The 288,358-nt window shown below is 39.2% G+C and overlaps 2 protein-coding genes and 4 pseudogenes across 8 annotated transcripts; 3 read left to right on the forward strand and 3 right to left on the reverse strand.

The window, feature by feature from the left end:
* Window positions 1-42,762: 42,762 nt before the first annotated feature.
* Window positions 42,763-95,433, reverse strand: LOC100718579 (vomeronasal type-2 receptor 116-like; annotated as a pseudogene).
* A 25,661-nt stretch (window positions 95,434-121,094) lies between these two features.
* On the forward strand, window positions 121,095-125,285 carry LOC134471141 (vomeronasal type-2 receptor 116-like; annotated as a pseudogene).
* Window positions 124,686-151,695, forward strand: Ddx11 (DEAD/H-box helicase 11). 3 transcript variants are annotated; one of them, XM_003468196.5, is made up of 27 exons: window positions 124,686-124,861; window positions 133,579-133,726; window positions 137,249-137,500; window positions 137,688-137,774; window positions 138,059-138,207; window positions 138,717-138,768; window positions 139,183-139,290; window positions 139,504-139,591; window positions 139,982-140,190; window positions 141,274-141,426; window positions 142,190-142,236; window positions 142,484-142,563; window positions 143,425-143,469; window positions 143,576-143,643; window positions 144,673-144,711; window positions 144,845-144,956; window positions 145,058-145,192; window positions 145,558-145,670; window positions 148,440-148,512; window positions 148,764-148,867; window positions 149,473-149,622; window positions 149,871-149,939; window positions 150,027-150,127; window positions 150,358-150,442; window positions 150,702-150,780; window positions 150,937-151,091; window positions 151,173-151,695. In XM_003468196.5, exons 2-27 carry the CDS (start codon window positions 133,583-133,585, stop codon window positions 151,200-151,202), a joined length of 2,727 nt encoding a protein of 908 aa, XP_003468244.1. In that variant the 5' UTR covers window positions 124,686-124,861; window positions 133,579-133,582; the 3' UTR covers window positions 151,203-151,695. The 3 variants fall into 3 exon arrangements, with proteins under 3 accessions (XP_003468244.1, XP_023420239.1, XP_063084434.1); XM_023564471.2 differs by having other exon boundaries at window positions 150,937-151,695; XM_063228364.1 differs by lacking the exon at window positions 137,249-137,500.
* Washc1 (WASH complex subunit 1) lies at window positions 151,687-158,182 on the reverse strand. 5 transcript variants are annotated; one of them, XM_063228367.1, is made up of 12 exons: window positions 157,989-158,182; window positions 156,590-156,671; window positions 155,419-155,679; window positions 154,504-154,615; window positions 154,278-154,360; window positions 154,008-154,144; window positions 153,730-153,859; window positions 153,396-153,597; window positions 153,133-153,306; window positions 152,511-152,669; window positions 152,084-152,152; window positions 151,687-151,988 (listed from the first exon to the last, which is right to left on the reverse strand). In XM_063228367.1, the coding sequence occupies exons 3-12, from the start codon at window positions 155,599-155,601 to the stop codon at window positions 151,849-151,851; spliced, it is 1,389 nt and encodes a 462-aa protein (XP_063084437.1). In that variant the 5' UTR covers window positions 155,602-155,679; window positions 156,590-156,671; window positions 157,989-158,182; the 3' UTR covers window positions 151,687-151,848. The 5 variants fall into 5 exon arrangements, with proteins under 5 accessions (XP_063084437.1, XP_063084438.1, XP_063084436.1 ...); XM_063228368.1 differs by having other exon boundaries at window positions 155,419-155,642; window positions 157,989-158,181; XM_063228366.1 differs by having other exon boundaries at window positions 154,278-154,424; window positions 155,419-155,571; window positions 157,989-158,180.
* Window positions 158,183-165,649: 7,467 nt separating this feature from the next.
* On the forward strand, window positions 165,650-176,202 carry LOC100717735 (vomeronasal type-2 receptor 116-like; annotated as a pseudogene).
* Window positions 176,203-256,771: 80,569 nt separating this feature from the next.
* On the reverse strand, window positions 256,772-268,740 carry LOC100717455 (CD209 antigen-like protein E; annotated as a pseudogene).
* Between the last annotated feature and the right edge of the window lie 19,618 nt (window positions 268,741-288,358).

Genomic DNA, 288,358 nt, shown 5'->3' on the forward strand with positions numbered 1-288,358 from the left:
TATTTCTTTGCTCATTTTCTGTCTGGTTGATCTGTCCCTTGGTGTCAATGGCGTATTAAGGTCTCCTGTTACAATTGTGTTACTAATAATTTGAGTTTTCATTTCTGTTAATAATTGTTTTATATAACTGGGTGCTCTGGAGTTTGGTGTGTATATATTTAAGATAGCTATCTCTTGCTCTTGGAGTTTTCCCCTTACGAGTATGTAGTGACCTTCTTTATCCTTTATGGTCATTGTTGGTTTAAAGTTCACGTTGTCTGCAAACAGAATGGCTACTCCTGCCTTTTTTTGGATTCCTGCTGCATGAAGAATTGTTTTCCATCCTTTGACTTTCAGTCTGTGAGTATTCTTCTGGGTTAGATGGCTTTCCTGTAAACAGCATATGGTTGGATTATGTTTCTTGATCCATTCTGCTAGGCTGTTTCTTTTGATTGGTGCATTGAGACCATTTACATTAATGGTTATTACTGTTAAATGCTGGTTTATTGTTGACATGTTATCTCTCTGCTGTTGCATCTTTATCTTTCTGTTCTGTTTAATTATCTGCTTTGCTTAGTGGTTTTTTCCTTTGTGTATCTAAACTGTCTTTCAATATTTTTTGCAGGGTTGGTTTGGTGTTCATGAAGTTCTTCAGCTGTTCTTTGTCATGGAAGTATCATATTTCACCATCTATTTTGAATGATAGTTTTGCAGTATATATCAGTCTAGGTTGGAAATCATTTTGCTTTAGGATGTGGAATACTTCACTCCATGCTCTTCTTGACTGTATTGTTTGTGATGAGAAGTCTGCTGTGATTCTGATAGGTTTTCCTTTATAAGTGATCTGTCTTTTCTCTCTGACAGCTTTTAATAATCTATTCTTGTGTTGGATTTCTGGGATGGTGATTATTATATGTCTGGGTGTAGTTTTATTTTGGTTATGACTATTTGGAGTTCTATATGCTTCACTGATCCTGATGTCAGTTTCTGATCTCATGCTTGGGAAATTTTCAGCTATTACTTCTCTAAATAGCCTCTTGATATCCTTTATGTTGTCTCCTTCTTTTTCATTAATCCCTATCATTCTTATGTTATTCTTCTTTGCATCATCTTGCAGTTGTTGAATTGTTGTTTCCTGATTCCTTGTTATTTTTAAAAGATCTTTCCTTTCCTGTTCACTAGCTGCAATCCTGTCTTCAAGGTCTTAAATTCTATCTTCACTTTCATTAAGGTAGTTTTTACATCTTTCAGTGGAGTTTTTTATTTCCTGTATATCTCTGTGCATCTGCATTTTGTATTCTGTTTGTTTCTTATATTGCTCGTCTAGGGATTCTATCTTTTTATTTAGTTCCTCCAATTTTTTATCTGTGTTTTCTTTAGATATATTTAGAATCTCTTTCATTTCTTTTATCATTTCTTCTTTTATCTGGGAGATTATTTCGAGTTTGAATTTCTTTAAAGCTTCCTGGATGAATTTCTTTAAAGCTTGCTTGTCAACTTCAGTAGCTATTGTGTCTGATATATGAGGTGGATGGGATATATGTTCTTCTAAATACATTCCTCCTAGGGTTTCCTGAGATGGGCTGGAGGTTTGAGGTTGTAATTTGGTCTTTCGTTTTGTCATTTTCCTATATTTCTGTGTTTCAAGTGTTATTTGAAAGCTTCCTCAGGATCTGTTGAAAATCCCCTTCTATGTTTGCAGCTACTGAGACTCTGGCACCACGCTACCCCAAGCCATTGGGCCTGCAGAACCAATGGCCCTCCTCTGCTTGTTCAGAACTCCGAAGTTCCAGACAAGCTGGGCCTCAGGGACACTGTGCGCCCACCTGTCCCTTGGAAGCTCCACAGCTCTTCAATCGCAGCTGGGTTAGGGTACTCACTACAGGCATCAGTGCCTCAGGAGCCTGTGATCCCTCCCTGCTTGCAGAGATATCCACAGTCCTCCAGAGAAAGGAATGGGCTTCTGCAGGCACTCCAGATCCGCCCAGCTCCTCCTCTGCACACCGATGGCTAGGCGTGGCTGGGCTCCAGGGATAGTATAGGCCCATCCACCCATCGGGAGCTCAGCAGACCTCCAAGTGTAGCCGGGATGGGGAGGCGGATGTAGTGGCCTCTGACCCACTGCTCCACTTCACTGCACCCAGAAGCCTGGGGGGTCCGGAACAGTCTGAGATTTGGGCAGAGTGTGCTGAGCACTCACCACAGGCCGAGGTGCCTCAGGAACCTGCGATCCCTCCCTGCTTGCAGAGATATTCAGTCCTCCAGACAAAGGAAGGGGCTTCTGCAGGCACTCTCTCTTATTTTCATTAGAATTGTCCACATCATCAGACATAATATAATTGAACATAGCATTACATAGCTATTCTAATAAAAAGCACAACTTTGGAGACATTGTCCTTTGGAGGACTTCAAAAGCTGTTAATAATCAAACCGGAATGGGTATCTTATTACATCTTGTCATCTTCAGAGTAGTTGCCTCTACTCTTAGACTTGATACTATCAAGCATACCAAATTCAAATAAAATCCGTCAAGCTAAAACAGCAGTCTAACAAACCAGTTTCAAGTAACATCAGTAATAGTAAGACAATGTAAGTAATACAGAGCTTCAGTTTAAGTTAATACAAAATTAAGGATAGTTACTGTGTTATAGCCTGCTATTTTTGGGATAGCTGTCTGTCCCCTCAAATCTAGTATGAGTAGACAGACCAAAACAAAGTAAAATCAAACTAAACAGAGCGATAAGACTACTAAGGCTTTTAAATCCAATCCTGATACACTATTAACAATGCCTTCGGCCTTCCTTTTTTAGGCAGTTCCTCATCTTTCCCTTTCTCGGGATGCTTTGTATATTTTGGGTCCCACTAGCTCCATTAGTTTTTAGATTAGGGGGTCAAACCATTATCTATCTGAGTGGTGCTGAACCTTTTTACCCCTCAGCTTGATCTTGAGCTGTATTCCTTTACTTACTAAAGCCACAAGATTTTCCTTCCTTCTGGCTGTGTAGTTTTCCACTACACAAAAGTGTCATAATTTTTCAACCTATTTGCAGCTGCTGGACAAGTTGTCCCTATTTCTCTCTGGTTCCCTGTCACATAGAGTATTGTTTTCTCATCTTTGACTTTCAGTTTATTAACCCTCTTTCAAGTTGAGTATATTTCCTATTCAGAGCATCCCAATGGATATTGCCTCCTAATCTACTCTGCCTGTGTTTCTCTTTGTCAGTGTATCAAGGCTATCCATATTAGAGATTATGGCCCACCTTCTCTGCCTCATCTCTGCTATTCTATTTTTCTGCTATTATTTGTCCACTTTTCTCCTTAATTCCACTGTCTGTCCCATTCATTGAGGCCTCTCTGCCACTGTTGCTGGAATCCTGGTATTTTTTCCTCTCTCTCTCTGGAATGTCCTTCAGCATTTTTTTTGTAAGGTTGAGTTGGTGGCCATGAACTCCCACAGTTCTGCCTTGACTTGGAAATGTCTTGTTTCTCCATTAATTTTGAGAGAGTGTCTTGCAGGGTACATCAATCTGGCTTGGAGGTTATTTTCTTTCAGGGCTTGGACTATTTCCCCCAGACTCTTCTCAATTTGATAGTTTGTGCTGATAAGTCTGTTGTTATTTTGATGATTTTTCCTTTGTAGACAATCTGCTTCTTTTCTCTGCCCACTTTTAATATTCTGTTCTTGTGGTGGATTTCTGGGAACTTGATTATTATATTCTGTGTGTAGATCTGTTTTGGTTGTAGTTGGTTGTAGTTCTGTATGCCTCATTTATCTGGATATCATTTCTTTTTCCTATGCTTGGGAAGTTCTCCTTAATTATTTCTGTGAATATCTTTTGTAATTCATTTGTGGTTACTCCTGCTTCTTCACTCATGTTTTTTTATTCTTTTAAAAAAAATTTTATTTAAAGAAAAAAACCAAAACAGTAAAAGGGTACAAGTAATACAGAGTTTCAAAAACAATAGTCAATAAGAAATCACTAGTTAATAGATTACATATTGTCATCTTAGAAATAGCTGTTCAAGTTACAAAATTAAAGCATGCAAAGTGGACATTCAAACATTGAGACTGCAAACAGTTCTGTCCAACAAAAACTTAGTAATATGGTCATCTAGCTTGCACACCTAAACACACTTGCAATTGTATCCTTTAGAGCACTTTCTTTTCCTCTCTTTTTTACAAAAACATTTACACATTTTGGGTTTTATTACTCCCACAGTTCTTATTACTTTTTTTGGGGAGAGAATAAAACCAAATGTGACAAAACAAAGCCGTCAGTCAAAACAAAGGATGGATGTAGTACATGATGTAAAAACAGAATACAAGGCAATCAACAATGGTTACCATAATACTTCTTGCTACCTTAAAAAGAATTGGCTATATCATCAAGTATAATAAAATTGAACAAAACAGTACAGAATAAAAGCAATAAAACCTAAACATTGGAGACATTACTGGACTCAAAAGAAGAAAATAGTCAAACTAGAATGGGCATCATAGTGCCTCTTATTGCCTTCAAAATAGTTGCCTATACCCTCAAACTTGATACTATCTAACAGAACAGAATAGAATAAATCAGTCTTAGTTATAGATCCTCTTGTCATGTTCTAGCCTTTGAATTGTTACTTCCTGGTTCCTTATTATTTTTAGTAGGTCTTTTCTTTCATAATCACACACTGTAAATCTCTCTTCAAGTTTCAAAAGACTAACTTTAACTTCTGTCAAGGCATTTTGCCAGCTTTCAATGGAGTTTTTAATTTCCTGGTAATATCTTTGGATCTGTTTCATGTATTCTAGATTTTGTTTATATTCTTCACCAAAGGTTTCTCTTCCTTTCTGGGTTCCTCCATTCTTCCATCTGTGTCTTCTTGAGAGGGGCTTAGCATTTCTTTTATTAAGCTTTTTATATCTTGCCTCACTTGGATTAGAATTTCAGTTTTAAGTTCATCTATGTGGTCATGAAGGTATTTCTTTATGTCTGCTGATGTTGTGGCTAATGTTGCATGATTGCTGCACTGGTTCTCTTCTATATTTACCTCTCCTGGGCCTATTTTCCCAGGATCAGTGGCTGGAAGTTTTTCTTATTTTTTTTCTCTTGTCATGTTTCTGGTTTCTTTCAGACAGGTGTGTGGTGGAGGTGTCAGGCCCTCTCCGTGTTGCCTTCGGTTTTCCTGAAGCATGCTGGCTGGGGTTTTGCTGCCTTCTCCAGTTTGTTATCTGAGGTACACACAGGGACGTGGGCTGGCCCCTCCCCTCTGAGCCAGTTAACCAGCAAGTGCCTTGAGCAACTTAGCCTTTGCTTTGCGGACATTACAGGGTCAGGACAATTTTGTCCCTCTATTGGGTTTCAACCAGGGGCGTGACTAAGCCCAAGCTGATTCCACCAGTCCTCTCTGGGCCAGGGGCGGCTGACTGACATCACCACAGTGCCAGGCTCTGCCCCACTCCAAGATATCTTCCAGCTGGCTACACCCCCTGCGGGACTCAATTTCCAGCACTCACCTAGAATTAATGCAACTCTTCACCTTGGCTCCACTCCACCCGCGAAGGGCCTGGGATTCACCAACTCCCATTATCAGCGGCCCTGGCTTCAGCGCGACCTTGAATCATCAGACTCCATGGTGCACCCAGCACAATGCACAACGGGTCTCAGTGAGCATGTCCAGCTCCAGCCCTCCACCTGTGTTTTTCCTTCCTCTTCCTAATTTCTTTTTCCTTCAGTTTCATCATGGGATTGTGAGAGTTCCTCTCTACTCCTCCGGCCCACTCCATGTTGTCAAATTCCAGCGTCTGAGCTGTTTTTCCCAGAGAGGCTCTCCACCCAGCTACCTAGCAAGCCATCCATCTTCTTGTCTCCAACCTGGCTGAAGTCTTGCCAGCAGGCTGCCGAAATCCTCAGGTTTGCAAAATTGAGCTGCTTGATCGGGTTACTAAGGAAATCGTCTTAAGGAGAAAGGGAATCAAGCGATAGGCACAATCTTGTCACTGCAAAGGAAACTGCTGGAGCTGTAGATAGCAGCGCAGTACTGTCGTGGCACCTCTCCAGCCAGGCGGGCTCCGTCCTGCTCTTTGGCTGGGCCACGCCTCCCTGCCCCGCAATGGAACTCTCCCCAAAAGGCAAAAGTGCGAGCTCCTGACTTCCGGTGTCATGGCTGCCCTGACCACAACGTAGTGCTGAGAATTTCTGTCCCGGCTAGACTGCTTACTGAGACTTCTACGGCCTACAGGCCTCATGGAAGGACTCTTACAGACCGGAAAGACACACAGTGATCTTTTAATATATTATGGAGGATGTCAAAGATGTAAGATCTAGCCAATTGCTCAGTACACACAATTAAGTTGCCATTTGACTCTTCCGGGAGAACATGGCGGACAGATAACAGCAACTACCGGCGGCTCTCTGAAAGACTTGGCTCAGAAGCCAGGAATGGTGCGGACTAAGGAGACATAAGCAGGTGGAGATATGCTCTGCTGACTCAGGAACAAACTGGGCTGAGAGAAGCCAACTTGGAATGCAGTCCTGGTGCTAAAACAGGAACAGAAAAGACTCGGTGTGGAGGCTGGAACCGCGCCATTGTAAGCCGCGATTTGGGTTTCCCGCCGCGCAGCGGCTGGCTGCCTCTACAGCGGCTCGGCAAGGGGAGAGACGTGCAGAAGCTCTGAGAACGGCAATCTGCGAACGGCAGGGAGGCGTGCACTGACTTATGGTGAGGTGAGTGAGAGAAACTGACACTCTACCACAGTTTGACTCCAGCAGAGGACTTTCTGGGCCCGAGCAGTCCTGCGGGAGCAGGGCGCGGTGGCGACTCCAGCCACACATCCCCCTCTCGGGCGGGATTGGTGAAAAGTGCCTGGCCTGCGTGACGCTGCCGGCGGACCTGGTAGACTTCCCAACCCAGATCCCAGAGCCTGACGGTGGCCGGGAGGGGAGACGTGTAGGCTGCCTGGTCCGTAACTCCCTGGTGCGCAGCGGTGAGCGGGAACACCTAACTGGCGCAATTCGATCAGGCTGTGGCTGACTGGGAGAGAAGCTGGGCCTCTTATATAAGCTTGCATATATAAGGAACAGAGAAGAAGAGGCAGCATGGGAAGAGGCAGCAACAAGAAAGTCTCCTCGGCCCCCAATTCTGAGAAACAGGCAATAGCAGACACCGCACCAATACACATAAGACACCATATAGAGAGCCTCATAGACCAATTCAGGAATGAAGTTATCAACGACCTGAAGCTAGAAGTATGCAGAATAGTTAGAGAAATGCTAAGCACCACCCAAGAAAAAACAGGTGATGGAATGGAAGAACAGAAAAAAAGGGGAGAATTGTTTGATGGAGAAAACAGAGAAAGCATAGAATACGTGAAGCAGGTTCAAAGGGACTACCAAGATACTAAGAAGTCTATCGAAGACTGGCATAACAGCTTGAAAGAAACTAAGGACAGACTATCTGAACTGGAGGGCAGACTTGTAATATGGGAGAATGAAATGAAAAACTTCTTAAAAATAACAAAGAAACAAACAGCAATAATACAAAGACAAGAAGATGATAAGAGGATCCATAACTTAAGGATTAAGAACATAAAAGAAGAAGTAGGGATGCAAACAAGTGAACTACAAAAGCTACTCACAGAAATAATCCAGGAGAATTTTCCTAATTTAGCAAAAGGTAAAGATACTCAGATGTATGAGGCATACAGGACCCCAGCTACCTACAACCCAAACAGAGCAACACCCAGGCATATAATAATAAAAATTCCAGAAATTCAATACAAGAACAGAATATTAAAAGCTGTAAGAGACAAGAAACAGACCACTTACAAGGGAACACCCATCAGAATTACAGCAGATTTCTCTGCACAAACCATCAAATCACGAAGAGCGTGGGGGGAAATAATTCAAGCATTGAAAGATAATAATCTCCAGCCAAGATTGAGATATCCTGCACAACTGTCCCTGGAAATTGATGGAAAAACAAGGTGCTTCCAGGATAAAGAGGAACTGGGGGAATTTGCAACCACCAATTCAACTCTACAGAAAGTATTGCAGGATATTCTAAAAAAAGAAAAATACAAAGAACCCAGAAATAGTGGCGGGGAGGCCACAACAAATGGAGCAGAGAACAAAATGAAGAAGACAAACTGACAGCTACTGACAGAAAAAGAGCTTAACAGAAATGAGGCAGAGAAGATTGGATGATAGGAACAGCTATTTTGGAGAAAATGACATCTTAATAGATAATACTGATTTAGTATCATCTTGTTTTGAAGTCTCATCTAGCTTTTGTCCTTCTGTCTCCAATGGTCTAAATAGGCTGTATCTTATTGGATTTTATTATGTACGATAGTATAAGCAAAAACCTTTTAAAGACAAGGAGATTATACAGAAACCATTGTTCATTTTCTGTTAGTCGATTCTAAATACTCTGTAATGCTGTCATTCTCTTGAATGGTTTTACATTGTTTTGATATACTTAATGCTACAGTATACGAAGTTGTACTCAAGGATTTCAAAGAAAGAAACAATATGGTAACTACTTTTAGGTTAGGATTATCTGGTGGTGAAACACTATTCTGCTTAAATGGTTATGTTTTGATCTGCGCTGTTTCGTTGTTATGCCCTCTTTTATCTCAATCTCCACTCCATTATTTACTTTTTTATCTTTATCCTTTTAATTAAAGGAAAAAAATAGCAGGATATATTATAGTAACCCATTTTGACTTTTCATTACCTTGATTCAAAGCCCTGTATTACTCTCACCATCTGGTTTTTAACTGATGTTCCCCTATTCTGTTTTGCTGGATAGTATCAGGTTCGAAAGTTTAGGCATCAGCTGTGAAGATAATGAGATTCATTATGACACCCATTCTTGTTGACTTTTAGCTACTTTTGAAGACCTACAATGTCTCCAATGTTTTGGTTTTGTCGGTTTTATTCTTTACTGTTTTGTTCAATTGTATTATAACTAATGATATAGGCAATTCTATTAGAGATAGCGGGAGACATTATGGTAACCATTGTTGATCACCTGTATTATGTTTTTACATTATCTATTATGTCCACCCTTTTGACTTGACCGATTCTGTTCTGTTATGTCACATTTGGTTTTACTCTCTTCCAAAAAAGTAATAAGAACCGTGGGAGCAATGAAACCCAAAATGTGTAATAGTCATGGTACAAAAGAGAGGAAAAGAAAGTACTCTAAACTATATAACTGCATGTATATTTAAGTGTATAAGATAGAAAATGATATCACAGAGTTTTATTGGATCAATGAACAGAACTGTTTGCAGTATCATTGATGGAATGTCCACTTTACAAGCTTTAATTTTGTGACTTGAACAATTATTTCTAAGATGACAATATGTAATCCATTAACTAGTGATTTCCTACTGTTCATTTTTTTTCTGTAAATCTGTATAACTTGTACCCTTTCCCTGCTTTTTTTTTCTTTTCTCCTTAAATAAAATTAAAAAAAAAAAAGTGCGAGCTCCTGGTGGAGGACTTTTAAAGTCCTCCATTTCGCCCTCACCTCTTCTTGCACCGGATGGACTAGATGTTTGAGATTGCATTTTGGTTTTTTGGGCCAATATCTGGTTTTTAATCCCAATAGTCACAACTGTCAGCAGTGTATGTCCTAGGGTCCTACTGTGTGGTTGATGTCCACCTGATTATTGGGTACATAGTGACTGGAGCCTGCTGGGGTCCCCTGAACGGGCAAGGGGCCACCAAGTTTCCTGTCAAACCAACACTGCCAGTACACTGCAATTCAAGGTTCTGGGAGGGAGAGTGGGAGCCAAACATTCACAGCAGTGCTTGGTCTAAGAGATGAGGAGGGCAACTGACAGCAGTGGATCGAACCAGGGTGGGTGTAGCAGTCCTCTGGGTTAGCACCCTAGAGGATCATGCTGGGTCACAGGCATGGCTCAGTGGTTAGAGCTGGCGTGGAGCTCTGTGGCTTCCTCTGCCCTGCGGTGTTGGGCACTGAGATGCGCAGGCACAAGCAGTAGCCCATGTGGGGGTGGAGCTTGTGTTCTTCCTCCATGCACTGGTGGCAGGGGGCACTGAGGTGTTCAGGTACACCCAGCAGTTAGAGCTGGAGCAGAGCCCAATGGCTTCCTCTGGTGGCAGTCTATAATGAGGAATACATGTCATGGAAACAACTTGGTAATGCCATGCTAATTAAAATAAAGCAGACACTAAATGACAAACAGTATACGATAATATGATAATTTTTATTGATGTCTACAGTGTAAAATCTATGAATAATGGTGGTTGCAGTGATAGAAGAAAGGGAATTGGGAAGTATTAGCTCATAGGGCATAGAGTTTGAGCATGAAAGATGAAAAAGACTTCAGGAGACTGACTTCCTCACAGTGTAATAGACACTGCATTACCGAACCACATATACTGAGAAACAGCCAGGGCATGACAACCACACTCTACTCAGCAAAACTTGTCAGACTTCTAAAATGTATCTTAGGTCTTTCTGTGCTTTTTAGTAAAATCCAGATTTAGAAAACCCCAAGGTAGCTTCTCACGAATCCTCTTCATTTATATCCAGTGACCTTTGGTATCTGATGACCCCCCCTCAGCCTTACTACCCAACAGATGATGTCTAATCACCTTGACTTGTCTTCCATAATAATCCTGATATTTTGATTTGATACCCCAAATCAGTGTTTACTCCTGATTCTTCCACTTAGCCACAGTCCATTCATGAACACTTAACCTGCTGTTCCTTGAATGGAAAATTGAGGTACTCGTACTTTCAGAGTTGAGTGCAGTACTTTTTCCCTACCAAAACATTTATTTGAGCTGGTCTCTGTATGTACCTCAGTAGTTTTAAGTTATGTATGCTTACCATGCTTAGTGAAGTGTTACTGATTTTTTAAATTGGATATAAAGTTGTTCTGTGAATTTTTCCTGAAAGTTATATTGGGGAGAACTAAAAAATAATTATTATGTGAATTATTTAATCTTCAAAATGAAGGTAAATTTATTCATATCTATCTATTTACCTGTCTTATTATCACATTGTTGTAGTCAGGGGTTTGGTAGAGAACAATAAGAATCAGGACATGGAGTTTGTAATATTATCTTTATGATGGTCACCCAGAGTTAACACAAGAAAGTGCAGGAAATCTCTCCACAACACTAAAGACATAGAATATTTAGCCAAGGAACTGAATCCCACAGCAATATCCCACATGAGTCCAGATGAAGACTCAGAGTTTGTGGCTGTGCCTGTCACGAGTCCAACTGGAGGTCTAGGGCACAAAAAGGACTCATGCCATTCTCTTTTATGGATCCAAGCTGGGAAGACCCAAAGGTCAGGGGTGGAAGCAAAGGTCTATGCCAGCAGGGTGAAGGAGCTGTTCTGATAGTATGAGGGTTCTACACTGGAGCCAAGAAGTCACACTCACAACAAAGATGAGGGATGTCTTGAAAAGCACCACAGATATCCTCAATGACACAAGAGGCCCTGAGGTCTTCCAATGACAAGCACAGTTGAGTACATGCCAGGAAGCTAGCATGATGAGTTCATGCTGGAGGCCAAATGGCACATGTCTTCCCCTCCAGAGCCAGGAAGCAATGCTCAATATGAGGAGCAGAGCTTCTCCAGGAGCACTTAATGGTTCAAACAGCAACACATAGGAGAACCCACAATGCCTCAATGCCTCAATGCATAGCTTCTCCTTCTCCACGTCTCTACTTATGCTGGCAACTTTCCTCAGGTGGGACATCTATGCTCAGCACCGTGCTGATGTAATCCAGCTGGCATTCAGTTGACTACCAGTATTTAATCCACAACACACATTAACTTTTTATAATAAAATGTCTATTTATGTCCTAGTAATTTGCAGAATATATGTAGTGCTACAAAATTATCAGTCAATGAAATAAGTTCATTTAGTCCCTCTTCAGCAAAGTTTGAGAAATATTCTACCCTTTCTTCAAGAATAACTTTAACCTTTCTGCAAGAAAAATCAGGAAAAGTTTAGAAATTTTCCAGAACAAAGCAATATTTACATAATATTTCAATATGAGTTGGCCTCCTTACTGCATATGTTTTAATTTTCAAGACAGGGAGAGTCTCATTACATTCTGGAGTTTGGCCTTCAATCCTTTGGTTGAGGTTCTCCTTTTGCCTCAGCTTCTCTGGTATGAGTAATATAGGTGTATGGCACAGCAGTCAGCTTCCTAAAATATATTCTTAAGAGGTGGTTAAAATAATTTCCTCACAGAATAGTTGAATGACCCTAGATTAAAATTCTCCCTTTACCAATAAACAAATTATTTGTTTTGTTGAAGAATATTTAAGGCAAATTTAGAATGTTCTCATACTCAATGAGCCCACACATACCCATTTTACTATCTTTATAGTCGAGAACATGTCCTATAGGAACTAGTGGAATGAGGATAAAATATTTTTGATAATTTATGAAGTTACAATTGGAAATGTAGATCATATTTAAAATTGATGGAAATGTATGAATTCTTTCCACATTGTCTTTAAAGAAGAATGGTTTTCACTTATTATGGAGTCTAAGAAAAGTCATGAAGATACCTCTGAATCTATTTTGTATCATCAAGATAAATTTCTTAGCATGTCATAAAATTTTAAAATTTACACATATAAGAAAACCAAATAAACAATATGGTCTTTAAAATGAGATTTTTATTACCCGTATGTGATGAAATAACCCAGTGAAAGTACAAATGACACATATGACTTTGAAAAGAACATACATTCCCAATTTTGCTAATTAGTAATACCACTCATAATGGCACATAATAAGATAATATTTATCTCTTTCATATTTAATAGTAGAATATGAACCAAACTTTTTTTAAAAATTTATTTAAAGAGAAAAACAAAACAAAACAAAGCAAGACAGTAAAAGGCTACAAGTAATACAGAATTTCAAGAGAAAAAATATACAGTAAGAATTCACTATTAAATAGATTACAAATTGTCATCTCAGAAACAGTTGTTCAGGTTACAAAATTAAAGCATACAAAGTAGACATTAATACAGTGAGATTGCAGACAGTTCTGTTCAATGATCCAACAAAAACTCAGTAATATGGTTTTCTATCCTACATCCTTAAATACACTTGCAGTTATAAACTTTAGATCACTTTCTTTCCTCCCCTTTTTATGCTAACAATCACACATTTTGGGTTCCATTACTCCCACAGTTCTTATAATTTTTTCTTTGAAGATGAAAAGAAAAAAAATTAAAAAAGAAAAAAGAAAAAAAGAAACAAGACAAAACAAAACAGAACCAAAAAACCCCAATGTAACAAAGCAAAACAGAGTCAGTTAGAACAGGAGGATGGACATAGTATATAATGCAAAAAGAGATTACTAGATGATCAACAATGGTTACCATTATGCCTCTTGTTATCCTACAAAGAGGTGCCTGTATCAGCTGGTATAAAAGAATTGAACAAAACAGTACAGAACAAGACCAATAAAACCCACATTGGAGACCTTACAGGACTTCCAAAGAAGATAATAGTCAAACCATAATGGGCATCATAGAGCATCTGGTTGCCTTCAAAGTAGTTGCCTATACCCTCAAATTTGATACTATTAAACAAAACAGAATATAATAAAATCAGTGAGAACAAGATGTGGAGAACAATACAAGGGTTCAAATCAGGTTAATAGCAAAACAAAAAAGTTACTATAATATATCCCGCTATTTTAAATTTAGTTTTCCCTTAATTAAAAGATACTAAGCAATAAATTAATTTTTAAAAAAAGAAAAAAAGGAGGGGGGAGATTGAGATAAAAAAGAGCATATCAATAGAACAACACAGGTCAGAACTGAACAATTTAAGCATCATTGTGAGACACCATTGTGAGACACCATTAAGAGACACCATAGTGTCTCTTTCCTTGAAATATTTGAGTCTAACTTCATTTACTATAGCATCAAACTTATCAAGACAGTGTAAATCCATTCAAGAGAATGAAAGTATTGCAGGGTATTTAGAACCAGCTAAGAGAAACCGAACATCGGTTTCTATGTTATTTCTTTGCCTATAAAAAATTTTGCTTATACTATTGGATACATTAAAATATAATAAGATACAACATGTTAAAAGTAATGGAAACAGATGATCAACAACTTGATGGGGCTTCAAAACAGGATGATATTAAATCAGCACTAGCTATTATGCTGTCTTATTTTCTTCAAAATAGCTACTCGTAGTATCACAGACAATAATATAAAACAACCCAGATTAAAACCATTCCAATTAATGAGTGAAAACATTATATGGTTTTGAACCAGTGTGACTGGGGATCATGATTACCGCATACTTTTAGGTATTCTTATCATTACTTACACTAGGGAAACTATTTGGTATTTATACATGTGAGTTTGATTTATTTCACTTATGAGTATGGTCTCAAGCTGCAACCATTTATTTATAAATGTCTCAATGTGATCATTCTTTATAGCTGAGTAGTACTCGATTGTATAAAAATACCACAACTTTTAAAATCCATTCCTCAGTCGATGGACACTGAGTTTGCTTCCAAACTTGTTTCCAAGATCTGGGTATTACAAATTGTGCTGCTATAAACATGGGTGCACATATATCACTGTGGTATGATGATTTCAGCTCTTCTGGGAATATGCCTAGAAGTGGAATAGCTGGGTCAAATGGGGCTTCCAGTCCCATCTTTCTGAGAAATCTCCAGACTGACCTCCACAATGGTTGCACTAGACTACACTCCCACCAACAGTGCAGGAGAGTTCCTTTTTCCCTACAGCCTCTCCAGCATATGTTGTGGATGGTTTTCTTGATCCTGGCCATTCTTTCAGGAGTGGGATGAAATCTCAGTGTGGTTTTAATTTGTATTTCTCTAATGACTAATGATGATGAACATTTTTTCATATATTTTTTATTTACCATTTGTATTTCTTCATTTGAGAATTGTTTATTCATCTCAGATGCCCACTTTTGGATTGGGTCTTTGAATTTTAGGGGTCTGACTTTTCTTAGTTCTTTATACGTTTTAGACAGAAGTCCTTTGTCTGAGGGGTAGTTCACTAAGATTTTTTTCCTTTTTGTGGGTTTTCTTTTCACTATGCCAGAGATTTCTTTTGATGTGCAGAAACTTTTTAATAAGATGTGATCTCAGTTATTGACTCTGGGAAGTATTTCCCATGCAATTTGAGTCCTGTTCATGAATTGTCTACCTACCCCTATGTCTTCTACATTTTTACCCAATTGTCTTCCAATAGATTTAGTGTTTCTGTTTTAATATTCAGATCTTTGATCCATTTAGATTTTATGTTAGTATATGGTGATAGGCATGGGTCTAGTTTTAGTTTTTGGCAGATGGAGAGCCAGTTTTTCCAACACCACTTATTATTATTATTATTATTATTATTATTATTATTATTATTATTTATAGAGAAAAAAAAGAAAGGAAATAAAATTTTAAAAAAGCAGTAAAAGGGTACAAATAATACAGAATTTCAAGGAAGAAATACAGTAAAATATCACTAGTTAATAGGTTACATATTGTCATCTTTGAAATAGTTGTCCACATTATAAAATTAAAGCATGTAAAGTGAACATTCATGCAATGAGATTGCACACAATGCTGATCAATGATCCAACAAAAGTTCAGTAATATGGATTTCCATCCTTCACACTCAAACATACATGCAGTTATATCCCTTAGACCATCTTCCTTTCCTCTCTTTTTAATAACAATTACACTTTTTGGCTTTTTTCACTCCCACAATTCTTATTATTTATTGGAGAGAATAAAACCCAACGACAAAACAGAGTCAGTTAGAACAAAAGGATGGGCACAGTATATGGTGTAAAAATAGAATACCAGGTGATCTAAAATGGTTACCATTGTGCCTCTTGCTATTTTTTTAAAAAGTTGCCTATATCGTCAGGTATAATAGAATTGATCAAAACAGTACAGAACAAGACCAATAAAACCTACACTGGAGACCTTACAGGACTTCAAAAAAAGATAATAGTCAAACCATAATGGGTGTCATAGTATATCTTATTGCCTTCAAAGCAGATGCCTATACCCTCAAACTTGATACTATCAAACAAAACAGAATATAGAATAATCAGACAGAACAAATGGGGAGAGCAATATTGGGGTTCAAATCAGGTTAATAGAAAAAAAGTTACTATAATATGTCCCGCTATTTTTAATTTAGTTTTCCCTTAATTGAAAAAAAATGTAAGAAAAAAATAGATTAACTTTTAAAAAGGATGGGATTGAGGTAAAAGAGGACATTGTATTAGAACAACACAGGTCAGAACCGAACTATTTAAGCATCATTGTCCAATACGACTTATTAAAGAGACTCTCGTTCTTCCAGTGAACATGTTTGGCCCCTTTGTCAAAGATAAGGTGGTTGAGTGTGTTTGTAGTTGTGGTTGTATCTTCTAATCTATTCCACTGATCTTTGGCTATGTTTTGGTTCCAATACCATGTTGATTTTACTACAGATGCTTTGTAGTATAACTTTAAGTCAGGGATTGTGATGGCTCCTGCCTTGATTTGCTGCTTAGAACTGTCTTTGCTATTCTAGGTCTCTTCTCACTCCAGATGAATTTTATTAGTGATTTCTTGAGGTCTATGAGGTATGTTGATGGTATTTTTATTGGGAATGCATTGAATCTGTATAAGAGTTTTGGCCATTTTCACAATATTTATTCTTCCTATCCATGAGCAAGGGATGTCTTTTCATTTTCTGAGATCATCTTCAATTTCATTTTTCAGTGTATTATAATTTTCCCTGCATAGGTCTTTCACTTCTTTTGTGAGAATTATTCCTAAATATTTCATTTTTTTGGCTGCTAGTGTGAAGGGTGTGAATTCTCTTATTTCTCTCTCTGTGATTTTGCTGTTAGTGTATAGGAATGCTATTGATTTTTGAGTATTGATTTTGTATCCAACCACTTTGCTGAATTTATTTATTTTATCTAGGAGTCTTTCAATGGAGTTTTGGGGGTCTTCTATGTAGAGTATCATATCATCTGAAAATAGTGATAATTTAATTTCTTCTTTTCCTATCTTTACGCCTTTTATTTCTCTCTCCTGTCTAATTGCTCTGGCTAGTATTTCTAGTACAATATTAAATAGGAGTGGTGACAGGGGACATCCTTGTCTTGTGCCTGATTTTAAAGTAAAGGCCTTCAATTTTTGGCCATTTAGTATGATACTGGCTGCTGGTTTGTCATATATGGCCTTTATTATGTTGAGGTAAAGACCATCTATTCCAATTTTCTGCAAGGTTCTTATCATAAATGAATGTTGTACCTTGTGAAAAGCTTTTTCTGCATCTATAGAGATGATCATGTTATTCTTACTTTTGACTCTATTGATATGATGGATTATATTTATTGATTTATGTATGTTGAACCATCCCTGCATACCTGGGATGAATCCCACTTGGTCATGGTCTATAATCTTCTTGATGATTTGCTGCATCCTATTTGCCAATATTTTATTGAGGATTTTTGCATCTGTGCTCATTAGGGAGATTGGTCTGTATTTCTTTTTTTCAGTTGGGTCTTTCTCAGGTTTTGGTTACTAGAGTAATATTTGCTTCCAGGAATGACTTGGGAAGGACTGCTTCCCTTTCAACTTCACTGAAGAGTTTGAGGAGTGTTGGCATTAAGTCTTCTTTGTATTTCTTTTAGAATTCTGCAGTGAATCCGTCTGGGCCTGGGCTTTTCTTTGTAGGTAAGGACTTAATTACATTTTCAATTTCATGAATAGAAATTGGGTTATTCAGCAGTTTTACATCTTCATGATCTAGCTTTGGTACTTCATACACTTCTAGGAATCTGTCTATTTCTTCTGTGTTATCAAAGCTTTGAGAGTAGAGGTTTTTGAAATAGGTGTTGATGATCTTCTGTATTTCTATTGGGTCTGTAGTGATTTCACCTTTTTCATTCCTTATTGCATGAATTTCAACTTTTTCTTCCCTTTTTAAAAATAAGGCTGACTAGGAGCTTATCAATTTTATTTATTCTTTCAAAGAACCAACTCTTTGATTCGTTGATTTTTTGGATCGTTTTCTTAGTCTCTATTGCATTGATTTCTGCTTTGATTTTTATTATTTCCTCTCTTCTTTTGGCTTTGGGTTTGACTTGCTCTTCTTTTTCTATGTTTGAGGTGTAACTATTTATTTGTATTTGTTCCATTTTCCTGATGTGAGAACTCTGTGCAATAAATTTTCCTCTGAGGACAGCTTTCATTGCATCCCACAGATTCCGGTAAGTTGTATTTGTGTTTTCATTTGTTTGTAGGTATTGTTTAATTTCTTTAATTTCCTCTGTGACCCACTGATTACTCAAGAGTGTGTTATTCAGTTTCCATGTGTTTGTGGGATTTTTGCAATATCTTTTATCATCAATTTCTAATTTCATAGCGCTATGATCCAATAACATGCAAGGGATAATTTCAACTCTTCTGTGTTTATTTAAATATGTTCTGTGAGTTAATACATGGTCTATTTGAGAGAATGACCCATGTACTGCTGAGAAGAATGTGTATTCTATTGTTGTTGTGTGGAATACTCTGTATATGTCTATCAATTCCATTTGTTCACAGGTGTGATTCAGTTCTTTTATTTCTTTGCTGATTTTCTGTCTGGTTGATCTGTCCATTGGTGTCAATGGTGTGTTAAAATCGCCTGTTATAATTGTATTACTGCTAATTTGGTTTTTCATTTCTGATATTACTTGTTTTAGATACCTGGGTGCTCTGGAATTTGGTGCATATATATTTAAGACAGTTATCTCTTCCTCTTGAAATCTTCCCTTAACCAGTATGTAGTGACCTTCTTTATCTCTTCTGATCATTATTGGTTTGAAGTTCACATTGTCTGCTAACAGAATAGCTACCCCTGCTTTTTTTTTGGATTCCTTTTGCATGGAGTATTGTTTTCCATCCTTTAACTTTCAGTCTGTGAGTATCCTTTTGGGTTAGATGGGTTTCTTGTAGACAGCATATGGTTGGATTTTGTTTCTTGATCCATTCTGCCAGTCTACTTCTTTTAATTGGTTCGTTGAGGCCATTTATGTTAGTGCTTATAACTGTTATATATTGGTTTATTGCTAACCTGTTATATTTCTGCCATTGCATCTTTATCTCTCTGTTTTCTTAATTGTCTGCTTTGTTTAGTGGTTTTTTCCTAAATGTATCTAAGCTGTCTCTCAGTATTCTTTGCAGGATTGGCTTGGTGATAATGAAGTTCTTCAGTTGTTCTTGGTCGTGGAAGTGTCTTATTTCTCTATTGATTTTGAAGGACAGTTTTGGAGGGTATGTTAGTCTAGGTTGGAAATCATTTTCCTTTAAGATCCGAAATACTTCACTCCATGCTCTTCTTGCCTTTATTATTTGTGTTGAGAAGTGTGCTGTGATTCTGATAGGTTTTCCTTTATAGGTGATCTGTCTTTTCTCTCTGGCAGCTTTCAATATTCTATTCTTTTGTTCGATTTCTGGCATGGTGATTATTATATGTCTCTGTGTAGTTTTATTTTGGCTATGGCTATTTGGAGTTCTATGCTTCATTGATTTTGATATCAGTTTCCAATTTCATGTTTGGGAAATTTTCAGCTATTACTTCTCTAAATATCCTCTTGACATCCTTTATGTTGTCTCCTTCTTTTTCATTTATCCCTATCAACCTTATGTTGTTTTTCTTTGCATCATCTTGCAGGTGTTGAATTGCTATTTCTTGATTTCTTGTTATTTTTAAAAGATCTTTCCTTTCTTGTTCACTGGCTGCAACCTTGTCTTCAAGGTCCGAAATTCTATCTTCGCATTCATTGAGGTGGTTTTTATAACTTTCCGTGGAATTTTTGATTTCCTGTATATCTCTTTGCATCTGTTTTATATATTCTGTTTGTTTCTTATATTTTTCATCCAGGGGTTCTATCTTTTGGTTTAGTTCCTCCAATTTTTTAAATGTGTCTTCTTTAGATATGTTCAGCATCTCCTTCATTTCTTTTGTCATTTTTTCTTTTATCTGAGAGATTATTTCTAGTTTGAATTCCTTTAAAACTTCCTGGAGTTGCTTCTTTATTTCAGTTACTATTATTTCAGGTATTTCAGACATATATCATATATTAACTTCTATGTACATGGCTCCTAGGCTTTCTTGGGATGGGCTGGATGTTTGAGATTGCATTTTGGTCTTTTGTTTTGTCATTTTACTATATTTCCATGTTTCAAGTGTTGTTCCAGAGTTTCCACTGTGTGTGTTGGAGATTATCTCTTATGATCTGGGCTCTTGAGACTCCTCTGGTAGTGTGGCTCCCTCGATGGGCAGCAGAGACCCTGGATTTAAAAGAGGGTTGCCAGGCTCCTCTCAGGTAGACCTAAAGCCTCCTAAAGCTGCACAGTTTCCTCCTCTGGTAGCAAAGATCCCCTGAGGGAAAGAAGGCCACCTGGTGTGGTCCAGGCAATCCCAAATCCTGCTAAGCCCAATCTAGTGTGGCTGCAAGCCCAGTGCACCCCCAACCCACCAAAGCCAGGATCTCATACTCTCCCAGGGTTTGGATGTTTTGTAGTCATCCAGTTCCTTGGATGGCAAAGCTCCCCAGGCTGATAGAGGGTCCCCCTATGGCCTAAGTAGGCCTCAAACCTCCTCAGCAGGGCTACTCCCTCCTCCAGGCAGTGGCAGTAGTGCTGGTGCTCTCCAGGTCAAAAGAAGGTTGCAGACAAGGTCTGAGCAGGTTCCAGCGGCTTGGCCCAGTTCCCCACTCCCGGCTGGTAGCTGTGGTGCACTCCTCTGGCTTGAGAGGCAGTGGTCGGGGCTGAACAGATTCCCTCCACTTGGCTGTTGTGTCTCCTTCTCACCGGCCCCTGTGGTGCACCATATGAACCAAACTTTTAATGTATATTTCTTGGAAAATGATAACTGAAATTTTCATATTTAATTGTATAATGCCATGAATCACTGCAAAACGGGTAAAACTGAGAAATTATATCCCAACAATTACTAACTAAGCTCTGCTGAAAACTTTAGGAAAGTGAGCACAATGGTGATTCTAAAGTAAACATTGGATAAGTGAATGCAAGAGCATGAGTATGCATTCCGAATCTTTGGAATGCAAGTATTTGCATCTATGCCAGATGCATAGAATTCATAAAAACCCCACTATTTTTCTGTTGACTATATTCATGACATATATGGACAAAATACTGGATTCTTTAAGGGTTGTTTATATTTGCCTCAGATAAACACTTAGGGATTTATTTCAAGATAAGGTTTGAATCAGAATGCTTGGTGCAGTGTGGTAAATTAACTATTGGTCAACTTGTAACACCCGGCCAAAATGACTTGTCATGGTACTGGATGAGAAAGGTCCACCTGAGGATCTTTGCCAACAGTATAAAAGGAGAAGTGGAGGGGAAGATGGTGTACTGTTGATTCTACTGAAGAATCCTGTCATGCTGTTTTTCCTGGTGTGCACTTGACTGTTATCATCATCAGAGGAGCTCTGGTCCTCACTGTTGCTGAGGATGGTTGAGGTTGCCTTAGGGGGAAGCTCTGGTCCCTACATTGAGCAATGCTTCTGTTTTGGGAATTCTCAGGTACAGTCTTGGCATTTAGGACTGCTTTCACTGTGTCCCACAGTTTCCAGTACATTATGCTGGAATTATTGATTATTGAAACTGTTCAGTTCCATGATTTCTCCTAAGCTCCACTGAATATTAAATAGGAGTTTCCCTCTCAGTTCCTGTTTTCATGAAAACATAAATAATGTAGAGCTCATATCTATATAGTTTAGTGTATAGGTGTAGAAGTGGGTCATGAGATACAAATTCCTGCAAGAACAGAGGAACTGGAAGAAGTTAATAGTAGAGAAGGAATCCAACCTTATAACTCAGGAGTTGTCATTTGAGCTTCTCAATGGCATAGAGTTGTGGATTTGAGTTTCTCAATGCAGTGCAATTGTGGCTTTCCCAGCAAATGCAAGTAACTATCAATGTTTCAGCATCTGTGATTGAAATTCAAACATATATTGACTATACAGGTAATGTTCTCTAACTCAACTTGACCTTGAGCAGGTGGGGCTTCACCTACTTATCTTTAACTTTTGAAGGAGGGCAAGATATTCAAATATTCTGTCTAAACCTGCACACTTTGAGACCATTACACAAATGTCTCATTCAATTAACCATTGCAATTATTTGGCATCACCCCAAATGACATTCATTCAAATAGATTATTGGTACATTTTGAGATCCAATCTGTCTGAGAGCAGGTGGCCTCTATGGCTGTCATGGTTTATGTCTGTGCCTGCCAGGCCTCATGAGTTTGCACTGTGCATTTGTTATTTGTTCATTGTCTAGTGCTTGGATTGGTGGTGTTAGAGCTACACCCACCTAGGGGTGAAGCCAGGATGTGATGTAATGGCAGGAAGAAAGTGTGTCTGGCTCATTGTTGGTTCCTGTTTGCTGCTTGCAGCCACCATGAAATGCAGCCCAGCCATGCCTGCCTGCCTTGGAGCCAACTGAGCATGGACTGAAACCTCCAAAAACTGTAAGAAATAAACCTTTCCTTTCCCAACTTTGGGCTTAAGGTATTTTGTTTCAGTGATGAGTAAAAAGTAACTAAGATAGGGGCCTTGCAATAAATAGATGTTTATGAAATCATGGTCCATGGAGGTTAAGAGACTTATCAATGATTTTTTCCCCTTTCTTTCCTTTTTCTTTTGGGAGAGAGTTTTAGAATGCAGTTTAGGTTAGCCTTTAACTCATATTTTTCTCAGGCTGGCCTCAAACTCACAAAAATCTTCCTACCTAAACCTCTCAATTGCAAGGTATTTCCAGTGTGCACTGCAACACCTGGTATCAACACATTTTGTAACCTGTGTTTTTCACCTGGATATAAAACATCAGAAGTACAACCATAAGGTGGAAAGAACTCACTGTTTCTACAGGATAGTGTGGATGAAGGAATTAAAGTGTTTATCCATGCTCACAACAGTAAGACATATACAGACACACTGAATGTAGAGCTTTATCTATTAAAAAGTGTAAGTTCTAGCATTGCATAGTGTTAGTCTTGGGGACACCTCCAGGATTTTCTCTCTGATTGCTGTCTTACTTATCCTGAATGCTTCTATTTCAGTGTTTACTCTCAGGGCTGCCTCATGTCATCTGCCTTTGCAAAATGAAAAACAAAAAGGGTACATAAAAACAGAGATGTGGAGTCTGGTAAAGATGGTAGATAGATAACAGCAGGCTACAGAGGCTCCCTGAGATAGTCAACTTAGAATTCAACATAATACAGTGTGGGGAGTGCTGAACAGAGGGAGATGAATCCTCTCAACCCAACATGACAAGAACCAATCAAACATACAGTCCTGATGCTATGATTGGAACAGCTAAAGGCTCAAGGCTCCTGCTGCAGCACCCGAACTTGTGCAGTGGTGACTTACTGAGCCGTTTGAAATCCTGCCACTTTAACTCACTGGAAACACACTTGCACTGAGGAAGGGAGTTGGTGAACTGAATGGAGAACTGAGCTGGCGGGGAACCTGCATAGACCTGTGGTGAATGATGGGAATAAAATCTTTCCATAGGGAAAAAAATGGGCTTTAACAGACAACATTCTGGAATGGATAGACTGGTGAGAACAAGGAGCTGCTGTGACTTCAGTCAGCTGCTACCTTCTCATGCAGGATTGGTGGGGAGAGCTTGACCTGGGTAATGCACTGGACTGAGACCCAATAGGCTAGCTCAAACCAAGTCCCTACACCTGACAGTGCACCCTAATGCAGTGAAGTCCTCAGCAGGTTGACTGACCTGCAGGAGAGGGCCCAATATAAGCTGCCCCATTCAGTACCTCCTTAATACACTGCACTGGTTGGGGACACCTACTCAGTGCATTTCAGATGAACTGTAATCAACAAAGAAAGAAACTGGGGCCTCCTATATACACCTGTATGGAAGGAACAAAAATATGAGAAGAGGAAGCAACAAGAAAGGATCCCTAGCCCCCAAATCTGAGAACACTGATCCAGGAAAGGTAAATGCAAAGAAGACTGAGGATGGCAAACATGCAATATGAGACACGGCACCAGTGGACATAAAGCAATATCTTCCGGACCTCATAGATGAGTTCAAAAGTGAAGTATTTAACCAAGTAAAAAAAGACATAAGTAGAATAATAAAAGAAATGCTAAGCACCTCTCAAGAAAAAAGAACAGATGGAAGAATGGAGGAACACAAAAAAGGGAGAATTACTTGATGACGAATACAGAGAAAACATAGAATACATGAAGCAGGCTCAAAGAGATTACCAGGAAATTAAAAACTCCATTGAAAGCTGGCAAAATTGCTTGAAAGAAACTAAGGATAGATTAACCAAATTGGAGGGCAGGTTTGCTATGTGGGATCATGAAAGGAAAATTTTCTTCAAAATAACAAAGAAACAAGCAGTGACAACACAAAGGCTAGAAGATGACAAGAGGATCTATAACTTAAGAATAAAGAATGTGAGAATGAAGAAGCAGGGGTACAAACAAAGGAACTACAAAGGCTATTCACAGAAATAATTAAGGAAAACCCAAATATAAGAATAGAAAAAGATGTTCAGATGTATGAGGCATACAGAACTCCAGCCACCTACAACCAAAACAAATACACCCAGGCATATAATAATCAAGATCCCAGAAACTCAATATAAGAACAGAATATTAAAAGCTGTTAGAGACAAGAAGCATATTACTTACAAGGGAAAGCCCATCAGAATTACAGCAGACTTCTCAGCACAAACCATCATTTCGAGAAGAGCCTAGAGCAAAGTATTCCAAGCCCTGAAAGAAAATAACCTTCAGCCCAGATTGATGTATCCTGAAAAATTGTCCCTAGAAATTAAGAGATATAAGATGCTTCCAAGATAAAGAGAAATTGGAGAAATTCGCTGCCACAAATCTACAGAGAATACTGCAGGACATTCTAAAGAGAGAGAAAAGCACCTGGATGCCAGGAACTGTGGCAGAGAGGCCCCAATGAATGGTGCAAAAAGCAAAATGAAGACAAACAGACAACTAAGGATGGAGAAGGAGCACAATAGAAATGAGGCAGAGAAGGTTGGTTATAATTTCCAATACAGATGGCTTAGATACACTAAATTAAGGAAAAAAAGAGAGAATTACAGGCAGACTGCATCAAGAGGTATGGCTCACTGAGATGCTCTTAATAGAAATATAATTAACCTGAAAAAGAATATATGGACTGAAAATCAAAGATATGAGAAATCAGAACTCTATGTGATAGGGAACCAGAGAGTAATAGTGGCAACTGGACCAGTATTTAGGAATAGGTTGGAAAGACAGGCTTCAATAGGTAAAGAAATACAACTAGAGATGAAGTCCAGGAGTGAGAAAGTTTGGAAACACTTAGGTAAATAGTAGGTTGCCCTCTCAATGTAAAACCGAGGGTGTTGGGGAGACCCCAAAAATGCACAGTACAACCTGGGGTAGTGAAAAGGGAAGAATAGTCTGAAAAAAACAGCAGAAGACATTGATAATAGTGTATCAGGAATTAAAACCCATATTACTTGCACCACTCTGCTTAGATAGCACTTATTCTGTCTCAGTTTGTTTATAAGCACTAGATCTGAGGGTACAGACAGCTATCCCAAAAATATCAGGATATAGCATAGCAATCATCTTTAATTTACTATCAACTTAATCTGGATTCCTGTTTAACTTATACTGCTATATCATGACTGATCTTAGTTAAATCTGATTTGCTTGATTACTGTTTGTTTTTGACCGATTTTATTCAAAATTGTTAAGGTTGATAGTATTGTCAGAGAGTATAGACAACTATACTGAAAATGACAATGATTCACTATGATATCCATTGTGGTTTGATTACTACATGTTTTTGTAGTTCTACACTACCTACAAAGTTATATTTCTATTAATACTGTTATGTACTGCTATATGCAATTATACTTTATCTGATGATATAGCAGATTCTATTGATGATAACAAGAGATAACTCAGTAACCATGGTAGAATTCCTTGTACAGAACTCTTATATGTCTTTTTAGTTTTATGTGTCTATGGGAATATGTTTTATTCTGTCCTGCTTTGTTCTGTTCCTCCCTCTAATATAGAAAGAATAGAAATACATGTTAAGACTCATACTTTTGTAAAACCTATAAACAGTTTACAAGAACTTATCTTATGACACATGATGAAATGAACAAATACTTTGAAGGAAAAAAAAAAGGCAGTACTGGACCCAAAGCTGATTCCGGAGTGTCATGATGTGAAATCCAGCAATACTATTATTCTTTGTTCAGAGTGATTTTAGTCTGCTTTGGTTTGTTTAATCTCAACATTAATGAAGATATGGATAAATGTGTGTATGTTTAAGTGTATAGGATTGATAATCATATTACTAAGATTTTATTAGATAGTTGAGCAGAACTATTTGCAGTCTCCCTGTTTGAATTCTCATCTGTATGTTCCACTTCTGTATCTTGAACAATTATTTATAAGAGGACAATATGTAAAAATCAACTAGTGATTTATTACTGTTTATCTTTTCTTTCAAAATAAGTACTCTTTCTACCCATTTTTTGTTTTGTATTTTCTTTCTTTAAATAAAATTAAAAAAGAACAGAGATGTGGTGATTCATGGATTTTCCCTCTTTATACGTATTTCCACGTTAGTAGCAACATTACAAAGCCATATAAAATTATTTCTTCTTAACAAACAAGTGTCTTTTTCATTCGCTTATTCCTTCTTGATTATTGGAATAAAGGCTAAGGGCTGTGCAGAAAGAGAGCCTTGATGGCTATCTTGCTGTATTGTCTGTCTCATGCACAACTCACGAAGATGTTTCAAAATTTATTTGTCCATTCCTCCTTTCTCACTCTCTCTTTCTTACTTGAGTGATACAAATGAGTAGACTCTTTTTATCTTTTTAATATTACATGCTTTAAACCTAGCTTTAGAAGGTGACACCATTTTTGACCTTATTTCTTTCTTCCTGTCCCTTGTCCCTCCATGGCTGCTACTCCATGAGGTGATGTGACATCCTGAAGCTCATTGTCAGGAAGCAAATACAAACTTGGGATCTAAACATTACTGAAAAAGAGCAATGGAATAAGGATGGGTGGTGGTACCTAAAACAAATCTAATAGGATTTTAGCTGGTGGCAGAAATCCTCAGAAACAACTTGTGAAACTGATCAGAGAGCAAACATGATTAATTTAAATATGTGTTAACATGATTCAGAATATAGTTGCCAGACCAGTGGCAACTTTAGAAGCCTAGAAGTACAAGCATAGATTAAAATATTTTCAGGGAGACATGAATTTAGCAGAAGGGCAATTCCTTGTTGGTGGCAAATGCAAAGTTTCCTTATATGACTCAATTGCCTCAGTTCACTGGTAGGTAAGTTTTTCTCCTTGATGCAGAAGAGTGGCATATTATTCTTCCTCTTCCTCTGGTCTCCAATCTTCATGCTGCCCCAGAGAACCAGTCTCTCTCCTCAGGTGGTGCTGTGCAGACCCATGCACTGGAAAGTCTGTCTATTTATGAAAAGAGTAGAGGTGTGATTCAGGGAGTTTTTTATATTCAGGATGACTTATACACTAGAAATAAGATTTTAGGGTCTCTAGATATTATTTTAAATTCTTCTACAATGAGAAGGAAAAAACTTTAGGAAACAACCATCATTCCTCCTTTAACTACCAAGACAGTTCCCCAATATTAGCACTCCAATTACATTATGTAAAATAAATAATTCCAAATATAAATGCTGTAGGAGATGCAAGCAGTAGTAAATTGTTATGCTGGATCTCAAGATAATCAGGATCTGAGGCTTTCTCTAGGTTCTGCATACACTTTATGCTAAACTCCAATGACAATGTTCTGTCCTTGGTTAGAACATAACTTATATGTTCTGACCTTGGTTTTTGCCATGAAGAGATCAACAGAAATCCCTATGTTTTGCCCAGTGTTCTCTGGGGTGTGAGTTCCATAATATTCTTCAAGCCAGTGGAGAACTCTGGAAACCTCTCTCATTTTGCTCACATAATCCCTAATTATAACTGCAACAGAGAAAACAAATTATAGCAATGCTTACAGGAAAATCATGCACAACTTCATTCCAGATATAGTCTCTTCACAGCTCTAAAAATTCAACATGTGAAGGTGTTTGAGATATTTGGAGATGAACTTTGGTGATGTTTATAGGTGCCTAAAGTGTGAGAATACAGCTGAGTTTGTGGTTTTCTCAAAGTATATCATCTCAAAGATGAGAACACAGAGAATTGTGGGTCACCCACATTTTCATTATTTCAGCAAAGTAGGAAAGTAAGTAGCTTTTTTTGATCTCTCACCTTTAACACTGATCAGTAATATTCTTATTGGAATGAGGGGCTTAGAAAATTTTCTCTAACATGTCCAGCTGTCATTCAACACCCTTTACATTTGAGAATTTGCTTTCTTCCACTTGTCTTCCCCACATTATTTCTATTTGTTAGATTACCTTTGGTTCTTTGGAACCTGTGCAATGTGTCAGTAGACAGTTCCTGTAACTCTATCAGATGGCAGTAAAGACATATTTATGGCTCCTGATATGGTCTCCTTGGTGTTTTAGTTTAGCTGGAATTGAATCAGACTCATTATTTCAAAATATTAGAAAAGTTTTCAATATCTCTGAGTCTTCAGTGATAGACAGGAATAGAGTCTTTATAGCATTTATTAAAGTGCTCTCATAATATCACAAAATATTTGTCAGTATTGGCATCTTATTTTATATGTAGCACAGACATATATGCAGCAAATGTTATCATTTATTTCAATACAGACATTAAACTAGATATCAAGCATCTTACAGGTTACAAGTAACCTGGAGAATCTGAGATTAAAAACTCATTAGAGGGGGCTACAATCAGTGGGAAGAATCTCCTACTTGAGTCAGTCCAAGGGACTCTTGGTTTACAAACCACCATGAGGAGATTTCTGGTTTTAAAAATTTCTCTGGTGTGAGAAACCAAAAGTGTAAATAAGGACCAAAATGTACAATAGATGTTGTGATGTAGGAACAAAATGTTCAAAAGTGGTGATAAACAAGAAGGCAACAGCAAGAGAGAGAGAGAGAGAGAGAGAGAGAGAGAGAGAGAGAGAGAGAGAGAGAGAAGTGGGAAAAATTGGAAACAATGTTTTTGCATATGAGAAGAGGATGAGGCCTGAAAGGAGGGTAAGTGAAAGGGGAAAAAAGAAGCAAATAAAATCATGTATAGACACCAGTTCTCTGTGATGAATGAGATCATGCATATATCTAAAATATACCAAGAGAATCTGACTGGAGAAGAAAAAAATTTCATTCAGACAACTAACCCCTGAAAACACTCAGAAGATACCACTTTACATACTAGATGAAATGTTTTAATTGCTCATTCTTGCATTTCAACTATGCATTGAAGACCTGTTCCCCCAATGTCTCTCAGTGAATTTATTGATACAAGGATGACTGATAGTAGTTACCATATATATGATACTGTATATGCAGTGGCCCACACCCTCTATGAGATGCTTCTATAGCAAGCTGAAATATATTCAGTGGCAAATGAAGAAACGATGATGTTTTCCCAATAGCCGGTACTGTCTCTTACAGTTTTATCAAGGTATCTTACTTAAGGCCTTCCATAGAATTCATTTTATAACCTTCTTCTAAAATGCAAGTAATGGTTTCATTGTTTTCTTAAGGAGAAAAACAATAGACACAGTGATATAAAATTTCAAAACAAGAAAATAGGAGATTGACAATGGCTAATACAATATGTCTAGTTATCTTCAAAGTAGTTGCTCAGAATAGAAGATATAGACATGAAAAACTGATTAAACAATAAAATACAAAACATTCTTTTCTTTTTTTATTTTTTTGCTGTCTTTTTTTAATTTTAAAGGGGGTAAAATCAAGAAAAATAAAACAAAACTAATCAAAATAAACCAGTATAAACCAAAAAACAGGACTTCAAAACCTTAAGAAATTAAAAATAATGGCTTCTGGGTGCACTGGACCAGCATGGCAGGTCCTGAGCAGGCCTGCAATGGCCTCCCTGGTCCCGGCCATGCTTGACTGACTCTGGAGTTCTGGGCAGGCAGGTGGGCACTATTGGTTCCATAGGCCAGGTGGCCTGGTGTAAGTGCCCTGTGCATTTTCCCCTGAGTCCAGCTAGTTTTGGAGTCTCAATAAGCTCCAGACAGGAAGTCTCCCAGATTCTGGGTGCACTGGACCAGTGCAGTGGGTTCTGAGTGGGCCTGCAATGGCTTCCCCACTACTGGCCATGCTTGGTGGACTCTGGAGTTCTAAACAAGCAAGTGGGTGCCATTGGTTCCAGAGGCTTGGCTTGAGCCAGCCTGCCCCACCTCCAGTGACCCTCTCTCAATCCTGGGAACTCAGTGGCCAGAGTCCCAGGAGCTGAGGGCATAGAAGAGGATTCCCAACAGACCCTGGGGAAGCCTTGGATTAACACTTGAAACACTTGGAAAACAGAAATGTAGGAAAATGACAAAACTAAAGACCAAATTACAATCTCAAACCTCCAGCCCATCCCAAGAAACCGTAGGAGCAATGTACATAGAAGAAAATATATACCATACACCTGAAATATTGGACATAATAGCAGCTGAAATAAAGAAGCAACTCTGGGAAGCTTTAAAGGAATTCAAACTAGAAGTAATCTCCCAGGTAAAAGAAGAAATGATAAAAGAAATGAAGGAGTTGCTGAATGTATCAAAAGAAGACACAGTTTAAAAATTGGAGGAACTAAACAAAAAGATAGAATACCTGGATGAGCAATGTAAGAAACAAACAGAATACATAAAGCAGATGCAAAGAGATATACAGGAAATAAATAAAATCCATTGAAAGCTGTAAAAACTGCCTCAATGAGAGTGAAGATAGAATTTCAGACCTTGGAGACAAGATTGTATCTAGTGAACAGGAAAGGAAAGACTTTTCAAAAATAACGAGGAATCAGGAAATAACAAGTCAACAACTGCAAGATGATGCAAAGAAAAAAGAACATACAATTGATAGGGATGAATGAAAAAGAAGTGCACAACATAAAGGATGACAAGAGGATATTTAGAGAACTAAGAGCGGAAAAATTTTCAAAAATGAGATTGGAAACTGATACCAGGATCTGGGAAGCATATAGAACTCCATAGAGTCATAGCCAAAATAAAACTACACCCAGACATATAATAATCACCATCCCAGAAATCCAACATAAGAATAGAATATTAAAAGCTGTCAGAGAGAAAAGACAGATGACCTACAAAGGAAAACCTATCAGAATCACAGCAGAATTCTCAGCACAAACAATAAAGTCAAGAATGGCATGGAGTGAAGTATTTCAAATTGTAAAAGAAAATGATTTCCAACCTAGGCTGATGTGCCCTGAAAAACTGTCCTTCAAAATCAATGGTGAAATAAGATACTTCCATGACAAAGAGAGGCTGAAGAACGTCATGATCATCAAGCCAACCCTGCAAAGAATATCGAAAGACAGTTTAAATACACTTAAGAAAAAAATCACTAATTAAAGCAGACAATTAAACAGAACAGAAAGATAAAGATGCAACAGCAGAAAGATAACATGCTAAAAATAGGCCAACATATAATAGTTATAGCCATTAATGTAAATGGTCTCAATGCACCAATTAAAAGAAACAGACTGGCAGAATGGATCAAGAAACAAAATCCAACCATATGCTGTCTACAAGAAACCCATCAACCCAAAAGGATACTCAGAGACTGAAAGTCACAGGATAGAAAACAATACTTCATGCAACAGGGACCCAAACAAAAGCAAGAGTAGCCATTTTCTTTGTAGACAATGTGAACTTTAAACCAATAATGATCAGAAGAGATAAAGAACGTCACTACATACTGGTCAGGGGTGAACTTCAAGAGGAAGAGATAACTATCTTATACGCACCAAATTCCAGAGCACACAGTTATATAAAACAAGTATTAACAGAACCAAATTAGCAGTACCACAATTATAACAGGGGACCTTAACACACCATTGACCCCGAGGGACAGATCAACCAGACAGAAAATCAGCAAAGAAATAACAGAACTGAATCACACCTGTGAATAAATGGACTTGATAGACATATACAGTGTTCCATCCAACAACATCAAAATACACATTCTTCTCAGCAGTACATGGGTCATTCACTGATATAGACCATATATTAGCTCACAGAACATATTCAAATAAATGCAAAGTGTTGAAATTATCCCTTATCCCTATCAGGTCATAATGCTATGAAATGAGAAATTAATGATATAAGATACTTCAGAAATCCCAGAAACACATGGAAGCCGAGTAACACACTTTTGAGTAATATGTGGGTCACAGGGGAAATTAAGGAAGAAATTAAACAATGCTTACTAGCAATCGAAAATACAAATACAACCTCCCGAAATATGTGGTATACAATGAAAGCTGTCCTCAGAGGAAAATTTATTACACTGAGTTCCCACATCAGGATAAAAGAACGAATACAAATAAATAACCTGATGTTACACCACAAACATCTAGAAAAGAAGAGCAAGTCAAGCCCAAAGCCAAAAGTTGAGAGAAAATTATAAAAATCAGAGCAGAAATCAATGCCATAGAGACTAAGAAAACTATGCAAAGAATCAATGAATCAAAGAGTTGGTTCTTTGAAAGAATAAATAAAATTGATAAGCCCATAGCCAATCTCATTAAAAAAGGGAAGTAAAAAGGGAAGTAAAAACTCAAATTCATTGAATAAGAAATAAATAAGGTGAAATCACTATAGACTCTTTAGAAATATAGAAGATCATCAACACATATTTCAAAACCCTCTACTCTCAAAGGTTTGATAACACATAAGAAATAGACAGATTCCTAGAACCATATGAAGTATGAAAGGGTAAGATGTTGTAAAACTGCTGAATAACCCACCTAGCCATCAGTGTGCAGAGGAGGAGCTGGGCGGATCTGGAGTGCCTGCAGAAGCCCCTTCCTTTGTCTGGAGGACTGAATATCTCTGCAAGCAGGGAGGGATCGCAGGTTCCTGAGGCACCTCGGCCTGTGGTGAGTGCTCAGCACACTCTGCCCAAATCTCAGACTGTTCCGGACCCCCCAGGCTTCCAGGTGCAGTGAAGTGGAGCAGCGGGTTAGAGACCAGTACATCCGCCTCCACATCCTGGCTGCACTTGGAGGTCTGCTGAGCTTCTGACGGGTGGGCAGGCCCACACTATCCCCCGAGCACAGCCTGATTTGCTGCCGCGCCTTCCTTTGTCTGGAGGACTGTGGATATCTCTGCAAGCAGGGAGGGATCACAGGCTCCTGAGGCACCACGGCATGTGGTGAGTACCCTAACCCGGCTGCGATTGAAGAGCTGTGGAGATTCCAAGGGGCAGGTGGGCGCACAGTGTCCCTGAGGCCCAGCTTGTCTGGAACTGCGGAGTTCTGAACAGGAAGAGGAGGGCCATTGGTTCTGCAGGCCCAATGGCTTGGGGTAGCGTGGTGCCAGAGTCTCAGTAGCTGCAAACATAGAAGGGGATTTTCAACAGATCCTGAGGAAGCTTTCAAATAACACTTGAAACACAGAAATATAGGAAAATGACAAAACAAAAGACCAAATTACAACCTCAAACCTCCAGCTCATCTCAGGAAACCCTAGGAGGAATGTATTTAGAAGAAAATATATCCCATCCACCTCATATATCAGACACAATAGCTACTGAAGTTGACAAGCAACTCCAGAAGCTTTAAAGAAATTCAAACTCAAAATAATCTCCCAGATAAAAGAAGAAATGATAAAAGAAATGAAAGAGATTCTAAATATATCTAAAGAAAACACAGATAAAAAATTGGAGGAACTAAACAAAAAGATAGGATCCCTAGATGAGCAATATAAGAAACAAACAGAATACATAATGCAGATGCACAGAGATATACAGGAAATAAAAAACTCCACTGAAAGTGATAAAAACCACCTTAATGAAACTGAAGATAGAATTTCAGACATTGAAGACAGGATTGCAGCTAGTGAACAGGAAAGGAAAGATCTTTTGAAAATAACAAGGAATCAGGAAACAACAATTCAACAACTGCAAGACGATGCAAAGAAGAATAACATAAGAATGATAGGGATTAATCAAAAAGAAGGAGACAACATAAAGGATGACAAGAGGATATTTAGAGAAGTAATAGCTGAAAATTTCCCAAGCATGAGATCAGAAACTGACATCAGGATCAGTGAAGCATATAGAACTCCAAATAGTCATAACCAAAATAAAACTACACCCAGACATATAATAATCACCATCCCAGAAATCCAACACAAGAATAGATTATTAAAAGCTGTCAGAGAGAAAAGACAGATCACTTATAAAGGAAAACCTATCAGAATCACAGCAGACTTCTCACCACAAACAATAAAGTCAAGAAGAGCATGGAGTGAAGTATTCGACATCCTAAAGCAAAATGATTTCCAACCTAGACTGATATATCCTGCAAAACTATCATTCAAAATAGATGGTGAAATACGATACTTCCATGACAAAGAACAGCTGAAGAACTTCATGAACACCAAACCAACCCTGCAAAAAATATTGAAAGACAGTTTTTAGATACACAAAGGAAAAAAACCACTACGCAAAGCAAATAATTAAACAGAACAGAAAGATAAAGATGCAACAGCAGAGAGATAAGATTCCTACAATTAACCAGCATTTAACAGTAATAACCATTAATGTAAATGGTCTCAATGCACCAATCAAAAGAAACAGACTAGCAGAATGGATCAAGAAACAAAATCCAACCATATGCTGTTTACAGGAAACCCATCTAACCCAGAAGGATACTCACAGACTGAAAGTCAAAGGATGGAAAACAATTCTTCATGCAGCAGGAATCCAAAAAAAGGCAGGAGTAGCCATTCTGTTTGCAGACAACGTGAACTTTAAACCAACAATGACCATAAAGGATAAAGAAGGTCACTACATACTCGTAAGGGGAAAACTCCAAGAGGAAGAGATAACTATCTTAAATATATACGCACCAAACTCCAGAGCACCCAGTTATATAAAACAATTATTAACAGAAATGAAAACTCAAATTATCAGTAACACAATTGTAACAGGAGACCTTAATATGCCATTGACACCAAGGGACAGATCAACCAGACAGAAAATGAGCAAAGAAATAACAGAATTGAATCATACCTGTGAACAAATGGGTTTGATAGACATATACAGAATGTTCCACCCAACAACATCAGAATACACATTCTTCTCAGCAGTACATGGATCATTTTCTAAAATAGACCATATATTAGCTCACCAAAAATATTTAAACAAGTGCAAAAGAGCTGAAATCATCCCTTGCATGTTATCGGATCATAGTGCTCTGAAATTAGAAATTAATGATAAAAGATAGTGCAAAAATCCCACAAACACATGGAAACTGAATAACACACTCTTGAGAAATCAGTGGGTCACAGAAGAAATTAAAGAAGAAATTAAACAATACCTAAAAGAAAATGAAAATGCAGATACAACTTACCGGAATCTGTGGGATGCAATGAAAGCCGTCCTGAGAGGAAAATTTATTGCACTGAGTTCCCACATCAGGAAAACAGAACGAATACAAATAAAGAACTTGATGCTACACTTCAAACAGCTAGAAAAAGAAGAGCAAGTCAAGCCCAAAGCCAAAAGAAGAGAGGAAATTATAAAAATCAGAGCAGAAATCAATGCAATAGAGACTAAGAAAACAATCCAAAGAATCAACGAATCAAAGAGTTGGTTCTTTGAAAGAATAAATAAAATCGATAAGCCCCTAGCCAACCTTATTTTAAAAAGGGAAGAAAAAGCTCAAATTCATGCAATAAGAAATGAAAAAGGAGAAATCACTACAGACCCTATAGAAATACAGAAGATCATCAACACCTATTTCAAAAACCTCTCTCTCAAAAGTTTGATAACACAGAAGAAATAGACAGATTCTTAGAAGCATATGAAGTACCAAAGCTAGATCAAGAGGATATAAAACTGTTGAATAACCCAATCTCTGCCGAAAACTAAAGCTAGACCCATGTCTATCACCATGTACTAAATTAAAATCTAAATGGGTCAAAGATCTGAATATTAAAACAGAAACACTAAATCTATTGGAAGACAAATTGGGTAGAAACATTGGAGACATAAAAGTAGGTAGAGAATTCATGAACAGGACTCAAACCGCACGGGAAATACTTCCCAGAATCAATAACTGGGACCACTTCTTATTAAAATGTTTCTGCATGTCAAAAGAAATCTCCAGCATAGTGAAAAGAAAACCCACAAACTGGGAAAAGATTTTAGTGAACTCTCTCTCAGACAAGGGACTCTTGTCTAAAACATTTAAAGAATTAAAAAAACTCAGACCTCCAAAATTCAAAGATCCAATCCAAAAATGGGCATCTGAGATGAATACGCAATTCTCAGATGAAGAAATGCAAATGGCAAATAAATACATGAAAAAATGCTCATCATCATTGGTCATTAGAGAAATGCAAATTAAAACCACACTGAGATACCATCGCACTCCTGAAAGAATGGCCAGGATCAAGAAAACCAACAACAAATGCTGGAGAGGCTGTGGGGAAAAAGGAACTCTCCTGCACTGTTGGTGGGAGTGTAGACTGGTACAGCCTTTGTGGAGGTCTGTCTGGAGATTTCTCAAAGAGTTGGGATTGGAAATCCCATTTATTCCAGCTATTCCACTTCTAGGCATATTCCCAGAAGAACTGAAAGCATCATACCACAGTGATATATGTGCACCTATGTTTATAGCAGCACAATTTGTAATCGCCAGATCTTGGAAACAACCCAAGTGTCCATCAACTGAGGAATGGATAAAAAAGTCGTGGTTTTTCTATGAAATGGAGTATTATTCAGCTATAAAGAAGGATCACATTGAGATATTTATCAATAAATGGGCGCAGCTTGAGACCATACTCATAAGTGAAATAAATCAATCTCGCATGTATGAATACCGAATAGTTTCCCTAATGTAAGTAATGATTCAAATATATAAAAATATGTGGTAATCATGATTCCCCATTATGTGGCCTTGAAGCCTTATAAAATTTTCACTTATTAATTAGAAAGCCTTTATTATGGGCTTATTGATATGGAAATATTTGAAGCTATAGTATATGAAGTTTTATCCAAATATTTCAAGGAAAAAGACAGACACTATTGTAACTACTATTCTTTAAAAAAAATTATTTAGTTATTTCTTATGTTTATTTTAATTAAGGGAAAATTTTAAAAAATTAGGATATATAATAGTAACTCTTTTCGATTTCCTATTAACTTGTTTTGAAGTCCTGTAATACTCGCACGATCTTGTTTTGACTGATTAGACTCTGTTCCATTCTGTGTGATAGTATCAAGTTTGAGGGTATAGGCAACTACTTTGAAGGCAATAAGATTCACAAAGATGCCCATTCTGGTTTGACTATTGTCTCCTTTGGAAGTCCTGTAATGTTTACAATGCCTAAGTTTTATTGGTCTTGTTCTCTACTGTTTTGTCCAACTTTATAATATCTAATGAGATAGACAAATCTTTTTAAGGAAACAAGAGACAACCTTGATAACCATTGTTAATAACCTTGTACTCTGTTCTACATCATGTGCTATGTCTATCCTTGATTTAGACTGACAGCTTTGTTTTGCCATATTTGACTTTATTCTCTCCCCCCCCAAAAAAGTAATAAGAACTAAGGAGTAATAAAATCCAAAATGTGTAAATTTTGTTGTAAAAAAGACAGGGAGGAAAAAAAAGAGCTCTAACGGATATAACAGCAAGTGTGTTTAGGGGTGTTAAATAGCTGACTATATTAATGTTTTTGGATCATTGAACACAGGTATTTGCAGTCTCTCTGTTTGAATGTCTACTTTGTATTCTTTGATACTGTGATTTGAGCAACTATTTCCAAGATGATAATATGTAATCTATTAACAGGTGATTTCTTACTGTTATGTTTTTTTTTGTAGTTCTCTATTATGTGTAACCATACACTGCTTTGTTTTGCTTTGTGTTTTTCTCTTTTTCCTCTTAAATAACAAAAAAAGGAATTACTCTTACGAAAGAAGTGAAAGACTTATACAGTGAAAACTATAATACACTGAAAAAGGAAATTGAAGATGATCTCAGAAAATGGAAAGACATCCCTTGCTCATGGATAGGAAGAACAAACATTGTGAAGATGGCCATTCTCCCAAAACTCTTATACAGATACTATGCAATCCCAATAGAAATACCATCAACATACCTTATAGATCTAGAGAAATCACTCCTAAATTTCATCTGGAACCAGAAGAGACCTAGAATCGCAAAGGCAATTCTAAGCAGCAAAGACAAAGCAGGAGGCATCACAATCCCTGACTTGAAATTATACTACAAAGCAACAGTAGTAAAATCAACATGGTATTGGAATCAAAACAGAGCTGAAGATCAATGGAATAGATTAGAAGATACAACCACAACTACAAACACACTCAACCACCTTATCTTTGATAAAGGAGCCAAGCAGGTTCACTGGAAGAACGACAGTCTATTTAATAAATGGTGCTGGAAAAACTGGCTCTCCATTTGCCAAAAACTAAAGCTAGACCCATGTCTATCACCATGTACTAAATTAAAATCTAAATGGGTCAAAGATCTGAATATTAAAACAGAAACACTAAATCTATTGGAAGACAAATTGGGTAGAAACCTTGGAATCATAGGAGTAGGTAGAGAATTCATGAACAGGACTCAAACCGCATGGGAAATACTTCCCAGAATCAATAACTGGGACCACTTCTTATTAAAAAGTTTCTGCACGTCAAAAGAAATCTCCAGCATCGTGAAAAGAAAACCCACAAACTGGGAAAAGATTTTAGTGAACTCTCTCTCAGACAAGGGACTCTTGTCTAAAACATTTAAAGAATTAAAAAAACTCAGACCTCCAAAATTCAAAGATCCAATCCAAAAATGGGCATCTGAGATGAATACGCAATTCTCAGATGAAGAAATGCAAATGGCAAATAAATACATGAAAAAATGCTCATCATCATTGGTCATTAGAGAAATGCAAATTAAAACCACACTGAGATACCATCGCACTCCTGAAAGAATGGCCAGGATCAAGAAAACCAACAACAAATGCTGGAGAGGCTGTGGGGAAAAAGGAACTCTCCTGCACTGTTAGTGGGAGTGTAGACTGGTACAGCCTTTGTGGACGTCTGTCTGGAGGTTTCTCAAAAAGTTGGGATTGGAAATCCCATTTATTCCAGCTATTCCACTTCTAGGCATATTCCCAGAAGAACAGAAAGCATCATACCACAGTGATTTATGTGCACCTATGTTTATAGCAGCACAATTTGTAATCGCCAGATCTTGGAAACAAACCAAGTGTCCATCAACTGAGGAATGGATAAAAAAGTTGTGGTATTTCTATACAATGGAGTATTATTGAGCTATAAAGAAGGATCACATTGAGATATTTATCAATAAATGGGCGCAGCTTGAGACCATACTCATAAGTGAAATAAATCATTCTCGCATGTATGAATACCGAATAGTTTCCCTAATGTAAGTAATGATTCAAATATATGAAAATATGTGGTAATCATGATTCCCCATTATGTGGCCTTGAAGCCTTATAAAATTTTCACTTATTAATTAGAAAGTCTTTATTCTGGGCTTCTTGATATGGAAATATTTGAAGCTTTAGTATATGAAGTTTTATCCAAATATTTCAAGGAAAAAGACAGACACTATGGTAACTACTATTAAATCGGGTTATTTGGTGATGAAGCACGAGGTTGCTGAAACAGTCATGCTTTGACCTCTATTGTTATATTGTTATGTCCTGTTTTAACTCAATCTCTCCCTTATTCTTTAAAAAAATTATTTAGTTATTTCTTATGTTTATTTTAATTAAGGGGAAAAATTTTAAAAATTAGGATATATAAATAGTAACTCTTTTTGATTTCCTATTAACTTGTTTTGAAGTCCTGTAATACTCCCACGATCTTGTTTTGACTGATTAGACTCTGTTCCATTCTGTGTGATAGTATCAAGTTTGAGGGTATAGGCAACTACTTTGAAGGCAATAAGATTCATTAAGATGCCCATTCTGGTTTGACTATTGTCTCCTTTGGAAGTCCTGTAATGTTTACAATGCCTCAGTTTTATTGGTCTTGTTCTCTACTTTTTTGTCCAACTTTATAATATCTAATGAGATAGACAATTCTTTTTAAGGAAACAAGAGACAACGTTGATAACCATTGTTGATAACCTTGTACTCTGTTCTACATCATGTGCTATGTCTATCCTTGGTTTTGACTGACAGCTTTGTTTTGCCATATTTGACTTTATTCTCTCCCCCCCCAAAAAAAAAGTAATAAGAACTAAGGAGTAATAAAATCCAAATTGTGTAAATTTTGTTGTAAAAAAGAGAGGGAGGAAAAAAAAAGAGCTCTAACGGATATAACAGCAAGTGTGTTTAGGGGTGTTAAATAGCTGACTATATTAATGTTTTTGGATCATTGAACACAGCTGTTTGTAGTCACTCTGTTTGAATGTCCACTTTGTATTCTTTAATACTGTGATTTGAGCAACTATTTCCAAGATGATAATATGTAATCTATTAACAGGTGATTTCTTAGTTATGTTTTTTTTTTTTTGTCGTTCTGTATTATGTGTAACCTTACACCGCTTTGTTTTGTTTTGTGTTTTTCTCTTTTTCCTCTTAAATGAAATTTAAAAAAAAACAAAAAGAAGTGATTACATCTCAGGGTCCTGTATTCATCATGATTCAACTTTGGATGAGTTTAGTGCAGTTAGTTTCAATTGGGTTTCTGGGGACTTAACCCAAAAAGCTGTGTCCTTGTCCCCAAATCTTTCTTTGTCACTTTGCTTCCTGATTGCCATTTTTGAACGTCTTTCTTCAGTCAGCTCCTTCCATGTTGCCTTTCTGCGTCAGAGCCAGTGGACCTGTAAATGAATCCATGAGACAGAATAAATCTGTCTCATCAGTGCTTTTCATCAGCAATAAAGTGATTACCTAGATTTTGGAACCAGAGAACTGGAATCATTGCTGTCACTGTACCTAAGTATATGGTTTCAATGCATTTTGGAACTACACTGTGAGAGGAATTTGGAAAGGATTGAAATTGTCAGGTGAAGAAGCCCTAGAATGTAGAAATACAGACAATGGAGATATAGGAGAGGAAGATAAAAGCCCAGGTGATTACAAATTTATTTCATCAAATGAATCAGTCATGCCAGGAGTTGGGGCTGTGCAGAGTTGAGGGAAACACAAAGGAGCAGTTGCATTTCTGCAAGTTTGTTTCACATGGGACAATGACAAATTATTATATTTTGTATTTTAGTTGTACTGAGGTTTTGATGGAATGTATTGGGAACATCTAAAGAGAGCAACAAAAGAATAAAACTGTTCAACTCTCCATTTTGTTTGTGTTTACAGTTTACTTCCTTACCAAACTCTCACTTTTATTTACTCCCTAATATTCCTTCACTTTTAGTCCCATTGATGTACCCATGAACTCTGCTCATCTGTTTTTTGCCTCTGATACTCCTTCCTTCCCACCCATTTTGTTTCTGTCCACCAATCCACAGAAACATTCTTTAAGTCTGTTCATTTATGGAACAGATTTTCCTGCATATGTATTCTCAAAAATCCAATAAAGGAGAAATACTGTCTCCTTATTTTAAAACAGATGGTAAATATTGATTTCAAGTAAGATCTCAACAGTGTCAAAGATCAGCACGTGGTGTCCAATTGAAGGTTTCAATCAGAAATAAATTTTCAACATTATTATTGAAATTCTTCTATTTAAACACTGAAAGAAAAAAAATGGTGACTCAAAAGCCAAAAACTGGATGTGGGCACACAGTAAGCTTCTGATTTATTTAATGTTGATTTTCAGACAGATGCTTGTTAAGTCTCAAATTACTCCAGGTTGAGCTCAAATTTACAATCTTCAGCTCACTATCCCTTAGTGCTGGGATCACATGTGTATACCACCATAAACAGAAATAAAACTTCGTATACGTGGATTAACATGAATATATGCGTCACAATATATGGCAGATAAATCATTTCTTGTCACATTATCCAAGCATTCTTTAAAATACTTGGATATAAAATGAAAAGAAAGCTTATTTCATAATCTCTCTATATATAATTCCAAATGTACATTATACACATGTCTACCTCACAGTCAAGAATATAGGGTACAAGGAAATGCAAATGTGGAAGTTGAAAACATTCTACTGCATATCTGCAAGATTTTTCTCAAAGTAGTTTACAAATTCAATACATAGGCACCATAGAATCAACAATGTTTATACTTGAATTAACCAGTCAATTGTAGAATCTTAAAAGCTATGTAAGACAGGACACTTAAAAGTCATGCAACTAATTGGAAAAATGGAAGTGAAAGAAGACAAATATGCACACAACTACTAAAATGTACTATAATCAGCACATAGAAGACAGGATATACCTTAAAATAAAATATTTGAAATAAAATTCATTTGAAAGAGTTGAGGACTACAGTTTCTACTAAGGATCTAAGTCCCATATAATAGATTATATTTTCTGACTTTACACATGGTCCAGTTTTGATTTCAAGACCACAGATTATAATTGAAAGCCAAGTTATTTAATGATAAGAAGGCTCCTTTCTCACAGAAAGTATATTATTCCTGATCCCAGTTAGAGAATTTCTCTCTGGCCTTAACAAAATAATGTAACACTTAGGGACAAAGATGCATCCCAGCAGACCTGCAGCAGAGGCCAAGATGGAGAAGACCTCCATGGCCACCATCACCTTCCCCTTGCTGCTGTGGTACACGGGGAGGAAGGTGACCCACACACTGCAGAACACCAGCATGCTGAACGTCAGGAACTTGGCCTCATTGAAGGTGTCAGGCAGGTTCCTGGCCAGGAAAGCCACAGTGAAGCTGAGCAGGGCCAGGGAGCCCAGGTATCCCAGGACACAGTAGAAGGCAGTGAGAGAGCCCTTGTTGCACACAATGATGATGTGGCCATGTTCAGAGTGTGCATCTGTGTCAATGTAGGGTGGAATTGTCCCCATCCAGACTGCACAGAGAGTGAGTTGGATCAGGGAACAGATAGGGATGATGGAATTTGGTATCCCTGATACCAGAAACTGCCTCATCCTCTTGCCTGGAGCAGTGATTTTAAATGCAAGCACCACGGTAATGGTTTTGGACAAGACCGTGGAAACAGCCACAGTGAATGCAAGTGCAAATGTGGTCTGCTGGAGGATGCAGGTTGCTTTGTTGGGTTGGCCAATGAAGAGCAAGGAACAGAGGAAACAAGAGAGGAGAGAGATGAGCAGCATGTAGCTGAGAGTCCTGTTGTTGGCCTTGACAATGGCAGTGTTTTGGTGCTTCACAAAGAGCCCAAGGACAGCAGCTGTGAGGGCAGTGAGACTCAGGGCAGTGCCAGCCAGAGCTTTTCCCAAAGGATCTTCATAAGCCAGAAAGGTCACAATTTTATGCAAGCATTGGTTTCTTTGAGTGTTGGCATATTGATGACCTAGACACTTTACACACTGTTCCATATCTAGAGAAAATTAAAATTGTCACTTGTCTTGGTTTCGTATCTTTTTTACAGTCCCATTCCCCAGGAACTCGGTGGACTTGAAGTAAATGGTGGCTTTTTGATATTTTTCTTGTTTTGTCTTTTCTTTCTCTTTCTTTTTCACAATGTGGGACTGAACTCAGAAACTGCCATGAGGTATATTTCTAATCCTTTTAAATTTTAGTATTTTGAGAAGAAAATTTCCTTAAGTCCTTATGTTGTGAATTGTATGCTCTGACTGAAAATCCTTTAGCCTCAGCCTGTCAGAAACCTGGATACCAAGCATGTATCACCACACCTCATGCTTCCGTTGTATTACAAGCACAAAATTAAAGGATGGTATATAGAGAATAATTCCCAAGTAATCCTATTTGTTGTTTACTATCCTTTATAATGTGACATAACCATAAAACACTCTTTGTACAAGTAATAAAGGATCAACCTTTATTACTTACTTCCCTTATTTGATCTAACTCAAATCTTTATAAATGCTTCCCCAGATATTCAATTAACAATCTCATATTAGGAAGCCAACATAATTTACTGTGTTCCAGGGAAATACATATGAGGAAATATATTAAATATGACTTGTTTCATTGTTGACCCTTTCCATCTATGTGTTTGCTACAATCACTTTTAAATTTTTATTTTCAAAAGGGTGTTTCAATGGTTTGATATGGGTATCTTGCTAAACCATTACAGCTTATGTACTACATATTTAGTGATTTTGAAGTGGTGAAAAATCATTTTTCAAGATTTTACATATGAATACTTCATGATCAAGGTGTGGAAAAGGTTTCTTTTTTGTAATAGTCTTGTGTTGAATAACTAGGAATTTCAGCATAATTTTATTCACTGACACAAATTTTACAGTTAAGTAATATCTCTACAAAATCTCATTATCATGTTTCTCCATTTCTAATATATATTTTCTGTTATTTTTCTTCACTGCATTAATCATGATGTAGAGCATCATGGCTGGCAGACTAGACCCAGAAAGTTCTTATCTCATTCTTGCTAATGGACCACAAATTGTAAAGTGTGCTAAGGGATAACATAACACATTTTTGAGCAATAGCTAGAGACTTTTCTCCTATTTCTTAATTGGTAAGTAATGTTCTTGATGTTTCTAACATCAGGAGAAGTACAAAGTGCTCAAACCTCTGTTAATTGAAGACATTTTTTCAAGCTCTTTGATCAATATTTGAGTGAAGATTTTTGATGAAGTGATCTTAATTGTCCATTTCTGTTATTTTAAAATTATAGTTTGAAGAATTACCATCCTGTTTACCATGAGTTAGTGTTAGAATAAACTGAAGTTTGGGATAAATATTTTTTGAAACCTGGGCATCAAAATCTAAACTGCTGTCAAATGTATAGTGGCTCCAACCTTGAAGTGTGTTGCTTTAAAAAGAATTTCATCTTTGACCACTATATGTAGTTGATACAACTGCAGTCCAGAAGTTGGAAAAGGACTGTTTTGATGAATTCAAATGAGCATGTTTTTCATCTACAAATTGTTCAACAATCTTGTGCTGCTGACCTAAAAAATATGTCTTAACTGTTGATCAAGGCAGGCCCACAAAGCCTCTACTTGTTAGTATTTGAATTTAGGATTAGCTTTTCTTATTACTTTCTATATCTCTTAAGTATTTACTGATGCTTTATACTAAATCACACTTCTATTTGATACAAATATGGTGTGTTTTATCCAAGCCAAAATGTAGTCTCTCCTCACATTGTACTCCAAATGAGGTGTTTGGTGATCAGGAGCAGGTCACTCATGATAAGAACACTTTGGACACTTACTAAAGCAAGTTCAGACATTTCTTCCACTTTTCATGTCCTTTATTCTCGATCATTTTCCTAATTCCTCTACTACTGGTATGTTCGGAACCCTTCCTTTGGTATTTACAAAATAGTGTACAGGACTGAAAAAACACACATCCTTGACACCTTTTTCAATGAGTCACAACTTAGGACATTGTAAAAATCTCTAAACCATCATCCTGCTCTAGGTAGCCACCAACTGATCCACTGTTTGACTCTTAACTCATCATGCACTACAGTCTTCCTGTGCTCCTTGTCCTCAGTTCCCCCTACGTTATAAAGTTGGACCAGAGGGATTTGTGATTGTTACTCTCTGGATTAAAAAGACCCATTCAACACTTTTACCTAGGTTTACTTTGAAGTAGGCAGTCATGTAGGCTTTATTCCTAAAAATTATTTGCGATCCTAGTAGTCATGAATGTATGCTTGTATTTGTAGATTACCTAGCTGTCAAGAGGCACATTCTGCTTGTTTAGTTTTATATTCTCAAATCTGTGACTGCATCTCTAGCATTTTCTATGCAGTGGGGTACTCTGCCTGTATTGAAAGCATCAAGAGTAGATGATTTTTCTGTTAAACATGTGCAGAGTTGAGAGTTGATACTGAAAATTGTCATTTAATCCTTCTAAAATTGTAATTGTAAAATATCCCAAAACAAATTGATCTGCCTAATTTTTATAACAAAAATTAAATAAAACAATTTAGCCAGATGTAGCAGTATATAAGTGTTATTCCAGAGAATTAGTGAACTCAGACAGGGCTTTCAAATTTTGGGGGCAGCCTGAGGCAAATTTGTGATACTCTATCACATAATATCAAATAAGAATATCTGGGGATATGGAAAAGTGATAGAGTACATTTTCGTTGAATAACCAGTAATGGAAAAAAGATTAATAAGAATGTAATAAAAAGCAAATGAATTAGAGTGAATTTCAAAAGAGAAAATGTTTTCCAATCAAGTAATAGCACTGAATAAAACAAATAATTTGATAAGTGAAGGAAGAATCAGTGTCTTCTATGTCATCAGTGTCCTCTATGAGATTTATTTTCCATTTCCTGAAGGAGTAGAGTGAGTGTAAAGTGGATTGAGTATGTGTCCACAGGACATGCTCCTACCTGTTTCATTGGCGATCTCATTGTCTGCACAAGGGGTGCAATCAAAACAGCAGGCAGCCTTTCCCTCCTGAGGGCTTTTTCTAAATCCAGGACTGCAACTCTCACTGCATACTGAGAGGGGAATCTAAGGCAAGAATGTATAGTGGTAATTTCTTAGAATTTTACTTACTTCAGAAGTTCCAGAAAAAATTTATTTTCATAGCTACATAAACAAAACTATTGAATCCCCATGCAAATTTTATCACATACAATGAAACTTATACTTACAAAAATAAAGTAAATGCACTCATTTCCCACACACTAGAAAACATATAAACAATTATTTTTAAAATTTAAAATTTAATTATTCGATGTCCACAGATGATTATTGCATGATGACAATGGGAATCACAACACCTTTGAGAGATTTAACTCACTTGTGCTTAAGAAAGTGCATCGTGATTAGGTACAACATACCTCTGTAACTCCTGTGGACCACTCTATCAAATCTTCAGATAAAGTCATTTTTTGACCATGTGGAGCATGGGAAGAAAATGTTCCCACTTTAACATTAAGTCTAAGGCCTTCTGGAAAATTCCAAAAATTGAGAATGTCATACTCTGAATCCAGTTTCCTTCTGTCATTCAAATTCACTTGGTCTCCAGCAGAATTTGAAAATTGGATGTTCTTCAAAAATGGATTCAGCTAAAAAACACACAACATCCTATGTTAACAGGGCTTCAAGATACAAACGAAAAGAGGAATGCAAGGAAGATCCTAAGTGTCACTAATTTCATTTACATAAAACAGTTTAAACAATGGTATCAATTAAATTGGAACAGGTGAATATTTGAAGGACTAAAATGTAACCAGAATCAGGAAACACCAGCCTATTTCAGAAAAATAATTTTTTGCATTCCAATTTAAATAAGATGTACAGTTGCGTTAGGGAAAAACATTAACTGTGAAACTGAAGCTTCTAAATTTCACAACTTGCAGCCTGCGTTCAGCCTCATTGTCTGAAAGTGTGCCCAGAAAATTCCATCCCATGGTGAAGCGTTGGCACCTTGCTCTGAGATGTGTAAGGCTCCACCCAGAGTCCTGCATCACCAGAGGACACCCCGGAATGTCCCTGCAGGTCTATTTGGGCCTGCAGGCCCAAATGACCCCCGACTAGCCAGCAGCACTTTGCATGAGACAATTGTGTGTGCAGCAATTTGCATCCAACAGAGAAGCTTTGGCACATGGATAAAACCCTGAAGAGTGTCCCACATAGCCAGAGGATGCACTCAAAGTTCTCTCAAGGCATAAGTGGCCCAGTCCAGTGCCCCTGAGTGGCCTGCAGCCACCTATACTCCATGTCATGGGTTGAAAATGTGTGCAGAAATTTCCAGTCCATTGGGAAGCTTTAGCTTGTTGCTCTGAGAATGGCAACACCTTACTGAGCACTCCTCATCATGAAGGATGCACTGGAAGGTGCCTCCAGGCCTGTTTGGCTCCATTCAGCAACACCTGAGTGGCCCCCAGCCACCTGTGCTCCACCTTGCTAGTCAAAAGGGCATGTAGTGATTTCCATTACACAGCAAAGTTTTGGCACATCACTCTGAGACTGTTAACAGGCCACACCTGGTGACACCAAGCAGCTGGGAGCCCCTTGATTAAGTCTATCTAAAGACTTCCACTCAACCAGGGAAAATCCCTGCAATAGGGATAGATATTCTCAACCCAAGAACAACTGAGACCTTGCCATCAGCTTCCCTAAGGTAACATAGGAAAATGAAAAAATGAAAGAGAAAAATGCAATTTAAAACCTTCAGCCCATCCCAAGCAAGCCTAGGAGACATGAACACAGAAGAAAAAGTAAGTCACATACCTGAAACTTCTGAAATGATAGGAACTAAAGTAAAGAAAAATTGGAAACTACAAAAGAACTCAGATCAGAGATAATCGCCTGGCAAAAGAAGAAATGATAAGTATAATGAAAGAAATGCTTAACCATACATGTAAGAAAGACACAGTTAAAAAATAGAGGAACAATGCAAAAAGATGGAAATCTTGGATGAACAATATTAAAAACAAACAGAATGCATGATACAGACTCAAAGAGGTATACTGGAAAGCTTGAATCAAGGTTGGCAACACTGCCTCAATGAAAATGAAGATATACCATAAAGACAAGACTGCAGCTAGTAAACAGGAAAGGAAAGATCTTTTAAAAATAACAAGGAACCAGAAAATAACAATTCAACAACTGCAAGATGATTCAAAGAAAAACGACAGAAGATTGATAGGTATAAATGAAAAAGGTGACAAAACAAATGATAGTGAGGCTATTTACAGAAGTAATACCTGAAAATTTCCCAAACAAGAGAAAGGAAACTGAGATACAGTTAAGCAAAGCATATAGAACTTCAAATAGCCATAAGCAAAATAAAAATACACCCAGAATTACAATAATCAACATCCCAGAAATCCAACATAAGAATTGAGTATTAAAAGCTTGTAGAAGAAGCAGATCACCTATAAAGAAAAGCCTATCAGAATCACAGCATACTTCTCAACACAAACAATGAAGTCAAGAAGAGCATGGATTGAAGTATTTCAGATCCTAAAAAAAAATGACTTCCAACCCAGATTGATGTACCCTGAAAAATTGTCCTTCAAAATGGATGGAAAAGGTTGGTCCAGTAAGACCAGGGGAGGCAGGGAACCCCGCCCTAGTTCAGCGAACTGTTTTCTTTGCCTAGGGCCCAGGATCCGGCTTCCTGTGGGTCAAGCAAGTCCAGTGGAGGCGTGGAACTCTCTTCTTTACCTGGGGGCCAGGCTCCAGCTTCCTGCTTGTTGAGTAAGTCCAGCAGAGGCAGGGAACCCCGCCCTAGGCTAGTGAACTGTTTTCTTTGCCTGGGGCCCAGGATCCAGCTTCCTGTCCATATCAGTGAGTAAGGAGAGGGCAGGGAATTCTGTCCCAGCCCGGCTGAGCTCTCTACCTCACTTGGAACAACACTTGAAGCTCAAAAATATAGGAAAATGACAAAACGAAAGACCAAAATGCAGCCTCAAACATCCAGCCCATCCCAAGAAAGCCTACCAGCCATGTACATAGAAGAAAATATATGCTACATACCTGAAATACCTGAAATAATACTAACTGAAATAAAGAAGCAACTCTGGGAAGACTTAAAGGAAATCAAACTAGAAATAATCTTTCAGGTAAAAGAAGAAATGATAAAAGAAATGAAGGAGATGTTGAACATATCTAAAGAAGACACAGCTAAAAAATTTGAGGAGATAAACGAAAAGATAGAATCCATGGATGAACAATATAAGAAACAAACAATATATAAAGCAGATGCAAAGAGATATACAGGAAATCAAAAACTCCATCGAAAGTTATAAAAACTGCCTCAATGCAAGTGAAGATAGAATTTCAGACCGTGAAGACAAGATTGCAGCCAGTGAAGAGGAAAGGAAAGATCTTTTAAAAATAACAAGAAATCAGGAAATCACAATTCAATAACTGCAAGATGATGCAAAGAAAAACAACATATGATTGATAAGGATTAATGAAAAGAAGAGGATGACATAAAGGATGTCAAGAGGATATTTAGAGAAGTAATAGCTGAAAATTTCCCAAACATGAGATTGGAAACTGATATCAGGATCAATGAAGCATATAGAACTCCAAATAGCCATAACCAAAATAAAACTACAGCCAGACATATAATAATCACATCCCAGAAATTGAACAAAAGAATAGAATATCAAAAGCTGTCAGAGAGAAAAAACAGATCACTTATAAAGGAAAACCTATCAGAATCACAGCAGATTTCTCAGCACAAACAATAAAGTCAAGAAGAGCATAAAGTATTCCAGATCCTAAAGGAAAATGATTTCCAAACTAGAATGATGTACCCTGAAAAACTATCTTTTAAAATCGATGGAGACATAAGATACTTCCATGACAAAGAACAGCTGAAGAACTTCATGATCACCAAGTCAATCCTGCAAAAAATATTGAAAGACAATTTAGGTACCCTTAGGAAAGCAGATAATTAAACAGAACAGAAATATAAAGATGCAACAGCAGAAAGATAACATGACAAAAATAAAGCAGCATATAACACTTATAACCATTAATGTAAATGGTCTCAATGCATCAATTAAAAGAAAAAGAATGGCAGAATGGATCAAGAAACAAAATCCAACTATATGCTGTCTACAAGAAATCCATCTAACCAAGAAGGATACTCACAGACTGAAAATTAAAGGATTGAAAACAATACTTCATGCAACAGGAACCCCCCAAAAAAGCATGAGTAGCCATTCTGTTTTCAGACAATGTGAACTTTAAACCAATAATGATAGGAAGAGACAAAGAAGGTCACTACATACTCATTAGGGGAAAACTTCAACAGGAAGGGATAACTATCTGAAATACGTATGCACCAAATTCCAGAGCACCCTGTTATATAAAACAAGTATAAACAGAAATGAAAAATCAAATTATCAGAAACACAATTGTAACAGGAGACCTTAACACACCATTGACACCAAAGGACAGATCAACCAGACAGAAAATTAGCAAAGAAATAACAGAACTGAATCACACATGTGAACAAGTGGACTTGATAGAGATATACAGAGTGTTCCATCCAACAACTTCAGAATACACATTCTTCTCAGCAGTACATGGGTCATTCTCTAAAATAGATTATATATTAGCTCACAGAACATATTTAAATAAATGCAAAAGAGTTGAAATTAAGCCTTGCATGTTATCAAACCATAGCGCTATAAAGTTAGAAATTAATGATAAAAGATACTGCAAAAATCCCAGAAACACATGGAAACTGAATAACACACTCGTGAATAATCAATGGGTCACAGGGGAAATTGAAGAAGAAATTAAACAATTCCTACTAGAAAATGAAAATAGTGATACAACTTATTGGAATCTGTGGGATGCAATGAAAGCTGTTCTCAGAGCAATATTTATTGCACTGACTACCCACACCAGTAAAACAAAACAAATACAAATAAATAACCTGATGCTACACCTCAAACAGCTAGAAAAAAAGAGCAAGTCGCACACAAAGCCAAAAGAAGAGAAGAAATTATAAATATCAGAGCACAAATCAATGCAATAGATACTAAGAAAAGAATCAAAAGAAACAGTGAATCACAGAGTTGGTTCTTTGAAAGAATAAATAAAGTCGATAAGTTTCTTGTTTTTTCTAGTAATCTGTTTTGTTTTGGTTTTCTAACACAAAAAGGATAGGTATACATGTATAGTCTTATAAATGCCTAAAACTTCTCCTAAACAGTTTACAAAAATGGATTATATTATGCATGATGAAATGAGCAGCTGCTTTGAAAAAAGAGACTATTCTGGTGTCTATTGCTGATTCCATATCAAGTAATGCATTAATAATTTCTTCAGAGTGGTATTAGTCTGTTTTGTGTTGTTTAATTTCAACATACGTGAAGGTATGGATAGGTATTGTGAAGAGAACAAGAGACATTATGGCAGCCATTGTTGCTTTTCCTATTGTCTGGTTTTGAAAGGCTGTATGCCTTCATTACTTTGTTATGATCAGTTTTATACCATTTTGTTTTGTATGAATTCATTGTGTTTGAAGATAGAGACAACTATTTAGAAGAAAACAAGTGACATTTTGGTAGCCTCTGTAGATCTACTGTTGTGTTGCTTTGAAATCGGTGTCACTTCCATTATTTTCTTCTGATACTCTTGATTCTGTTTTGTTATGTTTATTTTTACCCTCTTTAAAGTAAAATATCTCACAACTTCCATTTTCTATCTGACTATACAGTGTCTGACCCACGGAGTATGCCTACAAAATGAGTTCATCACTAAGTGAAGAGTTGGCAGAATTAAATAAAATTTAATTACATGCATTGTCAAGTTTAACCCAATATAGTTTCGGTAATACTCCCATGATCTTGTTTTGACTGAATAGACTCTGTTCCATTCTATATGATAGTATCAAGTTTGAAGACATAGGCAACTTCTTTGAAGACAATAAGATTCACTAAGATATCCATTCTGGTTTGACTATTGTCTTCTTTGGAAGTCCTGTAATGTTTACAATGCCTAAGTTTTATTGGTCTTGTTCTCTACTGTTTTGTCCAACTTTATAATATCTAATAAGATAGACAATTCTTTCTAAGGAAACAAGGGACAACGTTGATAACCATTGTTGATAAACTTGTACTCTGTTCTACACCATGTGCTATGTCTATCCTTGGTATTGACTGACAGCTTTGTTTTGCCATATTTGACTGTATTCTTCCCCCTCCCCCCCAAAGAAAGTAATAAGCACTACGGAGTAACAAAATCCAAGATGTGTAAATTTTGTTGTAAAAAAGAGAGGGAAAAAAAAAGAAAAAGAGCTCTAACGGATATAACAGCAAGTGTGTTTGGAGGTGTTAAAAAGCTGACTTTATCAAAGTTTTTGGAACATTGAACACAGCTGTTTGCAGTCTGCCTGTTTGAATGTCCACCTTGTGTTCTTTGATACTGTGATTTGAGGAACTATTTTCAAGAAGATAGTGTGTAATCTACTAGCAGGTAATTTCTTACTGTTATGTTTTTTTGTTTTGTTTTGTTTTGTTTTGTTTTGTTTTGTTTTGTAGTTCTGTATTGCGTGTACCCTAACGCCGCTTTGGTTTGTTTTGTGTTTTTCTCTTTTTCCTCTTAAATAAAAAAAAAATCCCTCACACCAACCCAATTTAGATTTGTCAGTATCTACAGGATTCCCAGGTGTCCTTAAGAAAAGCAAAGAACATGTTTACATGAATGTGGCATCGACATACTTTAGATCAAGCCAATTAGCTTGCCTTTTGTTCGTCCTCCTTGCCAGTGCTTCTTAATGGAGAGTAATTTCAAGTCAACTCAAAAATACTTCCTTAGCAATACGTGTGATATACAATGCTTTGTATTTTCTAGAAATGATCCTAAAATTGTTGGGTGAAGCACATGGAATAAGTGGAGAGAAGGACCTTGATGACACTGCATGCCATTCAGAGAAGACACATTACCTGCCATGGGGAAAACATCTTCATTTGTCTATTTCTCATTGATGGCCCTTGTTCTTCTGCAAAAAGCATTGCATGGAGGGCATGGGCAACAGCATACACACCATTGTATATATTGTAGCTCCTGTCATTCATGGCTGTGTCAAAATGATTTGGAGGCAACAAAGCTAGAGAGGCATTAGGTGTACAGTTCTCCAATGTACAGTCAGACTCAGAGAAGGAGCAGTGGAAATTCTTGTACCAGTACATAAAGAGGTAAGTGTCATCTGGGTATTTGAAAGGAGTGGCTTCCTGGACATAATTTTTGAAACCTGAAATCTCTTCATAGTGGTGTGAAAAAACAAGAACCCCATGGAAAGAGTCAAGTATGAAATTTCTTCCATCCAGGTCTGCTTGCCATTGCGAGTTTGTCACCCAGATTTTCCATGTCATTAAGTTTTGCACTATGTGGTAGCTCACATCATGTATACTATCAGTGTCATAGTAAATAACCACCACATTGACTGATGATGTATCTGCAGTCAGAATATCATGTTTCTGCATGGCTGAGAAATATGACACAGTGGAACTTGCCACAATTTTCACAAAGGCTACACAGACTCTGTTCCTGTCCATCTCAGTTCTCACATCCGAGAGAAACTGAAGACCCTTATGGCCCTCTGTGGTGAGCAGGCCCACTCAGGTCCAGTGGAAATGAAGCATCAAGGACACCATGGCAAGGGCCAAAAACGTGTCCTTTTGAGCGACCTGATGGAGCAAAGGATACTGGCCACTCTCAGACAGTGTAGGATCAAACAAACCATAGTAAACCTAAAATAAAGAGAAAATTGGGTAATATACTGGTGTTGCTGGAAAGCAACAGTATTTTTAAAGTGTGTTGAGTATGCTGTACTAGTTTTAGAAGAAAAACGTGTTCCTCCCTTGTTTCTAAATATTTACCACAGCAGATTTTTTTAAAAAAATGAGTAAATCATTCAGATATCTAGGAAACATACTTCTCCTTCTTTCTTGCATGTTTGATCCAAAAAATGATAAGGAAAAGAAGTTGTGTGTAACGTATGAAGTCTCTATGTATAGACTCTGGTGCATTGTACCATTTGAAAGACACTAAATGCAGTCATTTTTAAACCTTTATGCTCCTGGTAGCTGAAATTCCCTGTATATGTTTCCATAATTTCCTGTCCCGGAAACCCTCACCTGGGGAAATTTGTAGAGTTTCAGTAGTGGTCCTATCTGAGCTGACGTATCCCATGGATTTTCTGTCAATACTGCTGCACATTTATTTTCTTTCTTACATGTGTAATTAGGTATCTCATGCTGTCCTGTGACCAACAGAAAGGAATTCTCTAGTATCCTCCAATGACTGTAAATGAAATTGTGGAACTCATAGCCCAGAGAAACGTTGGGTAAAATATGAGGATTCCTATTGATCTCTTCTACAGCAAAGGTGAAAGCCAGGTAGTTCTGATAGTTGCTAGGTGTAAGCCTGCAAGGAGAACACAGAGGTCCTTAGGGAAAAGTTTCCTTCCATGGTTGCCTTCCAATTAAGCACGGTATCATTTATGACCCGAATGCTTGTCTTACCACACGTTCATATATTTATAACTTAAGTGTGAACATGGTGATATTAGCAGATTTACCTTTTAGAAGGCAATTGTAATTAAATGAATCATGGGGGTGAATTTCTCATAAAGGGTCTTAGTAGCCTTACAAAATTTCCAGAAGAGTTGCTTCATTAATGTTATATATGTTATGCAGTTAACATGTTCATGCTACATAAATTCAGATTAAAATTTGTATACTTGACCTATGTAGGTCTTTTGAAAATGTTATATTTTTAAAATAATCTTATAGTTTTCATGTACAAAAATATTATATTTATGAGTAACATATGGTATCCAGGACTAACAAGCATCCATTTGTGCTTAAAAGCTTCATTTTAGGTAAAAATATTTCCTTAATATTATTATTTAAGTGTATCCAAAACAAAATTGCTATTCAGGCTTATGCATGTGAAGAAATACTAGTATGATTATACATTAATCTGCTTGATTTAATGTTTATGTAACATAATACGTAGAGGCATATAGAGAATTGAATGGGATAGCTAAAGATAAAATTAAAGATAAACCTAAAATTCTTTTAAGTCAAATCTTAGATTTGCTTAAAGAATAAAAGTGAGTCAGCACTGGCATAGAAATTCATGCTCTTTTAGGAGTTCATCACACAATCATCCACCCTTCTCATGCTGAGAGATTCTGTTAATACAGCTGTAAAATTGCTACTGACACAGTGCAATCTCCTTTCATTGTTGTGGAATAAATCTTCTAAAAGCTGTATATCACGAGTGTTTTCATTGAAAAAGTTCCCAAAACAGAATTTATTTGTTAGCATCATAATCTCTTATTATTACTCTGGAGTTTCTAAGTCACAGAATTTACATTCAGCAAGTTAGTAGAAAAAAAAAGAACTGAAGAGAAAAGCCAGCATTTCTATATCATCAGGAAATGACTATTCAGTTAAAAAATAGAAAATATTCTAGTACATGCTCCAAACATATCTAAGTAAATGAGAGTGAAAAAGAATTACAATATAAAACTGGTAAATGATATTCCTTTGTGATAAACATACGTAGTGTAGCAACAGCTTTAACAAAACTTACAGTAGGACTTCTTTAAAAGCCCTAAAGTTATGGTAAAGAGATAAGAGCACTAAAAATAATACTTCACAAATTTTAATATTAAAAATTTCTATCAATGTTGTCACTAATAAACATTTAAAGATGTGATAATCTTATATGAATAGCACATATTACACAACTACTATAAAATATTCAAAATCTGAAAAGTAGTGAAACTGTTTCAGAACACAAAAGGAGCATGGTATTTAGAGAAAAAGCAAGTCAAGATAGAGCTGCATCAATGGAACATCATAAAAATAATGTTTATATAACTTGCTCTTTATCTATCTCCTTATCATCTATCATTTTTAATCACAAGATTTGTTTATAACTTCTCTATTAAATTATGGTATTGATAGCAAAAATAAACTAATGTGAAAACAAATTGAGTACACACATTAATTGTTAAATACATTTTAAGTACTAAATAATTAAAATGTAGAAGTAATAATCTCAACACAAATGTATTTTCAAAATTATGATTGAGATGCATTGCAAATAGGAAAAAGAAAACTGGGAGGGCTTTTTTCCTGCCTATGAGGTCATATCAATTTCTGTTTAAGCATGATTTATGTAAAACCATTTACAACAACAAAAGCATAGTAAATAATTTTAGAAATACCTAATCAAGAATATTTCCTTTTCCTTAATATGAAAAACATTATTTTATTAATTAGAAGAACTTTCCTAAGACAAAAAATTGATGAAGGGTAAGTCATAAAATAAAATACTTAAGACAATGCAGACAATATTATCAATCCAGATGTTAATAAAGAGTATGTCTGTGTATAAAAATGCTGCCATTTCTTTTACCTCAACTTAGGACAAGTGTCCAGTGTAAAGGTTATGGAAATATTGCTTCCTTGAGTGGCTGTTTCAAAGTGCTTATTATTTTGTTGTAGGATGTGGTTTGATAACATGTGTACAACAATATAAAATAGATAATTTGGAATACAGCCATTTTACTCTTGAACATTCTCTAGATTTAATCAGGGAGTATTCCTCTACACATCATATTTCTATTATCTTCCTTAAATGAAAAGAGGAACTAATTGGAAAAGTTGGAATATTCAAAAAAGTGTGAGAATTGACATGATAGTTTGAAAGTATATAAATTTTGCATGTATAAGAATTAGCGTGAATTTATATAATATTATGTTATATAAGGACAAAAAGTTGATGCAAATATCAACAGAGACAGAATGATGCTACCTTGAATGTATTTATGTGCAGAAAAGCCAAGAATAGAGTATTAAATATTGTGACTACTGCATTTGCAATATGATTCTACAAAATATTAAAATTAGGTTCTTAAATATATGGTTGGTATAAAATATGTAACTTGATTATATGTGAGTATTTTTATTTTTCAAAAGTTGTTTTCTTTCTGATTTTATCAAGAATCAAAATAATCTTCTATGTCCCTAAACTCTCATTCCTGGTAGATATATCAGCCTGAGCATAAAAGCTCAGAATTTCACATGTTTTTTTCACCAAAGACAGAGATTACAGCATGTGGTACAGCATAAAAGCTGCCTGATTCTCTGAGCATATGAGGGGGCTGTAAAGAAGAATAGACGAGTGGGACCTTATCTTTTGCTCCCAGGAATAGAAGCAGAACCTATATGCTAGAGCTACTCTTGAAATCTGATAATGCTTGGTATTTGATCAGTTCTTCACTGTACTCAGATGATGTCTGATCCTACTGGGATTTTTATAGTTAGAATTCTCAGGCAGCTTTAGCTACACTCCCTGATTTCCTGCCTGCATCCTCCTGGTTAGCACTAGACACACATTAGCCCATCCAACTTTAAGAATCCACTTTCCTAAATGAACCACATTTCATTGGATTCTCTACTGAAGGTTATGTCCTGATCAAATAAAACACTTTTTAATCTTCTCAGTAAGTGACATGAGTAATTAATCCTTTCAAAGGGTTTGGTTGGTTTTTAGCAGAGTTCTCTGAGTAAAAACATCCAAATAGTCTGATCTGTTTCTAACAAGAAACACTCACTAGCAAGAACAAAAGTCAAGCCTTCTATATTAAGCATATCAGTAATAACACATATTTTAGAAAAAGATGGAAGAAAAACACATTTTCAAGTTGTAATGAAATTCCTATAATGCAAGCTGATAGAGAAGCTTCAGCAGAGGAAATCTTTGAGCCCAGGAGTTTGCTGGTAGCATAGTCTGCACAGTAAGTCCCTGTCTTGGAAACTCTGTAAACATTTGGAAAGTGCCTAGGAATAAAAATACCAGCAAACCTCTGGATGTTATAAGCTGTATGAAATAGGTAGAGATCCATTTGCAAAGGGAAAAGGCTCACTTCCCTTATTCTACTGTCTCTGCTCAGGTTGTTGTCTTAAAAAGACTACAGTCATAGCTGGCTAATGTAGGGACCTGATGTCACAGCAAACAAATGCCTCTATCATCAAGAAAAAAAAACAATAAAACAAAGATCAATAAATTGTTAGTTAACACATACATGATTACACAGAAGAGAAAGCACAGAAAAAGTTACATCACCAGGTTGTAGAAACTTCCAGCCCTGAAATTCCAATTCCAGTGCTGAGTATTCTCTTCATCTGTCTTTCAGGGTTCTGATTGGGAAGGTCAGGGCAGAGTGTCCTCTCTACAGATGAGATCCTAACATCCTCATACCAGTGAAGGCCATTAAAATCCAGTTGAGACAAAAGTGACAGTAGCTTAACTTTGCATGACCAGAAACAGAGTCTGTAGCCTCGAAGACTTGCTCACGCACCTGGTGGAACAAACATCTGTATCTTCTGGACAGGTAAGAAAGAAACTTCTTGGGAGATGACCAGGCTAACAGTGAGTTTCTGTTCATATCAGGTTGTGCACCAAATATCCTAATGTTTAGCTTTTACAACATGGTTGTGACACTCCAGGGATGATCTTTCTTTTTTAATTTTAATCCTTCAAGAGGACAGCTGCAAGAGGAACACTATGGAATAAAAACTCTCTAGAAGACTCAATCTATCACTGTTCCAATGGCATCTCTTTTTTTTCTCACAAAAGCACAAGACATTTTCTAGAATTCTCTGATCCTTGTAACAGCTGTCCTTTAATTATATGCTCGGCATGAGACCTGAATAGTGCACAGATACACGCATCCAACTGAGGAAGAATCACATTGGCGGGGAAAAGCCTCACAGATGATTTATGCCTTATTCTGGACCCAGGAGTCTTGTGGAACCCTAAAGTGTTTTTTTTTATCAAGGTTCAAACTCACGACCTCACAGTTTCCAGTCATGCACTTATGCCACAGAGCTATATCCCTATCCCCTAAAGTGTATTTTAAATAGTTACTGAATATTCAGAAGAAATAGTTTCTCCAAGCACAAGGGGGAGAATTATGAGAAGCCAATTTGTAAAAGTGTACGGGATTTTTTCCATAGTTAGATAAACATCCGCAAACCCTTCATTGTATTAGGGAATATTTGGCAAAAGCCACTTAGCCCTCAATTCAATCCAAGGATTTCAGGTGTGATGAAGAACATCACCTAATGTCATGAAGTACCATCTATGTAGGAGGAAGGACATGGACCATGGAATATGGTGGAGAGTGGGGCTCTTTCAGGATCCAAGAGTCAGAACAATTTGCTATGAACACAAGAAACAAAAAGAACATTTTCTTCCTCATTCCAAAATATGTTTAAAAAGAACAAGAAAAATAAATAGTCAGGCCTGTTGGACACATGTGCATTGCAGAACCGGATAACAGCATAGAGGATATTGATGCATCAATGTGAAGATCCTTACATATTATCTATTCTAGTTCCAGAACAAAACAAATAAACAAAGATGCTTACTGGATGAAATAGAATTCTCGAGTTGGCTTTATATGAAATATACCAGTATAGTAGATATAGAAATAGAGAGACAAAAAACATCCAATCACCACATCTCCATCCTTGTGCACACTGGTGCTCCTTTGTAGAAGACAGGCTTCATTGTCAAAAAAACACACTAAGATAGGAAGTTGCAGGGCTAGGAAGAAAATAATCGAAGGCAACATCTTACACATATGTGCAATGTTTAGACTGAGTTAAGAGGAAACATTCAATGCAGGGCAGGTATGTAAATATATTATGTGTCTATACTTCAGCATGACATTGTCTCTGACTCAGGTTGACACTCTGATGCCCCAATTCCTGTCACCAGTGACTGCTTCATTCTCTGGAGATGATTGCCACCATTGTCCCTTGGGCTCCATATCTGAGTGTGGTGTCCTAGAGAAAAATACCAGCCATAAAGCATCCTTGAGTGTCACTTTTTTCACCTGGAGCCACCATGATGTAATTCAGCTCGAGTGATAGCAACACCCCAGGGACCGTCTCCTCCTGGGCAGGTTTGTTCCTAAGTCTTAGTCATTAAGTCAGTCATGCAGGTACCATTAGAGATTTGCTATTTGTTTGCATTAGAATATTTAATGTTAGTGTTCTGGTATTGTGCTTTACAATGTGGAAGATTAACGAGTATCATATGATAGGCCCATGATTAAGATTTTCAGCCACAAAACTTTCTCTGGAGAACTGTGTTGTCTGTGTACCAGCTACACACTGAAACTCACAGCCACAGCAGCTCTTCACTGCTTGTGGTACAAATAATTGTACTACAGCTAAGAATCCCAAGTTAGTTACTGAAGACCACTGCAGAAGTATAACACATTTCTGAATTGTGTAATTTCTCATATTTCTTTGCTGCTTAATGTTTTCAAGTAGCTTCATTCCATGATTCATTATATTTTAGTATTCCAAATGTAGTCTTACAACCTTGGCTTCCACCAGTATTTAGGCTTTTATGAGAACATGCGTCTATGTGGTAAATGTCTTTTTCCCTCATCTTCAAGCAGCGGAGCAAAACTGAAAATGACTTCTGTATTTACCATCAGTCAAATTTTGAGGATTAGGGAAGTATAGAGAGCATTTACAGCCATGACACTCAGTGGAACTTTCAGAACAAGTAGACTACTATGAGTAATAGTGTATTTGTCCAATCCATTTTGTATTTGTCAAAATTTAAATAACTAGTGCAAGGAATGAGCTTCAGTGTAAACTTAGACTTCAGCTATTGTATATTTATCAATATTGGATTATACACTTGTAAACCCAGTCAGACAGTCTGTTAAACATGCAAGGAGTTATTGATTTTTCAAAAAATAAAGTTAAAAATTAAAATCTATAAATTTTGAGAGGATAGTTTCTAATTTGCAAAAGGTTGATCTCATATTCTTATTAGCTTTCAAAAGTAGCTATTTAAAATATAATTAGGTTCTAAGTGCAAAATCATCAGAATTTCAAAAAGTTTTAAGGCATGATTAAAATTAATAAGTATATAACTGCAACAGTTGATACACTTGAGAAATTTAGAACTTAACTAAGTGACTCAACAATTGTAGTTTCTAGATGTAGAGTTTCTTGCTGACTTTGCTGTTTTCCAATGCCCTAAAATGTTGCCCATTTACCATGTGACATCCTGCCTTGGAGTTAGCTGACTGTGGACTGAAACCTTGACAAACTGCGAGATAAATAAAGCTTTCTTCCTTTAACTTTGAGTGTTGGATATGTTTTCCTTTTTTTATTTATTTAAAGACAAAAAAGAAAGGCTATAAAAACAAAGCAGTAAAAGGGTACAAATAATACAGAATTTTAAGAAAAAAATACATTAAAAAATCACTAGTTAATGGGTTACATAGTGACATCTTAGAAACAGTTGTGCAAATTATAAAATTAAAGCATATAAAGTGTACGTTCATACAGTGAGATTTCAGACAGTTCCGTTCAATGGTCCAACAAAAGCTCAGTAATATGATTTTCCATCCTACACACTCAAACATACATGCAGTTATATCCCTTAGACCACCTTACTTTCCTCTCTTTTTTACAATAACAATTACACTTTTTGGGTTTTTTACTCCCACAGTTCTTATTACTTTTTTTTTTTGAAGAGAATAAAACCTTACATGACCAAACAAAACAGAGTCGGTTGGAACAGAAGGATGGGCATAGAACATGATGCAAAAATAGAATATCAGGTGATCAAAAATTGGTACCATTGTGCCTCTTGCTATTTTAAAAAGAGTTGCCTATATCATCAGGTATAATAGAATTGATCAAAACAGTACAGAACAAGACTAATAAAACCTACACTGGCGACCTTACAAGACTTCAAAAGAAGATAATACTCAAACCATAATGGGTATCAAAGTAAATCTTATTGCCTTCAAAGTGGATGCCTATACCCTCAAACTTGATACTATCAAACAAAATAGAATATAGTAAAGGAGACAGAACAAGATGTGGGGAGCAATACTGGCTTTAAAATCACGTTAATAGGAAAACCAAAAGTTACTATAGTATATCCCACTATTTTTAATTTAGTTTTCCCTTATTTAAAAAAAGAAAAAATAGATTAATTTAAAAAAGGGTGGAGATTGAGATAAAAGAGAACATTGTAATAGAACAACACAGTTAAGAACTGAACAATTTAAGCATCATTGTGTTACACCCCAGATAATCTAACATAATAGTAATCACCATCGTGCCTCTTTCCTTGAATTATTTGAGTATAACTTGGTATACTATAGCATCAAGCATATCAAGACAGTGTGAAGTCATTCAAGAGAATGAAAGAATTACAGGGTATTTAGAACCAGTTAACAGAAAACAAACAATGGTTTCTATACTATCTCTTTGCCTATCAAAAATTTGGTTGATACTATCATATATAGTAAAGCATAGTAAATACAACATGTTAAAACCAGTGGAAACAGATGTACAACAGCTTGATGGGACTTCAAAACAAGATGATATTACATCAGCACCAGCTTTTATGATATGTTGTTTTCTTCAAAATAGCTTCAAAATAGCTATTACCGAACTATTAGTGTGATAATAGTATCATACTATTACCGATACTAAAACCGAACAATCCAGGTTAAAACTCATTTCACTCATTGCAATTAATGAGTGAAAACATTATATGGCTTCAAACCAATATGGTTGGGAATCATGATTACCATATACTTTATGTATTCTTATCATTTCTTACACTAAGGAAAATATTCGGTATTCATACATGTGAGTTTGATTTATTTCACTTATGAGTATGGTCCCAAGCTGGATCCGCTTATTTATAAATATCTCAGTGTGACCATTCTTTATAGCTGAATACTACTGCATTGTATAAAAATAACACAACTTTTTTATCCATTCCTCAGTTGATGGACAGTTAGTTTGTTTCTGGCTATTACAGATCTGGCTATTACAAATTGTGCTGCTATAAACATGGGAGCACATATATCACTGTGGTATGAGGCTTTCAGTTCTTCTGGGAATATGCCTAGAAGTGGTAGAGCTGGGTCATATGGGGCTTCCAGTCCTAGTTTTCTGAGAAATCTCCAGACTGACCTCCACAATAATTGCACTAGTCTACACTCCCACCAACAATGCAGAAGAGTTACTTTTTCCCCATAGCCTCTCCAGCATTTGCTGTTGGTGGTTTTCTTGATCTTGGCCATTCTTTCAGGAGTGAGATGGTATCTCAGTGTGGTTTTAATTTGCATTTCTCTAATGACCAGTGACGGTGAACATTTTTTCATGTATTTATTTGCCGTTTGTATTTCTTCATCTGAAAATTGTTTATTCATCTCAGATGCCCATTTTTGGATTGGGTCTTTGAATTTTGGGGGTCTGATTTTTTTTTAAATTCTTTATATGTTTTAGACAGAAGTCCTTTGTCTGATGGGCAATTCACTAATAATTTTTCCCAGTTTGTGGGTTTTCTTTTCACTATGCTGCAGATTTCTCTTGACGTAGAGAAACGTTTTTAATAAGAGGCGATCCCAATTATTGACTCTGGGAAGTATTTCCTGTGGGTTTTAGTCCTGTTCATGAATTCTCTACCTACTCCTATTTCTTCAACGTTTTTACCCAATTTTTCCTCTAATAGATTTAGTGTTTCTGTTTTAATATTTAGATCTTTGATCCATTTAGATTTTATTTTAGTACATGGTGATAGGCATGGGTCTAGTTTTAGTTTTTGGCATATGGAGAGCCAGTTTTTCCAACAGCATTTATTGAAGAGACTGTCATTCTTCCAGTGAACGTGTTTGGTCCCTTTATCAAAGATTAGGTGGTCGAGTGTGTTTGTAGTTGTGGTTGTATCTGGTAGTCTATTCTACTGATCTTCGGCTTTGTTTTCATTCCAGTACCATGTTGATTTTACTACAGTTGCCTTGTAGTGTAACATCAAGTCAGGGATTGTGATACTTCCTGCCTTGCCTTTGCTGGTTAGAACTGTCCTTGCTATTCTAGGTCTCTTCTCACTCCAGAAGAATTTTATGAGTGATTTCTTGAGTTCTATGGGGTATGTTGATAGTATTTTTTATCGGGATTGCATTGAATCTGTATAACAGTTTTGGGAGAATGGCCATTTTCACAATATTTATTCTTCCTATCCATAAGCAATGGGTGTCTTTCCATTTTCTGAGATCATCCTTGATTTCATTTTTCGGTGCATTATAATTTTCCCTGTATAGGTCTTTCACTTCTTTCATGAGAGTAATTCCTAAATATTTCATTTTTTTTGGTTGCTAGTGTGAATGGTGTGGCTTCTTTTATATCTCTGTCAGTGATTTTATTGTTTGTGTATAGGAATGCTACTGATTTTTGAGTATTGATTTTGCAGTCAGCTATATTGCTGAATTTATTTATCATATCTAAGAGTCTTTCAACGGAGTTTTGGGGGTCTTCTAGAGTATCATGTCATTTGCAAATAATGATAATTTAACTTATTCTTTTCCTACCTTTACCCCTTTTATTTCTCTCTCTTGTATAATTGCTCTGGCTAGTTTTTCCAGTACTATATTAAATAGGAGCGGTAATAAGGGACATCCTTGTGTTGTGCCATATTTTAAAGTAAAGAGGTCTTCAATTATTGGGCATTTAGTATGATATTGGCTGTTGTTTTGTCATCGACAGCCTTTATTATATTGAGGTAAGATGATCTATTCCAGTATTCTGCATGGTTCTTATCATAAATGAATGTTGGACCTTATCAAAAGCCTTTTATGCATCTATATAAATGATCATGTAATTCTTACTTTTGGTTTTATTGATGTGGTAGATTACATTTATCAATTTACGTATGTTGAACCATCCCTACATGCCTGGGATGAATCCCACTTGGTGATGGTGTATAATCTTCTTGATGATTTGCTGCATCCTTTTTTCCAATATTTTATTGAGGATTTTTGCATCTGTGTTCATGAAGGATACTGGTTTGTAGTTCTCTTTTTCAGTTGGGTCCTTCTCAGGTTTTGGTACTAGAGTAATATTTGCTTCCAGGAAAGACTTAATAAGGATTGCTTCCCTTTCAATTTCATTGAAGAGTTTGAGGAGTGTCGGCATTAGTGCATTCCTTGTAGAATTCTGCAGTGAATCCATCCGGGCCTGGGCTCTTCTTTGTAGTTAAGCATTTAACTACATTTTCTATTTTATTAATAGAAGATGGGTTATTCAGCAGTTTTACATCTTCTTGACTTAGCTTTGGTACTTCATACACTTCTTGGCATCTTTGTATTTCTTCTGTGTTATCAAACCTTTGAGAGTAGAGGTTTTTGAAATCGTTGTTGATGATCTTCTGTATTTCTATAGAGTGTGTATTGGTTTCACCTTTTTCATTACTTATTGCATTAAATTTATTTTTTCTTCCCCTTTTAAAATAAGACTGGCTAGGAGCTTATCAATTTTATATATTATTTCAAAGAACCAACTCTTTGATTCATTGTTTCTTTAGATTGTTTTCTTAGTCTGTATTGCATTGATTTTGTTTTAATTTTTATAATTTCCTCTCTTCTTTTGGCTTTGGGCTTGACTTGCTCTTTTTTTTTTTAGATATTTGTGGTGTAACAACAGTTTATTTATTTGTATTCCTTCTGTTTTCCTGATGTGGGATCTCAGGGCAATACATTTTCCTCTGAGGATAGCTTTCATTGCATCCCACAAATTCTGGTAAGTTGTATTTGTGTTTTCATTTTGTTTTAGGTATTGTTTAATTTCTTCTTTAATTTCCTCTGTAACCCATTGATTACTCAAGAGTGTGTTATTTAGTTTCATTATGTTTGTTCGATTTTTGCAGTATCTTTTATCATTAACTTCTAATTCCATAGCGCTATTATCTGATAACATGCAAGGGATAATTTCAACTCTTTTGCGTTTATTTACATATGTTCTGTGAGTTAATATATGGTCTATTTAAGAGAATGACCCACGTAGTGCTGAGAAGAATGTGTATTCTGTTGTTGTTGGTTGGAATACTATGTATAGGTCTATCAAGTCCATTTGTTCACAGGTGTGATTCAGTTCTGTTATTTCTTTGCTGATTCTGTCTGAGTGATCTGTCCATTGGGGTCAATGATGTGCTTAGATTTCCTGTTGTAATTTTTTTAATTGCTAATTTGGTTTTTCATTTCTGTTAATACTTGTTTTATACAACTGGGTGCTCTGGAATTTGGTGCATATATATTTAAGACAATTATCTCTTCCTCTTGATGTTTTTCCCTAACCAGTATGTAGTAACATTCTTTATCTCTTCTGATCATTATTGGTTTGAAATTCACATTTTCTGCAAACACAATAGCTACCTCCGCTTTTATTTTGTTTTCCTGGTGCAAGAAGTACTGTTTTCCATCCTTTGACATACAGTCTGTGGGTATCCTTTTGGGTTAGATGGGTTTCTTGTAGACAGCATATGGTTGGATTTTGTGTCTTGATCCATTCTGCCAGTCTGTTTCTTTTAATTGCTGCATTGAGGCCATTTACATTAATGGTAATAACTGTTATATGTTGGTTTCTTGTTGACATGTTCTTTCTGCTGTTGTATCTTTATCTTTCTGTTCCATTTAAATGTCTGCTTTGTTTAGTGGTTTTGTTCTAAGTGTGTCTAAACTGTCTTTCAATATTCTTTGCAGGGTTGTATGGTGATCATGAAAATACCATCAACATACCTCATATATCTAGAGAAATCAATCCTAAAATTCATCTGCAAGCAGAAGAGACCTAGAAGAGAAAAAGGAATTTTAAACAGCAAAGGCAAGGCAAGAGGCCTCACAATCCCTGATTTGACATTATACTACAAATCAAGTTAACAAAATCAACATGATACTGGAATAAAAACAGAGCCAAAGATCAGTGTAATAGATTAGAAGATACAACCACATCAACAAACACACTCAAACACTTTATCTTTGATAAAGGGGGGGAACATGTTCACTGTAAGGAGAACAGTCTCTTTAATAAATGCTGCTAGAAAAACTGGTTCTCCATATATCAAAAATGAAAACTAGACCCATGACTATCACCATGTACTAAATTACAATCTAAATGGATCAAAGATCTAAATATTGATACATAAACACTAAATCTATTTGAAGACAAATTGGGTTAAAAACCTCAAAGAAATAAGAGTAGGTAGAGAATTCATGAACAGGTCTCAAACGGGAAATACTTCCCAGAATCAATAACTGTGATCACCTATTATTAAAAATTTCTGCATATCCAAAGAAGTCTCCAGCATGGTGAGTAGAAAACCCACAAACTGGGAAAAAAATCTTAGTGAACTGCCCCTCAAAGGACTTCTGTCTAAAACATATAAAGAATTAAAAAGAATCAGACCCCCAAAATTCAAAGACCCAGTCCAAAAAGGGGTATCTGTGATGAATAAACAATTCTCAGATGAAGAAATACAAATGGTAAATAAATATATGAAGAAATGTTCATCATCATTGGTCATTAGAGAAATGCAAATCAAAACCACACTGAGATTTCATTTCACTCCTGAAAGAATGGGAAAGATCAAGAAAACCAACAACAACAAATGTTGGGGAGGCTGTGAAGAAAAAGGAACTCTCCTGCACTGTTGGTGGGAGTGTAGACTAGTGCAACCATTGTGGAGGTCAGTCTGGAGATTTCTCAGAAAACTAGGACTGGAAGCCCCATATGACCCAGCTCTACCACTTCTAGGCATATTCCCAGAAGAACTGAAAGCCTCATACCACAGTGATACTACAGGATAACATAACACTAAATTTGAGCAATTGTTAGAGACTTTTCTCCTACTTCTTAATTGGTAGGTAATATTCTCCTTTATCTTTATTTCTAATATCAGAAGGTGTACAAAGCTCTTCCAACCTCAGTTAACTGAAGACATTTTTCCAAGCTCTTTGATCAATGTCTGAGTAAAGGTTTTTGATGAAATGTACTTAATTGTCCATTTCTGTTATTTTAAAATTGTGGTTTGAAGATATACCATCCTGTTTACCATGAGGTAGTGTTAGAATAAACTGAAGTTTGGATAAATACTTTGTGAAAGCTGGCCATCAAAATGTAAATTGCTGTCAGATGTCCAGTGGCTCCAACTTTGGTGAGTGTTACTTTAAGAAGAATTTCTCCTTGGCCACTATAGTTACTTAAACAACTGCAGTCTAGAAGTTGGAAAAGGACTGTTTTGCTGAATTCAAAGGATTAGGTTTTTGATCTACAAATTGTTCAACAATGTTGTGCTGCTGACCTAAAAAATATGTCTTATCTGTTGATCAAGTCAGGCCCATTGTTAGTATGTCTGCAGTTAGGATTAGTTTTTCTTATTACTTGATTTAAAGCATATCTCTTAAGCACTTACTGATGCTTTTTACTAAATAATAGTTCTATTTGGGACAAATACGGTGTGATTTATCAAAGTCAAAATACGGAGTGTTTTACCTTCACATTGTACTCCAAATGAGGTGTTTGGTGAGCAGTAGCAGGTCACTCATGACAAGAACACTTTGGACACTTATTAAAGCATGTTCAGACATTTCCTCCAATTTTCATGTCCTTTATTCTCTGTCATATTTCTGATTCCTCTACTACTTGTATGTTCTTGAAGTGTACCATTGGCCTTTACAAAATAGTGTACAGGACTAAAACAACCCCGTCCTTGACACCTTTTGCAATGAGTCACAAATTAGGATATTGTAAAATCTCTAAACCATATTCCTGCTCTAGTAACCATCAACTGATCCACTGTCTAGACTCTTAACTCAGCATGCACTACAGTCTTCCTGTGTTCTTTGTCCTCAGTTCCCTATACCTTATAAAGTTGGACCAGAGGTATTTCTGATTGTTACTTTCTGGATAAAAACAGCCATTCAAACACTTTTTCCTCAGTTTAGTTTGAAGTAGGCAGTCATGTAGGCTTTTTCTACAAATTATTTGTGATCCTAACCATCATGAATGTATGCTTGTATTTGTAGATTACATAGGTGTTGAGAGGAACATTCTGCTTCTTTAGCATTATATTCTCTAATCTGTGACTGTGTCTCTAGCCTTTGCTATGCAGTGGGGTACTCCAAGCACCAAGAGTAGATGCTGTTTCTGTTAAACATGTGCAGAGTTGAGAGTTGATGCTGAAAATTGTCATTTAACCCTTCTAAAACTGTAGTTTTAAAATATCCAAAACCAAATTGATCTGCCTAAGTTTTCTGAGAAAAATTAAAGTATCAGTTTAGCCAGATGTAGCAGTACATCAGTGTTATTCCAGAGAATTAGTGAGCTCAGACAGGGCTTTCAAATTTTTGGGGCAGCGTGAGGCAAATTAGTGATACTCTGTCACAATATCAAATAACAGTATTTGGGAATATGGAGCATTGATAGAGCACAGTTTGGCTTAATAACCAGTAATGGAAAAAAGATTTAAAAGTATGTAATAAAAAGAAAATGAATTAGAGTGAATTTCAAAAGGAAAAATTCATTTTCCAACCAGGTAATAGCACTGAATAAAACAAATCATTTGATAAGCGAAGGAAGAATCAGTGTCCTCTGTGTCATTGGTGTCCTCTATGAGATTTTTTCCCATTACCTGAAGGGGCAGAGTGAGTGAAAAGTGGATTGAGTATGTGTCCACAGGACACGCTCCTACCTGTTTCATTGGTGATCTCACTGTTTGCACAAGGGATGCAATCAAAACAGCAGGCAGCCTTTCCCTCTTGAGGGCTTTTTCTAAATCCAGGACTGCAACTCTGACTGCATACTGAGAGGGGAATCTAAGGCAAGAATGTATAGTGGTAATTTCTTAGAATTTTACTTACTTCAGAATTTTGAGAAAAAATTTTATTTTCATAGCTACATAAACAAAACTATTGAATCCTCATGCCAAGTTTGTCTCATAGTATGAAACACATACTTACAAAAATAAAGTAAATGCATTCATTTCCCACCCACTAGAAAACATATAAACAATCATTTTTAAAATTTAAAATTTTAAAATTTTATTTTAAGTTATTCAATGTCCACAGATGATTATTACTTGATGACAATTGGAAGCACAAAGCCTTTGAGAGCTTTAGCTCACTTGTGCTTAAGGAAGTGCATCATGATTAGGTCCAACGTACCTCTGTAACTCCTGTGGACCACTCTATCATATCTTCAGATAAAGTCATTTTTTGACCATGTGGAGCATGGGAAGAAAATGTTCCCACTTTAACATTAAGTCTAAGGCCTTCTGGAAAATTCCAAAAATTGAGAATGTCATACTCTGAATCCAGTTTCCTTCTGTCATTCAAATTCACTTGATCTCCAGCAGAATTGGAAAATTGGGTGTTCTTCAAAAAGGGATTCAGCTAAAAACACACAAAATCCTATGTTAACAGGGCTCCAAGATACCAACAAAAATAGGAATGCAAGAAAGGTCCTAAGTGTCACTAATTTCATTTACTTAGAACTGTTTAAGCAATCATATCAATTAAATTGGAACAGGGGAATGTTGAAGGACTAAAATGTACCATAGTCAGGAAACACCAGTCAAGTTCAGAAAAATATTTTTTTTCATTCCAATTCAAATAAGATGTACAGACAGGATGGGGAAAAACATTAACTGTGAAACTGAAGCTTCTAAACTTCACAACTTGCAGCCTGCATTCAATCTTAATAGCTGAAAGTGTGCCCAGAAAATTCCTTCCCATGGGGAAGCTTTGGCACCTTGCTCTGAGATGGGGAAGGCTTCATCCAGAATCCCACATCACTAGAGGTCACCATGGAAAGTCCCTGGAGGCCTATTTGGGCCTGCAGGCCCAAATGACCCCTGACTGGCCAGAGGTACCGTGCATAAGCCAATGGTGTGTGCAGCAATTTCCATCAACAGAGAAGTTTTGACACATTGCTGCAAGATGGGTAAAACCATGACAGTATCCCACATGACCAGAGGATATACTCAAAGTTCTCTCAAAACATAAGTGGTCCAGTCTAGTGATCCCTGAGTGGCCTGCAGCCACCTATACACCATGTGATGAGCTGAAATTGTGTGCAGCAATTTCTATTCCATTGGAGGCTTTATCTTGTTGTTCTGAGAATGGCAAGGCCTTACTGAGGATTCAACATCAGTGAAGGATGCACTAGAAGGTCCCTCCATGCCTGTTTGGCCCCATTCAGCAACACTTGAGTGGCCCCCAGCCATCTGCGCTACACCTTGCTATTCAAGAGTGCATGCAGTGATTTCCATTACACAGCAAAGCTTTGGCGCATCATTCTGAGGCTGGTAAGGCCACACCTGGTGACACCAAGCATCCGGGAGCCACCTGATTAAGTCTGTCTAAAGACTTCCACTCAACCATTGAAGTTCCCTGCAATAGGGATAGATATTCTCAACCAAGAAAGAAACTGACAGCTTGCTATCAGCTTCCCTAAGGGAACATAGGAATATGATAAAATGAAAAAGAAAAATGCAATTTCAAAACTTCAGCCCACCCCAATCAAGGGTAGGATACATGAACACAGAAGAAAAAGTAAGACATATACCTGAAACTCCTGAAATGATACGAACTAAAATAAAGAAAAATTGTAAACTACAAAAGAACTCAGACCTGAAATAATCTGCTGGTAAAAGAAGAAACAATAAGTATAATAAAAGAAATGCTTAACCACACATCTAAGAAAGATAAAAAATAGAGGAACAATGGAAAATGATGGAAACCTTGAATTAACAATATAAGAAACAAACAGATTGCATGAAACAGACTCAAAGAGGTGTGCAGGAAACTTGAATCAAGTTTGGCCAACCCGCATCAATGAAAATGAAGATACACCCTAAAGACAAGACTGCAGCTAGTGAACAGGAAAGGAAAGATCTTTTACAAGTAACAAGGAATCTGGAAATTACAATTCAACAACCGCAGGGTGATTCAAAGAAAAATGACACAATATTGATAAGTAAAAATGAAAAAGAAGGTGACCAAAGAAATGATACTGAGGCTATTTACAGAAGTAATAGCTGAAAATTTCCCAAACAAGAAAAAGGAAACTGAGATACAGATAAGCAAAGCATACAGAACTCCAAATAGCCATAGTCAAAATAAAAATACACCTAGACTTACAATAATGAACATCTCAGAAATCCAACCTAAGAATAGAGTATTGAAAGCTTGTATAAGAAGTAGATCACCTATAAAAAAAAGCTTATCAGAATCACAGCAGACTTCTAAAAACAAACAATGAAGTCAAGAAAAGCATGGATTGAAGTATTTCAGATCCTAAAAGAAAATGACTTCCAACCCAGATTGATGTACCCTGAAAAACTGTCCTTCAAAATGGATGGAAAAATAGGATACTTTCATGACAAAGAACATCTGAAGAACTACATGCCCACCAAACCAGCCCTGCGAAGAATACTGAAAGACATTCTAGACAGACATATGAAAAAACCACTAAACAAGACAAACAATTAAATAGAGTGGAAAGGTAAAGAATCAACAGGAAAATGTGATAATGTCAAAAAATACCAGTACATATTTATATATCAGTTATAACCATTAGTGCAAGTGGTCTCAATTCACCAATTAAAAGAAACAGACTGGCAGAATGGATCAAGAGACACATCTAATAACCTGCTGTTGACAAGAAACCCATCTAACGGGGCTGGAGACTTAGCTCAGTGGCAGAAGTGCCTGCCTTGCAAGCAGGCATTTGTGAGTTTTATCCCCAGTACCGATAAAAACGAAAAAGACAAAAAAAAAAAAAAAAGAAACCATGTAACCAAAAGAGAAAATCATAGAACGAAATTGAAACAATGGAAAACAATACTCCATGCAACAGGAATCCAAAAAATGCAGGGGTAGCTATTCTGTTTACAGACAATGTGAACTTCAAACCAAGAATGATCAGGAGAGATAAAGAAGGTCACTACATACTAGTTACAGAAAATCTTCAAGAGGAAGAGATAACAATCTTAAATATCTACGTATCAAATTCCAGAACACCAAGTTATACAAAACATATTAACAGAAATGAAAAATCAAATAAGCAATAACACAATTATAATGGGAGATTTTAGTATTCAATGGGCACAAAGAAAGTGATCAACTAGATAGAAAACCTGCAAGAAATAAGAGAACAGAATCAAAACAGTGAACAAATGGACTTGTTGGACATAAAGAGTGTTCCAACCAGTAACACCAAAATACACATTTTTCTCAGCAGCACATGGGACACTTCTTAAAACTGACCATATACTAGTCCACAAAACATGCTTAAGTAAATACAAAAGAATAGAAATTATGCCATGTATATTTGATTCATAGCACAATGAAGCTAGAAATTAATGACCAAAAATGAGAAAATCCTCACAAATAGTGGAAATTAAATAAACACTCCTGACAAATCAGTGGATCACAGAGGAAATTAAAAAAGAAGTTAAACAATATTGACAAGCAAATGAAAATACAAATACAACTTTCAGAACCTGTGGGATGCAACGAAAGCAGTCCTCAGAGGATATTTTATTGCAGTGAATTCCCACATGAGGAAAACTAAACAAACATAAATAACCTGACACTACATCTCAAATATCTAGCAAAAGAAGAGCAAATCAAACCTAAAGTCAAAAGAAGGGAGGAAATTATAAAGATCACACATAAATCAATGCTCTGATTTTACAAACTAAGAAAACAATGCAAAAAATCAGTTAATGAAAAAGCTTGCTCTTTGAAAGAATAAGCAAACTTCTAAGGCCCTAGCCAATTTTATTTTAAAAAGGAAGGAAAAAACCCAAATTCATGCAATAAGCAATGAAAAGGGTGAAATCACTACCGACCCTGTGGAATCAAAGATCATCAGTACCTACTTTGAATATCTCTAATCTCATAGCCTTAGTAATACTGAAGAAATGGACACTTTCCGAGAAACACGAATTACCAAAGCTTGATCAAGAAGATGTAAAACTGCTAAATAACTCCATTTCAACTAATGATACTGAAAATGTAATCAGAAACATGCCAACAAGAAAAGCTCACGTCCAGATGGAATCACTGAGGAATTCTACAAGTAATTCAAAGAAGACGTAATGCCAACACTCCTCAAACTCTTCAAAGAAATTGAAAAGGAAACAATTCTCCCTAACTCATTTCAGGAAGTAAGTATTAATTTAACACTAAAACCAGAGTAAGACCCACCACAAAAGAGAACTACAGGCCAATCTCCCTAATGAACATACATGCAAAAATTACCAATAAAATATTGGCAAACAGAGTGCAGCAAATCAAGAAAAGTATACACCAAGACCAAGTGGGATTCATTCCAGTAATGCAGGGATGGTTCAACATATGCATATCAATAAATATAATTCATCATATCAATAGTCAAAAATAAGAATCACACGATCATTTCTATAAATGCAGAAAATTATTTTGATAAAGTTAAGTACTCATTAATGGTAGAAGCCTTACAGACAATTGGAATAGATGGTGTTTACCTCAATATGATAAAGGCCATCTATGGCAAACCAACAACCAGTATCAAATTAAACAGCCAAAATCTGAAAGTCTTTACTCTAAAATCAGGACAAAGACAAGGATGTCCAGTATCAGCACTCCGATTTAAGAGTGCTGGAAACACTAGCTAGAGCTATTAGAGAAGACAGAGAAATAAACGGACTAAGGATAAGAAGGGAAGTTAAATTGTAATTATTTGCAGATCACCCCCGCAGGTAATCCCTTCTACATAGAAGACCCACAAAGCTCCACTGAAAGACTCATAGGCATATTCAATAAATTAAATATGTAGTTGGATAAAAGTCAATACTCAAAAATCAATAGCATTCCTATATACAAGAAACTCACTGAGTGAGTGTAAGAAATGCCACACACTTCATAATAGCATCCAAACAATGAAATACTTAAGACTCAATCTAGCAAAAGAAGTAAAAGATCTATTCAAGGAACATTATAATACCCTGAAAAAGAATCTAAAGAGGATCTCAGAAAATGAAAGGACTTTCCTTGTTCTTGGACAGGAAGATTAAATATTATATAAATAACCAATTTCCCAAAATTGTAATACAGATTTAATGCAATTACAATGAAAATACCACTAGCATACCTCATAGATCTAGAGAAATCATTTCTGAAATTCATCTGGAACCAGAAAAATCCTAGAACAACAAAGGTAATTCTGAGAAACAAATTCAAGGGAGGAAACATCACAATCCCTGACCTGAAGTTATACTATAAAGCTGGTAAAATAAAATCTGAATGGTACTGGAGTAAAAACAGACCTGAAGATCAGTGGAATAGAGTAGAAGATACAATCACAAATACAAACACACTGAGTCACCTTATTTTTGATAAAGGGGCTAAACACATTCACTGGAAGTTAGATAGTCTCTTTAATAACTATAACCATGCCTATCACCTAAAGTGAAAATTGATCAAGGATCTAAATATTAAAAGAGAAAATATATGTAGATATCTTGAAGACCTACGGGTAGGTAGAAAATTCATGAACAAATATCAAACCACACAGGAAATACTTTCTAGAACCTATAACTGGGATCACATCTTATAAAGATTTTGCATGTTGAAAGAAATCTCTAACAGAATAAAAAGGAAACCCATGAATTAAAAAGAATCTTAAGTCAACTGCCCATCAAAGTACTTCTGTTTAAAACATTAAAAAGTTTTTAAAAATCAGGCTCCCAAAATTCAATCCAAAATTGGGCATCTGAGATGAACATACAGTTCTCAGATGAGTAAATACTAATGGCAAATAGATGAATAAATACTAATGGCAAATAAATACATGAAAAAATGTTCAGCCTCATTGGTCATTACAGAAATGCAAATTAAAACCACACTGAGATTCCATCTCACTCCAGAAAGAACACCCAGGGTGAAGAAAACTACCAACAACAAATGCTGGAGAGGCTGTGGGGAAAAAGGAACTCTTTTGCACTGTTGGTTGCAATATAGACTGGTGCAACCACTGTGGAGGTCAGTTTGGAGGCTCCTCAAAATGCTGGGATTGGAAGTCCCCTTTGACCCAGGTATTCCACTTATGGCCACATTCTGAGAATAACTGAAAACAACATATTACAGTGACAGATGTGCACCCATGTTTATAGCAGCACAACTTGTAATAGCCAGATCTTCAAAACAACTTAAATGCTCATCAACTGAGGAATGAGTAAAAAACATGGGGTATTCAGCTTGTTTGTGACCCTTGAGGCTTCTGGGTGCACTGGAAGAGGTAGGTTTGTCTGAGGCACCAGCATCTGCCTCCCCATTCCGGCTGTGCATGGAGAACTGTGGAGTTCTAAGCAAGCATTCGGGTGCCCTTTACCTCAAGCCCAGCTTGTTTGAGACCCTCAAGCCTTCTCAGTGCACTGGAAGTGATAGGCAGATTTGAGGCGCCTGCATCTGCCTCCCCATTCTGGCTGTGTTTGGAGAACTGTGGATTTCTAAGCAACCAGGTGGGTGCTACTTTCCCCAGAGTCCAGGTTGTTTTGGAGTGTGAAGTTCTAAGCAAGCAGGTGAGTTCCACTGGATCCAGAAGCCTGGCAGGCTAAGACAACTGGTTGCCAGAGTCCCATGAGCTGTGGGCATAGAAGTAGGTTTCCAACAGCCCCTGCAGAAGCTTTCAAATAACACTTGAAACACAGAAATATAGGAAAAAGACAAAATGAAAGATCAAATTACAATCTCAAACTTCCAGTCCAACCCAAGAAACCTTAGGAAGCAATGTATATAGAAGAAAATATATGCCATAAAGCTCAAATCTCGGACATAATAGCAACTGAAATAAACAAGCAACTCTGGGAAACTTTAAATGGATTCAAATTAGAAATAATTTCCCAGGTAAAAGAAGAAATGATAAAAGAAATGAAAGAAATGCTGGATATATCTAAAAAAAACACAGGTAAAATATCGGAGAAACTAAACAAAATATAGATTCCCTTGATGAGCAATATAAGAAACAAAGAGAATACACAAAGCAGATGCAAAGAGACATACAGGAAATCAAAAATTCCACTGAAAGCTTTAAAAACTACCTCAATGAAAGTTAAGATAGAATTTCAGACCCTGAAGACAGGATTGCAGCTAGTGAACATGAAAGCAAAAATCTTTTATAAATAACAAAGAAATCAGAAATCACAGTTCAACAACTGCAAGATGATGCAAAGAAAAACAATGTAAGATTGATAAGGATTAATGAAAAAGAAGGGGATGACATAAAGCATATCAAGACGATATTTAGCGAAATAATAGCTGGAAATTTCCCAAGCATGAGATTGGAAGATGACATCAGGTTCAGTGAAGCATATAGAACTCCAAATAGTCATAACCAAGATAAAACTACACCCAGACATATAATATTCACCATCCCAGAAACCCAACACAAGAATAGATTATTAAAAGCTGTCAGTGAGAAAAGACAGATCACTTATAAAGGAAAACCTATCAGAATCACAGCAGACTTCTCAGCACAAACAATAAAGTCGAGAAGAATATGGAGTGAAGTATTCCAGATCCTAAAGGAAAATGATTTCCAACCTAGAATGATGTACCCTGAAAAACTATCTTTCAAAATCGATGGAGACATAAGATACTTTCATGACAAAGAACAGCTGAAGAACTTCATGATCACCAAGTCAACCCTGCAAAAAATATAAAAAGACAATTTAGATAGATTTAGGAAAGCAGATAATTAAACAGAACAGAAAGATAAAGATGCAACAGCAGAAAGATAACATGCCAACAATAAAGCAGCACATAACAGTTATAACCATTAATGTAAATGGTCTCAATGCACCAATTAAAGGCAAAAGACTGGCAGAACGGATCAAGAAACAAAATCCAACCATATGCTGTCTACAAGAAGTCCATCTAACCCAGAAGGATACTCACACACTGAAAATTAAAGGATTGAAAACAATACTTCATGCAACAGGAATCCCCCCAAAAAGCATCAGTAGCCATTCTGTTTTCAGACAATGTGAAATTTTAAACCAATAATTATCAGAGGAGACAAAGAAGGTCACTACATACTCATTAGGTGAAAACTTCAACAGGATGGGATAACTCTCTGAAATATGTATGTACCAAGTTCCAGAGAATTCTGTTATATAAAACAAGTATTAACAGAAATGAAAAATCAAAGTATCAGTAACGCAATTGTAAGAGGAGAACTGAACACACCGTTGACACCAAAGGACAGATCAACCAAAAAGAAAGTCAGCAAAAAATAACAGGACTGAATCACACATGTGAACAAGTGGACTTAACAGAGATATACAGAATGTTCCATCCAACAACATCAGAATACACATTCTTCTCAGCAGTACATGGGTCATTCTCTAAAATAGATTATATGTTAGCTCACAGAACATATTTAAATAAATGCAAAAGAGTTGAAATTAAGCCTTGCATGTTTTTGGACCATAGCGCTATGAAGTTAGAAATTAACGATAAAAGATACTGCAAAAATCCCAGAAACACAGGGAAACCCAATAACACACTCATGAATAACCGATGGGTCACAGGGGAAACTATAGAAGAAATTAAACAATTCCTACTAGAAAATGAAAATAGTGATACAACTTACCAGAATCTGTGGGATGCAATGAAAGCCGTCCTCAGAGCAATCTTTATTGCACTGACTACCCACACCAGAAAAACCAAACAAGTATAAATAAGTAATCTGATGCTACACCTCAAACAGCTAGAAAAAGAAGAGCAGGTCATGCACAAAGCCAAAAGAAGAGAGGAAATTATTAATATTGGAGCACAAATCAATGCAATAGAGACTAAGAAAAGAATCAAAAGAATCAATGAATCAAAGAGTTGGTTCTTTGAAAGAATAAATAAAATTGATAAGCCCCTAGCCAATCTTATTTTAAAAAGGGAAGGAAAAGCTCAATACATGCAATAAGAAAAGAAAAAGTTGTAACCGCTACAGACTTTATAGAAATACAGAAGATCATCAACAACTATTTTGAAAACCTGTACTCTCGAAGGTTTGATAACACAGAAGAAGTAGACAGATTCATAGAAACATATGAAGTATTGAAGCTAGGTCAAGATGATATAAATCTACTGAATAACCCAATTTCTATTAATGAAATTGATAATGTAATTAAGTCCTTACCTACAAAGGAGAGCCCAGTCCCAGATGGATTCGCTGCAGAATTCTACAAGAAATACAAAGAATACCTAATGACAACACTCTTCAAACTCTTCAGTGAAATTGCAAGTGAAGCAATCCTTCCTAAATCATTCCTGGAAGCAAATATTACTCTAGTACCAAAACATAAGAAAGACCCAACTAAAAAAGAGATCTATATATCAATCTCCAAATAAACACAGATGCAAAATTCCTCAACAAGTTTTGGCAAATAGGTGGAAGCAAATCATCAAGATTATACACCATGAACAAGTGGGATTCATCCCAGGCATGCCGGGATGGCTCAACATACGTAAATCAATGAATGTAACCCACCATATCAATAAAGCCAAAAGTAAGAATCACATGATCATTTCTATAGATGCACAAAAAGCTTTTGATAAGGTCCAACATTCATTCATGATAAGAACTTTACATTAAATTGGAATAGATGGTCTTTACCTCAGTATAATAAAGGTAATTATGACAAACCAACAGCCAGTATCATACTAAATGGCCAAAAAATTGAAGGTCTTTTCTTTAAAACCAGGCACAAGCCAAGGATTTCCTTTATCACTGCTCCAATTTAATGTAATACTGGAAATACTAGCCAGATTAATTAGACAAGAGAGAGAAAAAAAAGGCGTAAATTTAGGAAAAGAAGAAGTTAAATTATCCTTTTTTGCAGATGAAGTGACACCCTACATAGATGACCCCCTCAACTCCATTGAAAGACTCTTAGATACAACAAATGAATTTATTAATGTAGCTGAATACAAATTCAATACTCAAAATCAATAGCATTCCTATACACTAACAACAAAATCGCAGAGAGAAATAAGTGAAGCCACACCCATCACACTAGCAAACAAAAAACCCAAATATTTAGGAATAACTCTTACAAAACCAGTGAAAGATCTATACAAGGAAAATTATAATACACAGAAAAAAGAAATTGAAGATGATCTCAGAAAATGGAAAGACATTCCTTTCTCATGGATAGGCAGAATAAATATTGTGAAAATGGCCATTCTCCCAAAACTCTTACACAGATTCAATGCAATACCAATAAATATACCAGCAACATACCTCATAGATCTAGAGAAATCACTCCTAAAATTCATCTGGAGTGAGAAGAGACCTAAAATAGCAAAGACATTTCTAAGTAACAAAGGCAAGGCAGGATACATCACAATCCCTGACTTGAATTTATACTACAAAGCAACTGTAGTAAGGTCAACACAGTACTGGAATCAAAACAGAGCTGAAGATCAGTTAAATAGATTAGACGATACAACCACAACTACAAACACACTCAACCACCTTATCTTTGATAAAGGGGCCAAACAGAATCCCTGGAAAATGACAGTCTCTTTAATAAATGTTGCTAGAAATAGTGGCTTTCCATAAGCCACAAACAAGAACTAGACCCGTGCCTATCATCATGTACTAAAGTAAAATCTAAATGGATCAAAGATCTGAATATTAAAACAGAAACATTAAATCTATTGGAAAACAAATTGGGCAGAAACCTTGAAGTCATAGTGGTAGATAGAGAATTCATGAACAAGACTCAAACCGCATGGGAAATGCTTCCCAGAATCAAATTGGGACCACCTCCTATTAAAAAGTTTCTGCATGTCAAAAGAAATCTCCAGCATAGTGAAAAGAAAACCCACAAAATAGGAAACAATTTTAGTAATCTCTCCCTCAGAAAGAGGACTTCTAAAACATATAAAGATTTAAAAAATATTAGACTCCCAAAATTCAAAGATCCAATCCAAAAATGGGCATGTGAGATGAATACACACTTCTCCGATGAAGAAATACAAATGGCAAATAAATACATGACAAAACCTTCATCATCATTTGTCATTAGAGAAATGCAAATTAGAACTGCACCGATATTCCATCTCACTCCTGAAAGAGTGACCAGCATCAAGGAAACTGCCAACAACATATGCTGCTGAAGCTGTGAGGAGAAAGGAAGTCTCTTGCACTTTTGGTGGGATTGTAGACTGTTGCAACCATTGTGGAGGTCAGTCTGAAGATTTCTCAAATGCTGGGATTGGAAGTTCCATCTTTCCAGCTATTCCACTTCTAGGCATATTCCCAGAAGAACTGAAAGCATCATACCACAGTGATATATGTACACCTATGTTTACAGCAGCACAATTTGTAATTGCCAGATCTTGGAAGGAACACAAGTATCCATCAACGGAGGAATGGATAAAAAAGTTGTGATATTTTTATATAATAGTGTAGTACTCAGGTGTAAAGAAGGATCACACTGAGATATTTATAAATAAATGGACGCATCTTGAGACCATACTTATAAGTGAAATAAATCAAACTCACATGTATGAATACAGAATAGTTTCCCTATTATAAGAAATGATTCAAATATATAAAATATGTAGTAATCATGATCCCCATTATGTGGCTTTGAAGCCTTATATAGTTTTCACTCATTAATGTGAATGGCTTTATTCTGGGCTATTTGATATTATTTCCTGTAATGAAATTAAGAGGTATTTTGAAGAAAACAAGACATGATAATAGCTATTGCTGATTTAATACCATCTTGTTTTGAAGTCCCACCAAATTGGTGCTCTTCTGTCTCAGTTTTATCATGTTGTATCTTACTGGATTTTATTATATGAGATAGTATAAAGAAACATTGTTATAGACAAAGAGATAATATAGAAATCATTGTTCTTTTTCCGTTAGCTGGTTCTAATAACCCTGTACTACTTTCATCCATTTGAATGGTTTCACACTGTCTTGATATGTTTGATGCTATAGTATATGAAGTTATATTTAATTTCAAGGAAAGAGACACCAGAGTAACTACTATTAAGTCGGGTTATCTTGTGGTGAAGCACTAGGTTGCTGAAATTGTCATGCTTTGACCTGCATTGTTATGTTTTTATGTTCTCTTTTATGTCAATCTTCCCCTTATTCATAAAAAAATTCATTTATTTTTTTAGTTAAGGGAATAAAATCAAAAAAATTAGCAGGATATATTATAGTAACTTTTTGATTTCCTATTAACTTGATTTGAAGCCATGTATTACTCCCACTATTTGGTTTTGCCTGATCAGACTGTGTTCTGTTCTGTTTGATAGTATCAATTTTGAGGTTATAGCCAACTAGTTTGAAGGCACTAAGATTCACTATGATGCCCATTCTGGTTTGACTATTATCTTCTTTTGAATTCTTGTAATGTTTTCAATGTTCAGTTTTTATTGGTGTTGTTCTGTACTGTTTTGTTCAATTTTATCTTACCTAATGATATAGGCAATTCTTTTTAAGGAAGCAAGAGGCATTATGGTAACCATTGTTGAAAACCTTGTGTTCTGCTTTTACATCATGTGCTATGTCTATCCTTTGTTTTGACTGACTGCTTTGTTTTGTCGTATTTGGTTTTATTCTCTTACAAAAATGTAATAAGAATGATGGGAGTAATGAAACCCAAACTGTGCAAATTTTGTTGTAGAAAACAGAGGAAAATAAAGGGCTCCAAATGATACAACTGCAAGTGTGTTTAGGTGTGTTAAGATAGATGATCATATTACTGAATTTTTGTTGGATCATTGAACACAACTGTTTGCAGTCTCACTGTTTGAATGTCCACTTTGTATGCTTTAATCCTGTAATGTAAACAACTATTTCTAAGATGACAGTTTGAAATCTGTTAGCTAGTGATTTCTTACCGTTTTATTTGGTAAATCTGTATTACCTGTACCCTCATAATGTTTTGGTTTTTTTCCCTTGTAAATAAAAAAAAAGATGTAATGTTTTTGTAAAATGTAGTTCTACTCGGCTATAAGGAATTACCACATTGAAATAATTATAGGTAAATCTATGCAACTTGAGATCGTATCCAAAAGTGAAATAGATCAAACTCACATGTGAAAATACTGTATTTTCACCCTAGTGTAAGAAATGTAAGAGTACTTAAGATAAAAAATGTCCTATAAATACAGTGAAAGGATAAGAAGGGGAAATAATACCTCAGGAAAAAGGAGGAAAAAGAAAAATGAGGAAAAGTAAAAATATCTAAATTTGTATGAACACAAAGGATAACTAGGGTGATTGTGCTATAAAATCTGTAAGTTCTAGGGGCAAAACAGTTAATATTCATAAGACGAATAATTTTGCATGTTTGTGTCTGGTGATCTGAGGAAATCTTGAGGATCACTAGGTAAAACAGCCACCTTTTTTCTGTTCCTACCACCTTGTTTGAAGGCTTATATTGTCATTGTTTTGGGCTCTTTTGTATTATTTATTTGTCTTTTTTGTTTCTTGTTTTTATAGTAATCTGCTTTATTTTGTTTTTCTCTCTAATAGAAAAAGGATAGGTATACATGTATAGTGTTATATATGCCTAGAACTTCTCCTAAATAGTTTTCACAAATGGATTATATTATGCATGATGAAATGAACAGCTCTTTTGAAGAAAGAAACATGATGGTGTCAATTGCTGATTCCGTATCTTCATGCTGTGAAATTGAGTAATGCATTTATTCTTTGTTCAGAGTTGCATTAGTCTATTTTGTGTTGTTTAATTTAAACATATATGAAGGTATGGATAGCTATTGTGAAATGAACAAGAGACATTATGTCAGCCATCGTTGCTTTTCCTATTGTCTGGTTTTGAAAGCCTGTATGCCTTCATCACTTTGTTATGATCAGTTTTATACCATTTTGTTTTGTAGGAATTCATTGTATTTGAAGATACAGACAACTATTTAGAGGAAAACAAGTGACATTTTGGTAGCCACTGTAGATCTAGTGTTGTCTTGCTTTGAAATCTGTGTCACTTCCATTGTTTTCTTCTGATACTCTTGGTTCTGTTTTGTTATGTTTAGTTTTACCCTCTTTAAAGTAAAATTTCTCACAACTTCCATTTTCTATCTGACTATACAGTGTCTGACCCATAGAGTATACCTAAAAAATGAGTTCATCAATAGCTGAAGAATTGGCAGAATTCAATAAAATTTAATTACATGCATTGTCAAGTTTAACCCAGAATAGTTTTGGTAAGATTTTTTTGTTTTCTTACAAGGTATTCAAGACCATGTACTTGCTAGACAGTTGCTTATGCTCCTAAGGTGAATCCCTCACACCAACCCAATTTAGATTTGTAAGTATCTACAAGTTTCCCAGGTGTCCTTAAGAAAATCAAAGAACATGTTTACATGAATGTGGCATTGACATCTTTTAGATCAAGCCAATTAGCTTGCTTTTTGTTCGTCCTCCTTGACAGTGGTTCTTGATGGAGAGTCAATTCAAGTCAACTGAAAAATACTACCTTAGCAATAAGTGTGATATACAATGCCTTGTATTTTCTAGAAATTGTACTAAGATTGTTGGGTGAAGCACATGGAATAAGTGGAGAGAAGCACCTTGATGACACTGTATGCCATTCAGAGAAGACACATTACCTGCCATGGGGAAAACGTCTTCATTTGTCTATTTCTCATTGATGGCCCTTGTTCTTCTGCAAAAAGCATTGCATGGAGGGCATGAGCAACAGCATACACACCATTGTATATATTGTAGCTCCTGTCACTCATGGTTGTGTCAAACCATTTGAAGGCAACCAAGCTAGAGAGGAATTAGGTATACAGTTCTCCAATGCACAGTCAGACTCAGAGAAGGAGCAGTGGAAATTCTTGTACCAGTAGATAAAGAGATACGTGTCTTCTGGGTATTTGAAAGGAGTGGCTTCCTGGACATAATTTTTGAAACCTGAAATCTCTTCATAGTGGTGTGAAAAAACAAGGACCCCATGGAAAGAGTCAAGTATGAAATTTCTTCCATCCAGGTCTGCTTGCCATTGTGAGTTTGTCACCCAGATTTTCCATGTCATTAAGTTTTGCACTATGTTGTAGCTCACATCATTTAGACTACCAGTGTCATAGTAAATAACCACCACATTCACTGATGATGTATCTGCAGTCAGGATATCATGTTTCTGCATGGCTGAGAAATATGACACAGTGGAACTTGCCACAATTTTCACAAAGGCTACACAGACTCTGTTCCTGTCCATCTCAGTTCTCATATCTGAGAGAAACTGAAGACCCTTATGGCCTTCTGTGATGAGCAGGCCCACTCAGGTCCAGTGGAAATGAAGCATCAAGGACACCATGGCAAAGGCCAAAAACGTGTCCTTTTGAGCGACCTGATGGAGCAAAGGATACTGGCCACTCTCAGACAGTGTAGGATCAAACAAACCATAGTAAACCTAAAATAAAGAGAAAGTTGGGTAATACACTGGTATTGATGTAAAGCAACAGTATTTCTAAAGTGTACTGAGTATGCTGCACTAGTTTTAGGAGAAAAACCTGCTCCTCCCTTTTTTCCTAAACATTTACCAGAACAGATTTTTGTTAAAAATGAGTAAATCATTCAGATATCCAAGAAACACACTTTTCCTTCTTTTTTGCATGTTTAATCCAAAAAATGATAAGGAAAAGAAGTTGTATATAACCGAGGAAATCTCTATTTATTGACTCTGGTGCATTGTACCATTTGAAAGACAATAATGCAGTCATTTTTAAACCTTTATGCTCCTGGTAGCTGAAATTCCCTGTATATGTTTCCATGATTTCCTGTCCCAGCAACCCTCACCTGGGGAAATTTGTAGAGTTTCAGTAGTGATCCTATCTGAGCTGATGTATCCCATGGATTTTCTGTCAATACTGCTGCACATTTATTTTCTTTCTTATATGTGTAATTAGGTATCTCATGCTGTCCTGTGACCAACAGAAAGGAATTCTCTAGTATCCTCCAATGACTGTAAATGAAATTGTGGAACTCATAGCCCAGAGAAACGTTGGGTAAAATATGAGGATTCCTGTTGATCTCTTCTACAGCAAAAGTGAAAGCCAGGTAGTTCTGGTAGTTGCTAGGTGTAAGCCTGCAAGGAGAACACACAGGTCCTTAGAGAAAAGTTTCCATCCATGATTGTCTTCCAATTCAGTAGAGTATGATTTCTGACCCAAATGCTTGTGTTCTAACCACACATTCATATATTTATAACCTAAGTGTGAACATGGTGATATTAGTAGATTGACCTTTTAGAAGGCAGTTGTTATTAAATGAATCATGGGGGTGAATTTCTCATAAAGGGGCTTAGTAGCCTTACAAAATTTCCAAAAGAGTTGCTTCATTAATGTTATATTTGCTATATAGTTAACATGATCATGCTACATAAATTCAGAATAAAATTTGTATACTTGAACTATGCAGGTCTTTTGAAAATGTTATATTTTTAAAATAACCTTATAGTTTCCAAGGAGAAAAATAATATATTTATGAGTAACATATGGTATCCAGGACTAACAAGCGTCCATTTCTGCTTAAAAGCTTCATTTTAGGTAAAAATATTTCCTTAATATTATTATTTAAGTGTATCCAAAACAAAATTGCTATTCAGTCTTATGCATGTGAAGAAATATTATTCTGATTATATATTAATCTGCTTGATTTAATGTTTGGGTAACATAATATGTAGAGGCATTTTACACTGCCCCTATCAATATAGAGAATTGAATGTGATAACTAAAGATAAAATTAAAGATAAAACTAAAATTCTTTTAAGTGAAATCTTAGATTTGCTTAAAGAACAAAAGTGAGTCAGCACTGGCATAGAAATTCATACTCTTTCAAGAGTTCACCACACAATCATCCACCCTTCTACTGCTGAGAGATTTCTGTTAATACAGCTGTAAAATTGCTACTGACACAGTGCAATCTCCTTTCATTGTTGTGGTATAAATCTTTTAAAAGCAGTATGAAAGTTTTAAAAGCACGAGTGTTTTCATTTAAAAAGTTCCCAAAACAGAATTTATTTGTTAGCATCATAATCTCTTATTATTACTCTGGAATTTCTAAGTCACAGAATTTATATTCAGCAAGTTAGTAGAGAAAAAAAGAACTGAAGATAAAAGCCAACATTTTTTTTAATTTAAGAGGAAAAAGAGAAAAACACAAAACAAAACAAAGTGGTGTAAGGGTACACGTAATACAGAACTACAAAAAAAAAAAAAACATAACAGTAAGAAATCACCTGTTAGTAGATTACATATTATCATCTTGAAAATAGTTGCTCAAATCACAGTATCAAAGAATACAAGGTGGACATTCAAACAGGGAGACTGCAAACAGCTGTGTTCAATGATCCAAAAACATTGATATAGTCAGCTATTTAACACCCCTAAACACACTTGCTGTTATATCCGTTAGAGCTCTTTTTCTTTTTTTTTTTTTTTCTTTTTTTTTCCCTCACTTTTTTACAACAAAATTTACACATTTTGGATTTTATTACTCCTTAGTGCTTATTACTTTTGGGTGGGGGGAGAGAATAAAGTCAAATATGGCAAAACAAAGCTGTCAGTCAAAACCAAGGATAGACATAGCACATGGTGTATAACAGAGTACAAGGTTATCAACAATGGTTATCAACGTTGTCTCTTGTTTCCTTAAAAAGAATTGTCTATCTCATTAGATATTATAAAGTTGGACAAAACAGTAGAGAAAAAGACCAATAAAACTTAGGCATTGTAAACATTACAGGACTTCCAAAGAAGACAATAGTCAAACCAGAATGGGTATCTTAGTGAATCTTATTGCCTTCAAAGTAGTTGTCTATGTCTTCAAACTTGATACTATCATATAGAATGGAACAGAGTCTAATCAGTCAAAACAAGATCATGGGAGTATTACAGGACTTAAAACAAGTTAATAGGAAATCAAAAAGAGTTACTATTTATATATCCTAATTTTTTTTCATTTTTTCTTGAATTAAGACAAACATAAGAAATGACTAAATAATTTTTTAAAAGAATAAGGGGGAGATTGAGATAAAACAGGACATAACAATATAACAATAGAGGTCAAAGCATGACTGTTTCAGCAACCTAGTACTTCACCACCATATAACCTGACTTAATAGTAGTTACCATAGTGTCTGTCTTTTTCCTTGAAATATTTGGATAAAACTTCATATACTCTAGCTTCAAATATTTCCATATCAAGAGACCCAGAATAAAGCCTTTCTAATTAATGAGTGAAAACTTTATAAGGCTTCAAGGCCACCTAATGGGGAATCATGATTACCACATATTTTTATATATTTGAATCATTACTTACATTAGGGAAACTATTCGGTATTCACACATGCGAGATTGATTTATTTCACTTATGAGTATGGTCTCAAGCTGCGCCCATTTATTGATAAATATCTCAATGTGATCCTTCTTTATAGCTGAATAATACTCCATTGACTAGAAATACCACCACTTTTTTTATCCATTCCTCGGTTGATGGACACTTGGGTTGTTTCCAAGATCTGGCGATTACAAATTGTGCTGCTATAAACATAGGTGCACATATATCACTGTGGTATGATGCTTTCAGTTCTTCTGGGAATATGCCTAGAAGTGGAATAGCTGGAATAAATGGGATTTCCAGTCCCAACTTTTTGAGAAATCTCCAGACAGATCTCTACAAAGGCTGTACCCGTCTACAATCCCACTAGCAGTGCAGGAGAGTTCCTTTTTCCCCACAGCCTCTCCAGCATTTGTTGTTGGTTTTCTTGATCCTGGCCATTCTTTCAGGAGTGAGATGGTATCTCAGTGTGGTTTTAATTTGCATTTCTCTAATGACCAATGATGATGAGCATTTTTTCATGTATTTATTTGCCATTTGCATTTCTTCATCTGAGAATTGCGTATTCATCTCAGATGCCCATTTTTGGATTGGATCTTTGAATTTTGGAGGTCTGAGTTTCTTTAATTCTTTATATGTTTTAGACAAGAGGCCTTTGTCTGAGAGAGAGTTCACTAAAATCTTTTCCCAGTTTGTGGGTTTTCTTTTCACTATGCTGGAGATTTCTTTTAACGTGCAGAAACATTTTAATAAGAAGTGGTCCCAGTCATTGATTCTGGGAAGTATTTCCCGTGCAGTTTGAGTCCTGTTCATGAATTCCCTACCTACTCCTATGTCTCCAAGGTTTCTACCCACTTTGTCTTCCAATAGATTTAGTGTTTCTGTTTTAATATTCAGATCTTTGACCCATTTAGATTTTAATTTAGTACATGGTGATAGACATGGGTCTAGCTTTAGTTTTTGGCAAATGGAGAGCCAGTTTTTCCAGCACCATTTATTAAATAGACTGTCGTTCTTCCAGTGAACCTGCTTGGCTCCTTTATCAAAGATAAGGTGGTTGAGTGTGTTTGTAGTTGTGGTTGTATCTTCTAATCTATTCCATTGATCTTCAGCTCTGTTTTGATTCCAATACCATGTTGATTTTACTACTGTTGCTTTGTAGTATAATTTCAAGTCAGGGATTGTGATGCCTCCTGCTTTGTCTTTGCTGCTTAGAATTGCCTTTGCGATTCTAGGTCTCTTCTGGTTCCAGATGAAATTTAGGAGTGATTTCTCTAGATCTATAAGGTATGTTGATGGTATTTCTATTGGGATTGCATTGAATCTGTATAACAGTTTTGGGAGAATGGCCATTTTCACAATGTTTGTTCTTCCTATCCATGAGCAAGGGATGTCTTTCCATTTTCTGAGATCATCTTCAATTTCCTTTTTCAGTGTATTATAATTTTCACTGTATAAGTCTTTCACTTCTTTCGTAAGAGTAATTCCTAAATATTTCATTTTTTTGCTTGCTAATGTGAATAGTCCAGTTTCTTTTATTTCCCTCTCTGTGATTTTGTTGTTTGTGTATAGGAATGCTATTGATTTCTGAGTACTGATTTTGTATCCAGCCACATTACTGAATTTATTTATTGTATCTAAGAGTCTTTCAATGGAATTTAGGGGGTCTTCTATGTAGAGTATCATGTCATCTGCAAACAATGATAACTTAACTTCTTCTTTTCCTATCTTTACCCCTTTTATTTCTCTTTCTTGCCTAATTGCTCTGGCTAGTACTTCCAGTACTATATTAAATAGGAGTGATGATAAAGGACATCCTTGTCTTGTGCCCGATTTTAAAGTAAAGGCTTTCAATTTTTGAAAGCCAACATTTTTATGGAAATGATTATTCATGTAAAAAATAGAACTATATTCTAATGCATGCCCCAACTATATCTAAGTAAATGAGAATGAAAAAGAATTACAATATAAAACTGGTATGTGAAACTCCTTTGTGATAAAGATACATAGTGTAGCAAAAGCTTTAACAAAACTTATAGTAAGATTTCTTTAAAAGCCCTTAAGATATGGTAAAGAGATAAGAGCCCTAAAAATAATACTTCAGAAATTTTAATAATAAAACTTTCTATCAATGTTGTCATTAATAAATATTTAAAGATGTGATATTTTATATGAATGGCACATATCACACAACTACTATAAAATATTCAAAATCTGAAAAGTAGTGAAACTTTCAGAACACAAAAGGAGCATGGTATTTAGAGAAAAAGCAAGTCAAGATAGAGCTGCATCAATGGAACAGATCATAAAAATAATCTGTTTATGTAACTTGCTCTGTATCTCATTATCATCTATCATTTTTAATCACAAAATTGGTTTATAATTTCTCTATTAAATTATGGTATTGATAGCAAAAATAAACTAATGTGAAAAAAAATTAATTGAATACAAACATTTATTGTTACATCAATTTTTTTTTGGACTTTTTCGTTTTTATCAATACCAGGGATCGAACTCACTACTGCCTGCTTTCAAGGCAGGCGCTTATGCTGCTGAGCTAAATCCTCACGCCCTGTTAAATAAATTTTAAGTACTAAGTAATTAAAATGTAGAAGTAATAATCTCAACACAAATGTACTTTCAAAATTATAATTGAGATGCATTGCAAATAGGAAAAAGAAAACTGGGAGGTTTTTTCGCTAGCCTAAAAAGTTATATCAATTTCTGTTTAAGCATGATTTATATAAACCCATTTACAGCAACAAAAGCCTAGTAAATAATTTTAAAAATACCTAATCAAGAGTATTTTCTTTTCCTTAATATGTGAAAATGATTCTATAAATTAGAAGACCTTTCCTAAGACAAAAAATTGATGAAGGGTAAGTCATAAAATAAAATACTTAAGACAATGCATACAATATAATCAATCCCGATGTTAATTAAAAATAAGCCTGTGTATAAAAATGCTGCCATTTCTTTTACCTCAACTTAGGACAAGTGTCCAGTGTAAAGGTTATGGAGATATTGCTTCCTTGAGTGGCTGTGTTAAAGTGCTTATTATGTTGTTGTAGAATGTGGCTTGATAACATGTGTACAACAATATAAAATAGATAATTTGGAATACAGCCATTTTACTCTTGAACATTCTCTAGATTTAATCAGGGAGGATTCCTCTACACATCATATATCTATTATCCTCCTTAAATGAAAAGAGGAACTAATTAGAAAAGTTGGAATATTCAAAAAAGTGTGAAAATTGACATAATAGGTTGAAAGTATATAAATTTTGCATGTATAAGAATTAGCGTGAATTTATATAATATTATGTTATATAGGACAAAAAGTTGATGCAAATATCAACAGAGATAAAATGATGCTACCTTGAATATATTTATGTGCAGAAAAGCCAATAATAGAATATTAAATATTGTGACTACTGCATTTGCAATGTGATCCTGCAATATGTTAAAATTAGATTCTTAAGTATATGGTTGGTATAAAATATGTGACTTGATTAAATATGAGCATTTTTATTTTTACAAAAGTTCTTTTCTTTCTGATTTTATCAAGAACCAAAATAATCTTCTAAGTCCCTAAACTCTCATTCCTGGTAGATACATCAGCCTGAGCATAAAACTCAGAATTTCACATGTGTTCTTTTTCACCACAGACAGAGATTACAGCATATGGGTACAACTTAAAAGCTGACTGATTATCTGAACGTATGAGGTGATTGTAAAAAACAATACATGAGTGGGGACCTTTTCGTCTCCTCCCAGGAATAGAAACAGAACCTAGATGCTTGAACTACTCTTGAAATCTGACAATGCTTGGTATTTGATCAGTTCCTCACTGTAATCAGATGATGTCTGATCCTACTGGGATTTTTATAGTTCAAATCCTCAGGCAGCTTTAGTTACACTCCCTGATTTCCTGCCTGCATCCTCCCGGTTATCACTAGACACACATTAGCCCATCCACCTTTCAGAATCCACTTTCCTAAATGAACCACATGTCATTGCATTCTCTACTGAAGGTTATATCTTGATCAAATAAAACCTTTTTAATCTTTTCAGTAAGTGGCATGAGTAAGTAATCCTTTCATAGGGTTTATTCAATTTTTAGCAGAGTTCTCTGAGTAAAAACATCCAAATATTCTGATCTGTTTCTAACAAGAAACATTCAGTAGCAAGAACCAAAATCAAGCCTTCTATATTAAGCATATCAGTAATAACACACATTTTAGAAAAAGAGGAAGAAAAACACACTTTCAAGGTGTAATGAAATTCCTAAAATCAAGCTGATAGAGAAACTTCAGCAGAGGAAATCTTGGAGCCCAGGAATTTGCTGGTAGCATAGTCTGCACAGTAAGTCCCTGTCTTGAAAACTTTGTAAACATTTGGAAAGTGTCTAGGAATAAAAATACCAGCAAACCTCTGGATGTTATAAGCAGTATGAAATAGGTAGAGATTCTATTTGCAAAGGGAAAAGGCCCACTTCCCTTATTCTACTGTCTCTGCTCAGGTTGTTGCCTTAAAAGACTATAGTCACAGCTGGCTAATATAGGGACCTGAAGTCACAGCTATCAAATGCCTCTATCACCAAGAAAAAAACAATAAATCAAAGATCAATAAAATGGTTACACAGAAGAGAAAGAACAGAAAAAGTTACATCACCAGGTTGTAGAAACTTCCAGCCCTGAAATTCCAATTCCAGTACTGAGTAGTCTCTTCATCTGGTCTTCAGTGTTCTAATTGGGAAGGTCAGGGCAGAGTGTCCTCTCTACAGATGAGATCCTAAAATCCTCCTACCAGTGAAGGCCATTAAAATCCAGTTGAGACAAATGTGGCAGTAGCTTAACTTTGCATGACCAGAAACAGAGTCTGTAGCCTCCAAGACCTGCTCACACAACTGGTGGAACAAACATCTGTATCTTATGGACAGTAAGAAAGAAATTTCTTGGGAGCTAACCAGGCTAACAGTGAGTTTCTCTTCATATCAGGTTGTGCAGCAAATATCCTAATGTTTAGCTTTTATAACATGGTTTTGACACTCCAGGGATGATCTTTCTGTATTTAATTTTAATCCTTCATGAGGACAGCTGCAAGAGGAACACTATGGAATAAAAACCTTCTATAAGACTCAATCTATTACTGTTCCAATGGCATCTCTTTTTTTCTCACAAAAGCACAATTCATTTGCTAGAATTTTCTGATCCTTGTAAAAGCTCTCATGTAATTATATGCTTGGCATGAGACCTGAATAGTGCACAGATACACTCATCCAACTGAGGAAAAATCACATTGGCAGAGAAAAGTATCACAGATCATTTATGCCTTGTTCTGGACTTAGGAATGCTGTGGATCCCTAAAGTGGTTTTTTTTTGTTGTTGTTCTTGTTGTTACCAAGGTTCAAACTCATGACCTCACACTTTCCAGGCAGGCACTTATGCCACAGAGCTACATGCCCACCCCCTAACGTGTATTTTAAATAATTACTGAATATTCAGAAGAAATAGTTTCTCCAAGCAGAAGGGGAAACATATGAGAAGACAATTTGTGAAAGTGTAAAGGATTTTTTGCATAGTTAGATAAACATCCGCAAACCCTTCATTGTATTAGGGAATGTTTGGCAAAAGCCACTTAGCATTCAGTTCAATCCAAGGATTTCAGCTGTGATGAAGAACATCACCTAATTTCATGCAGTATCATCTATGTAGGAGGAAGGACATGGACCATAGAATATGGTGGAGAGTGGGGTCCCTTTCAGGATCCAAGAGTCAGAACAATTTGCTATGAACACAATAAACAAAAAGAACATTTTCTTCCTCATTCCAAAATATGTTTAAAAAGAACAAGAAAAATAAATAGTCAGGCCTGTTGGACACATGTGCATAGCAGAACCGGATAACACCATAGAGGATATTGATACATCAATGTGAAGATCCTTACATATTATCTATTCTAGTGTCTGGAAGAAAACAAATAAACAAAGATGCTTACTGGATGAAATAGAAATCTCGAGTTGGCTTTATATGAAAGATACCAGTATAGTAAATATAGAAATAGAGAGACAAAAAACATCCAATCACCACATCTCCATCCTTGTGCACACTGGTGCTCCTTCGTAGAAGGCAGGCTTCATTGTCAAAAAAACACACTAAGATAGGAAGCTGCAGGGCAAGGAAGAAAATCATCGAAGGCAACATCTTATACATATGTGCAATGCTTTAGACTGAGTTAAGAGGAAACATTCAATGCAGGGCAGGTATGTAAATATATTATGTGTCTGTACTTCAGCATGACATTGTGTCTGACTCAGGTTGACACTCTGATGCCCCAATTCCTGTCACCAGTGACTGTCCCATGTCCCTGGAGAAGGGTGCCACCATTGTCCCTTGGGCTCCACACCTGAGGGTGGTGTCCTAGAGAAAAATACCAGCCAGAAAGCATCCTTGAGTGTCACTTTTTTCACCTGGAGCCACCATGATGTAATACAGTTCCAGTGATAGCAACACCTCAGGGACCCCCTCCTCCTGGGCAGGTTTGTTCCTAAGTCTTAGTCATTAAGTCAGTCAGGCAGGAACCATTAGAGATTTGCTATTTGTTTGCATTAGAATATTTAATGTTACTGTTCTGGTATTGTGCTTTACAAAGTGGAAGAATAACGAGTATCATACGACAGGCCCATGATTAAGATTTTCACCCACAGAACTTTCTCTGCAGAACTGTGTCATCTGTGTACCAGCTACACACTGTAACTGACATCCACACCCGCTCTTCACTGCTTGTGGTACAAATAATTGTACTACAGTCAAGAATCCCAAGTTAGTTACTGGAGACCACTGAAGAAAGTATAATACATTTTTGAATTGTGTAATTTCTCATACTTCCTTACTGCTTAATTTTTTCAAGTATCTTCTTTCTATGATTCAGTATATTGTAGTATTCCAAATGTAGTCTTACAAACTTGGCTTCCACCAGTATTTAGGCTTTTGTGAGAACATGCGTCCATGTTTTAAATTTCTTTTTCCCTCAACTTCAAGCAGTGGAGCAATACTGAAAATGACTTCTGTATTTACCATCAGTCAAATTTTTGAGGAGTAGGAAAGTATATAGAGCATTTACAGCCATGACACCTAGTGGAACTTTCATAACAAGTAGATTACTATGAGTAATAGGGTATTTGTCCAATCCATTTTGTATTTGTCAAAATTTAAATAACCAGTGCAAGGAATGAGCCTCAGTGTAAACTTAAACTTCAGCTATTGTATATTTATCAGTATTGTATTATACACTTGTAAACCCAATCAGACAATCTTTTAAACATGCAAGGAATTATTGATTTTTCAAAAAATAAAGTTAAAAATTTAAAGTGTATAAATTTTGAGAGAATAGTTTCCAATTTGTAAAATGTTGATCTCATGTTCTTATTAGCTTTGAAAAGTAGCTATTTAAAAATATAATTAGGTTCTAAGAGCGAAATCATCAGAATTTCAAAAACTTTTAAGACACGATTAAAATTAATAAGTATATAGTAACTGCAACAGTTGATACATTTGAGAAATTTAGAAGTTGACTAAGTGACTCAACAATTGTGGTTTCTGGATGTAGATTTTCTTCCTCACTTTGCTGTTTTCCACTGCCCTAAAATGTTGCCCATTTGCCATGTGACATTCTGCCTTGGAGTTAGCTGATTGTGGACTGAAACCTTGACAAACTGTGAGATAAATAAAGCTTTATTCCTTTAACTTTGAGTGTTGGATATTTTTTCTTTTTTATTTATTTAAAGAGAAAAAAAAGAAAGGAAATATAAAAACAAAGCAGTAAAAGGGTACAAATAATACAGAGTTTCAAGAAAAAAATATATTAAGAAGTCACTAGTTAATAGTTTACATATTGACATCTTAGAAACAGTTGTCCAAATTACAAAATTAAAGCATATAAAGTATACATTCAAACAGTGAGATTTCAGACAGTTCTGTTCAATGGTCCAACAAAAGCTCAGTAATATGGTTTTCCATCCTACACACTCAAACATACATCCATTTACATCCCTTAGACAACGTTCCTTTCCTCTTTTTTTTACAATAACAATTACAGTTTTTGGTTTTTTTTAATCCCATAGTTCTTATTACTTTTTTTTTTGAAGAGAATAAAACCTTATGTGAACAAACAAAACAGAGTCGGTTAGAATAGAAGGATGGGCATAGAACATGATGCATAAATAGAATATCAGGTGATCAAAAATTGGTACCATTGTGCCTCTTGCTATTTTAAAAAGAGTTGCCTATATCATCAGGTATAATAGAATTGATCAAAACAGTACAGAGCAAGACCAATAAAACCTACACTGGAGACCTTACAGGACTTCCAAAGAAGATAATGCTGAAACCATAATGGGTATCATAGTAAATCTTATTACCTTCAAAGTGGATGCCTGTACCCTCCAACTTGATACTATCAAACAAAATGGAATATAGTAAAAACACACATAACAAGATGGGGGGAGCCATACTGGGGTTAAAATCACGTTAATAGTTAAACCGAAAGTTACTATAATATATCTCACTACTTTGCATTTAGTTTTCCTGTAATTGAAAAAAAAGAAAATATAGATTAATTTAAAAAATGGGTAGAGATTGAGATAAAAGTGGACATTGTAACAGAACAACACAGGTCAGAACTGAACAATTTAAGCATCATTGTGTTACACCCCAGATAATCTAACATAATAGTAGTCACCATATTCCATCTTTCCGTGAATTATTTGAGTATAACTTTGTATACTATAGCATCAAGCATATCAAGACAGTGTGAAGTCATTCAAGAGAATGAAAGAATTACATACAGGGTATTAGAACCAGTTAACAGAAAACGAACAATGCTTTATGATCTCTTTGCCTATAAAAATTTTTGTTTATACTATCGCATATAGTAAAGTATAGTAAGATACAACACATTAAAACCAGTGGAAACAGATGTACAACAGCTTGATGGGACTTCAAAACAAGATGTTATTAAATCAGCACTAGCTTTTATGAACAACCCAGGTTAAAACCATTGCAATTAATGAGTGAAAACATTATTTGGCTTCAAACCTACATGGTTGGGAATCATGATTACCACATACTTTTATGTATTCTTATCATTCCTTACACTAGGGAAATATTCAGTATTCATACATGTGAGTTTGATTTATTTCACTTATGAGTATGGTCTCAAGCTGCATCCATTTATTTATAAATATCTCAATGTGATCATTCTTTACAGCTGAGTAGTACTGCATTTTATAAAAATACCACAACTTTTTTTATCCATTCCTCAGTTGATGGACATTAAGTTGTTTCCAAGATCTGGCTATTATAAATTATGCTGCTATGAACATGGGTGCCCATATATCACTGTGGTATGATGCCTTCAGTTCTGAGAATATGCCTAGAAGTAGTATAGTTGGGTCATATTGGGCTTCCAGTCCTAGTTTTCTGAAAAATCTCCAGACTGACCTCCACAATAATTGCACTAGTCTGTACTCCCACCAACAGTGTAGGAGAGTTCCTTTTCCCCAACAGCCTCTCCAGCATTTGTTGTTGTTGGTTTTCTTGATCTTGGCCATTCTTTGAGGAGTGAGATGAAATCTCAGTGTGGTTTTAATTTGCATTTCTCTAATGACCAGTGATGGTGAACATTTTTTCATGTATTTATTTGCCGTTTGTATTTCTTCATCTGTAAATTGTTTATTCATCTCAGATGCCCATTTTTGGATTGGGTCTTTGAATTTTGGGGGTCTTATTTTCTTTTAATTCTTTATATGTTTTAGACAGAAGTCCTTTGTCTGAGGGGCAGTCCAGTAACATTTTTGCCACTTTGTGGGTTTTGTTTTCACTATGCTAGAGATTTCTTTTGATGTGCAGAATCTTTGTAATAAGAGGTGATACCAATTATTGACTCTGGGAAGTATTTCCCATGGGTTTGAGTCCTGTTCATGAATTCTCTACCTATTCCTATTTCTTCAAGGTTTTTACCCAATTTGTCCTCCAATAGATTTAGTGTTTCTGTTTTTTACCCAATTTGTCTTCCAATATATTTAGTGTTTCTGTTTTAATATTTAGATATTTGATCCATTTAAATTTTGTTTTAATACAAGTTGATAAGCATGGGTCTAGTTTTAGTTTTTGGCACATGGAGAGCCCGTTTTTCCAACAGCATTTATTGAAGACTGTCATTCTTCCAGTGAAGATGTTTGGTCCCTTTATCAAAGATAAGGTGGTCGAGTGTGTTTGTAGTTGTAGTTGTATCTTCTGGTCTATTCCCCTGATCTTTGGCTCTTTTTTGGTCCCAGTATCATGTTGATTTTACTGCAGTTGCCTTGTAGTATAATGTCAAGTCAGAGATTGTGATACTTCCTGCCTTGCCTTTGCTGCTTAGAACTGTCCTTGCTATTCTAGGTCTCTTCTCACTCCAGATGAATTTTAGGAGTGATTTCCCGAGTTCTATGGGGTATGTTGATGGTATTTTTTATTGGGATTGCATTGAATCTGAATAACAGTTTTGGGAGAATGGCCATTTTCACAATATTTATTCTTCCTATGCATGAGCAATGGATGTCTTTCCATTTTCTGAGATCATCTTTGATTTCATTTTTCAGTGTATTATAATTTTTCCTATATAGGTCTTTCACTTTTTTCATGAGAGTATTTCCTAAATATTTCATTTTTTTTTGGTTGGTAGTGTGCAGTGTGTGGCTTCTCTTATTTCTCTGTCAGTGATTTTGTTGTTTGTGTATAGGAAAGCTAATGATTTTTAAGTATTGATTTTGTATTCAGCTATAAAGCTGAATTTATTTATCATATCTAAGAGTCTTTTAATGGAGTTTTGGGGGTCTTCTCTATAAAGTAGTATGTCATTTGCAAATAATGATAATTTAACTTCTTGTTTTCCTACCTTTACCCCTTTTGTTTCTCTCTTGTATAATTGCTCTGGCTAGTTTTTCCAGTATTATATTAAATAGGAGCAGTAATAAGGGACATCCTTGTCTTGTGCCTGATTTTAAAGTAGCAGTCTTCAATTATTGGGCATTCAGTATGATACAGCCTGTTGTTTTGTCGTTGACAGCCTTTATTATATTGTGGTAAGACGATCTATTCCAGTATTCTGCACGGTTCTTATCATAAATGAATGTTGGACCTTATCAAAAGCTTTTTCTGTCCCGAATCTAGCCATCGGTGTGCAGAGGAGGGGCTGGGCGGATCTGGGGCGCTGCATCAGCCTCCCCGTGTGTCTGGAGGACTGTGGATATCTCAGCAAGCAGGGGAGGATTGCAGGTTCCAGAGGCACCACAGCCTGTGGTGAGTGCTCAGAGCACTCTGCCCAAAGCCCAGACTGTTCGGGTCCCTCCAGGCTTCTGGGTGCAGTGAAGTGGAAGGGTCGGTTTGAGGCGTCTACATCTGCCTCCACATCCCGGCTGCAATTGGAGAGCTGTGGAGCTTCCAACGGGCAGGTGGGCGCACAGTGTCCCTGAGGCCCAGCTCATCTGGAACTGCAGAGTTCTGAACAGGCAGAGGAGAGCCATTGTTTTTGCAGGCCCAGTGGCTTGGGGTAACGTGGTGCCAGAGTCTCAGTAGCTGCAAACATAGAAGGGGATTTCCAACAGATCCTGAGGAAGCTTTCAACTAACACTTGAAACACAGAAATATAGGAAAATGACTAAACGAAAAACCAAATTACAACCTAAAACCTCCAGCCCATCTCAAGAAACCCTAGGAGTGATGTATATAGAAGAAAATATATGCCATTCACCTCAAATATTGGACACAATAGCTACTGAAATTAACAAGCAACTCCAGGAAGCTTTAAAGAAATTCAAACTCGAAATAATCTCCCAGGTAAAAGAAGAAATGATAAAAGAAATGAAAGAGATTCTAAATATATCTAAAGAAAGCACAGTTAAAAAATTGGAGGAACTAAACAAAAAGATAGAATCCCTAGACGAGCAATATAAGAAACAAACAAAATACATAATGCAGATGCACAGAGATATATAGGAAATACAAAACTCCGCTGAAAGTTGTAAAAACTGCCTTAATGAAAGTGAAGATAGAATTTCAGACCTTGAAGACAGGATTGCAGCTAGTGAACAGGAAAGGAAAGATATTTTTAAAATAACAAGGAATCAGGAAACAACAATTCAACAGCTGCAAGACGATGTAAAGAAAAATAATGTAAGAATGATAGGGATTAATGAAAAAGAAGGAGACAACATAAAGGATGTCAAGAGGATACTTAGAGAAGTAATAGCTGAAAATTTCCCAAGCATGAGATCAGAAACCGACATGAGGATCAGTGAAGCATATAGAACTCCAAATAGTCATAACCAAAATAAAACTACACCCAGACATATAATAATCACCACCCCAGAAATCCATCACAAGAATAGATTATTAAAACTGTCAGAGAGGAAAGACAGATCACTTATAAAGGAAAACCTATCAGAATCACAGCAGAGTTCTCAGCACAAACAATAAAGTCAAGAAGAGCATGGAGTGAAGTATTCCAGATCCTAAAGCAAAATGATTTCCAACCTAGACTGATATATACTGCAAAACTATCATTCAAAATAGATGGTGAAATAGGATACTTCCATGACAAAGAACAGCTGAAGAACTTCATGAACACCAAACCAACCCTGTAAAAAATATTAAAAGACAGTTTAGATACACAAAGGAAAAAACCACTAAGCAAAGCAGATAATTAAACAGAACAGAAAGATAAAGATGCAACAGCAGAGAGATAACATGTCAACAATAAACCAGCATTTAACAGTAATAACCATTAATGTAAATGCACCAATCAAAAGAAACAGACTAGCAGAATGGATCAAGAAACATAATCCAACCATATGCTGTTTAGAGGAAACCCATCTAACCCAGAAGGATACTCACAGACTGAAAGTCAAAGGATGGAAAACAATACTTCATGCAGCAGGAATCCAAAAAAAGTCAGGAGGAGCCATTCTGTTTGCAGACAACATGAACTTTAAACCAACAATGACCATAAAGGACATACAAGGTCACTACATACTTATAAGGGGAAAACTCCTAGAGGAAGAGATAACTATCTTCAATATGTGTGCACCAAACTCCAAAGCACCCAGTTATATAAAACAACTATTAACAGAAATGAAAACTCAAATTGTCAGTAAAACAATTGTAACAGGAGACCTTAATAGGCCATTGACACCAAGGGACAGATCAACCAGACAGAAAATGAGCAAAGAAATAACAGAACTGAATCACACCTGCGGACAAATGGATTTGATAGACATATACACAATATTCCACACAACAACATCAGAATCCACATTCTTCTTAGCAGTACATGTATCATTCTCTAAAATAGACCATATATTAGCTCACAGAACATATTTAAACAAATGCAATAGAGTTGAAACCATCCCTTGCATGTTATCAGATAATAGCGTTCTGATATTAGAAATTATTGATAAAAAGATACTGCAAAAATCCCGCAAACACGTGGAAACTAAATAACACACTCTTGAGTAATCAGTGGGTCACAGAAGAAATTAAACAATACCTAAAAGAAAATGAAAATGTAGACATAACATACCAGAATTTGTGGGATGCAATGAAAGCCATCCTCAGAGGAAAATTTATTGCACTGAGTTCCCACATCAGGAAAACAGAACGAATACAAATAAAGAACTTGACGCTACACCTCAAACAGCTAGAAAAAGAAGAGCAAGTCAAGCCCAAAGCCAAAAGAAGAGAGGAAATTATAAAAATCAGAGCAGAAATCAATGCAATAGAGACTAAGATTACAACCCAAAGAATCAACGAATCAAAGAGTTGGTTCTTTAAAAGAATAAATAAAATTGATAAGCCCCTAGCCAACCTTATTTTAAAAAGGGAAGAAAAAGCTCAAATTCATGCAATAAGAAATGAAAAAGGTGAAATCACCACAGACCCAATAGAAATACGGAAGATCATCAACACCTATTTCGAAAACCTCTACTCTCAAAAGTTTGATAACACAGAAGAAATAGACAGATTCTTAGAAACATATGAAGTATCAAAGCTAGATCAAGAGGATGTAAAACTGTTGAATAACCCAATCTCTGTTACTGAAATTGAGAATTTAATTAAGTCCTTACCTACAAAAAAGAGCCAAGGCCCAAACGGATTCACTGCAGAATTCTACAAGAAATACAAAAAAGACCTAATGCTGACACTCCTCAAACTATTCAATGAAAGTGAAAGGGAAGCAATCCTTCCTAAGTCATTCCTAGAAGCAAATATTACCCTAGTACCAAAACGTGAGAAAGACCCAACTAAAAAAGAGAATTATAGACCGATCTCCCTAATGAACACAGATGCAAAAATACTCAATAAAATATTGACAAATAGGATCCAGCAAATCATCAAGAAGGTTATACACCATGACCAAGTGGGATTCATCCCAGGAATGCGAGGATGGTTCAACATACGCAAATCAATAAATGTAATCCACCATATCAATAAAGCCAAAAATAAGAATCACATGATCATTTCTATAGATGCAGAAAAAGCCTTCGATAAGGTCCAACATTTATTCATGATAAAAACTTTACAGAAAATTGGAATAGATGGTCTTTACCTCAATATAATAAAGGCCATTTATGACAAACCAACAGCCAGCATCATACTAAATGGCCAAAAATTGAAAGCCTTTACTTTAAAATCAGGCACAAGACAAGGATGTCCTTTATCACCACTCCTATTTAATATAGTACTGGAAGTACTAGCCAGAGCAATTAGGCAAGAAAGAGAAATAAAAGGGGTAAAGATAGGAAAAGAAGTTAAATTATCATTGTTTGCAGATAACATGATACTCTACATAGAAGACCCCCTAAACTCCATTGAAAGACTCTTAGATACAATAAATACATTCAGTAATGTGGCTGGATACAAAATCAGTACTCAGAAATCAATAGCATTCCTATACACAAACAACAAAATCACAGAGAGGGAAATAAGAGAAACTGGACTATTCACATTAGCAAGCAAAAAAATGAAATATTTAGGAATTACTCTTACGAAAGAAGTGAAAGACTTATACAGTGAAAACTATAATACACTGAAAAAGGAAATTGAAGATGATCTCAGAAAATGGAAAAACATCCCTTGCTCATGGATAGGAAGAACAAACATTGCGAAGATGGCCATTCTCCCAAAACTGTTATACAGATTCAATGCAATCCCAATAGAAATACCATCAACATACCTTATAGATCTAGAGAAATCACTCCTAAATTTCATCTGGAACCAGAAGAGACCTAGAATCGCAAAGGCAATTCTAAGCAGCAAAGACAAAGCAGGAGGCATCACAATCCCTGACTTGAAATTGTACTACAAAGCAACAGTAGTAAAATCAACATGGTATTGGAATCAAAACAGAACTGAAGATCAATGGATTAGATTAGAAGATGCAACCACAACTACAAACACACTCAACCACCTTATCTTTGATAAAGGAGCCAAGCAGGTTCACTGGAAGAACGACAGTCTCTTTAATAAATGGTGCTGGAAAAACTGGCTCTCCATTTGCCGAAAACTAAAGCTAGACCCATGACTATCACCATGTACTAAATTAAAATCTAAATGGGTCAAAGATCTGAATATTAAAACAGAAACACTAAATCTATTGGAAGACAAAATAGGTAGAAACTTTGGAGACATAGGAGTAGGTAGGGAATTCATGAACAGGACTCAAACTGCACGGGAAATACTTCACAGAATCAATAACTGGGACCACTTCTTATTAAAAAGTTTCTGCATGTCAAAAGAAATCTCCAGCATAGTGAAAAGAAAACCCACAAACTGGGAAAAGATTTTAGTGAACTCTCTCTCAGACAAGGGACTCTTGTCTAAAACATATAAAGAATTAAAAAAACTCAGACCTCCAAAATTCAAAGATCCAATCCAAAAATGGGCATCTGAGATGAATACGCAATTCTCAGATGAAGAAATGCAAATGGCAAATAAATACATGAAAAAATGCTCATCATCATTGGTCATTAGAGAAATGCAAATCAAAACCACACTGAGATACCATCTCACTCCTGAAAGAATGGCCAGGATCAAGAAAACCAACAACAAATGCTGGAGAGGCTGTGGGGAAAAAGGAACTCTCCTGCACTGCTGGTGGGAGTGTAGACTGGTACAGCCTTTGTGGAGGTCTGTCTGGAGATTTCTCAAAAAGTTGGGATTGGAAATCCCATTTATTCCAGCTATTCCACTTCTAGGCATATTCCCAGAAGAACTGAAAGCATCATACCACAGTGATATATGTGCACCTATGTTTATAGCAGCACAATTTGTAATCGCCACATCTTGGAAACAACCCAAGTGTCCATCAACTGAGGAATGGATAAAAAAAGTTGTGGTATTTCTATTCAATGGAGTATTATTCAGCTATAAAGAAGGATCACATTGAGATATTTATCAATAAATGGGCGCAGCTTGAGACCATACTCATAAGTGAAATAAATCAATCTCGCATGTATGAATACCAAATAGTTTCCCTAATGTAAGTAATGATTCAAATATATAAAAATATGTGGTAATCATGATTCCCCATTAGGTGGCCTTGAAGCCTTATAAAATTTTCACTTATTAATTAGAAAGGCTTTGTTCTGGGCTTCTTGATATGGAAATATTTGAAGCTATAGTATATGAAGTTTTATCCAAATATTTCAAGGAAAAAGACAGACACTATGGTAACTACTATTCTTTTAAAAAATTATTTAGTTATTTCTTATGTTTATTTTAATTAAGGGAAAAATTTAAAAAATTAGGATATATAATAGTAACTCTTTTTGATTTCCTATTAACTTGTTTTGAAGTCCTGTAATACTCCCATGATCTTGTTTTGACTGATTAGACTCTGTTCCATTCTGTGCGATAGTATCAAGTTTGAGGGTATAGGCAACTACTTTGAAGGCAATAAGATTCACTAAGATACCCATTCTGGTTTGACTATTGTGTCCTTTGGAAGTCCTGTAATGTTTACAATGCCTAAGTTTTATTGGTCTTGTTCTCTACTGTTTTGTTCAACTTTATAAAATCTAATGAGATAGACAATTCTTTTTAAGGAAACAAGAGACAACGTTGATAACCATTGTTAATAACCTTGTACTCTGTTCTACATCATGTGCTATGTCTATCCTTGGTTTTGACTGACAGCTTTGTTTTGCCATATTTGACTTTATTCTCTCCCCCCCCCCAAAAAAAGTAATAAGAACTAAGGAGTAATAAAATCCAAAATATGTAAATTTTGTTTTAAAAAATAGAGGGAGGAAAAAAAAAGAGCTCTAACGGATATAACAGCAAGTGTGTTTAGGGGTGTTAAATAGCTGACTATATTAACGTTTTTGGATCATTGAACACAGCTGTTTGCAGTCTCTCTGTTTGAATGTCTACTTTGTATTCTTTGATACTGTGATTTGAGCAACTATTTCCAAGATGATAATATGTAATCTATTAACAGGTGATTTCTTACTGTTATGTTTTTTTTGTAGTTCTGTATTATGTGTAACCTTACACTGCTTTGTTTTGTTTTGTGTTTTTCTCTTTTTCCTCTTAAATAAAATAAAAAATAAAATAAAAAAATTTAAAAAAAGAAAATAAGAGAAAGCATAGTAACTACTGTAGATCACCTAATATTGTGGCTTTATATGTCTTTTTCATTTCATGTTTTTCTAGAAATTTGTTTTGCTGTCTTGCTTTGATCTGTTTTTCCCTTTAATACAGAAAGGATAGATATACACATAGAGATTCACACATGGGGAGAGTTTCTAAACGGTTTATGGGAACAGATTATATAATGCACTATGAAATGAACAGATACTCTGAAGAAGAGACACTAAGATACCCAGTGCTAATTCTGTAGCATTACAATATAAAATCTAGCAATACTATTATTAACTGTTCAAAGTAATATTAGTCTAGTCCCTTATTTTCAATTTCAGCACATGTAAAGATAAGGACAGCTACTTCAAAGAGAAAGAGAGACATTATGGCAGTCATTATTCACCTCCCCAATGTCAGGTTTTGAAGACCTAAAAAACCTTCATTGTCTTATTATGATTAGATTAGTTCTAAAAGATTCAGTATGTGTTAAATGTGTATGAAGATGGGTACAACTCTGTGGAAAAAATCTAGAGATAATAAGATAGATAGTGAAGATCTCCAGTGGCCTTGCTTTGAAACCCATGTTTCTTAAAATTATTTCCTTATGACCTGTTTTGTTCTGTTTCATTATGTTTAATCTTACCCTCTTTAAAATAAAAAAAAAAACTTTCAAGGTCAAAAGACCTAAAAATGTCATATGCCAGAAATCTCTGAAAAGATAGCAAATGTAGAAACAAATGCATGAGGCTATAGAGGAAATGAAATTGGAAGTAATGTCTCACATAATGACAGAAATTACAACGTTAGTAAAGGATTTGCTTAACATAGCTAGGGAAGAAATAGATTTTAAAAATAGAGGAGCATGGGAAATTGATTGAAACATTGAATGAACAATGTAGAAAACAAGCAAAATCCATGAAACAAATTCAAAGAGATATCCAAGAAAAATATTCTATTGAAAGCTGGCAAAACTGTTTAAATGAAGCTGAGGATAGAATTTCAGAACCTGAGGACAGGATCGCAGATAGTAACCGTGAAAAGGTAGAACCTAAAAAAACAACAAAGAAGCATGAAATGACAATCCAGCAGCTTCAAGATGATGCCAAGAGAAACAATGTAAGACTCATAGGCATTAGTGAGGATGCAGGAAACAATGCAAAGGACATAACTAAGTTATTCACAGAAGTAACAGCAGAAAATTTCCCAAACATGCAGAAAAAAATCTGATATACAAATAAGTGAGGCATGTAGAAGGCAAAACAGTCATAATCAACATAAATCTACACCCAGACATATAATAATTAAGATCCCCTGCAGCATAAAAGCAGAATACTAAAAGCTGATAGGAAAAAGACAAAACTCACCTATCAAGGAAAGCCTGTTAGAAACACAGCAGGCTTTTCAGCACAAACCTTCAGGTAAAGATGAGCTTGGAGTGAAGCATTTCAACCTCTAAAAGAAAACAACTTTCAACCCAGACTGATTTACCCAGAAAAACTGTATTTAAAACTTAATGGAGAAACAAGATACTTCCATGATAAATAACAAATGAAGAAATTCACATCCACCAAACCAACCCTAGAAAGAGTACTGAAAGACATGCAAGATAGAGGTAAAAATGATGACAATGTCCAGAGCAACAGAAAGAAACCACCAGGTTGGACAAGAAATTAAACAAGGGAGGAAATGGGAAATCAACAAAAGGAACACCACATGGCAAAGTCAAGCCAGTACATATCAATGATATCCATAAATGTAAATGGGCTCAATTCACCTGTCAAAAGAAGCAGGTTGACAAAATGGATCAAGAAATAGAACCTCACAATATGCTATATTTGAGAAACACATCTAACTCAAAAAGAAACTCATAGACTAAAAGCCAAAGGATGGAAAACAGTGTTCTATGCAACAGGAACCCATAAAAAAGGAGAGGTAGTTATTCTGTTGCAGTCAAAGTGAACTTTGAACCTAACATGATTAAAAATGATAAAGAAGGCCACCATATCCTTGTAAGCCGAAAACTACCAGAGGGAGAACTAAGAACCATAAATACATATGCTCCAAATATAGGAGCACCTAACTATATAAGACAAGTACTAATGGACACAAAAAACCAAATACATAACAACACAACTGTAATAGGAGACCTGACCTAAACACCTCACTGTCACAAAGAGATCAACTACACAAAAAGTCAGCAAAGAAATAACAGAACTAAATCATGCCTGTGAAGTAATGGACTTAGTGAATGTTTACAAAGTGTTCCACCCAACCACATCAGAATATACATTCTTCTCAGCTGCACGTGGGACATTATCCAAAATATACCATATATTAACTCAGAAAACATTCTTAAGTAAATGCAAAGAGAGTGAAATTAGCCATGCATAATATCTGATCATAGTGCACTAAAACTGGGAATCAATGGCAAAAAACCTGCAAAACCTGCATAAATACAAGGAAATTAAGTAACAACCTTCTGAACAAACAGTGGGTTACACTGAAGAAATAAAACAATACCTAAAATACAATGAAAATGCAGACACAACAATAGGCTGTAGCCTATTGTATGCAATGAAAACAGTCCTAAGAGGGAAATATATAGCAATAAATACTCATATCAAGAAAACAGAATGGGCACAAATAAATAACCTAATGCTACCTCTCAACCTTCTAGAAAAGGAAGAGAAAGTCAAACCCAAAACTCACAGAAGAGAGGAAATTGTAAAGATTAGAGCACAAATTAATACCATTGAAAAAAATACAAAGTAATGAATCCAAGAGCTTGTTTTTTGAGAGAATAAACAAAATTGATAAACCTCTAGCCAACCTTATCAAGAAAAAAACTCAAGTCCATGCAATCAGGACTGAAAAGAGGGAATTTACTACAGATCCCATGGAAATTCAAAAGATCATGAACACCTATTTTGAAAATTTCTGCTCACATAGGGTGGAAAACACAGAGGAAATGGGCAGATTTCTAGAAACATGTGAACTACCAAAGCTCAATCAAGAAGATATAACAATTTTGAATAGTCAAATATCAGCTGCTGAAATTGAAAACCTGATTAAAAACTTACCAACAAAGGAAAGCCCAGGTCCTGATGGATTCACAGCTGAATTCTATAAGAAATTTAAAGATTTACTACTAATACTTGTTAAACTCTTCAATGAAATTGAAAGAGAAGCAATCCTCCCTAAATCATTCTTGGAGGCAAATATCACTCTGAAAGCAAAACCAGAGAAAGACTCAACTAAAAGGAGAACTATAGACCAATCTCACTAATGAACATTGATGCAAAGATCTCAGTAAAGTAGCATGCAGCAAAACATCAAGAAGATTGACAAGTGGGATTTATTCCAGGAATGCAGGGATGATTCAACATACACAAATCAATAAATGTAATACACCATATCAACAGAGTCAAAAATAAAAATCAAACAATCATCTGGTGCAGACAAAGCTTTTGATAAAGTCCAATACATCTTCATGATAAAAGCCATACAGAAACACAGAATAGATGGTATATATCAATCTCATAAAGGCCATTTATGACAAACCAACAGCAAACATTATACTAAGTGGACAAAAACTGAAAGCCTTCATTCTAAAAGCAGGGACAAGACAAAGATGTCCACTATCACCACTCCTATTCAATATAGTTCTAGAAATATTAGCCAGAATAACCAGACAAGAGGACAAAATAAAAGGAATAAAAATAGGGAAAGAAGTTAAATTATCATTATTTGCAAACAACATGATACTATACATAGAAGGCACCAAAAAGTCCATTAAAAGACTACTAGAGGCAATAAATTCAGCAGCATAGTAGGATACAAAGTCAACACTCAAAAATCAATAGCATTCTTGTACACAAACAAAAATCTCACTGAGAGAGAAATTATGGAAATATTGCCCTTCAAAATAGCATCTAAAAAAATCAGATACTTAGGGATCAACCTAACCAAGAATGTAAAAGATCTGTATGCTGAAAATTATACTATTCTAAGAAAGGAGATTGAAGAGGATATTACAAACTGAAAGGATAGTCCTTGCTATTGATTAGGAAGAGCCAACATTGTGAAAATGGCCATGCTCCCAAAACTGTTATACAGATTCAATGCAATCCCAAACAAAATACCATCAATGTACCTTATACATCTAGAAAAAATATTCCTAAAATTCATCTGGAAACAGAAGAAACCTAGAATAGCAAAGGTGATTCTGGGCAACAAAGGCAAGGCAGGAAGCATCTCAATTCCTTACTTGAAACTATACTACAAAGCCACAGTGATAAAACCAGCATGGTACTGGCAAAGAAATAGACCTAAGGATCAGTGGAACAGATTAGAAGATACAAACACTACTACAAAGACACTCAGCCACCTTATATTTGACAAAGGGGCTAAACATGTTCACTAGAAGGATAGTCTCTTTAATAAATGGTGTTGGAAAAATTGGCATTCCACATGCCAGAGACTGAAAATAGACCCATGCCTATCATCCTACACTAAACTAAAGTCAAAATGGATCAAGGATCTAAGTATTAAAACAGAAACACTAAATCTACTGGAGGACAAGTTAGGTATAAATATTGGAGACATAGGCATAGGGAGAGAATTCATGAATAAAAAACAAACTGCATGGGAAATATTTAAAAGAATCAACAACTGGGATCTCATATTACTAAAAAGTTTTTGCACTTGAAAAGAAATCACCAACAAAGTGAAAAGAAAACCCACAGAATGGGAAAGAATTTTAGCCAACAATCCCTCAGACAAAGAACTTATATCCAGAACATATAAAGAATTGAAAAACATCAAGCCCCCCAAATTCAAAGACCCTCTCCAAAAAATGGGCATTGGAGATGAACACACAGTTCTCAGAAGAAGATATATGAATGGCAAATAAATACATGAAGAAATGTTCACCATCACTGGTCATTTGAGAAATGAAAATTAAAACAGTGTTGAGATTTCAGCTCACTCTAGAAAGAATGGTTGCCATCAAGGAAACAACTGGTAACAAATTTTGGAGAGGATGCAGGGAAAAAAGAACACTTCTCTACTGTTGGTGGGAGTGCAGAGTGGTACAACCACTGTGGAAATCAGTATGTAGATTCCTCAAAACAATAGGATTGGAGGTTCCATTCAATCCAGCTATTCCCCTCTTAGGTATTTTCCCAGGAAAATTGAAAAGGTCATGTCACAGAGATATATGTGCACTCATGTTCAAGACTGTGCAATTTGTGATAGCTAAATCATGGAAACAACCAAAATGCCCATCAGAGTGGATGAAAAAATGTGGTATTTTTAGACAATGGAATACTACTCAGCTGTTAAAAAGGATGGTCTTGAGGTCTTTATAAGTAAATGGAGGCAACTTGAGAATATTCTCATTAGTAAAATAAACAAGACTCATATTAGTAAATATTACATTGTCTCTCTAGTTTAAAAATTAATAAAAACTGACATAATAATAAGATCCAAAAATGTATTTGATATTGTAAAAGTGAAAGGGAAGGAAAGTGCTCTAAAGGGTATAACAGTATGTATCCTGTGTAAGACAGATGACCATATTACTGAATTTCTGTTGGATAATTGAACAGAAGGGTTTATACTGTCAATGTTTGAGTGTCTAGCACTTTTTATGCTTTGATTTTGTGACTTTGGCAACTATTTTTAAGATGACAATGTGTAATGTATCAACTAGCGATTTTATGATGTTAATTTTTTTGGAATTCTGTATTGTTCTACCTTTTTTCTGTTTTTCTATTTTTAATTGTTTTTTCTTTCTTTCTTTGAAAAAAAATAACAATATGCAATGTAACAACCATTGCTAAATTTATTTCATTCTGTTTTGAAGACCTATATTGTTATTGTTTTGGGTTTGTTGTTATCACTTTTGCTTTTTGTTTTTCTTTTCTGACTTTTTTCTTTTTAAAATAAAAGAAATCTTGTGATAAGGATAGATGGCAATCAGATAGATGTATAGAGATAAATAAACAGGTTACTTTTTTATAATCTATCCCATTGATGTAGCTATAACTTCTGTTGCTTTTTCTCTAAATAACATGCTGGTTTTATGTTCTGAAACAGTTTCACTATTAAAGATTTTGAAAATTCCAGAGCACTTGTGTAATATTTGTCAATGTTTCTGAGTACTGGCAATACTAATAGAATTTTTTAATATTAACATTTATTAAATGTTCTTTTTAGTGCTTTTATATATTTTCTACAATTTTAGATCTTTTAATATGTCTCATTTTGTAAAGGATGTTGCTATATTATACATGTTTTTCTCAAAGGATTTTACTTATAATTTTATACTGGAAATCATTTTTTATTCTCAGTTACTTAATTTTTGTTTGGCACCTGTGTCAGAAACTTTTGTTTATTAGACAAATAATATTATTCCTAATGGGATGCTAATATCTGCTTGTTTCTTCATTTTTTCCCTCCTACCTTGCTGAATATTTATTCTTTGGATTACAAACTCCATAGCAACATTAAGTAATTCTGATTTTAACAAAGAAATATTGTTTTGAAAATTTTGAAAGTGAAAATGCTATAGCAGCTTTATTCCACAATATTCAAAGGAGATCGTACTTTGTAAATAGTATGCTTACAGAAATTTCTGAGGAGGGGAAGGGTGGAGCAATTTCCTGTGTCATGAATCCCTGGAAAGCGGAAAATTTGAATTTGTATTTCTGACCATCACCCATTTTCACAGTGACTTGCCGTCTTGTTGTTTTATACCAAGGCTGTTAACTGGATGGCTTACATAACATCATAATGAAACAAGTCACTCAAGAGTCCTGTAAGAACACTAGACTCCTCATGTGAACCTCAGAAACAGGATTCATCTAATTCCAATTACCTTCTAAAAAGCTAATCTTCTAATATCATCATATTCACACTTAGTTTCTAGTTACATGAGTGTGTGGAAAGAACTCAAGCATGCAGGTCATAAATGGTATTGGGTCGAAATGGAAGATAATCATTGATTGAGTCTTTTCCCTAAGGATCTCTGCACTCTCTATGCAGGTTTACACCCAGAAACTACCAGAACTACTTGCCTTCACTTTTTCCATAGAAGAGATCAACAGAAATAATTGAGTTTTGCCCAATATTTCTCTGGGCTATGACTTCCATAATTTCATTTACAGTCATTGGAGGATACTAGAGAATATCTTCATGTTGCTCACAGGACCACATGAGATCCCTAATTACACATGTAGGAGAGAAAGCAAGTATGCAGCAGTACTGACAGAAATGCCATGGGGAACCTCAGCTGAGATTGGCCCACTGCTGGAACTCTACAGAATTCCACAGGTGAGGGTAGGTGGGACAGGGAATGAGGGAAGCACATCCATAGTGCACCAACTCTCAAGATCATGAAGGGTTAAAAATAAGACTGGGAATATTGGCAGCTTTCAAAGGGTATAATAAACCAGAGTCTGTACACAGAAGCTTTGGGGGTTTCACACAACTTCTTTTATTTTTCTTTTTTGGATCAATGAGGAGAGGAAAGGGAAAGAAATATAATTGGGGGATGTCTGAGTAATTCATTTTCAAACTATCTCCTGAGAGAAAATTTAGAAAGATGGGAAGAACATGTGTCTCCTTCTACAGCTTTTAGATGTTACTCAGTATGCTTCAGGCTTACTACTGTGCTTTCCACCAACACTTCAGTGCATTGCTCAATTTTCTTTTCTTTTAAAGTTACCTTTGGCTCATTTGATTTCACATGGACTGACAGTGTCAAGTATCCTTCACGCTATCAGGTGGCTCCAAGGGACACACATTTGGCCCTTGCCATGGTGTCCTTGAAGCTTCATTTCCCCTGGACCTTGGGTGGGCCTGCTCATCACAGAAGGCCATAAGGAAGGAAATTCAGTTTTTCTCCAAGGTGAGAGCTGAGACAGACAGGAACAGAGTTTGTGTAGCCTTTGTGAAAATGGTCCCAACTGTGGCTGTGTCGTATCTCTCAACCAGGAAGAAATATGAAATTCTGACCACAGAAACATCAGTCAATGTGGTGGTATTTGCTATGATACTGATAGTCCAAATGATGTGAACTACAACATAGTACAAAATGACAAACTCAAAATGGCATGGTGACCTGGATGGAAGAAATTTCATACTTGACCCATTCCATGGTGTTCTTGTTTTTTCACACAACCATGAAGAGATTTCAGGTTTTTGAAATTTTGTCCAGGAAGCTACTCCTTTCAAATAACCAGAAGACACTTATCTGCTTACATATTGGTATAAGAATTTCCATTGTTCATCCTCTGAGTGTGACTGCACATTGGTGAACTGTACGCCTAATGCCTCTGCGATTTGGTTGCCTCCAAATCATTGATGACACAGTGTTGTAGTCAGGGGTTGTGCAGAGAACAATTAGAATAAGGACATGGAGTTTATAATATTATTTTTATAATGGTCACCAGGAGTTAACACAAGAAAATGCAGGAAACCTATCTGCAACACCAGAGACATAGAATATTTAGTCAAGGGCCTAAATCCCACAGCAATGTCCCACATGAGTCCAGATGAAAACCCAGAGCTCATGACAAGGCATCCCACAAGTCCAACTGGAGGGCCAGAGCCCACAAGAAGGATACATGCCAGTCTCTTTTATGGATCCGTGCTGGGAAGACCCAAAGGTCAGGGGTGGAAGCCAGAAAGTCTATGCCAGCAGGGTGAAGGAGCTGTGCTGGTGGGACGAGGGTTCTATGCTGGAGCTGAAAAATCACACTCACAACAAAGACCAGGGCTGTCCTGAAAGGCACCACAGCCATCCTCAGCAACACAGAGCCCCAAGCTCCTCCAATGACAAGCACAATCGGGTACATGCCAGGAAGCCAGCGTGATGAGTTCATCCTGAAGTCCAAGCAGCACAGTCTTCCCCTCCAGAGCCAGGAAGCAATGCTTGATGTGAGGACTAGAGCTTCTCCAGGAAAACCAACAGCTCAAATAGCAACTCATAGGAGAACCCACAATGGCTCCATGCAACAATGCATTAATGCCTCAACGCCTCAACAACCTCTTTCTCCTTCTCCACCTATTTATGCTAGTAACTTTCCTCAGGTGGAGCATCTACACTCAGTACCATGCTAATGTAATCCAGCCGGCATTAAGTTGACCACTAGTTCTTAATCCATAACACACAACATGAGTGATAAGAGCTACAATACATACAATGCTGTGTACCCTGTGGCCATGCCCTCCATGCAATACTTTTCAAAGAATTACAAAGACCACCAATGGAAAACACACAAAGGATGCCCCCCCCCCAGCAAGTAATGTGTCTTCCTTGGGATGGCATGCAGTGTCATCAAGGTGTCTCTCTCAAGGTTTTCAACATGTTTCACCCAAGAATATTAGAACCATTTCTACAAAATACATGACATTATATTTCACACTTATTGTTAAGGGAATAATTCTTGAGTTTAGTAAAAATTATCCTCAATCAAGGAGCCACTGGCTGAGTTACCAGAGGACAGCTCACTGTTTTTGTCTATAGGATTTCAATGACAGACCCATGAAAACATGTTCTATGGTTTTCTTATGGGCAACTGGAAAACCTGTAGTTATTTATAAACTAAATTGTATTATACCTGATATTGAACATAATTAAATGTCATTTAATTCTGCAAACTCTTCAGGTATGGATGAACTCATTCTATTGATAGATACTGAAGGAATAGTCAGATAGACAGTGGAATTTGTGGGTTTTAGAAAATTAGATACCACAGTTATTTTTACATGATCCAACTATAGACCTTATTTAAATGGGCTTTTATGGAGTACTATTTTGTGAAACTGACTAACATTCCTTGAATATGATGAAATTTTAGTCCTTCAAAATTCATGTGCTCCAATTCAACAGACACCAATGTTTAAGTTGCTTTATGTAAATGGGATTAATGACACTTAGAAACTTTCATTCATCTATATTTTCTGGCTTTATCCTAGAGCTCTATTCACACAGATCATGTCTCTCTCTTAGCTGCATCCCTTTCTGAAGGGATCAAATTTTCCAATCCTGCTGGAGACCAATTGAACCCAAATGACGGAGGGAAACTGGATTCAGAGTATGATATCCTCAATTTTTGGAATTTTCCAGAAGGCTTTAGGTTTAAGGTTAAAGTAAGAAAGTTTTCATCGCATGGTCCACATGGCAAAAAAATGACTTTCCTTGAGGATACAATAGAGTGGACCACAGGAGTTACAGAGGTATGTTGTACCTAATTGTGACACACTTCCTTAAGCACAAGTAATGAAACACTGTCACAGGTTTTGTGTTCCCAATTCTGCTCATTCAGTGGTCACATATGGAAAGTGAGTAACTAAATTTTCAATTTGAAAAAAATTGTTAATAAACTTTCTAATGAGTAGGAAAGAAATGTTTTTGCTTAATCATATTTTTGTAAATATATGTTTCACATTATGAAATAAATTTAGCATGCAATTAAATATTTTTATGTATGTATTCAAATAAAATTTATTCTTGTAGTTCTGAAGAATCAAAAGTGTAAGTTGCTAACATATTCTTTCCATAGACTCCTTGCTCAGTGTGCAGTGAGAGTTGCAATCCTAGATTTAGAAAAAGCCTTCGGGGGGGGGAAAAGCTGCCTATTATTTTGATTGCACCCCTTGTGCAGACAATGAGACCCCCAGTCACACAGGTAGGAGCATGTTCTGTAGACACATTCTCACTGAATTCTATGTTCACTCTGTCTAGGAAATGGAAAAAATCTTGCAGAGGACACTGATGATAAAATCCTTCTTTCAGTTACCAAATTATTTGTTATACTGAGTACTATTGCCTTGTTGGAAATCACATTTACCCCTTTGAAACGCACTCAAATTCATTTGTCCTTTTGTTCCATTATTAATCTTTTTTTGTTTTTATTTGTTATATAGCTAGGAATTAACCCAAAATGTATTCTATCAATGATCTATGTCCCCAGCTTCTTTTATTGTTATTATAGGACAGAATAGCACTAATTTCCTCAGACTCCCTCAAAAATTCAAAAAACATGTCTCAGCCCACTAATTCTCTGGAATAGCATTTATGTACCTCCACACCTACCAACATTGAATTACTTTTCTGGTCCATTAAAAGCATTCTTTTCTGAAGACAAGCTCTTTCCCCTACCCCACAGCATCTAAGTTTCATCTGCATCATGAAGCTTAACATGGAGCATGATTAAAGGCAACTCCTTACAACCTTAGGAATCACAGCAAGATTACAGTCAAGACAAGGTCAGGCATAACTTCATTTTCCAGTGGCTGATGCTATTTGTCATACAAAGCAGATAATTACAGAGAGTGAATTGTTTTTGGAGACAAGGGGATGTCTTTGATGTATAAAATGCTTATAACAGAATACAGTCCAATTCTTAAGACTTAATCCTCATTCTGCTAGAATGCATAGCTGAGTGGTGAGACAGAATATAGCATAAATTGAAGATTGTACTACAGAACTGTAAGGATGACATGCACACAGAAGAAGGGATTTTAAAAGTTACATACATTTTGGGAAGGTGTCATGGGCAGTTTCACAGAAATCATAGCTTTAGTGTTATATCAGAATAAAAAGAGGTGGCATTATTCCTCTAGGATTACTAGAAATAGCAAAAATGACATAGTCACCATTGATAGATTAGTCAAGTAACCTAAAGGACAATACCATGTTATTAAAACAGATAAAATGAGGATGAGGATTGAAACATACTGTATAAAATCTGTAATAATCCAGTGTGAAAAACTGTTCCATACCATAAGTACCACTTTGGAAGTATTTAAATTTCCTATGATTCATGACATGGTGGAATCATCTTCCAACTGAATATTTTCTAATTTGTTTTTGTGTCTGATACAAGTTTTTATTTCAAAATATATTTATTATGATTTCAAATGTTCTCTGAAATACATCAAGTCTGATTATGTACTGTGTTATGTAGTTATTTGAAAATATGTTCTCCACAAAGTATGGGAATATGGTACTTTTTATAAAATGCTGTATTTTCCCATATAGAGAATAATGCACCCATTAATATCAGTTAATACTTGCTTTTGATATGAATAATTCTCAATCATGTATAGGGTATAGACTAGATCAAAGCACAAATTAAAAATCATATGAAAGTGAAAATCCTGATAATTGAAGCTAATACTACACAGAGATAAATGTTCATTCTACATTTTATATGCTTTTGTATTGTTCAGTATTTAAATAAAAAGCTGAAGTTCTGCATCTGAAATATTCACTACAGGCTGGGGATTTAACTTGGCAGCATAAGTACATACTGGCAAGCAGGAGGTCATGAGTTCAATCCCTGGTACAAAAAAATCTCCAATTAAAAAAAGAAATATTCATTACACATTAGAAACAAGAAAAAATTAAACAAGAAGTGAAAGTTGGGACACAATCTGAAAGTAATATTTAAAAAATTAAGACAAAGAGAAAATGAGTAGAATTAAATAATTCTGGTAACAAAAAGCAACAACTCTGAGTACAATTCATCAAAAAGAAAGAAAAATTTAAATCTAACATGACAGAAATTTCCCCACTAGTACTGCTATATGGAAAATTTTCCTATGAAAATATAAGTAACTGGGCCAAGGATTTAGCTCAGTGGCTTAAGCACCTGCCTGGCAAGTGTGAGGTCATGAGTTCGATCCCTGGTACCAAAAAAAAAAAAAAAAAAAAAGTAATTTCATAGCACTCTATGACTTGAAATCTATAAAATCACAGGAAAACAGCAAAACAGTCCTAAGAAAAAATTAAGTCTCCATAGCAATAGTATCTCCATATTACCATATCTCTTAACCTATAGGAATATGTAGTGTACTACTTCTCTTCAAATATTTGTTGATTAATAATATTAACAGTGAAATTTATAAGCATTCAAAAATATATTAATGTTAACCTCATTCGTTCAAAGCAGGAGAAAAGAGGAAAATCAAGTCATTTTGTCAGGAAATAAATTGGGTTACTTATAGCTGAAAGCATTCTTAGAAGTAACAAAGTTCACAATCGGCACTCCTTTTTAAACTAAATTCACATGTCCTATTCCAAATTGAGGTGTGTATTTCAGGGATGGCATATCATGCGCAAACTCAGTTTATAAAACATAGGTCAATGTACCAGCGCTTAGTAAAATAAAACTGATGCTACTAAATGGTGATAAATAAAGTTGGACATCACTGTGATTTAAAGACTTCAAAATTATTTATTACCAAATAAGTTACAGGAGAATGTCTGTAACTGCCCCAGTACTCGTGTTTATGTTATCCTGCAGCACACTGTACAATGTGTGGTTCATTTTGGAAAGAAACAATGAGATAACAACATCCACTACCATACTACTGCCACACTTTACACCATGGGCAGTGCAATACAGAAAACATATGAAAAAAGGGAGAAATACGAATGATAGGATTTTCCAGTGACAATAGTTTCTAAGCAAAAAATTCATATAAATAAATAAAATGATATTGAATTTCCTAGCTATGGAATACAAGATTATCACAAAAAATGAAACCTTTTTCTACACCTCAGTCATAAGTTGCTTATAAAAAAATTGTGAAAATTGATCTTTGCAACATTTAAAAATCATGAAATATGTAGTGATATATCCTGTAATGGTTTTGAAAGATATCAAAGTTAAATTACTGAAATACTCCTTTGACAATAAAAATTAAATCGGTGGCCGCAGAAAGCACGTTCACAGATGGAAAGGCTCAAGAACGGAACAGTTTCTCTTTCAGTGTGTCTTCATATGTATTTCCCTGGGACTCAACAATCATGTTAGCTTCCTACTATGAGGTTATTCATTGAAGATCTGGGAAAAATTTATAAAGTTTTGATATAGATGAAATAAGTGAAGTAAGGGGAGTAATCAAGGCACGCTCTGTATTACTTTGAAAAAATAGAAAGCTTTCATGTATCTGCCAGATTTGAAAGGAGAATAAATCACAAGCAGTAGTATACAGGAGTTACTCTCTATATACTATTCTTTTATTTTGTGTATAGAAACAAATGCAAAAGTGATGTGTGATGATGCATGCCTGGAACCAATGGCTCCAGCTAACTGAGGCAAAACGATTTTCTGTGGCAACAGAGTGAATTAAAGAGATCCTTTTTCCAAGTTATAAAATTTAAAAGGGTTAAGAATATATCTCAGAGCAAAGTTTCTGAATTCAATCCCACATATTGAAAAAGAGAGAAAGAAAATGAAAACTTAAAAATTAATAATTAAATTCAAGTCTAGTAAGTTTCTAGGAATGATTTTTTTGGGGGGGAAAGTGAAATAATATACTTAGGCAAGTTTTAATTTTTAATACATATGGAGCAGTGTGTGAAGTGTCTAGACCATCAATATGCCAAAACTCAAAAAACCACCGCCTGCAAAAAGCTGTGACTTTTTTAGCTTATGAAGATCCTTTGGGAAAAGTTCTGGCTGGCACCGCCCTGAGTCTCCCTGTCCTCACAGCTGCTGTCCTTGGGCTCTTTGTGAAGCACTGAGACACTCCCATTGTCAAGGCCAACAACCAGGCTCTCAGCTACATCCTGCTCTTCTCCCTCACCTTCTGCTTCCTCTGCCCCTTGCTCCTCATTGGCCGTCCCTGAACAGCCAGCTGCATCCTCCAGCAGACCACATTCCCAGTTGTCTTCACTGTGGCTGTTTCCATTATCCTGGCCAAAACCATTACTGCGGTGCTGGCCTTTAAGGTCACTGCTCCAGGCTGAAGGATGAGGTGGCAGCTGCTATCAGGGCCACCAATTACATCATCCCCATCTGCTCCCTGATCCAACTCACTCTCTGTCATGTCTGGATGAAGACAAATCCACCCTACATTGACACAGATGCACACTCTGAGCATGGCCACATCATCATCCTGGGCAACAAGGGCCCCTCACTGCCTTCTACTGTGTTCTGGGATTCCTGGGCTCCCTGGCTCTGCTCAGCTTCACTGTGACTTTCCTGGCCAGGAACCTGCCTGACACCTTCAATGAAGCCATCTTCCTGACATTCAGCATGCTGGTGTTCTGCAGTGTGTGGGTCACCTTCCTCCCCGTGTACCACAGCAGCAAGGGAAGGTGATGGTGGCCATGGAGGTTTTCTCCATCTTGGCCTCTGGCGCAAGGCTGCTGGGCTGCATCTTTGCCCCAAGTGCTACATTACTTTGTTAAGACCACAGGGAAATAGCTTCCCTGGATTCAAGGTAAAATACATTCTGGATGAAAAAAGCCTTTTTAAGTTGAAAATATACTCGTTTACTAAAATATGTCTAGTGTCTGAGGCAATTCTGCATCATTTTCCAGTCTTACATTTGATAGTTTGGGATTTACTGAAATGAATAAAGGACTTTTAGTTTTTTCTTTAACAATCTTACACTTGTAATTGTGAGTAACTATCACATCTTTCAACTGGAATTTTATTCTAGATTTTTGATTGTACAGCCAATCTTATTATCTGTGTTAAATTTTGATTGTTATTCCATTTTGTTTTCTCCTTGAATTTTTTAACACTGCTAGCAAATTTAACACACTTTTGGTTATAGATCCAATTCTTCAATCCCCTTAAGCATTTAAGAATTTCTCTCACATTAGTCTTTTAATATTCCAGAAATTACCCATCATATGTTACAAGAAATATTATTTAAGATAATAAGGTGTTAAATTCATATTTTAACTCAGGTGTGAATGTATTAGTGTGTAGTACTGATTTTTCCCATGCATAGTTGTATGATTCTTCCCATGTTGCCTTGTTCACTAATCCTTTGTTAACATGAATCATGTATCTATGTCTAGTGTTTGCTTTGTATACCTTTTATATATATAAATCAGTGGGGAAGGGACAGATGCTGTCTGGCTGCCCTGCTGTTGTAGTAAATGATGGGACTTAATAGCCAGGGAGGAACTACAGCAAACTGTCCCAGTCCATTGGGGGGCAAGGAAGAGAAAAGGGGAGTAGACAGGAGGTCAGTCTGCTATTGGTCGGACTGCTCAGCCCCTCCAGCTGAAGAAGTGAGTCAGGTTCTTCTACTATCACCAATTCACTGAGGCAGTGTGTCATTTTCAGTGACTGAAATAATATTCCCATTCAGGCTGACACAGTCCTGTAGCAAAACAAACTGTTTTACCATGATGGTTGAAATCCACCTTTACCCAGTTACCATCAATTGTGAACTGTACATTTCTTAGGAGAGTGTATTTTCTTTTCCTAAGATGTTTTTCTTTGAAAACAATATTGCATATATATGCCCACTGCAACAGAAATCTATCAGTTAAGCATACCAAGTATCATAATAAAATTTCTTTTTAAGCAAGATAATGTCTGCAAAACTCATGATAAACACTAAGCATAAGGGGCACTTCAAAAAAAGAAAGTGAAGGTACGACAGGTGGCCAGCCAGGCTTTTTTTTTTTTAACTTAAAGAGAAAAAAGAAAGGAAAAAAAAAAAACAGTAAGAGAGTACAAGTAATACAGAATTTCAAGAACAAAATATACAGTAAGAAATAACTAGTTAATAGATTACATATTGTCATCTTAGAAACAGTTGTCCAAATTACAAAATTAAAGCATACAAAGTGGACATTCATACAGTGAGCTTGCAAACAATTCTGTTCAATGATCCAACAAAAACTCAGTAATTTGGTTTTCTATCCTACACACTTAAATATACATGCATTTATATCCTTTAGACCACTTTTTTTCCTCCCTTTTTTACAATAACAATTACACTTTTTGGGTTTTATTACTCCCACAGTTCTTATTACTTTTATTTGAAGAGAATAAAACCAAGTGTGACAAAACAAAACAGAGTCAGTTAGAACAGAGGGATGGGCATAGAACATGATGTAAAAATAGCATACTAGGTGATCAAAAATGGTTACCATTATGCCTCTTGCTGTTTTAAAAAGAGTTGCCTATATCATCAGGTATAACAGAATTGACCAAAACAGTACAGAACAAGACCAATAAAACCTACACTGGAGACCTTACAGAACTTCAAAAGAAGATAATAGTCAAACCATAATGGGCTTCATAGTAAATCTTATTGCCTTCAAAGTGGTTGCCTGTACCCTCAAACTTGATACTATCAAACATAACAGAATATAGTAAAATCAGACAGAACAAGATGGGGAGAGCAATAATGGGCTTCAAATCAGGTTAACAGGAAAACAAAAAAGTTACTATAATATATCCTGCTAGCTTTTTAATTTAGTTTTCCCTTAATTAAAAAAATAAGAAAAATAAATTAATTTTTTTTAAAAAGGGGGGAGATTGAAATAAAAGAGGACATAGTAACAGAACAACACAGGTCAGAACCGAACAATTTAAGCATCATTGTGTTTCACCACCAGATAACCTGACATAATAGTAGTCACCATAGTGTCCTTTCCTTGAATTATTCAGCCAGGCTTTTCACCACTCATCACCATGCAGAGTACCAGACCTGGGACCAGAGACAGGAGAGAAACAGGGAAGACTTTGAGGCAAAGAACTCGAACTGCTCATATCCACTGCAAAGCACCAAACAGGACAGCATTTTTAGCTTTTAGAACAACCACTCAAGTAACCACTCCCAGAAAATTGGGCGAACACATATAGTAAAATCAAACTTCGCTCTTTGTTAGTAACTTTATCAAGCAAAACGACTGCTTAATCAGCCTTGTACGTTCGGCGAAGAGGATCTATCAAACCCTCACACTGCCCGGAGAGTCCCAGGAGCACGGTAATAGGGCCGGGCTTGGGATCGGAGACCGGATAATAGCTTAAGATCTAGGAAGCTCTACGATTTTGTTTCGGGAACATCAACCTCGGCCAGGAAAATAGTGGGCAGCTGAGCAGCACAGCGCAAATAAAGCCACGCCCCGCTCTTAACCAGAGGCCACACCTCCCAGCACATTCCAAGTGCGCAGGCGCGGGGATGGGGGCGTGGCATCGTGGTTCGCGCGCTGTGACGCGCCGCTGAGGAGGCGCTGGTTTCCAATTCAGTGTGGTGGCCCAGGATCTCTCTCTCTCTCTCCACTGGACCCAGCCCAGCGGTCCTGCCCTGAGGGAGGACAGTAAGCGCGGTGGCAGAGCTGAAGACTGGAGAACAGGTAGAGGAAGGTCATACGCCCGAGAGGGTGGTCGCTAGGGGCTGAGGGAGGGAGCGGGACTGGCGGAGCCCAGGGGCGGGTGTGTGGTTCGCGGGGCGGGGCCTCGTGAAGGACGAGCGATAGGCCAATGGGCGAAGGGCGGGCCCGGAAGGTCGGGGCCTTCCGAGAACTGGCGCGCTATTTGGTATACTGAGGACCACTAGCGGGCCTCTGACCTTAAATTGGGGTGTCTGTGCCAAGTGCTTTCCTAAGGCATTTAGTGATCGCCACTGTGGAGCGTGTGCGCCACAGCCATGGCGCGGAGTTCACCGGAAAACGTTTGTGGGAGATGTTGCTCCTGCCCACGGAGCCCCTGAGTAGATCTGAGGAGGAGACAGATAACCTCCTCAGCAATGCTGAGCGAATCTGTTGCAGTGGCATTTGATCTCCCCTGTTATTTAACCTTGGTTGACCTGTGCTGCTTCTGGGGTAATAAGATCCCTACTTACACTCACGGGGAAAGGAAATGCTGATTATTTATTTTCTGCATTGTTGTTAGAAAACTTAGTCTTTTCTTTTGCCTTCCTTATTGTGGAGAGAGTATGGGTCAGGTGTTGTAACCTAACCAAAGCGCTGCCATCCTGTTCTGTAAGCATCCTTGCCCAGAGCTTTATTCCAACTTCTTTTTTCCATAAATTACTCCCTTCCAAGAACACCAGTGTGAAGGGACTGGAGATTTAGCTCAGCGGCATAAGCGCCTGCCTTCCAAGCAGGTAGTCATGGGTTTGACCCCCGGTACAGATAAAAAGGAAAAAGACAAAAAAATTAAAAAATAAAAAATAAAAAAACCAGCAATGTGTTCCTAGAACTAGCTGACCACAAGTTACACAAGTTAATACCCTGTAGAGTTAAGAAATTTGTCTCCAGGCCAAATCAAGAGACAAAAGACCTTCTTCCCCTCGAACCCCCTCCCTTTGCTTAGCGAATTTTCCCTTTGTAAAACCTCCCAGGAACCTAACCTAGTTGCACAGCTCTGCAGTTTCCAACGCGACTGTGCCCCTGGATACCAGCTTAAATAAAGTGCTGCTTTTTCTTTTTGGATGACGTCTTGCCTCATTTTTGAGGTATATCATTGGGGTGCAACATCAGGAAATATGATACTTGAGGGTATGGGGAGCAGCAGAGACCCCTCCTGGGCTCAGCCACCTGCTGCGTGAACTTCATTGAGTCACTGTTCCCAGTCTCTTCTTCTTCACCTATGAAACAGCTGATGGAAATACAAAGCACACGAGGTTTCTGCCATTAAGGATGGCTCTTGGACTGGATATTGAAGTCAGGACATCTCTCTACCCACACCAGTGAACAGCAGAAACCTCTGGCTACACCCCCTTATGTCTAGCTGGCTACTTAAATATTTATCAGAATTCTATTAAATACCCTTGTTATGCTAACGCCCCTCCCCTGGGACCTGAAAGTCGAGAAGAGAGATTTCTCGTTTTACATAGTTTATAGAAAAATAGTGAGTGAAATAGGTTCAGTTAGTGCTAAGAGCTACAAAGAAATTAAGTACAAGGTGATATGATAAAGGTGCAACCTAAAGCAGAATGCGTGCATAGTTTGTGTGCGCATGCACGTGGTACATGTCTGTATGTTGCAGTGTTTTGGACTCTTGTCAAGTGGCAAAATTGGGGAGTGAGCTGAATCCTGAATATTGAGTTATCATTTCCACGGCAGGGGAGCTACCAATTACTAGGCACAGATTGATTAGGTAAGGCTCAATGTCTCACCAAAGATATGTAGATTGACCTGCAAGCCTCCTTTACAGAGAGGGAGTAGGTGGTACTCATCAGTCTTTGTCTGGGGATTGAAAACTAAAACAGGAAAGAACTTTTACCTTGGCAGAGGTAATTGAAGAGGCTGTGTGCAGACTAAAAGATCTGGATGGTCAGAAAATAGGAGTAGGCCTAGGAAGTCAGATTGGGGCTCCATCTGGCATCTGACTGGATAGCAGAATTATTTACAGTCCCCCATCTCTTCCCTCCCCAATGATTTAGAGTGAACCCAAGTGTTTATGTAGGCAAATGCTCCACATCTGAGCCACTGGTCCAGCCAGGAATTATTCTATTTCTTTTTTTAATTAATGAATTTTATTGGTACATTTTAGATATGCATAATGCCAACATTCATGGTATGAAATGTGTCTGTATGTGAGATAACTTGATTCTTTTTTCCTCTTCCCCTCTCTTCCCTTCAACTGCTCATCTCTTCCTTATTTACAAAACCTTTGTTTTCATTTTTCCTTCTATTCTCCCTTTTTCTGTTCCCAATCCTCTCCCTAGTTCCCCTTCTCATTTGAATATTTTCTTCCTATTTCACAATATCTAATACACATTTCAATCCAAGTATAAATATACCCTTTCAGTTTCGCACAACATATAAATGGTGTAATATTTGAGCACGTGTGTCTGATTTATTTCACTTAAGACTATAGTCTCAGCGTTCATCCATTACGTAGAAATTTCTCAAGCTTACCCTTTTTATGGCTGAGTTGCGCTCCATTATATTAAAAAAAACCGATACCTTCAGTATCCATTCATCAGTTGATGGGCATTTGACTTGTTTCCAAAATTTAACTATTACCAGTTGCTACTATAGACATAAGCATATTGCTGTGGTGATTCTTTTAATTCTTTTTGGAAGATACCAAGAAGGGGGAAAACTGGGATAAGTGGAACCTGTAGACCTAGGTTTTAAGGAATTTCCACACTGATTTCCATAGTAGTTATACCAGTCTACATTCCCACCAATAGGACATAAGGGCTGCTTTATCCCCACAGGCCTTCTAGCATTTGTTATTTGTTGATTTCTTGACAATAGCCACATTTTCTTGACAGTAACGAGATGCAATCTCAGTATTTTTTTAATTTGCATCTTTCAAGTCACCAGTCATCTTGAACCTTTTTTACATGTATTTATTTGCCATTTGTATTTCTTGACCTGAGAAATGTATATTCATTTCAGATGCGCATTTTTAGATTGGGGCTTTAAATTTGAAGGGTCGGATTTTATTTTAGTTCTTTATATATTCTCGACATTTCCACCTCTGTGAGTTGCCTGTTTACTCTGTTGGTGATTTCTTTTGCTGTGCAAAACTTTTTAGTATGACGTGATCCCAGTTGTTGATTCTTTTGTGAATTTTACTGTGAGATTAGAGTTTTGTTCATTAAGTGTTTGCCTACACCTTTGTCTTTTGAGTTCTACTTATTATCTCTTACAGCAAGTTTAGTGTTTCTTTTAATATTTAGATCTTTGATCCATGCGATTTTAATTTAGTATGTGGTGAGAGAGATATGGATCTAGTTTTAGTCTTTGGCATGTGGAAAAGCCAGCTTTCCCCCCACTATTTATTAAAGAGGCTTTCTTTCAATGATTATGTTTGAACATTTTTTAAACATTATGGTTTAGTTTGTTCAGAATTGTTTCTGTATCCTCTGTGCTGTTCCATTGATCCTGGGTTCTGCTTTTCTTTTGTTGTTATTTTTTATTTATGTATATATTTAGTTTTGCTGATTTTTCCTTCTCTTCTCAGTATTGTGCTGTTTAGTCACAGTAGCTCTGAAGTATAATTTCAAGCCAGAGATTGTAATGCCACCTGCCTTGCTTTTGTTGTCCAGGATTCCTTTTGCTATTCTGTGTCTCTTCAAATCAATTTTAGAAATGTTTCCTCTAATTTGGTGAGGTATGCTATAGATATTTTCATCAAAATTACATTATATCCTTATAGCAGTTTTGGGAGTATGTACAGTTTCACTATATTGGTTCTTCTTACCCCCAGAATAAGGAATAGGCTTCCATTTTCTAACATCCTCTTCAATCTCCCTTTTCCAACTACTGCAATTTTGGGTGGTAAGTTCTTTTACTTCTTTCATTTGGTTAATTCCTAATTATTCCTTTTTGGGGTTTTTTGGATGCTATTGCAAAAGATATTGTTTCTCTAATTTCTCTCTGATTTTATTATTTGGATATAGGAATGCAATGAATTTTTAAACAAGATGTAATACAAAATTTGGTTTTTAAATCTAAGTGTCTTTTGGTGACATTTTGGTGTTGTCTATGTAGAGTATCATGTCATGCGCAAATAATTGTTTGTTCCTTTTCCATCTTTATTCCTTTTATGTCTTTCCCTTCTCTCTTTTCTTTGGCCGTTATTTCCTGAACAACATTGAACGGGCATAGTGATAGTGGACATCCGTGTCTTTTTCTTGATTTTAGAATGACAGCTTTCAGTTTTTGTCCATTTAGTATGATGCTGGCTGTTGGTTTGTCATAGATGGCTTTTATCTGTTTGAGATAAAGGTGATGTATTCCAATTTTCTATAGGGTTTTTATCATGAATGGGTATGAGAATTTGGACCCTATGGTCTGAGAATATGCATGGAATAATTTCAGTATTCTGTGGGTTAGTATGCGTTCTGTTTTGGATAACATCTCATGCATAGCTGAGAAAAATGTGTATTATGACATTGTAGGGTGGAACACTGTACATATCTACTGAATCCATTTGTTCCCAGGTTTGGTTCACTTCTGATACTTCTTTGTTGATTTCTTATCTAGTTGATGTGCCTATTTTTGTCTGTGGGGTATTATGATCCCCTGTTACTATGATTATTCATGTCTGTTAAAATGTTTTACTATAATATGTTTTAATATAGTATAGTTAATATAATACAATGTGTTTTAATATAGTTTAATATATATGTACTGGCATTTGGTACATGCATATTTATGATCTTTCCCTCTTGCAGTTTTGTCTTAGCGAGTATGTAGTGCCTTCTTTGTCTCATTTAATCAGTCTTGGTTTGAAGTTCACTGTCTACAAATAAACTAGTTACTTGTACCTTTTTCTGGGTTCGTTTTTCATCCTTTGAATTTCAGTCTCTTGATTGCTTTTTGAGTTTAAATGTGTTTCTTGTATGCAACATATTGTTGGATCTTTTTGTTCATCCATTTTGCCACTCTGCTTCTTTTGAATGGTGAATTGAGGCCATTTACATTGGTAGTTATAAGTAATATGTATTGATTTATCCTGTTGTATTTTCTTGTTGTTGGTTCCTTACCATTCCCCTCTGTTTAATTGATTGCCTTTCCTGGTAGTTTCTTATCGTTGGTGTTCTTGGAATTACACTCTTGTCTCTTTCTAAAATATTTTTCAGAATATTTTGTTGAGCTAGTTTAGTGATCATGAATTTCTTCAGTTCTTTGTCGTAGAAGTATCTTATTTCTTTATCAACTTTGAAAAATAGCTTTGTAGGATATATCAGTCTGGGTTGGAGGTTGTTTTCTTTTGGGTCCTGAAATACTTCACTCCGAGCTTTCTTGACTTAAGGGTTTTGTATTGAAGTCTTCTGTGATTCTGAGGGTCTTCCTTTATAGTTGATTTGTTTTTCTCTTAACAGCTTCTAGTATTGTATATTGTGCTGAATTTCTGGAATCTTAACTATTATATGTCTTAGGTTACATTTTGTATACTTGTTTTTGCTTGTTTGTTTTTCGTTTTTGGTACCAGGGTCTTGCTTCCAGTGTAGATTGACTTTGAACTCACTATGTAGCCCAGGCTGGCCTTGAACTCATGGTGATTCTCCTACATCCTGATCGCTGGGACTCTGGGTGTGTGTCACCATGTCTGACTTGGCTAGATTTTTTAAATCATGGCTAATTGGAATTGTATATGCCTTATTATTTGGGTTTCAAATTGTTTTTTCATGTTTGGGAAGTTTTCTGCCATTACTTTGGTAAATAGGTTTTTTTATGTTGTTTGCAGTATCTCCTGAGTTGCCATTGACTCTGTTCAATCTTACTTTATTCTTCCTTGAAGCACCTAGCAGCTGCTAGATTGATTTTTCATGGTCCCTTTCTATTTTTAACAAATCTTTATTTTCATGGTTGCAAACCAAAATTCTGTTTTCTAGATCTGACATTCTGTCCTCACATTGTCTCTTGCCCCTGTGTATCTTTTAAATGGAATTTTTAATCGCATAGGCATCTCTTTGAATCTATTTCTTGGTTTTCAATTTTTTCCTTATATGGGGAATTTATGGTTTCCATCATTTTCCTGAGCTCCTCTTATGATTTTTATGTATATCTTCTCTAGAATCACTAATCATGCCCTTCATTATGCCCATCATCTCTGAAGTCATCTGAGAAATTATTTCTGATTTGACTTTTTCCTAGAGCCTCATTCATCTGCTTTGTTCCTTTTACTGATACCACTTCAGAGAGTCCAGAAGGGTTGCTTTCGAATTGTTTCGCCTCATCGTCCCTTGGATCTGCCTTTGGGGAACTGCTGAGCAGGAGTTGCGTCTGGCTTTTGTGTTTTCTCATTTTCTGTTTTTTATTTCAGTATAATTCATGCATTGATGCTTGTAAATTGCTTGTGGTAAGCATCTTTATTCTCAACTCTTAAGAAATGACTGCTTCTTAGAGATGTCTTCAAATTATAGCTGACTCTTGGGTGTTGATTCTGTTGTAAAATTCTACTGCTCAACTTATTGGGGATGAGAAGTTGCTGCCTGCTTGGGTTACTAGCTTGTGGTTCTTTGGCACTGGCCTGTAGTATTGTTTATGATCCTCAGGTAGTCTCCTTCTTGGCATATATGAAAGAACAAATGATTAGACCAGTTTTGTCACCTTGGGTAAAGTAGTACAATGAGTAATAATTGCATCCTACACCCCCTAAAAAATGACAGCCTTGGGGCCAGGGATATAGCTCTGTGGCACAAGTGCCTGCCTAGAAAATGACAACCTTCATAACTATTGATTTGCCACCTTTATACATATGAACAGAACTTGTAGTTACCTAAGCAAATCTAAAAGAAACCAGAAAGTTCTGTACAGTACATAGTCCCTTAAAAGGCAATTTTATCCTCGGGAAAGAAAATTAAAAATGAGTTAAGGGGAAAAAATAGAGCAAGAAAAGAAGAGAAAGGGATTAGAAGCAAGGCTGGAGGACAAAGAAAGATTTGGAAAACTGGTGAAGAGGACAGGAGGGAACGGAAGAAAGACAGGTACAGTGGAAAAGAAACAAAAACCAAGTAGTATAAAAACAGGAACAATCAATCAAGAAAAAGAAAAAATAAAAATATAAAATTTTAAAAAATTAAAAAGCAAAGGAAAGAAAGTAGAAATAAATGTCCACTTTAGGGTGTGTCTCTACTGTCACTGGTTGACAGAGGGGCCAGACAGAGCCCAGATCCATGCTGACTGATCCCAGCAAACCAGCAGTAGGATTACGGTGGTGGTGGATAATCCCAGCAGGCCTGGGCCTTTAATTCCCTTGAAATTCAGACTACTTCTGTATTCTGGCTATGGGCTTGGGCCTGTTTTTCAGCCCACTACACCCCAAATGACTGCGGCTGACTTGAACTCTGCTCCCTGGACCAACTTGAGCATGGCTGCGCTTCACTCTGAGGCTTGTGGCCACTAGATGGCGCCAGGCCTCCAGGTGTTCTGAGTTGTGACTTCTGTTGCCCCTTTCCTGAAAGGCTGCTGACCAGTCATCCTTTCCTGGGGGACATCTGAACCTGAATAACCACCAGCCCCTGCAGTCCACAGCGTCCACTGCTCTGTTCTACCAGTGTGTTTCTCCATGGAAGCCCTTGGGGTCACTGGTAGTCACTGTGCCTCTGGGGGTCCAAACTGCCCCTCGCTTTCCCAGAACATGGGCTCAGGGAGAAAACAGTGCTTGCCACCTCCCTGCTCTGCTCTGTGGTCCCCTCTTCATTCTCCTCGTAGGCTGTAATTCTCACCTCAGATCCTTTCAGGGTCCCAGGAACACACTTACCTCCTCCTCCTCTTCACAATGCTATATTCCGGTGTGCAGATTTCAAATATCGTAGAGGCCGTTTCTCTGCTGCTCACCACTCTGCCATCCTCCTGGACGTGCAGCAGTTACTTAATTTCTATATATATTGCCATCAAACAGCTGCATTGTATTGTAGAGACCAGTAGAATAAAGATGTATTAATAAAATGGGTTTTAGACTTTTAAATATATATACTGAGAAGAGATGGACCTCTCATCTATGTTAGAGAAATTACTTCCTAAAAGTGAGCAGTGGGAAACAAAATAGAAGAACCAGTCCTCAGAATGGCAGTTAGAGGGGAAAGAATGTGCAAGGCTCGCAGGGAAAATTTCAGGAGAAAAAAGATGAAATGAACCCCTGAGCCCTTGCTTGGCTGGGGAGGACAAACACTGAGAAGTAGGACTGTGGGTGCCACTTGCCTCTTTGGAACAGACCTTGTTGGTGACTCTGCTGGTGCCGGGGTTTCATGGGCCTTCCCTCCAGGGGAAGGTGAGGCAGTTTGGGTCTGCAGGGGCCACGTGGCTGAGCCTGTGAAGAGATGATGCAGAGGACTCACCAGTGCCAGCCTTGATCCCATGGCACTGTCTTTCTGCGGAAAATTATTAGAAAGGTATCCAGGCAGCAGTGGATACCTTTCCACTGCTGGTTTGGGGGTTGGGGTCTTTCTCGGGCGCCTGCCGCTTAGCTGATGAAGGCTCTAGATGAGATGCACGAGTCTGTTGCAGGCTCCTTCAGGTGCACAGCACATGCAGAGAACATGGTCTCTGCTTGCTGTAGTCTATAACCCAGTGTGCATCTGTGACCGCCGTGGAGCCCGTTATGTACCATTTCACTGCTCCACAGAGAAATAACACTTCCCTTTGTGTTTTTTCCCTAGAACCATGGCTGATAAAATCCAGGAATCCAGTGGCATTGATTTCCCCTTTCCCTTCCCACCCTACTCCATCCAGAAGGACTTCATGGCAAAGCTGTATCATGTGTTGGAGGCTGGCAAGATCGGGATATTTGAGAGTCCCACTGGCACGGTGAGTGTTTGACATGGGACGATGGCTGAGAACATGAAGCCTTCCACTTCTGCCCTCTGCAGAGATTCTTGTGGCTGGAAGTTGGGCACCATGGTCATTCAGATTGCCTCTGAGCTCCTGTGTCTCAGTTGGTAACCTCGGAGGCCCTTAGGCTTTGGGATCCTTGCTCTGCTGACTCAGGTCAAAGTCTCTGTCTCTCTATCTGTTCTTGAGCTGGTTATTTGTTCTTCTGCTTTTTTGTTTTTGTGAGTATGAATCACTTGACTTTTGTCCAGTATTAAGAGATTTGGCTGGAAACATGGAAGAGCAGCGTTGATCTTGCCTCGCTTACCCTGTTGGCCTTGTGCCTCCCTTTGTGGATTTCCATCCTTGTCCTCTGTTTCCCTCACATGTCCCCTCTCCCCAGCCCTTATGTGTTTATCCTCGGTTCTGTGGCCTCTCTTCTCGTGTGTCCATTCCTGTGGAAATCTGCCCCCTTTATGTTCTGGTGCCTTCTAAATCACACCTCCAAGGAGATGCCATACCCTCTCATAACCTGAGTGGATTTTCTTTACCCTCCTGCTTCTAATGCACAGCCCAAGATGCCTGGTTAACCTCTGAGTCACTAGTGAAACCTTCTGTGATTGCAACACCTAGTGGTGGCATCTTCACTTGGTGCCTGCACTGCCCTGCATGGCACTGCAGCTCTGGGAGTGTCACTATCTAGATTTCACCACAGTGTGTGCCGTCCCTCCAAGTGCACGTTACTCTTTCCCCTGGGCACTTTCTAGGTGCCCATGCCTAGTCCCAAACGTAATTCCCCTGCACCCAGGAGATGTCAGGAAAATGAATGAATTTCCTTTCCTGGTTGTGAGAATTACAGCGAGGTGTGTGGGGCTGAGATGCCATCAGTCATCGGGTGCTCTGGGAGTGTTCGGTGAAGTCTGTTTCGTGTCTGTAATTTTGGAATTTTGTGCGCAGTTTTGTTTCATTTTTGGTTTGTTTACTTTTGGTTTTGGTACTAGAGATTGAAACCTGGGCCTTCTCCCTGCCAGGCAAGGACCATACTGTGGAGTGACACCCTCAGATCACTGCAATGCATTTATTTATACACGCGGCAGGTTGGTGTCACGTGACACTCTGCCTACACATGACACCTGTTTGCTTGGGTTAACTTGGGCTCTCCGCGTCCCCAGAGCTGGAGCAGCTTGTTCACATGGCTCACCTTGGGTGATTTTCATTCTCAGGACCAGCTTTACTCCAGCCCCACAGGTGGTATTGACCTCCAGCTTCAGCTGCTCCCCACACTTGCCCACCTGGCCCAACTGCTGGCTGCTGATGTCCCAGGTCACCCAGAGCAGCAGCCCAGGTTCTGTTGATTGTGCTGCCCAGGACATTGCCATCCAGTGTCTCTCAGAAGCTGAGTGAAATGGTGCACTCAGCAGCAGTGTGCTGTGGCACAGGGCCTTTCAAGTTCTAAGGCATGCCCATAGCTTCCACATCTCTGGATGATGATAATTTTATTAGTACTGTATACATCTCCAGCTGCTCACTTACTGTGTACCAGGTATTCTTTGGATCCTGCTACAGCCATTTGCCTTTCTGTCTTAACGAATTTCAGTGCCTACATCTCTGTGAAGAAGGGATGCTCCTCACCCACTTTTTGCATACATGTATGGCAGCAAGCATTACGAGGTGACCACAGAGCCCCAGAGCTGGGAAGCAGAGGAGCCAGGATGTAACCGCGGCATGCTGCAGTAAAATAGTCTGTCCAGGTCCCTGACCATCCTTCCAAAGACACAGTCTTCACCTCTGTGGCTGCATCTGGCCCCCACCCCAACACACAGGTCCTTGGGAAACACTAGTCTCCCCTAGCCTCAGGTTCGCTAATTACATCTCTAGTGATCATGTGTCCCAGTAAGGTCACTCTCTGGGACAGGATAAGGACTTCCTCATCCCAGCTTTTGGGGGATTCATTTCAGCCTGCAGCGAAGGCCACAGGGAAAATTCTGATACTTAAATCACATCTCCAGAGCAGTTGACTGGCTCTGTGGGAAAAAACGGATAAAACCTTAACACTAGGACAGATGGTGTTGCGTCTGCACATTGGCTGCTTTAAAGTTGGCTAACATGGCTTGGCAACTCTGTGGATTTGCCCTGTACTTTCAGCTCTGAATTCCTTTCTATCCAGTTTAGTTTTTATTAGTTCTTATTTGCAGCACATAATGATTCCGCTCCCTTGGGGAGCTGGCACATGGACACAGCACATCTTAATTCCCTTTTCAGCCCCTTCTCCTCCCCTCCTTCTTTCCACCCTCCATCTCTTGGTCTTCTTCCCATTTGCAAAAGAGCTGCCTTACTGTTTCCTATTTTCTGTCTTTTGATTTGCTCTTTATTTATATTTTGGGTTTTGTATAAGAAACCACATGATAGATAAGCTTTTGTGTCTGATTTATTTTACTTAACCTTACGAGCTCAAGGTATGTCCATTTTCTACGAATGACTCAAGTTTACCCTTCTTTGTGGCAGAGTAGTACTCCCATGTCTGTAAATACCACATTCTCTTTATCCAGTCATCTGTGGACGGACATAAAGTTGTTTCCAAGATTTAGCTCCTATGAATATGCTGCTGTGAAGTGCACATGCATCACTGAAATGAGTAGACACTTCTCTGAAGAAGTAAAAGCAGCCAATAAACACATAAAAAATGTTCAGCATTACTGAACATTAGAGGAATACCAAATAGAACAATGCTGAGATTTCGTCTTTTTCCAGAAAAATTGGCTGTCAGGAAGAAGTCAAATAGTAGCAAATCCTGGTGAGGCTGGAGGGGAAAGGAATCCCTCTCCACTGGTGGTGGGAATGTACACTGGTACAGCCACTGCGGAAGTCAGTGTGGAGATCCCTCAAAGCCCTAAAAGTAGAAATTCCATTTGACCTAGCTATTCCCCTTCTGGGTGTCTTCCCCAGAAAGTTAAGGATGTCGTATTACAGGGACACATTCCTTAATTCTTTTGGCAGAGGTGCTAGTCTAGTTTCTTGACGCTGGTTGTTACCATGCAGAATTTGTATGTACCCCACAAAACCACCGTAAGTTGCTTTCGGAGTGCTGAGCATCATGATTAAAGCAGTTCTTTCCTGCTGCTGGGCCCCATGTCTGTTTCTTTCCTTTTTCGTGTTTGTCCTGGCTGTTGTATTGGCCGCTCCTTTCCTTTCCTTTCCTTGGTTGACTCAAGGAGCCCTTTAATTTGTAAAGCCAGAGCTTTGAAGCCTTTACAAAAGTGAGAAAAGTCCTCTAAATTTTAGCAACTTGGAAGGCTGGGCTGGCTGGGTGGAAGGGGCCAGTCCAGCCTGGCAAAATATCAAGACTCTGTTTCAAAATTAAAAGCAGACAAATGAAAAGGTCCAGTTTACCACTCAGTGGTGTAGCGCTCGCCTGGAAGGAAGAAGGCGAGTTCACGTAGGGAGCACCTAGGGAGCACCGCCATCCAAAAGGAGAGAAGCTTGGGAGAAATGCTCAGCAACATGCCCTCTTTTCCTCAGGGAAAGTCCCTGAGTCTCATCTGCGGGGCTCTGACCTGGCTCCGTGACTTTGAACAGAAGAAACAGCAGGAAGAGGCGCGCTGCCTCCTGGCTCCTGGAACCCAGCCCCTGCCAGAGGGCCAGGACTTGCTTCCTGCAGCCCCATCTTCCTGCCCGGCACCCCCCACTGCCCTGATGCCTGGAGGAGAGCCGGACTGGGTCACCCAGTTTGTGCAGAGGAAGGAGGAGAGGGAGCTGGCAGAGCGAGTGAAGGCGAGTCTGGGCAGGATCCTGGGGTTGGTGCAGTGGCCTCTGTCCTCCCCAGTCACCTTGCACCCTGCACTGGTGGGTTCTCCTTGGCACTGGCCCGAGGCAGCAGAAGGAGGGGCTGCTGCAGCCCCCATGCTATGGAGGCTAGTAGGGGTCCCCGCAGGAGTCTCCTCAAGGCTGTGTTCCCCAGGAGGAGCAGAGCAGAAGGAGGAAGCGAGAGGAGCGGCTGCAGCAAACCCGCCACAGTGCACAGTTCAAGCGCGCAGCCCAGCGCCAGGTGGGTGCCCTCCTGTCCTGCCCCTGCCACACTGCTGGAGACCCCATCGGGCTGTCAGGCCTCAGGCTGCTCTCTGTATCCTCACCAACTGCGTCCTCCTCATGCAGAGCTGGGCAACTTAGTGGCAAAGAACGGAGTCCAGGACTGGGTTCCTCCCAGACGGGCAGCAAGGCTGTGTCCATGGTCCATGGGGGGATGTCCTTGGTGACAGCCAGGTTGAGGCTGAGGCCATCAGATTCCCGGGCCCCAGTTTCAAGGCTTCTTCTCTCCATGCTGCTCCACAGAGTCGGGAAGAGGAGGAGACCAAGGCGCTCCTCCGTCTCAGTAGGGAGCTGCTGGCCGAGGGGTCAGGTGCAGAGCTGCTGGAGCCTGAGGAAGAAGAGCTGGTGCTGGCGGAGTATACAAGTGACGAGGAGAGGACGGCAGCCATTGGGTGAGATGGCAGCTGTTCTATCCCCTGTGTCCCCACTCGTGGCCAGGAGTGGACTCCCAAAGGCAGCTCTTCCCTCCTGGGGTTCCCTGCCAGGCCTCTCCCTACTCCCCTGCTCCCATACCCCCTCCTCCTGCAGGTCCATGACCAGGGCAGTTTGCCCCAGCCCTGTTCACCTTTGGTCCCACTGTAACTCCTGTAGCACTAGGCGTGTCATCTGTCCTGTGACTTTTGAGTACGGGCCCCTGGGTTGTGACTCGAGCTTAGGGACCTGAGCCCCTTCCCCTTCCTCCCCACACTCCTGGGCTACACAGACCTGAGTGGCAGGCAGGCGGGGTTGGAGCTTGCAGGGGTAGGCAGCATCCCCGTGGTTGTAGGGTGCCTCGCTGCAGGATGAAGTCTGCTGGCTCTCAGCCCTGATCCCCCAGCAGCTCAGTAAGTGTCCAGGAGCAGAGCTGTCCCTCGCCTAGCTGAGTTGCTGAGGGGAGACTGTGGCGTATTCTGTCCCTTAGGGTGGACGAGGACGAGGACGAGGAGGACCTGGAAGAGGAGCATGTCACAAAGGTGGGATGCGTGGCCCGGTGCCTTCTATGTGGGGCTGACCCTGGCGTGCACCACTTTTCTCTCTTGCTGTCCTCTATCTGAAGTCCCAGAGGAGAGGGAGCATCTGCCTTGGCCTCTGCCTCATACTTAGAGTGATGCAGGGGATTGCCCTCCCACACTGTCCCCAGGAGGTGAGGGTAGGGACACGGCTATCCCAAGCCCCCGAGCCCTATGCTCCAGCAGGGTCAGAGGCGAGACCTGGCTGGTGTCCCCTGACTGGCCTTCCTTGGTGCCATCTGATGTGAATGACACTGCCTCCTTAGGGACCTGCATTTGCAGTCACTGTACCTGTTCCTGCAGGCTCCAGGCCTCGATGCTCTGAGAGCACCTGGGACCATTCTGTTCCCTCTTTGACCTCCCCTTTGCTCTGGGCAGATTTACTACTGCAGCCGAACACATTCCCAGCTGGCCCAGTTTGTGCAGGAAGTTCAGAAGAGCCCCTTTGGCAAGGACACCAGGCTGGTGACCCTGGGCTCCCGGCAGGTGAGCAGTGTCAGGCGTCCCGGCCCCGCTGCCCTCCTGCCCCACCCCACACCTGTCTCCCGGTCCAGAGTCCCAGATTGGACAGACAGTGGGGCCGAGGTGGCTAAGCTGTAGGCACGGCCTGCACCCTGCCTGCTACTCCTAGGAAGGAGGAAGAGTGGTGGCTCCATGTCCCTCACCACCCATTTCTTCACCTCGTCCTCTCGGCCTTAGAACCTTTGTGTGAACGAAGATGTGAGAAGCCTGGGTGCTGTGCAGCTGATCAATGACCGCTGCATGGAAATGCAGAGAAGCCCGCATGGTAGGAGCTGGGACCAGTGAGGCCATGCCACGCTGGGGCAGGGAGCAGAGGGAAGGCTCGGGAAGGGCCTGGGCCTAGACCAGGGGCCCGGGAGCCCAAGTCCAGACCGTGGGGTCCTTCAGGCAAAGCCAGCCTGGCCCTCGCCTGAGAAGGGAAGACACCTGGTCCCTGGCCTGGAGGTGGATTTACATGCAGTTTACGGAGAACAGAAAGTAGCCTCAGCTGATGCATCTGATGTGTTAGCAGATGACACCGCCGAGGCAGAACTTGGAGGGTCCTTTAGACCCCCCAGGGGAAAGCAGGGGTTCCTCCATGTCCCCGAGCCTCTCCTGGGCACTGAGACATGTGTGGTCCTTCCTGTCTTTGCTCCTGGGCCTGTGCCATCCACAGAGAATAAGAACAGAGCTGAGGCAGAAAAGCCGAAGAGAAGACGGCAGGAGGGCCGGACCGCCTGCCCCTTCTACAACCGAGAGCAGACACAGCTGCTCCGGGATGAGATCCTGGTGGCAGCGAGGGACATGGAGCAGCTGGTGGCCCTCGGGAGGGAGGCCCGGGCCTGCCCCTATTACGGAAGTCGTCTCGCTGTCCCTGTGGCCCAGGTTAGCACATGGTCCTGCAGGGGCCCCTGCCCTGTTGTCAGCCATGCTGGCCCATTCTAATGGGTCCATGGGCAGGAGGCCACTCATCAGCATGGGACTCTGCACTGGGTGGTTGCATACAGAGAAACTGAGGCACGCTCTTCCACCCTGCCGTAGTCTCCTGCCTGACCCTGACCTTGCATGGGTGAGGTGAGTGTAAAGAGTGCAGGACCTGCTGATGGACACATTGGAGGAGGCCAGGCCGTCAGGGTCCTGAAGTCAGCTCTGCCCTCGTGGTGTCCCACTGAGGTGACTGCGTGCTGCATGTGACATTCAGTGACTGCCCTGGGTGGTCACTGTGTGAGCTGTGGTGCTCACGTATGAACCAGGACCTTGCTCTTCCCAGGTTCTGAGTATTTCTCATTGTTCATCACTGTTTTCATTGTTCATCACTCGAGACTGAACCCAGGCCTTTGCACTGAGCTGCATTTCCCCATCCTCTTTTTTTTGCTCGAATTTTTCTAAATTTTGAGACAGGGTCTCATCACACTGTTAAGATACACAGGCTGAGCCAGAATTTGCCATCCTGTCTCAGCCTCCGAAGGGATGGGATGACACATGCACCACCACACCTCCTTGGAAAATCTTTATAACAAAATTTACCTAAAATTGACAGAGTGCTTTAGTTTTGCTTACCGCCCTCCACTCCTCTGCCCTCAGCTGAGGCAGAGTTTGTCGAGCTGCAGATAAGGAAACTGAGTCTCCGAGGTTACACAGCTGCACAGCTGAGAGGTAGCAGCCCTAGCACTGGAGGTCATTGTTGGTTCCTGGCCTCAGAGCCACCTGAGGGCTTAGGGGAGGTCAGCAGCAGGGATTCGCCAGTTCCTTCCCATCCTCAGTCCACTGCAAGCCTGCTATGTCCACACTTCTGAGATGGGCTGCGGCTGCAGTCACAGGTCTACGTGGTCACTTTCTGTCCGAATTTCTCTACACATGGATGGTCTGGGTAGGAAACAACACAGCTCCATCAGGACCGAGATGGGCGGGTGGGTTCCCCACAGGACCAGCCCAGCCACCACCCCAGCAGCCCGCTCTGCCCTCCAGCTGGTGGTGCTGCCCTACCCAATGCTGTTGCATGCAGCCACTCGACAGGCTGCGGGCATCCGGCTGCAGGGCCAGGTCGTCATCATCGACGAGGCGCACAACTTGATCGACACCATCACAGACATACACAGCACGGAGGTCAGCGGGTCCCAGGTGGGTTGACAAGCTTGGGGCTGTGGACTGAGGGCCCCAGTGCTTGATTCTTCCGGAGACAGCGCTTGGTAGAGCTGCACAGTCCCACTGTCCAGCTAGGATGGGCCAGAGAGCAGCGGGAGTCTTGGGTTGCTGGGTCTTGTTATTCTTTGCGTTGCTTAGGGGGATTTAATTGGGGTGCACTCGGGATCCCCAGGAGTTTCTCTCTGTAATCTGTCGCATCCGTGTGCTGCCTCTATCCTCCATACTGACCCCCTTCTGGGTGGAAGGGCCAGATCCTGGCTGACTCTGGGAACCTGGGCACTCAGGCAAGGCTAGCACCTGAGATCACACAGTACAGCACCCAAGGTCACAGTGCAGGGATGGTGAGCCGGGAGGGGACTTCTGGCTTCACACCAGCGGAGCAGGGTCCCAGGTACTTTAGGCGGGGCATGACAGTTACCATGGGAAACACCAGGTTTTTCCTTATCCAGGGAAAACCAGCAGGGAGCTTCCTTCCCTGAGGGTTTCAGCCTCTCACGTTGTCCAGCCTGGAAGCAGCTGCACACAGAGCAGAGCTTCCTGTGCTCTCAGCTCCGTCAGTCTCAGGGCCACAGACCACACACCATGGGTTCCTGGCTCCCGCTCCCCATGCCCATGACAGCTCCTGTGAGTCCTGAGCTGGCGTTTTCTGCATATGGTGTCAGTTCTCCCTGGCCCAGCTCTCAGCCGCTTGTCCAGAGCCTGGTCTGACCTCAGCCTGTGCTCCGTGCTCCATCCCCAGCTCTGCCAGGCCCACTCCCAGTTGCTGCAGTACATGGAGCGGTACAGGTGGGACATGGCCCCAGGGTGGGAGGGAAGGTCTTGGTCGTGTTGGCCTGCAGAGGGTGTGCGCGGTCAACTTCCCGTCCTGGTCCTGTGTCCACAGTGGGTGCCCCACTGGGCCCTGCCTGCTTGGGACAGGGCTTCTGGCTCTTGGGGGCCAGCCTGCCTTCCTGGGGTGGTGATAATTTGTGACCTGGCCAGGTAGCAGGGAGCTGTAGGGAGCCCCACTCAAGGCCTGCGGGTTCCTCCACAGGAAGCGTCTGAAGGCCAAGAATCTGATGTACATCAAGCAGATCCTGTATTTGCTGGAGCAGTTTGTGGCTGTGCTGGGAGGTAGGCAGGCACTGCCCCAGTCCCCACCTTTTCCTTGGCTGCCAGCAAGGACCCCAAAATCTCCCACAGGTGTTAGCTGTGTCTCCATCATTGATCTTCCAGATTCTCATTCCTTCTGCCGAGTCCAGCAGTCAAACCTCACAGCCTAGTGCATTTGCCCACATTCTGTGCTCTTTCGTATGTTTCTTTTTGGTACCAGGAATCAAACTCAGGACCTTGCACTTGCCAGGCAGGCGCTGGGCCCTGGTGCCTCTGTGCCCTTCCCCCCACCACACTCTTCACCACACTTGATGCAGTGCGTGGCATTCTGTGAAGGGGTTGTAGTCTGGCAGCATATGCAATGCCCAGCACAGCCACAGCTTCATTTGTTCCATGATGGGAGCATCCTGTCCATTTGAACCCAATTCACAGATGAGTCACTGAGTGGAGACCAGGTGCTTCTTATGTAACCCTGGTATGGACCCCTAGCCTATCTGTGTTTGTGCCCGCAAAGGTGGGGAGCCAGCGGGGATCTGCAGAAAGATCTTAACCCAATGGAGCTCCCTGTTTCCTCTACTTTGACCACTGCAACCCCACACCCCGGCAGCCATCCGCTCCTTGCGCTACACATGGTGGGGGCCGTCTGCCCTGCTCAGGAGGAGGCCCGAAAAGAAAGAATCAGGTTCCATGTGCATCGGGCCGTGAGGCAGCCGGAACCTCTGCCCTCTCAGCGGCTTCTCTGCCTGCCATACACGACCAAAAGCAAAGCAGCCGCTGGAGCTTGCTGCGATGGGAAGGCTTAGTCCTGTGAGCAGTGTGGAGATGAGAAGGCAGAAGTGGGGGGTGGGCAGCTCCACTCTGACCTGTTTATGTCTCTCTCAGGGAATATCAAGCAGAACCCCAACACACAGAGCCTCTCACAGACAGGTGAGGAGTTGCTTGGCAACCTGGGTGATCTGAGCTTCTCTGTCCCTGTGACACCGGAAGCCGTGCTCCAGTGCAGGCCCCCAAGCCCTTCTCTATCTGCTCTCAGGGACTGAGCTGAAGACCATCAATGACTTCCTCTTTCAGAGCCAGGTGGACAACATCAACCTGTTCAAGGTAGAGCTGTCGCCTGTCAATCTGGGCCCATCATGCGTCCTTCTTGGTGCCAGCTGTGGGCGCTGCTGCTTTCAGATCACAGAAGGAATAAAAAGCAGAGACCCCGTCACGAGGCAGTCTAAGGACCTGAAACACAAATGCAGGAAATTATTGGCCCCTTAAAACACTGTATACCTAGGAACTAAGTGACCTTCACTCTGGGGTTGGGCTTTCTTGGACCTCGGGAGGCACAGTGGAGACTGCAGGTCCCCCCAACTCCTCTTCCATCTCACCCCAGAGCCTCAGCTTCAGTCACAGCCTCTGACATTTGCTTGCCCTCACCCTGCATATCCGGATCCTGTGCATGGTGGATAGCCACTGTCACTGGAACCACCACCCAGTGACTCTACAGCTTTAGCCAGCCCTGTGGACAGAGCACATATTGTGTCCTGGGCAGTGACAAGTGGGGGCCACACAACAGCACCCTGAGATAGGAGCAGAACAGTCCCCACAGCCAGTGGCTGGGCCGCACAGTGTCCATACCAACTAACCTTTGCTTCCATAATAGCAGGGCAGCACCTGCCTTTTGCCTTTGCTTATAATGTTTTTTGTTGTTGTTTTTGTTTTTTTAATCTGATTCTAAGCTCCTCACGGTCCAGCTCAGCTGCCATCACTAGGAAGGAAAGCAGGGGACAGACCATCTAGGGAGCAATCAGAGCCATGGGACAGTTCTGAGGAGGCCACTGGGGTGGTGCTGTGCTGGTGGGCAGAGATGGAGGAGGAAGAGGGGCAGGGTGGGCGTGGAGCTGAGCTCCAAGCTTGTTTTGTTTTGCTTTGCTTTGTTTGGAGACAAGGTCTCATTGTGCAGTTCAGGCTGGCCTTGAGCTCACTTTGTAGCCCAGGCTGGTCTCGAACTTGCAGCAGTCCTCCTACCTCAGCCTCTGGAGTGCTGGAATTACAGGTGTGTACCACCATACCTGGCAGGCTGCTTTCTAAAGTGCACATTGCAGCCACCGCCTCCTCACGGTCATCTCTGTCTCACGTTTGCAGGTGCAGAGGTACTTCGAGAAGAGCAAAGTCAGCAGGAAGGTATGGCCCCACCCTGGCCCTCACTGCCTGGTGTCCTGCCTCCGGGGTCCCCACTCCTCAGGCTGGGGGAGGGGTATGGGCTGCAGCCCTGTGGAGTCCCTGTGTTACACCACCACCCTCTCTCCTCCTCCAGCTCTGTGGCTTCACGGAACGCTATGGTGCCATCCTCCCACCATCCCGGGAGCAGTCCAGACTGGCAGGGCTTCAGCAATTCCTGCAGAGCCTGCAGCCAGGGGTGACCGAGAGTGAGTCTCAGGGCAGGAAGACGAGCTGGTCTGCAGGCGTGGGTAGCACTGGACCTGACCTCACTCGGGTCCCGGCCTCTGTCCTCCCTCCGCCCATGCAGCTCCTGCCGCCGCCCCCCCAGAGGAGGCTGAGGTTGAGGCCATGCGCGCTGCTTCCCCACTGATGCACATCGAAGGCTTCCTCACAGCCCTCACCACTGCCAACCAGGATGGCAGAGTCATCCTGAGCCGCCAAGGTACCGAGCAGCCTGGCTGGGCTGCTTCCTGAGAGGGCCGGGCTGCAGCAGGGAGCTGCACCAGGGCCTCTGGGCACATCCTAGCCTTACCCAGCTTAGCAATCGCCAGGACGGGCAGCAGCCCTAAGAGCAAGAAGTCATCTTCCGGCTGTGTAAGCTGGATTGATTTTTCCCTTTGCACTTGGCTATGCTTTGCCTCTGTGTGTGTGCGCGTGTGTGACGGCTGTGCTGTCTGCCTTGGCACTTGTCCTGGAGGGAAAGCAAGGCTGGACTCCCTGTTCCGTGCCAGCCCATGTGTGTCCTGCAAGGCACCCAGGAGCCCTGTGCTCAGGCTGGACCTGCCCCTCTGTCTATCCCCCTTTCAGGCAGCCTCAGCCAGAGCAGCCTCAAATTCTTGCTCCTGAATCCAGCCGTGCAGTTTGCCCAGGTGGTAAAAGAATGCCGGGCAATGGTCATTGCAGGGGGCACCATGCAGCCGGTAAGGACCCCAGCCCCCATCTCCTGTGTCCCTGTGCTGGGATGGCTCAGGGGAAGGAAGCAGCCTCAGTCAGGTGTCCTCCCTGTCCCGCTGGTCCCCAACCCAAAAGAGGTGATGCGCAGGCCCAGCAGTGTCCCCTGGGTGGCACTACTAAGGCCTCACAAAGCCTTTGTGTGTCTCAGATCCTTGGTGCCTCCCTGAGGTCCCTTCCTGCCCCACCAGGGAGGTGCCCACCTTCTGAGGCTGGTGTAATGTAGGTGTTTTGGGTTTCACCATAGAAAGCAGAGAGGAGCAGTGGGGGAGAAGCAGGTCCTCATTTCACACTCAGAGATGAACCATAGCGTGCAGCACAGCAGTGCCTTTCTGGGGTTAAGTTTCACAGATGTGTATGCATCTTAAAAACAACAGAATCACCTGTATGTGCCATTACGGTTCGCTTTTGCACTCAGAAGCTAGTAGCACATAGATCTTTCCTGGTCAGCGGGGATACATTTACTCCTCTGTCTCAGTTACTTTTTACTTCTAGCTGAGACACAATTCCCAGAGTTAAAAAGCGGAGAGGTTTCCTTGGCTCACAATTTGTAGAGGTTTCGGCCCGTAATTGGCTGGGTCCTAGGCAGAGTAGCAAGCCAGAAGAGAAGCCGTTCACAGTAAGCAAAAGACAGCAGAAACAATCGGGGCAGGGAGAAGACAGCCTCTTTCTGTGCCTTGTGCTGTATCCTGGCTGCTGGGATTAGGATGGTGCCGAGCCAATCAATGGACGACTGACTTTGTGATCACCCACCCTCAGTTCAAGCATTGCACGGTGGATCAGTCACACACTCTAGATCCAGCCACCTTTGGGAGAACAACCAGACACAAGTCTGGGCTCCCCCCCTCCTGTCTTCCAATCCCATGGATTCAGTGCATTTCTTGGACCACTCTGGCATTTCTCTGCTCTGAACAGTACTTCTGTGGGAAGTGCAGCCAGGTCTCTGCCCAGGAGTTCTGTCCGCAGCCACACATCTGGCAGACACATGCTGTCCTGGGCTGCTGGGGTCCTGAGCCCTCCCCAGCCTCTGTGCCTGCTGCAGCCACCGTCCTGCTCTATTTATTTTTTATTGCCCAGATTTCTAGATTTTTATTCAATCTTTGCCTTAGAGTTCTCTTTGAGGATCACATGGTCTCTGAATCAGCATAGGGAGCCCTTGCCCACATACTCTGGTCCTGTGGACCAGACCCCGGGCCTGGCTGCCTCATTTCCACACAGGGAAGAGAGATGCATCAGTGGAGGGCAGCACCTGGCACTTGGTGCCAGGGTGACCCAGCTGCTCCCAGTTGTCACAGTGCCTAGGCTGTGTCTTGGGGACACCGAGGAGATGCAGTTTGAAAAGCAACAGTGTGTATCGATATTTTCAAATCAAAATAAAAACTTAACTTCCTGGACCTTACATTTAGATCCCTTGGGGCAGGCAGAGTACGATGAATGTGTGTTCAGTGAAGATGACAGCCATAAAAATCCCGGGTATTTGGTTGCTGAATGAACGTGTAGTTTCTTGGTAGCGTAACGTAACTATTTAATCTCTCAGTATCCTTGAACAGCCTGAGAATCACATCCCTGCCCCAATAGGAAACCTGCCCAGGGAAGGGGCGCTGCTGTGCCTGCCAGCTCTGCCTGGCAGGGTGCATTGCTGTCTGAAATCAGGTGTTTCTCCCAGTGCTTCTCTGGGTAGTGGAACCAGTCACTAGGAACTTTTTGGTTTCAGTGTAGTTAGAGTTTGCTTTTTTTCCTTTTTGACCTAATTTTTGTTTTTAAAACATGTAACCACTCATGCAGTTCAAAAGTTAAAACTCTATTAAAAATACAGCTGGGGACTCTCACTCTGTCCCCCAGCCTACTCGTCCCTGCCCCGTGGGGAATCCTTTTCCTCAGCTGAGGCTGCAGCTTTCTGCTGGTTTTGCTGGGTGGCGCTGCCTAGTGTTTGGTTTGAGAGTTTGTTTTGTTTTGTTTTGTTTTGTTTTGTTTTGTTTTGTTTTGTTTTGTTTCTAAAATAAACACCTGCCTGCTCTTTCCTGTGTCCCGGAGATAGCCTTGTGGTTTCTGGAGTGCGCTGGTGGTGGTTGGCCAGTGGCACGGTGAGGGCGAGGTCTGTAAGCTGTAGGGGCCCCGGGTGCTGTGCCGGGTAGAGGTGGTGCTGCTCAGGCAGCAGGCAGCTTCCCTCCCTCCCCGGGTCCATCTCACTGTGCAGACGGCACCCTGAGGAAGAAAAGCTGCCTGCCTAAGCTGCATCTGTCAGCTGTGCGAAGCTTAGACTCCTAGGTAACTGCTAGGTCTAGAAAAGTGAAACTGCTTGTCACTTGCTAACAGTGACATTTCCCTCCCTGGGGTCATGACCACTGTGTATCCCCCTCACCCAGGCAGTGTCTGTGAGCTCAGTTCCTCACCAGTGGTTCAGCTTTAGGGACAGGTGGGAGCTGTATGGATCTAAAGACTTTCCTGTGATGATTTCGACCCAAAGCCAGGCTTGAAACCCCCTGTGCCAAATCGGCCACCTTTTTGTGTTCCTTCAGTCCTCTGAGGAGGCCGCCAGCAGGTCATTAATGGTTGTTTTCTTGTTGATAATTCTGCATCAGCCTTTCTGGGCTTATTTCCTATGCAGTGTCCCAGTGGCCACCCAGCCCAGACTTCTCCCTCTGTTCTCCCTGCCGAGCCTCTGTGCCCTCCATACCAAGCCTGAGGTCCTTTTCCCTAGCCCTCAGGATATCACACACCTCAAACCCTGCCTGCAGGTGTCTGACTTCCGGGAGCAGCTGCTGGCCTGGGCTGGGACGCAATCCGAGCGCGTGGTGGAGTTTTCCTGTGGTGAGCAGACCCTATGCCGTGACCTCTGCTCACTAGTTTTTGCCACTGGCCAGGCCCTGGGTGGGGACACCACAGGGCGGCTTGTCACCTGCTCCCTTCCTGCTTTCATGCTCTGTGACCTGCCATCTGCATCGCCCAGGGACCCTCAGTGAGGTCTAAAGACCCCTTCCTATGTGGAGATGGGTGGGGAACAACCTCCCTGGACCCCTCCTGCCTGTGGAGCAGTTTCCAACCCCTCCCTTTCTCACTAGGTCACGTTATCCCACCAGACAACATCCTGCCCCTGGTCCTCTGCAGTGGGCCCACCGGCCAGCAGCTGGAGTTCACCTTCCAGCAGAGAGAGCTGCCTGCAATGGTGGGTGCCATGCTCAGTGCCCCTAGCCCTCATGCTGCGGCACATCGCTCTGGGTCACCTGGCCGGTCCTGGCATTTGGAAAATCAGTATGAGGGCTCCCTTTCCAGCTGGGCTCCTAATAAGTGGAGTCTCTAGATATTTGTCATGAAGGTGTGGGCTACCCCTACCCCTGGACCTTTAAGTGAGTTTCCTTCAGCCCTCCAGGAGCCTCTTGAGGACCAGAGGGTGAGGGGCTGCCCACTGCTCTGGTTCCCTTAGTAATGTCAGCACCACGCCAGGCGGGCACAGGGCTAGGGACACATCTCCACTGCTGCCCAGGGACAGGCACCTCTTTTGTCCTCGATGCTGGCGGTCAAGGATGCTGGGATCTGGGGGACTTGGTGGCCTGACAGTGTCCTCTCTCAGGTGCTGGCACTGGGCCCTGGGTCACAAAGACAGGTGTGTTTGGCAAGAGGCTGGCACATGTGCCTTCCTGTGCCACTCACGGGGCCAGGTGGCTGTCATGCTCCTGGGCCCACTCATGCCCTGGGTTGAGCTCCGCCCTCGGCCTGGAGCCCAGCTGTGGTGTCGTGGGCACTGCTCCTCAGGGCCTCTCTGCCTCCTAGATGGAGGAGACAGGACGCATTCTCTGCAACCTGTGCAACGTGGTCCCTGGAGGGCTGGTCTGCTTCTTCCCTTCCTACGAGTACCAGCGCCAGGTCCTTGCCCACTGGGACAAGAGTGGTCTGCTGGCCCGCCTGACTGTCAGGAAAAAGGTGAGCGACCCCTTACCCAGCAGGTGTTTCCAGGGTGGCAGAACCGGGGGGGTCCCTGAACCCAATGGTGCTGCTTGTCCCGGTCCCTCGCCTGCACCCCTTCCAGGGTCTCTGCATCCTGGCCCAAGGGATCCCCAAAGCTGGGTGCTGTGAGGGTGGCCTGTCCCTAGAGTGCAGGCCAAGCCCTTGAGGCGATGTGAGCACCCACGTTCCTCAGCCTTTCCCTGGAAGTCTGTCTCTCCCTGCAGCTCTTCCAGGAGCCCAAGAGAGCCAGCCAAGTGGAGCAGGTCCTGTCCGCATATTCCAAATGCATTAAGGTGAGGGGGGCAGGCCAGGCACGGGGCCATGCAGGCCTGGTGTTTTTCTGGCCCCAGCCTGGTGCTCTGCATGGGGTCTTTCCACAGAGGTGTGGACAGGCAGGAGGCCCAGTGACCGGGGCCCTGCTCCTCTCTGTGGTGGGAGGGAAGATGAGTGAAGGGATCAACTTCTCGGACGACCTGGGCCGGTAGGTGCACCCCTCTTCCCTCCTGGGTCCCTGCGCCTGCCTGGATCTCACACTTCAGGGTCTGTACGCAGGCAGGATGCTCAGGATGTTGAGGGGGTGGCAGGGAGTGGTGGGCTGACTGTGGAACAGTAAGCCAGGCTGAGGCCTTGGAGACCCCATTCATTGGTCCAGGTTGGATCCAATGGGCAGAGGGTAGGCTGAGATGCAGGCGTCACCTCCATGTTCCCCAGGTGTGTGGTAATGGTGGGCATGCCCTACCCTAACATCCGGTCTCCTGAGCTGCAGGAGAAGATGGCCTACTTGGATCAGCGCCTTGTGAGTCTGCTGGCTTCCAGAGGGTCAGAGGGCTGGGGATGGAGAGTGGGGTGACCCCTCGGGCTGGGATGCCAGGCTTTGCACTGTGATTGCTGTGTGAATGCTGCCTGGCTCATCAGCATCGATGCATGCATGTACTCTTACCCTCTCGGTGTCTCCACGGGGTCCCATCACACCTTCTGGGTCAGGAGGGTCATCCCCAGGGACTGGAGGGTCATCAGGCAGGTGATAGACACTTGTGTCTCCTTTACCATTGCAGCCCAGGAGCCCAGGGCAGGTGCCCCCGGGGAAGGCACTGCTGGAGAACCTGTGCATGAAGGCTGTTAACCAGTCCATTGGTGAGCTGCGGCTGCCCTGGCCCTGGGATGAACAGCCAGGGCTGGATGGGTGTTGGGGAGGGGTGACAGGAGGAGAGACCTTCCTTACAGGAGGGGACCTGGGATGTGTGCTGTAGGGAGGGCAGATGTCACTCAGAGCCCTGCCTCTGGCCCCAGGCAGGGCCATCCGCCACCAGAGGGACTTTGCCAGCATCGTGCTCCTGGACCAGCGATACACTAGGCCCCCAGTGCTGGCAAAGCTGCCGGCCTGGATCCGAGACCGCGTGGAGGTCAAAGCCACTTTTGGTGCTGCGTTCGCTGCACTGCGGAAGGTCAGGCCGGCCCTCTCCTTCCCTGGCTCCCAGCGCCCAGCCCGAGAGTTGGCTGCTCACAGCCTTTCCCTGTGCCTGCAGTTTCACCGGGAGAAGGCGGGGCCCTCCTGATGGCAGCCTCATCCCTGCCTGCCCTGGTCCCTGCTGTGTGCAGCCTTTGGTGTCCCCACCAGCCCTCACGCTGAGCCAGAAGCTGCCGGATCAGGGTTGCACAGTGAAGCCAGCAGGAGCGGATGAAACAGTGGGTCCTGCCATAGTGTGGCCCAGCCCAGGGCAGCTTATGCTCTGCCTGGGGACGAAAGAAGTCCCCACTCCCCTAAGCACCCACCTTCCTATGTTGAGGTCCATCCTGCCCCTCCCTCCCCCAGCTCAGAAGGGCAGAAGACCCTGTGCCCTTCCCCTAGACACGCCATGGAAAGGTGCCTTCCCCTCCCCCGCAGCCACTCCTGCTCTTGGCTCCCCTCCTCTCACCCCAATCCAGAGAAAGGGGCCTTGGTCCCGAGCCTCTGAACCCACTTAGAGGGGGCAGGCCAGGCTCCAGGAGACCTCTGCACCCTGCCCAGCCGCCCTTCCTAATACATCACGCACTCCTGGCTTGTGCAGCTTCTCCTGCCCCGCTTTATTGGTTCCTGGCGCGTTTCCTCCCCTTAGAGAGGACAGCGCTGTGCCATGGGGAAGCCACAGGGCCCTGCACAGTACTGGGATGCTCGCAAGAACGGGCAAAGTTGGGCTGCAGGAGGTCAAGGGGTCCGAGCCCCTAGGACTCCCAGTCATCCTCGTCTTCCTCTCCCGGGGGCTGCTGTGGGGGTGGCAGCGGGGGGATGGAGTCCGACATGCGGGCAAAGGCTCCTTCTGCACCTTCACTGGCCCCTGGCCCAGGGCCTTTCCCAGAGATGCCTGAGAGGGAAGGGCTGGTGAGGGAGGGAGGCCGGGCCAGGTGCACCCCATTCCTGGATAAAGGGACAGGCGAAGCACCCCAGGTGCCCTCCTACCTTTGCGCCTCAGGACCAGCTTGTTAAAGAGATCTGACATCAGGTCCCCGCCCTGGCCCGTGGCTCTCACTGTGGGGGAAGCACAGGTGAAGAAGTGTAGGACAGGAGGGGACCCCATCAGGGCCACAGGCTCTGGGCTCACTCCCCTGTCCATGACAGCAGTGGCCCCCAGAGGTTTAGAGACTTAGGCCTGGGCTCGCCTGAGTCCTGTGAGAGCACTGAGACTCCTTGGAAGCGCAGGAGGTGGGGGAACCCTCTGACGCAGCCTGAGCTGGCAGGGCCAAGCACAAAGCCCCAAGCAGAAGCTCAGGACAAGGGTGTCGGGGCCAGCCAGGCCTCCAAGAGCACCCCGCCTGCAGAGGGACAGCCTTGGGGCCCTGACAGGCCTCCACCGGGTGTCCTGGCTGCAGGGGGAGTGGGGCCTCACCTTGCTCCTGCTCCTTCTGCTTCTTCTTCTCCAACTTGCGCTCCTTGACGCTGCGCAGCTTGGCCTTGCCGATGCCCCCAGCTTGGCGGATGGACTCCAGCAAGGTGGCCCGGCCGCTGGAGGGGTCCACCACCTCCTTAGGAGCCACCTGGACAGGTGCTGACAGGGCGGAGGTGTGAGGAGTGGCCTTCCAGGCCCATGCTGAGTCAGTGCCTGGTGTCAGACACCTGCGTCCCCCCATTTCCCACCCCGATTGGGTGCTGCCCTGCAGCAGTGGACCTGAGACTCACTAATCACCCACAAAACCTCCAGGGACCTGTGGGCCAGCAGAGACTTCTGTGCCCCTTCTGGAAGCTGCACGGGGGCTGGAAGGTACAATATTAAAACCCAAGTTCTCAAGTCTCCCTTTGCAGTCGCCCTCGTTTCCAGTGGTTCAGCTGGGAGTGAGGCCATGGCCCCAACTTTGGGCTCCCCTACCTCTCCCCTGGGATCCAAGGCCCCGAGCTCTGCAGTCCTGAGAGCAGGGCGGGCCCGAAAGGCTAGGCCATGTGAGGAGGAAACTGTACTATGGACCTCAGACATGCAGCTGCTTCCCCTTGGGATGCCCGGCGCTGGCCCCTACCTGAAGCAGGGGTGCTGCTGCTACTTTCAGCAGGGCCTGCACTGGTCGTGGCTGCAGTCTGCAGGGGTAGGCCTGCAGGTGCGCTGGCCAGCACTGCAGGAGCTGGCGGAGGTGGAGGTGGCGGTGGCGGTGGCGGTGGTGGGGGGGGTGCTATGAGCACCCCACCCTCTAGGTCTGGAACACAGGCGTGAAGCTGAGCACGCGGGAAGCAGGCTGAGTTAAGGGAGCTCCCAGCCCGGTCCACTGCCCAGAACCCAGCTCACCAGCCTTGAAAGGTGTGTCCACCTCTGTCTGGAAGGCAGGGAGCTCCGGGATGGCACCAGGGGCAGAGGGGGCAATGCCTGGGCCCAGGTCGGCACTGTACATGAGGTCATTGGCAACGCCGGGCAGGTCAGGCAGGTAGGATGGCACATCAATCTCGGGCACCTGACCGAGGTCTGGCACATAGAAGTAGTTCTCAGGGACCTGTGGGGGAGCACATGCACCATGGCTACAACATGAGGACATGGTCTGCAGGGTCACCCTGGGCCCCACAGAGCCCTCTACACCCCAGGACAGCTCGGAGCTCCCAGGACCCTGGCCTCTAGCACCCCCCACCTGCCGCTCAAGCTCCTCTCTCTTGCTGATGGACAGAGGGGCATCGAACAGCTTCTCCTCCTCCTCCAGCATCACATGGGTCTTCGTGACCGCCCCTGCCAGTGGGTCCAGGAAAACGTACTTCTTGTACCTACAGGGTGAGTGAGGTTTAGTCAGGCTTCCTGCTTTGGGGTACATCCTGCTCTTTGATGCCTAGGGCTCACCAGCTCTCACACCCACATTGCACCCGACCTAATGTGCTTCTCCCCCCAATCCCCTCAGCGCCCCCTGGGCCCTACAAGTTCTCTGTGGTATTGAACAGCAGCAGGGAGCTGACGGAGCTGATGTTGCTGGGGAGCCCGCCGAGCCCCTCCTCGGTCTCATCCTCAGGCTCTGGCTTGGTGTTCACACACAGAGGGAAGAACTTCAGCTTTTCCTGGGGGTGACAGGGATGTGGGGGGCTCAGCACCTGGCACCGTGCACCCTGTTTTGACCCAGCCTGAACCCTTGGGTATCAGCAGCCCATGTGGACCCGGTTCCCGCACCCTGGCCTGGCTGTGGCCCCAGACCTGCAGGGCCCGCTCGTCCAGTGGCCGGTGCTTGCTCTGGATGCGACGGCGCGGCCTTGGCTGGAGGCCCGGGTCCTGTGCGCCTGAGAAGACTGAGCTGTAGTCCTGCAGGCGCTCAGGGGCCGGGAACTTGGCGCTGGAGAACACCTGCGGGCAGGGACCGAGGGCTGGGGAGTTGGGCGGGGGGTGGGGGTGGGGGCGGGGCTGATGGGCGTGTGCTCCCCACCTTGATGGCCTTCTTGCTCCCCTTGAGCTTCTCGATCTTGGCCTGGCTCTTGGAGATCCGCTCCCCAAGCACCCGCAGCTGCCTGTGGCTCAGCTCCACACGCTGGGAGATCCTGCCATGCAAAGGCCACGTCAGGGGCTGCACCAAGCCACTCCAGCCCAGCAGCCTGCAGAACAGCAGGCGCCCTCTATGGACTCTGGGTCCGGCTCCCTCAGCCCCCGGGCTCCCTGTCGCTGTCCCAGGGACCCACTGTGACAGGCCTACAGGAGTGGTCCTCACTTCACAGGGCTCAGTTCCTTGGGGCCCACCGTGATCACCTGTGGCTGTGGCAGAGCTATCCGCACCCGCCCCGTGGGCCCGCGTAGGGTGCGTGAGAACCTGGGCTCTGTCAGAGGAGGAAACTGCGGGAAGCAGGGCTGCAGCCACTGCCAGCACCTGACCCGACTTGGCGAGAGTGGGGTGCGGGTCTGGGGGGCCCTGCTCCTCTCGCTTTACACTCTACAGCACGGGACCCTGCTGTCCCCCCGGGCCAGACACACACAGGCAGACTCAGGACCCACCCCTCTGCAGACACCCCAGTGACTGGGTCATGGCAGCCTCCTCAGAGAGCTGCCCGGGGTCTCCCTCTGCTGGTTGCAGGCGGAACTGCAAGAATAGCCTTTCCTTCCCTTAGGAAAGAGCAGAGCCAGAATTGGGGTGATGAGGGTCACAGTACTGGGGTTATGGAGCCCCTGGGCTACGCTGGACAGTTGGGGATGACCTCGGGCACTCGTGAGGGAAGCTTGCAGACCCGGAGCTGCTCCCACACAGCAGCCATCTGGGGCCCACAGGTCTGGGAGTCATTAAAGGGGCTGGGCTCGGAGAGGAATCCCAGGACAGGGTAGCCCTCCCTCCGCTGGGAAGGGCAGTACCCACCTGCTGAAGATGTCTCCTGAGACCTCTTTGAGGTACTGCAGGGCATCGGCCACCTGCTGGATGGCTTCCTCCCGCCGCAGGTCTGGCTGGATGAGAGGGATGGCGTAGGTCTGGCCAGCTGAGGGGCCCGGGGTCCTCACTGAGGTCATGGTGCTGTGGGTGGGGCCGGAGTGTCAGGACCATGGGCAGGGTGTTCGCATGACAGTGGGCAGCAGCCAGGGACCCTCGGTACAACAGAGTCCAGGTCAGTGAGAAGAGGGCCTGAGGAAGGAGGGTGCAGTAATGGAGGACCAGGAGGAAATAGAATGAACCAACTGCACGGCACGATGTGCTGCCCTCGGAACCTCTGTTCTTTCCATCTCCCATTCTTCAGATTGAAATCTGCCTTGGCTCTTTTTTGGGGGAAAGGCCCTTGTGCCTTCTCAGAGGCCACCATAGCCTTTCAGGAACCCCTGCCCTGTACTAATGCTGATGCGTCTGCTACCCTCTAACTTAGTTCAATCCTTTGCTTCTCCAGTCAGGAGAGGGGAAAAGAGAAAGTGCTTTCTGTGCTTGTCCTGGGATGAACTCTCCTTAGTTACACATCTGGGTGTGTGAGGGAGAAATCCAGGCTCAGGTCTCAGCAAGGACCTGCAGGAGTAAATGCGGCCACCCTGAGGCTTCCTCCTGCTGTCTACAGACAGCTAATGCTGAGCTGTTAAGTGGAGACCAGGACCACCACAACAAAGATGCGAAAGACACTGCGAGGCAGGGACACAGCCTCAGAGACAGCAAAACCCTCAGGATAAGCACCCAGTCCAGCCTCCTATAAAGTGCTAAGGAAGAAACTGCTTCCAAGTCAGGAGCCCAGAAAAGCCTCTTAGCAGACTACACTGCTCTCCAGTGCAAGGGAGCAGCAACAGGACAAGAAATGAGGCCAGGAAGCTTCAGGACAGCTGCCACCCATGACGCTGCCCAGTCTGGGGGCCACCAGCTCTGCTGCAGACAGGAAGCACTGGAAGTGTGGCTTGCTGGAACTGAAGGGCACTCAGTGCGAAGAGTACCCCAAATCCCAAGGCTTAGAGAAAAACTAATGCAAAATAGGTTTCTATGGGTTCCATGTTGCAGTGATCACATTTAAACCTGCTGGGTGAAACAACATATATTACTGATTTCATCAGTTTCTTCTTACTTTTAAAAGCAGGTGAGAGGGATGAGGATTTAGCTCAGTGGCACAGCGCTGCCTGGCAAGTACAAGGTCCTAGGTTCGATACCTGGTACCAAAAAAAAAAAGTTTATGTGAGTTAAAAGCACCAAGTGACTGGATTCTAACCTAAGGACCAAATTAATCATAATAGTCTCCTATTATCATCCCCTCTGCTAATATCTGGTAGCCCTTAAATAATTATCATGAAGATAATCATCTGAACCATCTTTCAATATATTTTCATATGCTACAACATCATCACCACTATTAACAATGCTCATGAGTGGTAATAGTAGTAATAATCATTACTTCAGTTACCTAATACCTATACACCTTAGAGCCATTCCACTCCTTCTCGAAGAATTATTTCATTCTTAGTGAATTTTTCTTTATCCCCAGTTTTTGACAAGGAAATAAAGGTGGACCAACCAAGCAGCACTGTGTCAGTCATCAAAATGCTACTTGGGATCAAGCCAGACTTAAGTTGTACTGTGTGAATTCAGAACTTTGTGACATCAGTATTTTGTTTTGTTTTGTTTTTTGTTTTAATGCATTCAAATGCAAATCTTAGGAAGTCAAAAGTTTCAGTCTCATGTGTGAGGCACTGTCCGGACCCTGGTGTAGGGTGGTATTTGTCTAAGGGGAGGTGCTGGGGCCCTACACCAGGCCCATCAGGTCCCCTACACTTTCTGGACCGGGACCTGGCTCTGTCATCTCCTCACTGCACTCTGAAAGGGAAAAAGCCCAGTACAGAGAACAGTCACCTTCTAAGAGGCCCTCGGCCTCCTTGAAAACGATTCACAACCCCCTTGGAGGGCATAATCAATACCCTAGAAAGCTGGGGATGCAGTTGAAAATAAAAGCTGGACATTTCACCCAAAGCAGGCCACCTTGGGGAGTTTTGTTACTGTAAGTCCTGGCTCCATAACTGCTGCCTGCAATCACTCTAGGCCTCTGACACCTCCTGCTGGCTCAGCTTCACTTTTACTGCTTTTTTCTCTCTTCCCCCTCTCCCCCAACCCACTGAGCTTCATCTTCAGCCCTCTTTTTACGCTTTATTCTGAGACAGAGTCTCCCTAGGTCTCTCAGTTGCCAAAAGTGGGCTGCAACTTGCGACCCTCTAATCTCGCCTCCCAGAGTGGCTGGGTCACAGGCGTGCACCACCCTGCCCAACTTGCAGATCCTTTCCAAACCGGGAATGAAGATCTGCCCCGAACGCTGGTGCTGCTGCTGCTGCCTGGACCTGGGGCCCAGTGGTCTCAGGGCGACTGCAGGATAGCGCGACCCACGCGCAGTCATAGCCCACCTCCCTTGACCTCAGCCCCGCCCCCTGCCTACACCCCACACCCCACGCCCCAGGCCCAGCCGGTGCTTGCGCTCCTACCTGGCTCGGCAGCCCTAAAGCCCGGAAGCCCGCTGCCGCCTGCCTTCCTTCCGCCGACGCCGTTGGGTCCTAGCGCCGCCCTGCCTCAGGGCTGAGCTGCCGGCCTCGCACCTTTGGCCCTGCGCCCCTCCTGCGATCAGAGGCTTTCAGCCTCCTTGAGTTGAGACTCGATTTATCCTGTGGGGAAAGACGCTTCCTTGCCAGCGCCTTCGCTCAGGGCATAGCATTCAAGGAGGTCCTGAATCTGATTCCCCGGCCCAAATAAATGAGGAATGTGGAAGCCAGGCGCAAAGACGCGGTCCACAAACCCGGCTCCGGGCGGACACCGAGGCGCAGTCCCATCCGGAGCAGCCGAGCTCCCTGGCCGACTCCAGAGAAGCCGCGGTGACAGCGAGGCCTGCGCTTCTCCCCCGGGAAGGAAGTGAGCCGAGTCCCAGACAGCGCTCCCTGCCCGGACCTGGACATCACCCGCACCCCGGGAGGCAGAGGCATTGGACACGCGGGGTCACCAGCGTTTCATACGCATTGCCTAGGCGAGGGCTTTGTACTTTTTTTTTTATTATTTCCAAAAGGCAATCTCCTAAACTCCTCCTTCTGTCCTCAGATTTAATCTTTGGTGTGGGGAGTGAAAGCACTCAGGTTAGGACCAATGTGACTGCATGGATGCCTGGAATTCTCAGTCAGGCTCACAGAGACACTGGACTGTGAAGCAGGGTAGGGAGAGGCGTTGGTTTTGGATGGGCTGGGTTTTAACATTAATTCAGGAAGATCCAGCGCTTCCTGAGAAGGGCGGGGTGACTGCAAACCCTGTGAACGCTGTGGGCCACTGACCTGTTCCCAGAGGAAGATGGCCAGGCCCTGGTGCACACCACACACACAGAGCTCAAAGTGGCAACGTTAATGGATATTTAAAATCACAATGAAAAACTAGCAGGAAGAAAGCGGGGCGGGGTAGAGAGCAAGGGAGAAAGGAATAGAAAAACAAATGCTTTTTAAAAAGTTAAATCTGCAGAAGCTCCAGCCCAGAACAGGCAATGGTTCTTCCTGTGAGCCCCTGGCTTGGTCTTGCAAACCTTTCAAGGTCACTAGGTGAAAAACTACTGGATTTCTAATAATTTTGCATTTCAGAGAAACAGTAGTAATGTTTTTTAACATAAGCGTGTGCTTTGCTTAGTTTCCTATCTACTTGTACTAAAGCATTGTTTTTCTGGCATCCACTATTAACTAGGCATCCCAGATTTTCACTTGGTTAACTCAGCAACCCTCCTAAGAGCTCAGGACTGCCAGCTTCCTTCATGTGTGGCTTAGAGATCTGGGGCCTCTTTTCCTGGTTGTCCCTGTCTCTGAAGTGCTGTGTCTCCAACTGGCCTCTCTCACCCTGCCCTTTCACTGTGCCTCTCCTAGAGGCCAGCAACAGTGCAGGGAAGGGGGCAGGGTCCCTGCAGTTGTGGGTAACTGTGGTAGGCAGGACTGGGCTTCTTGGGATGCTCTGGGGCTTGCTGAGGTACAGGTGTCCGAGGACAGGCCTTCTGCCTGCAGGACACTGGTGGACAGCATATAAGCATCCTGGGGTCCACTGAGCCTGAGTTTCACATTGCAGCCCACCTGTCACTCCTGTCCTGCCTTGTGTTCTTTTCTGTGTCTGATGCCTCCACTAGTCTGATGCCTGGGCCAGAACAAAACCAATCAAAGCAAAACAATGAAAGCATAACAAGACTTCCAAACAGGATAATAGGAAATAAACAATGGTTACCATAATATATATTTTCTTACAAATAGCTGCCCATACTATCACACATAATAAAACAAAGCAAAGCAGAATAAAAACAATCAAAACAAAACAATAAAAACATTACAGGACTTCTAAACCAGAAAATAGGAAATCAAATGGCTATCATAATATATCTTATCTTCAAAGTAGCTCCCTGTACCATCAGACACAGTAAAATCTAACAAAACAAGACAGAACAAAACCAAACTTAACAAAATGATGAAAATGATATAAAAACTCAAAATAAGACAACTGGACATTAACAGTGGATACCACTTTCCCTTTTTAGGCCTTTCTTCCCCTATCATTTTCATATGTATTATGCTTTTTTGGAAATGACTAACTCCTTTGGTTTTTTGTGCTAGGGAGATAACTTGGTGTTCAGATGTATGAATCCAAACCATTTCACCTATGAGCATCACCCAGTTGCACCCATTTACCCACAAAAGCCTTGAGATTATCCTATTTTGTAGCTGAGTAACTTTCCATTGTATGGAAATACTGTATCTTTCTTATCTATTCTGTGGTTGATGGGCAAGTTATGCTTGCTTTTTTTCTGGTCTCCAGTAACATGAACAATTGTTTTCTCTCTGATTATTAGCCTTTGAATGTCCTTCCCAGTTAAACGTATTTCCTGTATACAGTGTATTGAAGGGTCATGTTTCTTGATCCTCTTTCCCTGTTTAGTGGTGAATCAAGGCCATCTACATTAATGATTACAATCGGCACACTTTGGTTCATCTCTGCCGGGGTATCTTCCTGCTGTTGGCCCTTTACTTTTTCACTTTGTTCAACTGCCTGTCCTGTTTGGTGGTCCTTCTCTGCTGCTGTTCCTGGAGCCCTGGGCATCCTTATGTCTCTCTAGAATATCCTTCAGCACTATCTGTAGGGTTGGTTTGATTATGATGAAGTTCTTCAGTTGTTCATCATGGAAGTATCTTATTTCTTCAATAATTTTAAAAGATAATTTTGTAGGGTACATCAATCTGGGTTGGAAGTTGTTTTCTTTCAGGGTTTGAAACAGTTCACTCCAAATTCTTCTTAACTTGATGGTTGTGTTGACAACCATCTGATTGATTCTGATTGGTTTTCCTTCATAGGTGATCTTCTTTTCTCTAACAGCTTTTAGCATTCTGTTCTTTTGCTGAATTTCTGAGATCTTGATTATTATATGTCTGGATGTAAACTTACTTTGGTTATGGTTAGTTGAAGTTCTATATATCTCACTTATCTGTATGCCAGATCCTCTTCCCATGTTTGATAAGTTTTCTGCTATTAATTCTATGAATGGTCTTTTTATTTCATTTGTGTTGACCCCCAGCTTTTTTGCTGATATGCATCACCTCTAAATTATTTTCTTTGTGTTGTCTTGCAGCTGTTGAATTGTTATTTCTTGATTCCTCATTATTTTTAAGAGATCTTTCCTTTTACTATCACTAGCTGCAATCCTGTCTTCAAGGTCTGAAAGTATCTTTAGTCTCTTTTAATCAGTTTTGCTAGCTTTTGATTGACTTTTTAAATTCCTGGATCTCTTTGACTCTGTTTCATGCATTGTAATTCCTTCCTATATTGTTCATTCAAAGTTTTCATCATTTTCCTATGCTTTTTTTTATCTATGTCTTCTTCAGATATTCTCAGCAATGCTTTGTGTTTTTGACTTCTTCTGATTTACATGATGTATTATCTGTGATCTGATTACTTTTACAGCCTCATGAAGTTGTTTCTTTACTCTAGTTGCTATCCTCTCAGAGATTTCATGTGTGTGGCTTCCACTGTCTTCCATGACTGTATCTCCCAGGCCTCTTCTTTGTGGGTTGGAGGTCTGAGAACGCTTCTAGCTCCTTCATCTTGACATTCTCCTGGGTTCCTCCCAACAAAACAATTGTGGAGTCCCAGGGACTCCCACATTGGCTGACCCTCTGTGGTGAGGAGAATGGAACAGGCCCCTTGGGTTTCTCTGACCCCAGATTCCTAAGGAGTAGCGGCGAATGGGGGAAGCTTTTTCCAGACTTGTGTAGCTACACTGAGGCTTGCTCAGTGGCTAAGGATAGATGGTGGCAGGGCTACTTCTTTCAGCCTGCATGTGTACACCAGGGCTCCCCTGATGGTGGCAGACACACAGGGGTGTTTTTGTCTGATTCTCGTGGTAGGTGATGACTGCTTGAAGGAAGCTAGGGTCTCCAGTGGAAGCATGCAGCACACAGGACATATTTGGCTGTGTGTCTCTGCCCTCAGGAAGAAAGACTTTCTGATGGTGGGGTCAGGCACATAGGGTAGGATGTGGCTGTGTCTCCATGCCTGTGCTGTCTGTCCACAGGAAGCAAGCCTTTGGATGGTGGTGGTGGGTGTGTAGGGGTGGATCTGGCTGTGTATCTCTGCCCATGCTGCAAGTGCAGATTAATAAATTGAAAAACAACCATATAAAATAACCTAGAAGTTTTCTGAAAGTGGAGAGAAAAATATAAGTTAGTGTGAACAATGGAAGTATAATGCCACAAAAAAGTAAATAGAATAAATGATTCAGTTAAATATAAATTGTCAAATTGAAGGACAAATCATATTGCCTTTTGTTTTTTAAAAGACATTCTTAAGCTACATAAATATGGAAAAATTCAAAGACATGTTGTAAGTAGAAAGATGTTACTGATCAAATGCACACCAGAATAACTCTGGTATGTAAATACAATTTTGAAACAAAAACAAGTTAATGCATACTTCATTTATTATTGTATAGAGGTTCAAATTATCACAAAAAATTAATTTTGATATTATAAAGTTATAAGTCATAACATTTCCAGATATTGTAGCCTCAAATCAAAAAGAAGAAACTGAAGAATTTGATGATGTTGATGAAGAGGAGGAGGAGAAAGATATGTGGGGAGATTTAGAGGAAGGAAAAAAGAAATATCAGTAGGGAAATATATGGCTTTATACTGAGAAATCACAACAATCATGTCTTAAAGAAAAAAATAACGTCTATGCATTGATAGAATATTTCAAAATTAAATTAGCAAGCTGAATTCATCATACAGATAGCTATATTCCCTAACACAAGAGTACATACTCCGGGCCATAGGCAGCTTAGTGGTAGAGGCTGTGTCAGACATGTGGGAGGCCCAGAGTTTATTCTACACTACTTTGGGGAAAATAAGAATTTTTCATTCACATAGAGCTTATTAATAAGGAGTGAACATGAACTGGGCTGTAGGTCAAGAAGCAACACATCCCAAGTGTGATGGTGCACACCCATAATCACAGCACTCTGGGTGGAAGAGGCAAGTTCAAGACCAGCATGGGGAACATAACTACATAGCAAGACTCTGTCTTAAAATTAAAAGCTAATGAAGACATGTGATAATTAAGGACAATACAGGACATTTTTTGTTGTTTCTTGACAAAATTTCTGATATCAAGGGATATAAATGTAAAGCTTTCCAAAACTGAGAGACTATTTGTGTTTCTGTTGTAGAAAAGATGAAGTAAATGGGGCTATTTGTAATAAGTACTGTAAGAAATGTCTATTTTTGCATTGCCATTGTTTTTATATTTTTAAACTAAAAAGATGATAAAAACTATGTTGTCTTGCTAGTGTACAAAACTTAGAATAAGTAAGATCCAAAAATTACTATAGATATAGTGAAAGGGAAAGAAACTACTCAAAGGGAAATCATAGTATTTAATCATTGCAAGAGTATTATTTAATCATATTGCACGACTGTATCTCATAATCTAAACTATTTTTGAAGATAACAATATGTAATACAACAACCATTCTCAAATTCCTATTATCTTGTTTTGAAATCCTGTATCTCTATTCTGTTGTTGTCATCATAGTTTGGCTTTTGTTTGCTCACTTTCTAATTTTTCTGTGCCTTGTCTTCTCTTTAAAGTAAAAAAAAACTGATGATAAAACTTACACTATGCTGTCTCCTTCCAGTCTTCCCAACACTTCATGCTTTAGCAGAGGTGGACAGAGATGTCCCTGCCTTTTTAATGATTCTTCCTTCGCTGGACTTTGGAAATCCATGTGATTTTCTTGGGTTTTGATGACGATGCCTGTATAACTTTGATGGGGCAAAGACATCAGTGCATCAGTTACTAGCCTTCTGCCATGCAATTCTTCTGCAGACGCCATGTTTCTCTGCGTCTTCCAGAACCTTCTATCAAAGTGACTCTTCCTGTTCATGGCTATTTCCAACTTCACATGAATGCCAATGTTGTAATATGAAGCATTTGATATGTTAATTTGTGAAGTTATTTTAGTTCTTGGTACAAAGGACTATTTACAAAACCCAGCATAAATTATTTTGCTCCATTATTCATATTTTGCTTTGGATTTGTAGACCTTTTCCTCCATGCACACAGTAGTAAGGATGTTAAAGGGTCTCAATTTTGTAGTTTTCTTTAGGTATAAATTCTAAAGCCTTGAAAGAGTCAGCTCTTTCAATGACAGATTATATTTTTTAGTAATTTATCCTTAATTAGGACAGTGTCTTTATACTGAATATTCTAATAAATGTACCAAAATCTAGGTGTTTAAAATTACAATTGTTCATTTTTAACATCTTTAGAACTTAAGAAAATTAAGAGAGCCTCCGCTTCCTACTTTGTGAGTGACAGCATTGTCAGTGTCTCCTCATGTGGCAGAACAATGAGATTCTCTCTAGATTGACCCTTGTAAGAACACTAATCTCATTCATGAGAAATTCACCATCATGACCTCATCTACCTTCATTAGCTCCCCAGATCTACCTTGTAACACATCATACTGATGCTTAGGCTCTTACCATATGAATTTGGAGACAGGATGCAGGCATTTAGTTCACACAAGTTATGGCACTGCATTGGATGACAATCACGTATTGTGTCTTTTCTCTAAGGACATCTAGACTCCTTATGCAGGCTACCAGTAGTGACCAGGACTTTCTAGAGCTTATTTTTACTATAAAAGAGATCAACAGGAATCTTTGTCTTTCCTCTACTCTATCTCTGGGATATGAGTTCCAGAGTGTCCAGTACAGCCATTGGAGGATACTGGAGAGTTTTCCAATTTGGCAACAGAATAGGATGATCCCTAATTATACCCACAAGGGAGAGCGCAGGTCAATAGTAGTACAAACAGGAACAGCACAGGCAACTTCTCAAACTGGGCCTCTATTTCCACACATGAGGGTGGGCAGTCTGGAGGCAAACTATGCCTCATTCAGTGTCAGGTGCTACAAGATGGTGAGTGGAGACGGGGCCCATGCAGATCTCAAAATGTAACATGACAAAGGGTGGTACATGGAGACTGGGATGATCACCCACACTGTGCCTGTGACATCGAGGACAGAGTGAAGAAAGCAGAGAAGAGTTTTGGAACTTTGAGTAATATTGGATGCTACTCAGTTTAAAAACCTCAGGAAACGTGATGGTTACAAAGACAAGAGGAAGCAGGATCTCACTATGCCACTTACAGCTGCATCAATTCTAATCTACTCTCTTTCTGACATTTTTCAGTTTCCTTTTCTTTTGAGCTTCTCTTTGGTTCTTTTGATCCTATGTTGAGTGACAATGACCAGTTTCCTTCTGTGTCTCATATGGCCTCCAAGGTCACATCTCTGCACTGTGGCATGGTCTCCTTGGGCGCAGCTTCACCTGGGTGGGACTGGGCATCACCGAAGATCTGAAAGGTCTTCAGTTTCTCTCCGACGTGAGAGCAGAGATGGACAGGAGCAGAGTCTGTGTGACATTTGTGAAAATGACCTCCAGTGATGCTGTTCCATGTCTTCCATACACAGCAAAAAGATTTCCTGACTGAGGAAAAATCACCAGTAAATGTGGTTAGCATTTACTATGATACTGAGAATCTAAATGATGCAAATCATGGTATAGGACAATATCTGGGGACATGGGGAGTCTGGATGACAAACACACCAACATGGCTGGAAGAAATGTCACACAATCAGAGAAAAACGTGGTTTGTGGAAAGTTTTGGATCCAAAGTTGAGTTGGGGGTCACACCCATGTATGCTGTTTATTTAAATGGACTTCACTAGAGTATTTCTTCTTGAAAATGATTGAAATTTTAGTAATACTATGATATTTAATCAACCATAAGTTTCATTTTTTCTACTCCATGGAATTCCTGTTAAATATACTTTATAAAACTAAGATTAAAGATATTAGGTAACTTCCCTCTGTCATGTCTTCTGTCTTAAATTTGAGACTCTGTTCATCAGGGGTAATGCATCTCTTATAGCTGCAGCCTTTTCTGAGGAACACTTAAGTTAAAAACCCTGCTGGACACTAAGTGAATTTGGATGAGAACAAGAAACTGAATGCAGAATATGCCATTTTCAATTTTTGGAATTTTCCAGAAGACATTAGTTTTAAAGTAAGAGCATTTTTCTTGCATACTCTTAATTGTCAAAAATCATCTTTGAGACTATGAAAGTGGATATTACAGAGATATATTGTATATAACCATAATGCTTATCATTGGCCATGAAAAAGCACAATCTTTTTGTGGGATTTCTGCACCCAATTTTGCTCAGAAAATGACCATAGACAAAAATTTACCAACACGCCTTCCAATGTAATTTTCCCATTGAACAACAGTCTCATGAATGGCAAAGGAACTTTTTTATTTATCTATATTTTTATAAATGCTCACAGATATTCTATCATTCTTTATGGCATCTTGTTGAATAACTCAATTTATGCACATAAAGGCATTAACTTTATCACTCTATGAAGAATAAGGTAAACACAGAAGTTAGCAATGCATAGCTGTCTTCCCTCGGCATTCCCAGTGCATGTTCAGTGAGAGGTGTGGTCCTGGATTTAGGAAATCTCAGGAGGAAAGGGCTGCCTGCTCTTTTGATCAATACCTTGTCCTGAAAATGAGATTGCTGAGGCCTCTGGTAGGAGCATAACCTTAAAACACATTTACCACCTCCCTTTCACAGCCCTGTGATCCCAGGACATGACAAAATGGTTAAAGAGGTCATCAAGGATAAAAGGGCTTTTTCCTTCAATGAACAATTTAACTTTTCTCAGCATTAGGCCCTCTTCAAAAGCTCTCTGTGTGTTAAAATACGCTCTGCCTCCTTTGTCTGTTCTTCCCTTTTTCTGTTTTGACATTCTCATCATTCCTATTACTGGAAAATGAGCTCAATGACTTCTACCTCTGCGTTACAGCCCCAGATTATTTTCATTAGTGTGGGGCGAGGGGTACATGATGCTCACTTCACTGCGGACAGTTGACCCACACATGTGGCACATCTTAATTTTTCTGTGTCCCCTGTCCCTTCCTAAATTTGCCATCAATTCTATTATTTTTACATAACTTTGATATTTTAGTCAGTTTTATTTTGTCTCTTACCCTGGTTTCTCATTATTTTTACTAATTTTTGATGAACTCTTTTTAGGCCATAATATTTCATGAACCCTAATTAGTATTTTTTTTCTCTTTAAGAACTGCTATGCTTTTCATATTTTGATGTTTTACATTTAAATAGTTGGCTTTTTATTTCTCTTCTTGCCTTCACATTTTTAAATATTTCTGATGTTTCTACAGATGATTAGCCTTGCATGACCTTGAGAATTCTAGAATTGTCTGACCATACACTAAAACCCTGAATTTAACATGGCAATGTATTGATTACTAAAATTAGGGGAGAGCTAGGTAGGTTACAAAAGTATTTTTCCCTGCCTCCAATTGCTAAGTTTTTCCACTTATCTTGTTTATTTATCTTTTGTTACGGGGATGCATGTGTGTATTTACTATATCTTTCTTTGTGAACATTACATATACATGCAATTATATGTATGCAAAAATTATTCGTGTTCTTATTCCTGGCTATTTTTTTTTAGATTTTGCTGAGTATGTGAAATGAAATCATTTACCTGTCACATTTTTATGTTTTATTTATGGCTTACAAGAAAAGCATCAATTTCATGTATCAAGGTTAACCTAATTTCTTGGTTCCTATGTTAGTGTTTGCAAATCTTTTGGACTTTTAAATCATGTGATCTGTGGTATTTTATCTTCTCTTTCCAACTCCTTAAGGATTTTCTTTCTGCTTTTTTTATTGCTAATATAACGTAGTGATGCAAAGTGGCCCTGAGCTTCTTTCTCTTTTAGTGGGGGAGGTTTTGATGTTTTCCTATCAAATATTGGATCTCCATTAGTTTGGGGGACCATACTTTATAACAAATGTGAATTTTCTTACATTATTAAGTTGCTTCAAATTTTTAAAATTAAGATATGAGCAAAATATTTCCTGGTTCCTAAAAGGTCCTGTTTTTCTGTAACCTATTGTTAGCATTTTGTTAACAATGTAGAACACTTATTACAGAGTAAAATTCTAATGCTTCACCAGGGTTTGTTGTTCTCTTATAAGACTGCAGTATTTTGCTTTTATCCCTAAAGCATTAGCTAACAATTTTTCTCAGCAAAACAAATTACATGAGAATTTTTCTTTATTCATAATCTATAAAAAGGGACTGTGTCTAATGGGAAGTAAGATGACTTAATGAAAATTGAACTAAGTTTTTGTCATTAGGCCTGTGTTTAACATTACAACAGGTTAATTCAGTACAATTATGCTGGTTTGCTAGAGATTATGAATAAATAGTATGGTTACTCAGAGCGGACATAACCTATCTCTTTTAGATACAACAAAATTATTAAATCCATCAAAAGAATTATGTAACATTCCTGAATAGCATCCACTGTGAAAGTTCACCGAACCAACTAAGCACCATGAAGACTTAATTTGAATTTAAGACTGTATTTCATACTTCAGTAGTATGCCTATTTTTCCTTTGCCTTTTCTTTAAATTCTAACAACTAAGTCTACTGTCAAATTATTTTTATGGGAGATATTTATGTTACAACTTAAAAAAAGGAATGAATGTAGGAAAAACTTACTGCAGAGACTCACAGGTTCAGAAGGGATCATGCAGATGTTAAGCATCTGGTTCCCAGAGGGTGATCTGGGCAGAACTGTCTTGAATTTGAAACCCCTGCAGGCAATGGGTCCATCCTAGAAGCAGCCTGCACAGTAACAGCACTGAATGTGATTAACCAACTTGCCGCTCATTACCTCCCTCAATTCTTGAATTTCTTGTAGTTGAAACTTGGTTTATACTATTTGTTATATTTAGAACCAAAATATCCCCTTCCAAATCCTCAAGTTTTATCAGGCGGTGCTTTTGGAAGATGAATGGATTGTGTGGGCACCAAACTCAGCTTCACTGAGTTCAGTAGCTAACTATCCTGCTTAGAAGCAGGGCCTTGTTAGACATGGATCATTTAGTTGAGAGATGGAAGGATGCATTGTACTCTCAGGCTCCACCTTAATCTCTCTGCTTTTTGGCTGTGATGGGTTCAGTAATTTTTTTCTCTGCCATATCCTTTTGCCCTGGAGCCAGCCAACCATGGCATGAAATCATGAGCCGAAATAAACTTCTCATTCTTAAGGCTGTGAATTGAATATTTGTACCAGTGATAGGAAAGTGACTAAGATGTTATTCTCAGCATTGAGATTGATTTTGTTACTAGTATCTGCCTGACTTTTAGCTAACAGTAATTTAAGTTGAGCATCACTAAAAATTTGTAAACTATATTTTGCATTATTGTTTGCAGCATTGGAAGATCTTTAACACACACCATTTTTAATGATGTCATAATGCAATGGGTACCACTTTACATGTAACCTGTAAAAATGTTCCAATTCTTTAAAAATAAAAATCTTCTAAAATCTGAAAATATTTCAGGTCCCAGCATCTTGGCTAAGGATAACACAATCTATAAAATATCTAATGTTTACAACTAAAGAAATATTTTAAAGTATTCCAGAACTTTACACAAAATAAAACTCATATGTGATACTTGGTCAGAATTAAAGATACTTTTTATCATGCTTGATCACATTCCTATGCTAACTCATTAAGAAAGCAATAACTTCTATGTGGACTTTAAACTGTGTGTCTTCTTAGAATTTTTAATAAAGCACAGTTTTTTTTCTGCAGAATCTGGTAAGAAAACAATATCTTACCAAGCTGCACTCTCTGGAGAAGTGAAGCCCCTTGTCTAGATCTTTTCCTAACCTCTCCTTCAACCCCATTTACTGACACATGCAAACTTGGCAGTATTGAAACACATGTTCCCTTAGTTGGCTAAACAAGAATTGCACAACTCCCTTCACCCACTGCTAATGCCTAGAACAAGGCTTGTGCAGGAGCCTGTGAAAGTCCAGAGCTGAGATATGAGTTAACACCACAGGCCATGGGACTCAAAAAGAATTATATTTTCTTAGCAGTAATGGTACCAGCCTTTCACACTTCAAGGTTTTCAATTACTAATTGGGAGCCTTTGTGCCTGGTACAATATTTCTCTATTTCTCTTTACAGTCAATGCCTGCAAAGTTTCTTTTCCTTAGCACTTTGCCATGATCACCCCCTCCTTCCTGATTAATACCAATAAGAGCCATGAGTTTTTGGACTCATAGCCTTTTGTTTCAAAGAGAACATTGGTCATCCCAGAGCTTCTCAAGTGCAAAACTTTATTTTTCATCCACGTGGCATATTGCTAGGTGCAAGACTTTAACCTTCTGTTGCATTACTGTAACTCTAAAAACTAGGTGATAAGATAATTGCTTTTACACAGACAATCAGGCCTCATGATGGGTTAAAAATGAAGTACTTGACTCAATTTTAAAAGTCCTTTTTAAACTATTTAGCAAGACCTAATGCATATGAGGCTCTATTCTGGGTGTTAGGCCTGCTTATTTGACACGTAACTGAACTTAATTTGTAAAATATACATCAGTAACTGATGCCTGCTGGGACACAGAGAACTTGACAGCACACCGAACTTCATCATTATGCATGGCTTTTCATTCTCATGACTGTGATCATGACTAGAAGATTAGACTCAGGTGCCGCATTTTGATGGAAAAGCCATCATCATCCTTTTCTAACCTTGCCTTGGACCATGTTAAGCAAAGAAATGTAATTGTGTCCCTAGTCTCCTCTCCCCAGTAGGCAAACAATTTACTAGGGCAGAAGAAAAACAGTTCTAAAGGTAATTGCTCTATGAAAAAACAGAGCCCAGCTGGACTTTGAAGTCATTCCTAATTTGTGTCCTATTTCTGATTGCCTTACCTTGTTTACTAGCTAACCGCAAAGAGTATTGCCTAAATAATAATGTCAGTGAAAAAGTAAACTTTTCAAGTCATGTATTGCATAATTGTTTGATGCTGAGACTTCTCACGTGTGCTATTTTGAATGATCTCATGATATAATGAGGACAATTATACACCTGAGGAAAAAAACTCAGATTAAGGGTATGACAGGGTCAGAAGGGGGAAGAACAGTTTAATTTTAGTGTCTTACTGCCATCCTGTGTTGCCCAGGGCAGAATGGTGACACTCACTGTGCATTATCCACACAGAGCTGGGAGATTGCAAGAGGGAGTGACCAGAAGGAAAGAGTCACCAAGGTCGGCTTTGATATCCTAGGCCATCTCAGCTCCCAAGTAGCTGGCCCTGCAGCAATGTGCCACCATGCACAGATCTAATTAATTTTTGAATGAACTTAAGAGATTGTTAAAATTCAGATTTTACCTGTGCTGTTGTTCTGAAATTTAAATACAACATGGGATCAACAGTACAGTGAAACATGATGATTGTATTACAGATCCTCAGCATATATCTGCATCACAGTCTGGAATTTCTCATTTAAAATTGTAAAGTAACAGCAGCTCACAATAAAATAATTTTCTGACATCTCTGTAAGGTGCCAAATTTGATTTACAATAACCCTAAGAACCAAAGCAGTACATTGAGATCATGGTTCTGTGTATAAGGAGCATCTTGTGAAAAATAATTGGCACCCCACACTGTACTTGCAGGGCTCATTTAAAGGAACAGGCAAGGTCAAAAGCAGGGCCACTCCCCAAAACACCTGCACACTCACTTCCTAAAGCTTCAAGGTTATTAAGTTTCTGTGTGCAGATTCACTAGAAAGAAACTTCACCACTATGACATGAATCCTTACCATGTAGCACCACACATTATTGAGTATGCATGGGACACTTTGTGCAGCTCTGAGAAGACTGTACTCACTTTTTACATTTACTTGGTCTTCTACATTTAAAGATTCATGTTTATTTATTTTCTGCCTTACTGCTACTGAGAAAATCAGCACCTCATCAAAAAGCCAAGTGAGCATCAGGACGGGGCACTGAAGTAGAGCTGGCACCCTTTGGAAAGTGACTCCGCATGGCAGAGGCTATGTGAGAGTGTTGTAAGGGGCATGATACAAATGTAAACTACGCTCTCCACAGCCAGACCTTAGCATCAAATAAACTGCTGAGGTGGTAATATTTTATGTACCTCTTATTATAATTTCTGCTGTGGTAAAGTGAATTATACCATCTGGCAGATGTTATGAACGTACGACTCCATACTTAAGCAGTTCTCTGTCTGTGTGCTGCCCAATTACACTGCCTACATAGGAATGGAGCTCAATGGCAAATTTGACTTTAAAATAACAAGCAGACTGTGGTGAAGCTCTCCATCACTTCTTTGTAGGGTTGGGAAGTGAGAGTGACTTAGATGATGGCCTTTACTTTGGATTTTCATGTAGCAAGCAGACATTTAGTATCTTGTGGACTGCTTCACAGCTTTCCTTAAACTTGAGGGTTTCTTTAAAAATAATCATTGGTGAAAACATGACAATTTGTGCCCTATAAGACAGTCTCCTTTTCCACGCTATTTCCAAGAGAGCATTTATTGGGAAAAATGGCAGGATATAATTGTATGTGCTTGTAAGAAAGCAAACTGTACTTTTGCCACTTCTTGCATGATGTACCAGTTTATTTCACCTGCTGTAAAATGGCCACATCTAAAGTTTCAATATCAGTGATTGAGAAATTTAAGAAAATAAATATTCACTTTAATCTTATAAATGAAATACTCAATGTGAAAAAATTTAGAAAGAATGTATTATTTCATAACAACAATAGCCTAGTGGTCCCCTTACTAAGATCATCTCGTTCCAACACAGTGAGCTCTTGGAGACTCTGCCCAGATGTGCCCACTAGAATGGTAGGCCTTTGTTAGCTGAAAAACTCTGGACTTACACTGGGCTTTCAGTATTTCTATCTCTTTATTATCAATATGTTCATTCCAATGTATATAATGGTAGAGGTAAAGCCAGGGACCTCAGGTGAGGACATCTGGGCAAATGACCATGGTGAAAGTTCTCTAGTTCCTCTGTGCTCCAAGTGCTCAGGGAAGCTGGTATAAATGTACCAGATGTCTAGGAGTGTGGTCTATCTTATTTCTTCTTTATGACATTCTGTTCTAACTTCTCAAGGCCAATAGCACTGGTGCTGAGCTGGCTTTTCTCTGCTGCTGAAAAACAATTCAGGTGCTAGAAAAGTCCTGTCCAAGTAAGATCTTAAAAAAGTAAAGGCATACTGTGGAAATTTGAGTCTTTCCAGCTATTTTCTAAAAAAGCTTTCCATGAATGAGATGATTAAAAAGACGGGAGGAACCAGTATCTCCTTTTATTGCATCTAGCCATTACTACTTTTTGATTCTAGTAGTATAGTTTTATCAGCACACTTCTTGATATTGCTTCCAATTTTCTTTTCATTTTAGGTTACTTTTAGTTCTTTTGATTCTGTGTTTAGAGACAATGCCCAGCTTCCTTCTGTCATGTAGCTGAAAAGGACACATGGTCTACTTGACAATTCACTTCAGGTGGACCTGGGCATGACTGCTCATTACAGCAGATCATAAAAGTCTTCAATCTCTCTCAGATATAAAAGCAGAGATGGACAGGAATGGCACTTGTATCGAATTTCTAAAAATTATCTCAAATCCTTTTGTGCTGTATGTCTCAAATATGCAGCATCAAAATAGCCTGATCAAGGAACCAACATCAGTAAATGTGGTTATTATTTACTATGATAGTGATGGTCTAAATGAAGTCAATACTGACATCTAGCAATATTTATTAAGTTGGAGAGTCTGGGTGACAATTTCCATATGGTATGATGACATAATTGGGAGAAATTTCATCCTTGACTTCATAGTACTTTCATTTTTTCAAAACACCATGAGACTTCTATTTTCAAAAATTTTGTCCAGACAGCTTAATCCTTCCAAACACCCAGAAGATACTTACCTTGCTAGGCACTGGCTCCAGAATTTCCATTGCTCTTTCTCAGATTCTTTTTTTTTTCTTTTATTTTGAAAGTAGTAAAAATACAACAGAGCAAGACAGAAAAAAACTAATCGAGACAATGCAGTGAAATTGGTACAGAAGTTCACAGCAGGATACTGGTATGGTAGTAATAGGTACTAAGGTATATCTCCTTATCTTCACAGTAGTTGTCCAGTCAACTAGGTATAGCGAAATCAAACCAAAAACAGAACATAATAAAACTGATTGAGAGTACTGAATAGAGCAAAAGAAACATAATGAAACAAAACAGTGAAAACAACCTTTTCTTTCAAACAGAAGATAGAAGGAAATCCCCCATATTTGCTATATTGCATATGGTCATCCTCCCAAGAGATGCTGGCACATCTATCCCAGGTAGCTGTGGGAATGTGCTTGATTCTCAGCTCCAGCACCAGCAGGCTCACAGGAGCCACTAGTTCTCCTCCTGGCCCACGCCGGAGCACTTACCAAGAGAGCAGAAGAATAAGCTGCCTAAGTCCCACCACGGCTGGATCTCCTCAGATTCTGATTGTACACAAACAAAGAACATTTTGATATTGTATGTAAAATGTCAGGCACTAAATATTTCTGGTTCATTAAATACAATTCTCAATATTGTGTAGTTTATAGAAGGAATTAAGCTGTCTGTAATTCAAAATATTGCTTATTAACTCATGTGTTGAAAGTAATCTTGTCCACTTAGACACAAATTTACAACTGCACAACAAAAATAATTTTCACTATATTAGGAGTAGTAGGAAACTGTCTTTATTGCATAAATGGTATTTGTATTCCCCTAAACAACTTACATTTTTGTGGCTCAAATCTGAAAACCACTTCTATCAGACATTTCACTGAAGATTTTGGACAATGTAGTATACTCTAGAAAATAAAAAGGACAAACACATATTTGAAAGAAACAAATATAATTCACATGATTTCCTCAGAACATTGGTGTAGAAGAATCTAGTAAATGGATAAATTAATAATTAAATTTAGTGGTGATGTAATACTAGTTCAATGTAAAAAAAGAAGCTATATTTATAATAAACATTTTAAAAGTGTAAGTGTAAGAAGCAATGGAAAGGCGAAGATAGGGCAGGACATATAGCAACAAAAGTGGGTTCAACAAGTGCAAAGAGATTCTGGGGTGGGCCTGTGAATAAGAGAAAAATAGCAAAAGAATAAAAATTTGAATTTGTCACTAGACAAGGAGCACTGTGTTAAATGTCCAGATAATCAATATGCCAACATTCAGCAAAACAATTCTTTGCAAAGTGTGGATTTTTTAACTTATAAAGGCCCCTTGGGGAAGAACCTGTTTGGTAGAGCTTCACAACTCCCATAGCTACTCTTGGGCTCCTTGTGAAGCACCGAGACATTCCCAATGTCAAAGCCAACAACCGGGCTCTCAGCTACACCCTGCTCTTCTCCCTCACCTTCTGCTTCCTCTGCTCCTTGCTCTCCATTGGCCGTCCCAGTACAGACACCTGCATCCTCCAGCAGACCACATTCGCAGTTGTCTTCACTGTGGTTGTTTCCACTGTCTTGGCCAAAACCATTACTGTGGTGCTGGCCTTTAAGGTCACTGCTCCAGGTAGAAGGATGAGGCAGCTGCTGGTGTCAGGGGCACCAAACTACATCATCCCCATCTGCACACTGATCCAGCTCACTCTCTGTGCAGCCTGGATGGGGACAAATTCACCCTACAGTGACACAGATCCCCACTCTGAACATGGCCACATCATCATCATGTGCAACAAGGGCTCCCTCACTGCCTTCTACTGTGTCCTGGGATACTTGGGCTCCCTGGCCCTGCTCAGCTTCACTGTGACTTTCCTGGCCAGGAACCTGCCTGACACCTTCAATGAAGCCAACTTCCTGACATTCAGCATGCTGGTGTTCTGCAGTGTGTGGGTCACCTTCCTCCCCATGTACCACAGCAGCAAGGGGAAGGTGATGGTGGCCATTGAGGTCTTCTCCATCTTGGCCTCTGGTGCAGGGCTGCTGGGCTGCATCTTTGCCCCCAAGTGCTACATTATTTTGTTAAGACCACAGGGAAATATCTCCCCTGGGTTCATGGTAAAATACATTCTGGATGAAAAAAGCCTTCTTAAGTTGAAAATATACTCTTTTATTAAAATATGTCTCGTGTCTGAGGCAATTCTGCATCATTTTCCAGTCTTACATTTGATAGTTTGGGATTTACTGAAATGAATAAAGGACTTTTAGTTTTTTTCTTTAACAATCTTACACTTGTAATTGTGAGTAACTATCACATCTTTCAATTGGAATTTTATTCTAGATTTTTGTCCCATTGATTCTACAGCCAATCTTATTATCTGTGTTAAATTTTGATTGTTATTCCATTTTGTTTTCTCCTTGAATTTTTTAACACTGTTAGCAAATTTAACACACTTTTGGTTATAGATCCAATTCTTCAATCCCCTTAAGCATTTAAGAATTTCTCTCACAGTAGTCTTTTAATATTCCAGAAATTACCCATCATATGTTACAAGAAATATTCTTTAAGATGGCAAGGTGTTAAATTCATATTTTAACTCAGGTGTGACTGTGTTAGTGTGTAGTACTGATTTTTCCCATGCATAGTTGTATGACTCTTCCCATGTACTCTTGTTCACTAATCCTTTGTTAACATGCTTCATGTATCTATGTCTAGTGTTTGTTTTATATACACTTTATATATAAATCAGTGTGGAAGGGACAGATGCTGTCTGGTTGCCCTGCTGTTGTAGTAAATGATGGGACCTAATAGCCAGGGAGGACACTGCAGCAAACTGTCCCAGTCCATTGGGGGGCAAGGAAGAGAAAAGGGGAGTAGGCAGGAAGTCAGTCTGCTATTGGTCGGACTGCTCAGCCCCTCCAGCTGGAGAGTGAGTCAGGTTCTTCTACTATCACCAATTCACTGAGGTAGTTGTGTCATTTTCAGTGACTGAAATAATATTCCCATTCAGGCTGACACAGTCCTGTAGCAAAACATAAACTGTTTTACCATGATGGTTGAAATCCACCTTTGCCCAGTTATCATCGATTGTTACCTGTTCATTTCTTAGGAGAGTGTATTTTGTTTTCCTAAGATGTTTTTCTTTGAAAACAAGAATGCATATGTATGCCCACTGCAACAGAAATCTATCAGTTAAGCATACCAAGTATCATAATAAAATTTCTTTTTAAGCAAGGTAATGTCTGCAAAACTCATGATGTACACTAAGCATCAGGGGCACTTCAAAAAAAAGAAAGTGAAGCTACCACAGGTGGCCAGCCAGGCTTTCTTTTTTTTTTTTTAACTTAAAGAGAAAAAAGAAAGGAAAAAAAAACAGTAAGAGGGTACAAGTAATGCAGAATTTCAAGAACAAAATATACAGTAAGAAATCACTAGTTAATAGATTACATATTGTCATCTTAGAAACAGTTGTCCAAATTACAAAATTAAAGCATACAGAGTGGACATTCATACAGTGAGATTGCAAACAGTTCTGTTCAATGATCCAACAAAACTCAGTAATATGGTTTTCTATCCTACACACTTAAATATACATGCAGTTATATCCTTTAGACCACTTTCTTTTCCTCCCTTTTTTACAATAACAATTACACTTTTGGGGTTTTATTACTCCCACAGTTCTTATTACTTTTATTTGAAGAGAATAAAACCAAGTGTGACAAAACAAAACAGAGTCAGTTAGAACAGAGGGATGGGCATAGAACATGATGTAAAAATAGCATACTAGGTGATCAAAAATGGTTACCATTATGCCTCTTGCTGTTTTAAAAAGAGTTGCCTATATCATCAGGTATAACAGAATTGACCAAAACAGTACAGAACAAGACCAATAAAACCTACACTGGAGACCTTACAGAACTTCAAAAGAAGATAATAGTCAAACCATAATGGGCTTCATAGTAAATCTTATTGCCTTCAAAGTGGTTGTCTGTACCCTCAAACTTGATACTATCAAACAAAACAGAATATAGTAAAATCAGACAGAACAAGATGGGGAGAGCAATAATGGGCTTCAAATCAGGTTAATAGGAAAACAAAAAAGTTACTATAATATATCCTGCTACCTTTTTAATTTAGTTTTCCCTTAATTTTTCCCTTAAAAAAATAAGAAAAAATAAATTAATTTTTTTTTAAAAAGGGGGGAGATTGAAATAAAAGAGGACATAGTATCAGAACAACACAGGTCAGAACCGAACAATTTAAGCATCATTGTGTTTCACCACCAGATAACCTGACATAATAGTAGTCACCACAGTGTCCTTTCATTGAATTATTCAGCCAGGCTTTTCACCACTCATCACCATGCAGAGTATCAGACCTGGGACCAGAGACAGGAGAGAAACAGGGAAGTTTTTGAGGCAAAGAACTCGAACTGCTCATATCCACTGCAAAGCACCAAACAGGACAGCATTTTTAGCTTTTAGAGCAACCATTCAAGTAACCACTCCCAGAAAATTGGGTGAACACATATAGTAAAATCAAACTTCGCTTTTTGTTAGTAACTTTATCAAGCAAAGTTACTTGCTTGCTTCACTGCTTAATCAGCCTTCTGCGTTCAGCGAAGAGGAAGAGGATTTATCAAACCCTCACACTGCCCGGAGAGTCCCAGGAGCACGGTAATAGGGCCGGATTTGTGATCGGAGGCCGGATCATAGCTTCCTAAGATCAACGCAGCTCTACGATTTTGTTTCTAGAACATAATCTTGGCCCGGAAAACAGCGCTCAGCAAAGCACTGCAGCGCAAGTAAAGCCACGCCCCCTCTTAACCAGAGGCCGCGCCTCCCGGCGCGCTCCAAGTGCGCATGCGCCTGCATGGGGCGTGGCATCGAAGTCCGCCCCGTTGTGACGCGTGGCTGAGGAGGCACGCAATTCCAATTCAGTCTGGTGTCACAGGATCTTGCTCTCTCCACTGGGCCCAGCCCAGCGGTCCTGCCCTGAGGGAGGACAGTAAGCGCGGTGGCGGAGCTGAAGACTGGAGAATGGCTCGAGGAAGGTTAGACGCCGGCGTCGGTGGTCGCTAGGGGCTGAGGGAGGCCGCAGGACTGGCGGAGCCGGGGGCGGGTGTGTGGTTTGTGGGGCGGGCCTCGTGATGGACGGGCGATAGGCCAATGGGCGAAGGGCAGGTCCGGGAGGGCGGGGCCTTCAGAGAACTGGCGCGCTGTTTGGTATCCCGAGGACCGCTAGGGGGCCTCTGGCCTTAAATTGGGGAATCTGTGCCAAGTGCTTTCCTAAGCCATTTAGTGATCACGACTCTGGAGCATGTGCGCCACAGCCATGGCGCGGAGTTCCACGGAAGCCCCTGAGTAGATCTGTGGAGGAGACAGCAGTGCTGAGCAAATGTGTTGCAGTGGCATTTGATCTCCCTGTTATTTAACCTTTGTTGACCTGTGCTGCTTCTGGGGTAATAAGATCCCTACTTACACTCACGGGGAAAGGAAATGACGATTGTTTATGTTCTGCATTGTTGTTAGAAAACTTAGTCTTTTCTTTTGCCTTCCTTGTTGTGGAGAGAGTATGGGTCAGGTTTTGTAACCTAACCAAAGCGCTGCCATCCTGTTCTGTAAGCATCCTTGCCCAGAGCTTTGTTCCAACTTCTTTTTCCCATAAACTACTCCCTTCCAAGAACAGCAGTGTGTTCCTGGAACGAGCTGACCACGAGTTACACAAGTTAATATCGTGTAAAGAAATTTGTCTCCAGGCCAAATCAAGATTAAAAAGACCTTCTTCCCCCTCGGCCCTCTCCCTTTGCTTTGCGGTTTTTCTCTATAAATCTCCCAGGAACCTAACCTACTTGCACAGCTCTGCAGTTCCCAATGTGCCCCTGGATACCAGCTTAAATAAAATACTGCTTTTTCTTTTTGGATGACGTCTTGCCTCGTTTTTGAGGTATATCATTGGGGTGCAACATCAGAAAATGTGATACTTGAGGGTGTGGGGAGCAGCAGAGACCCATCCTGGGCTCAGCCACCTGCTGCGTGAACTTGATCAAGTCACTGTCCAAGTCTTTTCTTCTTCACCTGTGAAAAAGCTGATGGAAATACAAAGCACACAAGGTTTCTGCTATTAAGGATGGCTCTTGGACTGGATATTGAAGTTGGGACACCTCTCTACCCACACCAGTGAACAGCAGAAACCTCTGGCTACACCCCCTTATGTCTAGCTGGCTACTTATATATATATATATATATCAGAATTTTATTAAATGCCCTTGTTATGCTAAAGCCCCTCTCCTGAGACCTGGAAGCCGAGAAGAGCAAGACAGATTTCTCGTTTTACACAGTATATAGAAAAATGGTGAGTAAAATAGGTTCAGTTAGTGCTAAGAGCTATGAAGAAATTAAGTACAAGGTGATACGATAAAGGTGCACCCTAAAGCAGAATGCGTGCATAGTTTGTGCGCATGCACGTGGTACATGTGTGTGTGTGTTGCAAGTGTTTTGGACTCTTGTCAAGTGGCAAAATTGGAGAGTGAGCTGAATCCTGAGTATTGAGTCATCATTTCCACGGCAGGGGAGCTAGCGATTACTAGGCACAGATTGATTAGGTAAGGCACAATGTCTGACCAAAGATACGTAGATTGACCTGCAGGCCTTCTTTACAGAGAGGGAGTAGGTGGTGCTCATCAGTCTTTGTCTGGGGATTGAGAACTAAAACAGGAAAGAACTTTTACCTTGGCAGAGGTGATTGAAGAGGCTGTGTGCAGACTAAAAGATCTGGATGGTCAGAAAATAGGAGTAGGCCTAGGAAGTCAGATTGGGGCTCCATCTGGCATCTGACTGGGTAGCAGAATTATTTACTGTCTCCCATCTCTTCCCTCCCCAGTGCTTTAGAGTGAACCCAAGTATTTTTGCAGGCAAATGCTCTACCTCTGAGCCACTGGTCAAGCCAGGAATTATTCTTTTTCTTCTTTTAATTAATGGATTTTATTGGTACATTTTAGATATGCATAATGCTAACATTCATGGTATGGAATTTGTGTCCGTGTGTGATATAACTTGATTCTTTTTTCCTCTTTCCCTCTCTTCCCTTCAACTGCTCATCTCTTCCTTATTTACAAAAGCTTTGTTTTCATTTTTACTTCTGTTCTCTCTTTTTCTACTCCCAATCCTCTCCCTAGTTCCCCTTCTCATTTGAATATTTTCTTCCTATTTCACAATATCTAATACATCCAAGTATACACTTTCAGTTTCTCACAACGTATAAATGGTGCAATATTTGAGCACGTGTATCTGATTAATTTCACTTAAGACTATAGTGTCAGCGTTCATCCATTACGTAGAAATTTCTCAAACTTACCCTTTTTATGGCTGAATAGCGCACAATTATATTTAAAAAAAAACCCATACCTTCTGTATCCATTCATCAGTTGATGGGCATTTGACTTGTTTCCAAGATTTAACTGTTATCAATTGCTACTATAGACATGAACATGCATATACTGCTCTGGTGATTCTTTTAACTCAAGAAGGTGGAAAACTGGGACAAGTGGAACCTGTAGACCTAGGTTTTGAGGAATTTCTACACTGATTTCCATAGTGTCTACATTCCCACCAATAGGACGTAAGGGCTGCTTTTTCCTCATAGGCCTTCCAGCATTTGTTATTTGTTGATTTCTTGACAATAGCCACATTTTCTTGACAGTAACGAGATGCAATCTCAGTATTTTTTTAATTTGCATCTTTCAAGTCACCAGTGATCTTGAACCTTTTTTACATGTATTTATTTGCCATTTGTATTTCTTGATCTGAGAAGTGTATATTCATTTCAGATGGGCATTTTTAGATTGGGGCTTTAAATTTGAAGGGTCGGATTTTATTTGAGTTCTTTATATGTTCTCAACATTAATTGTTTGTCTGAGGAACAGATGATAAAATTTTTCCACCTCTGTGGATTGTCTGTTTACTCTGTTGGTGATTTCTTTTGCGGTGCAAAATTTTAGTATGACGGGATCCCAGTTGTTGATTGTTTTGTGAATTTTACTGTGACATTAGAATTTTGTTCATTGGGGCTGGGGATTTGGCTCAGGGGCATAACTGCCTGCCTTGCAAGCAGGCAGTCATGAGTTCGAGTACCAGTACCGATAAAAAAAAGAAAAAGACCAAAAAAAAAAAGAATTTTGTTCATTAAGTGTTTGCCTACACCTTTGTCTTCAGGAGTTCTACTTATTATCTCTTACAGCAAGTTTAGTGTTTCTTTTAATATTTAGATCTTTGATCCATGCAATTTTAATTTAGTTCGTGGTGAGAGAGATACGGATCTAGTTTTAGTCTTTGGCATGTGGAAAAACCAGCTTTCTCCCCACTATTTATTAAAGAGGCTTTCTTTCAATGATTATGTTTGAACATTTTTGAAACATTATGGTTTAGTTTGTTCAGAATTGTTTCTATATCCTCTGTGCTGTTCCATTGATCTTGGGTTCTGCTTTTCTTTTGGTGTTATTTTTTATTTATGTATGGATTTATTTTTGCTTATTTTTCCTTCTCTTCTCAGTATTGTGCTGTTTTTGTCACAGTAGCTCTGAAGTATAATTTCAAGCCAGAGATTGTAATGCCACCTGCCTTGCTTTTGTTGTCCAGGATTCCTTTTGCTATTGTGTGTTTCTTCTGGTTCCAAATCAATTTTAGAAATGTTTCCTCTAATTCAGTGAGGTATGCTATAGGTATTTTCATCAAGCTTGCGTTATATCCTTATAGCAGTTTTGGGAGTATGTACAGTTTCACTATATTGGTTCTTCTTACCCCCAGAATAAGGAATAGGCTTCCATTTTCTAACATCCTTAATCTCCCTTTTCCAACTACTGCAATTTTGGGTGGTAAGTTCTTTTACTTCTTTCATTTGGTTAATTCCTAATTATTCCTTTTTTGGGGTTTTTGGATGCTATTACAAAAGATATTGTTTAATTTCTCTCTGATTTTATTATTTGGATATAGGAATGCAATAAATTTTTAAACAAGATGTAGTACAAAACTTGGTTTTTAAATCTAGGTGTCTTTTGGTGGACATTTTGGTGTTGTCTATGTAGAGTATCATGTCATGCACAAATAATTATTTATTCCTTTTCCATCTTTATTCCTTTTATGTCTTTCCCTGCTCTCTTTTCTCTGGCCATTATTTCCAGAACAACATTGAACAGGCATAGTGATAGTGGACATCCTTGTCTTTTTCTTGATTTTAGAATGACAGCTTTCAGGTTTTGTCCATTTAGTATGATGCTGGCTGTTGGTTTGTCATAGATAGCTTTTATCTGATTGAGATAAAGGTGAGGCATTCCAATTTTCTATAGGGTTTTTATCATGAATGGGTATGGGAATTTGAACCCTGTGGTCTGAGAGTATGCATGGAATAATTTTAGTTCCTTTGCATGTACTTAAGCATATTCTGTGGGTTAGTATGCGTTCTGTTTTGGATAACATCTCATGCATAGCTGAGAAAAATGTGTATTATGACGTTGTAGGGTGGAACACTGTACATATCTACTGAATCCATTTGTTCACAGGTTTGGTTCACTTCTGATACTTCTTTGTTTATTTCTTATCTAGTTGATGTGCCTGTTTTTGTCTATGGGGTATTATGAACCCCTGTTACTATGATTATTGATGTCTGTTGATATGTTTTAATGTAATATGTTTTAATATACTATAGTTAATATAATGCGTTTTAATATAGTTTAATATATATGCACTGGCATTTGGTACATGCATATTTATGATCTTTCCCTCTTGTAGTTTTGTCTTAGCAACTATGTAGTGCCTTCTTTGTCTCATTTAATCAGTCTTGGCTTGAAGTTCACTGTCTACAAATAAACTAGTTACTTGTACCTTTTTCTGGGTTCATTTTTCATCCTTTGAATTTCAGTCTCTTGATTACTTTTTGAGTTTAAATGTGTTTCTTGTATGCAACATATTGTTGGATCTTTTTGTTCATCCATTTTGCCACTCTGCTTCTTTTGAATGGTGAATTGAGGCCATTTACATTGATGGTTATAAGTGATATGTATTGATTTATCCTTGTTGTGTTTTCCTGTTGTTGGTTCCTTACCATTCCCCTCTGTTTAATGGACTGCCTTTCCTGGTGGTTTCTTATTGTTGGTGTTCTTGGAATTGTACTCTTTTCTCTTTCTAAAATATTTTTCAGAATATTTTGTAGAGCTAGTTTAGTGATCATGAATTTCTTCAGTTCTTTGTCATGGAAGTATCTTATTTCTTTATCAACTTTGAAAAATAGCTTTGCAGGATATATCAGTCTGGGTTGGAGGTTGTTTTCTTTTGGGTCCTGAAATACTTCACTCCGAGCTTTCCTTGACTTAAGGGTTTGTATTGAAGTCTTCTGTGATTTTGACAGTCTTCCCTTATAGTTGATTTGTTTTTCTCTTAACAGCTTCTAGAATTGTATATTGTACTGAATTTCTGGAATGTTGACTATTATATGCCTTAGGTTACATTTTGTTTACTTGTTTTTGCTTGTTTGGTTTCGTTTTTGGTACAGAGTCTTGCTTCTAGTGTAGACTAACTTTGAACTCACTTTGTAGCCCAGGCTGGCCTTCAACTCATGGTGATTCTCCTACCTCCTGATCGCTGGGACTATGGTGTGTGTCACCGTGTCTGACTTGGCTAGATTTTTTAAATCATGGCTAATTGGAATTGTATATGCCTTATTATTTGGGTTTCAACTTGTTTTTTCATGTTTGGGAAGTTTTCTGCCATTACTTTGGTAAATAGGTTTTTTATGTTGTTTGCAGTATCTCCTGAGTTGGCGTTGACTCTGTTCAAACTTACTTTATTCTTCTTTGAAGCACCTAGTAACTGGTGGATTGATTTTTCATGGTCCCTTTCTATTTTTAACAAATCTTCCTTTTCATGGTCACAAACCAAAATTCTGTTTTCTAGATTTGATATTCTGTCCTCACATTGTCTCACGCCCCTATGTACCTTTGAAATACGTAGTACATAAGCTGTAATGGTTTGGCAAGATACCCAAATCAAACTATTGAAACACCCTTTTAAAAATAAAAATCTAAAAGTGATTGCAGCAAACACACAGATGGAAAGGCTCAACAATGGAACAAGTCACATTTAATATATTTCCTCATATGTATTTCCCTAGAACACAGTGAATTATGTTGGCTTCCTGATATGAGATTGTTAATTGAATACCTGGGGAAGCATTTATAAAGATTTGAGTTAGATCAAATAAAGAAAGTAAGTAATAAAGGTAGATCCTTTATTACTTGTACAAAGAGTGTTTTATGGTTATGCCACATTTAAAAGGATAGTAAACAACAAATAGGATTACTTGGGTATTATTCTCTATATACCATCCTTTAATTTTGTGCTTGTTATACAAAGGAAGCATGAGGTGTGGTGATACATGCTTGGTATCCAGGTTTCTGACAGGCTGAAGCTAAAGGATTTTCAGTCAGAATATACAATTGACAACATAATGACTTAAGGAAATTTTCTTCTCAAAATACTAAAATTTAAAAGGATTAGAAATATACCTCATGGCAGTTTCTGAGTTCAGTCCCACATTGTGAAAAAAAAAGAGAAAGAAAAGACAAAACAAGAAAAATATCAAAAAGCCACCATTTAGTTGAAGTCCACTGAGTTCCTGGGGATGGGACTGTAAAAAAGATAATAAATCAAGACAAGTGACAGTTTTAATTTTCTCTAGATATGGAACAGTGTGTAAAGTATCTAGGTCATCATAGCAGGATATATTATAGTAACCCACTTTGACTTTTCATTACCTTGATTTAAAGCCCTGTATTACTCTCACCATCTGGTTTTTAACTGATGTTCCCCTATTCTGTTTTGCTGGATAGTATCAGGTTCGAAAGTTTAGGCATCAGCTGTGAAGATAATGAGATTCATTATGACGCCCATTCTTGTTGACTTTTATCTACCTTTGAAGACCTACAATGTCTCCAATGTTTTGGTTTTGTCGGTTTTATTCTTTACTGTCTTGTTCAATTGTATTATAACTAACGATATAGGCAATTCTATTAGAGATAGCGGGAGGCATTATGGTAACCATTGTTGATCACCTTGTATTATGTTTTTACATTATCTATTATGTCCACCCTTTTGACTTGACCAATTCTGTTCTGTTATGTCACATTTGGTTTTACTCTCTTCCAAAAAAGCAATAAGAACCGTGGGAGCAATGAAACCCAAAATGTGTAATAGTCATGGTACAAAAGAGAGGAAAAGAAAGTGCTCCAAACTATGTAACTGCATGTATATTTAAGTGTATAAGATAGAAAATGATATTACAGAGTTTTATTGGATCAATGAACAGAACTGTTTGCAGTATCATTGATGGAATGTCCACTTTACAAGCTTTAATTTTGTGACTTGAACAATTATTTCTAAGATGACAATATGTAATCCATTAACTAGTGATGTCCTACTGTTCATTTTTTTTCTGTAAATCTGTATAACTTGTACCCTTTCCCTGCTTTTTTTTTCTTTTCTCCTTAAATAAAATTAAAAAATAAAAGTATCTAGGTCATCAATATGCCAACACTCAGAGAAACCAATGCTTGCATAAAACTGTGACCTTTCTGGCTTATGAAGATCCTTTGGGAAAAGCTCTGGCTGGCACTGCCCTGAGTCTCACTGCCCTCACAGCTGCTGTCTTGGGCTCTTTGTGAAGCACCAAAACACTGCCATTGTCAAGGCCAACAACAGGACTCTCAGCTACACCCTGCTCATCTCTCTCCTCTCTTGTTTCCTCTGTTCTTTGCTCTTCATTGGCCATCCCAACACAGCCACCTGCATCCTCCAGCAGACCACATTTGCAGTTGCATTCACTGTGGCTGTTTCCATGGTCTTGACCAAAACCATTACTGTGGTGCTTGCATTTAAAATCACTGCTCCAGGCAAGAGGTTGAGGCAGTTTCTGGTATCAGGGACACCAGATTTCATGATCCTTACCTGTTCCCTGATCCAACTCACTCTGTGCAGTCTGGATGGGGACAAATCCACCCTACATTGACACAGATGCACACTCTGAATATGGCCACATCATCATCGTGTGCAACAAAGGCTCTCACTGCCTTCTACTGTGTCCTGGGGTACCTGGGCTCCTTGGCCCTGGTCAGCTTCACTGTGGCTTTCCTGGCCAGGAACCTGCCTGACACCTTCAGTGAGGCCAAGTTCCTGACATTCAGCATGCTGGTGTTCTATGGTGTGTGGGTCACCTTCCTCCCCATGTACCACAGCAGCAAAGGGAAGGTGATGGTGGCCCTGGAGGTCTTCTCCGTCTTGGCCTGTGGTGCAGGGCTGCTGGTCTGCATATTTGTCCCTAAGTGCTTCATTATTTTGTTCAGATCAGAAAGAAAACTTTTTCTGTGAGTTCTGAGATTAAAAAACATTCTGGGAGCCTTAACCTTACTTAGGTTTAAACATGTTTCTGAAAATACATAGCAAAGCTACACTCTTTTTACCATTTGTATTAGATTATACTTTTAAGTTTTATTTTGGCCAACATTGACTCTAACTTCTGTCTGTAATGGCACTGTTACCACAGTTTGTAGCTATCATCGTTTTCAGTGGAAGTTTACACTGGTATTTTTTGTTTCCTCCCAATTAAGCCACAACCTATCCTATTATTTCTGCTTAATTTTAATTATGTTCTTCAGTTTTACCTTGTCTTTCCCTTAGATTTTGAATCATTTTTTGTAAATTCTGTAATATGCTAAATTTGTGCTTGTGCACCACTTATTTCTCATTCCTCTAATATATTTTATTAACTTTATTTCATTTTGAAGCACCATACTTTGAATATGCTGACTATAGCACTTTTGACACATGGTTTTATATTTTTCTTTTGAGGTTGTACTACTGTAGTATGGCTGAGGCTTTTTTTAGACAGTATTTTCTCCCATTGAGTCTTTAGAAGTCTAGAACTGGCTATCATGTATAATCATAAATATTGCTCATTTTAAGAGAGGAAGTATTTCGGTTATGGGTTAATTTAGTGTTATGGCTTGTGTCTAGATGTTCCTCAAATCCACCTGCAGTCAGAAATAGATCTTTTCAGAGAGGGCGGGACCTCCAATGTGTGATGCTGGGACTAAGGGTACATATTGCTGTATCAGTCCACTGGATGGTTTAGCAGTGTTCTAATTCCAGTCACCTCGTTAGAATATAAAAGAGCAGAAAGAAGCTGCTAAGGTCCTTTGCTTGTTCTCTTCTGAAGTAATAAGTGCAAAAGTTTTTCCACTGATGTTTTGAAGTCTTTACAAATGAATTTAGTTACACAAAATAATTGTAATTTTGAAAGAATCAGTAATTCATCATCACATAATAAAATAATTGCATAACCTACATGCACTTTTGGATAAAAACTTCTAATATCAAGCACTCAGTGGTGGGCCTTTTATGTCACCAGTGAGGTCCACACAAAATACAGCCTGATTCCTTTTCCCAGGCTGTCACAGTTTGGCCCCCAGCATAGTCCTTACCCCATCCTGGGAGCAAGACCTTGTACATGGGAGAGCTCACCATGCCTGAGCACAAACCTGCTCCCACAGTAGGGAACCATGCTTCTAAGCCACTACTCAGGGCATCCTCTTAGACCCCAGGAGCAGTGCCTTTCTCAGCACATTTCCTGGAAAAGGGGGAGGTGCCAGCAAAGGAAAAGAAGGCCATCAGGGTGAGGAAGTGCTCAGGCTGTGGGTGCTGCTCCATGCACACACCATGCCCCACTCCCCTCCACTCGGGACAGCAGTAACAGACGGCAACCAAAGCCTGGAGTATACCTGACCAGGTTTAGAAAGCACCTGCATCTGCCATTCCACAAGGCCAGTGTCCAAACTAGAGGTTTGTGTGGGGACCTTGCAGGGTGACTCTCCAGCGGAACAGAAATATCTTTCTGTTCTCACTGCCCAAACACTTGTGATGGGGCATTTTGTGCAATTCCAAACTGGCACATCCCACAGCTCTGCTCCCAAGGGGGTCTCCTGCCAGTGAGAACTTCTCTCCTCTTTTGTGACATTAGCCCTGGGCCAGTTGGGTTAGCACCCACCTCTCCTGTCCACCACTCTTCTGAGCTCTATCACATGGACAGTAAAAGCTTGCAGCTGGCCCTATTTACCATCTGATGCATGGAAGCTTAAAAAGTCCCTGCAGAAATTCTCTTCTGCGGTATTTTGAGGTGAAACTTGAGAGTATGGATCTCAACCCACGCCGGCTCCAGGAACTGATGCAGAATGAGGCGTAGAGGACATGGTGGCAGCCTGACAGAGAGGACACATTTCCAACTGTCCTGCTGCTTTTCCAATCCTGAGATATTCACAAAGACACCAAAACACAGATGTGCTCTAGAGATCCAGAATGGTGATTAATTTGGTGAGGATGGGATGTAGCTGAGAGAGCAGGTATAAGATGGGGAGCCCCACTCTACCCTTGCACAGGCATAGGCTCCTACAGCCCATGTGCTCCCCTTGGGCAGCCCTGGTTCTGACAGTCACCAGCTGGGTGCCCTCATGCCAGTCTCTTAACCTCTGTGTGTCACATTTCCCCATCTTCAAAATGCTGGTAGTAAGATGTCAGTGAGCCTGCTACAGAGTAGATTTTCAATAAATACCAGCCCTTATGTGTGCTCCCAGGATTCAGGCAAATGTTGGTGCCATTCCTCCTCATGGGACAGAACAGAATCACCTGTACCTGTACCTATGCCAGAAGTAATGTGCACTGACCATGCGCAGCTTGAGGGGACAATGATAGCTGTACCTGCTGCATGCCGAACATATTCTATAGACTTCCCATGTACAACTGTCACCACTGTCCTAGCAGCCAGCCACTACTGTCAACCTCATATCACTGATGTGGACACCAAGGCACAGGAATGTGAACTCATTTGTCTAATAACACAGCTCTAGCCCCAAATGAAGCTTTGCTCCCCAGTGTCCTGGCTTTGGAGTTCACACTACTCACCCCCGTGTTATCTGCGCTCCCTGGAGAAAGGCAAACCCACCGTGCCTCTCAGCACTGCTCACATTTCTTATTCTTAACTGTTCCTATGCCTGGACATATTCCATCAGCTCATCACACACACAGCTGACATCACTTTTATGTAAGCATATGTGTCCGTAACATGAGCAGAGGCGGGTACATTCTTGTGCAGCAGTGCCCCAAAATTCTGCAGCCCCAGTGACTACTGCCACTTCCTTCTAGTCTTGCACTTCAACCAAGATAAAGTGCTCCAAAGGTAGCAAACACAGAGCCAATGAAACGAAGTGAGTCCTAGATGCCATGCTGCTGGATCACGGAGTTCACTGTAGCTGCCTATATTTATCACAACCCTGACAGTGACCAACAACAACCACCTCTAAGAAGACAAGCTGCAAATCTTCTACGCCACAGGCCTTAAAAGGAAAATCTCCAGGGTGTTATCAACTTCTTGTCCCTTTTCTGCTCGGGGGACAAATGTGCACCCTCACACTCACACACTCACCCACGCCCAACCCCATGCTAACCCATTCATTTACAAAGCACAAGATGATCACAAGGTCTCACATTGAGCTGTGCACATTTGCGGGATCACTGACTCATCTACACACACATTTACTCTCTGGTCCCCACTGTTAGGACACCCCGTCCCGCCCAACAGAGAAGAAATACTCCAGGGGCAGAGCCAGTGATCACAGCTGCAGAGACTCAGCCCCAACAAGGGGCCTGAGCTTGCAAAAGAGATGGACAAATGCAAAGTTTGCTTACATGACCCAGTTGCCTAAGTTCACAGGTAGGTAGGTTTTTCTCCTTGATGCAGAAGAGTGGAATACTGTTCTTCCTCTTCTTCTGGTCTCCAGTCTTCATGCTGCCCCAGAGAACCAGTCTCCTCAGGTGGTGCTGTGCAGACCCATGCACTGGAAAATCTGTCTATTTATGAAAAAAGTAGTGGTGTGATTCAGGGAGTTTTTATATTCAGGATGACTTATATACTAGAAATAAGATTTTAGGGTCTCTAGATATTATTTTAAATTCTCCTAAAATGAGAAGGAAAAAACGTTAGGAAATAACTATCATTCCGCCTTTGACTCCCAAGACAGTTCCCCAATATTAGCACTCTAATTACATTATGTAAAATAAATAATTCCAAATATAAATGCTGTAGGAGATGCAAACATTAGTAATTTGTTATGCTGGGTCTCAAGGTAATCAGGAACTGAGGCTTTCTCCAAAGCCACCCATACTCTTTATGCTGGTTAAAATCCAATGACAATGTTCTGTTCTTTGTTAGGTCATAATTCATATGTTCTGACCTTGGTTTTGCCATGAAGAGATCAACAGGAATCCTTATGTTTTGCCCAGTGTTCTTTGGGATGTGAGTTCCATCATATTCTTCAAGCTAGTGGGGAACTCTGGAAACCTCTCTCATTTTGCTCACATGATCCCTCATTATAACTGCAAGAGAGAAAACAAATTTGTAGCAGTGCTTACAGGAGAATCATGTGCAACTTCTCTCCAGGTATAGTCTCTTCTACAGCTCTAAAAATTCAACATGTGAAGGTGTTTGAGACATTGGGAGATGAAAACAATGTCAACTTTGGTGATGTTTATAGGTGCCTAAAGTGTGAGAATAGAGCTGGGTTTGTGGTTTTTCTCAGAGTGTATCATCTCAAAGATGAGAACACAGAGACTTGTGTGTCACCCACATTTTCACTGGTTCACCGGAGTAGGGAAATAAGTAGATTTTTTGATCTCTCATTTTTAACACTGATATTCTTTTTTTGATCAATTATATTCTTACTGGAATGAGAGGTGTAGCAAATTTTCTCTACCATGTCCAGCTGTCATTTAACACCATTTACATTTGAGAATTGCTTTCTGCCAATTGTCTTCCCCACATTATTTCTATTTGTTAGATTACCTTTGGTTCTTTGGAACCTGTGCAGTGTGTCAGTAGCCAGTTCCTGTAACTATCAAATAGCACTAAAGACACATTTATGGCTCCTGATATGATCTCCTTGACGCTTCAGTTTAGCTGGAATTGGATCAGACTCATTATTTCAAAAGATCAGAAAAGTTTTCAATATATCTCTGAGTCTTCAGTGATAGACAGGAAGAGAATCTGTATAGCATTTATTAAAGTGCTCTCAAATAATATAAAATATTTGTCAGTAATTGCATCTTATTTTATATGTAGCACAGACATGTATGCAGCAAATGCTATCATTTATTTCAATACAGATATTAAACTAGATATCAAGCATTTTACAGGTTACAAGTAACTTGGAGAGTCGGAGATACAAACTCATAAGGGCAGGCTACAATCAGTGGGAACAATCTCATTCTTGAGTCAGCCCAAGGAACTCTTGGTTTACAAACCACCATGAGGAGATTTCTGGTTTTAAAAACTTCTCTGGTGTGAGAAACCAAAAGTGTAAATAAGGACCAGAATGTACAACAGGTGTTGTGATGTAGGAACAAAATGTTCAAAAGTGGTGATAAACAAGAAGGGGAAGAAAGATGACAACAGCAAAAAAATGAGAAAAGTGGGAAAAATTGGAAACAATGTTTTTGCATATGAGAAGAGGATGAGGATTAAAGAAGGGTAGGTGAAAGGGAAAAAAGAAACAAATAAAATCATGTATAGTCACCAGTTCTCTGTGATGAATGTGATCATGCATATATCTAATATACCAAGAGAATCTGACTGGAGAAGAAAAAAATTTGATTCAGACACTAACCCCTGCAAACACTCAGAAGATACCACGTTGCATACTAGATGAAATGTTTTGATTGCTCATTCTTGCATTTCAACTGTGCATTGAAGAACTGTTCCCCCATTGTCTCTCAGTGAATTTATTGATATAAGGATGACTGATGGTAGTTACCGTCTGTACGATGCTGTATATGCAGTGGCCCACACCCTCTACAAGATGCTTCTATAGCAAGCAGAAATACAATGAGTGGTAAATGGAGAAGCGATGATATTTTCCCAATGGCAGGTACTGTCTCTTACACTTTTATCAAGGTATCATACTTAAGGCCTTCCATAAAATTCATTTCATAACCTTCTTCTAAAATATAAGTGATGGTTTCATTGTTTTCTTTAGGAGAAAAACAATAGAAACAGTGATATAAAATTTCAAAACAAGAAAATAAGAGATCGACAATGACTAATACAATATGTCTTGTTATCTTCAAAGTGGTTGCTCAGAATAGAAGATATACACATGAAAATTGAATAAACAATAAAATACAAGACATTCTTTTTTATTTTTTGCTGTCTTTTTAATTTTAAAGAGGGTAAAATCAAGAAAAATAAAACAATAGAACTAATCAAAATAAAACAGTACAAGTGATACAGGACTTCAAAACCTTAAGAAATTAACAATAGTGGCATCTGGGTGTACTGGACCAGCATGGCAGGTCCTGAGTGGGCCTGCAATGGCCTCCCTGGTCTCGGCTGTGCTTGGCTGACTCTGGAGTTCTGGCAGGCAGGTGGGCGCTGTCAGTTCCAGAGGCTTGGCAACCTGGTGTAAGTGCCCTGTGAACTTTTGCCCAAATCCAGCTAGTTTTGGAGCCTCACTTAGCCCCAGACAGTGAACCTCACAGCTTATGGGTGTACTGGACCAGTGCAGTGGGTCCTGAGTGGGCCTACAGTGACCTCCCAGCTCCTGGCCATGTGTGGTGGACTCTAGAGTTCTAAACAAGAAAGTGGGCACCATTGGTTCCTGAGGCTTGGCTTGAGCCAGCCTGCTCCACCTCCAGTGACCTTCTCTCAATCCTGGGAACTCGATGGCCAGAATCCCAGGAGCTGAGGGCACAGAAGAGGATTTCCAACAGACCCTGGGGAAGCCTTGGAACAACACTTGAAACACTTGAAACAGAAATATAAGAAAATGACAAAACGAAAGACCACATTATAATCTCAAACCTCCAGCTCATCCCAAGCAACCTTAGAACAATGTACATAGAAGAAAATATGTCATACACCTAAAATATTGAATATAATAGCAACTGAAATAAAGAAGCAACTCCGGGAAGCTTTAAAGAAATTCAAAGTAGAAATAATCTCCCCAGCCAAAGAAGAAAAGATAAAAGAAATGAAGGAGATGCTGAACGTATCTAAAAAAGACACAGTTAAAAAGATTGGAGGAACTAAACAAAAAGATAGAATCTCTGGATGAGCAATGTAAGAAACAAACAGAATACATAAACCAGATGCGGGGCTGGGGATTTAGCTCAGCAGCATAAGAGCCTGCCTTGCAAGTAGGCGGTTGTGAGTTCGATCCCCAGTACCAATAAAGAAAAAAAAAAAAAAAGCAGATGCAAAGAGATATACAGTAAATAAAAAAAAATCCATTGAAAGCTGTAAAAACTGCCTCAATGAAAGGGAGCATAGAATTTCAGATCTTGAAGACAAGATTGCAGCTAGTAAACAGGAAAGGAAAGATCTTTTAAAAATAATAAGGAATCAGTAAATAACAATTCAACAACAGCAAGATGATGCCAAGAAAAAAGAACATACAATTCATAGGGATTAATGAAAAAGAACCAGACAACATAAATGATGTCTAGAGGATATTTAGAGAAGTAATAGCTGAAAATTTCCCAAACATGAAATTGGAAAGTGATATCGGGATCAGTGAAGCATATAGAATTCCAAATAGCCATAACCAAAGTAAAACTACACCCAGACATATAATAATGACCATCCCAGAAATCCAAAATACGAATAGAATATTAAAAGCTGTCAGAGAAAAAAGACAGATCACCTATAAAGGAAAACCTATCAGAATCACAGCAGACTTAGCACAAACAATAAAGTCAAGAAGAGCTTGGAGTGAAATATTCAAGATCCTAAAGGAAAATGATTTCCAACCTAGACTGAGGTACCCTGAAAAACTGTCCTTCAAAATCGATGGAGAAATAAGATACTGCCATGATAAACAACAGCTGAAGAACTTCATGATCACCAAGACAACCCTGCAAAGAATACTGAAACACAGTTTAGATACTTAGAAAAAAACACTAAGAAAAGAACACAATTTAACTGAACAGAGAGATAAAGAGGCAACAGCAGAAAGATAACATGTCAACAATAAACCAACATATAACAGTTATAACCATTAATGTAAATGGTCTCAATGCACCCAGTAAAAGAAACAAACTTGCACAATGGATCAAGAAACAAAATCCAACCATATACTATCTACAAGAAACCCATCTTACCCAAAAGGATACTCACAGACTGAAAGTCAAAGGATGGAAACCAATACTTCATGCAACAGGAACCCAAAAAAAGTGGGAGCAGCCATTCTGTTTTCAGACAATGTGAACTTTAAACTAATAATGATCAGAATAGATAAAGAAGGTCATTACATACTGGCTAGGGGAAAACTTCAAGAGGAAGAGATAACTATCTTAAATATATATGCACCAAACTCCAGAGCACCCAGTTATGTAAAACAAGTACTAACAGAAATGAAAAACCAAATTAGCAGTATCTCAATTATAACAGGCGACATTAACACACCATTGACACCAAGGGACAGATCAACCAGACAGAAAATCAGCAAAGAAATAACAGAATTGAATCACACATGTGAACAAATGGACTTGATAGACATATACAGAGTGTTCCATCCAACAACGTCAGAATGCACATTCTTCTAAGCAGTATATGAGTAATCCTCTAAAATAGACCATATATTAGCTAACAGGACATATTTAAATAAATGCAAAAGAGTTGAAATTATCCCTTGCATGTTATCGGATCATAGCACTATGAAATTAGAAATTAATGATAAAACATACTGCAAAAATCCCACAAACACATGGAAACTGAATAACACACTCTTAAGTAAACAGTGAGTCACAGAGGAAATTAAAGAAGAAATTAAGCAATACCTTCAAGCAAACGAAAACACAAATACTACAACTTACCAGAATCTGCGGGATGCAATGAAAGCTGTCCTCAGAGGGAAATTTATTGCACTGAGTTCCCACATCAGGAAAACAGAACGAATACAAATAAATAACCTGATGTTACACCTCAAATATTAGAAAAAGAAGAGCAAGTCAAACCCAAAGCTAAAAGAAGAGAGGAAATTATAAAAATCGGAGCAGAAATCAATGCAATAGAGACTAAGAAAATAATCCAAAGAATCAATGAATCAAAGAGTTGGATCTTTAAATGAGTAAATAAAATTAATAAGCCCCTAGTGAACCATATTTTAAAAAGGGAAGAAAAAGCTCGAATTCATGCAATAAGAAATGAAAAAGCTGAAATCACTACAGACTCTGGAAATACAGAAGATCATCAACACTTATTTCAAAAACCTTTACACTCAAACGTTTGATAACAGAGGAAATAGACAGATTCCTAGAAACATGTGAAGTAACAAAGCTACATCAAGAACAGGTAAAACTGCTGAATGACCCAATTTCTATTAATGAAATTAAAAATGTAATTGAGTCCTTATCTACAAAGAAGAGCCTAGGCCTACACGGATTCACTGCAGAATTCTACAAGAAATACGAAGAAGAATTAATGCCGACACTCCTCAAACTGTTCAATGAAATTGAAAGGTAAGCAATCCTTCCTAAGTCATTCCTGGAAGCAAATATTACTTTAGTACCAAAACCTGAGAAAGACCCAACTATAAAAGAGAACTACAGACCAATCTTTCTAATGAACACAGATGCAAAAATCCTCAATAAAATATTGGCAAATAGAATGCAGCAAACCATAAGGAAGATTATACGCCATGACCAAGTGATTCATCCCAGGCATGCAGGGATGGTTCAACATAGGTAAATCAATAAATGTAATCCACCACATCAATAAAGCCAAAAGTAAAAAATCACATGATCATTTCTATAGATGCAGAAAAAGCTTTTGATAAGCTTTTGATTAATTTATAATAAGAAATTTACAGAAAATTGGAAAAGAAGATCTTTACCTCAATATAATAAAGGCCATCTATGACAAACCAACAGCCAGTATCATATTAAATTGCCAAGAATTGAAAGCCCTTACTTTAAAATCAGGTGCAAGACAAGGATGTCCTTTATCACCACTCCTATTTAATACAGTACTAGTAATACTAGCCAGAAAAATTAGACAAGAGAGAGAAGTAAAAGGATAAAGATAGGAAGAGGAAGTTAAATTATCATTGTTTGCAGATGACATAGCACTCTATGTAGAAGACCCAAAACTCCATTGAAAGACTCTTAGATATAATAAATAAATTCAATAATGTAGCTGGATACAAAATCAATACTCAAAAATCAATAGCATTCCTATACAGTAACAACAAAATCACTGACAGATAAATAAGAGAAGCCACTCTCTTCACACTAGCACCCAAAAAATGAAATATTTAGGAATTACTCTCATGAAAGAAGTATGATATTGGCTGTTGGTTTGTTATAGATGGCCTGTATCATATTGATGTAAAGACCATCTATTCCAATTTTCTGTAAGGTTCTTATCATGAATGAATATTGGACCTCATCAAAGGCTTTTTCTGAATCTATAGAAATGATCATGTGATTCTCACTTTTGACTTTATTGATATGGTGGGTTACATTTATTAATTTACATATGTTGAACCATCCCTGCATGCTTGGGATGAATCCCACTTGGGGTGTATGATCTTCTTGGTGATTTGCTGCATCCTATTTGCCAGTGTTTTATTGAAGATTTTTGCATCTGTGTTCATTCGGGAGATTGGTCTGTAGTTCTGTTTTTCAGTTGGGTCCTTCTCTGGTTTTGGTATTAGAGTAATGTTTGCTTCTAGGAATGATTTAGGAAGGATTGCTTCCCTTTCAATGTCATTGAAGAGTTTGAGGAGTGTTGGCATTAGGTCATCTTTGTGTTTCTTGTAAAATTCTGCAGTGAATCTGCCTGGGCCTGGGCTCTTCTTTGTAGGTAAAGATTTAATTACATTTTCAATTTCATTAATAGAAATTGGGTTATTCAGTAGTTTTCCATCTTCATGACCTAGCTTTGGTACTTCGTATGCTTCTACGAATCTGTCTATTTCCTCTGTGTTATCAAACCTTTGAGAGTAGAAGTTTTCGAAATAGGTGTTGGTGATCTTCTTTATTTCTATAGGGTCTGTAGTAATTTCGCCTCTTTCCCTCATTATTGCATGAATTTGAGCTGCTTCTTCCCTTTTTAAAAATAAGGTTGGCTAGGGGCTTTTTGATTTTATTTATTCTTTCTAAGAACCAGCTCTTTGATTCACTGATTTTTTTTTTCGATTGTTTTTTTGGTCTCTATTGCATTGATTTCTCCTCTGATTTTTATAATTTCTTCTCTTGTTTTGGCTTTGGGCTTGACTTGCCCTTCTTTTTCTAGACGTTTGAGCTGTAACATCAGGTTATTTATTTGTATTCGTTCTGTTTTCCTGATGTGGGAACTCAGTGCAATAAATTTTCCTCTGGGGACAGTTTTCATTGCATCCCACAGATTCCGGTAAGTTGTATTTGTGTTTTCATTTGTTTGTAGGTATTGTTTAATTTCTTCTTTAATTTCCTCTGTAACCCACTGATTATTCCAGAGTGTGTTATTCAGTTTCCATGTGTTTGTGGGATTTTTGCAGTATCTTTTACCATTAATTTCTAATTTTATAGTGCTATGGTCTGATAGCATGCAAGGAATAATTTCGACCCTTTTGCATTTATTTAAATATATTCTGTGAGATAATATATGGAGTATTATAGAGAATTTCCCATGTACGGCTGAGAAGAATGTGTATTCTTTTGTTGTTGGGTGGTGTACTCGGTATATGTCTATTAAGTCCATTTGTTCACAGGTGTGATTCAGTTCTTTTATTTATTTGCTTACTTTCTGTCTGATTGATCTGTCCATTGGTGTCAATGGTGTGTTTAGATCTCCTTTTAGAATTGTGTTACTGGTAATTTGGTTTTTCATTTCTGTTAGTACTTGTTTTATATAACTGGGTGCTCTGGAGTTTGATGCATACATATTTAAGATAGTTATCTCTTCCTCTTAAAGTTTTCCCCTAACCAGTATGTAGTGACCTTCTTTATCGCTTCTGATCCTTATTGGCTTGAAATTCAGATTGTCTGCAAACAGAATAGCTACCCCCGCTTTTTTGGGGGTTCCTGTTGCATGAAGTATTGTTTTCCATCCTTTGGCATTTAGTCTGTGAGTATCCTTTTGGGTAAGATGGGTTTCTTGTAGACAACATATAGTTGGATTTTGTTTCTTGATCCATTCTGCCAGTCTGTTTCTTTTAATTGGTGCATTGAGACCATTTACATTAATGGTTATAACTGTTATATATTGGTTTATTGTTGAGATGTTATCTTTCTGCTGTTGCATCTGTATCTTTCTGTTCTGTTTGTCTGCTTTGTTTAGTGGTTTTTTCCTAAATGTATCTAGGCTGTCTTTCAGTATTCTTTGCAGGGTTGCCTTGGTGATCATGTAGTTTTTCAGCTGTTCTTTGTCATGGAAGTATCTTATTTCTCCAATGATTTTGAAGGACAGTTTTTCAGGGTACGTCAGCCTAGGTGGAAATGATTTTCCTTTAGGATCTTGAATATTTCACTTCGTGCTCTTCTTGACTTTATCGTTTGTTCTGAGAAATCTGCTGTGATTGATAGGTTTTCTTTTATAGGTGATCTGTCTTTTCTCTCTTAGAGCTTTTAATATTCAATTCTTTTGTTTGATTTGTGGGATGGTCATTATTATATGTCTTGATGTAGATTTATTTTGGTTATGGCTATTTCGAGTTCTATATGCTTCATTGACCTTGATATCAGTTTCCAGTCTCATGTTTGGGAAATTTTCAGTTATTACCTCTCTAAATATCCTCTTGAAATCCTTTATGTTGTCGCCTTCTTTTTGGTTTATCCCTATGAACATTATGTTGTTCCTCTTTGCGTCATCTTGCCAGTGTTGAATTGTTATTTCCTGATTTCTTGTTATTTTTAAAAGATCTTTCCTTTTAACCCAATCCCTGTTAATGAAATTGAAAATTTAATTAAGTCCTTAACCACCAAGAAGAGCCCAGGCCCAGATGGATTCACTGCAGAATTCTACAAGAAATACAAAGAAGACCTAATGCTGACACTCCTCAAACTATTCAATGATATTGAAAGGGAAGCAATCCTTCCTAAGTCATTCCTGGAAGCAAATATTGGTCTAGTACCAAAAGCTGAGAAAGACCCAACTAAAAAAGAGAACTATAGACCGATCTCCCTAATGAACACAGATGCAAAAATCCTCAATAAAATATTGGCAAATAGGATCCAGCAAATCATCAAGAAGATCATACACAATGACCAAGTTGGATTCATCTCAGGCATGCAAGGATGGTTCAACATACGCAAATCAATAAATGTAATCCACCATATCAATAAAGCCAAAAATAAGAATCACATGATCATTTCTATAGATGCAGAAAAAGCCTTCGATAAGGTCCAACATTTATTCATGATAAGAACTTTACAGAAAATTGGAATAGATGGTCTTTACCTCAATATAATAAAGGCCATTTATGAGAAAACAACAGCCAGCATCATACTAAATGGCCAAAAATTGAAAGCCTTTACTTTAAAATCAGGCACAAGACAAGGATGTCCATTATGAACACTCCTATTTAATATAGTACTGGAAGTACTAGCCAGAGCAATTAGGCAAGAAAGAGAAATAAAAGGGGTAAAGATAGGAAAAGAAGTTAAATTATCATTGTTTGCAGATGACATGATATTCTACATAGAAGACCCCCTAAACTCCATTGAAAGACTCTTAGATACAATAAATAAATTCAGTAATGTGGCTGGTTACAAAATCAATACTCAGAAATCAATAGCATTCCTATACACAAACAACAAAATCACAGAGAGGGAAATAACAGAAACTACATTCTTCACATTAGCAAGCAAAACAATGAAATATTTAGGAATTACTCTTACGAAAGAAGTGAAAGACTTATACAGTGAAAATTATAATACACTGAGAAAGGAAATTGAGAATGATCTCAGAAAATGGAAAGACATCCCTTGCTCATGGATAGGAAGAACAAACATTGTAAAGATGGCCATTCTCCGAAAACTGTTATACAGATTCAATGCAATCCCAATAGAAATACCATCAACATACCTTATAAATCTAGAGAAATCACTCCTAAATTTCATCTGGAACCAGAAGAGACCTAGAATCGCAAAGGCAATTCTAAGCAGCAAAGACAAAGCAGGAGGCATCACAATCCCTGACTTGAAATTATACTACAAAGCAACAGTAGTAAAATCAACATGGTATTGGAATCAAAACAGAGCCGAAGATCAGTGGAATAGATTAGAAGATAGAACCACAACTACAAACACACTCAACCACCTTATCTTTAATAAAGGAGCCAAGTAGGTTCATTGGAAGAACGACAGTCTCTTTAATAAATGGTGCTGGAAAAACTGGCTCTCCATTTGCCAAAAACTAAAGCTAGACCCATGTCTATCACCATGTACTAAATTAAAATCTCAGTGGGTCAAAGATCTGAATATTAAAACAGAAACACTAAACCTATTGGAAGACAAATTGGGTAGAAACCTTGGAGACATAGGAGTAGGTAGAGAATTCATGAACAGGACTCAAACCGCACAGGAAATACTTTCCAGAGTCAATAACTGGGACCACTTCTTATTAAAAAGTTTCTGCATGTCAAAAGAAATTTCCAGCATAGTGAAAAGCAAACCCACAAACTGGGAAAAGATTTTAGTGAACTCTCTCTCAGACAAGGGACTCTTGTCTAAAACATATAAAGAATTAAAAAAAACTCAGACCTCCAAAATTCAAAGATCCAATCCAAAAAATGGGCATCTGAGATGAATACGCAATTCTCAGATGAAGAAATGCAAATGGCAAATAAATACATGAAAAAATGTTCATCATTGGTCATTAGAGAAATGCAAATTAAAACCACACTGAGATACCACCTCACTCCTGAAAGAATGGCCAGGATCAAGAAAAGCAACAACAACAAATGCTGGAGAGGCTGTGGGGGAAAAGGAACTCTCCTGCACTGTTGGTGGGAGTGTAGACTGGTACAGCCTTTGTGGAGGTCTGTCTGGAGATTTCTCAAAAATAATTGGAAATCCCATTTATTCCAGCTATTCCACTTCTAGGCATATTCCCAGAAGAACTGAAAGCAACATACCACAATGATATATGTGCACCTATGTTTATAGCAGCACAATTTGTAATCGTCAGATCTTGGAAACAACCCAAGTGTCCATCAACTGAGGAATGGATAAAAAAGTTGTGGTATTTCTATACAATGGAGTATTATTCAGCTATAAAGAAGGATCACATTGAGATATTTATCAATAAATGGGCACAGCTTGAGACCATACTCATAAGTGAAATAAACCAATCTCGCATGTGTGAATACCGAATAGTTTCCCGAATGTAAGTAATGATTCAAATATATAAAAATATGTGGTAATCATGATTCCCCATTATGTGGCCTTGAAGCCTTATAAAGTTTTCACTTATTAAGTAGAAAGGCTTTATTCTGGGCTTCTTGATATGGAAATATTTGAAGCTATAGTAAGTTTTATCCAAATATTTCAAGGAAAAAGACACTATGGTAAGTACTATTAAGTCGGGTTATTTGGTCGTGAAGCACTAGGTTGCTGAAACAGTCATGCTTTGACCTGTATTGTTATATTGTTATGTCCTGTTTTATCTCAATCTCTCCCTTATTCTCTAAAAAAATTGTTTAGTTATTTCTTATGTTTGTTTTAATGAAGGGAAAATTTTTTTAAAAATTAGGATATGTAATAGTAACTTCTTTTGATTTCCTGTTAACTTGTTTTGAAGTCCTGTAATACTCCCCCGATCTTGTTTTGACTAATTAGACTCTGTTCCATTTTGTATGACAGTATCAAGTCTGAGGGTGCAGGCAACTACTTTGAAGGCAATAAGATTCACTAAGATGCCCATTCTGGTTTGACTATTGTCTCCTTTGGAAGTCCTGTAATGTTTACAATGCCTAAGTTTAATTGGTCTTGTTCTCTACTGTTTTGTTTAACGTTATAATATCTAATGAGATAGACAATTCTTTTTAAGGAAACAAGAGACATCGTTGATAACCAATGTTGATAACCTTGTACTCTGTTCTACATCATGTGCTATGTCTATCCTTGGTTTTGACTGACAGCTTTGTTTTGCCATATTTGACTTTATTCTCTCCCCCCAAAAAGGTAATAAGAACTATGGAGTAATAAAATCCAAAATGTGTAAATTTTGTTGTAAATAAGAGAGGGGAAAAAAAAGAGCCCTAACGGATATAACATCAAGTGTGTTTAGCGGTGTTAAATAGCTGACTATATTAATGTTTTTCGATCATTGAACACAGCTGTTTGCAGTCTCTCTGTTTGAATGTCCACTTTGTATTCTTTGATACTGTGATTTGAGCAACTATTTCTAAGATGATAATATGTAATGTATTAACAGGTGATTTCTTACTGTTTTGTTTTGTTTTTTGTAGTTCTGTATTACATGTACACTTACACCGCTTTGTTTTGTGTTTTTCTCTTTTTCCTCTTAAAATTTTTTAAAAAATAACTCTATATAAATTTCTTTGTATAACTCTAATTGCTCCTGTGGTTCAAGGTGACAAATTAATAGTTCCCACCATCTGTCATTTTCTAGGCTGTGGATGATACTACTGTTATCACATCTGTCCTAACTTAGCCAGGTGTCATACTTGCTGTGATCAGTTGTTCTTCCTTGTATGCCGATAATGGGACATGCTCGTGTCAGAAACAATGCCATAGCCCAGGGCACTAGGCAAAATAGGCAATGACTTTTCATGGTAATAAATCGAAGAGGTAGTTGAGCCCAAGAAGATGGCACCTTGATAGGTAGCTGGGTGGAGAACCTCTCTGTGGAAAACAGCTCAGATGCTGGAATTTGACAACCTAGAAGAGGGCCAGATGATGGGAAGGGGATTTTAGTGATCCAGGAGGAAACTGAAGGAAAAAGAAAAATAGGAAGACAAAGGAAAAATGTGGGTGGAGGGCTGAGCCAGACAGGCTCACTGAGATATGTCCCACGCTGTGCTGGGTGCGCCATGGAATCAGATGATTCACAGTCGCACTGAAACCACAGCTGCCGATTACAGGAGTTGGTGAGTCCCAGGCCCTTGGAGGGAGGAGGTGGTGCAGCGTGGAGTGGAGCCAAGGTGGAAAGCTGCATTAATTCTCAGTGACTGTTGGAAATTGGGTCCCGTGGCAGGTGCAGCCAGCTCGAAGACATCTTGGAGTCAGGCAGAGCCTGGCACCACATTGGCATCAGTTAGCTGCCCCTGGCCCAGAGAGGAGTGGTGGGATCAGGTTGGGCAGAGTCATGCCCCTTGTCAGGACCCAATAGCCAGGGACAAAACTGTCTCAACCCTGTAACATCTGCAAAGCACAGGCTAAGTTGCTGAAGGTACTTTGTTGACTGGCTCAGAGAAATGGGATTAGCCCACAGTCCTTGCATGCACCCCAGATAGCAGCAAACTGGAGAGGGCAGCAAAACACCAGCCAGCATGCTTTGGAAAAATCATAAGCAATACTAACCCCCGAGCCCAGCCGCACCTAGCCATCTCCTGCAGAGGAGGAGCTGGGCGGATCCGGAGTCCCTGCAGAAGCCCGTTCCTTTGTCTGAAGGACTGAATACTTCTGCAAGCAGGGAGGCATCGCAGCTTCCTGAGGCACCTCAGCCTGTGGTGAGTGCCCAGCACAGTCTGCCCAAATCTCAGACTGTTCCGGACCCCCCAGGCTTCTGGGTGCAGTGAAGTGGAGCAGTGGGTTAGAGGCCACTACAGCTGCCTCCCCATCCCCCCCCCCCCCCGGCTACACTTGGAAGTCTGCTGAGCTCCTGACGGATGGGCGGGCCTACACTAACCCCCGAGCCCAGCCGCGCCTAGCTATCTGCCTGCAGAGGAGGAGCTGGGCGGATCTGGAGTGCCTGCAGAAGTCCCTTCCTTTGCCTAGAGGACTGTGGATATCTCTGCAAGCAGGGAGGGATCACAGGCTCCTGAGGCACTGTGGCCTGTGGAGAGCACCCTAACCCGGCTGCAATTGAAGAGCTGTGGATCTTCCAAGGGGCAGGTGGGCGCACAGTGTCCCTGAGGCCCAGCTTGTCTGGAACTGCGGAGTTCTGAGCAGGCAGAGGAGGGACACTGGTTCTGCAGGCCCAATGGCTTGGGGTAGTGCGGTGTCAGAGGCTCAGTAGCTCCAAGCATAGAAGGGGATTTTCAACAGATCCTGAGGAAGCTTTCAAATAACACTTGAAACACAGAAATATACAAAATGACAAAACGAAAGACCAAATTACAACCTCAAACCTCCAGCCCATCTCAGGAAACCCTAGGAGCAATGTATATAGAAGAAAATATATCCCATCCACCTCATATATCGGACATAATAGCTACTGAAGTTGACAAACAACTCCAGGAAGCTTTAAAGAAATTCAAACTCGAAATAATCTCCCAGATAAAAGAAGAAATGATAAAAGAAATGAAAGAGATTCTAAATATATCTAAAGAAAACACAGATAAAAAATTGGAGGAACTAAACAAAAAGATAGAATCCCTAGACGAGCAATATAAGAAACAAACAGAATACATAATGCAGATGCACAGAGATATACAGGAAATAAAAAACTCCACTGAAAGTTGTAAAAACTGCCTTAATGAAAGTGAAGATAGAATTTCAGACCTTGAAGACATGATTGCAGCTAGTGAACAGGAAAGGAAAGATCTTTTGAAAATAACAAGGAATCAGGAAACAACAATTCAACAACTGCAAGACGATTCAAAGAAGAATAACATAAGAATGATAGGGATTAATGAAAGAGAGGGAGGCAACATAAAGGATGTCAAGCGGATATTTAGAGAAGTAATAGCTGAAAATTTCCCAAGCATGAGATCAGAAACTGACATCAAGATCAGTGAAGCATATAGAACTCCAAACACTCATAACCAAAATAAAACTACACCCAGACATATAATAATCACCATCCCAGAAATCCAACACAAGAATAGATTACTAAAAGCTGTCAGAGAGAAAAGACAGATCACTTATAAAGGAAAACCTATCAGAATCACAGCAGACTTCTCAGCACAAACGATAAAGTCAAGAAGAGCATGGAGTGAAATATTCCAGATCCTAAAGCAAAATGATTTCCAACCAAGACTGATATATCCTGCAAAACTATCATTCAAAATAGATGGTGCAATACGATACTTCCATGACAAAGAACAGCTGAAGAACTTCATGAACACCAAACCGACCCTGCAAAAAATATTGAAAGACAGTTTAGATACACAAAGGAAAAAACCACTAAGCAAAGCAAATAATTAAACAGAACAGAAAGATAAAGATGCAACAGCAGAGAGATAACATTCCTACAATTAACCAGCATTTAACAGTAATAACCATTAATGTAAATGGTCTCAATGCACCAATCAAAAGAAACAGACTAGCAGAATGGATCAAGAAACAAAATCCAACCATATGCTGTTTACAGGAAACCCATCTAACCCACAAGGATACTCACAGACTGAAAGTCAAAGGATGGAAAACAATTCTTCATGCAGCAGGAATCCAGAAAAAGGCAGGAGTAGCCATTCTGTTTGCAGACAACGTGAACTTTAAACCAACAATGACCATAAAGGACAAAGAAGGTCACTACATACTTGTAAGGGGAAAACTCCAAGAGGAAGAGATAACTATCTTAAATATATACACACCAAACTCCAGAGCACCAAGTTATATAAAACAATTATTAACAGAAATGAAAACTCAAATTATCAGTAACACAATTGTAACAGGAGACCTTAATACGCCATTGACACCAAGGGACAGATCAACCAGACAGAAAATGAGCAAAGAAACAACAGAACTGAATCATACCTGTGAACAAATGGGTTTGATAGACATATACAGGATGTTCCACCCAACAACATCAGAATACACATTCTTCTCAGCAGTACATGGATCATTTTCTAAAATAGACCATATATTAGCTCACAGAACATATTTAAACAAGTGCAAAAGAGCTGAAATCATCCCTTGCATGTTATCGGATCATAGCGCTCTGAAATTAGAAATTAATGATAAAAGATACTGCAAAAATCCCACAAACACATGGAAACTGAATAACACACTCTTGAGTAATCAGTGGGTCACAGAGGAAATTAAAGAAGAAATCAAACAATACCTAAAAGAAAATGAAAATACAGATACAACTTACCGGAATCTGTGGGATGCAATGAAAGCCGTCCTGAGAGGAAAATTTATTGCACTGAGTTCCCACATCAGGAAAACAGAACGAATACAAATAAATAACTTGATGCTACACCTCAAACAGCTAGAAAAAGAAGAGCAAGTCAAGCCCAAAGCCAAAAGAAGAGAGGAAATTATAAAAATCAGAGCAGAAATCAATGCAATAGAGACTAAGAAAACAATCCAAAGAATCAACAAATCAAAGAGTTGGTTCTTTGAAAGAATAAATAAAATCGATAAGCCCCTAGCCAACCTTATTAAAAAAAGGGAAGAAAAAGCTCAAATTCATGCAATAAGAAATGAAAAAGGAGAAATCACTACAGACCCAATAGAAATACAGAAGATCATCAACACCTACTTCGAAAACCTCTACTCTCAAAAGTTTGATAACACAGAAGAAATAGACAGATTCTTAGAAGCATATGAAGTGCCAAAGCTAGATCAAGAGGATGTAAAACTGTTGAATAACCCAATCTCTGTTACTGAAATTGAAAATGTAATTAAGTCCTTACCCACCAAGAAGAGCCCAGGCCCAGATGGATTCACTTCAGAATTCTACAAGAAATACAAAGAGGACCTAATGCCGACACTCCTCAAACTGTTCAATGAAATTGAAAGGGAAGCAATCCTTCCTAAGTCGTTCCTGGAAGCAAATATTACTCTAGTACCAAAACCTGAGAAAGACCCAACTAAAAAAGAGAACTATAGACCGATCTCCCTAATGAACACAGATGCAAAAATCCTCAATAAAATATTGGCAAATAGGATCCAGCAAATCATCAAGAAGATTATACACCATGACCAAGTGGGATTCATCCCAGGAATGCAAGGATGGTTCAACATACGCAAATCAATAAATGTAATCCACCATATCAATAAAGCCAAAAATAAGAATCACATGATCATTTCTATAGATGCAGAAAAGGCCTTTGATAAGGTCCAACATTTATTCATGATAAAAAGTCTACAGAAAATTGGAATAGATGGTCTTTACCTCAATATAATAAAGGCCATTTATGACAAACCAACAGCCAGCATCATTCTAAATGGCCAAAAATTGAAAGCCTTTACTTTAAAATCAGGCACAAGACAAGGATGTCCTTTATCACCACTCCTATTTAATATAGTACTGGAAGTACTAGCCAGAGCAATTAGGCAAGAAAGAGAAATAAAAGGGGTAAAGATAGGAAAAGAAGAAGTTAAGTTATCATTGTTTGCAGATGACATGATACTCTACATAGAAGACCCCCTAAACTCCATTGAAATACTCTTAGATACAATAAATAAATTCAGTAACGTGGCTGGATACAAAATCAATACTCAGAAATCAATAGCATTCCTATACACGAACAACAAAATTACAGAGAGGGAAATAAGAGAAACTGGACTATTCACATTAGCAAGCAAAAAAATGAAATATTTAGGAATTACTCTTACGAAAGAAGTGAAAGACTTATACAGTGAAAACTATAATACACTGAAAAAGGAAATTGAAGATGATCTCAGAAAATGGAAAGACATCCCTTGCTCATGGATAGGAAGAACAAACATTGTGAAGATGGCCATTCTCCCAAAACTCTTATACAGATTCAATGCAATCCCAATAGAAATACCATCAACATACCTTATAGATCTAGAGAAATCACTCCTAAATTTCATCTGGAACCAGAAGAGACCTAGAATCGCAAAGGCAATTCTAAGCAGCAAAGGCAAAGCAGGAGGCATCACAATCCCTGACTTGAAATTATACTACAAAGCAACAGTAGTAAAATCAACATGGTATTGGAATCAAAACAGAGGCGAAGATCAATGGAATAGATTAGAAGATACAACCACAACTACAAACACACTCAACTACCTTATCTTTGATAAAGGAGCCAAGCAGGTTCACTGGAAGAACGACAGTCTCTTTAATAAATGGTGCTGGAAAAACTGGCTCTCCATTTGCCGAAAACTAAAGCTAGACCCATGTCTATCACCATGTACTAAATTAAAATCTAAATGGGTCAAAGATCTGAATATTAAAACAGAAACACTAAATCTATTGGAAGACAAAGTGGGTAGAAACCTTCGAGACATAGGAGTAGGTAGAGAATTCATGAACAGGACTCAAACCGCACGGGAAACACTTCCCAGAATCAATAACTGGGACCACATCTTATTAAAAAGTTTCTGCATGTCAAAAGAAATCTCCAGCATAGTGAAAAGAAAACCCACAAACTGGGAAAAGATTTTAGTGAACTCTCTCTCAGACAAGGGACTCTTGTCTAAAACATATAAAGAATTAAAAAAACTCAGACCTCCAAAATTCAAAGATCCAATCCAAAAATGGGCATCTGAGATGAATATGCAATTCTCAGATGAAGAAATGCAAATGGCAAATAAATATATGAAAACATGCTCATCATCATTGGTCATCAGAGAAATGCAAATTAAAACCACACTGAGATTCCATCTCACTCCTGAAAGAATGGCCAGGATCAAGAAAACCAACAACAACAAATGCTGGAGAGGATGTGGGGAAAAAGGAACTCTCCTGCACTGTTGGTGGGAGTGTATACTGGTACAGCCTTTGTGGAGGTCTGTCTGGAGGTTTCTCAAAAAGTTGGGATTGGAAATCCCATTTACTCCAGCTATTCCACTTCTAGGCATATTCCCAGAAGAACTGAAAGCATCATACCACAGTGATTTATGTGCACCTATGTTTATAACAGCACAATTTGTAATCGCCAGATCTTGGAAACAACCCAAGTTTCCATCAACTGAGGAATGGATAAAAAAGTTGTGGTATTTCTATACAATGGAATATTATTCATCTATAAAGAAGGATCACATTGAGTTATTTATCAATAAATGGGCGCAGCTTGAGACCATACTCATAAGTGAAATAAATCAATCTCGCATGTATGAATACCGAATAGTTTCCCTAATGTAAGTAATGATTCAAATATATGAAAATATGTGGCAATCATGATTCCCCATTATGTGGCCTTGAAGCCTTATAAAATTTTCACTTATTAATTAGAAAGGCTTTATTCCGGGCTTCTTGATATGGAAATATTTGAAGCTATAGTATATGAGGTTTTATCCAAATATCTCAAGGAAAAAGACAGACACTATGGTAACTATTATTCTTTAAAAAAATTATTTAGTTATTTCTTATGTTTATTTTAATTAAGGGAAAAATTTAAAAAATTAGGATATATAATAGTAACTCTTTTCGATTTCCTATTAACTTGTTTTGAAGTCCTGTAATGCTCCCACGATCTTGTTTTGACTGATTAGACTCTGTTCCATTCTGTGGGATAGTATCAGGTCCGAGGGTATAGGCAACTACTTTGAAGGCAGTAAGATTCACTAAGATGCCCATTCTGGTTTGACTATTGTGTCCTTTGGAAGTCCTGTAATGTTTACAATGTCTAAGTTTTATTGGTCTTGTTCTCTACTGTTTTGTCCAACTTTATAATATCTAATGAGATAGACAAATCTTTTTAAGGAAACAAGAGACAACGTTGATAACTATTGTTAATAACCGTATACTCTGTTCTACATCATGTGCTAAGTCTATCCTTGGTTTTCACTGACAGCTTTGTTCTGCCATATTTGACTTTATTCTCCCCCCCCAAAAAGTAATAAGAACTAAGGAGTAATAAAATCTAAAATGTGTAAATTTTGTTGTAAAAAGAGAGGAAGGAGAAAAAAGAGCTCTAACGGATATAACAGCAAGTGTGTATAGGGATGTTGAATAGCTGACTATATTAATGTTTTTGGATCATTGAACACAGCTGTTTGTAGTCTCTCTGTTTGAATGTCTACTTTGTATTCTTTGATTCTGTGATTTGAGCAACTATTTCCAAGATGATAATATGTAATCTATTAACAGGTGATTTCTTACTGTTATGCTTTTTTTTGTAGTTCTGTATTATATGTAACCTTACACTGCTTTGTTTTGTTTTGTGTTTTTCTCTTTTTCCTCTTAAATAAAAAAAAAATCATAAGCAATACGGAGAGGGCCTGGGACCTCCACCACACACTTGTCTGTAAAAAACCAGAAACACGACAAAAGAAAAAAATGAGAAAAAACCTCCAGCTGCTGACCCTGTGAAAATAAGTCCAGGAGAGATAAATACAGAAGAGATCCAGTGCAGCAATCATGCAATATTGGCCACAATATTAGCAGACATAAAGAAATACCTTCATGACCTCATAGACAAAACTGAAATTCTAATCCAACTGAGGCAAGATATAAAAAGATTAATAAAAGAAATGCTAAGCCCCCCTCAAGAAGACACAGATGGAAGAATGGAGGAACCCAGAAAAGGAAGAGAAATCTTTGGTGAAGAATATAAATAAAACCTAGAATACATGAAATGGATCCAGAGAGATTACCAGGAAATTAAAAACTCCATTGAAAGCTGGCAAAATGCCTTGACAGAAACTAAAGTTAGCCTTTCAGAACTTGAATATAGATTTGCATTGTGTGATTGTGAAAGAAAAGACCTCTTAAAAATACCAAGGAATCAAGAAGTAACAATTCAAAGGCTAGAAGACAACAAGAGGATCTATAACTTAAGAATAAAAAACATGAGTGAAGAAGCAGGAGTAACCACAAATGAATTACAAAGCCTATTCACAGAAATAATTAAAACTTCCCAAGAATAGGAAAAAGAAATGATATCCAGATAAATGAGGCATACAGAACTCCAACCAACTACAACCAAAACAGACCTACACCCAGACATATAATAATCAAGATCCCAGAAGTCACCACAAAGAACAGAATATTAAAAGTGGTCAGAGAAAAGAAGCAAGTCACCTGTAAAGGAAAATTCATCAAAATAATGACAGACTTCTCAACACAAACTATCAAATCAAGAAGAGCCTGGGGGGAAGTAGTCCAAGCCCTGAAAGAAAATAACCTCCAACTTAGATTGATGTACCCTGAAAAACTCTCTCTCAAAATTAATGGAGAAACAAGATGTTTCTAAGACAAGGAGGAACTGTGGGAGTTCATGGCCACCAATCCAACCCTACAAAAAATACTGAAGGACATTCTAGAGAGAGAGAGGAAAAAAATACCAGAATTCCAGCAACAGTGGCAGAGAGGCCTCAATGAACAGGGCAGACAGTGGAATGAAGGAGAAAAGTGGACAAATAATAGCAGAAAAATAGAGTAACAGAGCACAGGCAGAGTAGATTAGGAGGTTGGATCCATCAAGATGCTCTGAATAGGAAATATGCTCAACCAGAAAGAGGGTTAATAAACTGAAAGTCAAAGATGAAAAAACAATACTCTATGTGACAGGGAACCAGAGAGAAATAGGGACAAGTTGTCCAGCAGCCGCAGATATGTTGGAAAGTCATGACACTTTTGTGCAGTGGAGAACTACTCAGAAGGAAGGAAAACCTTGTGGCTTTAGTAAGTAAAGGAATACAGCTCAAGATCAAGCTAAGGGGTAAAAAGGTTTAGCAACACTCAGATAGATAACAGGTTGCCCCTGTAATCTAAAAATTAAAGGAGTTAGTGGGACCCAAAATATACAAAGCACCCTGAGAAAGGGAAAGGTGAGGAATTGCCTAAGAAAGGAAAGCAGAGGACATTGTTAATAGTGTATCAGGATTTAAAAACCACATTAGTCTTATTTCTGTTTAGTTTGATTATATTTTGTTCCATTCTGTCTACTCATACTACATTTGAGGGCACAGACAGCTATTCCAAAAATCGCAGGCTATATTATGGTAACTATCCTTAGTTTACTATTAACTTAAACTGAAGCCCTGTATTACTTACATTGTCTTACTATAACTGGTATTTGAATCTGGTTTGTTAGACTGCTGTTTTGTCTTCACTGATTTTATACAAATTTGGTATGCTTCATAGTATCAAGTCTAAGCGTAGAGGCAACTACTCTAAAGATGACAAGATGCAATAAGATACCTCTTCTGGTTTGATTATTAACTGCTTTTGAAGTCCTACAATGTCTCCAGTGCTGTGTTTTTATTAAAATAGCTATGTAATGCTATATTCAATTATATTATGTCTGATGATGTGGACAACTCTATTGAAAATAACAAGAGAAAGCATAGTAACTACTGTAGATCACCTAATGTAGTTTTATATGACCTTTTCATTTCATGTTTTTCTAGGAATTTGTTTTGTTGTCTTGTTTTGATCTTTCTTCCCTTATAATACAGAAAGGATAGGTATACATGTAGGGATTCAAACATGTGGAGAATTTCTAAACAGTTACGGGAATAGATTATATAATGCATGATGTAATGAACAGATACTCTGAAGAAGAGACACTAAGATACTCAGTGCTAATTCTGTAGCATTATAATATAAAATCTAGCAATACTATTATTCACTGTTCAGAGTGATATTAATCTAGACTCTCAATTTTAATTTCAGCATACGTAAGGATATGGCCAGCTACTTCAAAGAGAATGAGAGACATTATAGCAGCCATTGTTGACTTCTCCAATGTCAAGTCTTGAAGACCTAAAAAACCTTCATCATCCTGTTCTTATTCTATAATGTTCAGTATGTATTCAATGTGTGTGAAGATGGGGACAACTATTTGGAAGAAAACAAGAGACAATATGATAGATAGTGAAGATCTCCAGTGGATTTGCTTTGAAATCCATGTTTCTTAAAATTGTTTCCTTATGATCTGTTTTGTTCTGTTTAATCTTACCCTTTTTAAAATAAAAAAATAAAAATAAATTGAAGAGGTAGGACCTTGGGACAGAATCAAAAGCCAAAAGCCTGCTACACTGTAAAGACATCTCTGAAAATAGTCATATCCTAAGGAGGTCTCATTACTGGTAATAGTGCTACTTATAATAAGCAATTAAGGATCACCAATGCAGAAAACAGATTTTTAAAAACAGAAGATGAGAAGACACAGACCTCCAGCTATCTCAGGGCAGAAGGTCAGTGAGGTGGAGGACATCAGGAGTCACCCATCTGAACTTTCTGAAATGGTAGCAGTGGAAGTTATAGAATACAAATGAAATTAGGGAAAAAGTCAAATAAGAAATAATTTCTCAGATAACTAAAGAGGTAGGTTACTGAGGAAGGAGGGAAGGAATGAAAGAAGGAAAGAAAGAAAAGAAAGAAAGTTAGTTGATAAAGTCTCAGATGGGAACAAGGAGTATTGCACTGCAATCCAGAGTGAAGGCTGTCCCTGTTATATAGTTACAAAACTCTCCCACCTGGTGTCCACGCCCCAGAGCTTTAGGAAAGGCCAAACCCAACAGTGGTGAACTTGTGGTATCCGGCAGAATAAATGAATGACTTAAGCAGAAAAGCCTTCAGGCTTCTGCATGACTGCTTTTAATGCCTGCAGTATACTGGCAAAATTAATAATTTCAAGGAAATGGAGCCTAAAACAATTTATAAAATTCACAGCCTGGACATGGAATGAATAGAAAAGTGTACCACACACACCCCAGCAACTTCTTGCTAAGGAAATTAGTGCAGAGAGAAGAGAGCCAGACACTAGTGGGAAAGAGCCCAAAGGCATTTCAGAGGCTCCCAAGGGTATCTTTCCCTTTAGAAGCTCAGAAGGTTATGGCCTTGGGGACATAAAGGACTCACTTCCTAGGCTGTGGCTTCTCCTCTCTGCATTGATCCCAGGATGCTTTTCTCAGGGCTCACCTTCCCAAGGTGCCATTTGTACTTCTGCTCTAAAGAAAACAAGTCACAAACCTTGCTGGCATTCATGTCGAGTCAATTCTGCAGGAGCACAGAATCAGGAGCTGGGGTGACGGTAGGCATTCTCTACCTATTCTCTACCTTCACGTCAAAAGATACCGGAAATAAGCTGGGGCCCAGCCAGGAGCCAGAGTACATCCTAGGGCAATGCTCCGTGGGGCTATGGGAGAGACCACAGTGGGAACCCTGAAATAGCCACTAGCAATGAGCCACATCCACCTGGAAAGTTGGACGGGTTCATCCCTAGCCTTTGAGAACTACAACCCAGGAAACCCATGGAGTAGGATCAACATAAGCTATCAAATCAGCAGCCTCAGTGTGTATGCAGCACATGGAAAGAAAAGTTATTCTAGAATAAAGATTAAATGTCTGACTATACATAGTGATGCCATCTGCAGTCTGCTGGGGAGGCAAGAGGTTCACAAATTTGAAGCAATTCTGGGCAACTTACAATTGTTTCTCGAAATGTAAAAAAATGGCAAAACAGGATGGAGACATAATTCAGCGGGTATTGGAATCTCCTGGGTCCTGCTGGTCCTTTCCATCTATGTCTCCCTATTGAAATGACACTATCAACACTGTGACTGCCCCACCCTAACAGGGACGAGGTAATGCCATCATGTCTCATAGTGCCCTGCTTTAGATTAGCTGTACTTTGCAAACTGGCCTTTTAAAGCTTTCTTTTCTCCTCTTTGCCCAAAGTCCCTTTTCTTCTCTTTTTTAAAATTTTGTTTTTGAAACAGGGTCTTGCTATGTAGTCCAGCCTTGAATTCACTATGTAGGCCAGGGTGGCCTTGAACTTGCAGCAATCTTCCTGCTCCAGCTTCCCAAGTGTGGGAACTATAGGCATGGGCCAGCATGCCTGGCAGCCTTCACTTTCAGTAGAATATGTTTGTGATACATAATGAATGCGTACATTGTAGGACATTGGTGTAAATACACATCACATCTTGATCCTTTAGCATCCTCTTCCCCTTTACTACATCTGACCCTTCTTCACTCTCAGACCCTTCTCATCTACACACTCTATCTCTTTGTTTTCTGTCATCTCTCTTTTATTGTGCCTCGAGATTATTTATTCTTTGTATTTCTTTTATAAACAAAACCATGCAATATTTAACCTTTCATGTTCACTTAGCATTATGGTCTCAAATTGTATCCATTTTCTCACAAATGAAGAAAACTTCCTTTGCAAAAAAAAACTTCCTTTGCATGGCTGAGACACTTCCTTCTGGAGTCAACCATTGCAGAGAAAGGAACTAGATAAAAATGACCACAATAGCTTCTAACCAACCATCTCTGTAAGTGTTGCAGAATTCCAAGTGCCTAACAGTCTTCGGATAACATTAAAGTGTAGGCTAAGAACTTGGTAAAGTTTCTCTTTAATTAAAAATACCATGGTGTTTAAATTGCAGAGAAATAATGGGTTTCCTTAAAGAATTTTCTACACTGACCTAGGATATGAAGGTCGGTTGTTACCTGAAGGATATTACAGAAGAAGAGAAAAGACAACAGAATGCAGGCCCCAGGATAGCACTTGGCCAACCTTCCCATGGTCCCCTACACCTTCTCTCCTCCCCCAAGAAAGCCCTGTAATGTACATGAGTCTTGTGATAGTGTTTCTTTGGGGAAGAGTAATCCCTTCCATCTTCTCTGGATGATGGTATATTCAATTAACCTAATTTCTTTCCTACTGGCTCTCATCCTCTGACTATTTAAATTTTATTTTTTATTTTAATTTTAAAGATATTAAAAGAAAACAAAACAATAAAAACAAAACGAACAGTACAACTAATATAGGACTTCAAAACAAGCTGATATGAACTTAACAATAGTCACTATATTACATACTGCTATCTTCAAAATAGTTGCTCAGTTTACAACATACAGGCATGCAAAACAGTTCAAACAATATAAGCTATCACAGTGTATTTCCCTGAACTAATAAGATCAATAGTGCAATTTGCTTAGCTATTTGGATGCATGTATATATATATATATAGTGTGTGTGTGTGTGTGTATTTCACTTTTCTCTTTTTCCCCATCCCAGTTTGAGCAGTTTTATTTCCTGTCACCAAAGGGTATCTATGGCACCTTTTGGACTTTATTTAATTTTTCAGTGTACCACATGAGGAAGACAATGTGATATTTGCACATGTGAGTCTTATTTATTTCTCTTATGAGTATGGCCTCTAGTTTCAGACATTTACCTATAAAAACCTAGTTTATCATCTTTTATGGCTGAGTAGTATTCCTTTGCATAAAAATACATTTTTAAAATCTATTCTGATGGCATTTGTGTTGTTTCCAAGATTTAGCTATTACAAATTGTGTTGCTAGAAACATGGATGCACTTAAATACATATATCACAATGTTTTTAATTCTTCTGGGAAACTACCCAGAAGAAGAATACCTGGATTAAATGGGACTCTAAACCTAGTTTTCTGAGGAATCTCCACACTGATTTCCACAGTGGTTGCACCAGTCTGCACTAACACCAACATGCAGAAGGGTTCCTTTGTCCTGACAGCCCCACCAGAATTTGTTATTGGTTAATTTCTTGGTGATATCCATTCTGTCTAGAGTGAGATGGAATTTCAGTGTTGTTTTAATTTGCATTTCTCTAATGACCAATGATGTTTAATTTTTTATGTATTTGTTTGCCACTTGCATTTCTTTATCTGAGAAGTGTGTATTCATCTCAGATCAACATTTTTGGGTTGGATCTTTCAATTTTGGGGGCCTGATTTTTTTCAATTCCTTATCTGTTCTAGATACGAGTCCTTTGTCTGAGGGGCAGTTGACTAAGATTTTTTCCCAATTCATGGGTCTTCTTTTCACTCTGTTGGGGATTTCTTTGGACATGCAAAAGCTTTTTAATAAGATGAGATCCCAATTGTTGATTCTGGGAAATATTTCCCACGTAGTTTTTTGTTCATGAATTCTCTGCCTACCTTATTCCTTCAAGATTTCCAACTGCTTTGTCTTCCAGTAGATTCAGTGTTTGTGTTTTAATATTTAGATCTTTGGTCTATTTTGACTTTAATTTAATGCATAGTAATAGGCATGAGTATAGATTTAGTTTTTGGCATATGGAGAGCCAGTTTTTATTGCACAATTTATTAAAGAGGCTGTGTTTCTTTCGGTGAATGTCTTTGGCCCCTTTATCAAAGATAGGTGGCTGACTGGGTTTCTAGTTGTAATTGTATCTTCTAATCAATTCCCTTGATCTTCAGGTCTGTTTTTTGCCAGCATCATTCTGATTTTATCACAGTAGCTTTGTAATATAATTTCAAGTTGGGGATTGTGATGCCTACTGCCTTGCCTTTGTTGCCCAGAATTGCCTTTGCTTTTCTAGGTCTCTTCTGGTTCCAGGTGAATTTTAGGAATGTTTTCTCTAGATTGTGATGTATGCTAATGGATTCTGATTGCCATTCATTAAATCTATGTAACAATTTTGGGAGAATGGCCATTTTCACCATGTTTGTTCTTATTCATGAACAAGGAATGTCTTTCCATTTTCTGGAATCCTCTTTTTTCAAGTATTGTAATTTTCAATGTATAGATCTTTCACTTCCTTTGTTAGACTGATTCCTATGTATTTCATTTTTTTCAGTGCTATTGTAAAAGGTGTTGTTTCCCTAATTTCTCTCTCAGTACATTTATTGTTTGTGTACAGGGACATTATTGATTTTTGAGCGGTGACTTTGTATCCAACTGTGTTACTTAATTTGGTTGCTACATCTAGAAGTCTTTTGATGGAGTTTTTGGGATTTTCTATGTATAGTATCATGTTATCTACAAATAATGATAATTTATCTTCTTCCTTTCCTATCCTTATTCCTTTTTTTGTGGTAATTTTTATTTTTTGGTACTGATAATCAAACTCAGAATCTTGCACTTGCCAGGCAGGACAGTGCCACTGAGCTATATTCTAGGTCCTTATTTCTTTTACTTATCTAATTGTTCGGGCTATTGTTTCCAGAATTATATTAAATAGGAATGATGACAGTGGACATCATTGTCTTGATCCTGATTTTAGAGTGAAAACTTAAAGTTTTTCACCATTTAGTAACCAACTGTTGGTTTGCCATAGATGGCTTTTATCAGATTGAGATAAGGAATATCTACTCCAATTTTCTGTAGTATATTTTAAAATAATGAATGGGTATTAGACTTCGTCAAATGATTTTTCTGCATCTATTGAGATGATCATAAGATTTTTGTCTTTGGCTCTGCTGATGTGGTGCATTACATTTATTCACTTGCATATGTTGAACCATCCCTACATTCCTGGGATGAGTCTCACTTGGTCATGGTGTATAATCTTCTTGATGGTGTGCTGCATTTTGTTTGCTAGTATATTTTTTATTTTAAAGAGGATAGAACAAAGAAAAACCAATCAGAACAAACCAGTGTAAGAGATACAGGACTTCAAAACCTTACAAAATCAACAATAGTTACCATAATGTCTTTTGATGTCTTCAAATTAGCTGCACATAACTTTGGACATAGTAAAAACCAAAGAACAGAATAGAATAGAAACAATAAAAACAAAATGATGAGTACAATCAAGGACTTCAAAACAAGCCAATATTAAGTCCAAATGGCCATATATTTCTTGCTATCTTTGAAATAGCTGCTCCTGCTATTGGATTTAACATAAACAAAACAAAAGAGAGTAAGACTCAACCCAATAAAACAATGCAAATGATATAAGACTTCAAAACAAGACCATAGGGAATCAACAATGGCAGCAACCCTCAGAAGGAGACCGCTAGATGTCACACTGTGTACCACTATCCTCTGAACCTATGACCAGACCACTGGCCCTGGACCTGCAATCTTAGTGAAACCCCAAAGCACCACAGGCATCCAATTGCATTTCACCTCCATAGCTATCATCACAGCCCGTGTTTCTCCAGATAAGCAGGTCACTTATGCAGGGGATGGGGGAGGTTAGTATTTCTTGTTTGCCAGTCTGTGTGCCAGAAGGGGCTGGGGTCAGTCTGTTCCAGTATGGTGGTGGCCCACACATGGTGCTAGTTCCCAGACTGGGCTTGCTTGCTAGTGTGGCCTTGTTCCCTCTACCCCCAATCTGCAAATGGCCTGTTTGCTAGTATCTTATTGAGGACTTTTGTATCTAAATTAATTAGAGAGATTGACCTATAGTTTTATGGTTGGGACTTTCTTTGGTTTTGGTATCAAGATAATACTTGCTTCTAGAAATGATCTTGCGAGTATTGCTTTCCTTTTGATTTCATTAAAGAGTTTCAGATGCTGGGCATGGTGTTGCACGCCTACATTTCCAGCACTTCGGAGGCTGAGGCAGGCGGATTGCTGTGAGTTTGAGGCCAGCCTGTGATACAAAGTGAGTTCAAGCCCAGCCTGAATTGCATAGTGAGACCCTGTCTCAACTTGCCTCCTAATAAAAAAGAATTTTCAGAGCAGTGGCATTAAATCTTGTCTAAATTTCTTACAGAATTCATCAGTGAATCCTCCAGGACCCAGGTCTTTATTTGTTGGTAAGTTTTTAATTATATTTTCCCTATCATTGATATGTTTTGAAATTTTGTTGTAGTTTCTTGTTTTTCTTCTTTTTTTAATCCTTGAAATAAAATGGATTTAGAAAAAAGTTATATTTTCAATTTCATTAGCTGATATCAGGTTATTAAAATTTTCTATCTTCTTGATTTGGTTTTGACAGTTTTTATATTATCTAGGAATCTGTGCATTTCTTCTGTGTGTTCCATCTTATTAAAGTACAGGTTCCATCTTATTAAAGTACAGTTAGGTATAAATGATCTTCAGATTTCCACAGGATCCCTTGTGATTTCAACCTTTTAATTACTAATTTCACTCTTTTGATAAGGTGGGTTAAGAATTTATGACTTTTATAAAATCATTGAAAGAACAAACTCTTTGATACATTAATTCTTTGTATTGCTTTCCTAGTCTCAGTTGCATTGATTTCTGCTCTGAACTTTACAATGAGATTTGATTTTGATCATCTTTTTCTAGAAGTTTCAGGTTCAACATTAGGTTAGCTCATTTTGTCTTTTTGATGAGGCCTGAAACAAACTTTAGAAGAAATTCACTTAGTAGGTATCTATAGACTGTTCTACCCCACAATATAAGAAAATAGATTCTTTGCAGGTGCGTATAGGACTTTCTCCAAAATAGACAACATACTAATTCATACAACATGCTTAAGTAAGTGAAAGGGAATTGAAATTGTTTCATGCATATTATCTGAACATTGGGTAATGAAATTGGAAATCAAGAAAACACGAAACTTCCATAAATAAAGGATAATTAAGTCACATGCTCCTGAACAACCACTGGCTCACAGATGAAATTAAAGAATTAGACAGTTTCTAAAATTAAATGATAATGCTGATTCAACACACCAAACTTATAAGACACAACAAAAGCAGTCCTAACAGTGAAACTTGTGGCAGTGAGCACTCACATCAGGAAAACAGAGAGTTCGAATAGACAACTTAATTTTGAATGTCAAAATTCTAGGAAGAGAAGAACAAATCCAACTTTTAGCTTCTCATACCAGAGAAACAATGCGATTTTTACATGTGTGTCAGATTTCTTAAGAACATACATTGATGTGCATCCATTTATGAATGTCTCAATTTTATTATTCTTTATGGACAAAATAGGAAGACACTGTTTGAAAGGAAAGGTTAATGGCGGAGGATGAAAGGGAAAAGAGGCCCTTGATCTCTGTCTCGCCGGCAGGAAGGAGCGCGGGCTACTGCAGCTGCTGCTCCGAGCACCTCACCTGGCCCCTTGTGCCCTCGCTGTCCTAGGTTCGGTTGGGCGTGATCTTCCTCATGGAGGTAGGCGACTGCATGGCCCCAGGAGCCTAAGTGCAGGAGGAAAGCCAGGTCACCTCCACCAGAGCCAGAGCAGAATCCAGGCTCAGGCTCAAGCTGGCAGGACCGTTGGGAGAAACTGCTGGGAGCTAGCCGCGGAGCCCCCACTGGGATTCCGTGTCTAAAGGAGCCCACACCAAGCCTAAGGGAAACCGAGATCAATTGTTGATCCGCTTCCCCATTCCGGCTGCGCTTGGAGGACTGTGGAGCTTCCAGCAAGCAGGCGGGCGCACACTATCCCCGGAGCCCAGCCTATTTGGGACTCCCGCACGATCTGGGTGCAGAGGAAGGGCTGGGTGGATCTGGGGCGCCTGCATCCACCTCCCCATGTGTCTGGAGGACTGAATTTCTCAGCAATTTCTCTGAGCATCACTAGTTCCAGAGGTCCCATGGCCTGCGGTAAGTGCCCAGTGCACTCTGCCCCAAGGCCACACTGTTTGGGACCCTCAAGGCTTCTGGGTGCAGTGAATTGGCTAAGTGGGTCTAAGGCATCTACATCTGCCTCCCCATTCTGGCTGCGCTTGGAGAACTGTGGAGCTTCCAGCAAGCAGGTGGGTGCACAGTGTCCCTGGAGCCCAGCTTATCTGGGACTACAGAGTTCTAACAAGCATAAGAGAGCCATTGGTTCTAGAGGTCCAGTGGCTTGGGGGAACTGGGTGCTGGAGTCCCAGGAGCTGCGAACATAGTAGTGGATTTCCAACAGGCCCTGAGAAAGCTTTCAAATAACACTTGAAACACAGAAATATAGGAAAATGACAAAACAAAAGATCAAATTACAAACTCAAACCTCCAGCCCATCTCAAGAAACCCTAGGAGCGATGTATATAGAAGAAAATATATGCGATTCACCTCAAATATTGGACATAATGGCTACTGAAATTAACAAGCAACTCCAGGAAGTTTAAAGGAATTCAAATTCAAAATAATCTCCCAGGTAAAAAAAGAAATGATAAAAGAAATGAAAGAGATTCTGAATATATCTAAAGAAAACACAGTTTAAAAATTGGAGGAGTTAAAAAGATAGAATCCCTAGATGAGCAATATAAGAAACAAGCGATACATAATGCAGATGCACAGAAATATACAGGAAATAAAAAACTCCAATGAAAGCTGTAAAAACCACCTCAATGAAAGTGAAGATAGAATTTCAGACCTTGAACACAGGATTGCAGCTAGTGAACAGGAAAGGAAAGATCTTTTAAAAATAACAAGGAATCAGGAAATAATTCAACAACTGCAAGATGATGCAAAGAAAAATAACATAAGATTGATAGGGATTAATGAAAAGGAAGGGGACAACATAAAGGATGTCAAAAGGATATTTAGAGAACTAATAGCTGAAAATTTCCAAGCATGAGATCAGAAACCGACATCAGGTTCAGTGAAGCCTATAGAACTCCAAATAGTCATAACCAAAGTAAAACTACTCCCAGACATATAATAATCACCATCCCAGAAATCCAACACAAGAATAGGTTATTAAAAGCTGTCAGAGAGAAAAAGACAGATCATTTATAAAGGAAAACCTATCAGAATCACAGCAGACTTCTCAGCACAAACAGTAAAATCAAGAAGAGCATGGAGTGAAGTATTCCAGATCCTAAAGCAAAATGATTTCCAACCTAGAATGATGTACCCTGCAAAACTATCATTCAAAATTGATGGTGAAATACGATACTTCCATGACAAAGAACACCTGAAGAACTTCATGAACACCAAGCCAACCCTGCAAAAAATATTGAAAGACAGTTTAGATACCCAAAGGAAAAAACCACTAAGCAAAGCAGATAATTAAACAGAACAGAAAGATAAAGATGCAACAGCAGAGAGATAACATGTCACCAATAAACCAGCATTTAACAGTAACAACCATTAATGTAAATGGTATCAATGCACCAATCAGACTGGCAGAATGGATCAAGAAACAAAATCCATCCATATGCTGTTTACAGGAAACCCATCTGAGCCAGAAGGATACTCACAGACTGAAAGTCAAAGGAAGGAAAACAATACTTCATGCAGCAGGAATCCAAAAAAAACCAAGAGTAGCCATTCTGTTTGCAGACAACATGAACTTTAAACCAACAATGACCATAAAGGACAAAGAAGGTCACAATATACTAGTTAGGGGAAAACTCCAAGAGGAAGAGATAACTATCTTAAATATATATGCACCAAACTCAAGAGCACCAAGTTATATAAAACAACTATTAACAGAAATGAAAACTCAAATTATCAGTAACACAATTGTAACAGAAGATCTTTTTTTAAATTTTTTTATTTAAAAGGAAACAGAAAAACACAAAACAAAACAAAGCGGTGTAAGGGTACAAGTAATACAGAACTATAAAAAAAACAGTAAGAAATCACCAGTTAATAGATTACATATTATCATCTTAGAGATAGTTGCTCAAATCACAGTATCAAAGCATACAAAGTGGACATTCAAACAGTGGGACTGCAAACAGTTGTGTTCAATGATCCAACCAAAAACATTAATATGGTCAGCTATTTAACACCCCTAAATACACTTGCTGTTGTATCCTTTAGAGCTCTTTTTTTCCCTCTCTTTTTTACAACAAAATTTACACATTTTGGGTTTTATTACTCCTTAGTTCTTGTTACTTTTTGGGGGGGAGAGAGAATAAAGTCAAATATGGCAAAACAAAGCTGTCAGTCAAAACCAAGGATAGACATAGCACATGATGTAAAACAAAGTACAAGGTTATCAACAATGGTTATCAACGATGTCTCTTGTTTCCTTAAAAAGAATTGTGTATCTCATTAGATATTATGAAGTTGAACAAAACAGTAGAGAACAAGACCAATAAAAATTAAGCATTGTAAACGTTACAGGACTTCCAAAGGAGACAATAGTCAAACCAGAATGGGCATCTTAGTGAATCTTATTGCCTTCAAAGTAGTTGCCTATACCCTCAAACTTGATACTATCATACAGAATGGAACAGAGTCTAATCAGTCAAAACAAGATCGTGGGAGTATTACAGAACTTCAAAACAAGTTAACAGGAAATCAAAAAAAGTTACTATTATATATCCTGCTAATGTTTTTAATTGTTCCCCTTAATTAAAGCAAACATAAGAAATAATAGTTTTTTTAAAGAATAAGGGAGAGATTGAGATAAAACAGGACATAACAATATAACAATACAGGTCAAAGCATGACTGTTTCAGCAACCTAGTGCTTCACCACCAAATAACCCGACTTAATAGTAGTTACCATAGTGTCTGTTTTTTTTCTTGAAATATTTGAATAAAACTTCATATACTATAGCTTAACATATTTCCATATCAAGAAGCCCAGAATAAAGCCTTTCCAATTAATAAGTGAAAACTTTATAAGGCTTCAAGGCCACATAATGGGGAATCATGATTACCACATACTTTTATATTTGAATCATTACTTACATTAGGGAAACTATTCGGTATTCACACATGCGAGATTGATTTATTTCACTTATGAGTATGGTCTCAAGCTGTGCCCATTTATTGATGAATATCTCAATGTGATCCTTCTTTATAGCTGACTAATACTCCATTGTATGGAAATACCACAACTTTTTTATCCATTCCTCAGTTGATGGACACTTGGGTTGTTTCCAAGATCTGGCGATTACAAATTGTGCTGCTATAAACATAGGTGCATATATATCACTGTGGTACAATGCTTTCAGTTCTTCTGAGAATATGCCTAGAAGTGGAATAGCTGGAATAAATGGGACTTCCATTCCCAGGTTTTTGAGAAAACTCCAGACTGACCTCCACAAAGGCTGCACCAGTCTACACTCCCACCAACAGTGTAGGATAGTTCCTTTTGCCCCACAGCCTTTCCAGCATTTGTTGTTGTTGGTTTTCTTGATCCTGGCCATTCTTTCAGGAGTGAGATGGTATCACAGTGTGGTTTTAATTTGTATTTATCTAATTACCAATGAAGATGAACATTTTTTCATGTATTTATTTGCCATTTGCATTTCTTCATCTGAGAAGTGCGTATTCTCAGATGCCCATTTTTGGACTGGATCTTTGAATTTTGGAGGTCTGAGTTTTTTTAAATTCTTTGTATGTTTTAGACAAGAGTCCCTTGTCTGAGAGAGAGTTCACTAAAATCTTTTCCCAGTTTGTGGGTTTGCTTTTCACTATGCTGGAAATTTCTTTTGACATGCAGAAACTTTTTAATAAGAAGTGGTCCCAGTTATTGATTCTGGAAAGTATTTCCTGTGCGGTTTGAGTCCTGTTCATGAATTCTCTACCTACTCCTATGTCTCCAAGGTTTCTACCCAATTTGTCTTCCAATAGATTTAGTGTTTCTGTTTTAATATTCAGATCTTTGACCCACTGAGATTTTAATTTAGTACATGGTGATAGACATGGGTCTCGCTTTAGTTTTCGGCGAATGGAGAGCCAGTTTTTCCAGCACCATTTATTAAAGAGACTGTAACAGGAGATCTTAATACGCCATTGACACCAAGGGACAGATCAAGCAAACAGAAAATGAGCAAAGAAATAACAGAACTGAATTACACCTGCGAACAAATGGAGTTGATAGACATATACAGAATGTTCCACCCAACAACATGTGAATACACATTCTTCTCAGCAGTACATGGGTCATTTTCTAAAATAGACCATATATTAGCTCACAAAACATATTTAAACAAATGCAAAAGAGTTGAAATCATCCCTTGCATGTTATTGCATCATAGTGCTGTGAAATTGGAGATTAATGATAAAAGGTACTGCAAAAATCTCACAAACACATGGAAACTGAATAACACACTCCTGAGTAATCAGTGGGTCACAGAAGAAATTAAAGAAGAAATTAAACAATACCTACAAGAAAATGCAAATGCAGACACAACTTAACCGGAATCTGTGGGATACAGTAAAGCTGTCCTCAGAGGAAAATTTATTGCACTAAGTTCCCACATCAGGAAAACAGAATGAATACAAATAAATAACCTAATGATACACCTCAAACATCTAGAAAAAGAAGAACAAGTCAAGCCCAAAGCCAAAGAAGAGAGGAAATTATAAAAATCAGAGCAGAAATCAATGCACTAGAGAGTAAGAAAACAATCCAAAGAATCAATGATCAAAGAGTTGGTTCTTTGAAAGAATAAATAAAATCGATAAGCCCCTTGCCAACCTTATTTTAAAAAGGGAAGAAAAAGCTCAAATTCATGCAATAAGAAATGAAAAAGGTGAAATCACTACAGACCCTACAGAAAAACAGAAGATCATCAACACCTCTTTCAAAAACCTCTACTGTAAACGGTTTGATAACACAGAAGAAATAGACAAATTCTTAGAAACATATGAAGTACCAAAGCTAGATCAAGAGGATGTAAAACTGCTGAATAATCCAATCTCTGTTAATGAAATTGAAAATGTCTTTACCCACCAAGAAGAGCCCAGGCCCAGACCAATTCACTTCAGAATTCTACAAGAAATACAAAGAAGACCTAATGCCGACACTCCTCAAACTATTCAATGAAATTGAAAGGGAAGCAATCCTTCCTAAGTCATTCCTGGAAGCAAATATTACTCTAGTACCGAAACCTGAGAAAGACCCAACTGAAAAAGAGAACTATAGACCGATCTCCCTAATGAACACAGATGCAAAAATCCTCAATGAAATACTGGCCAGTAGGATGCAGCAAATCATCAAGAAGATTATACACCATGACCAAGTGGGATTCATCCCAGGAATGCAGGGATGATTCAACATACGTAAATCAATAAATGTAATCCACCATATCAATAAAGCCAAAAGTAAGAATCACATGATCATTACTATAGATGCAGAAAAAGCGTTTGATAAGGTCCAACGTTCATTCATCATAAGAACTTTACAGAAAATTGGAATAGATGGTCTTTACCTCAATATAATAAAGGCCATTTATGACAAACCAACAGCCAGCATCATAATAAATGGCCAAAAATTGAAAGCCTGTACTTTAAAATCAGGCACAAGACAAGGATGCCCTTTATCAGCACTGCTATTTAACAGAATACTGGAGGTACTAGCCCGAGCAATTAGACCAGAGAGAGAAATAAATGGGGTAAAGATAGGGAAAGAAGTTAAATTATCATTGTTTGCAGATGACATGATATTCTACATAGAAGACCCCCTAAACTCCATTGAAAGACTCTTAGATATAATAAATAAATTCAGTAATGTAGCTGGGTACAAAATCAATCCCCAGAAATCAATAGCGTTCCTATACACTAACAACAAAATCACAGGGAGGGAAATAAGAGAAACCACACTCTTCACACTAGCAAGGAAAAAAATGAAATATTTAGGAATTACTCTTATGAAAGAAGTGAAAGACCTATACAGGGAAAATTATAATACACTGAAAAAAGAAATTGAAGATGATCTCAGAAAATGGAAAGACATCACTTGCTCATGGATAGGAGAACAAACATTGTGAAAATGGCCATTCTCCCAAAACTGTTATACAGATTTAATGCAATCCCAATAAAAAAATACCATCAACATACCTTATAGAGAAATCACTCCTAAAATTCATCTCGAACCAGAAGAGACCTAGAATAGCAAAGGAAATTCTAAGCAGCAAAGGCAAGGCAGGAGGCATCACAATCCCTGACTTGAAGTTATACTACAAAGCAACAGTAGTGAAATCAACATGGTACTGGAATCAAAACAGAGACGAAGATCCATGGAATAGATTAGAAGATACAACCACAACTACAAACACACTCAACCACCTTATCTTTGGTAAAGGAGCCAAGCAGGTTCACTGGAAGAACGACATTCTCTTTAATAAATGGTTCTGGAAAAACTGGCTCTCCATTGGCCGAAAACTAAAGCGAGACCCATGTCTATCACCATGTACTAAATTAAAATCTAAATGGGTCAAAGATCTGAATATTAAAACAGAAGCACTAAATCTATTGGTAGACAAATTGGGTAGAAACTTTGAAGACATAGGGGTAGGTAGAGAATTTATGGATAGGACTCAAACTGCACGGAAAATACTTCCCAGAATCAATAACTGGGACCACCTCTTATTAAAATGTTTCTGCATGTCAAAAGAAATCTCCAGCATAGTGAAAAGAAAACCCACAAACTGGAAAAAGATCTTAGTGAACTCCCCTCAGACAAGGTACTTTTGTCTAAAACATATAAAGAAGTAAAAAAAAACCTCAGACCCTCAAAATTCAAAGATCCAATCCAAAAATGGGCATCTGTGATGAACACACCTTCTCAGATGAAAAAATACAAATGGCAAATAAATACATGAAAAAATGTTCATCATCATTGGTAATTAGATAAATGCAAATTAAATCCACACTGAGGTTCTATCTCACCCTTGAAAAAATGGCCAGGATCAAGAAAACCAGCAATAACAAATACTAGAGAGGCTGTGGGGAAAAAGGAACTCTCCTGCACTGTTGATGGGAGTGTAGACTGGTACAACGTTTGTGGAGGTCAGTCTGGAGATTTCTCAAAAAGCTGGGATTGGAAGTCCCATTTGTTCCAGCTATTCCACTTCTAGGCATATTCCCAGAAGAACTGAAAGCATCATACCGCAGTGATATATGTGCCCCTATGTTTATAGCAGCCCAATTTGTAATTGCCAGATCTTGGAAACAACCTAAGTGTCCATCAACTGAGGAATGGATAAAAAAGTTGTGGTATTTCTATGCAATAGAATATTACTCATCTACAAAGAAGGATCACATTGAGATATTTATCAATAAATGGGCGCAGCTTGAGACCATACTCATAAGTGAAATAAATGAATCTCGCATGTGTGAATACCGAATAATTTTCCTAATGGAAGTAATGATTTAAGTATATAAAAGTATGTGGTAATCATGATTCCCCATTATGTGGCCTTGAAGCCTTATAAAGTTTTCACTCATTAATTGGAATGGCTTTCTTCTGGGCTGCTTGATATGGAAATATTTGAAGCTATAGTATATAAGTTATATTCAAATATTTCAAGGAAAAAGACACTATGGTAACTACTATTAAGTCGGGTTATTTGGTGGTGAGGCACTAGGTTGCTTAAACTGTCATGCTTTGACCTGTATTATTATGTTGTCATGTCCTCTTTTATCTCAATCTCTCCCTTATTCATTAAAAACTTATTTAGTTATTTTTATGATTTTTTAATTAAGGAGAAAAATTCAAAAAATTTAGCAGGGTATATTATAGTAACTTTTTTGATTTCCTATTAACTTGACTTGAAGTCCTGTAGTATTCCCACTATCTTGTTTTGATTGATTAGACTCTGTTCCGTTCTGTATGATAGTATCAAGTTTGAGGGTATAGGCAACTACTTTGATGGCAATAAGATTCACTAAGTTGCCCATTCTGGTTTGAGTATTGTTTCCTTTGGAAGTTCTGTAATATTTACAATGTTTAGGTTTTATTGGTCATATTCTCTACTGTTTAGTTCAATTTTATAATACCTAATGAGATAGACAATTCTTTTTTAAGGAAGCAAGAGGCTTTATGGTAACCATTGTTGATAAGCTGGTACTCTGTTTTTGCATTGTGTGCTATGTCTATCCTTGGTTTTGACTGACAGCTTTCTTTTGCCATATTTGACGTTATTCTCTTCCAAAAACAAAAAGTAATAAGAACTAAGGAGTAATAAAACCCAAAATGTGTAAATTTTGTTGTAAATAAGAGAGGGGAAAAAAAGTACTCTAAAGGATACAACTGCAAGTTTGTTTAGCAGTGTTAAATAGATGACCATATTAATGTTTTTGGTTGGATCATTGAACACAACTGTTTGCAGTCTCACTGTTTGAATGTCCACTTTGTATGCTTTGATACTGTGACTTGAGCAACTGTCTCTAAGATATTAAGGTGTAATGTATTAACTGGTGATTTCTTACTGTTTTTTTTTTTTTTTTGTAGTCTGTATTACTTGTACCCTTACACCACTTGTTTTGTTTTGTTTTTTCTCTTTTCCCTTTTAAATAAAATTTTAAAAAATAGGAAAAAAAAAGAAAGGGAAAAGAGAAAATGAGTAAAAAAAGGGTAAAAATGGAAACAAAGCTTTGTAAATAAGGAGGGGGAGAAGGGTGGAGCAGAGGGTAATGGGAGAGAGAAAAAGAGGATCTAAGATATACCTAGTACATGTACAGTTTCCCTATAATGAGTATGACCCGGATGTATATGTAAAGTGTACCAATACATTTAATAATAATAATATGAAAAAAGAAGGATCTACTAAAGCAAGTTTATGTTGCTAGATTGACAGAAGGGGGTGCCATTAAACCAGATAATACAGAATCGTTCATCTCTAATTTTATTTAGTATTTCCTTGCATGTATGCAATACAATGATAATAATGATACGAAGTTTTGTAGCTCATTCTTTAATCTGCATCATTTCTGTGCTGTTTCTACTGAGGGACATAAGTCTAATTTTGTCATCAAGGTACATAAATGCATGTCTGTGAGACCACATTTACTCTTTAGAATGTTTCCACTGATGAATTATTAATTATAACTTTATGAGTTTTATTATACTAAACAGTGACTAACAGGAAAAATCACAAAATAAAATATTTAATTTTAATATTTATCAGAAAGCATCAACATTTTCAATATCTACTAGTCTTTGCCATACAAAGTCTAAAAAAGAACATCACAAATAAATTCCCATATAAAGTACAGTGAAAATATGAATAGCACTCTACAAATTGGCACATGTAAAGCAGTCTGCATGCATGACAAGAGCACACTGCTTCCACACATATTGCTTACATTGACAGCACAGGTCTTTTGCTTGGTCAGGAGGTTCTTGTTATATTGCACAGTACGTAGTTAACATGAAATAAACTATCTTTAAATACTTAATATGTACTGTGCACTTAGAATAGACATGAACATTTTCACATCAGCTGTGTATTTCCTTACAAAACCTAAAGGATAACATCAGAAATCATTCCTATGTGAACTATAATGAAAATACCAATAGAACTGTACCACAAAATAAGCTTTGCTTCCCCTGTCACACCCCAGGCAGTCTTCACCCATGACAACGGCATGTTCCATGCACACATCTGCTCACACTGACAGCACTGCGCTTAGCTTTCCTCCTCTATGTGGCAGTCTTGTCACTTTTCTTCTCTTCCTGTTTTGTATGGAGCTTCCCACTATGTTGTAAAAGATGCACTTAGCAGAAAGATAAAATGTCCATAAAATACAGTATCAAATGTGTGATGAGTGCTCAGAATAGGTACCAACATTTTCAACATCAGTTGTTTACTTGCTTACAAAGCCTACAAGATAACATCAAATATAATAACCAGTTCCAGTAAAGATGGCAGATAAATAAGAGCAGAATAAAGAGGCTCCTGAGACAAGACAATGCAGATGCTGAAATAACACAGCATGGGGAGTCCTGGACAGAGGGAGATGGATCCTCTCCACCCAGGAAGGAACTAAAGTGAAAAGAACCAGTCAAACATGTAGTCCCAGAGCTACTATTGAGGCAGCAAAGATTCTGAGCTCTCACTGCAGTGCCTGAACTTGCGCAGCCATGACTCATTGAGCCACCCGAATTCCCACTTTTTTGACTCACTGGAACCACAGTCACACTGAAGTCGGAGGTTGGCGAGCCCAACAGAGAATGGAGATGGCAAGGGACCTGCATTGACTTGCGATGAGTGCCGGGAATAAAACCCTCCCATGGGAAAGAGGCACCAACAGAACAATATTTTGGAATTGGGCAGGACTGGTAAGAACAAGGTAGCAGTGACTTCAGTCAGTTGTTCCCTTCCCAGGCAAGATTGGTGGGGTATGCTTGGCCTGGGTCACACCCCTAGCTAAGACCCAACAAGTTGTACTAAACCAATTCCCTATGCATAGCACACACCAACACGGTGAAGGCCTCAGCAGGTTGACTGACCCAGAGGGGAGGGACCAGCATACACCACCCTTGTTTGCACATTAATAGCACACTGGAGTGGGCAGGATCACCTAGCCAGCATGCTTCAGAAGCACCATAACAACATGGAAAAGGACTGAGATCTCCTGTATACCCCTGTATGGAAGAAACAAAAAATATGGGAAGAGGAAGCAACAAGAAAAAGTCCCCAGCCCCCAACCCTGAGAACATTGATACAGGAGAGGTAAATTCAAAAGAGACTGAGGACAGCAAACATGCAATACCAGACACGGCATCAGTGGGCATAAAGAGATATTTTTGGGAACTCATAGACAAGTTCAAAAGTGAAATATTTAACCAAATAAAGCAAGATATAAATAGATTAATAAAAGAAATGCTAAGCACCTGTCAAGAAGACAGAGACAGAAGAATGGAGGAGCACAAAAAAAGGAGAGAAATGTTTGATGAAGAATATAAAGAAAACATAGAATACATGAAGTAGGTTCAAAGAGGTTATCAGGAAATTAAAAACTCCATTGAAAGCTGGCAAAACTGCTTGAAAGAAGCTAAGGAAAGACTATCCAAACTGGAAGACAGGTTTGCAATGTGGGATCATGAAAGAAAAATTTTCTTTAAAATAACAATGAAACAAGCAGTAACAAATACAAAGGCTAGAAGACAACAAGAGGATCTATAACTTAAGAATAAAGAATGTGAATGAAGAAGCAAGAGTACAAACAAAGGAACTACAAAGGCTAGTCACAGAAATAATTAAGGAAAACTTCCTAAGCATAGGAAAAGGAAATGATATTCAGATGTATGAAGCATACAGAACTCCAGCCACCTACAACCAAATCAGAGCTATACCCTGGCAATAATCAAAATCCCAGAAATTCAGTATAAGAACAGAATATTAAAGGCTATAAGAGAAAAGAAACATTACCTATAAAGGAAGACCCATCAAAGTCATGGCAGACCTCTTGACACAGACCATCAAATCAAGAAGAGCTTGGAGCAAAGTATTCCAAGCCCTGAAAAAAAGAAAAAACTTCCAGCCCAGATTGATGTACCCTGAAAAACTGTCTCCAGAAATTAATGGAAAAACAAGATGCTTACAAGACAAACAGGAACTGGGGAAATTGACTACCACCAATCCAACTCTACAGAGAATACTGAAGGACATTCTAGAGAGAGAGAAAAGTACCAGGATTCCAGGAATAGTGGCAGAGAGGCCTCAATGAATGTAGCAGAAAGTGAAATGAAGAAGAAAAGCAGACAACTAATGGCAGAAAAAGAGCACAACAGAAATGAAGCAGAGAAGGTTGGCTATAATCTCTAATATAGATGGCCTTGATACACTAAAAAAAAGAGAGAGAAAGAGAAAGAAACACAGGAAGAGTAGATCAGGAGGTAGGGTCCACTGAGATGCTCTTGATAGGAAATATAATTAACCTGAAAAAGCGTTTATAGACTGAAAATCAAATATGAGAAAACAATGCTCTATGTGACAGGAAACCAGAGAGTAACAGGGGAAACTCAACTAGTATTTGTGGATAGATTGGAAAGACAGCCTTTAATAGGTAAAGGAATACAACTAGACATCAAGTCCAGGAGGGAGAAAGTTCGGAACCACTTAGGTAAATAGCAGGTTGACCTGTTTGGGTAAGACCCAAAAATGCACAGTGCACCCTGTGGGAGTGAAAGGGGAGGAATAGTCTTAAAAATAGATGGCAGAGGATATTGTTAATAGTGTATCAGGATTTAAAACCCACATTACTCGCACCACTCTGCTTAGATAGATTTTATCCTGTCCCAGTTTGTCTACTTGCACTAGATCTGAGGGCATAGACAGCTATCCCAAAAATAGCAGGATATAGTACAGTAATCATCTTTAATTTACTATTAACATAATCTGGAGCCCTGTATGACTTATACTGTTTTATCATGACTGATCTTAGTTATATCTGGTTTGTTTGATTGCTGTTTGGTATCGGCAGATTTTATTCAAAACTATTATGATTGATAATTTGAAGTCTGAGAGTATAGGCAACTATACTGAAGATGACAAGATTCACTACAATACCCATTCTGGTTTGATTGTTACTTGTTTTAGAAGTTTTACACTATATACAAAATTTTGTTTTTATTGATATTGTTATGTACTGCTATATTCAATTATAGTGTGTTTGATAATATAGACAATTCTATTGAAGATAACAAGAGACAGCACAGTAACCATGGTAGAACTCTTTGTAAAATGGTCTTATATGTCTTTTTCATTTCACGTGTTTATAGGAATATGTTTTGTTTTGTCTTGCTTGGTTTTGTTTCTCCCTAATATAGAAAGGATAGAAATACATGTTAAGAGTCATGCATACATAGAACCTATAAACAGTTTATGAGAACTGATCTTACAACGCATGATGGAATGGACAAATACTTTGAAGAAAAAGAGACACTAACGTACCCAGTGCTGATCCCGTAATGTCATGATGTGAAATCCAGCAATACTATTACTCTTTGTTCAGAGTGATTTTAGCCTGCTATTGTTTGTTTAATCTCAGCATAATTGAAGATATGGATAACTGCATGTATGTTTTAAGTGTATAGGATTGATAACCATATTACTAAGTTTTGTTGGATAGTTGAACAGAACTGTTTTCAGTCCACTGTCTAAATCCCCCACTTTGTGTGTTTTGCTTTTGAATCTTGAACAACTATTTGTAAGAGGACAATATGTAATCATCAACTAGTGATTTTTTACTGTTTAGTTTTTCTTTGAAAGTATGTATTATTTCTACCCATTTTCTATTTTGTTCAGTCTTTCTTTAAATAAAATTTTAAAAAACAAAAATAATAACCCACATGAACTATAGTGTAAACACAAACAAAAGTCTACCACAGGGATGAGATTTGTTTTCAACTGTTACCCCAAGGCAGCTTTCACACATGACAACTGAATGCTTCATACACAAGTATGGCTTACGTTAATAATGAGTGTGTTTTATTTTTCTGTACTTTCTTGTAGGGCAACGTTGACATCTTTTTTGTTTTCCTGTTGCTGTAGTAAGGCTTTGTGATGTTGACCTGCTTGCTTGCCTATTAGCTCACCAGTGTGTTCCACAATTTTTTGGCATAGTTACCATGGCAAAAACATTTCTTTTTTCCTCTTCTGTCAATGATCTCTTGTGAGCACTAGTGTCCCAATCCTTTAAGAAAATTTGTCCATGATATTTCACAGTTGTTATTTTATCTGTAAGCTACCAACCTATTCATGCCACAGGCGTTTAGGATTGAGTAAAATACAACCATGGGTCAATGTTTTGTGCATTAAGTGATATCATAGTTTCTGTCTAATTCATCAACAACATTGACTCCATGTTCGGTTTTGTTGCTGAAAGTTTCCATCTCAGGCTTCTACTTTGCCGGGGTCTCCCTATTAATATTTCCATCATGGTGAAAGGTTGACACCAGCAATATAAATTTTCTTTTCTTTGCCATATACAAGGAAAATGTCACATCTTTCTTAAATTCAAAGATTGTACTATACAATACTCTGTTTTGAAATTGCAATACTTCATTTGGAATTTCTACTTTGCTCCTGTGTACACTTTTTGCTCTGGAGAACTTGTGCCCTTTTAGCAAATGTAACATCAATTGTCAAATGTCACATCCTTATTAGTTTGGGAGATGAAACAAGTCTACTCACAGCATCATTTGGTTTATTACCATAGAAATAAGGGTCTAATGACTGAGTTCCAGGGTAAATGTTTAAACTGAAAGAATAACAAGTCTTTGCATCTACAAGGGCATAAATTTTTGTCATATTTTAAGCCATTGCTTTTTCACAAGTCTTTTGTATTCCTGTGATAACTATTTGAAATCCATGCTAAGTAGAGCAGACCTATGAATGCTTTCAGTTCAGCCTATGAAGTGTCATAATAAATACATTTTTAATATGGCTATCATTGCAAAAATATTGTATAACATTACCTTTGGGGTATGTATATAAGATGTATATGTAACATAAATAAACTGTATATTTAGACTGGGAAAATATGGCTATCAGTGCATACACAACATTTTACTTATATTTCACAACAATCATAACATTTATGCATTTATGTATTTCACAGCATCTAATAACACTTTGTCACAATTTCTGATCTTAAGTGGCAGTGCTGGCATTCTGTCCAATATGTTTCATTCCTGCCAAGATCCTCACTATATTTTTGGGCCTAGTTCTAACATTGGGTCATTCCACTTGGTTGTGTGACATTTTGCAACATTTTGACTAGTGAAATATGTACTTACATTGCTGTTTTCTTCACCATCTGAATCAAGGAGGTCTGCATTCTCTGTGTCTGTATCATTTGATTCTTGCTCCATTTTACTGTCACAGGGATATTGACTCAACTCACATGGCCAGCATCAAAGTCATAATCATCATCACCGCCACTACCAACACCATCATCATCATCACCACACACCACTCTTCTGTTATGAAATCATGTATTTTACCATAATGGCTCATCTTCCTCATCCATGCATGAGTGATTTCGTGATTCACTTTTGACCACCTCCAGAACTTGAAAGTCTGGCTTTTCATATTACACTGTACTGAACTGGGCTATTTCTCCCAAGAAAACCAAAAGAAAACTTAAAAAAAAAACCCAACCAACTCTCAGAGTGCTGCAGGTCTATGGATTCTCTGTGATACTTGGGAAAACATGCAAAACCAGATAGACAGAGCATAAATGTGAGTCCAAGTCCCATGTTGGCACATTTTTTTTACAATTTAAAAGTCAGGTGTATTATATTTTATTTGAAAATAAAAAATTAAAAATGATTTCCTACAAAAAATAACATCAGGAAAGAAATGTGATGACACTATGCAATGACCTAGATGGCTAAAAAAAATTTTAATTTAAAGAGAAAGAAAAAAATACATGGAGATAAAAAAGGTAGAAATAATACAGAATTACAGAAAAGTAAATGCTAAGAAATCACCAGTTAATAAGTTACATATTGTCATCTTAGAAATAGTTCAGGTTACAAAAGTAAAGTATGTAAAGTGACATTCAAATAGTGACACTGCCAACGGTTCTCCTCAATGATCTAACAAAAACTTAGTAATACGGTTATCAGTCCTACACACTTGTTTTTTTTTATCTTAAAGAGGGTAAGATTAAACATATCAAAACAAAACAAAACAGTTCAAAAAACAATTTCAAGAAATACAGATTTCAAAGCAAGTCCACTAGAGATCTTCACTGTTCATCTAATTGTCTCTAGTTTCTTCCAAATAGTTGTCCCCTTCTTCATGCACATTAAATACATACTGCATATTATAGAACTAATCAAATTATTACAGGAGGATGAAGGCTTTTTAGGTCTTCAAGATCTGACATTGGGGAAGACAATAATAACTACCAGTGTCTCATTCTCTTCGTAGTAACTGTCATTTCAGATGGTGAAGAAAACAGCCATGTGAGTACATATTTCACTAGTCGAAATGTTGCAAAATGTCCACACAACCAAGTGGAATGACCCAATGTTAGAACTAGGCCCAAAAATATAGTGAGGATCTTGGCAGGAATGAAACATATTGTACAACTACAAAAAAAAAAATGCTGAAATTGAGCTTAAGAGACCTGACTAATATCACTCTGATCAGTGAATAATAGTATTGCTAGATTTTATATCATAATGCTACAGAATTAGCACTGGGTTTCTTAGTGTCTCTTCTTCAGAGTATCTGTTCATTACATCTTGCATTATATAATCTGTTCCCGTAAATAGTTTTTTTTTTTAAATCTTCTCATGTGTGAATTTCTACATGTATATCTATCCTCTCTATTATAGGGAAAAACAAATCATAACAAGACAGCAAAACAAATTCTTAAAAAAACATGCAATGAAAAAGACACATAAGACCACAATATTAGGTGATCTACTGTAGTTACTATGCTTTCTCTTGTTATTTTCAAAGACTTGTCCACATCATCAGGCTTAATATAGTTAAGCATAGCATTACATAGCTATTTTTATAAAAACACAACTTTGAAAACATTGTAGGACTTGAGAGCTGTTACTAATCAATACCAGTATGGATATCTTGTCATCTTCAGAGTAGTTGCCTCTACTTTTAGGGTTGATACTATCAAGCAAACCAAATTCAAATAAAATCAGTCAAGGCAAAACTGCAGTCTAATAAATCAGATTCAAATAAGATCAGTCATAGTAAAACAATGTAAGTAATACAGGGTTTCAGTTTAAGGTAATAGGAAATTAAGGATAGTTACCATGGTATAACCTGCTATTTTTGGGTCAGATGTCTGTGCCCTCAAATCTGATATGAGTGGACAGACCAGAACAGATTAAATTCAAACTAAACAGGTCAATAAGACTACTTTGTCTTTTAAATCCTGATACATTATTAACAATGACCTCTGTCTTTTTTATAGTGTATCAAAGCTATCTATACTAAAGACATAGCTTACCGTCTCTGCCTCATGTCTGCTACTCCACTCTACTGCTATAATTTGTCCATCTTACTCCCTCATTCCACTGTCTGCCCCTCTCATTGAGGCCTCTCTGCCACTGTTGCTGGAATCCTGGTATCCTTTCCTCTCTTTCTCTGGAATGTCCTTCAGCACTCTCTGTAGGGTTGAGTTGGTGGCCATGAACTCCCACAGTTCCTCCTTGTCTTGGAAGCATCTTATTTCTCCACTACTTTTGAGAGAGAGTTTTTATGGGTATATAAATCTTGGTTGCAAATTATTTGCTTTCAGGACTTGGAATATTCCCCCCAGGCCCTTCTCGATTTGAGAGATTGTGTTGATAAGTCTGTTGTTATTTTGATAATTTTCCCATTGTAGGTTATCTGCTTCTTTTCCCTGGCTGCTTTTAGTATTCTGTTATTTTGGTGGATTTCTGGAATCTTGATTATTATATGCTGGGTGTAGATCTGTTTTGGTTGTAGGTAGCTGGTGTTCTGTATGCCTCTTTTATCTGGATATCATTTCTTTTTCCTATTCTAGAGAAATTTTCCTTTAATATATCTGTGAATATTCTTTGTATTTCATTTTTGGTTGTTCCTGCTTCCTCACTCACATACGTTATTCTTAAGTTATGTGTCTTTTTGTCATCTTCTAGCCTTTGAATAGTTTCTTTCTGGTTCCTTGTTATTTTTTTATTTGTTTTTTTGTTTGTTTAAAAGGACAAAGAGAAAAAACAAAACAAACAAAAGAGTGTAAGGGTACAAGTAATAGAGAACTACAAAAAAAAGTAAGAAATCACCAGTTAATAGATTACACATTATCATCTTAGAGATAGTTGCTCAAGTCACAGGATTAAAGCATACAAAGTGAACATTCAAACAATGAGACTACAAACAGATGTGTTCAGTGATCCAACCAAAAACATTAATATGGTCATCTATTTAACACCCCTAAACACACTTGCAGTTGTATCCTTTAGAGCACATTTTTCCCCTCTCTTATTTACAAAAAAAATTTATACATTTTGGGTTTTATTACTCCATAGTTCTTATTACTTTTTTTGGAAGAGAGTAAAGTCAAATATGGCAAAACAAAGTTGTCAGTCAAAACCAAGGATACACATAGCACACGATGTAAAAACAGAGTATAAGGTTATCAATAATGGTTACCATAATGCCTCTTGCTTCCTTAAAAAGAATTGTCTATCTCATTAGGTATTATAAAGTTGAATAAAACAGTAGAGAACAAGACCAATAAAACCTAAACCTTGTAAACATTACAGGACTTCCAAAAAAGATAATAGTCAAACCAAAATGGACATTATAGTGAAACTTAGTGCCTTCAAAGTAGTTGCCTATACCCTCAAACTTGATACTATCATACAGAACGGAACAGAGTCTAATCAGTCAAAACAAGACAGTGGGAGTATTACAGAACTTCAAATCAAGTTAATAGGAAATCAAAAAAGTTACTATAGTATATCCTGCTAATTTTTCAAATTTTTCCCCTTAGTTAAAAAAATCATAAAAAATAACTAAATAATTTTTTAAGTGAATATGGGAGAGATTGAGGTAAAAGAGGACAGCAACATTACAATGCAGGTCAAAGCCTGACTGTTTCAGCAACCTAGTGCTTCAACACCAAATAGCACAACTTAATAGTAGTTACCATAGTGTCGTTTTCCTTGAAATATTTGAATATAACTTCATATACTATAGCATCAAACAAATCAAGTCAGTGTAAAACCATTCAAGTGGATGAAAGCATTGTAGGGTAGTTAGAACCAGCTAACAGAAAACGAACAATGGTATCTATATTATCTCTTTGCCTATAACAATTTTTGTTTATACTATCACATATAATAAAATCCAGCAAGATACATCATGATAAAACCGATGGAGACAGAAGAGCTATAGTTTGGCGGGACTTCAAAACAAGATGATAGTAAATCAGCACTAGCTATTATGATGACTTGTTTTCTTCAAAATAGCTGTTCATTTCATCACAGGCCATAATATCAAGCAGCCCACAATAAAGCCATTCCAATTAGTAAGTAAAAACTTTATAAGGCTTCGAGGCCACATAATGGGGAATCATGATTGCCACATACTTTTATATATTTGAATCATTTCTTATATTAGAGAAACTATTGGGTATTCACACATGCAAGATTGATTTATTTCACTTATGAGTATGCTCTCAAGCTGCGCCCATTTATTGATAAATATCTCAATGTGATCCTTCTTTATAGATGAGTAGTACTCCATTGTATAGAAATACCACAACTTTTTTTATCCATTCCTCAGTTGATGGACACTTAGGTTGTTTCCAAGATTTGGCGATTACAAATTGTGCTGCTATAAACATAGGTGCTATAAACATATCACTGTGGTATGATGCTTTCAGTACTTCTGGGAATATGCCTAGAAGTGGAATAGCTGGAATAAATGGGACTTCCATTCCCAGCTTTTCGAGAAATCTCCAGAATGACCTCCACAAACGTTGTACCAGTCTACACTCCCACCAAGAGTGTAGGAGAGTTCCTTTTTCCCCACAGCCTCTCCAGCATTTGTTGTTGTTGGTTTTCTTAATCCTAGCCATTCTTTCAGGAGTGAGATGGAATCTCAGTGTGGTTTTAATTTACATTTCTCTAATGACCAATGATGCTGAACATTTTTTCATGTATTTATTTGCCATTTGTATTTCTTCATCTGAGAAGTGCGTATTCATGTCAGATTCCCATTTTTGGATTGGATTTTTGAATTTTGTGGGTCTGAGTTTTTTTTTAATTCTTTATGTTTTAGACAAAAGTCCCTTGTCTGAGGGGGAGTTCACTAAGATCTTTTCCCAGCTTGTACATTTTCTTTTCACTATGCTGGAGATTTCTTTTGACATACAGAAACTTTTTAATAAAAAGAGGTGGTTCCAGTTATTGATTCTGGGAAGTATTTCCCGTGCAGTTTGAGTACTGTTCATCAATTCTCTACCTACTCCTATGTCTTCAAGGTTTCTACCCAATTTGTTTTTCAATAAATTTAGTGTTTCTGTTTTAATATTCAGATCTTTGATCCATCTAGTACATGGGGATAGGTATGGGTCTAGTTTTAATTTTCGGCAAATGGAGAGCCAGTATTTCCAGCACCATTTATTAAAGAGAATGTCGTTCTTCCAATGAACCTACGTGGCTCCTTTATCAAAGATAAGGTGGTTGAGTGTATTTGTAGTTATGGTTGTATCTTCTAATCTATTCCATTGATCTTTGGCTCTGTTTTGATTCCAGTACCATGTTGATTTTACTACTGTTGCTTTGTAGTATAACTTCAAGTCAGGGATTGTGATGCCTCCTGCCTTGCCTTTGCTGCTTAGAATTGCCTTTGCTATTCTAGGTCTCTTCGGGTTCCAGATGAATTTTAGGAGTGATTTCTCTAGATCTATAAGGTATGTTGATGGTATTTTTATTGGGATTGCATTGAATTTGTATAACAGTTTTGGGAGAATGGCCATTTCACAATGTTTGTTCTTCCTATCCATGAACAAGAGATGTCTTTCCATTTTCTGAGATCATCTTCAATTTCTTTTTTCAGTGTATTATAATTTTCCCTGTATAGGTCTGTATCTTCTTTCATAAGAGTAATTCCTAAATATTTCTTTTTTTTTTTTTTTGGTTGCTAGTGTGAAGGGGGTGGCTTCTCTTATTTCACTCTCTGTGTTTTTGTTGTTAGTGTATAGGAATGCTATTGATTATGAGTATTGATTTTGTATACAGCTATATTACTGAATTTATTTATTATATCTAAGAGGCTTTCAATGGAGTTTAGGGAGGTCATCTATGTAGAGTATCATGTCATCTGCAAACAATGATAATTTAACTTCTTCTTTTCCTATCTTTACCCCTTTTATTTCTCTCTCTTGTCTAATTTCTCTGACTAGTACTTCCAGTACTCCATTAAATAGGAGTGGTGATAAAGGACATCCTTGTCTTGTGCCTGATTTTAAAGTAAAAGCTTTCAATTTTTGGCCATTTAGTATGATACTGGCCAATTTTCTGTAAAGTTCTTATCGTGAATGAATGCTGGACCTTATCGAAGGCTTTTTCTGCATCTATAGAAATGATCATGTGATTCTTACCTTTGGCTTTATTATTATGGTGGATTACATTTATTGATTTACATATGTTGAACCAACCCTGCATGCCTGGGATGAATCCCACGTGGTCATGGTGTATGATCTTCTTGATGATTTTCTGCATCCTATTTGCCAATATTTTATTGAGGATTTTTGCATCTGTTTTCATTAGGGAGATTTGTCTATAGTTCTGTTTTTTAGTTGGGTTTTTCTCATGTTTTGGTACTAGAGTAATATTTGCTTCCAGCAATGACTTAGGAAGAATTACTTCCCTTTCAATTTCATTGAATAGTTTGAGGAGTGCTGGCATTAGGTCTTCTTTGTATTTCTTGTAGAATTCTGCAGTGAATACATGTGGGCCTGGGTTCTTCTTTGTAGGTAAGGACTTAATTATATTTTCAATTTCATTAATAGAGATTGGGTTACTCAGCAGTTTTGCATCTTCTTGATCTAGCTTTGGAACTTCATATGTTTCTATATTTTTTTTTAATTTAAAGATAGAAGAAAAAAGAAAAAAGAAAGGACATGAAAAAACAATGCAGTAAAAAGGTACAGATAATACAATATTTCTAGAAAAAATATATACAGTACGAAATCACCAATTAATAGGTTACATATTATCTTCCAGAAACAGTTGTCCATATCACTAAATTAAATCATATAAAGTGAACATTCATACAGTGAAGTTGGAGACAGTTCCGTTCAGTAATCAAACAAAAGCTCAGTTATATGGTTTTCCATCCTACACACTCGAACATGCGTGCGGTTATATCCTTTAGTCCACCTGGCTTTCCTCTCTTTTTTACAGTAACAATTAGACTTTTAGGGTTTTATTACTCTCACGGTTCTTATTACTTTTTTGAAGAGAATAAAACCAAATGTGACTAAGCAAAACAGAGTCAGTTAGAACAGAAGGGGGGGCATAGCATATAATACAAAAATAGAATACCACGTGAACAAAAGTGGTTGCCATTGTGCCTCTTGTTATAGTCATAACCAAAATAAAACTACACCCAGACATATAATAATCACCATCCCAGAAATCCAACACAGGAATAGATTATTAAAAGCTGTCAGAGAGAAAAGACAGATCACTTATAAAGGAAAACCTATCAGAATCACAGCAGACTTCTCATCACAAACAATAAAGTCAAGAAGAGCATGGAGTGAAGTATTCCAGATCCTAAAGCAAAATGATTTCCAACCTAGACTGATGTATCCTGCAAAACTATCATTCAAAATTGATAGTGAAATACGATACTTCCATGACAAAGAACAGCTGAAGAACTTCATGAACACCAAACCAACCCTGCAAAAAGTACTGAAAGACAGTTTACATACCCAAAGGAAAAAACCACTAAGCAAAGCAGATAATTAAACAGAACAGAAAGATAAAGATGCAACAGCAGAGAGATAACATGTCACCAATAAACCAGCATTTAACAGTAACAACCATTAATGTAAATGGTATCAATGCACCAATCAGACTGGCAGAATGGATCAAGAAACAAAATCCATCCATATGCTGTTTACAGGAAACCCATCTGAGCCAGAAGGATACTCACAGACTGAAAGTCAAAGGATGCAAAACAATACTTCATGCAGCAGGAATCCAAAAAAAGGCAGGAATAGCCATTTTGTTTGCAGACAACGTGAACTTTAAACCAACAATCACCATAAAGGACAAAGAAGGTCACTACGTACTTGTAAGGGGAAAACTCCAAGAGGAAGAGATAACTATCTTAAATATATATACCAAACTCCAGAGCACCCAGTTATATAAAAAAACTATTAACAGAAATGAAAACTCAAATTATCAGTAACACAGTTGTAACAGGAGAGCTTAATACGTCATTGACACCAAGGGACAGATCAACCAGACAGAAAAAGAGCAAAGAAATAACAGAACTGAATCACACTTGTGAACAAATGGGTTTGATAGACATATACAGAATGTTCCACCCAACAACATCAGAATACACATTTTTCTCAGCAGTACATGGATCATTCTCTAAAACAGACCATATATTAGCTCTCAGAACATATGTAAACAAATGCAAAAGAGTTGAAATCATCCCTTGCATGTTATCGGATCATAGCACTCTGAAATTAGAAATTAATGATAAAAGATACTGCAAAAATCCCACAAACACATGGAAACTGAATAACACACTTTTGAGTAATCAGTGGGTCACAGAAGAAATTAAGGAAGAAATTAAACAATACCTAAAAGAAAATGAAAATGCAGATACAACTTACCGGAATTTGTGGGATGCAATGAAAGCCATCCTCAGAGGAAAATTTATTGCACTGAGTTCCCACATCAGGAAAACAGAATGAATACAAATAAATAACTTGATGCTACACCTCGAACAGCTAGAAAAAGAAGAGCAAGTCAAGCCCAAAGCCAAAAGAAGAGAGGAAATTATAAAAATCAGAGCAGAAATCAATGCAATAGAGACTAAGAAAACAATCCAAAGAATCAATGAATCAAAGAATTGGTTCTTTGAATGAATAAATAGAATCGATAAGTCCCTAGCCAACCTTATTTTAAAAAAGGGAAGAAAAAGCTCAAATTCATGCAATAAGAAATGAAAAAGATGAAATCACTACAGACCCAATAGAAATACAGAAGATCATCAACACCTATTTCAAAAACCTCTACTCTCAAAAGCTTGATAACACAGAAGAAATAGACAGATTCTTAGAAATATATGAAGTACCAAAGCTAGATCAAGAGGATGTAAAACTGTTGAATAACCCAATCTCTGTTAATGAAATTGAAAATGTCTTTACCCACCAAGAAGAGCCCAGGCCCAGACCAATTCACTGCAGAATTCTACAAGAAATACAAAGAAGACCTAATGCCGACACTCCTCAAACTATTCAATGAAATTGAAAGGGAAGCAATCCTTCCCAAGTCATTCCTGGAAGCAAATATTACTCTAGTACCAAAACCTGAGAAAGACCCAACTGAAAAAGAGAACTATAGACCGATCTCCCTAATGAACACAGATGTAAAAATCCTCAATAAAATATTGGCAAATAGGATGCAGCAAATCATCAAGAAGATTATACACCATGACCAAGTGGGATTCATCCTAGGATTGCAAGGATGGTTCAACATACGTAAATCAATAAATGTAATCCACCATATCAATAAAGCCAAAAATAAGAATCACATGATCATTTCTATAGATGCAGAAAAAGCCTTCGATAAGGTCCAACATTTATTCATGATAAGTACTTTACAGAAAATTGGAATAGATGGTCTTTACCTCAATATAATAAAGGCATTTATGACAAACCAACCGCCAGCATCATACTAAATGGCCAAAAATTGAAAGCCTTTACTTTAAAATCAGGCACAAGACAAGGATGTCCTTTATCACCACTCCTATTTAATATAGTACTGGAGGTACTAGCCAGAGCAATTAGGCAAGAGAGAGAAATAAAAGGGGTAAAGATAGGAAAAGAAGTTAAATTATCATTGTTTGCAGATGACATGATACTCTACATAGAAGACCCCCTAAACTCCATGGAAAGACTCTTAGATACAATAAATAAATTCAGTAATGTGGCTGAATACAAAATCAATACTCAGAAATCAATAGCATTCCTATACACCAACAACAAAATCACAGAGAGGGAAATAAGGGAAACCACACTCTTCACATTAGCGAGCAAAAAAATGAAATATTTAGGAATTACTCGTATGAAAGAAGTGAAAGACTTATACAGGGAAAATTATAATACACTGAAAAAAGAAATTGAAGATGATCTCAGAAAATGGAAAGACATCCCTTGCTCATGTATAGGAAGAACAAACATTGTGAAGATGGCCATTATCCCAAAACTATTGTACAGATTCAATGCAATCCCAATAGAAATACCGTCAACATACCTTATAGATCTAGAGAAATCACTCCTAAATTTCATCTGGAAGCAGAAGAGTCCTAGAATAGCAAGGGCAATTCTAAGCAGCAAAGATAAAGCAAGAGGCATCACAATCCCTGACTTGAAATTATAGTACAAAGCAACAGTAGTAAAATCAACATGGTACTGGAATCAAAACAGAGCCGAAGATCCATGGAATAGATTAGAAGATACAACCACAACTACAAACAGACTCAACCACCTTATCTTTGAAAAAGGAGCCAAGGAGGTTCACTGGAAGAACGACAGTCTCTTTAATAAATGGTGCTGGAAAAACTGGTTCTCCATTTGCCGAAAACTAAAGCTAGACCCATGTCTATCACCATGTACTAAATTAAAATCTAAATGGGTCAAAGATCTGAATATTAAAACAGAAACACTAAATCTATTGGAAGACAAATTGGGTAGAAACCTTGGAGACATAGGAGTAGGTAGAGAATTCATGAACAGGACTCATACCGCACATGAAATACTTCCCAGAATCAATAACTGGGACTACTTCTTATTACAAAGTTTCCACATGTCAAAAGAAATCTCCAGCATAGTGAAAAGAAAACCCACAAACTGGGAGAAGATTTTAGTGAACTCTCTCTCAGACAAGAGACTCTTGTCTAAAACATATAAAGAATTTTAAAAAACTCAGACCCCCAAAATTCAAAGATCCAATCCAAAAATGGGAATCTGAGATGAATACGCACTTCTCAGATGAAGAAATGCAAATGGCAAATAAATACATGAAAAAATGTTTATCATCATTGGTCATTAGAGAAATGCAAATTAAAACCACACTGAGATACCATCTCACTCCTGAAAGAATGGCCAGGATCAAGAAAACCAACAACAACAAATGCTGGAAAGGCTGTGGGGCAAAAGGAACTGTCCTACACTGTTGGTGGGAGTGTAGACTGGTGCAGCCTTTGTGGAGGTCAGTCTGGAGATTTCTCAAAAAGCTGGGATTGGAAGTCCCATTTATTCCAGCTATTCCACTTCTAGGCATATTCCCCAGAAGAATTATAAGCATCATACCACAGTGATATATGTGCACCTATGTTTATAGCAGCACAATTTGTAATCGCCAGATCTTGGAAACAACCCAAGTGTCCATCAACTGAGGAATGGATAAAAAAGTTGTGGTATTTCTATACAATGGAGTATTAGTCAGCTATAAAGAAGTATCACATTGAGATATTTATCAATAAATGGGCACAGCTTGAGACCATACTCATAAGTGAAATAAACCAATCTCGCATGTGTGAATACCGAATAGTTTCCCTAATGTAAGTAATGATTCAAATGTATAAAAATATGTGGTAATCATGATTCCCCATTATGTGGCCTTGAAGCCTTTTAAAGTTTTCACTTATTAATTGGAAAGGCTTTATTCTGGGCTTCTTGATATGGAAATATTTGTAGCTATAATATATGAAGTTTTATTTAAATATTTCAAGGAAAAAGACAGACACTATGGTAACTACTATTAAGTTGGGTTATTTGGTGATGAAGCCCTAGGTTGCTGAAACAGTCATGCTTTGACCTGTATTGTTATATTGTTATGTCCTGTTTTATCTCAATCTCTCCCTTATTCGTTAAAAAAATTATTTATTTCTTATGTTTGTTTTAATTAAGGGGAAAAATTAAAAAATTAGCAGGATATATAATAGTAACATTTTTGATTTCCTATTAACTTGTTTTGAAGTCCTGTAATATCCCACAATGTTGCTTTGACTGATTAGAGTCTGTTCCATTCTGTATGATAGTATCAAGTTTCAGGGTATAGGCAACTACTTTGAAGGCAATAAGATTCACTAAGATGCCCATTGTGGTTTGACTATTGTCTCCTTTGGAAGTCCTGTAATGTTTACAATGCTTAATTTTTATTGGTCTTGTTCTCTACTGTTTTGTTCAACTTTATAATATCTAATGAGATAGACAATTCTTTTTAAGGAAACAAGAGACAACGTTGATAACCATTGTTGATAACCTTGTACTCTGTTTTACATCATGTGCTGTCTATCCTTGGTTTTGACTGACAGCTCTGTTGTGCCATATTTGACTTTATTCTCTCCCCCTAAAAAAGTAATAAGAACTAAGGAGTAATAAAACCCAAAATGTGTAAATTTTGTTGTAAAAAAGAGAGGGAAAAAAAGACTCTAAAGGATACAACAGCAAGTTTGTTTAGTGGTGTTAAATAGCTGACCATATTAATGTTTTTGGTTGGATTATTGAACACAACTGTCTGCAGTCTCACTGTTTGAATGTCCACTTTGTATCCTTTGATACTGTGATTTGAGCAACTATCTCTAAGATGATAATATGTGGTCTATTAACTGGTGATTTCTTACTATTGTTTGTGTGTGTGTGTGTGTGTGTGTGTGTGTGTGTGTGTGTGTGTAGTTCTGTATTACTTGTACCCTTACACCGCTTTGTTTTGTTTTGTGTTTTTCTCTTTTTCCTTTTAAATAAAATTTTAAAATATAAAGAAGGTCACTACATACTAGTTAAGGGAAAACTTCAAGAGGAAGAGATAACTATCTTAAATATGTATGCACCAAATTCCAGAGCACCCAGCCATACAAAGCAAATATTAACAGAAATGAAAAATCAAATAAGCAATAGCACAATTATAACAGGAGACCTTAACACACCATTGACACCAAAGGACAGATCAACCAGACAGAAAATCAGCAAAGAAATAACAGAACTGAATCACACCTGTGAACAAATGAACTTGATGTATGCAGAGTGTTCCATCCAAAAATATCAGACTATGCATTCTTCTTAGCACTACATGGGACATTCTTAAAATATACTATATACTAGCCCACAGAACACATTGCAAAAGAGTTGAAATTATCCCATGCATGTTGTCAGATCATAGCTCCATGAAACAAGAAATTAATGATAAAAGAAACTGCTAAAACACCACAAATACATAGAAACTGAATAATACAGTCTTGGGCAATCAGTGGGTCACAGATGAAATTAAAGAAGAAATTAAACAATACCTAAAAGAAAATGAAAATACACATATAACTTACCAGAATATGTGGGATGCAATGAAAGTTCACCTCAGAGGAAAATTTATTGCACTGAGTTCCCACATCAGGAAAACAAAATGAACACAAATAAAAACCTGATGCTATGCCTCAAAAATCTAGAAAAAGAAGAGCAAGTCAACCCCAAAGCCAAAAGAAGGCAGGAAATTATAAAAGTCAGAGCAGAAATTAATGCAATAGAGACTAAGAAAACAATCCAAAGAATCAATGAATGAAAGAGTTGGTTCTTTGAAAGAATAAATAAAATTGAAAAGCCTCTAGTACACCTTATCTTTAAAAAGGAAAGAAAAAGCTCAAATTCATGCAACAAGGAATGAAAAGGGGGAAATCACTACAGACTGTGAAAATACAGATCATCAACACCTATTTCAAAAATCTCTACTCTCATAGGATTGATAACACAGAAGAAATGGACAGATTCCTAGAAACATATGAAGTACCAAAGCTGGTCAAGAGATGTAAAACTGCTGAATAACCCAATTTCTATTAATGAAATTGAAAATGTAATCAAGTCCTTACCTACAAAAAAGAGCTCAGACCCAGACAGCTTCACTGAGGAATTCTACAAAAAAATACAAAGAAGACTTAATGCCAACACTCTTCATACTCTTCAATGAAATCTAAAGGGAAGGAATTCTTCTTAAGTCATTCCAGGAAGCAAATATTACTCTATTACCAAAACCTGAGAAAGACCCAACAAAAAAAGAGGATTCCAGGTCAATCTTCCTAATGAACATAGATGCAAAAATTCTCAATAAAATATTAGCAAACAGGGTGCAGCAAATCATCAAGAAGATTATACACCATGACCAACTGGGATTCATCCCAGGCATGAAGGGATGGTTCAAAATACATAAATCAATAAATGCAATCCACCATATCAATAAACCCAAGAGTAAGAATCACATGATCATCTCTATAGATGCAGAAAAAGCTTTTGATAAGGTCCAACATTCATTCATGATAAGACCTTACAGAAAATTGGAATAGATGGACTTTACCTCAATATGATACAGGCCATCTATAACAAACCAACAGCCAATGTCTACTAAATGACCCAAAACTGAAGACCTTTACCTTAAAATCAGCACAAGAGAAGAATGTCCCTTATCACTGCTCCTATTCAACATAGTACTGGAAATACTAGCCAGAGCAATTAGACAAGAGAGAGAAATAATAGGAATAAAAAATAGGAAAAGAGGAAGTTAAATTATCATTATTTGCAAATGACATGATACTCTACATAAAAGACACCCAAAACTCCATTGAAAGACTCCTACATATAATAAATAAATTCAGCAATGTAGCTGGATACAAAATCAATACTAAAAAATCAATAACATTCCTATACATGAACAACAAAGTCACTGAGAGAAAAATAAGAGAACCCACACCCTTCACACTAACATCCAAAAAAACTGAAATACTTAGGAATTAATCTCATGAAAGAAGTAAAAGATTTATACAGGGGAAATTATAATACCCTGAAAAAAGAAATTGAAGGTGATTTCAGAAAATGGAAAGACATCCCTTGTTCATGGATAGGAAGAATAAATACTGTGAAAATGGCCATTCTCCCAAAACTGTTACACAGATTCAATGCTATCCCAATGAAAATACCATTAACATACCTCATAGATCTAGAAAAACCACTCCTAAAATTGATCTGGCCCTGGAAGAGACCTAGAATTGCAAAGGCAATTCTAAGCAGCAAAGGCAAGGCAGGAGACATCACAATCCCTGACCTGAAGTTACATACTGTAATAAAATCAACATGGTACTGGAATAAAAACAGATATGAAAATCATTACAATAGAGTAGAAGATACAACTGCAAATACAAACACACTCAACCACCTTGTCTTTGATAAAGGGGTCAAACACATTCACTGGAAGAATGACCATCTCTTTAATAAATGGTGCTGGAAAAACTGGCTCTGTATATGTCAAAAACTAAAACTAGACCCATGCCTATCACCATATACTAAATTAAAATCTAAGTGGATCAAAGATCTACATATTAAAACAATCACTAAATTTGTTGGAAGACAAGGTAGGTAAAAATCTTGAAGATATAGGCATAGGTAGAGAATTTATGAACAGGAATCAAACCATGTGGGAAATACTTCCCAGAATCAGTAACTGGGATCACATCTTATTAAAGAGTTTCTGTATGTTGAAGAAATCTCCATCATAGTAAAAAGAAAACCCACAAACTGGGAAAAATTCATAGTGAACTGTCTGTCATACAAAGGACTTCTGTCTAAAACATATAAAGAATTGAAAAAAATCAGACCCCCGAAATTCGAAGACCCAATCCAAAAATGAGCATCTGAGATGAATACATAATTCTCAGATAAAGAAATACAAACAGCAAATAAATACATGAAAAAATGTTCACCATCATTACTCGTTAGAGAAATGCAAATTAAAACCACACTGAGATTTCATCTCACCCTGAAAGAATGGCCAGGATCAAGAAAACCACCAACAACAAATGCTGGAGAGGCTATGGGGAAAAAGGAACTCTCCTGCACTGTTGGTGGGAGTGTAGACTGGTGCAACCATTGTGGAGGTCAGTCTGGAGATTTCTCAGAAACCTGTGATTGGAAGTCCCATTTGTTCCAGCTATTCCACTTCTAGGCATATTCCCAGAACTGAAAGCATCATACCACAGTGATATATGTGCACCCATCTTTATAGCAGCACAACTTGTAATAGCCAGATCTTGGAAAGAACTCAAGTGTCCATCAACTGAGGAATGGATAAAAAAGTTGTGGTATTTTTATACAATGGACTACTACGTAGCTATAAAGAAGGATCACACTGAGATATTTATAAATAAATGGATGTTAGTTGAGACCATACTCATAAGCTAAATAAATCAAACTCACATGTATAAATACCACATAGTCCTCTCTAGTGTAAGAAATGGTATGAGTACAAAAGAGTTTATGGTAATCATGATTCCCCATTACATTGCTTTGAAGCCTTTTATAATATTTTCATTAATTAGTTGGAATCATTTTATTGTTTTGTTTGATTTTATTATGTGTGATGATATGAACTGCTATTTTGAAGAAAACAAGATATTGTGGCATCCACTGATGATTTAATATCATTTTGCTTTGAAGTTATACCATGATTTTGTTCTTCTGTTTCCACTGGTTCTATCATGTTGTGTATTATTGGATTTTCATATGTGTGATGGTATAAACAAATTTTTTATGGAAAAGGAGATAATATAGTAGTCATGGTTCATTTTCTGTTATTTGGTTCTAAATGCCCTGTAATACTTTCATTCTCTTGAATAGTTTTATACCACTTTGTTATGTTTGATATTATTGTATGTGAAGGTATGCTCACCTGTTTCAAAGAAAAAGACATTAGGGTAGCTACTGTTAATATCCAGTTGTCTTGTGGTGAAGTGCTGTGTTGCTTACATTGTTCTGTTGTGATCTGCTTTGTTCTGACCTCTTTTGTCTTAATCTCTTTAAAATAAAAAAATAGATTATTATATTTTTTAATGTGGTTAAATTGTTTCCTTTTTCCTTTTATAACTTTTATTTCAATGAATTCAGTTAATTAATTAATTAATTAATCTGCTACTTTGTTTTACAACAGGGTCTTGCTACATTACTAACGTGCCCAGGCTGGATGTAACTTGCAGTCTTTCTGCCTCAGCCTCCCAGAGTTCTGAGATTATAGGTATGTGCTATCATTCCTGGCAATTAAATTATCTTCCTCAGAGACATTTCTTTCTTCTTTGTAAGCTATGCAGTTTATAATTGAAGACTTCATCAGATTATGTATTCAAATTCTGCCAATATGTATTCATTTCTAGATGACTATGGATTTTTTTCCTCCCAGGCAAATTTTGCAATTTACTATTTATTTGTAATGTTGATTCTTTCAAATGCTAGAAGAATGCACTGCTAGGCATGATGGCACACTCCTACAATCTCGACACTTGGCAGGCTCAGGCAAGAGGTTCATCATGTGTTTGAGGCCAGCCTGTACTACATATGAGATCCTGTCTCAAAACAAAACAAGAAGATATGCATATGTGAACATCATACTGTCACTGTAGTGTAAAGCTGAAAGAGTAAATAAGATCCAAAATGTACAATAGATACTGTAAAATGGGAAGAAACTTCAAAAGGAAAGAGAAACTGGGATGGAGGAATGGAGAAAATCAGGAAAGGAAATATATATATATATATATATAAAAGTTAGGCTAGTTATACTACTAATGTTTCTTAGTTCACTGAAAAAGAAAGTTTTATGCTAATATTGTTTGGACAACTAAATACTAGTATCTTGTACTTTGAGCAACTAATTTAAAGTTAACAATACTCAATGTATTAACCATTGTTACCCTCCTATTAACTTATTGTGAAACTTTGTTTTAATTTTTTTCTCTTTAAAGTAGAAACAAAATGAAATTAAAACACAAAAAAAGAATGCATTTAAAATATTCTTCCCCCTAAATATGTGAAGTGATGGATGTTAATCAGACTGATTTGGTCATTTTACAGCATGTACAATACAACAAAACACCACAGTGTACCCCATAAATATTTCCAAGTATGTTTGTCAATTGAAAATGTAAAAGTAAAATTGAAAAGTTAAATTATTCAGTCAAAGGATGGTCAATCATAAAGTGTGCTAAGTGAATCTAATTGTGGAGGGTCCAGTGGTCAGACAGCTCCAGGTTACTGTGTGGTGATCTCCTTGGACTTGGAACACGCTCCTCACACCCTCCACTGATCAACCCTGGAGCACACTACGGGAGTGTCAGTCACCAGCCACCTCAGTCCTGGAGTCTAGAGACCCCTCCCTTGCCTACACGCCTGTCCAACTGTGTCCTGACCCCAATCTCAACAGGTTCTACACGATTGGGACCTGACAGAGCCACTGCACATACTACATCAGTGTTGGCTTGAGAAGTTCCAAGGGATCCACTTTCTGACCACTCCATTCATTCCACAAAATCACACATTTACAGGTGACTAATTGAACATCTACCATTTGACAATACAGGAGAGATGGTAATAATGAAAAGGATTCTGCTATCACATAGTCTATAGTCCGACAAAGGGAGTCTCACTTGGAAAAAAAAAAACAAAGAAAAATATATCACAGTGATACAAGCTACCCAGAAAATAACCAAGAAAATTAAAGAAGTCTAGAAAGGCCAAGAATCATGGAAAGGATGAAAAGGACAAAAGAGAAATATTTAATCAAAAAGGCACCAGGCCCTGATGGTTTTATAGCTTTGTTTGCTAGGACAAGTTTGGTGTCTCCTACCTCCCATCAGTTCGTGGTCTGTATTGTTCACTAGGGATTGAACTCAGCAGATTTCATACTGAACTGTATCCCCAATCCCTTTTCTCAAAAAAGTAATTTGGGACAACCTGGCTAAATTTCAGCTTTAACTTTTTTTTCTGAGACAGGGTCTCTCTATGCAGTTCAGGCTGACCTTGAGCTCACTTGGTAGCACACATTGGTCTTGAATTTACACGGATCCTCCTGCATCAGCTTCCTGAGTTCTGGGATTACAGACGTGAGCCACCACGTCCAGTTTGGGCTTTAACTTTTGATCTTCCTATTTTGGCCTTCCAGAGTGCGAGTATGGTATGAACCACCAGTTTGGACTTTTAGTTTTGACTCAGGGGACTTTGGTTGGCTTCTCACTCAGGGCCTGCCTTGTCTCCAGCTGGCTTAGCCACTCCCTAAACCCTTAGAGCCTGACAAGAGCATGGACCGTGTAGGGAGAGACAGGAAGGCAGGTGCACGAGGCGCAGGGCAGGAGGTGTGGTCCCTGTGATGCCTCCTGGAGGGTCTTTTGTGGCACCATGCAGCCTGGTGAGGATTCCAGGGCCTGCTCGCCCCCTGCCCACTGCCCACTGCCCAGTGTCACCTGCTGAGAGTGAGCAAGGGTGTAAGAGGCACCAGGGATCACAACAGTAAAATACTATGTTTCTGTTGTATCCACCAAGTTCGCAGTAATTTATTACTGGAGGGCCCCAACACCCATATGCACATCTACAAGGAATGCTGTTTTTTTATATGAAGACAATCATAAAACTTCAGTGAAGAACCTTTTAAGGAATCTGAATGAATAAATGTTTCATGAATTAATGCATGAGAGAGAGGAGACAAATGGAAAAAAGGGGTAATAGATTATCAAACACACTGATCAAACCAGTCCCAGGAACATAAAATATATACTAGCAGAACAGAAGATATTAAAAGAGGACAATATACTAGTGAGTAGCAGGTATATTACTGCTACATAGTGGTTAAAACAGTAGCAAGGAAACAAGATGGCTAGAATAAAATATCTCATCCCATGCATCAATTTCCATTTCATCTCACTGTTTCATTTCACCCATTGGAGTAGGGGATGGAGACTACATGGTGTCCCAGTGAATGCACAGAGGGACTGAGGCCACCCAATGTGGGAGGAGGGATAAACTTTGCTCCACGAAGGAAGGGGTCTGAGGAGAGAGGTTTCAGAGTTTCAAAGATCTCCCTGCAAGACCAGTGGGAGCTCAGAAGGACATTGGGGATGGGGAAGAGTGAGCAGAGGCTGCTGGCCTCAGGGGGCAGAGGCAGCAGAGACCCTCAGAGACCAGGGCAAGGAGTCAAGGGCTTTTCACAGATCCAGAAGTTCTGTGCAGTGCATCTATTGTCACTCCAGGTATTCTCAGCCAGTTGCACGCAGCCCTGGTTGCCATCGTTGTTGGGTTCTCCATCTTTCCAGAAGCTGTGGACACCAGCAGAGAAAGAGAGAGGGAGAGAGGAAGAGGGAGAGAGAGTCATGAGCCATGACTTATGAAAGGCCATTAACCCACCCTCGGATGAGTTGTCCCTGGGCTTTGTTGGTGAACGTCTATGTGTCAGCCAAACAGTGCTCAGAAATTCAGGACAACATTGTGCAAAAACATGCATTCAAACTTCACCACCATGAGAGTCAGTACCACACATTCAAATGTGGATTCTGGGGATAGCTGTTAGGGCTGGGAGATCAGAAGCCCCCTGGGGAGGGTGGAGTCTGTGTTTAGGAAGTTCCATGGTCCATTGCTGATAACCTGGGCTGAGATTGGTGTGGTCTTTCCCCTGCTCACCCCTTTCTGGGCACTGTCCCTGGAGAAGCCTCACCTGAGCTGCAGCAGAGTGTTGTCCACCCAGTGCCAGGAGCCCTCTTTGTTGTGGTCACTGAGGCCAATCCACATGACATGACTTTTCCTGATATCCCAGTAGCTCAGGAATCTCTGGGTGAGAGAGGACCTCTTAGTGCCACCTGTCCCTGGCTGCCAGTGTCCCCATGGTGCCCTGCCAGGAGCCCCCAGGCACTGAAAAGTGCATGCTTGCTGTGGACATGTGCACTAGTGCTCATACACACAAGCAAAAGTGTTTACTTGTGCCTCGGTTCACAGCTGCACCAAGGGAGGAATTGTGCTGGCGGGATCTCTCAGGTGCACTGAATTTTTCCGGTCAAAATACAACTCTCATATGTGCTCCCCCTCCCGAGCTTTCCCTAAGCTCAAAATGAGTCCCCCTCCAGGAAGCTTCCTGGCTGTGTCTCCTCCAAGCCAACGCTAGCTGCATACCTGGACCACAGAGAAAGGAAGCAAACACCTTTCTTAGACTTGTTCCAACCCAGGCAGACCCTTGCACAGCTCACCTGCTCTGCAATGCTGTTGATGATCACCAGGTGGCTCCCATGGCCTGGCAACAGGAGACAGAAGAGTCCCAGCTGCCCAGTGTCCTGGAGAAGAGGTAGCAGCTTCCCTGGAAGGGCTCCCAGTTCCAGGGACATGGACGGCACAGGTGAGCTGGGAAGCAGGACTGTGGTCAGGACAGAGCTCTGCCTCCGCCAACAGTGTTGGGATCCCAGGGATGGGGGCCCTTGGTCAAGTGTCAGCTCAGACCTTAAGAAGCTGGAGGCCACAGAGGATGGGTCACAGCCTCTCCTAATACCCCCACTCCTTCCCAATCCAAGCATCAGACCCTTACCCAGGGAGGCATTGATCTGGCTCAGCTGCTGCAGACTTGAGTGTACCGGGCCCTGAGAAGCTGCAGCTAGAAGATAAGGGTTTCAATCATAAAGCCTTTATGGTATGTGGGGGGGGGGGCAGAGAAGATCCCCGTGAGAACATTAGCTCTGGATCTCACAGTGACCTGAGGGAGCATTTTGCAGAATGGAACATGGAAGCCCACTCAGACTTGCCCAGCACTGCTAGCACCCACCCTCCTCCTGCCGCACCCCACCACCCATGGATAGTCCTCATCACACAGCCTCAAAGGCCCCTCCCAGGCAGGACCTCCCTGCCCCAGGCCTCACCCAAGCTGAGGTTCTCCTCATGGTCCTGAGCCTCTACCTGGGGGGACTTGGGGATCCTGGAAACTGCAAGAGAAAACAGACACTCGCTGTACGCAGGACCCCATGCCATGATCAGCTAGCTCCAAGATATCTAGGTCCTGAGCCCCACTGGGCAGGAAGATGAGTTCATTTCACAGATGGAGTCACAAGTCCAGAGAGGACAAGGACCTTTCCGGTCACTCAAGAAAGAACGTGCATCTCAGCAGAATCAAGCCTGTTGGGCTTGGGATCAGGGCAAAGATCATCCCAGCTGCAAACTGAGGCCCTGAGTGCGAGCCCTAGAACCCCACGCCCAAAGCAGAGGAAAGGTGTCAAGGGACACAGGCAGGTGTCCAGGGGCCAGTCCCCTCTCTTGACTCACCTTGAACCAGCATGGTCACCAAAAGCAGGAAGCAGATGGTCAGGGAGAGGATGAGCAGCAGCAACAGAAGCCAATGGGCTCGGAGCACTGCAGGGCCAGGGGACAGGCAGAACTGGGGCTTGGGGACAGACCTGGGTCCTCTCTGCCATGCTGGACAGGACCCTCTGCAACCCCAACCGCAAGCGATACACATGGTACCTGGAAAGCTCACTGGCCGGTGAGTGGACACCTCAAGATCTTTCTGGGTGAATCTCTGTCCTTCAAAAGTATCCTTCTCTGAATAAGCAGAACACAGTCAACTGTGGATGCTCAGCTGCTTCCCCAGCCCCAGCATGGAGACCTGAACGGGCCCTGCCCTCCCCAGCAGCAACCAGAGAGTGTCCAGCCTTACCAGGGCCCCTCGACACTTTAGGCTCATGCTCTCCCGCCATCTCCTGCATCTCTCTTCTCCTCTTCTGGGCCTCCAGCTGGACTGTGGCTTTTATAAGCCCCCGCTTTGCCCTCTGCAGGAACCACCTCCCTGCCCGGGCCATTCTTCCCTAACTCAGGAAGAAGAACAAGGAACAAGATGGGGATGCCAACTCCACCCAAAAAAGGGATGGAGAGGATCAGTGAAGAGCCGGACACAGCTGGGGAAGGGTTTCAGGGTGGGGCATGCGCTTGCTGTGAACTCTGGGTCCAAGGGCACTATTGCAACTCACACTGAGTGTGGGGGCTTTGAGCCTGTCTTGGGCTCACCATGAGGTTAGCACAGTGCACTGGCAATGAGTACAGATCCCATACTCCTGCCATATCCTCAACTGTGACAGCCCTAAAGATTCAGATATTGCTCCCGATGGCCCCCAGGACACTGCTCCCTACTTATCCTTCAGGATAGAGTGGCCTCTGACCTGCAGGTGCCCACAGCCAGTTCTTCCTGGCTGTCCCAGGTGACCAGAGGGTCACTGAGGCTCCCCACCTCCTCGCAGGAGAGGAAGTCCTGGGAAGACCCTCAGGCTCCCAGCCGGGGAGCACTGTTCATCTGCAGATGTGAAGAATCCCACAGTGCACTCACCCTAGACAAGGCAGCTCCGTAACCACGCTCGGCCGTGACAACAGTGGCAGTTTCTGCACAGTGTCTGAACACAGACCTATGGCACGTCCAAGTCATGGCCTGAGCCGAGTGTCCCCCTGTGCTCATTGAGAGGGTCCACCCTTCTGTCAATACATCTGGGCTGTCATCCCAAGCTCTCATAAATGAAACAGCTTATAAATGACAGATCTTTCTCCAAGTCCTGGACGTTGGGAAGTCCTAGGTTGAGGTGCCAGCAGATTTTGTGGCTTTGGGAGCTCATTCCCCACTGTGCAGGTGGCTTCTCCTTGCTGCACTCTTGCATGCTCAAGAAAGCTCTCCAAGGTCTCTTTCCCTGAGGAGCATGCCTTCAAAATTCATTCACGCTATAGATGTATTAGTTCTTTATTCCTTTCAAGAGCGTTGTGGCTTTGCTGAACCCAGAGTTCTTGATTGACAGTGTTTTTGCAGCATTTTAGTGGTACTGTCCTACTGTCTTCTCATGAGCTTGTGTCTAAGAGGAAATCCACTTTTTATGTTTGGGAGCCCTCTGTCCACAGAGAGAGGCTTCCCTTGCTGCTTTCAGGATTCTCTCTTAGTCTTTGCTTTTTACCATGATGTCTCCAGGTGTGAATCTCGCTCAGTGGCTCCTGTGTGGAGTCGTCTGAGCTCTGCATGTGAAGATGTACATTTTTCATGTTTAGTCATTGCTTCAGTTCTCTTTCTACCCCTTCCTCTACCTCTTCTCCCTCCAACTAACTCTGTGGGTTGTTGGCATTCTCGATGGGCTCACACCAGTCTATGAGGCTCTGCTTATTTTTCTTCATTGTTTTTCTTCCTGTCCTTCAGACTGGACAGTTTCAATTGACCTCTGTTCTGATCTGAGTCTACTCTACCTGTTCACATCTACGATGAGACAGTGCTGTACTGAAGCAGGCCTTGTAGAACAATACCCCTCAAACTCGTCCTCTCTACCCCTGTAGCCATAACTTCTTGTTCCAGAATAGATGAACTTGGCAACTCTGCCCTGTAAACAAAGTGCATGCCATTTTGTTCCTGCAGGATTCATAAGGCCCTGCCTTCTTTGGAGGCTGACTTATTAATTGCTCTGTCTTCTGTACTCTCATTCGCTCCCTGGCTCCAGTTTCTAAAAACTCCCTGCCCTGCAGCCAAATGTGTAAAACTAGAGCCTTTCTTTTATCCTGGTGCTCACCCATTTTGGACATCAGAAGGTCAAACTGAGCCAGTGTGTGCCTAAAACCCAGTAAATTTTGCCACACTAGTCTCACTGATCTCTTGGATTCTGCAACAGTGTTTAACTCAGTTAGTGTAGTTTTCAACTTTAGTATTTTTATTGTCTCTTTTAATAATTCCCATTTCTTTGTTGACATTCTATATTTGGTGAAATGTTGTTCTCATACTTTTCTTTAGTTTTTAGATATGGTTGCTGTTAGCCCTTTACCACTTTAAAATAGCTGATTTAAGACATGATCTCTCAAATAACTACAGAGATTACCAAAATTCACACGATGCTTAGCGATGTTAGAACAGACATGGGTAAAAAAAAAATAGATGAGTTTAAGCAAATTATGAAAATGCAGCATAGGAATGAAATGAAATTCATAAATCAGATTCAAGCAGATATCCAAGAGAATAAAAACTTCATTGAAAGTATTCAAAGCAGATTAGGCCAGCATGAGGACAGGATCTCAGATGCTGAAGGCAGGATTGCAGTTAGTAACCAGGAAAACAAAGATTTCTCAAAACTAGCAAGGAGCTATCAGAAATCGCCAGCAGCTGTTAGATGAAGAATAACTTAAGATTAATTGGAGTCAATGAACAAGCATGAGATGCACAAATGACATTAAAAACATGTTCACAGACATCATGGAAGAAAACTTTCCTGGTAGAGCAAAAACACAAATAAGTGACATACAAATAAATGAAGCATATAGAACTCCAATTAGCAATAATCAAATCCAGGCATATCATAGTCAAGATTCCAGAAATTCAACACAAGGATAGAATCTTAAAACTGTTAGGGGAAAAAAAAAACCCAAATCACTTATAAAGGAAAGCGCATCACAATCACAGCTGACTTCTAAGCACAAACTCTCAAGTCAAGGAGAGCTTGGAGTGAAGTAATCCAGGTTTTAAAGAAAAACAACTTTCAACCCAGATTTGCAGACGTATTCTGCAAAACTGTTTTTCAAATTGATGGAGAAATAAGAGACTTCCATGACAGAGAACAGCTGAGGAAATTTATGACCACCAAACCTGCACTTCAAAATGTTCTAAAGAACATTCTAGAAAGAGACAATAAGGATTACATCTCCATGAACTTCAGCAGAAGGAATCCACCAGGGAAGGCAAACAATTAGAGGGAAGGAACACGAGGAGGAGCCAACAGCAGGAAAATAACATCACAAGGATAAGTCAATACGTATCAGTTTTAACCATCAATGTTAATTTATCAGTTCACCAGTCAAAAGACACAGACTGGCAGAATGGATCAAGAAGCAAGATCCAGCAATATGCTGCATACAAGAAACTCATTTAATTAAAAAAATTCATAGACTAAAAGTCAAAGGTTGGAAAACTATACTCCATGCAACAGGAACTCAGAAACAAGCATGGATAGCTATTTTATTTACAGACAAAGTGAATTTCAAGCCAAGTCTGATTAAGAGAAATGAAGAAGGTCATTACATTCTTGTGAAGGGAACAATCCAAGAGGAAGAGATAACAATCACAAATATTTATGCAACAAATACCAGTGCATCCAGCTATATAAACAATTACTAACAAGCATGAAAAAAATCAAATAAGCCCTAATACAATTGTAGTGGGAGACCTCAACACCCTGCTGTCACAAAAAGACATATCAATTATATAAAAAGCCAATAATGAAGTATTAGAACTAAATGAAACTTTTGAACAAATGGACACAGTAGATGTCTATAGAGTGTTCTACCCAACAATATCAGAATATACATTCTCTTCAGCTGTACATGGGACATTATCCAAAATAGACCATATACTGGCTCATAGAACAGGCTTAAGTAAATGCAAAAGACTAGCATTATCCTATGCATACTATTAGGCCACAGTGCAATGAAATTGGATATCCCTAGCAAAGGAAGTCATAAACACATGGAAATTACATAGCACCCTGCTAAACAATCAGTGGGTCATAGAAGAAATTAGACAGATTTTACAGTTGAATAATAATGACAATACAACACATTCAGAACTTGTGGGGCAACAATGAAAGTAGTCTTAAGAGGGAAGTTTAAATACCCATAGTATTACCCATAGTAAGTACCCATATCAGGAAAGCAGAGCAAGAACATATAAACAACTTAATATTGCACCACAAACTTCTAGAGAAAGAAGAGCAGGCTAAGCCAAAAGCTTCTATATAAAGGAAGAAATTATAAAGATCAGAGCAGAAATTAACACACTGGAGACTAAAATAACAATACAAAGAATCAATGAGTTGATTCTTTGAAAGATTAAATACCATTGGCAAATCCTTAGCCAATCTTATCCAAAAAAGGAAAGAAAAGACTCAAATCCACACAACTAGGAATGAAAAGTGTGAAATCACAGTAGACCTTGCAGAAATCCAGAAGATCATCTATCCCTACTTTGAAAACTTGTATTCTAACAAGATGGAAAACACAGAAGAAATAGACAGATTTCTAGATACATAAGAATTACCAAAGCTGAGTCAAGAAGATTTTAAAAATCCTAAATAACCCAATATCAATGAATGAAATCAAGGATGTAATTAAAAACCTAACAACAAAGGAAAGCCCAGATCCAGATAGACTCACTGCTGAATTCTACAAGAAATTTAGTGAAGACTTGACACTGCTACTTCTCAAACTCTTCAGTGAAATTGAAAGGGAAGCAATACTCCCAGATTTATTCCTGGAATCAAGCATTACTCTGATTCCAAAACCAGGGAAGGACCCAACTAAGAAAGAGAATTACATACCAATCTCCCTAATGAACATAAATGCAAAAAAAATCCTCAATAAGATACTGGCAAACAGACTGCAACAAATCATCAAAAAGATTGTACACCATGATCAAGTGGGATTCATCCAAGGGAAGCAAGGATGGTTTTACATATATATATTACACCATATTATGAGAACCAAGGACAAAAATCATATGATAATCTCAATAGATGCATAAAAATCTTTTGACAAAGGCCAGTATACATTCATGATAAAAGCCCTACAGAAAATTCGAATAGATGGTCTTTATCTCAATCTGATAAAAGTCATCTGTGACAAACCAACAGACATCATATTAAATGGACAAAAACTGAAAGATTTCACTCTAAAGTCAGGAACAAGGCATGCATGTCCACTGTCTTCACTCTTATTCAACATAGTCCTGGAAGCTTTACCCACAGAAATTAGACAGAGAAAGAAATAAAAGGAATAAAGATAGGAAAGGAAGAAGTTAAACTAGCATTATTTGCAGATGACATGATACTCTACTTAGAAGACCCCAAAAACTCCACCAAAAGACTTCTGGATTTAATAACCAAATTCAGTGACATAACTAGATACAAAATCAACACTCAAAAATCAATAACTTTCTTGTACATGAATAACAGACTCACTGAGAGAGAAATTAGGGAACCAATACCTTTTACAATAGCATGCAAAAAATGAAATACCTAGCAATCAATCTAACAAAGGGTGCAAAAGACCTCTACATTGAAAGCTACAGTACTCTGAAAAAAGAGATTGAAGAGAATATTAGAAAATGGAGAGATATTCTGTCCTCTTGGGTAGAAAGACCCAATACAGTGAAAATGGCCATACTTCCAAAACTGTTATACAGATTCAGTGCAATACCAACCAAAATTCCTATAGCATATCTCACAGAATTAGAGAAAACATTCCTAAAATTCATCTAGAACCAGAGGAGACCTAGAATAGCAAAGGTGATCCTGGGCAATCCAGACAAGACAAGGGCATCACAATCCCTGACTTGAAATTATCTTATAAAGCTATTGCTATAAAAATGGTGTGGTACTGGCATAAAAACAGACCTGAAAATCAATGGAATACATTAGAAGATGCAGAAACAACTGCCAATATACTCAGCCACCTTATCTTTAACAAAGGAGCCAAACACAGTCGCTGGAAGAAACACAGCATCCTTAATAAATGGTGCTAGAAAAACTGGCTAGAAACACATGCCAAAGATTAAAACTGGACCCATATCTTTCACCATGTATTAAGCTAAAATCAGGGTGGATTAAAGATCTTAATATTAAAACAGAAACATTAAGTCTGCTGGAAGATAGAGTAGTTAAAGCTCTAGAAGACATCAGTGTAGGCAAAGACTTTAGGAACAAAAGCCAGTTGCATAGGAACTATCACAAAGAATCAACAACTGGTATCTCACCATACTAAAAAGCTTTTGTCAGTGAAAGAAACCACCGACAGAGTGAAGAGACAGCCCAAAACATGGGAGAAAATGTTAACCAGCTGTTCCTCAGATTAATATTGAGAACATATAAAGAACTCAAAATATCATTCCCCCCAGATTTAAAGATCCAGTCCAAAAACAGGCATCTGAGATGAACACACACTTGTCAGATGAAGAAATATAAGCAGCAAATAAATATGTGAAAAAATGTTCAGGATCACTGGTCTTTCAAGAGATGCAAATTAAAACAACACTGAGATTCCCCCTCATCCCAGAAAGAATGGCTGGTATCAAGAAATCAACCAATAGGGGCTGGGGATTTAGCTCAGCGGCATAAGCGCCTACCTTGAAAGCAGGCAGTCGTGAGTTCGATCCCTGGTACCGATAAAAAGGAAAAAGACAAAAAAAAAAAAAAAAAAAGAAAGAAAGAAAGAAAGAAATCAACCAATAACAAGTGCTAGAGGGAGTGTGGGGGAACAGGAAAACCCTTCTCCTCTGTTACTGGGAGTGTAAACTGGCCACTGTGGGAAATCAGTGTGGGGATTCCTCAAAAAACTAGGACTGGAGGTCCCATTTGACCCAGCTATTCCCCTTCTGGGTATCTTCCCAAAAGGATTAAAAACATCATTCCACAGTGATATATGTGTGCCGATAGCAGCACAGTCTACAACAGCCAGATCTTGGAAACAACCTAAATGCTCATCAACTGAGGAATGGATAAAAAAGATGTGATATTTTTATACAATGAGTACTACTCAACCATAGAGAATGATAAACTGAACACTTTTATAGGTAAATGGATGCACCTTGAGAACATACTCATTAGTGAAATAAATAAGATACACATGTGTACACATATTATCTCATTACTGGGACAAGCTGAAAGAAAAAACATGTATATATGTATTTAAATGTATATAAAAATAGCTAAGATAGTTATACTACTGATTTCTCTGAGTTTGCTAAAGAGAAAGATTTGTACTGGTATTTTTTGGATAATTAAAGGCAGATGCCTTGTGCTCTGAGTGAATGATTTGGGGATGACAATGTGCAATGTAAGTACCATTGTTGCCCCCGATTGACCTGCTTTGAAATTTTGTTGCAGTTTTTCTTCTCCTTTTTCTTTCCTTTTTTTATTTTAAAGAGTATAAAACAGAATAAAACCATTCAAAACAAACTGGTATAAAAGATACAGGACTTCAAAACATTGTAAAACAATAGTTACCATAATACTTTTTTAATGTCTTCAAAATATCTGCAGATAGTAGTAAGAACTATGGGAGTAATAAAACCCAAAATGTGTAATTGTTATTGTAAAAAGGAGAGGAAAAGAAAGTGCTCTAAAGGATATAACTGCATATGTATTTAAGCGTGTAGGATAGAAAACCATATTGCTAAGTTTTTGTTGGATCATTGAACAGAACTGTCTACAATCTCACTGTATGAATGTCCACTTTGTATGCTTACATTTTGTAATTTGGACAACTGTTTCTAAGATGACAATATGTAACCTGTTAACTAGTGATTTCTTACTGTTTATTTTTTGAAATTCTGTATTACTTGTACCCTTTGCATGTTTGCAATGCACATTTACCCTCCTTGTGTGAAGTTGGTATCCGTACACAGTACATCTTATTTCTTTTATTTAATCCCCATTTCCTCCCTTCCCTCTCCACTCCCTCCATTTCTTGGACCCTCTCCACTTGCAAAAGAACTATTCCTCTACTTCCCATTACATATTTTCTATTTTGTTCCTTATTTATATATGAGTTTATTATATAAGAGAAACATTTTGCAATTTAAGTTGGTGTGTCTGATTTATTTCATTTAGCATTATGGTCTCAGTGTGCATCTGTTTTCCTACAAGTGACTCAGGTTTGTCTTTCTTTGTGGCAGGTAGTACTTCAGTGTATGCAAAGACCACATTCTCTTTATCAACCCAGCCAGGGCATTTGCAGCTTTGCTTTAGCCTTCTCTTCCTGCTAACACAGAGGCTCAAGGCCAGCCAGAGATGAGTGCTTAGGGCTCTACCTGCTCTTTCCTAATCATGGATACCTGTGATTCCCAAGAATTTGTCAGAACTTTTCAAAGCTCCTAAGGAGATCTAATTATTTCCTGTTGTTTGTTGGTTAGAAAGGAAATGAAATCAGTATGCCAAAGGGATTCCTGCATATCCATGTTTATCATGACACTGGAGAATAGCTAAGATATGGGGCCAGCTTAGGTGCCCATCAACAGATGAATGGATAAAGAAAACGTGTATATGCAAAACGGACTATTATTAAGCAGTAAAGAATAAAATCCTGTGTCATTTGCAGCAAAATAGGTGAAAATGGAAGGCATTATGTGAAGTGCAATGGAACCAGACACACAAGGACAAATATCTTCTTTCTCTTATGTGAGAAGTAAGAAAACCAACCCTTCAAAGTAAAATGGTGATTTCTAGAAATTTAAATGGGTGGAAAAAGAGATTGAATTTGATATGTGCTGTATGCATGTGTCAAAATCTCACCCTACATCCAGTTAATACATCCAATTAATTTGTGTCGATAAATTTGTAAAATATATTTTTGGTTGGGCTGTCATTGGTCCCAACTTTTGTCCATCACTTCAGGGAGCTGCAGCATTGAGTCATTTGACAGTGACCTCAGGGACAGTCCTTCAGCATTGGGTAGGGCCACAGGTGGTGAAGTAAAGACCAGCGTTTCAGAACAGAAGTCCCAGGAAACCACACACAGCCAATAACGGCTCCTTGCGGGGAATAAAGCTTTGAATGAGTGGCAGCTCTGTTCCCCTTTCTATTTCAAGAATCTGGACATCTATTTTTCCTTTTGGGGTGCTACGCCACAACCCAGGGCTCGTGCATGTTAGGTCACTGTTCTGTGGTGAAGCCGTGACCCCAGTCCTGGACTGCTATAATTTCCATGTTAATTTTTCAAATGTGGGGTTCCACGGTGCCACTTTCTTGTGGTTTATGAGGACGCATGTGTGGTACATAATGTTTACATTCCTTGTGTGGAGTTGGTGCGTGCCCAGAGTATAGGCTGCCTCCTGTGTTCCGTCCCTCATCCTGTCCCCCCCCCCCCCCCCGCCATCGCTTGGCCCACTTCCCCTTTGAGAACGACCTCTCTCCCTCCTTCCTACCGCTGCTCTTTTGCTCTTTACTTCTGCTCTGGGTTTCGCACTTTCACACATGCGCACAACACATTTGGATCCTCGCTGTCCCCTGGTTGTTCTCTCCGCCCCTTCCCTTTTCCTCTCTGTTTGTCTGGTGTTCTCCCCTCTGCTGTCTTGCTATCTTTTTTCTCCCTACATCCCACATATTAGAGAAAACAGGCAACACTTGCTGAGCTGCTATTTTGACTTCTGAACTGAAAAAAACAGAGAATAGGATAGGGGTGAGTTAAAATTCTCCAGAGCTTGCTGGTTTTGTTTTTGTTTTTTCTTTGTGTGAGATTTCCTTAACTAAATATAGCACTTCTGATTGCTGTAAACTTTGGTTAATTTCCAGAGTTCTGAAAAAAATGTTGATTTTTGTCAAATCATGCCAGGTTTTTTTTTTTTTTTGTTCCTTTTTGTAGAAAGGGAAGTTTTACTTTGCCATCTTGCTGACATTTCTCTTTCATTTTTCTCTTGATTTTGGCAGTGGATTCTTATGACCCATGTCTATCAGTTTTTTGCTGATTAGCATTTAATTCCTCTCTGGCCCAGCTAGACCTTGCAGGCTTTGCCAGCTTCATCCTATGTTGTGGCTTGTATGTAGGTGCACACCACCACCACCACCACCACCACCACAACAACGAAGTCTCATGTGGTCATAGGTGGGACATTGCAGAGGCGGCTGATTCTGAATGGTGTCACCTGGGATCGATTCCTGGTGTGATGCTAGGGGTAAGGGCGCCCACTCTGGATAGAATATAAGGGACAGAAAGAGGGCTGTTGGTGTCACTTGCTGCTTCTTTGCCCCTTCCCTTCTTTGCTCCCTTCTTCCTGCCATGAAGTATTTTTCCTCTGCAATGCCTCTTTCCCATGCCACCCTGCCTTGGAGCCAGGCAACTAGAACTGAAACCTTCACACACTGTGAGCTAACTAAACCTTTCCTCCTTTAACGTTGGGTGTCAGGTATTCTGTCTCAGCAATGAGACAAGTAACTCAGATACCTAGGAACCAGCTTTTCCCCCAAAGAACTCTGGTTGCTTTCAAGTGACTGGCATTTAGAATCCACTTAGATGGGAGGTATACATATTTTCAGAGGGGTGTTTTGGCTCCCAGATCCTCCCAGGGTACAAATGGAAACACATACAACACCATATCCACACACATCTATGCATAAGTATACACATATGCATATACACTCATACACACAGTGAATGCACACAGACACATACCCATGTGCATAACACAGATTCATACACACACATAAATACATGTGTCAATACACACATTTACATACGTACACACATGCACATATATCTACAGCCATACACATACAGGCACACATATCCACACACATGATACATATAAACACTCACACAAATACAGTACACAGACATACACACATATGTGCACACAGATACGCATATATGTACACATATCCACACATATAAGCACATATGTATCTGTACACACAAAAACACATGTACCTACATGTGTGCATGCATGCATGCCCCTCACACTTATTTCTGTATCTATCTGTATAACACCAGCATCTCATTTTAAGTACCACAGGGTTCTGAGTAGGTTTTCTCCCTTCAGTGTCCGACTTCCATCACCTGTGTGACATTTGTTAAAATCATCCACCCCTCCAAGTAGAATCAGTCCTCTCTCCCACTGTCCCCAACTCTAGGCAGTGCTCTTTACCCTGCTTGGATGCCGCATCTCCACCAGGCAGACAGGTCCTATTCGGTTGTCCTTGACTTACTTGGGCTCTGCAATCCCACACAGGCCACCCCTGCATGTCGATGCCCTACTCCCCAGGACTGGACTCCCACAGCACCATCCTTTTAACATTTCCATCACCTCAAAATTGCCTGATGTATTCTGTGCCCCATAAATCTGTCCAATAGTGTAAGTCTACCATCCTGAGTGCTGGTATCTGCCTATTCCCTGACCCCCCTCTTCAATCACCTATCAAGCCTCATTTTACCTAGGAAACTCAGCCCAGTGAGGTTACCTTGCTTTTGTTACACTTATTTAATTGACACATATTATTTGTATATAGTTACGAACACAGCATAGTTTGTGTATTTGTACATGGAATGCATAATGTTCAACTGAAGGTAGGTAGCGTTTTCATCTTGAGCACTTATCCTGTCAGTGTGCTGGGAACCTCTCTTCTAGCCATTTTGAAATATATCGTAGTTTGTTTCAGATTGTGGTTACCTGACTGTGCTGCAGAAATCCAGAACTAATTGGCTCCTGTCCAGCTGCATTTTGATGCCCAGTATCCAACCTCTCACCCACCCTTCCTCATCTCAGATAACCACTGTTCCGCTCTCTTCCTCTATGAGCTCAGCTTTATTTTCAGTTTCTACAAATGAATAAGAACAAAGAGTATCTGGTTTTTTTGTGCCAGGCTTATTTCATTTACTATGATGAGCTCTAGTACCACGCACTTTGGTACAAATGATAGGATTTCCCTCGTGATCTTTTCTGGGTCTGAACAGTATTCCGTGGTGTGTATATATGACATTCCTTCATCCACTCAACCACTGATGAATGCCGGTTGATTCCATATCTTAAGTAACCATACTGAAACACATGTGATATAACAACCTTTTCTAGTTGTCACCACGGAGGTGAGAGTCTTCTAGGATCCCCTGCACTGTATCCACACAGGCAATTTTTCCCACTTTCTTGGAATATTCCTTTTGTATTATGTACTTCTTGTAGATTATCTCAATGAACCCTCCTAGGGCCCTATGTAGCACAGTAGGGTAACAATAATCCACAACAGTCTGTGAGCGCACTGGTGTCCCATTTTACCTATAAGTAAACTGTGTCAGAAATTATGATGACACGACATGTCAGAAATTGTCATCTTTCCATGTCTGATCAAAATATCAGAAACCTGAAAGCAAAGGGAATCACATTCCTTTCATTTATCTCTATGCCCCTAATGAAAACCTGCCTGAGGGGAAAATGGGATGACAAAGTGTTGGTTCACCTAAATGGGAAGGGAAAGAGAGTGGGTGGGGGCTAGATTTTATCTGTCTACATCTGTTCCTCACAGAATATAACCTTCTAAACCAAGGGTCAGTAGGTGCTTTCTGAAAGGTGCTAAATAATGCATACTTTTTGTCTTATAAGTTTGTGTGATCTCTGTCACAACTCTGCTATTACAGTAAGAAAGCATCACAGACATTATGTAAATGTAAGAGCATAAAAACTACTTGTCTTCATAAATAAATGTAGCATTTGTAAATACAGTGCTGCACTGCATCGTCACGCCTGGACCCATGGTGGACCACATCCGGGACAGTGGGCCGTGACACGACAAAGTCATGGCCCAAGATGGTTTGCATAACTGCGCTCTGTGACTGCACGTGGATGAAATCCCCTCATGATGCATTTCTTAGGCTTGTCATGAAGTGATGCACGACTGTAACAGCATTCAGAAAAACAGCCAGGGACATGTTCCTCAATGGGAGGAGACTGGGTCCATTTCTACTATTTCTATAAACTCATTGTCAAGAATAACATCTGGCCTATGGCAGGTTATCCATTAATGTTTGGTGAATAAATAAATAAGCAAGCGTTTCTTGTGTGTTCATGGTAGAGAAGTAGTCCATGCAGCTTTGCTGACCCATCCAGGTAGAGCAGTTGAAGGGAACACAGGAGACTCCACTTAGGAAAGTGGAGGTCCAGTGGGGGTGGTCTTGTTCCCTAAAGTCAGTGTGAGGAGAGAGATTTTCATGGGGGCATTCATCCAGGGCCAAAAGATGCAAACAATGTTCCTTTTTGCAACAGCCCTATGAGGCAACTCTGTGTTCCCCTTTAACTGAGGCTCTGAGAGTTGAGTTGATCGACTCATAGAAAGCCATCGAGAAGCAGCATAAGGCCTACAGCCAGCTCTGCTGGGTTAAGATGTTCTTTAAGCCCAGCTGAAGAGATGGGGACTTCCCCATCTGTAGAAACAACAAGGCCAGAAAAAGACCCAGGAAATCCAAACAGGATGGCTTCTCCTGGATTCAGTGTTTCCCCTCATGGAGTACTAACCTGCGTCCTGGCCTTCAGCGCCCTGTGAGTGCGTGCGGGACGGCTCTGCAGTTTTCCCTCCAGGGTCTAGAGCCTCCATGAATAACTTTCACTTCTCCCAAAAGTTCACGATCCTTTTCACTTCCTGATCTTTGTAAACTCACCCCCGTAGCAGAAACACTTTGTCTTCCGGCTATCAGTCCAACCCCTCCCTACAGTTCACCCCTGGAGGGATTCACTCCACAGCTGGATCGGGCGTCTTTCAGAGGGTTCACCCTTCAGACAGAGTTTCTGTTTTCAGCCGTTCTCCAACTCTGGACTGTGAACTCCCCCTGAGACCTGGTGCTGGTGTGAGTCAGCCTGGATCCCTGATACCCAGCAAACTCTGGCACAGAGTAGGTGCTCAGTGAGTGTCTGGTGAACCAATAAAGCACTGAGCAAAATACTTACCTCACCCCAGTGGTTAATTCAGTTGCATCACACACACACACACACACACACACACACACGCACACACACACACACACACCTACCGGACCTTCAGTGTTTCCTCACGGTGCCACCATTGGCCGATCCCACCATAAACCTCGCCTGTTCCAGGAGTGCAGCCACCCTTTCCTTCACAGTTGGAGTCCATCTTGCACTTCTTGGGCTCCACCGACGCTGTTACATCCTGTGAGATTTCATCTCAGCCCCCCGCCACCGCAAGACCCACGCTGGGCTGTCTCTTCGTGGTTCAGAGGTTTCTGAGAGGCCAACTTCTCAGAAAATGACCTGGGCTGAGTGCAGCAGCTCACGCCTGTCATCCTAGCTACTTGGAAGGCTGAGGCAGGAGGGTCACAAGTTCAAAGCCAGCCTGTGAGGTTCTGGCTTTAAAACATAATAATAAAATCGCTGGGATATAGCACACTGGAAGGCCCTGAGTCCAATCCCCAAAAACAGGGAATAAAAGAACAAACAAACTTTCCCTGAACAGGCTTCCTGAACCTCAGCTAATGTTCGCACAGCAGGCGGGGGCAGCCTGCCCAGCCAGCCTGGGAGGGAGCCCAAGGCTTCCTGAGCCCAGTAGAGCGGTTCTCTTCTCTCGCGCTAAGATGAAGCTCATACCTCTGCTTTGGGTCCAACCTGGATATCACTGCCTCCTTCACCCTCTTACTTGCAGTCAGAAAAGGCTAAGACAGGGAGCAAGCAGGCCCTGTAGTCCTCGCCAAGGTGCATGGTGCTACCGGAAACCCTCCAGGCGGCGCCACGGGGACCACACTTCCTGCGCTGCGCCCCCCCCCCTCAACCCCCCAACCCCTTGCCCGCCTTCCTGCCTCTCCCTCCCTACACGGTCCCCATCCTTGTCAGGCTCCTGGCTGTCGGCGGCGAGCTCTGCTCAGTGCCCTGCCGGAGCCGTGGTCCTCCTGTCACTGCTGTCCCCACGAGGAGGCTGCACCTCATGCACGGTCAGCTGTTCCCACGGCCCCCAGACCTCCTCTCCCGGTGCTGCAGAGGAGCTGAGCCTGCCCTCTGAGCTTCTCACAGCTCAGGGGAGATCCTCCCTCGGGCCTCTAGGGGGCGCCCAACTCCTCGAAAAGGGCTGACCTGCCCACTGGCCTCCCCTAAAGGCACAAGATCCTGTGGCGTCCACCTGTGCAGCCAACGCCCCTTCCCACCGTGCTCCCCGCATGCTGGGCGCCCACTTCTGCCCTCTGCTTCACCCTCCTCACCCCTGGCTCCCCTCCTCCTCCTCCTGCTCCTCCCTGGTCTCCCTTCCCCTCCCCAGCCTTGACAGCACTGGGCTTCGCCAGTCTTCACTGCCCCGACCTCCCAGTGCTGTGGGAGGCTGAGGAGGGTGGGCAGGAGTGGACCGGAGGTTGGGATTCTCCAGAGCTGGGGCTCTGGGCTCAGCTAAGTCAGCTGGAGACAAGGCAGGCCCTGAGAAGGAAGCCAACCAAGGTCCTATGGATCAAATATAAATAGCACTGATCCTAAAAATGGAACACTGTTAAAACCATCGTTTTTAAAAATTTTTCTTTTACGGGGAAAAAGTAAAGCAAAATTTTACAACAAAATAATAGGGAAATAGCAGAAGTTAATACATTGCAGATTGTTATCTTTACAATAGTTGATCAGAGCACAAGATATGGGCATTAAAAATTCTCCCGTTGATATCAGCACAACGTTTCTTTTCCATGAATTAAAAAACGCTAGGCGTATAACTATTCGGTATTTTTGCCTTTTCCCTTCCTTCTTTCCTCCCTCCCCCATCCGAGTTCCCTTTTCCTTTTGAACATTTTCTTCCCATTTCACAATATTTGGCGTACAATTTGGATCTTACTCTTTCAGCTTCTTACCCTAGAGACACAATACGATGTTTACACATGTAAATCTGACTTATTTCACTTACAAGTATGGTCTTAAATTGCATCCATTGGGGCTGGGGATTAACTCAGCGTCATAAGCGTTTGCCTGGCAGGCGGGAGTTTGATCACGATCACAAGTTTGATCCCCGGTACCAAAAAAAAAAAAATTGCATCTATTTACCTTAATAGTTTCAAATTTGTCTCCTTTATGGTTGAGTAGTATTCCATTGTATAGAAAAACCAAATCTTTTTAACTGTTCCACAGTTGATGGGCATTTGGGTTGTTTCCAAGATTTAGCTATTACAAATTGTGTGCTGTAAACATAGATGCACGTATATCACTGTGCTATAATGTTTTTAATTTTTCCAGGAAGACACCCAAAAGGGGAACAGCTGGGTCAAATGGGACCTCCAATCCTAGTTTTTCAAGGGCTCTCCACACTGACTTTTCAGAGTGCTGGCACCAGTCTGCACTCCCACCAGCAGTGGAGAAGGGTTCCTTTTTCCCTGCAGCCCCTCCAGCAATTGTTTTTTTTTTTTTATTTAAAGAAAAGGAAAGGAAAAAAAATACATGGAGATAAAAAAAAAGGGTAGAAATAATACAAAATTACAGACAAACAAAAGATAAGAAATTGCCGGTTGATAAGTTACAAATTGTCATCTTCGAAATAGCTGTTCAGGTTATAGAATTAAAGTATTTAGAATGACATTCAAAAAAGTGACCCTACAAACCATTCTGCTCTGTGATCGAACAAAAGCTCTGTAATATGATTATCAGTCCTACACATTTGTTTTACATCTCAAAGAGGGTAAGATTAACCATATCAAAACAGAACAGAACATTTAAAAAAAAATAAAAAACAATTTAAAGAAATACAGATTTCAAAGCAAGTCCACTGGAGATCTTCATTATCTAACTGTCTCTAGCTTCTTACAAATAGTTGTCCCTATCTTCACCCACTTTATATACTTATTGCATATTATAGAACTAATCAAATCATTACAGGATGATGAAGTCTTTTTAGGTCCTCAAGTTCCACATTAGGGAAGACAATAACAACTACCATTGCATCTCTCATTCTCTTTGTGATAGCTGTCCCCATCTCTGCTTATGCTGAAGTTGAACTGAAGAAACTAGTCCAATGTCATTCTAATCAGCAAACAATAGATTGCTAGAATTTATATTATAATGCTACAAAATAAGCCTCGGGTTTCTCAGCGTCTCTTCCTCAGAGTATTTGTTCCTTACATCTTGCATTATATAATCTGTTCCCATAAATAATTTAAGAAAAAAAGAGAAAAAAACAAAAAAAAACCCATGTGTGAATTTCTACCTATATATCTATCCTCTCTGTATTATAGGGAAAACCAAGTCATAACAAGACAGCAAAACAATTTCCTAGAAAAACATGCAATGGATAAGACAATAAAACTACAATATAAATGATCTTCCATAGCTACTATGTTTTCTCTTGTTATTTTCAATAGATTTGTCCACAACACTGGCTTATTAAACATACTATCACCTATTTTTATAAAAACTTAACTTTGACTGCATTGTAGTCTTTGAGAGCTGTTACTGATTCATACCAGTATGGATATCCTTTACATCTTGTCATGCTCAGAGTAGTTTCCTCTACTTTTAGGGTTGATTCTAACAAGCATACCAATTTCAAATAGAATCAGTCAAGGCCAACCAATAGTCTTATGATTCAGATACAATTAAGATCAGTCATAGTAAGACAATGTAAGTAATACAGGATTTCAGCCTAAGTCAATAGGAAAGTAAGGATATTTACCATGGTATAACCTGATATTTTTGGTTCTAGAGGTCTGTGTCCTCGAATCTGACATGTGTGGACAGACCAGAACAAATTAAATTCAATCTAAATATGGCACTAGGACTACTGTGTCTTTTAAATCGTTATACACCATTAGCAATGACCTCTGCTTTTTTTTAAAATATAGTTTCAGAGCTGTCTATACTAAAAACTAGCTTACCGTCTCTGCCTCATGTCTGCTACTCCACTTTTCTGCTATAATTTTTCCACATTATTCCCTCATTCCATTGTCTGCCCCATTCACTGAGGCCTCTCTGCCACTGTAGCTGGAATCCTGATATCTCTTCCTCTCTTTCTCTGTAATGTCCTTCAGTGCTCTCTGTAGGGTTGGATTGGTGGCCACGAACTCCCACAGTTCCTCCTTGTCTTGAAAGTATCTTATTTCTTCATTAATTTTTAGAGAGAGTTTTGACAGATATATGAACTTTGGTTGCATATTTTTTTCCTTCAGGACTTGGAATATTTCTCCCCACTCCCTTCTTGACTTAAGAGTTTGTGTTGATAAGTCTGCTGTTATTTTGATAGATTTCCCGTTATAGGTAACCTGCATCTTTTCTCTGGCTGCTTTTAATATTCTGTTTTTTTGGTGGATTTCTGGGATCTCGATTATTATATGTCTAGGCATAGATCTGTTTTGGTTGTAGGTAGCTGGCGTTCTGTATGCTTCTTTTATCTGGATATCATTTCTTTTTGCTATACATGGGAAATTTTGCTTTAATATATCTGTGAATATTTTTTGTATTTCATTTTTGGATGTTCCTGCTTCCTCACTCACATTCTTTATTCTTAGGTTATGTGTCTTTTTGTCATCTTCCAGTTTTAGAATTGCTTCTTTCTGGTTCCTTGTTATTTTTAAGAGGCTTTTTCTTTCACGTTCATATGCCCTAAATCTCTCTTCAAGTTTCAGAAGGCTGTCTTTAGTTTCTGTCAAGGCATTTTGCCAATATTCAATGGAGTTTTTAGTTTCCTGATATTCTCTTTGGATCTGTTTCATGTATTCTAATTTATGCTTAAATTCTTCTTCAGATGCTTCTCTTTCTTTTCTGATTTCCTCAGTTCTTCCATCTGTGTTCTCTTGGGCGGGGCTTGTCATTTCTTTAATTAATCTCTTTATATCTTGCCTCACTTGGATCAGGAGTACAGCTTTAAATTCCTCTATGAGATCATGTAGGTACTTTTTAATTTCGGCTGATGCTGTGTCGAGTAGAGGATGGTTACTGTGCTTGTTCTCTTCAGTGTTTAGTTCTCCTGGGCTTATTTTCTCCTGTTGAGCAGCTGGAGATCTTTTTTTATTTTTATCTCTTGTCATGTTTCTGGTTTCTTTCAGACTGTCCTGGAGTTCTCTGGCCCTCTCCGAATTGCTTAGGGCCTTTCAGAAGCGTGCTGGCTTGAGTTTTTGCTGTCCTCCCCAATTTACTGTTATCTGGGGTAGGCTGGGATGCCGGGGCGGTACAGGCTAGTCTCTAGCCTCTGTGTCAGTTCATAAATTAGGCTGTACTTTCTGAGTCACTGATGAGTTGTGACTATTTTGTATCCGCTTATTGGGCTCCAAGCAGAGGCTTGGTTTAGCCCCAGTAGCTCCTGCCGGTTCTCTTTGTACCAGAAGCAGCTGAGTAATGTCACTATGGCACAGGGATCTGCCCAAATCCCAGCCGTTCTCTTCCAAACCTCTCTGTGACAGGAGCACCAGAATAGCAGATCCGCCCAAAACCAAGATGTCTCCCACTAAGTTCTCTGTGTGGAGCTGAAGCCAGCAAGTAATCAGGCTCTGCCAGGATTCAAGATGTCTTCCACCAGCCCTCCCTACAGGGGGACCTGGTGATGTCACCAAGCTGCAGTTTCTGCTGCCAGGCTAATATGTCTGCACCAGACTCTGTGTTATTGATTTCCCCGTGGTGGCGGGCCAGCTGTTCTCTGGCCAACCACAGCAGCCGCGGGGTTCCCAGTACTCACCAGAGTCAGGTGCAAGTCCTCATTCCGGGACCACCGCACACCAAGCTGGCCACCTTTCCCACACTCCCGGCACAGCGCTGAACAGTGCACAGCGTGGCGCTCCCGGCACAGCACTGACCAGTCAGATATCTGTGCACCATTTAGATTTGAAACGCCAGAGCTTTGTACATCCGCTCTGGTGCAGCAGTGCAGTCCTGGCTGCTACTTGGAGACACGGCTCGGGTCTCAGTTTCCCACAGTCTCCAAATGCAACTCAGCTTTTCCTGCTGGGTCCATGGGTCAGTTTGTTGATTTAAAGGCGCGGGATTTGCAGCCTCCCGTTATCAGCGTTCAAGGTCTCAGCACGACTTTAAATCCTCCAGCTGTACTGTCTTGGTTAATAAGAATCACTATCGATTTGTCTGGCCCTCTCCATGTTGTCTTTTTTTAGCTTCTAGTATGAATTCTCCAGAGAGACTCTTCGCCCCATCCCCTAGCCAGCCGCCATTTTGACCCTCCTCCCCCTCCAGCATTTGTTATTGGTTGGATTCTTGATGCTAGCCATTCTTTTTGGGATGAGGTCAAATCTCAGTGTGGTTTAATCTGTATCTCTCAAATAACAAATGATGCTGAATACTTTTTCATATATTTATTTCCTATTTGCATTTTTCATGTGAGAAGTGTATATTCATCTCAGATGCCCATTTTTAGATTGGGTTTTGCATTTGGGGAGTCTGACTTTTAAAAATTCCTCACATGGTCTAGATATAAGTCCTTTGTCTGAGGGACAGTTGGCTAAGATTTTTTTCCCACTCTATGAGTTGGCTTTTCACTCCACGGGTGGTTTATTTTGATGTGCAGAAGCTTTTTAATAAGATGAGATCCCAGTTGTTGATTCTTTGAAGTATTTCTCATACATGCTGGGTTTTCGAAACTGGTGCATATAAATTAATTCTTCCTTGACCTCTTTTCCCACCCTCTATGATTCTTGGAATCTTTTCTAGATTTCCTTCATCTTCTTCTTGGTTTCCTCTGTAGAATGCTGCACTGTGTGACATTTGTTTGTTTTTTGTTTGTTTGTGTCTGTTTTTCTCAAGTGTGTCTCCCTTTCCTGGAATACAAATCTATGAGAACAGGGTTCATTTTCTTTACCGTCTCCTCTGTGCTGAATATCAGATGGCTGCCACTCAGTCATTGATAAATGAGTGGTTTCACGGGACAAGCTGCATGGTCAGAGAGCAGGGTCACCAGGGACTACTCAGCTGAACATTTACTCATGGTGTTCCACTGCTTTCTCAGGTTCTAGTCTTGTGCAATTCGTTGAGCTTGGATGGGGAAGGAGTCAGGCAGATTGGACTAAAGTTGCAGGTGGTGGACACAGGAGGAACACAAGCCAGAAGGTGTGACTGGTCTTCAGGGTTTGCATGGCTGCTGATTTACACCACCTTAGTGGACTCCAGGGCCAGCTAAAGCTGAGCTACGCAGGTGCTGTGGGTGTTGAAAATGAGTTACTGCTCAGCAACAGAGGGGTCATCGGACCACTCGACCCTCTGCAATTGGATGGCATTTAGTAAACTTGGTTACTGATCATCCTTTGACAGAAGAATCCAACTGAACAAACCTTTCCATCTTAGGTGACACATGGAGCTGTATGTATTTAGAGAGCCCTCTGTGGTGTTTTAGTCCATTGTATACATTGTAAGGTGATCAAATTAGGGTGATTGACATCCAGTTCCTCATATACTTATTTGTTTGGGGTGATAATATGTAAAATGCAGCTATTTAACAATGTAGAAAGCAACTTTTACAATAATATTTTAGTGGAAAATATGACAAAAAATGTCCATATTTATCTAAAAAATGAAGAGGCAATGGTAGAGTTTGAACAAATAATTCAGTGAAGCATTTATATATACACCAAAAGACCAGGGATCTAGCTCAGTGGCACAGAACCTGTCTAGCAAGGATGAGGTTGTATTCAAATCCTGGTACCCCAAAATAAAATAAAATAAAAATTTAAAAGTACACTGAAAAGCCAGCCGTGGGTGTGCATGTCTGTAATCTCAGCACTCGGGAGGCTGAGGTAGGAGAATCACAAGTTGGAGGCCAGCCTGAGCTACACAGTGAGTCCAAGGCCAACCTGACCACATAGTGAGACCTTGTCTCAGAAAGAAAAACAAACTACTCAAAAGGAAAGAACAACTGGGGTAGGAGGAAGGAGAAAAGGAAGAAGGGGAAGGATTTTATGTCTGTATATCTGTGATGGATAACGGTACTACTAATCTCTGTTCATCAAAAAGGACAGTTTGTGCTTCCATTGTTTGTTTGATCATTTTTATGCCTATATCTTGTAATCTGAACAACTACTTTGAAGATAACCATATACAATATATTAGCCCGTGTTAACTTCCTATTATGTTGTTTTGAAATTCTATATCTTTGTGTGTCTTCCAACCGGGGCCATAAAACCTTATAATTCACAAGACAGCAAGTAGTGAGCACGAAGTGTGTTGATTGACACCTGCGGTGAGTTAATCTTAGACTGGTCATTGCACACCTTTTAGAGACCGAGCGCCCACACCGCAACCCCAAGCCTGCGTGTTTATTGTCCCGCGCCAACACCGCAGTTAACCTGAATAGAAAGAAGGGAGTGAAAGCGCAGGCGTCGCTCTTCTTCATTTCCCTTCCTCCTCTCATTATTCGTTTTTCTTTTAGTGGAGCCAGGATGGGACTGAACAGGAGCCGGAGAGTGGGTCTCGATTACAACGCAAGCAAGAAGCAGAGAACTGTGCGAGTTAAGTCAGGGCAGAGACTCAGAGGCTCGCGGTCCCCTTGCTGATGCAGTGTCTAATGCAGACACGCAAAATAATGACAGCAAGGTGGAACCTTCTTAGCTCACGCAGCGTCACACGGTGAGGCGCCCGTAGCGGGTCACGGCAGAGATGCTGCGGCTGGACCCAGCACAGCGCTCTACTGCTGCCTCCAGGACTCCCGCGGGGCCAGCTTGGAAGGCCAGCGCGCTGCAGGAGGAGGCTGAGAACGGCTGACTTAAGGGAAAAGCGCCACCATGCGGCTGGTAGTTTGTGTCCAGGAGAAACAAAGCTGACAGTGCTTAACTAACCTCTCCCCCACCCCAGAGTTTTAGATGGAACAGGACTCAGAGGAACTGAGTCCCTGGGAGGGATTCCATAAATCAGAGTGCCTGGAAGAGCAGGAGAGGGAAAGAAGTGGTGGCAGGCACAGCACCAATTCGGCTGATGTAACTGTCGGGGCCTGTGGCCTCCTCCCTGGATGAAGGCCAGCATCTTCTCGAGATCCTTGGTACCTTTCTAGGGCTCCTCGGTGGACCATCCTGGTACGTTCATCCTGCCAGATAGAGCACACCACGAGAAAATACCCGATAACAAGCACACACCTGAAATGATTCCTGAAAGATTGGAAGAGGAGAGTGAAATCTGAATGCAGTGATGACGAATTATAAGAATGTAAGTTTTTTCTGTAGTTCAGTTGTAGGGAGTGGCATGACAGCCCCATTGCTGCCTCCCCTCCTCTCTCTCCTATGGGCACATAATGCGCCTGCCTACATTAACCATAATCCTCTCCTGCTTATGTCACATACCCGGATGTGATGATGATGCATCAGAAACCACCCCGTAGCCTCTTCCTGTCCCACCAGCCTGCCCTTGGCCTATAAAAGATATGATCACTTCCTGAATAAAAGAGACTTGATTGGACTCTTCATCTTGTCTCCATCTCTCTTTGTCTGCCCCCCCCCATTTTATTTCATCCCCATTCCCCCTCCAGATATATACCCCATGGATTGATCCGTGGGCCAGATCAAGTGGCACCCAGCATGGGGGCTCCTGGCACAGGGGAGTTAATGAGGGAGCCATTTGAGAATGCCAGCTAAAAGTGAAAGCAAACTGAATCAAGGACTGAGGCCTGTGCGGACGACTGCCCAATGTGCCGCCCGAGTCACAGTGAGTGAACAGCAACCCCATCCCCTTTCCCAGACATGGGTCAAGCATTGAGTGAACATGAATTGTTCATGGGAGGCCTTAGCAAGGCATTAAAGACAAGAGGGATAAGGGTTAGAACAAAAGAATTATTGCAGTATTTTCAGTTTATCCATAAAATTTGCCCTTGGTTCCCCCTAGAGGGCTCTATAGATACCAAGAGGTGGAAAAGAGTAAGAGATGCTCTAAAAGATTATTATAGGGTCTTTGGTCCTGAAAAGGTTCTAGTGACCACCTTTGCATACTGGCATTTAATCTCTGAGCTGCTGACCCAGCAGCATGCAGATCCTCACATTGAGGAGACGGTTGCACAAGGCCCTCCAAGCTACACAGCTTTATAGTGCCCCTAAGATGGCGCCTGCCTCCGGCAAGCCTTGTGGCACCCTTAAAATGGTGCCTGCATCCGACTGCCGACTCAAACAGACTACAACTGCTGACAGCCATGTACGGAACCCCCTGTGCCTGCAGAGGAGGCTCTTCTTGGCCTGGAAGAACACAAACCAGCCAAATACACTGCAGTAATAAGTTTTCGGTTCTTGTGGCCAGGCCCTCCCCTACAGGGGGATCAACTCAAAATTGGGAATGCAAAACTAAACCCCAAATTATACCCAAACAAAATAACTGACCGGGGCCTTGCCCACAGGAGTGTAAGTCATATGAGATAGAGATGCATAGCTCCTATTATGATGCTGTACAAGAATGTACTGGCTTAGATAATGCCACTTATTTTACAGCCATACTTACAAAAATAAAAATGGCAGCAGCCGGAGGCGATTGGGGCCTCAACCCCTCTGTATCGGGAAGCCCCATATATACCTGAGCCTCCTGCAAAGGTGAAATCAACAAGCCAATCTGTTGGTATAAGAGGGCTCCAATCCATGTCTCAGATGGGGGAGGTCCTCAAGACAAAATGAGAGAACTTTATGTTGAGAAAAAACTAAAAGAAATAGAAGACAGTCTATTCCCAAAGATCAATTACCACCCATTAGCTCTCCCCAAATCACGGGGTGTGGATTTAGACCCACAAACTTATGATATCCTTTCAGCCACTCACCATGTACTTAACCTCACTAACCCTGCTTTAGCACAAGACTGCTGGTTGTGCATGGCTTTAGGGCAGTCCTATGCCCTTAGCCATCCCCTCCAACTCAACAATTGACCCCTCTCGTGATCCACATAATTTTACCTGTAGACCTTCCCAATGATTTCTAGTCCAGCCATTAATAACACCCAACGTATCCATGACCTGCCTACAGGGCTCTCTCCAAAATGATTCTACCCTTATAGATATGGGCCATCTCCTGTCCACCGTCTGTGTTCAATTTGTCAATCATATAGGCCCTCTCTGCCCCCCGACAGGACACATTTTTGTCTGTGTTAATAATAGGGCCTATAGCTATATTCCAGCCAACCGGACAGGTACATGCATAACTGCTTCCCTCCTGCCCGACATAGATATTGTCTCAGGTGACCAACCTGTCCCGGTGCCAACACTTGATTACATTGCTGGCTGCCAAAAATGAGTGGTAACACTGATCCCGCTTTTGGTGGGAATGGGCGTCACTGGCACTGTAGCCACGGGTACCGCTGGCCTTGCCATTGCCTTAGATAAATATACTGACCTGTCCAACCAGTTGTCTGAAAATGTTCAAGACTTATCCTTTATGATAAAAACTCTACAAAACCAATTAGACTCACTGGCAGAGGTCCTCTTACAAAAAAGACAAGGGCTAGACCTGCTCACAGCAGAGCAGGGGGGAATCAGTCTTGCCTTACAGGAAAAATGTTGCTTCTGTGTCAATCAGTCTGGTGTTGTGCAAGGCAAGCTCCAAGAAATAGAAGAATGACTTCAACAGTGACAACAACAAATGGCCGCTAACCCCTTCTCCTCGATGTGACGGGGACTTTTCCCTTACCTATGGCCGCTTTTGGGTCCCCTAGCTGCCCTGTTGCTTCTTCTTTCTGTGAGTCCTTGTATTTTTCAGAGGATTATGACACTCATTAATAACCTGATAGACGCGTTTATGGCAAAGCCCATTCAGGTACACTATCACCAGGTGGAGATGACAGATCAACAAACCTATTGAGAAGGAATTCCCACAAGTGGCCCATATGACGATGCGGCCTAACTGCCCTGGGGCAATAGACAGGCAGTCAGAGACGGGCAACTAGGACACGCATGTTAATTCCAACGGCCACCTAAGACAGGCACAGGACCAACTGCTGTCCTGCAAGCCCGTGATGGGTAAGGCCCAGTTGGGTTCATGTAATGTGGTCCTTAACCTAAGACAGGCGCTGTCCTCACAGGGCCTGCCATACTCCTGATTAAATAATATAGAAAGGGAGGAGTTGTAGGGAGCGGCGCGACAGCCCCATTGCTGCCTCCCTGCCTCTCTCTCCTATGGGCATATAATGCACCTGCCTACATTAACCATAATCCTCTCCTGCTTATGTCACATACCCGGATGTGACGATGATCCATCAGAAACCACCCCATAGCCTCTTCCTGTCCCACCAGCTCACCCTTGGCCTATAAAAGATATGATCACTTCCTGAATAAACGATACTTGATTGGACTCTTCATCTTGTCTCCACTTCCCTTTGTCTCCCACCCTGTTTTATTTCATCCCCGTTCCGCCTCCAGGTATATACCCCACAGATTGATCCATGGGCTGGATCATTCAGTCAAACCAGGATACCATATTAAAAGTGGAAATGGCTCATGGTGAGTCCTTTTAGTGTTTGAGAGTCTTGCAGGATTTTGTTTATGCTCTCAGCCAAAGCACTGAACGTCCCATAATGTCACTGAGGAATAAAATGTCATCCGCTGGAATCCATGGCTCCTGTATATAGAGCAAAGTGGAAGAAAGTATTACCTGGTGCCCCAGTTAGGCAGTCTGTGAACCCCACTGCCACAGGAGGTGATGAGGGTGAACGCTGTGGCTGGATTGAAGCGGAATAAAGAACTTTATGACCAACGGATGCATGTTCCAACTCTTCACACTAAAACAAACAGGGTAATCAAAGTGCGGCTTCATGGTGACCTCTCCCTCGTAAACACGAATATATAATTAGCCATGGAGAACCTGAGATATTTGCACCTCTCTGCCAGCTCTGGGCACTGCCCCTGTAGATGAGGAGATCCACATGAGCCCTTAGGGGAAGGCTGGTGTGGAATTACCTGTGTAGACGAGCTGAGTTACATGTGCACGGCAAGCACAGAAGAGAACCAGAGTCAGGATTTTTCTCCTCACCGCTCCCCGATTACCTCCTCTACCACCTCAGGCATTTCATGCTGGCTCCCTCCACTGACTGAAGTCACCAGTGGGCCCTGGCTGCTCCCCTGATGGAGTACCCCGTTCCTCTAGGTGTCCTCTGGGCTCCTACTTCAGCTCACAGAGATTCTCTGGGTGTCCTCTCAGAGCTCCCACACACCTGCCCATTCTCACCTGGGCTGGGCCATAAAGAAGTCTGAAGAATCCCCAGACAGTTTCCTTTTAGGCTGCTGTTCAAAAATACAAAATTTGAGGGTCCAGCTGGTGATGAGAGTACAGCAGACCAAGTCTAAGAAAATTTAATTTCCAGATGTATTATCAAACAAGGTGAACATGAGGGTGTGTGCCTGTAGTTCAAACACTCCAGGAGGCTGAGGCAGAAAGATCTCCAGCTTGAGCCCATCTCGGGCAACTAAGCAACTTAATGACACTCTGTTTCAAAATAAAAATTCCCCTCCCCAAAAAAGGGCTGGAGATACTATTCAGTGCAAAACCCTGGGTTTAGTCTCCAAAAAGCAAGAATTTAAAATAGAATGAAATAGAATCAAACATCCTTTAGTCATGTTCAATTAGAACTAAATGAGAAAAACAGTTCATAATACAAACATGCATTTTAGACCATATATTAAAGCTAAACTAAAAAGCTTGCCTAGAAGCTTTCTAAGTCAAGTTTTCTGAATTGGGATCAGAAAGAAATGCTTCTTTCAATGACAGGTACTAAACTTTGTATTTCTTTTTTAAACAGACACTACAAGATTTAGCTTTGACTCCTTTAAGTGAGAACAATATTTATTTTGATTATTTATAGGCCATGCAACATAAAACAGTGTAGATGAGGAAAATATTCAAACCTTAGAAAAACCCAAAAATTATACCCAAACAACACAAAGAAACAAAAATACAGAAAATCAGAGAACTTGTAAAAAACCATGATAAGGGTGGCATTTTTCAAAAGGTAAGCAGAATCCACCTGATCCATTAATTTTATTTCTTGGTATGTACCCCAAAAGATTTGGAGGTAGGGACTCAAACATTCAGATACTGGCACACAAATGTCCATAACAGCGTTAGTCACAATAATTAGAATATGAAAACGGCAAATATCTGTGGCCAAATGCACAGGTAGAATAATATGGCATAGACACACAGTAGAGATTTATTTGGCCATACAGAGAAAAGAATTCTGCGTACACCAAAGCCTGGATGAGCCTTGAGAACATTTGGCTAAATGAAATACACCAACACAGAAATATGAAGGCCACCAGAGTCCACAAAGAGGATGCAGCTGGGACAGGTTTCCCAGAGGCTGCAGCGAGGGCCCGGGGCGTGGCTGCCCAGTGAGTGCAGAGCTTCTATTTGAGATGCTTTAGAAGTTACAGATCTGGGTGGGGTGATTAGGGATGCACTGAATGCTCTGAGCTGTACGTGGAAAATGGTCAGAACGGTGCATTTTGTGGTAGATATCTTTGGAAAGACTGATCGGTGCTCACTTCATGTGGTAAGATTGTGTTTAGTGAATTTATGTTGAGAATGGCAATTTAAATTGACACAACACATGGTGGAAAGATATGAATTTTTTATCATAATCCCCTTTGTTGCTACCTTTTGATTCTTCAGTTTTATTCTTAAGGACATAATTTTTAAATTATTTTTTAAGTTATTTTTAATTTTTATTTTATTTATTTTGGTACTGGGGATGGAACTCACCACCTCACTTTTGCCAGGCAGGCACTTCTGTGGCTGAGCTAAATCCCTGGCTGCATAGTATGTAACTTTTTCAAGTTTATAGTGAATATAATATAATGTCTGTGATGTATTAGTAAATAGAAAGCGTTATAAAATGGCATTATACCATGGGTGTAATTCAATTTGCATAAAAGAAAAATTTTCCAGTAACTTGAATCTTGATTAATGTTTGTGTTTGTAATTTTTTATTAACTTTAGTTGTTACTTTGTCTAAATAATAGATGCTAACATTTAGCAAAACTAAATATAATAAACATTTGAAATGTTAAAAAAAACCCAACTAAACCTAAATTCGTGAATGTGGAATACTAAGCACTGTGTGTGTGTG

Source organism: Cavia porcellus, unplaced genomic scaffold (assembly GCF_034190915.1).
Source record: "Cavia porcellus strain 051 isolate PalLab524CR breed Dunkin Hartley unplaced genomic scaffold, mCavPor4.1 scaffold_17, whole genome shotgun sequence".
Classification (NCBI taxonomy): domain Eukaryota; kingdom Metazoa; phylum Chordata; class Mammalia; order Rodentia; family Caviidae; genus Cavia; species Cavia porcellus.

What these genes read in the sequence shown, in the direction of transcription:
- Ddx11 (XM_023564471.2), top strand. Translation starts at nt 133,583, where the DNA reads ATGGCTGATAAAATCCAGGAATCCAGTGGCATTGATTTCCCCTTTCCC. An exon ending in AGAGAGAGCTGCCTGCAATG is followed by an intron (nt 148,868 to 149,472) that starts GTGGGTGCCATG and finishes TCTGCCTCCTAG; the next exon opens with ATGGAGGAGACAGGACGCAT. An exon ending in CCTACTTGGATCAGCGCCTT is followed by an intron (nt 150,443 to 150,701) that starts GTGAGTCTGCTG and finishes TTACCATTGCAG; the next exon opens with CCCAGGAGCCCAGGGCAGGT.
- Washc1 (XM_063228366.1), bottom strand. Translation starts at nt 155,567, where the DNA reads ATGACCTCAGTGAGGACCCCGGGCCCCTCAGCTGGCCAGACCTACGCC. An exon ending in GGAGCAAGAAGGCCATCAAG is followed by an intron (nt 154,425 to 154,503) that starts GTGGGGAGCACA and finishes CCCTGCCCGCAG; the next exon opens with GTGTTCTCCAGCGCCAAGTT. An exon ending in GGACACACCTTTCAAGGCTG is followed by an intron (nt 153,307 to 153,395) that starts GTGAGCTGGGTT and finishes CCTGTGTTCCAG; the next exon opens with ACCTAGAGGGTGGGGTGCTC.